The 227,389-nt window shown below is 51.6% G+C and overlaps 4 protein-coding genes and 1 pseudogene across 8 annotated transcripts; 2 read left to right on the top strand and 3 right to left on the bottom strand.

The window, feature by feature from the left end:
• Positions 1 to 5,009: 5,009 nt before the first annotated feature.
• LITAF (lipopolysaccharide induced TNF factor) lies at positions 5,010 to 33,742 on the bottom strand. Its single transcript, XM_039233603.1, has 4 exons — positions 33,672 to 33,742; positions 14,265 to 14,486; positions 11,455 to 11,611; positions 5,010 to 8,051 (listed from the first exon to the last, which is right to left on the bottom strand). The coding sequence occupies exons 2-4, from the start codon at positions 14,479 to 14,481 to the stop codon at positions 7,943 to 7,945; spliced, it is 483 nt and encodes a 160-aa protein (XP_039089534.1). The 5' UTR covers positions 14,482 to 14,486; positions 33,672 to 33,742; the 3' UTR covers positions 5,010 to 7,942.
• LOC120232708 lies at positions 33,311 to 51,411 on the top strand (annotated as a pseudogene).
• A 54,735-nt stretch (positions 51,412 to 106,146) lies between these two features.
• SNN (stannin) lies at positions 106,147 to 116,337 on the top strand. 2 transcript variants are annotated; one of them, XR_005528634.1, is made up of 3 exons: positions 106,147 to 106,229; positions 113,414 to 114,920; positions 116,088 to 116,337. XR_005528634.1 is itself a non-coding variant. In XM_039233630.1 (2 exons), the coding sequence occupies exon 2, from the start codon at positions 113,501 to 113,503 to the stop codon at positions 113,762 to 113,764; it is 264 nt and encodes an 87-aa protein (XP_039089561.1). In that variant the 5' UTR covers positions 106,147 to 106,229; positions 113,414 to 113,500; the 3' UTR covers positions 113,765 to 116,337. The 2 variants fall into 2 exon arrangements, 1 of the variants encoding a protein (XP_039089561.1); XM_039233630.1 differs by having other exon boundaries at positions 113,414 to 116,337.
• On the bottom strand, positions 116,335 to 177,338 carry TXNDC11 (thioredoxin domain containing 11). Of its 3 annotated transcripts, XM_039233627.1 has the most exons (12): positions 176,961 to 177,338; positions 170,028 to 170,244; positions 166,322 to 166,419; positions 162,633 to 162,762; positions 152,006 to 152,099; positions 136,371 to 136,483; positions 134,193 to 134,393; positions 127,614 to 128,376; positions 125,017 to 125,159; positions 124,596 to 124,705; positions 121,569 to 121,649; positions 116,335 to 117,095 (listed from the first exon to the last, which is right to left on the bottom strand). In XM_039233627.1, exons 1-12 carry the CDS (start codon positions 177,212 to 177,214, stop codon positions 116,450 to 116,452), a joined length of 2,850 nt encoding a protein of 949 aa, XP_039089558.1. In that variant the 5' UTR covers positions 177,215 to 177,338; the 3' UTR covers positions 116,335 to 116,449. The 3 variants fall into 3 exon arrangements, with proteins under 3 accessions (XP_039089558.1, XP_039089559.1, XP_039089560.1); XM_039233628.1 differs by lacking the exons at positions 162,633 to 162,762; positions 176,961 to 177,338 and having other exon boundaries at positions 170,028 to 170,115; XM_039233629.1 differs by lacking the exons at positions 136,371 to 136,483; positions 152,006 to 152,099; positions 162,633 to 162,762; ... (1 more) ...; positions 170,028 to 170,244; positions 176,961 to 177,338 and adding an exon at positions 133,712 to 133,805 and having other exon boundaries at positions 134,193 to 134,231.
• A 3,991-nt stretch (positions 177,339 to 181,329) lies between these two features.
• ZC3H7A (zinc finger CCCH-type containing 7A) lies at positions 181,330 to 219,837 on the bottom strand. Of its 2 annotated transcripts, none has more exons than XM_039233560.1 (23): positions 219,691 to 219,837; positions 208,894 to 208,995; positions 207,495 to 207,534; positions 202,014 to 202,211; positions 200,522 to 200,680; positions 200,245 to 200,325; positions 200,098 to 200,136; positions 199,409 to 199,442; positions 198,642 to 198,925; positions 196,954 to 197,158; positions 195,782 to 195,846; positions 195,069 to 195,255; positions 194,172 to 194,333; positions 192,897 to 193,093; positions 192,521 to 192,621; positions 191,896 to 192,077; positions 190,969 to 191,045; positions 190,219 to 190,352; positions 189,674 to 189,779; positions 187,034 to 187,142; positions 184,957 to 185,090; positions 183,022 to 183,185; positions 181,330 to 182,248 (listed from the first exon to the last, which is right to left on the bottom strand). In XM_039233560.1, exons 2-23 carry the CDS (start codon positions 208,959 to 208,961, stop codon positions 182,059 to 182,061), a joined length of 2,916 nt encoding a protein of 971 aa, XP_039089491.1. In that variant the 5' UTR covers positions 208,962 to 208,995; positions 219,691 to 219,837; the 3' UTR covers positions 181,330 to 182,058. The 2 variants fall into 2 exon arrangements, with proteins under 2 accessions (XP_039089491.1, XP_039089492.1); XM_039233561.1 differs by lacking the exon at positions 219,691 to 219,837 and adding an exon at positions 219,149 to 219,351.
• Between the last annotated feature and the right edge of the window lie 7,552 nt (positions 219,838 to 227,389).

Genomic DNA, 227,389 nt, shown 5'->3' with positions numbered 1-227,389 from the left:
CCCTCTCTCTGACCCTCCCCTGCTCACGCTGTCTCTCTCTCTCTCTCTCTCTCCTAGAAATAAATAAAACATTAAAAAAAAAAAAAAAAGAAACCTTTTGCTGTGCCAGCCTCAAGTTATCTGTCATCGGGCTGCGGGAATAAGGAAATTCAATGTTACCTGCCATTTCCTTCTGCCTTGGTTTCCCACATTGCCCCGGACTCCCCCACCAGCCTCATGAAAAGGATTTTTTTCTCTATCTCTTTAATTTCGTACTTCACCAAAGAAAATAAAAGCTGTAGTGTAGAGAGCTAGCCTAAAAAGCTGGTTTGCGTTGGGACCATGCACGCCTACCCCACTCTCTCAGCCTGGACCCCACTGGGAATTGTAAGTGGTCGCCAAATGTTTCCTGTAAGATGCTAACTGGGGATGGCAAAGTCTGCATGGTGACCCAGCTTCAAGGGGAGGGGGCACCCTCAGGGGCGCACGCCTGGGAGAACAGGGCAGCCCTGTGGGCAGGTGCCACGTTTCCCAGGGGCCACAGGCAGGTAGGCAGAGCCACCCCCCCACCCCCCAGCATCTATCCATTTACCGCAAGCAAGCCCCAGGCTTTGAGCTTATCGCGTATCGACAGGAAATCAGGAGACAAGAGCTAGGGGAAAGGATCGTGTTTCAAGGACTACCGCTCTTCCTCAGAAAATGGAAGGAATCCGGTGATTGCATCCAGGTAGGAAGAAACAGCAAAGTAAATCACTCGAAGGCAGAGAACACCCAACAAACCTGCAGACTGGAAGCCCAAAGGCTGTCCTCCAAGGCAGAAGGACTTGATCGCCTAGAGGGTGATGCCCCCCGGCAAGTGCCCTCACCGCCCTCACCACAGTCGGCCCTCACTGCCTCCTGGTGTGTAAGAGCGACGAGGGGCCGTAAGTGCCGCCGAGGGCACAGCACACGTGGGCTGTTTGTGGTGTTCCTCAGGCTCTCCTCGCTGCCCAAGAACAAAGGCAAGGAAACCAATGGTAATTGATAGCGATCAGTCTCCCACGGTTTACAAATGTCTTGGTAAATTACAAGAAAAAGGCAATCGTATCCACAGCCTCATCTCCAGAAATCTACAGACTCAGTTCCCTGGATACCACCCTCCCTTCCACAGTGATGTGGGAAACCAAGGCAGAAGGAAGGGCAGGTAACATTGAATTTCCTTATACCCCGCAGCCCGTGGACAGATGCTTGAGGCTGGCAGAGCAAAAGGCTTCTCAGGAGCTCCCTACCGTCTTCCTGTTAATGCTTTGCCAGAGAGCAAAGCTAGGATCCAGTCACCTGTGAGTCTTTACATACGAAAGTCTCCTTGGAGACTTCCTTTTGACTTTACCCCCCCCAAGTCCCCTCTCTATAACCAGTTACAGTCGCCCCCACAACCCCAGGGCAGCTCTTCCTGCCCACAGCTCCTGTCCCCCGGATTTTTTAAAAAATGTTTTTATTTATTTTTGAGAGAGAGAGAGAGAGAGAGACAGCATGAGCAGGGGAGGGTCAGAGAGAGAGGGAGACACAGAATCCGAACACAGGCTCCAGGCTCTGAGCTGGCAGTCAGCACAGAGCCCGACGTGGGGCTCTAACCCACGAACCGTGAGATCATGACCTGAGTTGAAGTCTGACGCTCAGCCGACTGAGCCACCCAGGCACCCCTCCCCTGGATTTAATAAAATCACCTCTTTGTACCAAAGACGTCTTCAAGAATTCTTTCTTGGACATCAGCTCCGAACCCCTCAAACCCCACCATCACCCCAAAACCTCATTGACTGTTTCGTAATATTAGGTTTTCCTTTATTTAAAAAAATTTGTTTAATGTTTATTTATTTTTGAGAGAGAGAGAGCTGGAGAGAGTGAGGGAAGTGCAGAGTGAGAGACACAGAATCCGAAGCAGGCTCCAGGCTCTGAGCTGTCAGCACAGAGCCCGATGCGGGGCTCGAACCACGGAGAGATAGTGACCTGATCCAAAGCCGGACGCTCAACCGACAGCCACCCAGGCACCCTGTAATGTTAGGTTTTCTTATCTGACATCTCTTCTTTTCTACCATCAATGCCACAAGGGAGGGGACAGCATACCCCTTCCCGGCTGGACCCCTAGCGGCGTGCACAGGTAAACATGGGACCGACCCTTAGCACCGGAGGACTCTATTTTGGAGTTCACAGCACCTTCTCCAAAGAGGGGCCACGCAGAGGGGCTGAATGGGGTCCAGATCAGCTGACGAGTCAGGGCCAATCTGTCTTCATGGCCACAGGGCTTCTCCAAAGGGCTCTTTGCTACAGAAGGTGACAGAGTTCTGTATGTTCGGGATGGGGAACCCTCGCTAGACACGGCTTCATAATAGGAAACATTTCTTTACGAAGCACCTAGGAGGTTCCTCAAAAAGTTAACAGAACTACTGTGTGACTCAGCAAATCCGCTGTGAGGTAAATACCCCGGAAAACCAGAAACAGACGTCCGCACACAAACCTGCACATGCAGGTCTGCAGCAGCGCTCGTTACTCGTAACGGCCAAAAGGCAGAAGCGACTCAAACGTCCACCCCCAGACCACGGGACAGATGAAAGGTGGAAGACAGCCACACCGTGGGACTTTCAGCCGCTAAAAAGGGATGACGCGTGGATTCACGCCACGGCACGGACGAACCTCAAAACCAGGACACTGAGCCCAAGAAGCCAGCCACGGAAGGCCACGGATCATGTAAGGGCATTTACGTGAAATATCCAACTCCGGAGAAACAGAAGGCAAACCGGAGGCTTCCAGGTAGCAGGAAGAGACAAAGGGTGTGGACTTCATGTTGGGCCGATGCAGACGTTTCAGAATTAGCTAGGGGCGACGGCTGTGCCTCACCGCGGATGTGCCACACGTCGCTGCATCAGACACCTTCACGGTCGATGAATTGTAGCTTAGAAAACAGAAGCCACCAAGAAATGTTGGCTTCCCAGGCTGGGCTGGGTTTGGTTCCCAAGCTGTCCAAGGCCCCAGATACAACAGGAGTCGATCGATGGTAAATAAGCAACACAGTCTCGGAAGGACAGCCGCGGCCGACCAGAGGCTCCCAGACGTCGCCCTTGCGCTCAGCGTGTACCGCGACCCCCCGCCCATGCGCACACGCACAACCAAACACACGTTTCGCAAACAATGCCGTGTCTGTGAGGACACCGTGGCACCGTACGTGCCCCTACGCCGATGCTGGTGGTCTGGGAAAGGGCACGAGGTCACTCGCCCCCCCCCCCCCGCCCGCACCACTGCACGGTACTTCTGCACAATGGAATACTATCCAGCACTCGGCACTCGAAGCCACTGAGCTCTCAAGCCATGGGGAGACGGGGGAGGGGGGAACCTTACATGCGTAATGCTAAGCGAAAGAGGCCAATGTGGAAAGGCTCCAGACCGGACAGCTCCCTCTCCCAGACATTCTGGAAAAGGCTGAACTATGGAGACGATAGATGGATTAGTGGCTGCCAGGGGTTAACGGGGAGGGAGGGATGAACAGACAGAACACAGGGGTTTTAGGGCAGCGCAGACCACTCAGTACGAGGCTCTGATGGTGGACACCCATCATCACACATTTGTCCAAACCCGTAAGTTCATCAGTGCTAACAAATGTGCCCCCTGCAGGGGGTGGGGGTGGGGGTAGGCTGTGCGTGTGTAAGGCCGGGGGGAGGGGGGCATATGAGAAACCTCTCTTTTCCGCTCACTTTTGCTGTGAACCTAAAACTGATCTCAAGTAGCTTATTTAAAAGGGAAACAAAGGGTGCCCGGGGGGCTCAGTCGGTTAAGCGTCTGACTTTGGCTCAGGTCGTGATCTCACGGTTCGTAGGTTTGAGCCCCGTGTCGGGCTCTATGCTGACAGCCAGCTCAGAGCCTGGACCCTGTTTCAGATTCTGTACCTCCCTCTCTCTCTCTGCCTCTCCCCTGCTTGCGCGTGAACTCTCTCTCTCAAAAATAAACATTACAAAAAAAGTTTCAGTTTTCCAGCATGAGGTGGGGATGAAGTATTCTGGTTGATATTCTAACTGGTGGAGATTTGAAATTATAAAGTATATGGACCATCAATTTTAACAAACCATACTGAAAATGATTAAAACGTTTTCAATATGCAGAAGACATTTCATTGGCATACATTCTTTAGGATCATCAAAATGTACATAAACCACAATACACTGAGACTTCTAAACCGAATAAGCAAGAATGTGGTCAGCCTCAACCTTCACATATAATAGACATATATCAGAAATATGTTCTTCTAGGGGTGCCTGGGTGGCTCAGTCGATTGAGCGTCTGACGTCGGCTCAGGTCATGATCTCACGGTTCATGGGTTCGAGCCCCGCATCGGGCTCTGTGCTGACAGCTCAGAGCCTGGAGCCTGTTTCAGATTCTGTACCTCCCTCTCTCTCTGACCCTCCCCTGCTCACGTTCTCTCTCTCTCTCAGAAATAAAAACATAGGGGCGCCTGGGTGGCTTAGTCGGTTAAGCGTCCGACTTTTGCTTAGGTCATGATCTCGCGGTTCGTGTGTTCGAGCCCCTCATCGGGCTCTGTGCTGACTGCCAGCTCTGAGCTTGGAGCCTGTTTCAGTCTGTGACTCCCTCTCACTCTGACCCTCCCCTGCTCACGCTGTCTCTCTCTCTCTCTCTCCTAGAAATAAATAAAACATTAAAAATTTTTAAAAAAAGAAAAACATAAAAAAATTTTTGAAAAAAAGGGAAGTAAAGGTACTTAAGCGCTTGAACATTTTCCTAACACTGAAGAGAATAGTCCCAAAAGTTAGTTAAATGCACTAGACGATTTACTTGGCTATGAGCTGGGGTTTTCTCTGTGTGTGTGTGTGTGTGTGTGTGTGTGTTTCAATCTGACCCTCGGAACCTTGTTTCTTTAAAATTCTTAGGCTGGAAACACACACACACACACACACACACAACAGGTCTCTCTTTCATCGCCTTGCTCGATCTTAAATTCTCTCACGCATCTATCAAAAACAGGCGACTCTTTATAAACAGTTGAATCATAAATGCAGGAGATAACTTTAATAGGATCCAAAATGCAAATTGGAATTTTTAAAGTAAAATTCCAACGTCTACATTGACTTCTAATAGAGAGAGATCTTTGAGCCCAGGAAGTCAGAGAAGGATTTTAACATCCTGAACACGGGAGAGGCTGCTGCCGGGGAGAAAATGGAAGCCAGACCGTGCGTGAGGGTACGAAGCCATGCTCGTGAATAGTTCAGTGCCCAAAAGAAGTGCTCTCAGTAGCAGTTGGGAAGCCAGTTACCCCGGAGAAAACATTTTCACGGGTAGCTCTGTGGTCAGCCAGGAACTGGTCACGTGGCTCCAGCTGGCTTAAATAGGTGCGGTCGCTGAATGCTTTTTTGTTAACAGGATGCCAACCAACACTGTACAAGCCACCTCTCTCTCCTGGATGGACTAACGGTATATGAGGCAGACGGCCATTCGGCGTTTGTTATTGGCAAAATTCTCGAGGTCCAAGCAGACATAAAGCTCTTTCACTCGGTGAATGTGATTCAGTGTTGGCGACACACTTGACGCCAACGTCCCCGACGAACACTGGTGACACAAAAGAGCCTTTCATTCTGTAAACATGTATGAGTGAGCCCGCACTCGGAGCAACACAAAGGAATGACCGATGAATGCGTCCCACTCCAAGCATCTGATGGCATTCTCAGTTCTGCAGAGGATATGTTTTATGGTCCTTGATACAGGGCTCTTGCTTTGTAGACCCTGCATATGTAATTAACAACAGCTTGAGACCAGTTACATGCTGCCATGGGATCTTAGGGCCAGTTATATACGACCATTGGAGCTTGGGGCCAGTTATATAAAACCACAGGATCTTGGGGCCAGTTATATACCGCCATCAGATTTGGAGACCAGTTATATACCGCCACAGGAGCTTGGGGCCAGTTATATACCACCATATGCACAGCCTCCATCTTGCCCAATGAGAACACGTGATCGAGATCGGGTGAGTGGCGATTTTTCAGGACTGTTTAAATGTAAGCCACACCAAGATGCCATTATCTTCCTGTGCCTTCGGAATTGAAGCTTCTTCACCAGGTAGGACAGGGTAGAGGACATTCATATTCCTGGCGAGTTACCATGCCCCACCCCCTCTTCCTAGCATCTCACAACCGCCCTGATCAATGAACAAAGCCTGCGTTGTTTGGAGAATGAATGAGGACAGCTTTCTTCTGTGCATTTCATTAAAACCTGAAAGCTACGGTTTGCTGCCAGGGAGGGTGCCCTAATGAGTTCCAACAGCCTGACATTCAAATCTGAGTCATCATCAACGCGCCCAGCTCCGCAGTGGTCGTCCTGACGTCCTGACGTCGAGGACCATTCAGCAAGCCTGACGTTTTTGTCGTGAAGGATTTTTCTACCGTTGGGGGCCAAATAAAGGTTCTTTGTAGCAATGGAAACACAACACAAGACCTTTCTTTACACTGCTAAGGATTGATAAATAGTTCACCGAGTGAACCAAAGACTTTTTATTTTGTAAAAGCAGATAACACCAAAGTACTATGTGGCATTCATAGTCATTGCAAAAATGAGGGCTTTCAAAACATCCAAGGCGTAAGCTTAATCAATGGTTACAACTAGGATTTTCAGCCAATATACAGATTTTTGTTCAAGGTCTAGGCTTGATCTCTACCTATTATTCACACGCATTCCCTTCGCCTATTTATTATCAAAATGGGGACTCCTGACAGCCGGGCCCGGCTTTATCTTGATTTTGCAGGTGACACAGCAGTGAACCCAGAACTCTGGCTTGCCAACGGAGTCCCAGAAATCAGGTCTTCTGATGCCCTGCAACAAGCTGCAGCTCTCAAACATAAAATCAGAATTCAGACCCCCTGTGACAGACAGTCAGGGCTCCACAGCTCTCCGCCACAAGGAAAGCTGGGTTCTAGCCCCACTTGGGTTCCCTCTTCAAGAGCTCCGCTGTAGAGCTTTTTAAGAACCACACTAAACCCAAGTGGAGGAAGTGGATAAAATTATCCACCACTTTTTCCATTAAGGACAAAAAAAAAAAAAAAAAGAAAGAGAGAAAGTGCACTGGCAAATGGGAACATGGTGACGGCCGTATGGTTATGAAAACTGGTTCTAGAAATCCCTCCTTTCAAAATTAGCTCCCAAGGTGGTCCCGAGACCAAATGGAGGTCCCAAAAGCGGTTAATACAAACAATTCTTCTACAAAAGCCCCTCATGGAATGTGGCTGAGGGAAAGCAGACTCCTGGGGAAGGGCCGGCCCTACATTTTTGGCACACGTTTCTGGCCTCACGGATATGTGTGTGGCTGGCAGGTGTGAGTACCTCCTCCTGGCACTTAAGGACGAATGAGCACATTAAAGTGAATTGGTGTGCTCATGAAAAGCCCGCAATTACAGACTCTGAGAGCCAAGCCCTTCAGTTTGTAAGGCAAGATTTTTTTTGTCGCCGGAAGTGGGGGACAGGTGAACCTGAAGGCAGGCACTATAAGGCTGAGTCAGCCGTACTCGGGCCAGACAGGGCTCAAAAATAAGGCAATGTGTGGCTTCTCAGTGGGAGACCGTCCCCCAGAAAGGCCCACGAGGCAAGAAAAGCAGCTGGCCAATGGCAAATCACCAGAAGATATTTGGACGGGGCCACGGTCACAGTTAGATGGGGTGACCTGGGGTCACGGAAGGCGGGAGACCCTTGGACCAGCACTCAAGGGGAATGTCTCTTGCGTGTCCTGCGCACAACTCCGAGCAGCAACCTCTGGGGTTCTGGAGGTGTGTGACATTTGCGAGACGTTTTCCCCCCAAAAGAAGACACGGAGGTGAAACCCCTGGAGGGAGGAGGCCCCTGGAGGTGGCACCCCCACCAGGGGCAGGACCGGGTCCGAGTCGGCGGAGAGCACTTCCTGCAGCGCGCGGCTCCCTCCGGGTCTGGCCGAGTCCTACAAGCGCTTGTAGGTGCCCAGGAGAGCTTTGCAGTTGGGGCAGTAGTGATCCACGTCCTGCAAGGCGTCCACGCAGAAGGGGATGAAGCAGCAGCCCGCTACGCACCTGGAGAACAGGAACGCGACATGTCACCCTCCGAAACTCTGGACGTGGTGGGGGCTTCGGATGTCCCCGCCCCCCAGAACCTACGGCTGTCGCCTTACTTGGAACAGGGCTCTCTGCAACTGTCATGAATAATCTCAAGATGGGAACACCCTGCATCAAACAGGCTCCCTGACCTCAATGACTCCTGTCCTTGCACGAGGAGAGAGAGAGACACAGAAGCACAGGGAGGGACAAAGACGCCTCTGGGCAGTCCTGGAGCGGAGGGCCACCTGGCAAGGCAGGACTGTGCCCTCCGGGCCTTTGGAGGGAGCCCCGACACTTGATTTTGAACCTCTGGTCTCCAAAATCGCTAGAGAATAAAATGTTTATGGTTTTAAGCCAATAGGTTTGTGGCTGTTTGGAACGGCGGCCCCGGGACGGTAACGTGCCAACCAAGGCCAAGGCCGCTCCCTCAGACGGACTGTCTGTCCTGGGTGTATCTTCCTGTCTTGGGTCATCGGGGCATCTTTCAAAGTCTGAGACCAGGGCTAGTGAACTTCTTTTGTAAAGGGCCAGACGGTACATATTTTAGGCTGTTCTGCCGTTGTGGCCTGAAAACAGCCACAGACAGATGATCTGGGAACAAACGGTGTGGTGGGCCCCACGAGGACTTAAAATGGGCTGGATTCGGCCCCAGGGCCGCCAACGTGCTGGTCTAGACGGATTACTCTTTCACCCGGAAAGGCTGCTTCTCTTTAGGACAACAACCGATCAGAATTCCCTCCAAGAACATCTCTTAACTACGTAATCCATTATCCTCCAGGCGGCCCGTGGTAGAATAAGAACTAGAGCAGTCTTTGTCCCCAGTTCCTGGCAAGTAGCTCCAAAACACTCGGAATTTCCGGAGTGGCAGGAGTGCCTTCTGTTATGCAAAACAGCCCCCTTTCAATCACACCTGTTTTATGCTAATAACGCCACCAGGGCAGGGTTCCAGCCTCAGGATAGGGCTGGCGGGGTTGCTAGGTTAGAACTCAGGAGGGAGACGGTCTGGCGCTGGCACTGTGGTTGGACACATCCATGTGCCAGGGGGGTGAGGCACCCCAAATGCACGGGGACAGTGGCTCCTGCACCGGGGACCTTCTGGACCTCGCTCTATGTACCTCTTCACGGGGCTGTAGCGCCTTCCTGAGTTCTGTGAGCCGTTCCAGCAAGTTATCAACTCTAAAGAAAGGAACCCCCCCCACCTTTATACCTGGCCTGGGTCAGAAGGATGGGTGGCCCGGGTCCTGAAGCTGTGGGGGTTGGGCTAACTCCAGGTAGTCCCAGAGCGGAACTGAGTCACAAGACACCCAGCTGGGGATGGAGAGGTGGCTGGTATCAGAAAACACCCCCATAGCCACTGTCTGCCCAAATGTGGTTAAAAACCAGAATTTCATAATGTATAGCACAGTAAGTATAACCAATAATATTGTAATCACTTCGTGTGGTGACAGATGGTAGGGAACTAGACCCACTGTGGGGATCATTTCATAACGTAGAAATCCAGCGAATCACTGTCTTCTATACTGAAACTGATCTAATGATGTCAATTACCATTCGATTAAAAAAACACAACAATTTACAGGAAGACACTGATTTACATAAAGCACAAACAGGATATCGCCTGGTGAGGAAATAATGTTTTGAAAAAAAATTCGTCCCATCGCCTAAGTTTACCCAAGTTCAAATAAGGTCAGCCAGTGCCTGCGAGCTAAGCCTCCCCTCGGTCATATGCGGTCATATGCTTACAAACAGCCCCAAGCTGCAGGACATACACAGTCACTTACTTTATCCTCAACAACCTCAGGGAAGGGGGATGGGCAGTGTCATTACCTCCAGTTTTCAGAGGGAAATGGAGCACCAGAAATGAAGTCCCTTGCGCATGGTCGCAGGGGACTTAGGTAGGACTTGACCCCACAACATACATTTAATCAGAATGCAGGAAGGGACCCAAAAGCTGCCTCAGCGTGAAAGGGAGATCAGCCGAGGCCGACACTCAACAGAAGTTCCCTTTCTGTCTTCCCTGATCTCCAGGATGAGATCTCATGGTTAAGCATCCGACTTTGGCTCAGGTCATGATCTCACGGGTTCGTGAGGTCGAGCCCCACGCCAGACTCCACACCCTCTCTCCGTCTCTTTCTGCTCCTCGCTCACTTGCGCTCTCTCGCAAAAACAAGAAATTTTTAAAAACTAAAAAAGATAAAGATGAGTTATAATACAAATGTCCAAGGCCAATGAACTTCTATTTGGCCTTTTCTGTCCAGAACTGAAGACGTCGGCCATCAGCGCAGTCTTGTAGGCAGGACGGGGAATCAGGTGCAGCAGGCTGGTTTGGTCGCCCGTCGACTGCTCTGCACATGTGTCCCCAGTGAAGCTAATTACGCCCTCTGGGGCGCTGAGCCTCTCTTCGAAATTAGGAAGAGAAGCATCCTTCCTCTTTGAGCTAAGCCACAATGAGAAACAAGGCAGTCGCGCGAGAGCCAGGGCTCCTGAGAAAGAAACGCACAAACATGTTTCCTTTGAGGCAGAAAACAGAGCCTCTGTGGTTGTCTGGGGGACACTCAGGCCAGGAGCACGGAGGTGGCCTTTAGCTCTTTGGGAAGAAGAAAAAAGCAACCACCACAAAACTGTGTTTCCTCAAATTTCTCCCCGAAGAAAAACCCTTTCAATACAATGCCTGGGTGCCACCTTCCCAGTGTAGCCAGTGGGGAGAAGACTTGGGGTCCTAAAAGGACAGGAAGTTCTGAGGAGACGACTATAAAAGTATTTTAACGTGCAGACTGTTTAAAGCTTCTCTTAGAGTCAGATAAACATGATTAATTTCGGTCATGAAACTCAAGAAGAAAATTCCTGGGGCGCCTGGGGGGCTCAGTTGGTTGAGCGTCCCGTGTTGGCTCAGGTCATGACCTCACGGTTCGTGGGTTCGAGCCCCCGCGTCAGGCTCTGCGCTGACAGCTCAGAGCCTGGAGCCTGCTTAGGATTCTCTGTCTCCCTCTCTGTCTGCCCCTCTCCCGACCCTTCATGCTCTCTCTCTCTCTCTCAAAATAAATAAATGTTAAAAAAAAAAAAGAAAAGGAAAGGAAAAGAAATTTCTAAGGGCATCTCCCAGCCCAGACGCAGGGAGCTGCTGTGTTTGCCCGGGAGGAGTGTGAGCAGGGGAGCAAGATGTGGCGGATGGGACAGCAGCTTACAGGTGTGATGTGCTGCCGAGCGGCAGTCCCCACTGGGGACGATTTCTTAGGGGGAGGGTGTGCGGAGGGCAGGGACGCCCAGGACTGGCCCCGGCCACAGACCAGCGTGCGTGCGGTTGAGAAATCCCGAGGGAGAGGTACAGCGGCGGAGGGGGTGGCGTGCAGAGCCTGGGGCCGGGTGGGCTCGGACTTACCCCAGCAGGCACAGGCTCCCGCACGAGAGCCAGGTGAGGGCACCAGCGTTATAGGACAGCTGAGTCACGATCATCTTGCTGCAGGAAGGACAGCACATCTGGACGGGACGGTCGAAAAAGGAGACTGGCTGCTGCACGTAGACGGTCTGCACAGCGACTGCGGAACAGGAGCAGGTGGCCGGTGAACGGGGGAGAGGCGGCCAGTGACGAGGGGGCGGCCAGGGAATGGGGGGAGCAGTCCTGAGGCAACCGGGAGGTGGGGTCAGGGGCTCGGAGGTCCATGTTCACAGCAGCACCACTCACGAGAGCCACCCACGTGTCCCCAGTGAGCAACCAGGAAGGGACCTGTCCCTATGTGTGGAGTCCCATTCAGCCTTAGGACATTCTGGGGCGCCTGGGGGGCTCAGGCGATTTAGCGTCCGGACTCTTGGTTTCGGTTCAGGTCACGATCTCACTGTTTTGTGAGTTTGAGCCTCACATCAGGCTCCATGGCTGAAAGTGCAGAGCCTGCGTGGGATTCTCTCTCTCTCTCTGCCTCTCTCTGCCTCACATTGTCTCTCTCTCAAAAATAAATAATTTTTTTTTTAAACTTAGGGGAAGAAAGGACATTCTGATTCACATTACAACATGGATGAACTTGTAAGGACCTTACGCGGAGTGAAATAAATCAGCCACAGGACAAATACTGCGTGATTTCTCTTAGATGACACACCTAGAATCCTCCCCGACACAGTGGGTGGCAGTGGGCACCGGGGGCTGGGGCGGGGATGGGGGGCGGGAACGAGGAGCTGCTGTTTAGCCAGTTTAGAGTTTGTTTTTTTAAGATTTCAAAGTTCTCGAAAGGTGGTGGGGACGCCGTGTGAGAAGGTGAACGTGCTTAACGCCACTCAAGTTTACGACGATAAAGGTTCCTGGCGTGTTTTACAACACGTGGCAGGCTTCCAGCATCATCATGTGAGGGGCTCTTGACCCCCTCCCCCGAGCCCCCCCATGGAGATGAGGAGAAATTCCTGCAGCGGGGGACGTGGCTCAGCCCCGACCAAGCTTTCAAACTCGGCTCCCCACGGAAATGGGGGAGGGGGTGCGAGCTTGCTGCCAATGCAGGTCCCCCCCACCCCCCTCCCAGACAGCCTGATTCAGCAAAACGGGGGCAGGGTCCCCACAAAGCTCTTTAAGCTCCCTAAGTAGTTCTGTGAAGGTGGTCTGCAGACGGTTAACTCCAGAAACAGTGACAGGATGGGGTTTAGCCTCAATTTTCCTCATCCACGGATCAGTGGCTGCCAGGGGCTGGGGGACCAGGAGGGACGGCTAATGGGTGTGGGGTTTCTTTCGGGGGTGACGGAAATGTTCTGGAATGAGTGCGGAGGGCGGCACGAGTCTGCGACTTTGCCGAAACCCCTGAGTTACCGACACTTTAAAAAGTGAGCTTCATGGTAGGAAACCGTATCTCAGGAACGCTTTTATTTTAAAGAATGGGAGTCAGAGTTGTCGCCAGGGTTACGGGAGATAAGGGGGGAACCTCGCACGGTGTTGTGGACACAGTGAACCCTCGATAAACACGGGGCTCCTGACGAAGTCCAAGGCCCAGCGATAAGGCTGGAGCTTATGGAGCCCGGGAAGGCCGGCCCAGGCTTAGCGACTGGCCTGGGGACTGGGGCGGACACGTGAAGCGAGTATGTAAGATCGTGCTAGAAAGGGAAAACATGTCCAGGCGCTCACGGTCGCCAGGGGCGAGCCTCGAGTGATGTAAACCGTGGGGTCCTGAGCACTCAAAATGCTTCTGGTTTTTGGCAAAGTCGTCGAAGCTTGTCAGAGCGACTTCCTTCTGTCTCCCCTGGGCCACCATTTCTGTGACCTACGCATGTGGGGAAATTAACTGTCGTCCAAGCTCACAGAACTTAATACTCCTAGAAAGTCCTAGGAAGACTCCCCTTCCAGAAAAGGAGTATTTGAGCATGTTAACGTTCACATGTAAATTGAATTAAAATCTTTTTTTTTTTAATTTGGTGCAAGAATAAATTATCGATCAGAGCATGATCTGAAATTACCTAACATCACCTGGTTCTCTTCCGGCTGGAGGGGTCAAAGTTGCTCGGGCACGTTGACACTAGCTCACCTTTATCAAACGATTACTCAGAGAATTGTATTTTATCTTAACAACCCGCTGATAAAGGCACTTGATGAGCCCCGTTTTACAGGTGGGGAAACTGAGGCCCGGGGCCATCAGGTGAAGCCAAGCCCTTTCTTTGAGCTGGCGGTCTCCTCCTGAGCAGCTTGTGATACTGAATGAGCAGGGCATCTGGACACCAGGAAGTCCCAGAGGGCAAGGCCATGAAGAAATTGCTGGAAGGCAGGGAAGCCAGGCGGGCAGGCGGGACAGAGTCAGTCCCTGGGTTCCTAACTCCTGGCTGTTTCTGCTCCCTCTCCTCCTGCAGCCCCGGCCTCGAGGCAGAGGTTTGAGCCTTAGCGGGAAGGGAGGGGGCCCTGGAAAGCAACCCCCCACATTTCCCGCTTTCCCTGAGGTGACTGGTGTACCTCTGTGGTCAGCGCCAAAGGTTCGGCTTGTGGCGGACGCGGGCAAGTTCATTAACTGTACTTTGTTAGGGGAAAGAGTGAGCCTTGCAGGGGTGGAACCCGGAAGACTGGCCGGAAAATTCCAGGACAGGGGGTAAAGGCGGACTGGCTGGCATTTCGTGAAGACTCTCAGGCAGAATCACTTTGGGGGCTTCCCCGGTCCCTGCAAAGCCCCCAAAGCCAGGCCGGAGGGCTGAGGGGAGGGGTGGGGACACGGGGGGGGGGGCAGCGCGTACTTGCGTTGGCGTTGGGGACGGGCCCAGGCTGGGTGTAGTACGCAGGGGGATTCATGCCCTTCCCGTCTAGGCCCGCCACCAGCCCTGTGGTCGGCCCTGGTGCGGGTGCAGGAGGCACGGGGAAGTAACTGTTGACCGCCACCGTCTCTTCATAGGATGGGGGTGCCGACGGCACCGAGGGCCCAGCGGCCTCCTGATAGGATCCGGGGACAGACATTTTACCTAAAGCAAAACAGAGGACACCGGATCAGAAATGTGAGCGACACCTCTTTCTCACTCCCTCTTTCTCCTCTTTCTTAAATGTTTTCTTTTTGAGAAAGGGAGAGACACAGAGCAGAGGAAGGGCAGAGAGAGAGGCAGACACAGTATCTGAAGCAGGCTACAGGCTCCGAGCTGTTAGCACGGAGCCCGACGTGGGGCTCGAACTCACAAACAGCAAGATCATGGCCTGAGCCACCCAGGTGCCCTGTTACAGTTTTTTAAAAGTAAACACACACACCCCAGCTCCCGTTTTGAGAAGGCGGTGATCAGAGCGGCCATGCACACAGTTCCTTTCGTGAGGGCAAAGAAACGGTGCGCCCCACCCCCCAGCAGAGCTGATGCCCGCCTAGAATGACGTGGCCTGTGCCCAGAGAGCATTCCTGTCTGAAGCCCGTGCTCAGCAGCCCCGGGGCAGCTGGAGAAGGACACAGTGCAGCCCTTTGTGTCGCTCTGTTTTTCTAAAGGGGCAGGGCTAAGGCAGCCTTAGAAGGTCCATTCAAACCTGGCTCAGGAGACCCAGGGAAAGGAGCCCTGGAAGGCGGGGCGCACCAAATCCTCCCCCGCCCCCCCCCCCCCAAGCTGCTTCGTCTTCTAGAACCCGTGGGAAGCGGAGACAGCAATGCACTCTGCTGCGGAGAGAAGGGGAGGCTCCTTTGAGGAAGCTCTCTCTGCCTTTGAGCTGAGACCAAAAGCCGAGATTTCTCTGGGAGGGGGAAGAGAGGGGAGGAGGTTCCAAACAAGAAAGAGAGGCAAGGGAAAGTGAGTCTGTGTAAAGCAAAGTCAGTGAATAAAGCTAGACAGGTTGGGGCCAGGTGGCTGAAAATGTGAAAGTCCCGTGGAGGGGTTGGGGCTTTATTGTGGATGTCTGCCCGATGGAACCTTCTGGAAGAATGGAAGTGTTCTCCATCTGGGTTGTCCAATATGGCTGTCCAGCCACCTGCCCCACACTCCCCCCCCCCAACACACACACAGTGGCTGGACCCTCGGAATGTGGCCGGTGTGACCCAGGAAGTGAAGTTTTACACTGTATTTCAAGGGTAACTGATTTAAATTTAAAATCTAATAGGCAGGGCGCCTGGGTGGCTCAGGCAGGCAGGCATCCAGTTCTGGATTTCAGCTCAGGTCACACCCTCACAGGTCATGGGTTCGAGCGTCTCAAAGTGACAGTGTAGAAAGTGCTTGGGGTTTTCTCTCTCTCTCTCTCTCTCTGCCCATCCCACGCATGCTCTCTCTCTCAAAATAAATAAAGAAACTTAAGAAAAAAAAATCTAATACACAATGCAATGATCGGAAAACTTATGGAAGCTTTCCCACCTTTCCAAAGGACACCTCGGCTATGTGAATCTGCTTTTCCTACAGCAAATTGAAGGAGCTCTGACTCTAGATCAAACGTTTCTGACAAAACATTAGCATCCAACTGAGGATATGTTGTCAACATAAAATACACCCTGGATTTCAAAAAGTTTTTAAATATTAACGTGAAAAATGTCATTCATAATTTTTTATATCGACTGTATGTTGAGATGACAGTTTCGGGCAGGTGGAGTTAGTGAAATGTGTTCCTGTGATCCATTCCACATGTGTGTCTGCACTTTTTAAAATGCAGCTACTCAGAACTGTTCAACTATCTACTCACTGTGGCTCACTGTCTGCTTCTCCAGACGCCAGTGCTATGGAACAGGGGAGCCATGGAAGGTTATAGAGAAGAGGAATGGTCCAACCCTAGAAAGTGCAGGTGAAGCCGGTCTGTAACAGACACTACAAGCAAACCGGGGGAGGCCCCTCCCATGGAGGCCCCTCCCGTGGAGGCCCCTACGGTGGAGGGGATGGCGGGTGGCAGTTACATTCAAGTCTGCGGGGGACAGCTAGCCTGGGCGTCTCTGAAAATGGGTCCAGGGTTTAAAACTGGGAACCTGGCGAAAAGCGGTCACGGCATGTTGTCCGTTGCCTCTGACACAGGGGAACAGAAAAGCAGAAGGAGGAAGAGACAGAGACCACAGACACCAGCCCCAGGACCGCCCAGCAGCTGCTCCGGGCCCGAGCACGGGCGCGTGGGGACTCGGGCTGGGGGCGCGCTCTGGAGGAATTCCCGACCTCGCCGAGCGTCAGGGACTCGCGGTCCCTTCCTGTCTCAGGAAAGGCAGACCCCGAGCTGCCTACACAACTTATTATAAAAACTGAGTCATAGAAGAAAACCACATGATCCGAAAACGCGGGGTGTGCAGAAAGCCTAAAATAGCACCGGGCGCTCCGGCTGCTGGGGGAGCTGCTCTGGGAGGGAAAAATACGGTCTCGGGGGGGCCCTGAACTGTGCAGAAAAGGTTTGGGTCAAACCGTCGGGAAACAATGACTCAACGCGGAAGCGCAAATTCCTCCACTTCAAAACCACTGCCCCTTCCTCCCAAAGTGACAAAAGGCAGCCAGAAACCTTGTGGTCAAGGGTGAGCGCGGAGGGGGTGGGGGTGGGGGGGCTTCTTTCGTCTAAAGTTAGGAAGGGCCTGCGCTTCTGGAAATCAAGGCCGGGCGGCTTAATTGTCCAGGCATCGAGGGTCTGGTGGCCACAGCCTAGTTTCTGAACTTCAGGACCACGCCTCTTGGGAACGCCGACTTGGTATCAAAAAGCCGCACAATAAACACTTACGATTCTGAACAGGAACAAAAGCAATAGGCTAGAATAGTAAAAAAACAAAAAACAAAAAACAAAACCCCATAACCAACCAGCTGGTTTGAAGGCTTTCTACATAAATTCCACAGCCTTGCTTCCCCAGGCCCCAGGCCAGGAAATGCCATTTCAGTTCCAGTTCTTTTTCTTCCCACATCCCCCCATTTCTTTTTAATTTGGTTCCCCCCCACCCTCGGGTGGGGGAGGGGGTGGGGGGCAGCAGGCTCACCTGGCGGCCCAACCAGCCACCCCTCCAGAAAGATCTGCTCAACCTGCCTCCTGGTCCCCACCCCACCCTCACCGGGCTCTCACTCCAACACACACGTGTACACACACACACACACACACACATACACACAGACCACACACAGAAAACGATGTACAGAGACACGCGCACATAGAGACAGATGGACTCCCATACACACAGACTCACACATACACGCTGCACTGTCGCCAGGGAACCCTTCGGCCCCCCAAAGGTACTAGCAGTGACATCTGTCCGGTGCTCCCTTCTCTGCCACCCACAGGAAGGCATCTGTGAGTTTCACAGAACAGCAAAGCCACAGTTCGGCCACATAAAAGCACAGCCTTGAGAACCCTTTGGCGACCCTGGGCGGCCAGGGAGGCCTCCGTGGATCCCGGGTTGCCATAGTTACAGGGAGCCGTGGGTGGGGGGTGGGGATAAAGGAGCAGACGAGGGGGTCTCCTTCCTCCCTCCCCACTTGTGTAACTTTGTTATTAGGCCCCTGAGAGTGGCTTTTCTCAGCTGCCCGTTGAAAAGAACATGCTGAAGGCGATTCTCCACCCACCTTCCATCACCTTCCACGCATCCTCACAGAGCTCCAGGAAATACTCAGGCCTGGGGAGCTCCGTTTTCCCATCTCAGATTGGCTCCGTTGTTAGCAACTTCTAAACCCACACAGGCATTCCAAGCCCAATGTCACCCCTGGGGACCCGCGCTCAGCCCACCGCTCTGCTGTCACCATCTAGAAATTCTGATGACTTTGGGAACAGGGGACCTCGTGTTTCCATACCGCACTGGGGCCCAGGGGCCCAGGGTCATGCGGCCCAGTGTGGCCACGGGTCACAGAAGAGGAAAAGGAGGCATGTCTGGTGCATGGAGATGCATTTCTAACACAAGAAGGCCTGGACCTGAACCTGGAAACTGACCCGTGACCGGCACCATCCCGGCCCCCGCTTTTTCACCTGCAAGTGTGCCACTTGGGATCTTGGGGTCCCTGGCTGAAAATCCCCCTTGTTCCGAGTCTCAACGGATTTCTTCAATGAGAGATTCTCTCTTAAAGGGGCCCGGAGGGGCATACGGATATTTATTCCTGGGCTTACAGAATGAGTCTGGGAGTAGCTATTTCACCGAACCCTGGTTTAGAACAAGATTTCTCAATCTTGTTTTCATTATAGCTGCCTCCCCCCACCCTTGCCCCCAAGGAGAAAAATTAAATTATATTAAATTTAATTAATGAATTTACATATAATTTAATTTCTACCTAACAAGAGAAATTAAATACTAAGAAATAAGATTTCGTTGGACAGGATTGAGTTGTGGAGGGCCACACGGCTCCGTATTATCTAAGACATTTCTGTTTAACCTCTCCCCCAATTTTCGCTCCCCTAAGTCCCCAGTGAGAATGGGGGAGAGAGGTGGGGAATGAGGCATTTGGGGCCCAATGCGTTTTTCCAAATTGCTGACATTTATTCATTCAGTGTCATGAACGCGTGAATTTTAACCCTGTACTGACTGAGTCCTGGGGCCCCTTACATCCATGTATTCGTTTCCAGGTACGTCCAGCCTCCCTTGGTTTAATCTACGAGTCACAACCAGGGGAGGTGGGTGGGGTGAGAGGGTGACCAGCCCAGGGAGCACACTCCCCTCTGCCTACGGGGCCAAGCAGGATTGGGCTGGTGTCCACTCCCTCCTGCACCAGAGTCTTGAACCTGCGGGACTCTCACCCAGCAAGGAAGTGAAGGGTGCTAAGGGCACCCGATATCCAGCCTGTTGAAACCTTCTTTGGGAATCTCTGAACCCAGAGGTCCTGGCCTGAGCAAAACCTGCCATCTGTCAACTACCCCCACCCTGACCGCAGAATCACATTAAGACGTGAATTCGCATTCACTCCAGAGCTGCATTAAGACGAACCATAACGGGGGGCGCCTGGGTGGCTCAGTCGGTTAAGCGTCCGACTTCAGCTCAGGTCATGATCTCACGGTTCGTGGGTTCGAGCCCTGCATCAGGCTCTGTGCGGCCAGCCAGCTCAGAGCCTGGAGCCTGCTTCAGATTCTGTATCTCCCTCTCTCTGACCCTCCCCTGCTCACACCCTCTCTCTCTCTCTCTCTCTCTCTCTTTCAGAAATAAATAAAAACATTAAAAAAAAAAAAAAAGACGAACCATAATGGGCTCTCCCCGGACTGCACCGGGCTCTGTGGTTCACACCCTTACAGGTCATCCCCTGTAATCCTCACGCCACCGAGGCGGGAATTCTTGTTATTATCATCCCAACTCACATGCCATATACACTGGGGCCCAAAGTCACACAGATGCAGTAAGTACCTGCACCCATCCGACTCCGGAGTGCTTCTTGTTTATTCTTATTATAATCTTTTTAATGTTTATTTTTGAGAGAGAGAGAGAGGGATTGATCGTGGGAGCGGGGCAGAGAGAGACACACACACACACAGAATCCAAAGCAGATCTCCAGGAAGCTCTTCCTTCTTCTGCTGCAGGACAGACAGACAGAAGGGGAAGACCTCAGAACCTCCCTGAGAGACAATGTTGGTCTGCAGCTGTCTATTTGGGGAACCTTGTGGTGCTGGGCCGTCTGGGCCACCTGCCCCCACACCTGCGGTGGGAAAGGCACAGGCCCTGCCCCGCAGACCCTCAGAGCAGCTCAGCCCAGCTTCCCCACGCTGCCCTGCTGAAAGAGAAGGAAAAGGCCTTCGGAATCCTGGAGAGAAGCCACACTGTCGAGCCCAGCGACCTTCACATCCTGAGCTGATAACGAACCGATCCTGCAGCCTCCGGACACGGGAACAAACCCAGAGGGGACTCGCTTTTTAGCAACAGTTCTGCTCCTAAAAAGTCCAGCTTGAACAGTCTCAGAACTCTCTGGAACATCCCAGTGGGAGCTACTGCGGGCGTTCAGGTCTTCTCGCTCTGTGCCCGCACAGCCGCGTGTTTAGTGCTGGCGGAGCTGAGCCCGGCAGCGGGTGGCCGGCCGGGCATCCTCCGTTCCAGGGGGCAAGTGTGACCTCTGGGAAGTGTGGACATGACCCGGGCCTTCCCACTGCAAAGTCGGCCCCAAGAGATCACCGGCTGAATCCCGAAAACGCGATGCCGAGGGAGAGGAGCCAGACGCTAAGACCGTGTAGGGTAGGCGTCCCTACATTCCATTTCATGCAATGCCCAGAACAGGTACCTCCGGGCCCAGAATGCCAGGGGCTGGGGGGAAGGTGCTGGGAGAAACGGGTGACTGTTAACGGGTACAGGTTAACCAGGGTGATGAAAATGTTCTGGAACTAGACAGAGGTGATGTTTGCACACCGGTGGGAATGTGCTACAGCCACGGAATGGTATACTTTATTGTTGCATTTTTTTAACATTTTATTTATTTTTGAAAGAGAGAGCACAAGCAGGGGAAGGGGGTGAGAGGGGTGGGAACAGAGGATCCCAGTGAGCACTGAGCCCGATTCGGGGCTCGAACTCACGAACTGCGAGATCATAACCCGAGCCGAAGTCGGACGCTCAGCCGACTGAGCCTCCCAGGCGCCCCTGCACATTTCTGATGAGTCTGCAGCCTCCCACGGATTCCCCAGACATGCCCCGGGCATGCGCTTTCCACTGCCCCTGGTTTCCTTCCTTCCCACTGGGCTGCAAATTCCTTTGCTGGGGAATCACCTCCCCCAGGAAGCAATCTCCGGCCTTCCCAGGGAGAACTCATCCCCTCTTGGACCTGTCTACACAGTACAGAAGTCAAGGGTGCAGGGTCTACAGCCGGACTGCCTCTGGCCAAATGGCATGCCTCACGGCATGACTTTGGAGCCTCAGTGATCCCATCCGTAAAAGGGGGACACTGGTACTTTCTTAAGGCTCTGGGGAGGAGTAAATGAATCCACTGTGAAAAGCACCCAGGCCAGTGGGGACACAGAAGCACGGAGGATGTGCTGGCTGTTCCTAACCCACGGGCCTCTGCTCTGCTTGTCACAGAGCGCTTTTCTTTGTCTTCCTGATCAGTCTGTGGGGCTCAGAAGGGCAAGGATTGAAATTTATTAAAACGTGCACCCCTAGCATCCGGCACTAGGCTCCGAACATCACGGGTGCTTGGCAGGGGGAGCCCCCAACCCAGTTTGGCTGCGATGGAGGAGGTTCCTCCGGATGGGGGATTCGGGTGCTCACACTGGGCAAGTCCCAGGCCTTCCAAACCAGGACAAGCTGGTCCCCCTGACACTTCAACAAACGTGGATAGAAAATAAGACCCCCCCGGATGGCGTCACTATCTGGAAGCAGGCACGGATGGGAGGCTCTCACCCGAACGCCTCGACTGAGAAGCTGAGGACGTTTCTGCAGGAAGATGTTCACATGAGGACAAGCCGCAAGGACAGATGGCGTCCGGGTTCAGCTCCCGGTAACGCGAGGACTGGGCCAAAGTGCCACCACACACGCTCCAGAATTGGAATCACTTAATTGGGTCTGAAATCCTTCGTCTCCTCTGGGATTCCTGAGGAGTGTGGTGTTTCTCAACAGGGCACCCCGGGAATGTCAAGGCAGGAGATTGAGTCAAGGTGTGGGCGGAAAAGGGAAGTGTGGAGGTGTGCAAACAGGAACAAAATAGAATCAGAAAGAAAAGAAGAAGCCACAATCTCTGAACCTCCAGCTGGCTCATTTCCACTCCCCGGTGCACGTTTCTGAGTCTGCTGAAGGCCGGGGCTGCAGGTCTGCTCTGCGGGAGGTGCCCCCGCGTGGGCCGCTCCTCGATCCGGCTGCGGTTCCGGAAGAGAGTGAGGGGCACGCCCCGTGACTGCGTCGTCGCCCACTGTCATCACCCCACCCTCAGAAACACCTGCCCCTCTGTGTTCACCGTGCGGTAAGTGGATGGGGAGTCATCACTCTCCGGAAATGGCCATCTGTCTTTCTGTCATGGTGTCAAGAAAATCCAGAGGCTCTGTCCTCTGCCCAAGGCGCCATACACGTCAGCAACTCCCGCTGACGCGTGGGGACAGGAGAGGCGAGAGCTCGCACCTCGGCTGGCGCCTCCGACCTCAGCGCTCGTTTCTCGCCAGCGAGGACCGAAGGGATGGACGCTTGGCAGTTGAGGGGCCCAAGGAGTCTCGGGTCATTTGTCCCCCCTCCCCCCATCTGCTGAGATGACCAACAGGCTGGCCCCAAAGCAGAGGAGGACAGAGAGATGACGCCCGATGCTCAGAGGTCTCCGTGGGCAACAGAACAGGACACAGTGGGCTTCACCGCAGAATCCAACCAGGACCTGACGTGTGGAGAGTCTGAGGCCATGGCCACCGAGCTCAGAGACGGTACGGTGGGCCTCGTGCCCAAGATATCGTCACCCGGGGCTTCCAGAAACACCTGCATGCACTCCCCAAGGCGTTCACAACAGTGGGCAGGCACCAGCCATCGCTCGGGGATCAGTAGGAACGGCATGGACTGTAGCCCAGGTTGCTGACACGGAATAATGTAAGCAGGTGTGGCGGGGGGAGGGGAACGTAAAAGCCCAGAAGATCAAGATGATGGAATTTTTTTTTTTTAATATTTTTTTATTTATTTCTAGGAGAGAGAGAGAGACAGCGTGAGCAGGGGAGGGTCAGAGAGAGAGGGAGATACAGACTCTGAAACAGGCTCCAGGCTCTGAGCTGGCAGTCAGCACAGAGCCCGACGCGGGGCTCGAACCCACGAACCGCGAGATCATGACCTAAGCGAAAGTCGGACGCTTAACCGACTAAGCCACCCAGGCGCCCCAAGATGATGGAATTTAAGGGCAATTTTAAGAGCAGAAACCCTGGAACTAAGCTCCCTTGGTTCAACCCCCCAGCCCTGCCACTTCTAGGCTTGGTGAACGTGGGTGAGTTGCTTCATCTCTCTGTGCCTCAGTTTCCTCATCTGGAAAATGGGCTAACAGTGCCCAGACCTCAGGGGGGGAGCTCAGAGCACCAGGCACGACAGTTACGATACAAGCGTTTGTTCTAGTGACAAGCATTCATTCTAGCGATGTACAGGGAAGCAGAGTCAGGACCAGGGAAGGATCACCTGCCCCCAGCGACACAGAGGTTTTGTTGCCAGAAGGCAGGAAGAGTCAAGCACAGGCCTTGGCCCACCTCAGGTTCCCGTTCCAGGGCCACTACCTCAGTGCCTTTACACGGCTGCCTAAATCCCCTCGCCAAAATACTGCTCCCTCAGGTCGTCCACACCCTGACCCCCAGATCCTCTCAATCCATGAACCTGGCGCTTTCAACGCCAGGAGGGACCCAGCAGCCACACTTCGGTTAAGGGCCCTGAGATGAGGAGGGTGTCCGGGGTACCCGGTGGGCCCACCCACACGGCTCCCCATATGAGGGAGGAGGGAGGGCCTGAGGACAGAGGGGCTGCCGCAAGGGGCCGCGAGCCAAGAAACGCAGGTGTCTCTAGAAGCCGGGGAAGGCAAGGCGATGGAGTGTCCCCTAGAGCCTCCAGAAGGAACGCTGCCCCTTGATTTTAACACAGGGACATCCAGTTTGGACTTCTGATCTCCAGAACTATGAGCGAACGGATGTGTGTTATCTCGGCCCCCCAGCTCGTGGTAATTTGCCACAGCGGCTATAGGAAAGGAGTATGCCCGCCTCACAGCTGGGCGGCCCACATTCCCCACCTGGGGTCTCTCGAGGGGGCGCCCCTCCTTCCCACAATGGGGGACCTCTGACCACCCCCCTAGCGGACCTGATTCCCGTGAACTCCCATCCGAACCCCCAGACACCTGTCCGCCTGCCCTCAGTTCAGAAGGAGCCCCTCTCTGGCTCAACTTCATTTAACCTGATACGAGTGTGGCCCCTGGCATCAGGCATGCGGCCCCCTCTCCCCATCTCCCCGGGGACTCTGCGCCAACAGCGTCCCCTCCGGCCACTCCTGCCGCTTGGCTGGCTCTTCCCCTAAGTGCTCTACGAAGGCTCAAATCTTCCCTCATCAACATGTAAAAATAAACACCCCTCTTCCCTTTGCCTGGGTGCTCAGACCCTCCGTGTCCCTGCTTCTCTTCCAAGCCCCCAGGTACACCCCCTCCCCCACACGGGCCCACTAAGCCCGCTTCCTATTTCCTGTTCTCCTCTTCCCAGGCTGGGGGGCCTTCCTCATTGGCCTGGACCTGCACCTCTGTCTCCATCACGGGCTGCTCTCCCCCCCCCCGGCCCTCCCCCAGAAGATCCCGAGGGACTCAGGGGTCTACACCCACTCCGTAACCCATACCCTTCAAGCTGATCCTGGCCCACCCTGGACAACTCCCCCGGGGTTGGCACACACGCAAAGATGCTCATCTCGCTCCAGGAGACGCAGTTAAAATGGGGCGGAGACAGACGGTCGAGCTTAGGATCGGTGAGAAGTCACGGGGACATCACGCACCCGCTGACAAGACAGGGGAACAAGTGCGCGTCAGCTCTGTGGTCTTCCTCCCCCAGACCCTGGACCCCAGGCTCGTCAGCAGAAAACATGAGACAAACCCAGACTTTCTACAGAGGGCCAGGCCAGGACTCCTCAAAAGTGCCTCAAGGTCACAGGAAACAAGGCAAGTCCGAGAAACCGTCACAGACCAGAGAACGAGACATAACAACTAAACACAATGCAGGATCCTGGACTGGATCCCGGGACAGAATCCAGTAGAACAAAGTTCTTCCTGGGAATTCAAACAGTCTGGAGTCGGCTAAGAGTAAGGCACACCAATGTCAGTTTCTTACCGTGACAAATACACCCTGATGATGCGTGATGTCTACAATGGGGGAAGAGGATCGGGGTATATGCTTCTGTACACGGTGCAACTTGCCTGTAAATCTGCAACGGAAGCACCTATCAAAACGGAACAGGCCCTTCGACCCAGCAGGTCCCGCTCAAGGCGTGCCGAGGGGCGATGTCCCACGCAGGGGTGAAGTGACACACGCAGGGGTATTCACTGCAATGTGGCTAGAAGCCACCCAACTACCCGTCAGCAGGAGACTGCGGAGATCGGGGATGGGCCAGCTGCACAGGAGGACAGTTCAGCAACCATGGAAACAGAACGAGCAAGAGTTTTATGTGTGGAAATGCATCTCTTAAATGGATCACTCTTTGGAAGAGAGCCCAGTGCTCACAGCAGGCCATCATTTGGGCGTAAGGAAGAAGGATACATGGACCCCCTTACAGAATGTGCATAAAATGTCTCTGAAAGGATACATAAGAAACTGATAGGGGCGCCTGGGTGGCTCAGTCGGTTAAGCGTCCGACTTTGGCTCAGATCATGATCTCACAGTTCGTGGGTTCGAGCCCCGCGTCGGGCTCTGTGCTGGCAGCTCAGAGCCTGGAGCCTGCTTCAGATTCTGTGTCTCCCTCTCTCTCTGCCCCTCCCCTGCTCATACTGTCTGTCTCTCCTTCAAAAATAAATAAGCAATAAAAAAATTGAAAGAAAGAAAGAAAGAAAGAAAAAAAAAGAAAGAAAGAAACTGCTAACAGTGGCCACTTAAGAGCAGGGGACAGAGGTGGACTGTGGGACGGATGTCCTTCACCCACACTTTTGCCGACCTTTTGTATACTGAGCCATAGCGATGTTACATGACCAAAAATCAAATCAAGAAAAAAAGTCAATACAAGTGATTAATTATAACTTACTGAACTGATATCATTTAATATGCTTATTAATTATAATATATGTATAATTAATTAAATAAGTTACTTTTTTTTTTTTTAGTGGGGAGAAAAAGAGCCTCCCCTGCAAGCCAGTATCTGTCCTCCCCGGGCCGCCTCCCGTGCCCTCCCACGTGGGGGCGAAATGCTGTCACCACAGCCCTTTGTCCCATGAACCGTCTCAGGTTGCTGCCCGGGCCCTGGCCCTTGGCCCCTCCCTGGGTGTTTGCAGGGTGAGTAAACCTTCTGATTTCTTCTATTTGGTGAGAAGATGTAGAAGCTGCTCTTCTCACTGTATCGTTCCCAAAGCACTTCCTAGTTGCCAAAACAGAGTTCTTCTCTTTGAATTTTGGGCTGGGCCCCATTTTTCACGCAGGGGGTTCGGAAGGCTGATGGTTTACATTAGACCAGGGAGAATGGACCCTCCCTCACCGGCCTCAAGGAATCCCTTCGAGGAGGCAAGGTTAACCAACACAGGGGTAGATACGGGAGCAGACCCAAAGGGGAAACTGAGTCCAGACTCTAAGGCAAGTGGCAGGTCTAGGAGACACAGGCCAGGGGGCGGGGAACAGCATGGCAGGGCACAGAAGGCACACACCCGGGTCCCGTGTGGAGGCCAGGAGCGTGGGGTCGGGTCGCGGGAGCCTTCCCGCCACCAAAGCCGGGCCCATGCGAGGTGGCTGCCAGGCTGGACCTTTCAGGGAGGGACCCTGCACATAAGGGTTCTGCTTCATTAACCAGCAGCCTGAGAGCATCTGGAAAACCCCCTAGAAGTATTCCACTCCTGCCAAGAAGGAGGGCTGGATTCTAAAAATAAGCCTCAACCCTTTAACCCCGAGGAGAAACCAGTCACAGCAGAGGCCACGCAGGCAGCCGCTCCCCATCAGTACAGCCACACGACAATGTCCCGACAGCCCACAGCCGGGAGGGTGGGGGGAACACCCCCCCGAAATCCTATCTGAACGCAACAAAACCTTCACCCTCCTAACTTGGGGTGCTGCCTCATTCTGACTGGTGCCTGCTTTCAGCATCCCTCCCCCCAAAAGTATCGGGACTCTTCCCTGATATCAATTCTGCCTTTCTCTCTGCTTCCTGAAAGTCTGCAGAAAGGAAGAACATGTGTGGGTCGGCATGTGGACGTCCTGCACTACCGCAGGAAGGTACCTCCCCCCACCCCCCGCTGTGCCAAAGCCGCGGAGCCTGGGAACTGGCACCCATGCCTAAGAACCCGGTGCTAAGGAAGAGTTACTAGTTTCCTTGGGTGCCTCCTATGAGCAAGGGAAACATGCCTGGGCATCTGTCTCGATGATAAATATCTGTGTTACTTGGGAGCCTCATATTTGCTGATTTCCTCTTGGCTATATTCCTGTTGACCGTGGGGATTGTAACTGTCACATCTTTGAAAACTGATGGAAACATCCGCCTTACCTTTAAGACTTCAGGTGAGAACAGGGGGGGAAATGTGACCACTGAGCTCTCCCTAAGTCCTCAAGCCCCCCCTTCCCCTGGCCTGTCCCACTCAGTCCGGCCCTCGGTGACATGTGCCTTCCTTGTACGTCCTGATCGCTTCCGGTCTGTAAGTCAGGCTGTGTCTCCTTAACTGGACCACGTTACACCCCTCCAGGGCGAGGGCTGTGTGCTACGTTTCTCCGGGGTCCCCACAGGGCTTTGGGGGAGCGATGGCCACGCAGCGTCCTTGTAGAAGGAAGATTTACATGCATACGACAGTACATATACTCCGCGTACAACCGCGAAGTCCACTATGCAAACTCTTTAGAAGCGTGCATTTTTTAAATACAGGAGAAAAGACAAGTGCTGCTTACAGAAGAATCCCAAATGGTGTGTGCAAATAGCCCTCCCTCCAGGGGGTGGAGCTTAGTCTCTCCCGCCCCCTCCGGGTGTGGGCTGGATTTATTATCTTGCTTTTAAGGGAGAGTCTACAAGACAAAGACAGGAATTTTGCAGTGGAAAAAGCTGGCAACCACCAGCTCAGTCAAGGGATGGAGGCTGAGTTATTAGGACCCCCTGAAGTCACGAGAAAGGCACTTCACATCCGGGCCAGTTCTTCCCCAAACCCCTACATAACCCCAGTGTGACCAGGAGGGAAACCCCAGACAAACACGATCTGAGAGAAACTCTACAAACTCTCTCACCGGTACGCCTCAAGCAGTCAGAGAAACAAGACCGAGGCGCGTGTGACCAGAGAATGGCAGGCCATAAATGGCATGTGGTGCCGGGGACGGGACCTTGGGACACAAACAGAATGTCAATGGGAAAAGCGGTGAAGCACCCATGTCAGCTCCTCGGTTTGGCAGACGTACCGCGGGAATGGCGCAGGACATCGTCAGCAATGGGGGAAACCGGGCGAGGGGTCCCCGGGGAGCCCCCGATGCAAACTGCATCTCTCCTGCAGGTGAACTGCGGCAGACAGGCCTCATCCAAAGGCAGTGAAGTTCAATTTTAAAAAACAAAGTTTTTTTAAAAAGGTTTTTTTTTCTTTAAAGAAAGTAATCTTTTAAAGTGTATTTTGGGGGCACCTGAGTGGCTCAGTCGGTTAAGCGTCCAGCTTAGGCTCGGGTCACGATCTCACGGTTCAGGGGTTCAAGCCCCGAGTCGGGCTCTGTGCTGACAGCTCAGAGCCTGGAGCCTGCTTCGGACTCTGTGTCTCCCTCTCTCTCTGACCCTCCCCTGTTCATGCTCCCTCTCTCTCTCTCTCTCTCTCTCAAATAAAGGGAGAGGAAGACAGAAAGGAAAGAAAGAAAAGAAAGAAAGAAAAAAAGAAAGAAAGAGAGAAAGAGAGAGAGAGGGAGGGAGGGAGGGAGGGCAGAAAGAAGAAAAGAAAGAGAAAAGAGGGAGGGAGGGAGGGAAAGACAGAGAGCGATGCCCGAATGTAAGCAAATGTACAGGCCCCGAGGTTTGAGGAATCTCCAAAACTCCTCCTCGCTGGTCGTACGAGGATGCCCGGCCACACATCTGTACCCCTCCCTTAAAACTCGGGATTTCCAAACTCTCACAAAGCGGTTTTAAACACATGTGGGTGATAAACTTCTAAAAATACATCAGATCGACACAGAAAAGGGCAAGGCCTTCAGGGAGAAGATAAAGCAGTTTTGTTTTGTTTTGTTTTTTTACCACCAATCTAATCCTCCCTCTAAAATCAGTTTTTTCAAGGAGAGAAACGGAAGATGATTCCGTTCTGCCCCTGTCCCCATCCTCCAGGCCCAGAAAAGGAACCCAGAGACCAGCTCCGATTGGAATATTCGCAATACTGAAACTATGGGGGGCGGGGGGATTCCTTAAACCAAAAAAAAAAAAAAAGAAAAAAGAAAAAGAAAAAAAGAAAAGAAAAGAAAAAAAGGCACTTGCGCAAAATGTCAGGACAGCTAAGACAACAGCCCCCGTTGCTACACAAGGTGAGGAACCAGGCAGCTGGCAAGGCCAAAAAGATCTGGCCTTTTGCAATCTCTGGAGAAAAATGTTCTCTACAAGATGTGAACATTAAGTGAAACCTGATTATAAAAGCTCTAAGGAACTACCTGACTTATCCATGTATTAAATTGAATTGTGTTCCCAATTCTCTTTTTAGGTTTATTTATTTTTGAGAGACAGAGACAGAGACAGAGAGAGGGAAGGAAACAGAGAGGGGAGGGGCAGAGAGAGGGAGACGCAGAGTCCGAAGCAGGCTCCAGGCTCCAAGCTGTCAGCACAGAACCCGATGTGGGGCTCGAACCCATGAACTATGAGATCATGACCTGAGCTGGACTCAGATACTTAACCGACTGTGCCACCCAGGCGCCCCTCCAAATTCTGAAACTGAGACTAGTTAGCAGTCTTGAAAATACAAAGGTGCCGCAAAAGGCCATTATGGTTAGAATGGAATTTAACCTGCCTCCGGTCCCGGAAAAGGTCCAAGGCGAATGGCACTTCCTAAACTCTAAGTGACTGTGGAGGAAGGATTTCAATTTCGACAGAAGGAGAAAATGGAACCTCCAGCGCTCTTTGGAAAAGGAAGTGAGAACACTGGTACTGCGTTCTTAGGCTATTTGACTTCAAGTGAATTCAAGCTCCTAGTAAAGATTTCAGAGAAATTGTTTCAATGCCATCTCCAGGGGCGCCTAAGTGGCTCAGTCGGTTAAGCGTCCGACTTCGGTTCAGGTCACGATCTCACGGTTTGTGGGTTCGAGCCCCACGTCAGGCTCTGTGCTGAATGCTCGCTCAGAGCCTGGAGCCTGTTTCGGATCCTGTGTCTCTCTCTCTGCCCCTCCCCTGCTCACGCTCTGTCTTACTCTGTCTCTGAAAAATAAATAATAAATGTAAAAAAAAAAAAAAAAGCCATCTCTGGATCCAGTCTGTTTCCACAGGGTGACATGTCCCACAAATCAAAGATAAAGTTACCACAATCTGAAAGCCAAGTTCAAATACGGCCTAAGTACAAATTACAGCGATTTGCGGGATGGAAAATCCTTCCACTGGGGAGGTGGGCTGCTCCCCTCCCACCTCTTGAATCAGGAGAAGGGAACTTCCCTCTGGATTCCTGGTGAAACCACATCCCCGAGTTTCCAGAGGAATGAGGAGTTTTGATGAAACGGCACAAGGAGAAGCGTGAACACGACTTCGTCAGGATACAAAATTGTAGGGTTCCCTGATTACAGCTTTAGAAAAAAAACCAGGCTTCAAGATAAAGGCCAAGCTGGGCAACAAAGAAAGTTACTTTTTATATAACTTTCAAAAGTATCAGTGCATCCTCTACAAAGAACCTCCCTGGACTCAAGGTTAAGGCAAAAGTCATTGCGAAGCTCTTACATTTACTCCAAGAACACCGGCCATTCTAAAGCTCACCAAGCTAAACAGCTGACATTCTCTGGTTGTTCTTTGGTTGAAAGCTAACATTTACAAGGAAGGAAGTGATAAAGGACAGAGCGCCTTGAGCCTTTAGGATCCTGGTGAATTCACTTCCCACCCACTACAGGCAGGCAGGGAGTCACCACGCAGATACTCCCCGTATTTCCTTTTTTCTTGTCTGTGTCTTTTAAAAAAGATTTTATTTTTAAAGAATCTCTACACCCAACGTAGGCCTTGAACTCACAACCCTGAGATCAAGAGTCGCATGCTCCACTGGGTGGGACAGCCAGGTGCCCCTCTGTCCCTGTCTTAAAGCCTGTGAAATCACACACAGCTCCTCTACGGAAATAACCTGCACCCAAGGGACAGCTATGTTAGCCAAGGGAGTGTTATCACGGTGCCCAGAATACCAACACAGGTTCAAACAATAAGAAGAAATTGTGTGGACCCGGGAAGGCACCACGTGGAGCTCAAGTAACAATTTTCAGGTTAGGCAAACATCCGTGGAGTCCAGAACAGTCCATGGCAGGCTGAATGGGCACCAACGACATCATAAACACATTATAAACACGGCTGTACTAGAGAAATGCAGAGTTAAGGAGGTCTTTTTGCCTGATGAGACTGACCACCTCACCCACCCACTGGTCTATTATCACTGCAACAAAAGCAAAAACAAATACAAGTTGCAGTGTCCACTCTTATAATCTCCTTTCTTCCACCATCACTGTAGCTCTGGGTTGATTCATCATTGGTGGGAGGATTTTCAGTCCCGGATGGGTACTGGCCCATTCTTATGGGGGCACTGTGGTTAATTAACAGCAATAGTATACACGCTGCTTAGGCCCTTGAAAATTCACTGAGGCTGGAAATGCCTTCTGGCTCCTTCCCTCCCAGGAGTTCCCCTTTCACGGTCCAACCCTCTTCTCTGTGCTTCCTCTGAAGCTTTGCTGAGACGCTTCTGCTCCTTAGGAATGCTGCTCACAATGTCCACATATCCCCCCACATGTCCACATATGCCCCGGCCTCGCCTCTGCAACTAAACCTGCGGTGGCTATCCTGGCCTCTAGCTCACACCTCCCTCCTTTCCACTCCCCTCAAACTCCTTCCAGGCATTAGAGAGCACTGACTTTTTCACCTGCATGTGTTTCCACTTTAAACACACAACGTAAATCCTTCAGGGCCAAGAGCCATTTCTTCTATGTCCTTTAAAGGGCAAGGATAGCACTTAGTTGTTTCCTCACAGCCAGCCCATAAAAGGGACGGAAGGAGCAAAGGAAGGTATACTCACCAAACTATCTAGTATTTTAGAGACCTAAGAAATTGATCTTGGTTCAGATCAATGACCCAGTCACTTAATCTGCAGAAACATTACAAGGATACTTTTTCAAATGTGAATAAAAGCATCTATTATTAATGCCTTAAAGTAACAGGAAAGAGAGGAGATGAGCCTCTCTCATTCATGTTTCTTAGAGTGTCTGGAGCACATTCAGATCCCAGACAAAGGCTGGCTTAGAGGTAGGCCAAGTGCAGCATGGGTGTCATTCCATGCCAGGCAGAACGAGTCATCTGCTCTCTGGATTCTGATCCAACTATGATAAAACCAAACGCGGTGGTGGAGTCCTAGATACCAGCTCCTGCCTCTCTTTTTACAGTGGAATCCAGGTTAGTCCTATTTTAAAAGAACCACCCTGAGAGGCCAGGGGTAGGGGCAGGAAGGCAAGCGAGGCATCCAAGCATCGGTGCAAACGTGCCCTGCCTTATAAAGGGCCCCGGGGAACCTGCAGGGCCAGCCTGAATTCCAGGCCACCCCTGGACCAGGACCAGGACCAGCCCCCAACTCCCGCCCCCCCCCCCCCAGGCCAAGGCCAGGGATTTGTACCCCGCCCCGGGAAGACTGGCGGGAAAGTCTATCCTGTTGGGTTAAGGAAAGGCCCGTGACTTCCAGAAACTGGATTTCCCAACCACCAGAACTCAGTCCAACAGGTAATGACATCAGCCCCGCGAATGGGAAGCACAAAACTGATCAGAAAACTAGTGAAGGTCCAACTGGCTTGGGCCCTGGAACGCACGGCCCTTCTAGAATGGGCTCATTTCTCCATCCCCTGACCTTGGCCAACACCAGCTCCACTGCCCAGATCCACAGTGACCCGGAAAGCCGAGGGGAGGAGACCACCCGCCTAGCTCGGCCACAGGCTCCCCAGCCGGTGCACCCGGCACGCGTCTGGCACCGTCAGTCGGTGGGTCTGCCTGGGCCCAGCCGTGCGCTCACCCGGTGCCCGCCTTAACCCGCGGGGAAGGGGTGTAGCCAGGGCCGGGCTCCCTTCGCGCTGGGTCTGGATTTTCGCCTCTCGGGGGCTCCCTCGGCCCCCAGGCGTCCCCAAAGGCACCCGCCGAGGGTGGCGGGGGCAAAGAGCGTCGATGCCGCGGCCCCTGGAAGCCGAATTTCTGGGACCGGCGTCCGGAAATGGCTTCGGACCACCGCCGCGCCGGCGATGGGCCCACTCGTCGGGGCAGGGACGGAACCCGGCCTGTCCCACGGCCGGGACGAGCGCCGGGAGGCTGGGAACCCGGCCCCGGGCGGGCCCCGCGCGGCGGATCGCGGCCGGTCCCCTGCGCCCTCCACCCCCGGGCCCCTCCGGGGTCCCCCCGCCGCGACCGGCGCGACGCCCCGGGTCTCCCGGCCTCCGCTGCTCCCGAGCCCGGGGCCAGGGCTCGCCCCACCGAGCCCCGCTCCCGCCCGGGCCGCCGCACCCCCCACCAGCGCCCGCGCCACACTCACCGCCGCCCGCGCAGCCAGACGAGCCGGGAGGTCTGAGCCAGGGGCGCAGGCAGGCGGCAAGGCCGGGCCGGGGGCGGGGCGCGGCCGGGATGGGGGCGGGGCGCGGCCGGGATGGGGGCGGGGCCGGGCCGGGGTGGCTCAGGCTTCCGGCTCCCCCTGCGGCCGGCGCGGGGACCCACCCTGGCCTGCACGTCCTGGGATGTGCCCGACGCCCTCCACCCTCCGGGTTCTGCCCTTGCGTCCCTCGGAACACCCCCAGAGTGCACCCCGACCCCGCTCCTCCCTGGACCCCCTGGTTTCAGCCCAGGCTCCTCGCACTGAGCTCGGATCCCCCCAGTGTCCCCGTCCTGCCCCCCTCCCCCCGCGGATTCTGCCCCTGCACGTCGATTCTCCTCCCCTCCTGATTTCCGCATCCTGCTCTCCCCACTCCCCTAGGTCCCCCAACTCTGGCATTCCTAACCCTCCCCCACCCGCAGAACGTGGACCACCAACTTCGGAGTCCCAGGTTCAGGGTTTTCTGCTCTCCCCATAACTGAGTCCTGTACATTCAGGCGCATCCAGAGAGCCCCAGATGCACGATGTGCCTTGGGACAAGTCATCCACTCTCTCTGGGCCTCAGTTTCCTGTCTGTAAAATGGGCATTAACAGCACCTGTCTCATAAATCTAAGAATGCACTGAGATCATGCAAGCAAAGGGTTTATACAGATGAAGTGTTAAATAGAACCGACAGCTGTCTTACTGCCTTCGAAGTCCCCAGGGAGGTCCATGGCCCCTAGGTACTTTCTCATTCCATTGCTAAAATCTTTTTTTTGTTGTTTTTTTCAATTTATTTTTGAGAGCGAGAAAGCATGTGTGTGAGCTGGAGAGGGGGAAAGAGGATCTGAAGTGGGCTCTGTGCTGATAGCTGTGCGGGGCTCAGACTCATGAGCCATGAGATCATGACCTGAGCCACCCAGGTGCCCCTGAAATCTCTGGAAATCTGTATCTCCTCTTTCAACATGCACTCAGTCCTCTGCCCCTAAATGGGTACTGCTTGTCTGTCTGCTAAGAGCCCCGTCTGCCTGCTATAGTAGTAGGCGCAGGGCAGGGTTCCTGGAGAAGTCGTGACAGCATTAAAGATCTTGCGTGGCTTTCAGAGTACAGGCTTGGAAATGGGAGGCACCCTAATGTGGCCATTTAGAGAAACGCCACTTGGGCAGAGAGCCTCTGAGTCCCTCCAGGGATTCATCGATCTGGCCCCTACTGGATCCCCAGACTCCTCTGGTGATGCAATCCTCCGCCCTTACAGGAAGATCCCAGAGACAACGAGACCCAGGCAGGGGGAGTGACTTGCCCAAAGTCCCAGAGCAAACTATTCTCTCCGCCCCTGTTGAAAGCTCTCACCACCTTTTGCCATGTGGACCCAGCCGCTATCCACCATGGAAGTATTACTCAGTTGGAGGAGGGGATTTCAAAGTCCTCCTAACAGTGAGGAATCGCCAGGGAAATGTGATTAGTGACATCGATCTTTTATTTTAAAACCATAGATGAAGCTGGATTATGCCCAGCCTCTGCCATTCTCCATTCTCAAGGTGGGGAGAGACCTGCTGTCCTGACATAAAACCAGAGTGTCACGGCTGTCACTAGCAAGACACAAGCCTTACGGAAACTCCATCAGAGCAAAATGCTCAAGAAACAGCCTATGTGAATAATTTTCTCCCACCTTCCTTTCCTTTCCTTTCCTTTTCCCTTCCCTTCCCTTCCCTTCCCTTCCCTTCCCTTCCCTTCCCCTTTCCCTTTCCCTTTCCCTTCCCTTCCCTTCCTTTCCTTTCCCTTTTCCTTTCCATTCTCTTTTCCTTTCTCTTTTTCTTTCTGTTCTCCTTTCCTTTCCTTTTTTCTTTCCTTTCCTTTCCCTTTTCCTTCCCTTCCCTTCCCTTTTCCTTCCCTTCCCTTCCCTTTCCTTCCTCTCTTCTTGCCTTTCTGCTATCCCCACCTTTTTCTTTCCTTCTTTCTTTCTGCAGAGGGAAAAGTAATAACACATCTGAATTCACTTCTGTCTTTTAGTGTTACCACATCTTCATTCCTTTTTCTCCCTGCAACAGCTGAGATTTACTGGGGCTGGCTTTGTTTTTTTGTTTTTGTTTTTGTTTTCAGACGTCCTAAACACTTAACTGCGCCTGCCAGCTTGCGATTAATTATGGGGAGAGCTGTAAAACTGTGACTCTTTTTTTTCAATCCCCAAGAAGCCAGAGAGATTGAATTTCTAACCCAACTCAACACTCTGAGAAGTGAAGGCCCACGATCATCTCAATAGATGCAGAAAAAGCATTTGACAAAATCCAGTGCCTTTTCAAGACAATGACACTCAACGCAGTAGGAATAGAAGGAAGCATTCCACAGCCTGAAAACGAGCACCGAGTGCGGCCATCATCCTCCATGGTGGAAGGCTGGACAGCTTCCCCCTCTCAGATCAGGAACAAGCAAGGGTGACTGCTTTTGCCGCGTCTACTCAACACGGTACCTGGTGCTAGCCAGGACAATTCCATGAGAAAAAGAAATAAAAAGCATCCAGACTGGAAAGGAAGAAGTAAAACGATCTTGTTCACAGACAACAGGATCTTAAGCAGAGAAAATCTTAAGGAATCCACAAAAAAACTATCAGTGCTAATAAACAACGTCAGCGAGGTGTTAGGATACTAGATCAACATACATAAATCAGTTGCATTTCTGTACACTACTAAGGAATGACACAAAAATGAAATTCAGAAAATAATTTAAAGAAGTTTGATGTGTACAGAGAAAACTACAAAACATTGCTGAAGAAATTGAAGACCTAAATGAAATGGAAAGATATTTGTGTAGTATATCAGTCAGAGTTCTATCAGAGAAACAGTACTGGAAGGAGATGATAGATAGATGGATGGATGGATGGATGGATGGATGGATGGATGGACAGATAGAGGGGATGGGAAGGAAGGAAGGAATAGATAGATAGATAGATAGATAGATCCATACATACATACATACATACATAGGATGGACGGATAGATGGGGTGGATAAGTAGTTAGGTAGGTAGGTAGGATGGGATGGATGGATGAATGGATGGATGGATAGGATGGATAGATAGACAGATAGAAAGGATGGGCAGGTGGATGGATGGATAGATAGATCAATAGACTGATCAATAGATGGGCAGATAGATAGGATGGGTAGGTAGGTAGATAGATGTTAGAAAGGATGGATAGATATGTAGGTAGGTAGATAGTATGGATAGATGGATGGATGGAAGACTGATAGGTAGGTAGGTAGGTAGGTAGATAGATAGATAGATATAGACAGACAGCAGACAGACAGACATGATGGGTGGGTAGGTGGATGGATGGATGGATAGATAGGCAGATAGATAGATAGGATGGATAGGTTGTAGGCCGGTAGATAGGATAGGATGGATGAATGGAGAGAGAGAGAGAGAGAGAGAGAGAGAGAGAGAGATGAAGTTCTCAGGTAGGAGTAGAAGCTCTGGTCCACAGGTGTAATTCTTTCTCTGGGAAACTTCAGTTTTGCTCTTAAGGCCTTTTAACTGATTGGATGAGGCCCAAATTACCAAAATACTCTCCTTTACTTAAAACTTGTTGTAGAAGTAGGGGGCGCCTGGGTGGCTCAGTCGGTTAAGCGTCCAGACTTCAGCTCAGGTCATGATCTCACAGTTCATGAGTTCGGGCCCCGTGTTGGGCTCTGTGCTGACAGCTCAGAGCCTAGAACCTGCTTTGGATTCTGTGTCTCCCTCTCTCTGCCCCTCCCCTGCTCACACTCTGTCTTTCTCTGTCTCTCAAAAATGAATAACTGTTAAAAAAAAAAAACTTGTCGTAGAAGTTAACCCCATCCAAAAGTACCTCAGAGCAGCGCCTAGATGAGTGTGTACTTGAATTACTGGCTATTATAGCCCAGACAAGTTCACATGGAGAGCTAACCACCACAGACGGCAAGACTTTCCAATGTGATATACAGATCTGTGTGATGTCTATCAAAATCTCAGCTGCCTTTTTGGCAGAAACTGACAAGCATATGTCCCACTCTGGTGCCAAATGTTGATAACGGGGGAGGGCTGTGCCTTCGGCGGGGGACTGGGGTGTATGGGGAGGGGGCAGAAATCATTGTGCCTTTTTAAAATAGTCTTTTTAAAAAAAAATGTTTTGGAGCTGGATGGTGGTCATAGTTGCACAACACCATAAATGCACCTCATGCCACTGAACTGTACACTGAGAAACAGTTAAAATGGCAAACTTTACTGTTACGTATATTTTCCCATGAAAAGTTAAGGTAAGTTAACTTAAAAGTAGGCAAAGGACTTGAGTAGAAGTTTCTGCAAAGAAGACACATGAGCGGCCAAGAATCAGATGAAAAAAAAAAATGCTCCACTTCATTAGTCATCGGGGAAATGCAAATCAAAACCGCAATGAGATACCGCTTCGTACCCACTGCGGGGGCCATAAAAGAAATTTTTTTTTTCAATGGAAAATAACAAGCGTTAGGAGGGGCGTAAAGAAATTGAAACTCTCACACGTTGCTGGGGGCCATGTAAAACAGTGCAGCTGCTGTGCCGGCCCTAAATATATACACAGAATGACTGAAAGCAGGCATTCAAACAAAAAGTTACAGAGGCAGGTTCATAGCAGTAGTACTCACACCGGTCAAAAGGTGGAAATGACCGAAGGTCCAACCGCGAAGTGGACAAACATTGCATCCCCATGATGGAACGCCGTCGGGGCACACGGCGGAAGGAAGCAAGAGTCCCCCGCTACCACATGGGTGACGCCTGGAAACATTATGCTCTTTGAAGGCAGACTGACACTAGATGTCCCACGTCGTAGGATTCCATTTGTAGGAAATTTCGAGAATAGGCAAAACTACAGAGACCGAAGGCTGATTCGTGGGGACCTAGGGCTGGGAAGAGTGGGGAGCGACTTCTAACGGGTATGGGGTTTGTCTGTGGGCATGCTACACATGTTCTGGAAGTTGGTCATTGTGAAGGTCACACAGTAGTTTGAATGTACTAAATGCCACGAAATTGTAGAGTTTAAAACAGCTGAAATGGGGGACGCCTGGGTGGCTCAGTCTGTTAAGCGTCCGACTTCAGCTCAGGTCATGATCTCATGGTTCGTGGGTTCGAGCCCCGTGTCAGGCTCTGCACTGACAGCCAGCCCAGAGCCTGGAGCCTGTTTCTGATTCTGTGTCTCCCTCTTTCTCTGACCTTCCCCTGCTCACGCTCTCTCTCTCTTTCTCAGGAATGAATAAAAAATTTTAAAAAATAAATAAAAAAATAGCTGAAATGTTAGGGCTCCTGGGTGGCTCAGTCGGTTGAACGCCCAACTTCAGCTCAGGTCATAACCTCACAGTTCATGGGCTCGAGCCCTGAGTCGGGCTCTGCGCTGACTTCAGATTCTGTGTCTCCCTCTCTCTCTCTGCCTCTCCCTCACTTGCGCTCTCTCTCCTTCTCTCTCAAAAATAAATATACGTTTCGTAAAACAAAAGAAAAAATGTTAAATAGATGAAATCTTAAGTTTTATATTTATGTGGATTTTACTTCAATTAAAAAGAAAAAGTAAAGCAGGCACTCACCTATGCCCTGTTAGGACACAGTAAGAGGGGGCCGCGTGGCTTTCCACGACATCTGTGACTCTTTCTGTTCCCAGTGAGACTTTGCTGTTGTGTTCTAACCCAGAAAGCCTGAGCACGAGATCTGGCAGTGAAGACACGCGCGCCGAACCCCCAAAATCACTAGGACAGGACAGAAAGGGAGAGGCGCCCTCGGGGTGCGCTCCAAAACATCAGAAATGACAGCAGCCAGGAGAGAAAAATGAGTTGCTTGGAGAATGCGGAGAATGATCCCATTTTGTTGTTGTTGTTGTTGAAGGGGAGGGGGAGACACACACACACACACACACACACACACACACACCCCAGGAAAATGCCTCCTCACTTTCTCAAGGATGAGGAACCCAGCAAACGGGAGTCTGTGAGGAATGAAGGTAGGGATTCTTCGTCTCCTTTGGCTCTTTGCCATTTTCTGAAATTTCACGACACATACGCGTTGCTTGTTTTAAAAAGCTGATCTTCAAACAAGGAACTCATTAGCCAGAAATAGCCTCCATGGACTGGTTTGTGCTATTCATAGCAACAAGTTCTGGTAACTGATGTTTCCATAACACCTTTTCCATTTCCAAAACATGGTCGCCGCACACATCACACGACTCACCCTTGAAGAGGCCCCGTGGAGTAGGGATTCTTACTGCTGAGATATGCAGCTGGGGAAACTGAGGCTGGGGGACCAGAGAGCTTACCCAGGGTGGTGGTGCTGACGGGAAACACCACGTGTACCACCGCGGGCTGCATGGCCCTGGACAAAGCGCTTTTACGTTCACGATCTCATTTTCTCCTTACAGAAACCCTCCTCTTCCAAGATGTGGAGACTGAGGCCCAGAGAGGTCCAAGTGGCACCAGCATCTGGGCCACCTGTGGAGACAGCGGTGTAAGAGGCAGAGGGCTTCCGCTGGCGCCCTTGGGTGGGGGGAGAAACGTGCACAGGGCCTCCAGCCGGGCAGGGCAGAGACTGGCTTCAGCTCACACGGAAATGCTTAGTTCTCTTTGTGGGTCAGGGCTCAGTAGGAAGCTGGACTGGAGGGAGAGGCTCTGAGGTTCTATAGCCTGAAAGGTGTCAGTGACCTGGAAGCTCTAAGCTCCGAGAAGCTCTCCACAGTATGGCGACTCGACACAGACGGGGGGCCAGGCAGCCTGGGTTCAGATGCCACTGCTACCGTTCCCAGCTGTGTGGCCTCTGGCACCTTGCTTAACCTCTCTGGGCCTCAGTGGCTACCTCTGCAAAGCAGAAACGATAACGCTTTCTCACAGAGTTGTTTCCCTTCCCCCTGAAGACTCTGCACTATGTGACTGTGTTAAATAAATGTGATTCTGGGACGTATCTCCCACCCACCCCGCCCCTCCAGTCCAGGGCGATGGAATGGATGTGTCTGTCCAGGGCTTCCCGTGTGGCTTTCCAAGGGACCTCCATGTCTGGGACTTTCACCATTGCCAGGCTCTTTCTGCATTTCCTGGAATTTGACCCTGAACACCGGTGTTTGGCCATCAGCTCTGGGGCGCCTGACATCAACTGCAGTCCTCGGTTCGAGGCTGGTTTCTCCTCCGGCCAGAAGGAGAAGTGCAGGCTGGGGGCTGGGCTCTTGCGTCCTGGGAAGGCTGGAAATGCCCCAGCTCCAGAGGGTCTGACCGGGGCTGGGGCAGGGGGAGGCGGGGAAGGGCCCTTCCGGTTCGAGGAAACGGTCGGAGCGGTGGTGATGACTTGGAGTCTGGCACGAAGACTGGGCCAAAGTTCCCTTGCTGGACACTTCCCAGCAGCAGACCTCAGCCGGCCCCTCCCTCCAGACTCCCCCGCCGTCTCCGCTGTCCTGTCCGGGCAGCTCCCAGAGTGGCCTTGACAGTGAGAAGAACTCACGAAGGGAAGCAGCTGGAAGCTCCCCTTCCAGCAAACATAAAAGCCCACAGGCCCTAGGAGAATGCTTCTCTTGGTTCTCGCATCAGTTTTGATGGGCTGGTGGCAGCCACAGCTCCGTGATAAGAGAGTGGTCCTGCTCCGGGCAAATGAACTCCGGGCACAAATCACCAACCACCCCCTACCTGAGCTCCAGACTCGGTTTCCCCACAATCCAGAGAGGTGTTAGGACCCATGATGCTGTATGATCTAAGCCCTGTTCTTCTCTGCCCTCAACCTCCAAACACCCTCGACCTCACTCTGCTCCAGCCAGATAGGCTTCCCTGCCCTTCTAGCACAGTCCTGCCTCAGGGCCTTTGCACTGGCTGCCCCCTCTCTAAAATGTTATAAATGAGGAAGCAATCAAGACCCAAGGGTTTTGCCACTGGTGTCAGAACTGGGATTTGAACCTAAGATAGGACTATGAATAAATTCTAATGCGACCTGCTCGAATTCTGATGCTAATTCACTGTAGCTCCCGCCCCCCCTCCCTTCCCAAATCATGTGCATGCGTGTACAGAGCCAGCTTTTCCCGGGGAACTGACAGGCCAAGTCAGCCCAGCACAAAAGCCCTCAGGCTCCCGGACAGAAATTCCCAGCAGCAGGGAACAGCTGTGGCATCAGGGCTGAGGAGGGTCCCCTCCTCCAAAGCCCTTCAGTGACTAAAGAGGAAGCGAAGGAACAGAAAGAAGAAGTGGACCGGAGCTCTGTCTCATTTCTCAGACCTGCAAAGGTAGTTCCCAGCATCGCGAGAACGAAAGAGAAGTGAAATCCTCTAAAGTCAGCGGACACAGGGCGCCGGGGGGGGGAGGGGGGGCAGGGGGGACAGCAAGCAATCCTGCCGCGCCCCGCTGCGCACACCTCCACGAACCCCTCTCCGGGCCATTCTCGGCTGCCATGGAGATGTTCGCGGGGTGCCGGCTTGTAACCTGGGGCGCCCCGCACGGAGGACACACTCATTCACTGCTGTTCTGGTGGCTGTGCGCCGCTGGGACACCCCACTGAGCCTCGCGGTGACAGCCCGGAGTGGACACGATGCAAATGGCTATTGAAAAGGCGCTGGACAAACCCCTGATGAGAAGTCACCGCAGAAGCTCCTCTGCCACCATCGAGGAGGACAGGCGGCCCCGGCCACGTCTGTCTCGTTACCGAGATGGAGCCGGGAAATCCTCAAGGGGGAAAGGCCAGCCCTAGAGCAGGGAGGGTCGGGGTGGGGGTGGACCACTGACCCTGAACGTGAACATTGTCCGGTGCCTGCTTCCCCAAGGGTCATGCCAGGCGGTGGGACCGGCCGTGTGTGACCGGCCACCCTGCCTTTTAAACAGAACAAGACGGGGTGAGATGAGACAGGGCAGGTTAAGATAGAAGAAACAACCCCAGATGGCATTTCTTTTTTTTTTTTTTTAATTTTTTTTATGTTTTTATTTATTTCTAGGAGAGAGAGAGAGAGAGACAGCGTGAGCAGGGGAGGGTCAGAGAGAGAGGGAGTCACAGACTGAAACAGGCTCCAGGCTCTGAGCTGGCAGTCAGCACAGAGCCCGTCGCGGGGCTCGAACCCACGAACCGCGAGATCATGACCTGAGCGAAAGTCGGACGCTTAGCCGACTAAGCCACCCAGGCGCCCCAGCATTTCTTATAATACATAGCATTGCATACATTTTCTGTTTAGTGAGATGCCAGCGTCCCCGTATGGGTTACAACGCAAAATCTATCTTTTCACTGTGGCTTGGAGCTAAAAAAAAAAAAAAAAAAAAAAGTTTGAAAACGCCGGATATGGAAAAAAGCGAAAAGAAAGAAAGGACTCAAGGTGGCCCCCTCAAAGAGAAGAGACGGCAGGCAGCAGCTTTATTTTATACAATTCTGTGCTTTTTCTTTTTCTTTTTAAACAATGAGCGTGTATTGCTTTTGCAATAAAATAAAGAACTTTTAAAACCTTTTAGAAAAAATAAACACGCCTGCCTCAGTCTCCAGGAAGCAGGCTGGGCCGTCTGAACTGTCAACGAGTTCTCGATGTGAAAAAGGCCAAACCCCCGTGGGGAGGGGCGCTCCCGCCCGGAGGGTTTCGAGGGCTCCCCAGGTTTTTTCCACTCGGCCTTCCCTCGGCCTCCAGAAAGCCGCAGGACCGTCCAGAAAGGAAACACGCCTTAAGAAGTCAGTCTTCGTTTCGGAAAACGGAACAGGCGCCCCTCACCCCACAACGGGCATCGTGTTTTCCGTGGAGCCTTACAGAGCCAGGATTTTTCAGGTCCATAAAGAGCCTTCCTGACTCCATCTGTGAAAGGCCTGCTTAGGAACCCGCCGAGGGTCACAGCAGACGGTGCGCACCCAACGACTTCCTATTATGCCAGGCGGTCCCCGGGGCAGACAGCACAGGGCGCGCGGGGCCTTCCTTTTCTCTTTTCCTTAGGATTAGTTCCCTCGGGCACATTCCCAGAAGCGTGATCGCTGGCGAGGGGAACGCAGGCCTTTCCAGGCCCTGAAACACGCCGCCAAGCTGCTTCTCCCAAAGAGCTGGGACTCACGCCCGTTCAAGGAACTGCCTGCCATGCGTGGGGTGCTTAGGTCACCGCCGCCTTTCTGTCTTCTGGTGGGAGACATCTGCCGCCCAGGTGCCTGGGTCAGGGGCCCGGAGAGAGGCAGCGAAGAGCCTTCTCCTCTCCGCCTCCAGGCCAGAGCCGGGGACAGGCGGGTCTCCTGGACTCCAGAGGCCGGGGAGGGCACCCCTTCCTTCTGGAAGCCCGGTGGCCAGGCGGGCACCCTCCAGGGCTGGGAAGATGGGCCGCGTTCTCTCCCTGGGCTGCCTCGTGCACCGTGGGTCCCATCAGGAGGTCGTGAGCATGAAGAATGTGGCCCGGAGCACGTCACGCTGGGTGTCTGGGCGGGTTGGGGCTCCGAGGACAGACTGCCACAGTCGGTCTGGCCTGGAGACAATGCGAGCGTCTTTCTCACGGCTCCGGAGGCCGGGAGGTCCCAGGTCAAGGGGCCAGCAGATTCAGTGGCTGATGAGACAGCCATCTTCTCTCTGTCCTCATGCGGTGGAAGCAGGCAGGGAGCTTCATGGGGTCGCTTTTATCAGGGCACTAATCCTATTCATAGGGGCTCCACCCTTATGGCCCCGTCTCCTCCTCAAAGCCCCAGCTCCTCACGCCATCCCGTTGGGGTCTAGGCCTCAACGTGTGAATTTGGTGGCGGGGGGTGGGGGTTGGGGACACACACATTCGGTCCACAGCACTGGGCGTACGCTGAGCGGACAGGACCAGGGCCATCTGTTGCCCAGACGGGGGTACAGCTCAGTGTCGGCTTTGCCTTCAGGGACCCCCACGGACCTCCACGCCCGGGGTTCCCGTAGCTGCAAAGATGAAAAGTTGCTGCTTCCTGCTTGTAGGCAAGGCCCTGTGCAAGACGGGCTGGCAGGAAGGAAAAGGGGTGGCAGGCACTTTCTCCGCGCCCCTCACCCCGGCCCTAATGTGTGCACCGTCACCCGGGGAGCTCCAAGACCAAACGACCACCACGACCTTTGACCCGGCCCCCCGCTTTGGGTCCCCACTTTCTCCTCAGGGCCTCGCTCACGCAGGGCGTTATCACCCACATAACCGAGGGGCTGCAGCTTCGCTGAACTCCCCCCATGCGGCGCCCAGTTACGCTTCTCGGAGCCCAGCCACGCCCCCACGCCCCCTCGGCCACGGGATGTTTTTTTGGCTTTTAATAGACTCGTTCTGGGGAATCATTTTCGGTTCACGGATTGCCGGGACTTTGAAGCAAATCCCCGATGTCGTTATCATTTCATCAACACATTGGCTTTGAGTGTCTCAAAAGATGAGGGCGCTTTTTAAAAATACAACCACAAAACTACAACGTGCTGGGAAAAGAAAAAAAAGAACGAAAGAAAAGAACACATTGCTGAATTCCATCCAATGTCATCCAGTCTGGGTTTACATTTCCCCAGCTGTCTCATAAACAGTGTTTTTTTCGAAAAAATCTGGCTTCTTTGAAACAGGACCCTGCTCGCTGTGTCTCCAGACCTGGCACTCGGCTTGTCTGGCGCACAGTAGGTGCTCCGTAAGCCCTTGCTGGGTTGAACAAATAAGGCCAAAGAATTTTCCAGAGGCGGCTCACATTTTCGGAGTGGTTCTCAAGCCGGGCAGAGCGGAGGTTTTCGTCAGATCCCGACGGCCGTGCTGAGAGGGGATGTCTTCTGTTGTCCCATTTTACAGAGGACACAGCTGAGGCACAGAGAGGTGAAATGACCTGCCCAAGGCTGCACAGCAAGGAGGTAATGCCTGAACGAGCAAGTAAAGAGGGCGCAGGAAACAAGCTCCCCGTGCAAGGTGCCCCACGTCACCTGACGACAGGTGTCCCGGCCGCACCCCAACAGCATGAAGACACACGGGCGTGGGGTGCAGCTCCCGGGGCCGGGACACCATCGCTCTCACAGACCGACAGCCACGTGGGCAGCCTGCAGAAGTACTCCTAACCTGCTTTGCCTCCTCTGGGAGGACCCTGGGGAATGTCCTCCTCTGGGCCCCGGAAGGAGGAGTGAAGACATCTGAGGCTGTCTTGTCTCCGTTTGGTCACTTAACAGATATTTATTGATCCTGATGAGGTGGGTGTCAGCCACTATGACAGGCCCTGGAGATCAAGTAGCGGCCAAGAGCAAGTGTGAGCCCAGTGGAGGACTTAACGAGACCACATGTATGTGTCATGGTCGATGGGAAAAGAGCACAAAGAAAGGAAGTAGAGGTTCTAGGTGCACGGGGCGGGGAGTGGTCAGTGAGGGCTTCCTGGAGGAGGTGAGGCCAAGAGTGATGAATGTAAACTCCTGAAGCTAGCGGCTGGGCCCTCTTATTATTTATTTATTTTATTTTATTTATTTATTTTTTTAATGTTTTATTTATTTCTAGGAGAGAGACAGCATGAGTAGGGGAGGGTCAGAGAGAGAGGGAGTCACAGAATCCGAAAACAGGCTCCAGGCTCTGAGCTGGCAGTCAGCACAGAGCCCGACGCGGGGCTCGAACCCACAAACCGTGAGATCATGACCTAAGCGAAAGTCGGACGCTCAACCGACTAAGCCACCCAGGCGCCCCTCTTATTATTTATTTTGAACAGTTCTGATGAACAAGGTACTACGAACAAGAATAATTATGACCAAGAAGCACGATGGGTAACAATGACCGGATTCCGTTGTTCTGTTTACATACGGCATCTCCTTGATCTTCATAATAACCTAACAGGTAGAGACCGTTGTAAAGCCCATTTTACAGAAGAGAAAACTGAGGCTCAGAACGGTGAAGTCATTTAGCCAAGCCAGAGAACTCAGCAGGTGGCATCTGAGGCCAGAGGAACGGCAAGCGCAGGAGGTGGGGGCCCGTGGGATTTCATTTGGGGGAATACACTGCCGTGTCCCTGGGACCCAGGCCACACGGCGGGGAGGCAGGGACAAAGCTGGAGATCCCTATGTTGGGGCAGGTGACTGAGCACTTACTGGGTACGAAGGCCGGAGACACGGAAGCCCCAGGGTAGGGATTTGGGGCTGTTTCCTCACTCACGGCCACCACCCCAGTGCCCAGAACATTGGCTGGCACGCGGTAGCTCCCAGTCGTTGATGGTGAGTGAATGACGGATTGGGTCAGTAAGTGAGTGAATGAATGAGTGAGCGAATGAATGAGTGAGTGAATATGCATTCTGACAAGAGACTTCGTGGAATAACGGCACAAGGAGGAAACCTCTGTTCCCAAGGGGGTAGGAAATTCAACCCTTTTTAAAGGGGCTGAGGGGCGGCCGGGTGGCTCAGTCGGTGAAGCGTCCGACTTCTGCTCAGGTCATGATCTCACAGCTTGTGGGTTCGAGTCCCGCGTCGGGCTCTCTTCTGTCAGCTCAGAGCCTGCTTCAGATCCTCTGTCCGCCTTTCTCTCTGCCCCTCCTCTACTCATTCTCTTTCTCTCTCTCTCTCAAAATAAGTAGATAAACTTAAAAAAATTTTTTAAACGGTAAAGGGGCCGTCTCACTATATGAGCGAGGCAGAGGCGGGAGGGTGTTCCAAGCCGAGGACACTGCCACGGACAAAGGCCGATGAGGTGACAATGGCCTGGGGTTCAGAATTACTAGGGCATAGGATGGAGGGGGGTGTAGGGCGGAGAGGTGGGTGGTGAGGCAGGGATGAGGCCCGGGGCCTGGGACAGAGCATCTGCAGGCTGCCCTCCTGCAATGAGGAGTCAGGGAAGGTTTTCAGCAGGAACACGGCGGGATCATAACCGACCGTGTCTGGCTGTGGGGTTTTCCCAGCCCCAAACCTCCCTTCCACCACTTTCCAGGGCAGGACTGGGTCCCAAATGCATCCGCCCCACCCCAAAGGCCCAACCTTTCATGACGTGTAACAAATGCAGGTGTTCCGAAAGTGTCTCCCAAGCGCCCTCCGTGAACAGAACATCACGGATATGCGTTAAGCATCTACTTTGCCCAGCGCTGGGCTCGGCCTTGGGTACCTATTATTTCATTTCATCCCGCCAACAGCCCTGTAAGGCAAGCCGTAGTTCTGCCCCATGTTACAGGTAAGGAAACTGAATTCAGGAAGGTTCAGTGAATGGCCCAGGGTCACACGGTTCCCTGGGGAGAAAATCCGGGTCCTGACCCCAGGCAGTCTGGACCCAGAGCCCCCTGTTCCCATCACTGTTCTGAACGGCTTAAAGTGCAGGTCTTGCTCTCTGATATCAGGTTGGGAAAGTAAACCACCCACTCAGGTTAGGGCCTTAGAAAAGGGCTGCCTTTGCAGAGCTGGCCTCGGCCTTAGGTCTGAGGCCTGCTTTGGAGAATGCGGCACTCATGACTGGGTAGGGCCGCTGTTGAGGGCAGTGCTGTCAGCTCGAGCACATTGCTGTGGCCCCTGTATAAAGGGCACATAAGAGAAAAGCCTGGAGTTCTTCAGACCCAGGAAAGCCAGACTTCCTGTGAACTCTTACTTTGTTTTCAACCTTGGAATGGTGAACAGCTTGACATTGATTATTTCCCTTTTTGCTTTGGCCACTGGGAAGCTCAGACCACATGTACATCCCACCTCTGTAAGCAGTAGTGTGCTTTAACATGGGTGTTGTTTTATTTTCCTTTCCTCCTATTTTTTTTAGGACGGTTTCCTCATTTAAAAAAAAATCCCATTGTTTTGTTACTATCTTTGTTAGCTACTTTTTTTTATTTATAATTTTTTGAGAAAGAGAGAGAGATCGAGGGAAGGGCAGGGGAGGGGGAGAGAGAGGAACTCAAGCAGGCTCCACAGCTGTCAGCACAGAGTCTGATGTGGGGTTCAAACTCACAAACCGTGAGCTGATGACCTGATCCGAAATCGAGAGTCTGAGGCTTAAATGAGTAAGCCACCCAGGCACCCCTAGTTATTTGTAACCCATTCTGGCAAAGGGCAAGTCTATAAATAAATATATATGGGGATTGATTCCAAGGATGCAGGGCCGATTCAACAACCACAAGTCAGTCAACACAATATTCCACGTTAACAAAAGGAGAGATAAAAATCATATATCATCTCAATAGACGCAGTAAAAGCATTTGACCAAACTCAGCATCCATTTATGAGTTTAAAAAACCCTCAACAAAATGGGTATGAACAGAACATACCACAATATAATAAAGGCACGTACAACAAGCCCACAGCTAACATCATACTCTGTGGTGAAAAGCCAAAAGCTTTTCCTTTAAGATCAGGAAAGAGACAAGGATGTCCACTCTCACAATGTGTATTCCACAGAGCCCTGGAAATGCTTGACACAGCGATTAGGCAAGTAAAAGAAAGGAAGGGCATTTAGCTGGCACTGTCGGAAGACAACGTGATTTTATACACAGATAAACCCCAAAAACCCCACCAAAAAATGATTAGAACTAATAAATTCAGGAAAGTTATAGGATACAAAGTCAATATGCAAAAACTGGCTGCATTTTTATTTACTTATTTATTTACGTACTTATTCATGTTTCTTTTTTTAAGAATAGTTTATTGTCAAGTTGGGTTCCATCTTGGCTGCATTTTTAGATAGCAATGACAACCTATCAGAAAGAGAAACTAAGAAAATAATGCCATGTAGAATTGCATCGAAAAGAATAACCTACCTATACATATAATCAAAGAGATGAACGACCTGTACACTGAACACTGGAAGATACTGATGAAAGGAATTGAAGAAAATACACATCAGCAGAAAGATAGTCCATGCTTACAGGTTGGAAGAATTAATTTTGTTAAAACGTCCGTCCATGCTGTCCAAAGCAATCTACACATTCGGTGCAATGCCTATCAAAATCCCAAGGGCATTTTTTTTTGCGGAAAGAGGACGAATAATCCTCATGAGGTTTGTATGGAACGATGAAAGATCACAGACAAGGCGATCTTGAGAAGATCAAGGCTGGGGGCGTCAAACCCCCCGATTTCAAACGATACTCCGAAGCTCCAGTGACTAGGAGTGTGCTCTTGGCATAAAGGCAGACAGAGGGGTGAGTGGGGCAGAGCGGGGAACCCAGAAACAAACCCGTGCGCACGGGGTCGGTTAATTTATGACAAAGGAGGCCAGAATTTACAGTGGGCAAAGGACAGTCTCTTCAATAAACGATGCTGGGGACACTGGACAGCCACGTGCACAAGAATGAACCTGGACCACTTTCTCACACGGTGCACAAAAATGAACTCGCAGAGTATTACTGAAGACTCGACTCAAATCCTGAAGCCATCAAACTCCCAGAAGAAAACAGGCGGGGAGCTCCCGGGCATGGCTCTGGGTGACAATTCTGTCTGGAGCCGACCCCAAAGGCAAGGTAAACAAAAGCAAAAATAAACAAGTGGGACCACATCGAACCAAAAGGCTTCTGCAAAGAAAAAAAATATATATATTTTTTTAAATATTTTTTATTTATTTCTAGGAGAGAGAGAGAGAGAGAGCGGAGGCTCTTCCGATCTGGGGAGGGTCAGAGAGAGAGGGGGAGTCACAGACTGAAACAGGCTCCAGGCTCTGAGCTGGCAGTCAGCACAGAGCCCGACGCGGGGCTCGAACCCACGAACCGCGAGATCATGACCCAAGCGAAAGTCGGACGCTTAACCGACTACGCCACCCAGGCGCCCCAGAAAAAATATATTTTAACAAAATGAAAAGGCAGCCTCCTGAATGGAAGAGGGTATTTGCAAACCATATGCCCAGTAAAGGGTTAATATGTAAAAGGAAAAAACAACCCGTACAACTCAGTATCAAAACAACAATTTTTAAAAGGGCAGAGGATCGGAACTTTTTTTTTTCTCCCAAAGGCCAACAGACCCATGAAAAGACACTCATCCTTTCCCGTCACGGGCTGCGTGGAGCGAGCTCGCGGGTCTGTGAGAACAGAAAATTGAGAGCTGCCTTGCACCCCAGCAGCTGCACCCGGCTGCTCTGTGGCCATCACCGTGGCACGAATCGAATATATTGAGTTACACCGGAAGCGCTACGGCTATCGTTTGGATTACCACGAGAAACAGAGAAAGAAGGAAGGTCGAGGGGCTCGTGATCGTTCAAAGGAAGCAAAAAGATGATTGGTCTGAAAGCTAAGCTCTGCCATAAACAGCACCATGCTGAGAAAATACAAATGAAGAAGACTATCAGGATGCATGAAAAGAGAAACACGAAGCAAAAGAATGATGAAAAGACTCCGCAAGGAGCATTACCTGCAAATTTCCTGGACAGGGAGGGACGGTCCTGAGCTAAAGTACTTTCCAATATGATTAAACAAAAACGAAAAGAGAAAGCAGGAAAATGGGAAGTCCCTTTGCCCGAAGTTCGTGCCCAGGGAGAAACAGAGGTATTAAAAGTTATTCCAACAGGAAAGAGAAAGAAGAGAGCATGGAAGAGAATGGTTACTAAAGTCCGCTTTGTTGGAGATGGCTTTACTCGAAAACCACCCAAATAGGAGAGATTCATTAGGCCAATGGGCTCACGGTTTCAAAAGGCCCACGTAACACATCCTGAATTGAAAGCCACCTTTTGCCTGCCAATATTTGGTATAAAAAAAGAATCCCTCGTCCCCACTATATACAGCTTTGGGTGTTATTACTAAAGGTATTGTCACTGAGGTGAACGTGAGTGCGCTGGGCCTTGTGACCCAAGGAGGCAAGATTATCTGGGGAAAATATACCCAGGTTACCAACCATCCTGAAAACGACAGGTGCATAAATGGGGACTTGCTGGTTTGAGAGCAGTTTCAGACAAGTAACTGCTTCCAATCACTGAGGACTACTCACCAGTCAGGAAGACACCATTACTCTGGTGGTTTCCGAATACCGCCAAACAGCCTTACACGTCTGCAGCCATCAAGCGAACGATTTCTTCTACTGTAGAAAACATTAAAAGAGACCAGGTTTGCAAAGAAACGAAAAGACGCTCGTCATCGCGCATCGTCAGGGAAACGCAAATCGACACTGCACGGAGACACCCCCTCGCACCTGTCAGAGTGGCCAGACTCGAAAGCGCAGGACGGAGCCGGTGTCGGCGAGGATGTGGAGACGGGGGACCCTCATGCACCGCTGGTGGGGATGCAGCCCCTGGGGGAAGCGGCGTGGACGTTCCTCAAACCGTGAAAACTAGAGCTACCACCTGATCCCGCAATTCCATTGCTGGGTATTTATCCAAAGAAAGCAAAACCGCTACTTTGGAAAGCTATCTGCGCCCTCGCGTTCACTGCAGCGCTATTCACAGCAGCCAAGCTACGGAAACAGCGTCCGCGTGTGTCAGCGGGTACGTGGGCAGGGGAGATGGAGCGCAGATACGCGGGGTGTATGGATACAGTGGAGTGAATGCTGCTCAGCCAACACGAGCAAGGACATTTACCATTTGCGACAGCACGATGGACCGAGAAGGCGTGATCCTACGCGACATAAGTCAGACAGAGAAAGGCAAACACTGTATGATTTCACGTATGCGTGTAATGAAGAAAACAGGACAAACAAATAAAACCAAACAAAACTCCAGATAACGGAGGGCAGCTTGGTGGCTGCTGGCCGGAGGTTGGGGAAGAAGACGAAGGACCCAGAGGTACAAACATCTAGGTATAAAATGAGTAAGCCATGAGAACGTAATGCACAGCGCGGTCAAGAGTAGCAGGGCGCGTATTTGAAAGCTTCTGAGTAGATGCGGAACATCCTCATCAAAAGGAAAAGGTTTTATAACCGTGTAGCCACGGTACTTAGACAGTAATTACTGCGGTGACCATTTCATAACACATACAAATACCGCATCGTTATAACCTGAAACGAATGTAACGTTATGTGTCAATTACTTCAGCAAAAAACATTTTAGGGGCGCCTGGGTGGCTCGGTCGGGTGAACGTCCGACTTTAGCTCAGGTCATGACCTCACGGTTCGTGGGTTCGAGCCCCGCGTCGGGCTCTGTGCTGACCAGCTCGGAGCCTGGAGCCTGCTTCGGATTCTGTGTCTCCCTCTCTCTCTCTGCCCCTCTCCTGCTCTCTCTGTGTCTCTGTCTTTCTCAAAAATAAATAAATAAACAAAAAAACCCATTTTAATCGAGAAATAAATACACACAGAAAAACTGAGTGACAATATGATCGTTAGATGGGGTGCCGTTGGATTTGGAGCTCGGTGGCTACTTCACTGTCGGGGGCCGTCCTGTGCCCTGCAGGAGGCTGGGTGGCAGCCTCGGTCTCCGTCCAACCGATGCCAGGAGCATCCCTCCCCTCACTGCGACAGCTGAAGAAGGTCAGGGCCAAACGCCTCTGGGCGGTCACCTGGCAGGTGGCGAAGAACCTGCACTGTGGCCCGACCCCGTCGAGGCAGGCCCGGGCGGGTTGGGACGGCAACCAGGGCCTTGCTGGGGGCTGGAACTTGGAGCCGGGTGAGAACCCCTGGCTGAGAGAGCAGGTCTTCGATGCTCCAGGCCCCCAGCACACGAGCTCTTACCGTCTCGTCCCTCACAGCAGCCCCATGCGGTCAGACTGAGGTCCTCATCTCACAGATAAAGGCACCGGGGGTCCAGAGAGGCTAAGCGAGTAGCCCGACATCACACAGCAAGGGGGTGACAGGGCAAAGGACCTGGGCAGAGCAACCCCCCCCCACTCTTGCGGAAGCCGAGAAGGGGGAGGGACCCCTGTGAGAAAGGGGGTGTGCGCTGGGATCCGAGGCGTAAGTCAGGCCTGACTGGGCAGGGGAAGCCCAGGGAGGGGAATCCCAGCCAGAGAGGGGCCAGGGGCAGGCATCAGAACGGCTTTCTTACGACAGGGGGCTCCCAAGAGAACTGGGGACCTGCCCAGAATGTTCAGAGCAGCACGACCCCTAACTGAAAGGTGGAAATGACTCGAATGTCCGTCAGTGGACAAACACAGGACTATGCAGTCCGCCCACATCATGGAATATTACTCAGCCGTAAAAGGAATAAAGTTTGATACGCGCCCTGTCGCAGATGGGCCAGCCGCACGACAGGCCACCTTTTGTGTGATTCCATTTACACGCAGTGTCCAGGAGGAGCAAATCCGCAGGGACAGAAGGCAGGTGAGTGGCCGCCAGGTGCTGGGGGAGGGGCAGGGAGAGAGCGAGACACAGAATCTGAAGCAGGCTCCAGGCTCTGTGCTGACAGCTCAGAGCCTGACATGGGGCTCGAACCCACGAACCATGAGATCATGACCTGAGCCAAAGTTGGACGCTTAACCGACCGAGCCACCCAGGTGCCTTGGGAATGGACGCTTTAAAGGGCGAATTGTACGGTACGTGAATGATACCTCAATAAAGCTGTTTTTTAAGTGAATGATCAAAGACTCGGGTGGGTGGGGTATCCTCACGGCTGAGGATTCAGGGTTCAGAGTTGGCTGAGCTGCTGTCTCACCACGTGACTGTGGGCATTTTACCTTCTGGAGCCTCAGCTTCCTTATCTGTAAAATGGGTACATCAGTGGTCACTCATCTGCTACGGTTGAAGGAACAAGACAAAGGAGAAGCTTGCAGCCAGAGCCCGACATACGAGTGTTCCAGAAACATCAGAAACTGGACATCAGCCTCTGGATGTGCCTCTTCCTACCTGCTGCCCCCTCGAACTCCAGAAGCCTGGAGAATGCCCGGTCCAGGAATGAGGCAATTCCTTGAAATCTGAAAGGACTGGAAAGGCATCCCTGGCTCGGGAAGGAAACAAAAGCCTTCACTGTTGTCCAGGCTCCAGATCCTAAAATCCTGCGTGGGCCCAGAGGCCCTCCTCCGTCATGGAGAGTTCCAAGATGCCGAATGACCTCAGCGATGTGCAAAGGGCTCCCCACAGCCATCGCCACTTGGGGCCCTGGAATCCATACGCCCTCCCCCGTCCCCACCGCTCCTGGTAGCTTTGGGGGCGGCAGGAAAGGCAAAGAGAAGCTGGCACTAACCCTGCAAAATAATCCAGCCCGGGTGGGACGGGGTGGTGGGGGACCCCACAAAGAAGCAAGTGTGTGATGAGCCCGTCCGTGTACAATGGCCCCTCAGAAACCTGTCCCCAGGGGAAACAGAGGATCTCTATCCACACGGCCGAAGAAAGAAATGTCTGTATTCTTTTAGGACCTGCCCCCGCAGGCTCCAGGCCAAGAATGTGCAGCACAGCATCTATTAAGTTTCTAAAATTATGCCTAGGTTGGGGGGTTGGCCAGGCCGAGAAGCGGGAAAGGATGTAGAGGGCGGGCAGGCGGGCAGGAAATCTTTAATCCTGCTCTTTGCACACTCCGGGCAGCGGGAAGGGAGTGCCCCTCCAGCAGATGTCAGGTCGTCCCTGAGAATCAAAAGCCCTTCTGTGCACAGCCTGGGCACTCAACTGTTCTTATACACTGCTCCAGAGCCTTCCCAGATTGCCTGAGTTCTCCTCGGATGGAGAGATTTAGGGGTAATGGGATGGTGTCCCTTGGGCAGCCTAGTTTGAGGAGTAAATGAGAGAAGGAAAGCTCCTGGTGGTCAAAATCTAGACGTGCAAATAGGGTTGCTACATGCAGTTGTGCAGGTTGCACACTGCACAAGTGCAGAGGGTTGTATTTCCAAATATGGCGTTGCACCGTGTGTGACCTGTACAACCATTTGAGGTGGCCCGTGATGTCCCAGAAGGAGGAGCAGCTGGCTCATGAGGTCAGGGTCTCGCTCTTGCGGGGAGCCGGGAGGATGTGAATTGGTGGTCAGTTTCTACGTCAGGGACAGAGCAAGGCATACGTCACACAAACGTCAATACGGACTGGAATACTTTGTGGGGGTCCCCCAACACACACGAATAACTAAATATAAGGCAGGGGGAAGAAAAAGCCAAGAGGGTAGGAGCCTCAAAATTTGTGAGTGATCCTACCTCCCAGATACAGTTACTAGAAAACAATAACAACAACAGAGGCTAGTCAGTTAAATTTGAACGCTGGGTCAACAGTGAATATTTTTTTTAGCATAAGTATGTCCCAAATATCTCATGGGCTATATTTACATTAAAAATTATCTGTTGTTTATCTGACATTCAAATTTAGCTGGACGGCCTCTGTTTTCATTTGCTCAGTCTAGCAACCCCACCTCCAGAGCACACGGCTGTAAAACCTCTCCCACCCACCACCGCCCGGATATAGCTATTAAGGCAGCCGCTAATTAGAGCATGTCCCCCCCAAGCCTTTCTGGCCGCTACTCTGTAGGCAGCACAGAGGAGTGCAGGCACCCCCGTCTCCCAAACACTTGAGTGTCAGCCGGGGGGCTCCCTGCTCCCCCAGGGGCTCGGACATGACCGCCTGGCCGCCCGGCCGGGCTAAGAGGCGTGCCCGCGTGTAGGTGCCCGGCTTGGCCCCGTGCCCCGCGGGGAGCCCTGCAAACACAGCCTCAGAGCCTGAGGACCTCGAGGCACCGCCCACGCCACCGAAACCGGAGGAGTGGATCTTGCACAAACAAGGCTGGCCGCCCCCTTTCCCATCGGGCCTCTCAGGTGGTTCCGCAGGGCGGTGACGCTGTGGCTTCTGCAGGTCGCGGCCGCCTTGGGCTCCAGGCTCTCTGGGTCGAGGGCAACGGGGCCACAGCGGGGCCGGCCTTGTGTGGGCGTTGGGGGGGAGGGGTGCGCTTGGAGCTCAGGTCCGAGCCAGGTCAGTGTTCTGGAAGGCAGGCAGAGAGCGAGGATGGAGAGGCCTTGTCACCTCTCGGCAGTTTCCCCGGGAACAGCCGGCCCACCTTGCGGGGCCACCTGCGGCCGGGGGGGCGGGGCCGGCCCAGCAGGCAGGACGCACCCAAAGATGTGCAAGGACCCAGCAGGAGGGCCGAAGGGCCCTGGGAGAGGGCAAGAGGGTGTCTCCAGTGCCCTGCCCCAGCTCACACCCGGGCCCCCCCTTCCTCACCCCTGTTGCCCACTTCTCCGTCTGTCTGAGTTCCTGGGAAGCGCAGGGAGGCCAGGAGGGGCTCAAGTGACACGTTAGGGGTGAGTCAGCCCTCTCCGGGAGTAATTCCACCTCGTTAGATCGGGGGCAACTGGGCCCCGTCGGAGCCTCCCTGAGACTCCTGGCGGCTGTGGGTCCCTTCCCCGTCACCCCAGGGTCCTGTTCCCTGGAGGGGACGACCCGGAGGCGGCCTCGTCCCAGGGGAGGGCCGGCCAGTTGGGCTCCTGACTCTGCTTTACGTTTCCACTTCCGACCCCTGCGGCGGGAGAGAAGGAAGGACGCTCGCCCGGGCAGAGCGGCCAGAGCGCCTGTACCACCTCGGTCCCTGGGGCTGCTCTCTCCTAATTATCTGGTAATTCCTTCACAACTGGGTTTGAGGTGTCAGACTCGCTGAGTTTAGACCTGCCTCACTGTGCAGCCATCAAGGAGGCCACACACTGCCAGCGCCCCGAGGGTAGGTCCCCTGGTGATTCAGACTGGGCCCTGGGAGAGCCTGCCCAGAGGGAGAGGGTCATCAGGGAAGGCTTCCAGGAGGAAGCAGCTCCAGGCGAAGCCAGGGTTTATTGGGAGAGGAGCAGGAAGGGCATCGCCACAGGCAGACAGCAAGAGCCAAGGTGTGGCCCACGTGAGGGCCCCTGGGCGGTTGGGGCTGGTGGACTTAGGAACACAGTGGTGGCCACACAAATGGCTGAACAGAAAGAACATTCTGGAAAACGCGATCGGGGACTCAGAGAGCCAGCCTCGCCCTGCCACAAGCCAGGTGTCTCTGGGCAAAGCCCCCTTCACTCACCGAAGCTTGGTTTCCTCGTCTCTAAGATGGTAACAGGGATGGAGAACACTGCTGCTCTGGGGGGGAGGGGGCCCTTGGCCCCCCCGCCAGGCCTTCACGCATGTCCCCGCTCACCTCATCCGTCCCCATGGGCACGCCACGTACCGACGAGGCGGCAGAGGCCCAGACGGGTTCAGAAGGCATCCCAGGGCGCCAGGTGACCAGCTCCGGTAAGGATTAGACATCTTTAAGCTGCAGGAGTTTGGGGACACAGCAGAGGCCGGAATGTCATCTTAAAACGTGTGTGTGCGGGGGTGGGGGGCTGGGTGGCTCAGTCGGTTGAGCGTCTGACTTCAGCTCAGGTCATCATTTCTCGGTTCGTGAGTTCCAGCCCCGGGTCGGGCTCTGTGCAGTCAGCACACGGCCCGCTTTCAATCTTCTGTCCCCCTCTCTCTGTCCCTCTGTCGCTCATGCACTTTCTCTCTCCCACAAATAAATAAACCATTAAAAAAAAAAGCATGTATTTGGTCATTTCCCTGGGTTCCTCCACAGAGCCCCTAAACCCTTGGGGTTTCCTGAGCGACAGAGGGTCTGCCGTGTGTTGATGAGATGATATTTCTCTTTCCCACTCTTTTTTTTTTTTTTTAATTTTTATTTATTTCTAGGAGAGACAGAGATAGACAGCGTGAACAGGGGAGGGTCAGAGAGAGAGGGAGACACAGACTCTGAAACAGGCTCCAGGCTCTGAGCGGGCAGTCAGCACAGAGCCCGACGCGGGGCTCGAACCCACGATCCGCAAGATCACGACCTAAGCGAAAGTCGGACGCTTAACCGACTAAGCCACCCAGGCGCCCCTCTTTCCCACTCTTGAAGGTGACGTGGAATGAGTCGGGGAAGGAATGCAGAGTCGCCTGCCGGGGAGACAGACACCACGGAGGGGTGGGGACTGTAGCAAAGGGCAGCACGAGGCCCGATGTGAAGGGTGTGGCGGGCGCTGGGGCTGACCGTCAGGCATGTCAACACTGTGTGTCCACGGTGACCTTCCTTCGGTGACTTTCTACCTGAGGCTCTTCTCTCGGCAAATACCCGGATACGGCTCCGCACCGACGACAGACGGGCTGGAGGGACAGAGCCCCAGGACCTGAGGCGAGCTCTATGCCGTCCCAGCGGTGCCCTGCGGGACCCCGCAGCGACCACCCGCTGACACCCGGTCTCCCCCACCCTCTCCTGGGATCCTCTCCCTAGTAAACCTGCACCCAGGCGGGGGGTCACCGAAACCCAGATAAGGGCCCAAACGCTGCACCCACGCCCTTCCGATTTGCTCAGCCCGCTCAAAGCAGCTGGTGGCGACCAGGGAGGGGTCCAGAAAGTTCTAAGCAGTGGGGGACTCGGTCGGCCGGAGGTGGGGGGAGTCGCTTAGGCAACGCACTCCCGCAGCCTGAGCAGGGAAGGCGGGCGAGGCCCCACGGCGACCAGACAGCGTGGCCGGTTCACGGGACTGGGCTGGAAGTGCCCGGCGCAGCCACCACGGCCGGCAGCAGACGCAGAGTAAACACCGCTGCGATGCCCGTCCAAACACGCAGACCCCCAGCCGCCTACGGCCTCCCCCTGGCTCGCTGGGGGGGGAGAAACCCCAGACCCCCTCCGTCCTGCCCCACATCCAAGCTCGGGCCCAGGATAAACAAACTCAGGGCAGCGGAGGAGGGACGCTTGCGAACGGCTGTCCACGCTGCCCCACGGCCCTCCTCTGCACAGCGAACATGACGGGCGTCTCCTGAGATCGCTTTGGTACCATTTCTCTTGGTTATTTCAAGGCACCACTTTTCGGCTGCGTCTGCAGAATTTAAATTAGGAATCCAGGCGTCGAGAGTCCCGGCGACAATGTCAAAGCTTGCTTTTCCGTGTTTTTTCTACTACGACCATCCAAACCCATCCAGGCCTGTTATGAACTGTGTAATACGTTCAACAGATTCACCGGAGGGGGTGAGGGGGAGGAGAGAAAGTCCTGACAGCTTACCTTTAACAGGTTCCCCATCAGCCATGGTGGCTCGTATATATCGTGAGCTCATTTAATCCGCATCGTGACCCAAAGAGCTGTATCGCATTGTATCATTAAGATGCCTTTTGGTTGCAAGGGATGGAAATTTACAGCAAAGGGAATTTATTGGCCTTCATAGGTGGGAAATCCACAGCAAGGGCTTCAGGCATGGTTGGATCCAGGAGTTCAAATGCTGTCATCAGGAATTTCTCTTTCCCTCTATCTTTTGGCTCTGCTCTCCCTCCGTGCCTGCTTCATTCTCGGGCAGTGTCTTCTCTTCTGACTGCAAAGATGGTCCCCAGCAGTTACAGGCTTTCTCATCAGCCAAGCAACCCAAAAGGGTGGAAAGAGAACACCTTCTTCCCAACAGTTTCAGCAAAAGCCCCGCGACCGAATCTCACTGGTCCAGCTTGGACCGTGTGCCCATATTCTGACCAATCCCTGTGGTTAGGGCGGTGGAATTCCTGATCGCATGCCCACACCTGGAGTCGGAGAGCGTCAGCCCCGCTAAACCATCCCCAAAAGGAATGCTGAGGACACTGGGCATTCAAAAATAACAGCTGCTAGGGGGCGCCTGGGTGGCTCAGTCGGTTGAGCGTCCGACTTTGGCTCAGGTCACGATCTCAGGGTTGGTGGGTTCGAGCCCCGCGTCGGGCCCTGTGCTGACAGCCGGCCTTGTGGCTGGCTCTGACCGACAGAACGCGGCAGAAGCGACCCTGCGAACTTTGAGGCTAGGCCTGGGGCGCTGGGTTTCCACTGTCACCCTCCTGGAGTCTGCCTGAAGCCAGCGCGTACGGCAGCCTCGGGGCGGAGGAGCGGCCCTGGGAGGGACAGCCGAGGCGTCCGGCCGCCCGGCTCTGGATGGGAAGTCGTGAGGACACATGACAAGGTGCTGCGTGCACTCATTTAAGCTGGAAACTCGGCTTCCCAGAACCTCTTTCTCCCTGATGCGATGATGCTGTGACCTGGGATGGCCTCCACCCAAATCCTGGTTTCTGGGGGAGCCTGAGCTCCCCTGTGTTCAGTCCTGAGGGAACCCAGCGACGGAGCTCAGAGCACAAAGGGGGAAACCTGGGGCGCCTGGGGGCTCAGTGGGTCGGGTGTTCAACTCTTGATTTCGGCTCAGGGGATGATCTCACGATTCCTGAGTTCGAGCCCTGCATCAGGCTCTGCACTGAGAGCAGGGAGCCTGCTTGGGATTCTCTCTCTCTCTCACCAAATAAAAAAAAATTTTTTTTAATTAAATAATAAAATAAATTTTAAAAAAGAGAGGGAAACCTTTCCTCCGTTCGTTTTCTCCATTCGTTCAATGGTCCACGCTCTCTTGCCGCACGTCAGGACGGAAAGAGCCAGAACAGGGATTAACCGAGTTGGTGCTGACCCTGGCCCCGAGATCTGGGCAAGCCCCCCAACCTCTCAGAGCTTCATTTAATCCTCACAAAGGTCCCATGAGACAGGAAACGTGGTGGCTCCAGTTTTCAGATGAGGAAACAGAGGCACAGAGAGATTGAGTGACCGCCCCAAGGTCACACAGTTAGTCAGTGGCAGAGCCAGGATTCCTACCTAGGGATCGACTCCAGATCTTATGTTCTCAGGCACTCCCGTGAACGTTCTAGAGACTGAGCTGACTGAGGAAAGCCCCAGAACTTAGGACTTGCTCGCCGTACATGGTATGAATTTACCCGTAATACTTGTGAGAAAGAGCTCATCACTTCACTCTTCTAAGTCTGATGAAATTGGGATCTGATCCTCCCTGCTGGTCTCCCCAGGGAGCCCCTTACAAGTCTCTTCCAAACACCAGTCTCCGCCCTCTAGGATTTTGGCTAAAGACAGCACCTCTTATCGTTGCTGCCCAAATTCCCCTTCTTCCTAGCCCCACCCCGGGCTCTTAGGGCTGACTTGTGCATGTGATCAAGGCTGGCCATCGTGATGGCTTCCATAACAGGCATGTGACCCAAGCCGTGCCAATGGGACTCAACCCCAGACTCTCATTAGAATTTTTGAAGAGGAAATCTCAACTCGCCAGTGAGATAAAAGCCTGGAGCTTTGAGGCACCATCTTCGCCAGCACGTTGGAGAAAGCCCACCTGAGAAGGAAGGAAAAGTGGGGCCACGGAATGGAGACAGATCCCTGACAACAGTGCCTGAGCCCCTGGATTCAGCCATGCCTGAAGCTGTTTCACTCCCAACTTGCCAGGGGCACAAAACCCAAGCTGACTTCAGTGCGATTCTATTAACTGCAGCTGGATGACCCCTGACTAAGGTACCAGGCCGTGTGGTGAGGGACCAAGGCCTGCTGAGTCTCCACCGGCCCAAGGCAAACAGCCCCGGGAACACAGAGGCACAGTTGTTCTCTGAGGGAGATGTGGAGGGAGGGGAAAATACCCCCCATTCTTCCGCGATGAATCAACAGCCGAAGAAGACCGAAGAAGACCGGGTCCATTTCTCAAGCAGGTTATTCTGCCTAACAACTCTTACTCACACCGGCCGCAGCCAGCCCTGGGGTGGGGGCGGCCCCGAGGCACTTGCTACACTCGGAGACGCCCCAGATGTTCCACGTTCGTGTGCAAAGAAATGTCCGTGCCCAGAGTGGTGGCTGTGCCCACAGCTCTGAGAGGGCCAGGCCTGGGGGTCTGCAGTGCACGTTCTGGAATCAGTTACTCTGTGTGTGTGTGTGTGTGTGTGTGTGTGTGTGTGTGTGTGACTGTGTGTGTCTGTGTAGCGTCTCGGCAGGCCCTTCCCAGCACCTGCAGATACTGACTGACCGTACGTGCCAGGTGTCACCTGCGCCCCAGCCTTTGGGGTGTCCAAACCTCTCCGTGTTGGGGACCCTGGAGCCTCACCCCCCCCCCCCCAACTGATGGTCCCGATGGATGGAAAAGCACTGGCACGAGAACCAGGTCTGGACCATAAAGCAGAGAGATACTATCAGAGGAGGAACTCAGGAAGAGACATAGAAGTCTGGCCTTGGCCTTGAACCAGAATCACTTCAATGATCCTTAAGGCCCCGATGACAAGCCCAGCCCCTCACGGGCCAGGCTCCCGGGGGAGACCTCTTGGGCCACACGGCTCACCATGACCCACTTCCTGAGCCCTGGCTGCTCAGAATACAGAAGAGTCCCTATGTTTCCACACGCTCCTGCCCCCGGGCCTTTGCACCTGCTGGTCTCGCTGCCCGGAATGCCTTCCCCTGCTTACTCCTGGCCTGTTTGTTCTCTGCTCTGGCCTCGGGCCTCCCGTGACCCCAGCCGTCCTTCCTGTCCCCCACCCCCCTCCCTATGTGTGCTGTTACTGTCCCGCCTCCCCAGCAGGGCTGTGCGCCCCTGAGGAGAGCCCTTGGGCTTCACCACCCTGGTGTCAGCAGTGCCAGACCCAGTGCAGATAGATGCGCAGGAAACAGGTGTGGCATGAATGAACGAAGCTGGTGAGCGGGGTGGGCGGCCTCTCTGCCAGCGGCTAATCAGACACCACCTCTAATTACCCGGGGATCATGTGGGTCACCACGCTGAGCCAGTGACACTCTCCTCCAAGCCGATGTCGGCCATGTTGTGACGGCCGACATTCTGCTGGCAGCAGAATGTGTTTTTTTTTTTTTTGCTCAATAAATACTTGTTGAGGGGACGTGTAAGAGGGGCCGGAGGAGAGGCATGCAGGCTGCCCGCTGTCCCCACAGCCCAGTCTCCTGGTCGGGCAGGGTCCGGCTCTGGTGGGCAGGGGGCAGAGTGAATGGGTGAGGGGCTGCCCCAAGGAAGGGTGGTCCAGGGGACGGGGTTAGGGGGTGCAGGGTCACATCCGTGGACAGATATGTTCCAAGATACGTGTATTTATAACATACACTCTCCCCGTCGAATTAAGAATTTCCCACGGCCTGTGATGCATGGGCGACAGGCGCCACCGTGAGCAGCTGTCCCCTGCAGTCACTGCTGCCCTTGACGGATGTGCCTCGGCTAGGCCGTGTCTCAGCACTTTTGTTATTACCATCCCTGGTTTACGTTCGTGGAAACTGAGGCTGGACGTGGTTACAGAGACGAGGGCCAGGGCTGCAGAAAAGAAATGGCCGGGCTGCAGTGGGCTAAGGGCACGGACGGGGAGGCGGCTGCGTGTGGCGGAGGGGGTCCCTGGGGCTGGAATTGGTTGCCACACGCTGGGGCCTCGAAGCGACGGCCATGTCCTCCTTCAGGGTCTGGAGGACAGAAGTTTGAAATCGAGCAGGGTCGTGGCCTTTCTGGGGGCCCTGGGGGTGACGCTGGCCTCTCCTGTCTCCAGGGGCTCGGTGGGGGGGGGGCGTTCTGCGGTTGCATCTGGTGTTCGTGGGCATCTCTGTTCCTCCTGCCGCTTGCGACACCTGTCACCGGGTTTAGGACTCACTCTACATCCGTGATGACCTCGTTCCGAGAGCCTCAACGACCTCTGCAGAGACCTTGTTCCCAGATCAGGTCACAGGGACAGGCCCCGGGGGTCATATCTATTTCTGTGGGGGGTGGGGGCCGCTATGAACCCACCACAGGTGCAGCAAGAAAGCAAGACGGGGTCATCAGGTGGCCCTGAGTCCGTGACCCGGACTCTTGTGACACCTCCGTCCTGGCTCCCTGGCCCGGCGCCGCGGCGCGTGGGGTCCCCTGGCCGGGCCCTCGTGCAGGAGGGCACAGCCAGCTGGGATCCAGGCCCCAGTGAGATGCCACCCGGACCCTGCTTTGGCTTCTGCGCTCTCGGAGGACAGAGTCCAGCCCCCACGAATGACCAGGCACCCCTCAGCCCTCAGCCACCCCCCGGGAGGCAGATGCCTAGAATTCCACACCATCCCACCAGCAGCAAGCCCAGGAGAGGAAACAAAGGCCGGCCCTGGGCCCGGGGGGTTGGGGGGGAAGGGCCTGGGGGTGTCCCAGGGCCGCCTTGCCAGGATTTGCTCTTAGAGAGAAAGGGCGGCCAATCCAGCACCCGCAGGCCCCTCCCGGAGCCCCCACTCAGGGCCCCGCACACGTGCACGCACGCCCGCCCCCCGTGTGTCCACCTCGCTGGGGTGGAGCACAGGGGGACACATCCCCAGAGGGGCGCCTGTCCGTGTGGACCCGGGCAGCCGGGGCGTGTGAGCCGCGCGGAGCCTGGGTTCCGATCTCACCCCTGGGACCATGGGAGAGTCGCTCGACCCCTCTGTGCCTTTGTCGTCTCATCTGAACTTCGGGATGACAGCACCGACCTCAAAGCTTTGTTGAGGGGGTTACGTGAGTTCGTACCCGGAAGCTCCCGGAAGCCAGGTACACGGGAAGTACCGTGTAAGCGCCCATCATCAGCACGAACAACAGTTGTGTGTGTATCAACACAGAGACGCGCCCAGGGCGCACACGCAACCGCAGATCAAAACTTCCGCGTGGACACACACAGACACACGCACGCACACAGGTGCGCTCAGAACACACGCACGGCCGCACAGGGGCCGCTCGCACACGTGTGCACACACGCGTTCACTGCGTTCCCACACGCGTGCACGCAGCCCCCCTGGCCCGCCCCAGATCTGGTTCGCCCCCTTTTCAGCACTTTCCCTGCCCCTCCCTCCGCCCGGCTGCCCAGGACACATCTGGGTGTGGCCACGGGGCCCGGGAGAGGCGCCTGTGTCATCTCCCAGGTTACAACAGCCTCCCACACACAGTGGTTTCCGCCTGTCTGACCACAGACACCCCACTGCCCCCGGCCCTGCCCTCCCCCCGGGGCTTAGCCTGGGCCCCTCCGGTCTGCTCGCTGCACACGGGGGCAAGAAGGACCCCGTGTGTGTGGGCAGGGGGCACTGCCTGGGGCTGCCCGGACTGTGCCCTTCCCGCACGGGGAGACAGGGCCACCCTCTGGGTCTCGGCGACAGGAAGCCGTGCTTCCCCGGGGAGGACGGGAGATGGCGGTCCTGCGTTTCACAGGCCTCCCGGCGGCTAGGACGCCAGCACGAGGCCCACGCCGGGGCCTCAGGTCCACGGGCACCAGCCACAGCAGCCACTAGAGCCACAGCGGAGCAGGGATGGGGGGCTCCGTTGCACATGGCAGGCACACCCACCTTCGGGGGCCAGGCCTGCAGCCCTGGGGACGGAAGGGAAGCCCTGAAACGTTCCCGCCAAAGATGCACCTTCTAGATTGTAATCGTAGCAAACACTTACGTGGTACCTCTTGCGGACAACCCTCCGAGGTGGGTACTACTACCTTGATTTTCAGGAGAGGAAACTAGGCACAGAGAGGTTGAGCGGCGCCCCGAGGCTGCAGAGGTGGGACCTGAACCCCAGCTGGCTTCCCTAAGTCGGTCTAGACCACTGTCTACAGAGCTCCTTGGAATTTCCTGGGTGGTGGGAATGTTTTTTGCTTCTAATGCGGTGACTCCTGGGTGCGGGCAGCTCTCCAGAAAGATCAAGCCGTGATTAGAAGCTTGGAATTTTCAGCCCCGCCTTCCATCCTCGGAGGGGCTGGAGACTGAGGTAATGACCCATCATGCCTATGTGATGAGGCTTCTGTAAAAATCCCTAAACTATAGGGGCGCCTGGGTGGCTCAGTGGATTAAGCATCCAACTTTGGCTCAGGTCTTGATCTCATGGTTTGTGGGTTCGAGCCCCATGTCAGGCTGTGTGCTGACAGCTCAGAGCCGGGAGCCTGTTTCAGATTCTGTGTCTCCCTCTCTCTCTCTGCCCTTCCACCGCTCATGCTCTGTCTCAAAAAAAAAAAAAAAAAAGTCCCTAAACTATAGTTTTCAGCCAGCTTCCAAGTTGAAAGCAGCTATGTGCCGGGAGGGTGGCACGCCCCGGCTCCAAGGAGACAGAGCCCCTGCACTCCGGACCCTCCCAGCCATCACCCTACGCATCTCCTCACCGGGCTTTACCTTTATTTCCTTTACCACATCCTTTATGACAAAACGGTACATCTCAGGGTCTCTGAGTGTTGTGAGCTGTGCCAGCAAATTATCAAACCGGGGTGGTGTGGGGAATGTCACCCAAGTCAGACAGAAGCGGGGACCCTCTGGGGACCGGGTACTGATGACCGATGTCTGAAGTGGGGTAGCCTTGTGGGACTGAGCCCTTAACCTGTGGGGGGTTAACTCCAGGTAGTTAGGGCCGGAATTGAACTGAACTCCAGGTTGGTGTGCGGAAAGTCTGAGAAACGGTTGGGGGATCCCCACGTATTTGATGTCAGAAGTGTTGTGAGTAGAGGATTAGTTTTTGTTTACCCTCATGGGAACATTGCAAGGATTACATAAGATAATGCACGTAACAACGGTCAGTATTTCTTCCTGGTTGCATTCACCTTAGCGTGGTAACAGCACACTTGGGCCTCATAATGTAAGAATGGAGTTGGGGTCCTCAAATTCAGAGGCTCTGTGGATTTGGATAGCAAAAAAAAAAAAAAATCTTCATTTCATTAGCCTACAACTAAAATTCATTTATTTATTATTTATTATTTAGTGTTTATTGATTCTTAAGAGAGAAAGAGAGAGAGAGAGAGAGAAAGAACAGGGGAGGGTCAGAAAGAGAGGGAGACACAGAATTGGAAGCAGGCTCCAGGCTCTGAGCTGTCAGCACAGAACCCGACGTGGGGCTCGAACACACAAACCAGGGGATCATGACCTTAGCCGAAGTCAGATGCTTACCTGACTGAGTCGCCCAAATGCCCCTACAACTGAAATTTGGTATGTAATTTCAATTCCTAAAATAGTAACACCCACAGACGTGTGACTGTCACCATCAGGAATCACAGGGACTTTTTTTTTTATCCCATGACTGTCACTGTAGATATACTTAGCTAGCTTCTTTTGTAAGCTGTGTATTTTGTAAGCTGTGTATTTTTCAATGCCCCATTGAGAAAGATCCTGACATTCAACACTAGTTATTGAAATACAGGCCAAAAACAAAAACAAAAAAGAACGTGTGCCAGTTGTTTAGGGAAAGGGTACTGATGTCGGGAACTTACTTTGAAATGCATCAAAAGGATAGATGGAGGGTGGATGATGGGTGGATGGGTGGGTGGACAGGTGGGTGGGTGGATGGATGGATGGATAGGTAAGTGATAAAACCAATATAATAAAATGTTATCTGGGTAATAGGTACATGGTTATTTGCTGGACAATTCCTTCAACTTTTCTATATGTTGGAACATTTTCACAATAAAATATTGGAGGAAAAGATTTTTTAAAGAGAGACAAGGATGAAAAGAACATTCGAAGCATGGGTAGAGAAAGAGGGTTCACCTTAATGATCAGCTTTATCAGGGCCTCATCAAAATCAGATCAGACAGAGAAGGAAAAGAACAAAAGGAGGGCAAGAACCAGACACATAACACGGGTCCTGAGTAACTGGAAAATCAAGGGAAAAACCCAAGATTCACTATAAAGAAATTTCAATGTCTAGAGCTATACTGGCAACGTGGGGGCATCTGGCCACGTGTGGCCACCAAGCACATGTGTGGCTGGTCAGAACTGAGATGTTCTGTAAAACACACACCACATTCTGAATACTTGGTACATTTTAAAACAGTGATTACGTATGTTAATATTTTGGGTATATTGGGCTAAATCAAACAGATTGTTAGAATTAATTTTCTCTGCTTCTTTTTTGCATTTTTAAACACAGGTACAAGAAAATTAAAATGGCACATGTGGCTTGTGTTAGTCGTGTTTCTACAGGGTGAGACTGATCTAAAGGAAGCGCCCACCGTGAAAATTCTGATACGTGCATTTCTTGTGGCGCGTAGATTTGGTCTTTCAAAGGCCAGTCAGATGTGGAGGTGCCGGAAAGGGCATATTCGCTGCCCGCTGATTACCTCCGGGTACGTGGCTTTTTTTTTTTTTTTTTTTTTTTCATTTTTCTCGTGGTCAGTATTCCTGGGAGACACTGCCAAAGTAGAGCCTAAGATATTTAGTAATGAAGTAAAATCTGGACATGCTAAATATATTTTAGAGGAAGTACCCAGCCATAAATCAACAGAAATAAAATCCAAGTACATCTTGAGACATGAAACAAGGGGCGCCTGGGTGGCTCAGTCGGTTAGGCGTCTGACTTCCGCTCAGGTCATGATCTCACGGTTCGTGGGTTCGAGCCCCGCGTCGGGCTCTGTGCTGACGGCTCGCAGCCTGGAGCCTGCTTCCGATTCCGTCTCCCTCTCTCTCTGCCCCTCCGCCACTCGCGCGATGTCTCTCTCTCTCCCTCTCTCAAAAATAAATACACATTAAAACCGAAACACGAAACAAACATAAATTTGGAAGGGGTCCATGGGCTTCTGCAGGCTGCCGGAGGGTTCCTGGGGGTCGGGGCCATCTCGCTCAGTTCCCTGCCCTCTGGCCCTTTGAGGGTCATGTGGTTCTTGACCGAGGTTTTGTATTTTCAGATGACTCTGCCACACGGAGATGGTCACCCTGTAAACATGGGGCACCATGTGACAGTCGCCTGACCCTGCCGCGTGGGCAGCGGCCGGAGCCCGACGGGCGGGCACGGGGATTCATCCTTCTGTTTCCTGCTTCTGACTCAGGAAGCCGTGGGAGGCGTCTGGCTCCTTCCCCCTGCTGGCGGGGAGCTCAGTCAGGCCCCTGCACCCCGATACCTACCCCGAAGGGAGCCTGGGCAGTGGGGATGCCTGAGCTGTGGGCCGTGGCTCGCTGTCGTCATCGACGGCATCTCAGTGGGAGCCGTGTCTGGGCATCACGCCCTTCTGCCGCCCACCCCTTCGTGCCTGAGCCTTTCGCTTCCCCATGAACGTACGCGGAGGCTGTTCCAGGCGCCGGCACCAGGCAGTCACTGTCTCATTTAATCCCACAGACCCTCGAGGGAGGAGCTCTCATCCCATTCCCTTTCTCACCGACAAGGAAATGGAAGCACAGAGAGGTTATGTGAATGGCCCCGAGTCACACAGCTCCAGGCCTTTTATTTATTTTTTTTAGATTTTATTTTTAAGTAATCTCTACACCCAACGTGGGGCTCGAATGCAGGACCCTGAGATCAAGAGTCGCACGCTCCACTGACTGAGCCAGCCGGGCACCTCCTGGCCTGCACACCTCACAACCACTCCATGCTGCCTCTTGGAGGAAGAGCCAGAAACCCAGGTGCAGCAAAGGGACCCATCCCCATGCGCCCCTCATCCTGCGGGGCTCGCTACCCACCAGTCACCCGGCCAAACACCCGGGAGTCGCTCCCAGCCACCCCCAATCCTGACAACACTCAGCCTCTTTCTCCAACCCCTCCCCCTACTACTGAGGGACCTGGGACAAGCCACTTGACTTCCCGGTGCCTCAGTTTTCTCACCTTTAGAATGGGGATAATGATAGGCCTGTCTCAGCGTCATCATGAGGTTGAAGTGGATTTTTTTTAAATTAAAATTCACATATATGGGGGGCGCCTGGGTGGCTCAGTCAGTTAAGCATCCGACTTCAGCTCAGGGCATGATCTTGTGGTTTGTGGGTTCAAGCCCTGTCTCGGGCTCTATGCTGACAGCTCAGAGCCTGGAACCTGCTTTAGATTCTGTGTCTCCCTCTCTCTCTGCCCCTCCCCTGCTCACTCTCAGTCTCTCTCTCAAAAATTAATTAACATTAAATTTTTTTTAAAAAAACATAAATAAAATACACACATACACATATGTATATGAATATCTATCAAGGCTTGTGTGGTTCCTGGTATGGAGTATGCGTTCGACACTATTTACCTCAGTTAGCATCTGAGTCCCCGAGCCCAGCGCAGTGACTGTGACACGGAGGCTCCACAGCAAATGTCAGAGAGGCCCAGTCCAGTCCCTCCTCAGCCAAAGGTCCTGCGATGGCTTCCTCAGGAGCCCGAGGATGAAGCATGGGCTCCATGGGCTGCCTTGTGTCTCCCCACTCCCTTCTCCTGTCCACGGAGCTCCACGACCCTCCAGTGAACCCTGACAACACAAACCCCACTGTGCCTCAGGGCCTTTGCACCTGCCGCTCCCCCACCCAAAATATTCTTCCTCCACCCTGCACGGCCCGCTCCTTCTCATGCTTCAGCCTTTGGCCCACCCCCACTCTGCATAGCTCCCAGCATGTGGCTCCCTGCCCAGCTGTCCACAGCTGGGTCTCCCCAGCTCAGCCGGGTGCCCGGCAGGTGCACCTAGTAGGTGCTCAGCAAACGCCGGTGGACCGACCGTGTGAATGCCTGAATCAGTGGATGAACCGCTGAGCCAGTGGGGTCTGGTCCCGGTGCTTGTTTTGCTGTCTGGGAAACCAAAGCTAGGATGAGGTGACTTCACAGGTCACACGCGCTGAGGGTGACAGAGCCAGCGTCACCTACATGACTGGGGTTATTATGATGCAATCTTTTGTAAGGACAAAGGACGCAGCTCGAGAAGGCTTCCTCTTTGATTCGCTTCCCAGCTCTGGGGGTGCAGCCGGACTCCCGCTTCGGAGCCACGGTCTCCTGTGTGCGTGTGGCCCCAAGAGACAGACCAGCTGCTGGGTCTCGTCGCCTGGTGCTGGGATGGGAGGTCGTGATGGCCCGTCACCGCACCCCCTCCCCCCCACCCCATGGCACAGGAAGTAGCAGCCTAACTGCTGAGTCACAGCCAGGGGGCAGAGTGCCTCATTCACAACCAGGACACCAGGACATGCATTCCAAGCCCAGCCCAGCCCAGCCCCCCTTCCACTGCCCCCTCCCTCGCCTCCCCCTCGCCCCCCCCCAAGCTCAGCTGTCTTCACTCTGCTCACTGGCAAAAGGCTGCTGTGGAGGAAGGAAGCAAGCAAGCTCGAGAGAGGAGGGGGCCGGTTTGCGGTGGGCGGCCTGGACAGATGTCCCGTTTGCGGAGGGGACAGAACAAAGCCACGACTCCAAGAACAGCTAAGGTGCACTAATGCACTAAGTGCCTCCACGGAGCTGGGTGGCTCCCCTGTGAAACAGGCAGAAGGGTGACTGCCATCTCACCGGTGTAGAAACAGGGCTCAGGGAGGTTGAGGGCCTTGCCCACGTCACACAGCTGGCCAGTTACTTCAGGGCTGCAACTCCAGAGCCTCACCCACAGTGTTCCGACTGAGCTCCACGTTCCAACTGCCCCCCCCAGCCCACCACATTGCCAAGTGCTTAGGACACGTCACAGTCTTTAATTTCTTTTTTTTAATGACAAATGTTGTTGGCTCCATTTTCCAGATGAGGAAACTGAGGCTTGGTAAGGGAGTCACTTGCCCAGAGTCTATAGCTGGGGGAGCTGGCTGAAGTAGGATTTGAGCCCAGTGCGTCTCCAGAGCCCACGACTTCCCCCTTTCCTCATCTCAGGGGTCATGAGACCCTTGGCTTCTGCATAGTTAGGTCGAGGCAGGAAGGTGACTCAAGCCATGACCAGTAAGCCACGGACATGGGGCCGTAGCCACCTCTGCCCGCCGCCCTCCTACACCTTCTAGCAGACAAGCCCTAACAGTGATCTGAGTCTGCGCCCAGTAGGGCAGGAACAGACTTGAACGATGTCGGTCAGTGATGCCCAAGGGGGAAGTCACAGCTAGGGAGGGGCTGAGGAGTTGGTGAGCTTCCCATTTAGGACATGGGACAGAGAAGTTGGTGATGGCCCCTCTCCCTGCCCGGTCACGTGCTGGTGCACCTCTCACCGTCCCCAGAGGTCATCTGGTCAAGCCAGGCTCTCAGGACGCTGCCCACTCTGCACTCCATCAACCCACTGAGCCCGCCTCCCTTCCCAGAAGCCAGGTGATTTTCCCACTCTCCGGGTCTCCTGTCTCTGAGGTCAGAACCCAGGCCTCAGGGCTTGGGTCACCACCCCACCTCCGCCTGTCCCTCCTGCCCCAGGCTGCCTTCCAGAGCTCTGGATACCTGGTCCCTCGATTCACGTGTACGGCCACTTGCTGTGACCCCCCCGGCTCTGCTGGCCCGGGAACCCCTTTTACAGAATGAAACAGCTGGGACACACGCTAAGGGATGGACAGAGGGACAGTCCTGGAGGCAGATGGGGACACAGCCAGGGGACCCAGTCCAGCGGGCCGAGCACCAGCGAGCAGGCAAGGCACAGATGGCGGATGAGAGGTGAGCCGGGCAGACGCAGAACAAAAATGCCCTGATTCTTCACCAGCTGAACGCCGCCCCTGGAGGCCAAGTGTGTGCCGTGCAAGGACACACCCGGGGGAAACTGGGCCGGGCTCAGCAGAGAGCCTTGAGGTCTTTCTCTTCTCTTCTCTTCTCTTCTCTTCTCTTCTCTTCTCTTCTCTTCTCTTCTCTTCTCTTCTCTTCTCTTCTCTTCTTTTCTTTAAACAGCTTTATCAGGGTGCAATTCATATACAATATAACTCACCCTTTTATTCATTTATTTATGTATTTTAATGTTTGTTTATTTTTGAGAGAGCACGAGGGGGGGAGGGGCAGAGAGAGGGAGACACAGAATCGGAAGCAGGCGTCAGGCTCTGAGCTGCCAGCACAGAGCCCGACGTCGGCGTGTAACTGGCTGAGCCCCCCAGGCGCCCCACAACACACCCTGTTAAATGTGCGTCGCAGTGGTTTTTCGTCTATTCACACAGTTGTGCGGCCATCACTGTGGTCAGTTTCACAGTACGTTCACCAGCCCCCTGAGCTGTCAGCCCCCGTCCCTGGGCCTCAGTAACCACTAACCTGGCCTTCCGTCTCTACGCATTTACCTATTCTGGACATTTCCTATAAACGGAGTCACGCAATTCGGGTGCTGGTCCCTGAGGGGCCGGGGGACCTGGGCGGGTCAAGCAGCAGAGCGCCCACCACAGGCCTTGCCTGCCCGCTCCGATGTCCTGGGCCGTAGGATTCTCCCCTTGAACCTCCACGCCGCCGTCCAGGCTTCCAGGGAAGGGTCTGCCTAGGCCGGGAGGGCAGAAGAGTCCAGAATTCCAGCCTGCCCCTCCAGCCTCTGCCCCACCGGGTTCTCATACAGCGGGGGCACTGGCCTGTGTGCTGAAGGCCACATGGGCACACAGGGCACGGGCTAAAAAGCCACCCAACTCGGGTAAGTGCTTGTGAGGAGCAGCTAAGCGAATACTTACGAAACGCTTAGCACAACGCACGGCCCTCATCGTCATGTCACTGCTAGTGTCACAGGAGCGGCCTGGGAGGCGGCCAGTACCCCCCCTCCTGCAGGGGAGCAAAGCGAGGGAGCGCTCTATGCGCCGGGAAGCAAAGAGCCATCAGACAGTAAGTTTCTGGAAAGTGCCGCTGGCGCCGAGAACAGCCCGGGCTGACGATCGGGTCACATCTGCTGCCGATCACGGGACGAGAGAGGCCCAGCGCCTGTGCCCGCTGCGCGGTGGTCTCAGGGCCGCCAAGGAAAACACGACCGAGTCCCGCGCTGGATGGAGCGCCGCCCCCTCCACGCACTCGGCCAAGGGACAGGGCGCCAGCTTGCAGAGCGGGCTTTGGTCCCCGACGGAGGGCCCGTGGGCTGCACACGCCCTGTGCCCAGAATGAAGGACCCTGTGCCCGCGTGAGGCGGTAAGCTGGCACAGGAAAAGCGGGCTCTGCGCGGCCAGGTGTGGAGGGGATCCAGGCCCCAGGGGGGAGGCTGAAGGCTGCCCTTCCCGGCACGAGGCCACGCAGATCCAACCCAAATACCTTCTAGAACCGAAGGGAAATTTAGAGGTGATCTCAGTCCGGGGTTTCCCAGCATCAGACATATTGACGTCTGGGGGTGGACCCTTCTTTGCTGTGGGGACTGTCCTGTGCACCGTGGGACTGTAAAACAGCGTCTCTGGTCCCTGACCCCTCGATGTCAGCAGCACCTCCCCCTTACCTCTCACGAGTGTGACCACCAAAAACGTCCCCTGCGGAGTAAAATCGGTTGAGACCCACCGATCTGGGTAAACCCCGTCAGCTTACAGACGGGGACGTTAAGGAGTCAGAAGTACGGCCACGGACAGGCTCCATCTCTGGTGCTGACATTACCCCAAAGGCCCTACGCACGACCACCCTAAACCCCGGCCACCGCCCTGGGAGGAAGCTATTACCGCCTCCCTTTCAGACTTGCAAAATCTGAAGCCCAGAGAGGTCAAGCGACTCACCCCAGGCCACACAGCAGCTCAGTGGACCTCAGAGCCAGGCATCCCCGACTGCAAGCCAAGCAGCACCCCCTCCACCCACTCCGTGAGCTGAAGGTGAACCTGACTGAGGGACTTTTGCCAAACAGGCCACACGTGCTGGCAAATTCTTCAGTCTCATCTGTTGACGCGTCTACTATCAACAGCAAACCGCGTTTCGGCGGCGACCCAGCTGGCTCCTCCCGTCTCCGCGGCCTGTCAGACAAGGGTGGGCTTCCAAGCTGGGCTGCCATGCGTCTCCGCTGACCGCGGGCCCCGGTGGGCAGGCAGCCCTGCTGAGTAGGCGACCATCTGTGGTCATAAAATAAGCCGGCAGAGGTGGAGGCACGCGCAGCGTGTACCAGAGTTCTCCAAGGGGGAAACCGAGGCCCAGAGGGGGACTTGCGTGCCTGCTCTGTTTGCTATTCTTTAATCGTTTTATTGGTATGTAATTCACATACCACACCAGCCACCCATTCACAGTGTGCAACCCACTGGCTCCGTAGTCTCTTCACAGAGCTGCCTATCCATCACCACAATCCAGTGTAGACCAATTTCCTTACCCTTCCCCCAACTCCATGCCCATTAGCAGTTGCCCCAACTCCGGTTTTTCCCGAATTCCCCCTCTCCCCCGGCAACCACTGGTTAATTTCCGTCTTCACGGACTCTCCTGTTCCGAATGTTTCGAATACACGCAATCGCACAGCACGCGATCTTCCGAGATCTTTCGCTTAGCACGGCGACCACGAGACTGACCGGTGTTGGGGTCGGGCCGAACCCGTCCTCCCCGTGTAAGGCTAATATTCCCCCGTCTGGATAGACCACACTGCACGCATCCACGCGTCTGCCTGCGATCGTTCCCGTCGTTGCCCTGACGACGCGCGCTTCCTCGCTAACGCCTGTGGACTGACAACTTCCTACGGGTCAGCATGGCCGCCCGCTGTGAGGATCACACAGCCCTGGAGGAGGCAGAGCTGTGCCCGTGTCACAGTCAGGGAAACTGAGGCTCAGAAGAATCCAAGTCAGAACTGCCCCCAGAGGACTCCAACTGGCAGCCGGGGGGGCGAGTGCGGAATGAGCTGTCTGGTTTGGCCTGACAAGTAGCTCACAGTTGTTTGATGAGCTGCCCACGTTGGAGACTTGGAAGTTGTAGTGTTTTTAAAAAGACTTACTAGCGTCTTTTGAAACAAAAAGTAGAAATCACAAGATCTGGCCACACAGACCTGCCTTTCCCCTTCTAGGAGGTTGGGGACAGCTGCCGAAGGCCGATGCCACTCGCTTAGGACAAGCCTGTGCTCCCTCCTACCCCCCCCCCCCACCAGCTCACATCCTTGGTTGGCATGACTACCCAACCCGGCTTGCCCAAGGCCATCCCAGTTTTTTTAATTTTTATTTTATTCTTTTAGCACTGTCTCCGTTTTTTGTTTTTTTTTTTTAAGTTTATTTATTTTGAGAGAGAAAGAGAGCACGAGAGCAGATGTGAGTGTGCATGAGCAGGGGAGGGCAGAGAGAGGGAGAGAGGGGATCCCAAGTAGGCTCTGCGCTGTCCGTGCAAAGCCCGACATGGGGCTCAATCTCGCAACTGTGAGATCATGACCTGAGCTGGAATCAGGAGTCAGACACTTACCCGGCTGGGCCACCCCGGTGCCCCAACTCTGTCCCAGTTTTCAACGGAAGGTCCAGTGCTCGGGAAAGCCCCCCAGTCCCGGCAGACCAGGACAGGTGGCCACACTGCTGGGCCTGGAGACTCACCGCCCGCTGTCCCTGGCACCCGTCCCTGCTCCCCTAGCACCCCGCACTACAGGACCCCACCCCTGCTTCTGTCGGGTGGCTGCCCTTCTCGGCCACGGTCTGTCACCACTGCTCGTTCCGCCCACACCCTTCCCACGGGGCCCTGCCAAGACGAGAAAAATGAAGGGTCTGAGCCCTTCGCCAACCTGGACTCACTCCCCATCCACTCGTGTCCTTTCTTCGGAGGCCAGGACACTGCCTGCTGCCCCCAACATCCTTCCTTTTCCGAAACAGCGTGAGGGCGGGTAAGGGCTTGGTGAGATTCACTGAAGATAAAAAGTTAGCAGTCTCGCGGCTACCTCCAAGAATTTTCTTTTTAAAAAATTTTTTTGTTGGGGCACCTGGGTGGCTCAGTCGATTAGGCGTCCGACTTGGGCTCAGGTCATGATCTCACGGTTCGTGGGTTTGAGCCCCACGTCGGGCTCTGTGCTGACAGCTCAGAGCCTGGAGCCTGCTTCCGATTCTGTGTCTCCCTCTCTCTCTGACCCTCCCCTGCTCACGAAGTCTCTCTCTCTCAAAACTAAATTTTTTTTTAATGTTTTATTTATTTCTAGGAGAGAGAGAGAGACAGCGTGAGCAGGGGAGGGTCAGAGAGAGAGGGAGTCACAGATTGAAACAGGCTCCAGGCTCTGAGCCGGCAGTCAGCACTGAGCCCGACGCGGGGCTCGAACCCACGAACCGCGAGATCATGGCCTAAGCCAAAGTCGGACGCTTAACCGACTAAGCCACCCAGGCGCCCCTCAAAAATAAATTTTTAAAAAATTTAAATTTTTTTTAAGTTTATGTATTTACCTGGAGGGAGACAGAGACAGTGTGAGTGGGGGAGGAGTAGAGAGAGGGGGAGCAGACAGAGAATCCCAAGCAGGCTCTGCACCATCAGCACAGAGCCCAAGGCGGGGCTCAACCTCATGAAACCACGAGATCGTGACCTGAGCTGAAACCAAGAGTCGGATGCTTAACCCACTGAGCTACCCAGGTGCCCGTAAAATTTTTTCTAAATGACCTTTATAATTTAATAGACTCTTAGACTCGGAGACTATGAAGGTGGTTCAGAACGTTTCAGGGAGTCACATGCACTTCCTGTACCATTAACGCCTTCCGTGGGGCACTGGCCACAGATCATGGACAAACGCAAATGCATTCTTACGAACTATGCTCTGTGCTCTGCTCGGGTCTCCCTGGTTTCTCCTGACGTCCTTTCTCTCTTCCGGGATCCCAGCCAGGACACCACATTACATGCAGTTATCACGGGTCCTCAGGCTCCTCTGGGCGGGAGGGTTCCTCAGCCTTTCCCTGCTTGGAGCCCCTGGCAGTTTTGAGAAGTATTTGTCCCGTATTTTGTAGAACGTCCGCCCATCGGGATTTGTCTGATGGTCTCCTCGTGATCAGAACGGGGTTGTGCGTTTGGGGAGGAAGACCACAGCAGAGACGGGCCATTTTGTCACAGTCGTGTCAAGGGGGTACGCCTTCAAGATGGCCTATCACTGCTGGTGTTGACCTTCTCACCAGGCTGATGGAGGAGAATTATTTGGAATTCTGCACGGGAGACTTCTCTCTCTCCCAGGTTAAAAAAGAAAATAGTTATCGGCGAAGCCCAAAATTCTTGGCTCTCACCGCTGCAGACTCCGGCCAGCTAAAGGGGGTCTGCCAGAGGGGAGAGGGCCCTGTGTGTGCGCCAGGCCCGTGGGAGGCACTTTCATTTCCCACAAGGGGCTGCCTGCCGGCAAAATGGGGCTCAGCCTCAACTTACCAGAGGAGGCTCAGAGAGGAGCCCCGGGTCACACGGTGTGCGGGGGCAGCTGGTGGGTTTGAACCCACCAGCTGCCCACCTGTCTCTTTCCAAGCTGTGCTTGCTAATGCTAACTGGGGGCCAGCAGGAAGAAACCCAGGCCACGGAAGGGGGGCCATCACACCTGCCTGGGTCCTCTGCCCTCTGTCCATGGGCGCCCACGGGGCACCCACGGGTGTGCAGCTTCAGAAGTCTCCCCCTGCTGCTCTGGAAGGTCCAGTTAGGAAATTAAGAAGGTCAAGAGATGAGCTGCAGGACACCTCGCCTGGAGGGCGCCACCTGGCGTCGCCCCTCCTCCTCCCCTTTATACTGGCATGCTGGGTGCCCACCCACAGGGCAAAGCCTGGGCGGTTCTTTCTGGGAGGCTTGGCTCCCTTCCTAATCACGCCCTGAGGCTCATCTCCATCATCCCTCTGCCCTCTCGAAGAGCAGGGCTGAGCATCAGCCAAACCAGAAAGCCCTACTCCTCAGGGGAGATCTGGGGGTCCCGAACCCCACTCTTGATCTCTAAGTGCTCCTCCGAGCCCTCAGACCTGAGAAATGAAGCTCAGGCTCCTCTGATTCTAATTTACCCCTCGAGGGTCCTTCTTTGTACAATGGGGTAAGAGCTGGCTGCCTGAGGACTGCCCAGTCCTGCCTTCCCCTCCCCCACCTCCGGGGCCCAGTGGGCCCAGTCACCCTGCCCCCGCGCCCGCCTCCCGTGACAGCAGCGCCCCCTTCTGGCCGGGTGCCTCTTGGCCCCCGTGGCGCATGCCTTGCTCTCTGCTTCCCCCTGCAGGTCATTCGGGGAAGGGCAGCTCAGTTGAAAATCCCCAAGCGGGATCCCGGGGTCAGATCTGCATTCTTCTACCTACTAATGGAACCTTAAGTGTGCCCCTGTCCCCATCAACACTTAACCCAGTGCTTTGTCACGTGTAAAATGCATGTAACATTTTTTTTATATCTTTATTTTGGGTTGAGATATAAAACCCTTACAGAAAATATAAAGACATATCTTAAGTCACGGCTCAACGAACCCTCATAAAGAAAACACACTCGGGGGGGGGGGTGCCTGGGTGGCTCGACTGGTTAAGCGTCCAACTCTTGATTTCGGTTAGGATCCAGCAATTCCACTACTGGGTGTTTTTACAAAGAAATGAAATCACTACCTCGGAAACACACCTGCACCCCCAGGTTCCTGGCAGCATTATTCCAGTAGCCAAGACACGGAAACGGCCTAAGTGTCCATCAGTAGATGACTGGGTAAAGACAATGTGGTGTATACATATGTATATCCAAATGTCAAAAAAAACAACAACAACAAAAAAAAACGCCCTACCATTTGTGACTACATGAGGGCATTACGCTCAGTGACATAAGTCAGATAGAGAAAGACAAACATTGTATGATCTCACTTATGCGTGGAATCTAAAAAAGCTGACCTCGTAGATGCAGAGAACAGGTTGGTGGCTTCCAGAAAACTGGGAAGAGGGTGGGGGGAGGGCTGGGGAGCAAAATGGGTGAAGGTGGTCTACAGGGTCAAACTTCTAGTTACAAGATAAGTCAGGCCCAGGAATGTCATGTACGCCATGATGACTACAGTTAATGATACTGTTTCCTATATTTGAAAGTTGCAAAGAGAGTAGATCTTAAAGGTTCTCATGACAAGAAAAATAAATTGTAACTACGTGTGGTGGCGGATGTTAACTAGACTTATTGTGGAGATCATTTTACCATGAATACCTATACTGGGGCGCCTGGGTGGCTCAGTTGCTTAAGCACTTGACTTCAGCTCAGGTCACGATCTCACAGTTTGTGAGTTCGAGCCCCACACTGGGCTCACTGCTGTCAGCTTGGAGCCTGGAGCCTGCTTCAGATTCTGTGTCTCCCTCTCTCTCTGCCCCTCCCCTGCTTGCACTCTGTCTCCCTCTGTCTCTCAAAAATGAAGAAACACTTAAAATTTTTTCAAAAAATATATATATACCTATAGGAAATCATTATGTTGGACAACTAAAACTAATATGATGTTATGTCCATTATATCTCAGTAAAACTGGAGGGAGAAATCTTTTAGCCCCGGGCCCAGTCTAAGTCAATCATTTTCCATTTCCTTTTCCATCCTGGCTTCCTGCATGCTAAATTCGCTCTGTACCCCTTTACTCTGTGTGATTCCTGTATTTGGGCCTTTGCACATGCTGTTGCTGCTGCCCGGAAGCCCTCACCTTTACCTCTGTCCACTACTCGTCTCCCAGGATGCAGCTGAAAAGACCTCTCCTCCCCACACCCTGCGCTGCCCAGAGAAGAGTGGGTCCCTCCTTCAACTTGTCATTCAAGTCTTTGCCTAGTTTCCACCTCCTCCAGGAAGCCATTCCTGACTACCCCCACACCCCCAGAGTCCCTTCCCTTAGCCTCGGCACCAGTGCATGCTGGGTTGGGATATACTGGTTTACTTTTGGTCTCTCTGCCCTTGGGGACTGTGAGCTCTGTGAGGTCAGAGGCTGTGTCTGAGTACATGTGTCCTGTACCTAGCCAGGGCCTGGCATAGAGGACAAAAATCAGTTGGGGTCTGGTAGATGGACAAATGAATGAACCAATGGCCAGAATGAATCTGGATACACGAGCCAGGGCTGATGTGCACAAGGATTGCTGAGCCCCCACGGGGACGAGCCTCTTGGCTTCGTGGGATGCAGAAAGGGCATGGCTCCTTTCGCCCGATTCAAGCCTCAGCTTCTCCACACGCAAACGTGGGAACAGTAATGCCTTTCCCAGGTGGCTGTGACCACTGAATGGCGTCTCATTATTGCTGGTTCTCGCTGCCACGCCCTCACAGCCTGGTCCCCGAGTGCCTTCATGGTGGGATGTGAGGAGAGTGTCTAGGACACACTGTGTCCAAGGTCACCCAGCTGAGGGGCCTGTGCTCTCCGTCTTGAATCCTCCAAGCCCCTTACCTAACACGGACACCAGGCCAATCATCTAGCTCAGCACCCGGGTTTTTCCTGGACCTGGCTGGAGCTCTCCTCCATGCCCCGACTTTCCAGGGCTGGCTGTGTCCCCCCTGCATCCTGTGCCATCCATCAGTGTCACAGCCATCTGGCCCCACACCTGCCACACAGCACCCCCCCTCCCCAGGGGCTGGGGTTGCTGGCAGCCTCTCCACTTAATCCCAGCTCTGAACCTGACCCCTCCTGAGAACAGCTGGGTGGGGGCAGGTCCACGGAGCCAAGGAGACCCCCCCACACCCTGCTGTTAGTAGGCAACCCCTCCCCCACAGCTATGCTGACGGAGCCCTTTCGCAGGCAATGTCTTCAAGGGTCCTCACAGCCACCCAGGAAATGGGGACTCTGAGCCTATTTTCATAGAAGCCGTGAAAGTGACATCTACTGAGCATTTACTGTGTGTCTGACCCTCTGCCAAGAGCACGCCCTCCTCTGCTAATTTAATCTTAACAAAACAAAACATGAGGTAGGTCTATTCTCCCACTTTCTAGGTGGGGAAGACTGAGACTCAGGGAGATGTTCTGACTTGCGCACAGTCTCCCGCGGGAAAGTGGCAGAGCTGGGATTCCAACCCAGACTGAAAGACTCTCACCCGGGGCCCCTGGTGGAGGCACATGGAAGGTGGAGGGAAACAAGGACCGAGGCCCAGAGGGATTCCAGATCAGAGAGGCGGTCACGGTCACGGGGAGGCTGAGAGACGCGCAAGGTGATGTCAGTGGGCAGAGAAGCCCAAGGGAGCACTCTCAGCAGGGGAGGCGGCCGAGTAAAGGCATGGACGTGGGAGTCTCAGTCAATGTCAATGTCACTCTCCGAGAGGGAGAGCGTCTGAGAGGCTGAGAGACACCAGATACCTGTGCCCGTGCCCGCACAGTGTGACTGGGGGAGACATCTATGTGATCTGGGCTCTCGTTAGCACGACTGTGTGTGCAGCTACACATATGTGCGTATGTACATGTGTCAGCGTGTGCATACTGTAAGGAGAGAGGAAACATTCTGAAACGGGCAAAACAGACGACCAGCTGCCTTCTCGCGCCTTTTGGGGTTGTCCTGGCCTCTCGCATCTTTGAGGCATCTGACAACTCTTAAGGTGTAGCAAGCTGATGGTAACGCAAATCGTGTCCGCACAGATGCACTTGCGTATTGCCCTGTGGATGTGGACCAGCTCTGCACCTGCTTGTACATTCACGTCGGCGTTCCTGAATGCCCCCATGTGGGTGTGCTTTTTAATTCTCCTTTAGTGTTTGTTTGTTTTTCTGAGAGAGAGAGAGAGACAGAGACAGAGAGACAGAGACAGAGACAGCGTGAGCAGGGGAGCGTCAGAGAGAGATGGAGACACAGAATCTGAAGCAGGCTCCAGGCGCTGAGCTGTCAGCACAGAGCCTGACGTGGGGCTCGAACCCACTGACCATGAGATCATGACCTGAGCCAAAGTCGGACGCCCAACTGACTGAGCCACCCAGGCGCCCCAAATTCTCCTTTAAATTGGCCATTACGTCTTATTAGTTCCCTCATGAATTGAGGTGTTAAAATCGTTGACACACGTTCAAGGATTTTATGTTTGCACAGGAGTGGTGCGTTTACCCTTTCCACGTGCCCAGCTCTGGACTGAGCCCTTTAACTGTCTGAGCTTGTGTCATCCCACGCTTCTGTGGGGCAAGCAGTTTCGTTACCCTCACCTGACAGATGGGGAAACTGAGGCTCAGAGGGGGTGAGAAAGCTAGAGAGGAAGTGGTGAGGCCAGGCTTTGCAGCTCAGCTGCCTGACTGCTGTGCATGCAGTTTCCTCCACTGTCTACAAGTATGTGGGTTTGTGGGAACCTCCTCCCCCCCCCAGGCCTGGTACAGACAGAAATAAGTCCGGTCGTGAAGGATCCTGTTTGCACAGAGTGATTCGCCCGTCAACATGCGGGAACCGGGCCCCTGGGATCATCCTGGGCACTGTGGTGCCGCCGTGTGGCCGCCTCCTCTCCAGCCAGGCTTCCTCTCAGACTCGATCCCAGAGCAGGGGCCAGCGCATCCTACCTGCTCCGGCTCAGAGAGGGTGGGAGTCAGGGCTCCCACGAGCTGCGCCTCAGCACTGGCCCGGGGCAGCTGGGGGAGGCCGTTCCCCTGCAGCTCTGTGGGGACACGGCCACTCCCTGACCGCGACCACATGCCGGGCTCACCCAGGCACTTTACACGCCACTCCCAGTGTCCTCGCCACAGCGAGGCGGGTCCTGCCTCATCGCCACTGGACAGAGGAGAGGACTGAGGCTCAGAGAGGTTAAACACCTTCCTGAAGGTCACACAGGGCAGAGCTGGAATCAGAACTGAGCGGACTGTGTCTCCTGGTCCTGGGACAGAGTCGGGCTGCCTTCCCCCGGCTTGCGGGGGTGGGGGTCGTTCCTGTCCCAGCCAGAGCCCGGGGGGACGGCAAGCAGTCAGTAAGGGGGGACACTGGCCCCCTGCCCCCACCCGCTGCCTGCCTGGGGTATGGGCAGTGCTTTCGCGGGGAGCTGGAGGTGGGAGGGGGGTGCCAGGCCCAGCCCTGCCCCCTTCTCCAAGGCCAGTCTGGGGGCACTGGGACCTCCCCATCAGCTGTGACTGCAGCACTGCTGCTGTGGGCAGGCTCCTCCACACCTCAGCCTCCGCTCCCCCAACACCGCGACCCGTTGTCTCCGCCGTGCACAAAGCTAGCTCACGTGTTGCACTATGTGGTACGAGGTTTGAAGGAGCCGCCCCGTGCTTCCTGTCTCAGCACTGGCGCCTCCACCCACACATGTGCACAAGCCAGAGAGCGAGGAAGCCTCCTTACCTCCTCCCTCGGCTCCCCTCCCCCACCACACCCAGACCCTCACAGTGGCCGAGGCGGCCGGCTGTGCCCCGGCCTCCGCCCTCCCTTCTTCCCTAGGGATCGAACCGCTAACGCGGAGCGGGCTGTGGCCACTCAGAATGAAACTGCATTTCCCAGCCTCCCTGTAGCTGGGTGTCCTCCAGCGATTAAATTCTGGCAAACGGGATGTGAGCAAAAGTGATGCGAGCGACCCTCTGGGAGGTCCTTCCCCTTCCCTGCCATCCCTACCCCTTCCCTTCCCACTGGTCTGAGAGTAGGACATGGTGTGAGGTCTCTGAATCATAACGTATTTGAACCATAAGAACGAAGGCAAGAGCATCAGATGGCAGCACAGTAAGGCAGAGAGAGCCCGGGCCCTTAATGCCTTGGGGCCGCCAAACCAGAACGGGAGCACTCACACCAGCACTGGATGTAAGAGGGAAAATAGAGTTCTTTCTTGTTGAAAATAGGTGTCTCAAGTGGCAGCTGAAGCTATGTCCCAACTAAGAGAATTACCATCTCCTGTGCATTTTATCTTCTAATTACCAACCATGTTCATCGACTTCTTTCAGATCTCTACCGACTCCATTCCAGACAGACCCATGGCCCCCGCCACTCCCCTCACTTTCTGAGCTCCAGCCTTGTGGGCTGTCTGTCCATTACTCGAAGATATCATTCTCGCTTCTGCCACAGGACCTTAACACACGCTGCTGCCTGAAACACTTTTTCCTCCTCTCATCATTGAACCACTTCCCACTCTTCCTTCAGACCTCAGCATGAACTCTACTTCTTCCAGGAAGTCCTCAGTGACTGCCTGACTTGGCCAGAGCCCATGTTACGTACCCCCATAGCAGCGTGAATTCCTATGTAACACGTGCCACAGTTATAGTTAAAAATCCCATGATGCCCTCTCAACTTTGCCAGGAATCTAAAACTGCCCTAAAAAAAGTCTTAAGAAAGTTAACAACAACAAAAATTCCATGAGAGCATCTAGAAATCTATCTTCAAAATGCGCTGACCAAAATATGAAATTATGCATGCACAAGGTTTGTGTTGCTGCACTACTGGTAACGGCAGAAACCTGGAAACAACCCACACGTCCCTCAAGAGGGAACTGGTTGGATAAACCGCGGACTGCAGCAAGGGAGAGCACCACGCAGCTGTGAGAAGGAACAGGGAAGTTCCTTGATACCGTACTGGACTGATCGTCAGGATGTGTGATTCACGTGAAAAAATAAAAAACAAAATCCACGGAGCAGAAGTGTGTCTGCAGCATTTGCTGTCTTCTGAATATGCGTGTGGGGTATACACAGACTTGCTTCTTTTTTCAAAAATAAACAATGGAAGAATAAAGCATAAACGAAGAAAAACGGTGACCTACGGAGGAGGGAGGCGATGAGTACAGGGAAGAGGCGTGGAAGTTAGTCCTCCCCGAGCTTATCTTGTTTTAGAGTTCTTATTTTACACATGACAGCAGTTTACAACAGTGTAAAGCAAAGACAAAAAAGAGTAATCCCTTAAAATAAAAAATAAAATTAAAAAAAACAAGTAAACCTGGCTGAACGTCAACTTGGCATCCTAAAAAGGATGATGGGAAGTGACTTTAAAACAGCACGTTGGGGCGCCTGAGTGGCTCAGTCGGTTGGGTGCCCGACTTCGGCTCAGGTCATGATCTCTTGGCCCGTGGGTTCGAGCCCTGCATCAGGCTCTGTGCTGACAGCTCGGAGCCTGGAGCCTGTTTCAGATTCTGTGTCTCCCTCTCTCTCTGCCCCTCCCCAACTCGTGCTCTGTCTCTGTCTCAAAAATAAATAAACTATAAAATTTGTTTTTATAATACAGGCTAAAGAAAAAAAAGAGATACAAAAACAGAATCGGAGGAGGTAAATGAAAGCCCTCTCATCTTAAATGTGAATGAGCTCCCACTGGCTCTAGTTTGCAGCCTAGACTCCATGAAAAGCCAGTGGCAGCGAGCACTCCCAACGTCCAGACTATGGTCCCTAATTCCCACTGATCACCCAAAGGAACAGGACTCCCATGAGAAACAGCTGATTCCAGGTAGAAAGTGTGTAAGACGATCCTGGCACGTGTCACACAGAAATCAAACAATGCATGGAAGCCTACTGAGATCAGAGCCACAGGACGCGGGACACAGGGGAAAGGAGTTCCCGTTTCGTTGTGCTGGGCATGGCTCTGAGCATGTGTTTGCAAGTATTACAAGTACGAGCTCGCTCTTAGGAAAATTACCGAACCTCATTTACTCCTCACAACCAGTCTTATAGGAGGGCTGTATGTTATGTTCATTTTACAGATAAGGAAACTGAGTGCCGGGGAGATTCAGTGAGCTGCCCGAGGTCATGCAGTGGGTGGGTGGCCGTATGAGAATGTGAACTGCAGTCCAAGCCCTTAGCCATCTTCTCAGGTCCCTTTTCATTAATGTTGGATGTTCAGCATTAAAGTAAAAAAGACAATAGGCCCAAGCTAAGCAGAGGCCAGTCGGGGGGCGGGGGGGGGGGGGGGGGGGGGGGGGGGGGGGGGGGGGGGGGGGCGGGAGGGGTGTTCAGGACCACGGACAGCGGCCCAATCACCTCCCAGCTCATGGGTTCAGCTTTGCCTATAACCAGGGTGCTCGGGCTTGGATCAGGGAGCAGGTGGGAGGTGCAGACCAAGGCTCCATTATGCCAGCCCCTCACATCCTCCTGACACGTCTGGGGCCAACGAGGCTCGCTCCAAGATCTTAAGAGCAGGGGTCACCACGGGATTCCTCCCGATGCTCAGCCAAAGTGCATTCTCACTGCCCAGATAGGGAAACTGAGGCCCAGAGAGGCACTGCGCCGACTGAGGTCAGGCCGCGGGGAAGCAGCTGATTCCGATCGTTGGTGGCCCATGCTGAGGAGTGAGTCACCCTCATGGTGTGTATGTGTGCCATCTCCCCAGCTGCAGCCATGAGCGGGGGAGAGGAGTCTGGGCACATGAGCTCCGGGCAAGAAGGCCGCTTTTCCCAGCAAGAAAGGAGCAAGCCCTGGATACTCCCGCCCTCCTCACCCACACAGCGCCCGACCAAGTCCACCTCCCGAGTACGCAGGGCACTGTTCCCTCTTCACCAAAGCCACCACCCTGACCCAGGCCACCGCCAGCTCTCTCTGAGAAGCCCACAGATTCCAGATATGCTCTGAAGGTGGGACTGACAGCATTTTCAGGAGACGCACAAAGGAATATATTTAGGTGCTGCCAACGTCAGTGTGCCTCCGGTTTTCCACCCAGACCTAGTTTTCTTTCTCCTCAGCCAACCAGTAAGGTGGAAAGCTCCGGCTCTCCCTCTCCGTAAGACCTGAAGGCTGGGCCACCCCCGGGAAACACCCCCCTACCTCCCATCCCCCACCCTCCCACTTCTGCCGGAGGCCGTTAAAGAGGCAGCAGATCAATGATCCTAAGCAAGGGCTCCACGCTGTCCGCAACGATCAAAACGCAAGAAAATAAAGAGCAGAGAATCATCACAGCTTAAAAGGGATTGAGGAGAGCTACCAGCCAAATGCAGTGCAGGGGTTCGTCTCCCAGTGTGATCCAACCACCCACAAAAATACACTCAGGGAACAATGGCACAAAGGTGGGATTTTCGAGGCTATTACAGGACCAGGAAGCCAGGGTGGGTGTGAGAAGGGTAATTAAAAGGACATGTGGTTATTTAAGGGAGGGTCCTTCTCACTTAGAGGTATGTTCTGAAGGATTTGCGGGTGACGTGACCTAATGATATGATTTGCAACAGGAAAAGCCAGCAGCGGTGGGGAGGCCCCCTTCCCCCTGCAGGCTCTGCACTTAAAAAGGAAAAAGAAAGAAAAGAAACATACAGGAAGTTGTTATCTTTCCCAAAAGACACACTTCACATGACTGCAGTCAACGCACTGGGTGAGGAACGGGGCCAGCCTGCGGTACCGATGCTGCGGAGAACATGGCGGGCCTGCCCATCGGCCCACTGTGCATGATGCCTGTTGATTTGTACACTAAAATCTTTACTTTTGTGAGTGTGGGGGGGAGACAATGAGGGTTTGGATCACACTGTGTGGTTCAAACCTTGCCTCTGACACCTCTGTGACCTTGGCGAGTCACCGCACCACTGTGTGCCTCAGTTTCCCCATCTGCAAGCAGGGGACGATAATGTCAGCCGGATGGGGTTGTTGTGAGCCACAGGGGGTAACACCGAGAACAGAGCCCAGCATGTCACCAGTAAAAAAGAAAGGTTAGCTCCGATTCCTGCGATTAGTTCGTATGCAAGTGTTTACAGGGCATTTTTTACTTTTCTTTTGTCTGAGCAGATCTGGACCCCACCTCTGTGGAGGAGGACACAGAACACCCTGAGGGCTTTTCTTTAAAATATATTTTTTAATGTTTATTTTTATTTTTGAGAAAGAGACCATCAGCAGGGAAGAGACGGCGGGGGGCGGGGGGGACAGAGGATCCGAAGGAGGCTGTGCTCTGACAGCACAGAGCCCGACACGGGACTCGAACTTACGAACCATGAGATCATGACCTGAGCTGGAGGTCGGACGCTTACTCGCTGAGTCACCCAGGTGCCCCCAGCCGGAGGGTGTTTTAAACAGATTGAGATGTAATTCACATGTCGTGCAACTCGCTCATTTAAAGCATACAGTTCCGCGGACGTTGGCGTATTCACGGAGTTCTGTATCCAGCACCACAGCCCACTTGAGAATGTTACCCCAAATCAGGGCGCTGCTCCGGGGAAGGCAGGGTAGGGACTCTGAGCCCTCTTCTGACCTCTCTCACGGCACAAGGGGCGGGCTGTGAGGACCATGACTTCCAGGAGCTTCTGGGGGACGTGCCAGCGGACAGGTCCTGTGGTGTTCTTTAGGGACCCCAGGGAACTGTCTGCTGGCCTGGCTTGTAGACACACTGCATCTACGGCAATCACGTGAGGTGTATCTTTCGAGAAAGGTGCCCGCAGACCTCAGTGCGGCTTTCTCTAGATCGATGATAACCTGCCACAATTCTCAAGAGGGAGGGAGAGAGAAACACTACCCATGGAGGGGGTGTTACAGCTTCCATGAGGCCCACTGAGGGGCATTTAATGACCGGCCGCTGGAGGAAGGGGCAGTGAAGGAGGGGTCGCATGGCTCTGGGGTGTCTGGTTCAGCCACTGGGGAGCTGGTAGCGACATTTAGCACCACGGGAAGCAGGACAGTGAGGGGAGGTGGAGGGGGAGGAAAGGGGCAGAAGAATCTGTAACTCCTACCCACACAAAACTGTCCTGAGGGGCACCTGGGTGGCTCGGTGGGTTAGGCACGGGACTCTTGATTTCCACTCAGGTCATGATTTCATGGTTTGTGGGTTCGAGCCCCGAGTTGGGCTCCATGCGTGGGATTCTCTCTCTCTCTGCCCATCCCTGTTCACAAGCGCACTCTCTCTTTCTCAAAATAAATAAATAGGCATTAAAACAAAACAAAAACAAAACAAAACAAAACAAAACACAAAAAAGCTGTCCTGAGGCTCTAACAGGATTTGACAAACCTTTGGGATGAGACTGAGCTGAGTTCAAATCCCGACTCCTGCCTTCTGAGCCGTGGGGCCTGGGGCAAGCCTCAGTGGTCTCCTGATCTGTAAACTGCATCGCTGTGAGGGTCTGGGGGGCTCAGGCCTGGCAGGCGGTAGGAGACCCATGCGTGTGGCCTTCACAGAGAGCATCAGTTCCCCTCTCTGGCTCAGGTCCCGGGGAGTCCCATTCGAGGGAGCACCTGTAATGGGGGAGAGGGGCTGATGCTGGAAAGACCCTGGGAAAGGACTGAAACAGGGCGCTGTGGGGGAGGGGCTTTCCACGCTGAAGGGCAAGGGAGATTCTGGTGGCAGAGAGGAGAGAAACTGCCACACCTCTGGGGTGACGGTCATGATAGTCCCGACCCTCTCAGCCCAGAAGGCAGGCAGAGGTCCCTGCCCAGCGAGCGTGCAGCGAGCGTCCCCAGGAGCTCCCGGGGCGAGCAGGGCAGGGCTCAAAGGTCTCCTCCCCAGGGCACCAATTTCTGGGATTCTGGCGGGGAGAAGGGTGTGGGCTCCTGGAATGTTTTCCATGGGGACAGGGCCAGCATCCCTCGTGTCCTTAGGCCCGTGGCTCTGGCTAGGGGACTCCTGTCTGTTTGGTGACTGGTGGGGGACCAGGGGCGCTGGGCTTATGGGACCTTGTTCCTGACAAGGGGCTGCTCAGACAGGATCAGACCCCACCTTGGGTCCCTCCGCTCCTCTCTCCGCAGAGCCAGGCCCCACCTGGCCTGGGGTGGGGGGCGGGGTAGCCCTGTGCTAACAATCCTCCGAACTCCTCATTCTTCCATCCCTGCCTCAGTCCCAGTGACTCAGGGGCTGTGGGAGCCTCCCCCCGCCCCCTGCTCCCCCGGCCCCTTTGATCTGTTTTCCATGAGGCAGACCCACATGGCCAGCCTCTAAAATTTGACTGGAGTCCCATCTTCCCAGGGATGCCAAATCCTTGAATGTCCTAGCGTTTCTCTGAGGGTAGAAGTTCAGCCACCCTCCCCTCAGCTCTGACCCCCCCACACCCTGGTCTCGGTGCCTGTGGCGTCTCTCACATGCTCTCCTCTGTGTTTTCCTTGACCACTGGGCCTTTGCATATGCAGTTCCCTCTCCCTGGTTAGTTGTTCATTCTCAGCTTTCAGATTAGGCCTCAAATGTCACTTCTTCTTCTTCTTCTTCTTTTTATGTTTTACTTATTTTTGAGAGAGAGAGAGACAGAGAGAGAGAGAGAGAGGGCGGGGGAGGGGCAGAGAGAGAGGGAGACACAGCTTTCAGCACAGAGCCTGACACAGGGCTTGAACTCATAAACCACGAGATCGTGACCTGAGCCGAAGAGGGATGCTTAACTGCCTAAGTCCCCCAGGGGCCCCTCAAACATCACTTCTTCCAGGAGACCTTCTCAGACCCCCCGGCCAGGTCACATCCCCCTGCTACACTCTCTTGAGTCACCGTATTTGCCTTCAGGGACTGTGCGGGGTGATTATATAACTATCTGTTTGACATCTGCCTCCCCTCAGACCTCGAGCGCCCCGGGGGTGGGGGCCCCCCCGCCCTGCCTCTCCCAGGTCGCACCTGCTCTCTCAGTCTGGGGGCGGGGGAGTCATGTTCACGCCTTCACACATTCCTGGACCTGCTCTCAGCGAGCGCTTACTGAGAAGCCACCGTCTTCGCCGGGCTACAAAGTTGGCAGAGGCCTGATGCCAGCCCTGTGGGGCCCACAGCGCAGAGCGCAGGCAGGGCTTCCTCATCAGAGTCTTAGTGGGTAGTGGGTTTGGAGGGCAGGGAGGGGGCCACCAGGCTTGGGGACAGCCCATGCAAAGATCAGGAGAGCGGGGAAGGCACGCACGGCTGTCCGTGGAAGGGGGCAGAGGAAACAAGGACAGACGGACGGAAAGGCTGAGGCCCCAGGAGGCAGGGCAGAAACTCAGGGCCTAGAGCCGCCTTCCTGCCTCGGGCGCTCACTTCCCTCTGGCTTCCGCCCGGCAGCTCCTGCAGGAGACGGGCTCACGGCTCCCACCCCTTCCCTTGGGGGGGCCGAGCAGCAAGGACAGGGCCTGGCGGGGGGGCACAGGGCTGCATGGGGGGGTTCTCAGCGAGTCAGCAATCAGGGTGCCTTGAGGGGCACCAGCTCTGCTCAGGAGCGACCCTCCTGTCCGGGCACACCCCCGTCGGCCGGAGCTCTCAGCAAGCGCTCGGGCTGCCCGTGGACCAAGCCCAAGCCGCAGATGGAGAAACCGGGGGTCTCGGAGCAGGGATGAGGCAGAGTCAGGCCCGAACCCACAGCCTGCATGGCTCAGAGCCCAGAGCAGTGTTCTCTAAGGAGCCCGTGCCACGGGGGGCAGTCGCTTCCAGGCAGAGCCCCTCCCCTGAGTCCCACGGAGCCTGCAGGGGCTCAAGACGGTGGCAACACATTCAGCTACCTCTCTAGGTGCTTCTAGGTCCCGCTCTGAGCATTCTGGGCGTACAAAGGCTCCACCTCACCACACCTCAGAGGCGGGCACTACGGTCGTCCCCTCGGCCCGTTCCAGAATTACAGGGATTCCCTGACCGGGCAGGCACACTGCCTGGACCCCCACCATTTGCAGAGACCCCGAGGACGTCCTGACAGACCCTGCCGGCTCAGGATCGCCCGGAACAGGAAGGAGCAGCTAGTGGGCCGGGCACAGAAGGTTCTGGGGCTTGGAAGGTGGGCTGTGGCATAGGAATGTGCCCTCTGCCCATCTCTCATCTCACACGTGGAGGCCAGGAGGCCAGTTCCATCGTGATTCCTGGCACTACTTTCCCTTCTGGAAGGGACTGAGATCCATGGGGGCAGAGTCCCATCTGGACCCTTGTGCTACAGCTTTATCCCCAAGTACAGGGTCTCAGACCCTGCAGGGAAACTCCTCAGCTCCCCCTGAGTATACTAGATTCTTGTTACTATACTGCTTCTTATAATAACTCCGTATTAACGAAATATGATAACACCATCCATTAGTATTTTATTATCCTGGGAACCTGGACAGGGAGGTCTCTTGGACCCCACCATTCGGTAGTATTGCAGTCCAAGACTTGACATCTCCCTGAAGTTAGTAGTTCTTATTTTTCACCTGTTTACAAAAGCTGGTCATGAGCTTGAATTGTGTTTTGGGGACAGCACCCAGCTTGCGGGGTTGTGGGGACGATCGGATGAGGTGACCGGCGCTCAGGGCAGTCGGTGCTCGACAGCTGCCAGGTTCTGTTACTCTAGCTCGGCACCACCATGCTTTTATGTGTTTCAAATTATTTAAAATCAAGCAATCAAATTGGGGCACCTGGGGGGCTCAGTTGGTTAAGTGTCTGACTTCGGCTCAGGTCATGATCTCATGGTTTGTGGGTTCGAGCCCCATGTCAGGCTCTGTGCTGACAACCGGCTCAGAGCCTGGAGCCTGTTTCAGATTCTGTGTCTCCCTCTCTCTCTGGCCCTCCCCTGCTCACGCTGTCTCTCTCTTTCTCTCTCTCTCTCAGAAATAAATAAAACATTTAAAAAATAAATAAATAAAATCAAGCAATCAAAGAGAATAAGGCATATCCATGTGTGATGATGGGAAGTGAGCTTTGAGATGTTTTTTCAAGTAAGAAGAGCAAAGAACAGCATGTATGAAAGATTACCATCTGTACTTTTAAAAATGGGGAGAGCTCATTCATGCAACTCAATAGCATAACACAAAAATCTCATTTACAAGTGGGCAGAGGATCTGAATAGACATTTTCTTCAAAGGAGACGTACAGATGGCCAAGCACGTGAAAGTACTTGCCAAGTATGTGTACAAGGTGCGCGAGAGGGTGCTCAGTGTCACGAACCACCAGGGAAATGCAAGTCAAAACCAAGATAAGGTGTCACCTCACACCTGGACATGGGCTCTCTAAAAAATCCAAAGTAAAACAAAACCAAAAAAACCAGGAAACCGGTGTTGGCAAAGATGTGGAGAAAAGGGAAGCCGTGCACACTGCTGGTGGGAATGTAAATGGGTGCCGCCGCTGCTGGACAACAGTACGGAGGTTAACCAAAAATATCAATAACAACAGGACTACCATATGATCCAGTAATTCCACTTCTATATATAGATCCAAAGGAAATGAAATCACTGTCTCAAAAGGAGGGAATTACTGCAGCATTATTTCCCACAGCCAAGACTGGAAACGACCTATGCGTGCACTGATGGATGAATGGATAAATAAAATGTGGTGTATGTGTGTACAGTGGCATCTGATTTGGCCACCAAAAAAAAAAAGAAGAAGAAGAAGAAGGAGATGCTGCCGTTTTCCACAATGTGGATGGAACTTTGAGGGCTTCATGCTAAGTGAGGTCAGTCAGCAAAAAGCTACATTTTGTACGATCTCATTTACATATGGAATCTAAAAAAGCCGAATCATGGAAACAGAATAGACTGGTGGTGCTCAGAAGCCTAGGGGAAGGGGTGGGGCCGGTGGTGGAAAGGGGTGAGGGTGGTCAACAGGTTCAAATTCCCAGGTATAAGGTAAGTCCTGGGGATGTGCGTATACAACATGGCGACCCAGTTAATGCTACTGCATCATATACTTGAAAGCTGCTAAGAGAGTAGGTCTTAAACGTCCTCATCACAGGAAAAGCAAAGCTGTAACTCTGTGACCGATGTCGAGGACCCTTCCTGTGGCGATATTTTTGCAATATATGCAAATATCAAATTATTATGTTAAATGCCTGAAATTAATATATTATGTCTCAAAAAAAAAAAAAAAAACAACCAAAAACCAGGGGAGCCTGGGTGGCTCAGTCAATCAAGGATCTGACTCTTGGTTTTGGCTAAGGTCATGATCTCACGGTTTATGAGTTCGAGCCCCGTGTAGGGCTCTGTGCTGACAGCGTAGAGCCTGCTTGGGAGTCTCTCTCTCTCTTTAGCTGCCCCTCCCCCACTTGTGCTCTCTCTCAGTCTCTCTCAAAATAAATAAACAAACTTTAAAAATATATACCAAAAAAATGGGGACATATCTAATCTGTCCATCCACCCATCCATCCGTCTCTTGTGTTCACACAGGCTATCTCTGGAAGGAGGCGCAGGGGACATATAATGCAGCCCTGGACCCCCACCCCTCACACTGTCCTCTCTCTTGTCCGTCTCCCCAGAGCACACACGGCATACTATACATTTTCCCTTTTTATCTGTGGTCTGTCTCTTCCAATAGAATGGAAGCCCCATGAAGGCAGGGGTGTTTGTCTGCTGTTTTCACTGCTGTGACCCCCAAGCCAGAACGGCGCTGTCCCAGGGGGTCACCAGCAGGCACATGTGATGACTGGGCACGTGCAATAGGGCAGGTCGGGATGGAGATGTGGCGTGTCAAATACACACTGGGATTTGAAGCCTTACTATGTGTTATGACTCAGTTGTGCCTCCCTCCAAAACTCATAGGCTGAAGCCCTAACGCTCAGTTCCTCAGAATGTGGCTGTGTTTGAATTATTTTAATGTTTATTTCTGAGAGAGAGAGAGAGAGAGAGAGAGAGAGAGAGAAGCAGAGCGTGAGCGAGGGAAGGGCAGAGAGAGAGGGAGACACAGAATCAGAAGCAGGCTCCAGGCTCTGAGCTGTCAGCACAGAGGCCGACGCAGGGGATCGAACTCACAAACGGGGAAATTGTGACCTCAGCCGAAGTCAGACGCTTAGCTGACTGAGCCACCCGGGCGCTCCTGAATGTGATTATATTGGAGAAAGGGCCTTTAAAGAGGTGATTAAGGTAAAATGAGGCAGTCAGGAGGGGCCCTAACATGATGTGAGTGGCATCCTTATAAGAGGAGATTAGAAAACGGGACTCACACACAGAGAGGACTCAGCCACAAGGAGACCATCTACAGGCCAAGGAGAGAGGCCTCAGGAGAAGCCAGTTCTTCTGGCACTTCGGTCTTGGACTTCCTGTCTCCAGAGCGGTGAGCAAATGCATTTCAGTTGTGTAAGCCGCCCCGCCCCTGGGATTTTGTTACAGCCCCAGCACCGAGCACAGTATGGAAAAACAAAGGACGCTATCTCGTTAATCTTATATTGGTTCTACATCCTGGGTTTGGAGATATTAGCCTAAAGAAAACATTATAAAAACGAATTTCACCGGTTTCTTTCTGCTTTTTTTCCCCCCTAATGCGGCTCCTTGAAAAGTTAAAATCGCATGCGCGGCTCTCATTTGAGGCTCGTATCATAGTCCTATCGGACATCACGGTCTAGCGTGGTGTCTGGCACATAGTAGGTGCTCAACATCTGGTGGATGAATGAATGAGATAGTTGTGTTTGGGAAAGGACTGGGGGACAGAAGGGAGGGAGCCTGGCTTGTTCCTTTGGTTTTAACACAAGCAAGTATCTGGTTAAAAAATAAAAAGAAGATCTAAATTAAAATGTAATGAAATATACCCCTTGTGATAACTTGATATATTACAACCTAAGTGACATTAACACTCATACACTTAAAAGATGCCTCTCATGGGTATAGACATCAGAGTCTGCCAGCAGGTGCTCTCTGATGGATTGCCGGAAAGTTCTGATTCAGAGAGCAGGGGAAATCCCTCTGCACACAGAGGCTCAGGCAGGGAAGCAGACCCTGAATCCATGCACAAACCCATTTCCCAGGATGAACAAAACACAGGTGGGGCCTGGGTAGAGCCCTCAGTGTCAACGACCTAAGTACTGCCTCCACCCCAAACTCCCTCCAGTCCTCCTGCCTGCTGCTGGGGTTTGCTCCGTCCATCTGTAAAATGGGCACATTAGGCTCACACCATTAAAAAAAAAAACCCTCTTACAGAGACTTGCAAACATTGACAAAGGCACAGAATATTAAAGGGGGCCTCCGAACCCTCAACAACCATCAACTCATGGCCAATCCTTTTGTTTGACATCTACTCCCTCTCCACCTGAGTATTTTTTTTTTAAGTTTTTTATTTATTTAAGTAATCTCTACACCCCAGGTGGGGCTCAAACTCAGAACCCCGGGATCTGGCATTGTATGCTCTTCCGACTGAGCCAACCAGGCATCCCTCCACCAGCTATTTAGTTATTTTAAGTTTATTTATTTATTTTGAGAGAGTGAGAGCAGGTCAGGGGCACAGAGAGAGAGAGAGAGAGAGACAGAGAGAGAATCCCAAGCAGGCTCCACACTATCAGCTCAGAGCCCAGTATGGGACTTGAACCCATGACCCATAAGACCATGACCTGCGCTGAAACCAAGAGTTGAGCGCTTAACCCACTGAGCCATCCAGGCGCCCCTCTGCCTGATTATTTTAAAGCTTATCTCCAATGGCATATTCCCACAACTGTCAATAGTTCAGTATATTTCCCTAAGAGATATGGCCTCTTTCTCAAAATAGAACCACAATGCCATCATGGTATTATTATACCAACTAAAAGTGAACAAAAATACCCCACTATCCTCCAGGATCCCTACAGTATTCACACTTCCCCAATTATCAATGAAAAGAACCACAATATGTTGTTCCAATCAGTACGTTCAAATCAGGATCCAAAAAGGTGTACACACTGAACTTTTCTCAAATCTCCTCTAACACCGATTCTAGATTACTCCAGCACTTCCTTCCATTCTGCCAACATCCACCCTATTAGTTACCTATCTGCTGCACGACAAATGACCACGTAACTTAGCGGGTTGAAACGGCAAATATTATCTCACCATTGCTGTGGGGCAGGAATGTGGGCGTGGCTCCCTCCAGCTCAGGGTCTCTCACAGGCTGTTGGCCTGGGCTGTGGTCTCATTCGCAGGCTTGGCTGGGGAGGGATCTGTGTCTGAGTAGATGTTGGCAACAGTCAGTTCCTTGCCGGGTGGTCTTCTCCAACATGGCAACTTGTTTCATCAAAGGGAGCAAAGGGGAGAGACAGGGAGGGAGGGAGGGGGTGAGAGAGAGAGAGAGAGAGAGAGAGAGAGAGCCCACCAGTGAGCCATGGGTCTCAGGTGTGTGAGCACCAGACTCACCTGGAGAAGCTGCTGAAACAGCTTGATGGCTTCCACCCCTGAGGCTCCTGACTCAGTAGGCTTGGGTGGGGCCCAAGAATGTGCATTTCTTTCTTTTTTTTTTTTTTTTTTTTTGGTGTGAGAGAGAGAGAGAGAAAGAGAGAGAATCTCAAGCAGGCTCTGTGCTGTCAGCACACATGAACCATGAGCTCACGACCTGAGCTAAAATCAAGAGTCAGGCGCTTAACCAACTGAATCACGCAGGCGCCCCAAGCATGTGCATTTCTAACAGGTTCTCAGGTGATGCTGAGGACCACGTTTGAGAAGTACTGAATGACAGGGCCCTCCCTTCCTTCATTTTTAATTTCCTTACATTTTATCTGTTGGTGGGTCACTTAAGAATTCCCAGGTGAGGCCACTGAGATCAGCCCTGGTGGCAAATGAGAACTACTTGGCACAGGGACTTAGAGGCCCCATTCAAGACCTACTGAATCAGAAAACGGGGAGGGGGTTTCAGGGATGGGTTTCTATTTTTAAAGCTCTGCGGGTGACCCTCCTGTGCAGCCAGGGTTGAGCCCCACTGGGCGAAGAGAACAGGGACTGACCCTGGATAAATCCCTTCGAACACCCACGGTGATATCGACGACCGGGGTTTGTTGCGGGGTGTCGCTCACGCGACAAGCTCTGCACTTGTATCTTCCTGTCTCATTGTCTCCATGGCAATTGCAAGGCAGGTGCTATGACTCATCACCCTCATCTCACAGAGGAGAAGGAGGAGGCTCGCACAGGAGGGACTTGCCCAAGGTCACCTAGTATGGGGACTTTCAAACCTCTCCATAAATTCCTGATGCCCCTCCCCTCAAAAACTGGAGCTGCTCCTTGAGCATGAGCTGGACTTAGTGACCGCTTCTCGTGAAGAGAACAGTGGCAGTGATGGAGAGTGCCTTCGGTGACGAGCATTCCTCTTGCTATGTGGAATCACGCAGGCTGGGGAGGCCGGCCGCCATGTGGCAAGGGCACTCAGGGAGCCCTGGGGAGAGGCCCTCGCCGTGAAGAACGGAGGCCTCCTGCCTACAGCCACGTGAGTGAGCCACGTGGAAGCGGGTCCTCTGGCCGGTCAAGCCTTCATGTGACTCCAGCTCTGGCCGCCATCTTGTCTGTAACCTCATGAGAGACTCTGAGCCAGAGTCGAGCCACTCCGGAATCCGTGACCCATGGGACCTATAGGGGAACATTATCTGCTAGGGGTTGGGGAGTCTGTTATGCAGCGACAAACTCCTAAGACAATGTCGAGTCTGAGTGGTTCAAGGGGATCCATTCTTTCCCCGGCCTCTTAGACAGAGCCTTCCAACAGGCAGGTGTGGGGGGCTTGAGCTTTGTAGTTTCAGGGATGGGTGTTCCTGAGCCCCCACCCCACCCATGGGCAGACCTGGGAGCCCTGTGCCCCCAGCCTGTGCCTGCAGACTGACCCCGGGGGGTCTCCCCCTAGCAGGGCCCCATGTTTCCTGGGGCCTGGGACTGTAAGTGCCATGGAGGCAGGAACACGACCGGTGGTCATGACAGAAGCTTGTGGGGCACATAGTAAGTGCTCAACGAACAGCCGTTTCATGAATCATCACCTTGAACCAGCTTCTATGGGGGGACGTGTTGGTCAGTTATAAGCACACCAGGGGTCTGTGCCCTGCAGGTGGGTGCGACTTCCTGAGGCGTCCCTCCATCGTTACACCCTTAGCGGGGCTGGGGGACCAGCCCCGAAGGAGCAAATGTAATAGCAGCACCTCCTGTGATCAATAACTGGGAAGCAACAAAGCTGGGCTCAAATGCAGCTCCAAGCCCTTCGTCTACTGGCGGGCCTACAGCACGTGCTGGGTCTCCATCTTCTCTCAGCGAGAAGCCCCCCCCAGCCCTCAGATGTAGGCAAGGGGGCTGTGTGCTCAGGCTCAGCTGTGGATAAAAGCCTCTGAGAGCCGAGCCTTGGGAGTAATTCCTGCCTGACCCCAAAGCCACCCGAGGCCCAGGGTGGCGGCTGTGAATAATGGATGACACTGCGGAACATTAGGGCCCGTGATGCATCTCATCCATGGCCTGGGGAGGGAGAGGATGGATGGACTTCCCCAGCCGCCTCTCATGAGCTTCAGAGTCAAAGCTCCTCAGGGGGCCCAGGAGAATTGGGGGGGGTCAACCTCACTGGCTACCACTCCTCCATCTCAACCTTCAGATACTTCCTCCTAGAAGGAGAGACAGCCATTCCGCTCCCCAGACCCAGGGGAGGAAGGGATAGGAAGTGGCTGTGATGGGTGGTGGTGACGGATGAGGGTTCTGAGGCCAGACTGCCAGGGTTCAAGTCCTCTGCTGCAGGCTAGCTGTGTGCCCTCAGGGGATTCACTCACCCCTGCTGAGACTCAGTTTCCTCATCTGTAAAGGGTGGGGGAAAAAACGCATCTATTTCATGGCGTTGCCAAGGGCTCAGTGAGTTAATGGCACATACAGGTGCTCACAACTCAACTAGCTCACAGTAAGTGCTCAGGAAATGCTAGTCCGTGTTCTCATGCTGTGTACCAGGCAATGTGGGGAGCATTCTGTGTACTTTTAACTCATGTCATCTCCACACCAACCAAGGGAAGTATTCATTGTAGCACAGATGAGGGAACTGAGGCTCACAGACAGGAAGCATAAGACCTCACAGGTGACAGGTCAGAGGAGACGCAGAATTTGGAAAAAGGAGAATCTGAGAAAATTTACCGAGCACTTTCTAGCACACTTAGGGGGTGCAGTCGAATGTCGGGTCCCGCTGTTCCCCCAATACACCTGCTACCTACAAAAGCCCCTCAGATTCGACCAATCCCTACCTCGCACCATAGAGACAAAGCTCAACTCTAGATTAAAGACTTAAATGCCACAATAAACAAAAACCACCTAAAAATCTTTCATAGAAATTACAGGTGAGTCTCCTTTAGAACTCACTGTTGGGAAAGATGATAGATTATAAGCTCGAATGTCTAAAAGAAAACTTCGGAACCTCAGCAGAAAGTATATGTGAAGGTATTTTAGTCCTTCAGGTTGAGAAGGATGGTCAGCATCGTTACAGATCGAGGAAGCACAGACTGAGACCTCAACCAGAAACAGGTTTATACTCAATCGGCAAACATTTTCAAATCTAATAACACCAAGTGCAGAGAGAACATGGAAGATACGTGTTGATGGAGGGAATGTGAGTACAACCACTTTAGGGGTACCTGGGCGGCTCAGTTAGTTAAGTGTCCGACTTCGGTTCAGGTCATGATCTCACGGGTGCCAGGTTCCGGCCCCCGTCAGGCTCTGTGCTGTCAGCGCGGAGCCCGCTTCAGGCCCTCCCCCACCAGCCCTCTCTTTCTCTCTCAAATAAATAAACATTTAAGGGGTGCCTGAGCAGCTTGTTTTATCACACTTGGCTTCACTGTGCATCGCGGACACACCGGAAGTTTGTGGCAATCCCGTGTCGAGCAAGTCTATGGTGCCTTTTTTCCAACAGCACTTGCTCATCCTGTGTCTTCATGTCACATTCTGCTCATGCTGGCAATGTTTCAAACTTTTTCATTATTATTATATTTGAATTGCTGCCATCTCATGATAAAACTTTAACGGATGAGGAGTTCCTTCCTGTGGACGAGCAAAGTAGCTTGCTGAGACGGGTCTACTCCTGGTAATGATGCCATGCAGAGGGTTGACATGATAATGAAGGAGCAAGAATATTCCATACACCTAGTGCATAAAGCGGCGGCGGGGTTTGGAGGATGGACTCCAGTTTGGAAAGGAGTTCTACTATGGGGGACATGCTAGCAAGGAGCACCATGTGCTACAGAGAAATTGTCCTTGAAAGGAACAATCCATTGATGCGACAAACTTCATTGTTGTCTTAAGAAATGACCAGAACCACCCCCACCTTCAGTAGCCATCAGCCATCAACGATGAGGCAAGACCCCTTGCCAGCAAAAAGGTTATGAGTCACTGAAAGCTTAGAAGATAGCTAGTGTTTTTTAGCAATACAGTATGTTTTAAATTAAGGCATGTGCATTGGTTTTTGCACATAATATCGCACATTTAATGGGCTACAGTACAGTGTAGACCTGACTGTTAAATGCACTGGGAAACCAAAAAATTCATCTGACTTGCTTTATTGCCGTATTTGCTTTACTATGTTTGTCTGGAAGAAAACCGACAATATCTCCAACGTGTGCCTGTCGACTTTTTAGGATGTAGGTATGATAAAACTGTACAAAAGGAAAGCAGGCAGCAATGCAGACAGGATTCAAGGTGGGGGTGGGGGGGCGCCTCAGGATTAGATGTTGGCCACGTTAGGGTCCTAGCTTTTGATGGATGGGCTCCTGGGTGGGGGGTATATGATTAAAATAATTATGAAAATTTTTAGGGGCGCCTGGGGTAGCTCAGTCAATTAAGCATCCGACTTTGGCTCAGGTCGTGATCTCGTGGTTTGTGGGTTCAGACCACACGGGGCGCTGTGCTGACAGCTGGGAGCCTGGAGCCTGCCTCAGATTCTGTGTCTCCCTCTCTCCCTGCCCCTCCCTGCTCATGCACTCTCTTTCCCTCTCTCAAAAGTAAATAAATGCTCAAAAATATTTAAAAAAATAAAATAAAAGCAGGTCACGCAAGGACCAGAGAGAATACACCATGATCTGCATTACGATGGGCCCATCATTCTGTGGACCTGAAGCTCCTAACCTGAGTTCCAGCTGGCTGCCTCACGGCTATTTCAGGGCTTGGCACACAGCAGGTGCCCGGTAAAGACCGGGCAGATGAATGAGTTAGTGAATGGGTGATTAACGGGCGCCAGTGGGTACGTGTGTGTGAGTCCCTCGATGGAGAGCAGGGCAGCCCAGGGTGGAGAGCATCTCAGGTGAGGCGTGTGGTTCCTCCTCCTTCGGTCTCCTCATCACATCGACACCACAGACCCCAGGAACGAAGACCAGAGTTGACCCGGGCCTTATGCAAACCCTGAGCACCCAGACAGAGTGTTCTGGGGCACACAGGACCCCAGGGGGTGACCCTGGCTCCAGTCCGGGGCTACGCAGGGCCCTGCACTCAGAGGACTGTGGGTGCCTAAGCTGTGAGTGTTCAGCTGACAGGTGACCCACCTCATCCAACCATCTGCCACCGTCCCCACTGCCTCCCCGTTCCCATACACTTACTTCCATCACATTCTGCTTTAAGGTGACTCACCCCCCCAACCCCACTAAAGAGAGTGATGTGAAAAGCAATGGGTATGTCAGTGCCATCAATGGAAAAGCAAATACCTATGCCACAAATAGAAGGTAACTGCAAACCTAACGAGGCAGAGAACAACACGCTACTAAGTTCTAGGTCAAGGGTGAGATGGAGCAAGATTCTGAGCCCAGGGTCTGCTGTCTCCTGGATATAAGGGGCGGAGCTGGCCTCCAAGGGATGTGCTAGTTGCCCAACAGTAGGTGATGCTTCTTTCCCTTGACCCAGAGAACTGCTGTGTGATTCAGAGCTGGGCAATGCCTCCTCTGTGCCCCACCTAACCCCACCCTGCAGGACTCACTCCTTGGGAAGCCTCCCTGAGGCCAAGCAGTTTCCAGTTGCATTTAGGCCTGGAACCTTCTGGGGGGAGGCTTCAGGAGCAGACGGCTGCCCGGCCTGATGGCTGTGGCTAAGCAGGGAGGCCCAGCTGGAGGCTCGGGAAGCTGGCTGCAAGCTCTCTGCACCCCAGCAAGCCCCTCCCCGGTTTCGGCCCCTCCTCCGGCCCCCCAGGGAAGCAGGCACAGGGCCAGGCTGGCACAGGGCAGGCCCAGCTGGGTCCTGGCAAGCCACAGGGAGCCAGGGTGAACTCATCCCTTGCCCTTAATCATCTTCCCGGCTAATGAGCATCTGCGAGGCTCCACGCCATCAACAGAGAGGACCCTGGGGAGATGCTGGGGGCTGGGAGGTTCTAAGGGCCAGATGTCACCACGGAGGGAGGTGGTAGGGGCCCTGACAGAGGAAATGGCCTTGGGGAGCGGACCTATGCTTCCTGCTTCTTTTCTGTAGGGGAGAAGGCTGGGGCCAGGCAGGCAGTTACAGCCAAGGTTAAGGGCGCTCTGTGGCCTACCATGTGAGAACCAAACCAGGCTCGGGGGCCCCACTCGTGTGACTTCTGGCCAAGTGCTTCATCCCCTCGTCCCTCCAAGCACAGTTCACAAACCACCAGTACCCCTGGGAGCTTGTGAGAAAAGCAGAACCGTACGCCCAGACTTACTGAGTCAGAATATGTATTTTAATACAACCTACAGGTGATTTCTGTGCCTCAGTTTCCCCATCTGTAGAATGGGGTTAAAATGTGCTTATGCATATGCGGTCCTTGCCATTTGCTGCTACTGTTACTGGTGGCGTTATTAGTGAAACAACTCACGCTGGGCAAGGGGAAGCCTGGCCCCAGGTCGCCCACTACCAGCCCTACACCTCTGAGCACTCCATGGGTTTCAGGGGTCCGCCTGCAACGAAGAGGAGCCTGAGGCTCAGGGAGGTGCAGTGACTTGCCCAAATTCCACACGGGGAAGGCCAAGTTCACCCCACACCTGTCTGACCCTGTTCCTAATGTTAAGACTGGGAACGCCCATGGGGTCCCCGGGTAGCTCAGTCGGTTAAGTGTCTGACTTCAGCTTGGGTCATGATCTCGCAGTTTGTGGATTTAAGCCTCGCATCAGGCTCTCTTCTCTCAGCACAGAGCCTGCCTCAGATCCTCTGTCCCCTGCTCTCTCTGCCCCCTCCCCCCCTCGCACACACTCTCCCTTTCTCAAACATAAATAAAGGTTAAAAAACACTGATGTTAAGAGTGAACGGGTAAGACTGCTTCCGCTGCACCAAGCACTTGATGAGCTCACCATCACCTTGTGAGCTTACTCCCACCCCCATTTTCACATCAAGGACAGAGAGGGTAGGCTGCTCTTCCAAAGCTACCCAGCAGGAAAGGCTGGATTTGAACCAGCGGTCTCTCAACTTTTAAGTCATGTGGCGTTTTCCCCAGAATCCTTCCCCGCAAAGGGTTCCTGCGTCTCCAGTCATCTGCGAGCCCAGGCCTCCCATGTCCTCACCACTAATTAGGCCTCTGCCAACTTAAGGCTGGGACAGTACAGACCCTCTAGAACTGGCTCCTGGGGAAAAGCCTGTTTCCTCCTGCTCTGGGCTCCCTGGTGTGGCTCCCCTGAGCAGGGCCCAGGAGCTGATGCTCGGAGCTGCTCGAGCTGGCCTCAAGGGTAGCTGGGCTTCCCTTTGCCTCTCTGGCCCCTATTCCTGCTTAACGCCCCCCTCCCCACCCCCACCCAGTTCACTATCTGGACCTGACCCTCTTGGCCAGCGTGTCCTGGGGCCAGGCCTGGAGTTCTGCAGTGTGATCATTCATTCATTCACACTCATCAGTCCCATGTTCCGCACCTACCGTGTGCTAGGTGCGACTCGGCGGAATCGGCAACGAACGGGACAGACCCAGCCCTGGGTGGGGGAGAGACAGACCACAAGTTAATCACATGCCCTCAAAAATGTACCATTAAAAAAAAAAAAAAGTACCATTTTATAATGCGTGGGAGGGAGAGTAATGAAGGGGACTGCTCTCGGGTGGAGATCTGAAGGTGAAGGACAAGAATGCCAGAGCACGGCAAAGGCGGGGGCAGGGGGGGGGAGGGGGGCGGGCAGCTGGGTGCATGCGAATGCGGAAAGAGACCAGCCATGCTGGAGTGGGGGGAGTAAGGAGGGCCTGGCCACCAGGCCTTGTGAGCTGGGTCCTCCCGTCTTCTCCCAGGGGCTCTGCTTGAGGCTGGGGAACACTGTTACAGCGGACAAACCTCCCAGCTCCCAGGATGAGGGGCTCCACCTGTCCCCCTTCCGGCCTTCCAAGCCGTGGGAGCCCTGGAGGGTAGGGACCCAAAGGCCGTGGAGGACCCACTCTCACCCTCCTGGAGGCCCCAGCTGGCCGCAAAGGGAGTGTCATCTCGCTGGGCTGCCTTTTTGGGGGTAGGGGGGCAAATGGAGATTACTAACTGGCACCTTGCTGTTTATAGGCAGACAAGGCCTCGAATCTCGCCTCTGTCACCAGGGGGCTGAGAGTACTTCAGCACTTTGGGGCCTCGGGCTCCTCATCTGTAAAATGGGTTTGTTCTTCCTTCCCAGTTCGGGTCGAAAAAGTGTGTTGACCGCTTAGTACAGGGCGCGGCACGTGGCGGGGGCTAACCACAGGCGTAGTACGTTACATTCCTTGACTGCAAGCGGCCCAGGGGTTGCAAATTCCCCGCAGCCTCAGCCCGCAGCTGAACAAGAGCTCCGTGCGGGCAGGGCCGTCGTTTGTCTTGTTCGTGTCTGTTCGCGCGGCCACCGGCGAGCCCGGCACCCGGTGGGGGCTCCGTAGCGTGGGGCGAACGCGTGCATGAACGCTGAACGAATGAGTGATGAACGAACGAGTGAATGACCTGCTCCTTTCCCAAACTAGGAGGTTCAGTTCCAAGGTCCCACCTGTCTCCTGCCCCGGCCCAGGCTACACTCCTACCTGCGGCGCGCCTCAGTTTCCCCCTCCGTGAGTGGGCGGGAACAGGGGCAGCCTCGCGGCGCCGGAGGGACAGCGGCCGCAGGCGTCGCGCACAACCCCAGGCGCCCAACCCGCGCGCGCCGAGGCCGAGCCCGCCCCCTGCCCCCGCGCCCTCCCCCAGCCCCCAGCCCCCAGCCCCCAGCCCCCAGCCTCCAGCCCCCAGGACCGCCAGCGGCGCGCAGCCCCCGCCCCGCCGGGGCCGCCCCGCCCCCGGCCCCGCGCGCACGTGACCCCGTCCCGCCCCGCCCCGCCGTCCCAGCGCCGGCTTCCATTGGCGGCTCCAAGCGGGCCACGCCCCCTGCCGGGGCGGAGCCGGAGATGCCCCGCCCGCCGCAGAGCGGGGCTCCTGCGTCCCGACGGTGCGCGGCGGCCGGACCGGGCTGGCTGGCGGGCGGAGCCGGGCCCGCGGGGCTGCTGCCGGGGCGATCGGGCCGGGCTGCGGGCGGCGCCATGGTGAGTGGAGCCGCGCGGCTGGGGCGTTCGGGCCCGGGGGTGGGGGAGGCTTGCGGGAGGGGAAGGGGTGGCCCCGGATGGGCGGGGGGCTCGCGCGGGGCGGCTCGGCCGCAGGCCGGGGTGGGGGTTGGGGGGGGTCTCCGCGGCGGGGGAGGGGCTGCTCGGGCGGGGGCGCGGCTTCGGGGGGAGGGTCTGTTCCCGGGGCCCGCGCCCGCGGGCTGGGGTTCTTTGTCCGCTACGCTGCGGCGAGATCGGGACAAAGGAGGCGGCTGGGGGCGGCGGCCGCTTTGCCGGGAGCCGGTGTTTCCCCCACCCCCATTGCATGCCCGCCACCGCGGCCCGCAGTTCCGCGCCCCAGGCTGGCCTCTGGATTCCTCGGGACGCCTCGGGATATTTAAAATTAACGGAGGAGGAGGGCGTCTTGGCATCCCCCAGGGTGGTCTGGAGGACTCCGGGGGGGTTAAGGGGCGGAGTGCGGCTCCTGGCGACGTCTGGCGCCCATTTCGCAGGTGGGGAAACTGAGGACGGTCCGTAGCGTTTGATGTCAGGTTCCGTCGGCAGTGACTGCGCGGCGTGGGCATGACTATCGTGGTGCCCCCCCTTTCCCCCCCCCCGCCTCAGGCGGGCCGACTGGAGTTGCTTCTCTAGCTATCACTCCCCCTCCAGCTGTCGCCCAGTGGGCTGAGCCCCTTCGTCCCTCTAGCCTCGCCCAGCTCCTTGGCGGAGGGGGGAAGACGGCGTCGCCTGGCAGGGTTAAATGACAGGGTGCGTGGAGCTCGCCTGGCACCGCGCCTGCACGTCGCCCGCGCTAGGCACGCGGTAGCTGCCGGGTGCCTGTCATCCCTGTGTCCCCAGCATCGAGCTCTCGCCACTCAGCCTGCCCCGGTGGGAGAAGGGTTCACCTGGTCCAGAGGCAGGGGAGTGGGGAGTTGCTGGGGGGGCGGGGGGTCAGGAATAATATTTTCCTGTTAGGGTTGAAACCTGGGATTCCAGATGCAGGCTGCCTGGGTTTGAATCCCTGTGCAGCTACTTTTGAGCTGTGTGACCTTGGGCAATTGACTGTACTTCTCTGCGCCACAGATTATCTGCCAAGTGAGCATGGTGATAACACCAGAGTTGTTCTGAGCCCGAAAGGAGAGAGGATCTGCGTGAAGTGTTCAGCTTCTCGGGGGTCTAGCAAAAAGTAATCGTCGCCGGTCTAGCAAAAAGTAATCGTCGCCGACTTTTATTCAGCGCCTGCTGTTATTGCCAGAGTTGTTTTGCCGAGTGGCGGACCCTGGGAGAATGACCAGTGGCTGATTCACAGCGTGGGAGCAGGAGCCTCAGGCCTGGGCCACACGCGACCAGGACTGACCTTGGGGCAGTCCCTCTGCTCAGTCTGTACCAGCTTCCTCTTCTGCCCGCGGGGAACCTAGGGGGTTCTGGTGCGAGCTTCCTCTTCGGGAGGATGGGTGGGTGACAGAGGCTCAGGTGACGCTGGCTGCATGGCTGGGCCCCGGGATGGTTAGGTTCCCGTCGGCATCGCTGCTGCTCTCGGTCCTGGGTTTTGGAGTACAGGGGTCCCCTGGGATGCATCCTTGGGTCCAGGCGTCAGCTTGGGCCTGGCTCCGAGTTGATGTTCCACCCGCGTCCTGACGGTGCCCAGCAGTGCCCTGTCCTTCCTACCGTCCTGCGTTCCTGATCAGAAATAACCAGACAGGAAACGTTTTTGGTTTGTGAACTGGGGTCCCCTGAAGGGGCCGAGTCTGGTTTGTTGGCCTGCCTGGCACATAGACGGCTTTGTTGCCACGGGGCGTGAGTGAACCCCCCCTGGGGCAGTGCTGTGAGCCCCTGGGAGTGGGGAGGGGGTGACCCCACGTAAGCACGGTAGTCCCAGAGGGGTAGGCTGCAGGGTTGGGGTGGTGAGTTGGTGTCCTGCTGGGCGTGGTGACACTTGTGATACGCCCAGCTAAGCGAGAAGGCGGCAAGTGTCCTTGCGGAAGAGGCTAGGGGCGCCTGGGTGGCTCAGTCGGTTAAGCGTCCGACTTCGGCTCAGGTCGTGATCTCACGGATAGTGGGCTTGAGCCCCGCGTCGGGCTCTGTGCTGACAGCACGGAGCTTGGAGCCTGCTTCTGTGTCTCCCTCTCTCTCTGACCCTCCCCTGCTCACGCTCTCTCTCTCTCAGAAATAAATTTTAAAAAATTAAAATTAAAAAAATTTAAAAAAACACTTGGGGAAGAGGCTGTTTGTGGTTATAGGCCCGGACCAGGCCCCGTGCCCTCCTGGGAGGCAGGTCCTTGGGCTCACCGTCCTCCGTGGCACCAGGAAGGCGTCGTGCCTGGTGACATGCAACCCCGGTGGCCCCAGGGCCCTTCCGTGTTCCCAGTTCTTGCCACGGCGCACCCCCCACAGCCTGGCTGCTGAGGTCAGGGCCTCGTGTCCATTTTGCACGCTGAGAGCCTGAGGCCATCAGGAGCACGAGGTCAGAGCAGCTCACAGCTCAGGGCAGAGGGGGAAGGCAGCGGGGGGGGGGATCCCCTCTGCTGGTAGCTGTGGCCCCCCCGGGCCTGAGTGTAAGGCCACCCGTGGACCGGAGTTAAGGCCACGTTTTGCGGTCCCATGAAGAGGCAGTGCCACACTGGGGAAGACCTAAGCCTTGGGCCTCTGAGGGACAGCAGGACAGTGGAAGACACCTGCCCTCAGCTTGCTGGTGGCCGAGGTGGGGACGGTCCTTTTCAACCTGCTCTTGGGCAGAGGGGGCAGGGAGTGGGGAGCCCGGGTGGGGGGGCGGCCTCAGTAGACTGGCGAGCAGGGCTTTAGAGCCTGTTTTTGCCGGAGCTGCGGCTGACATCCGAGGGTCAGGCCACCCGGGCCGAAGGAGGGCTGGGGGTCCGCAGTGGGAGGCTGGAGGATTGGTCCCGTGTGTTTTCAGGGGATCCAGATGGCCTCGGGTTTCCTTTGTCCTGACCGAGGGAGCTGGTGAGGACACGCTGCTAAGGTTGGGGACAAGGGAGTAGGTTCTGTTGCCCGCCCCTCCTGCTCCCCCACGCCGTCTGCGTTTGGAAGACCCCTTCCTTTGATCTCCTGGGCTTCCACTTCTGGGGTCACATCCTACTTTCTGGCTCTTCACTCTTGGGTGATCCTTTCCAATTCTGTGCCTCAGTTTCCTTATCTGTAAAGGGGGATTGGGACTGGCGTGCAGCAGGCTTGTTAAAGGGATTAAATGTATGGAATGCATGCTAGCTCCTTGATAATTGTTCTAGGGGGTCCAGGTCTCCCACACGCCGGCCCGGGCATCGACGCGGCCCAAGCTATGGCCCCCCTCTCTCACCCCTTGGGCTTTCCTGGATCAGGGCCAGGCGTTTCCTGATCGAAGAGGCTACCTTGGCCCAGAAGGGCATGAGGGAAGTCCAGGAGAGGTGGGGTCCAGCTCGGACCAAGGGGAGTTCCGGGGAAACCAGCTAGTTTCCTCCGGGCTCTGATTCCCAGCGGCCCTCTCCTCTCCCTGCCCCCCAGCACGTGGAGACAGCTGCCCCTTCGTGGGCTCCGGCCTGCTGGGGATCCACCTGCACACAGCGCCCCTGCCCTTGCACTCAGGCTGCCAGCTTCCTGGAGTCTGGGGACAGGTGTGGGGACCCACGTGTAGGGTCCCGGTAGTGCCTTTGGGTTGGAGAGCTGGCTTTGGGGGTTGGGGGCTGCTGACCATGATCCCCACGAGAGCAGGCGCCCCTCTAACTCATCACTGTGTCCCCGGGCTTGGGACGCTCAGCAGACATGTACTGAGCACCTGCCACGTGCCGTTAATCGGGCCGGGGACCAGCCGTGGGCAAGATGGACAGTGCTCTCCGCTTACGGACTCAGGCTGCCAAGGCGGCACGTTCTCCGACCCGAGAGAACTTCAGGCAGCAGAGAGCCCTCAGGAATAACACCGAGCTGTGCAAGGCGATGGCAGGTGTGGGGCGGTGGGGCGTCTGGAGCCAGGGGGGAAGGGGTCTTCCAGAGGCACCTGCAGAGAAAGTCCCGCACAATAGCAAGGGGCAATCCAGGAAGGACATTCCAGGCAGAAGGAACAGAGAGTTCAGAGACCTTGAGGTGGGAAGGCGGGGAAGGGCAGGGGCTTTTGATTCTCTGCTGATGCCAGGGACGGTTCTGAGCAGCAGATGACGCGAGGAGATTTCTTAAAAACGCCGTTCTCAGGATAAACTTGCTGAGCCCGTGAAGAAATAAACAAACGCATTTGGGGGTGCCAGGGAGCACGGGGCAGGCATGCCCGTGGCCTGGTCACCCGGCTCTGTGCTCATGGGGGTGAGAGCCCCATACCTCGTTCCAGTCCTCCTGGCCTGGGGCAGGGACAGCAGACAGGGTTTTGAGGTCACCACTCCTCCCCAGGGGTCCCTCTGAACTGGGGCTGCCGCTGCCTCAGTTTCCTCATCAGTCCAGGGACCGCTTGGCTTCCCCCTGGACTTGTAGGTGCCTTCTAGGCTCCCAGCAGGTTCGGCCCCGGGGGTCCCCACCCCCTCACCGCCCAAGGTCTTGCTGCCATTGTTTGATTTCCCACTTCCTGCCCCCAAACCACCCCCACTCCCCAAACACACACACACTTCCCCTTCTGATACCGCGTTTTCTTCCGTTTTCTTCCTGCCCGGGTGGGAGGGCAGGCACCCTAGCAGTCGGGCCCTGGACACAAGGGGTCCAGGGGGAGGGACGAGACAGGTGGGGGTTGTCCCCGGCGGGAGGAGAGCATGGGGGTTGGGACGGGTCCCCCCCATCCAGCTGGCAGGCTGTCTAGGGGGGAGGTGGGGGCACCTGTCCTGTCTGGAGGCCTGTGGGGACAGGCTGAGAGCGGCTGTGGCGTTTGACGGCAGCCCCGGCAGGGACGGGGAACAGGCCAGGACAGGCGGTGCCCTTGGCAGCACAGACGTGAGCGGGCCCCTCCTAGAGCACACAGCCCGCGGGGGAGGCAGGCGCTGACCACGTGGTCGTGCTGTGGGAGCCAGGGTTGCCCCCCTAAGCGAGCGCCCTGGAGCGAGGGAGGAGCAGGTGCGGTGGCCGGACAGGGGGACCCTCCTGGACCCCCCCACCCCCGCCCCCGGCCTGGCCTGCGGAGCCTGGAAGGCGGCGCTCCCTGAGCTGGAGTTCACATCAGGGTTTCTCGCCCTCCACGCTGCTGACGTTGGGGGCGCGATCTCCGGTATTGGGGCACTGTGGGATGTTTAGCACATCCTTGGCCTCTGTCCACGCCATAGCATGCCAGTTGTGACAGCAAAAATGTCTCCAGACGTTGCCAGATGTCCCTTGGGAGGCACAGTCGCCCCGGCTGAGAGCCGTGGAACAAGGGTGAGGGGAGCAGAGGACCTGCCTAGCTCAAGGCCTGGAGGTCGAGGTGGCGGGGTCTCTGTGGCTGGGGAGAAGCAGCGGGTGGGGACGTGTCCCGTCGGCCCTGTAGGTCACCGTAAGGACTTCGGGCTTTTCCTCTGGGCGACAGGGCATTGGCTACAGTGGACCCGCACAGGTGGGCCAGGGAGCCTGTTGACAGTGACCGCAGCAGCCTGACCCTGCAGGAGGGAAGATGGGGGCAGGCTCCAGGGATGACACCCTCCCCCCCCCACCCAGGACGCCTCCGCAGACGTGGGCACAGTGGCAGGGCCGTCCGCCGAGGGCCTGGTCCCAGGACAGACTCCAGGGATGTGGACTTAGCTGCCTTTGACCTTCAGGCAAGCCTGGCCTTGGGGGGGCGGGGAGTCTCCCTGGCGTGGTTAAGAACCATTTCTAATTAAGGCTGTGATTGCTCAAGGACAGCAGGTTCCATCCTGTCTGGAGGGAGAACCTCCCCTTCCAGTGCTGCCCCCTCGCGTCGATGTCCATCTTTCCAGAGAAAGCCAGCAGCCGGCCCGTACTTCGTGCCGAAGGTGGCGCGGGTTTGCCCCATCCTCACACCGGTCGGGTGCTAGTCACGGTTATGTGCTTCGCCTACGGTGAGGAGGACATTAGAAAGTGCAGGGTCTGGGGACCCAGGAGAGCCCGCTAGCTTCAGCCGCTCCAGCTTCAGCCTCTCACAGCATCATGGGCTCCATCACTGGCACCGGGAGAGTCTGGGTTTTCCTGTCTGCTGTGCTTCCCGTTGCTGGCCGCCCGTGCCAGGCACCAGCCCCCTGAACAGAGGGCGAACCTGCGGCTCAGCGAGGTGGAGGGGCTTGCCTGAGGCTGCAGCGGCCGGAAGGTGGTGGTCCCGCCGCCCTCGGCTCCTGCCCTGGCCAGGGGGTCCGCTCCTGCTTCCGAGCCTTCCAAGACGCCGTTCCCCTGCCAGGAACGCTCCTCCCCAAGGGCCAAGCCCCCTTCCCAGCTCAGCTTCCACCTCGCCTCCCTGGCTATCGCCCACCCCGTCCGCTGTAGCATCCTGGCACCCGGTCCGCTGGGTCCCCGGCGTGGCTCTCACGCATTGGCAGTGACCGGCACTGGTGTACTGAGCCACTTGCAGCCTGGGTCCCGCACCTGCCGCTGAGCTTGGAGCAGGCAGAGTCCGGGCTGTCCCTCCCTGCCCCCCCCCCAGGGCTGCCTGAGTGCCTCCACGGTCCAGGACCCGGCTGCTTAGGGCTCTTCCCGGGCCAGCTGCAGCTCCCTGCGGGGCACAGGCTACCCTCTGCTGCACCCTGTCCCCAGTGTTCCGGAAGACTCGGGGGACTCACACATGCCACCTGTTTGAGAGAGGGACTGATGTCACTTCCCTGCTGTCGGTTCCCTCACGTCTGGCCATCACGAAATACTGGCTCTTCTCCGTCCCTGAGTGGTTACTGAACACTTAGTGGTACTGGGCTTCCAGAAACACTTAGTGGTACTGGGCTTCCAGAACATTCACCTGAAACAGACCCTCGTTTCCACGGCAGTGGGGTTGCAGGTCGGGGGTCCCCTTCCTTGCCCCTCCAGCTCCTTGGCTGGGCGAGGGGACGCCCGTCTGGTAGCGGAAGCACCGACGGTGTGGAGGGTGGGAGATGGGCGCAGGCTGTCGTCGGCGGGGAGGACGCCGGTAGGTGACGTCAGGAGCAAAGAAACAGAGAACGCCAGCTGGCGAGTTTCTCACTTGGATGAGGCAGGATGGCAGGCCTGAGACCTGACTAAAGATCCGCCCCATGGGAGGGCCCCCAGCCCCCGCCCCGAGCCTGGGAGCTATCGGGGTCCCAGTGGAGTCACCTTGCTTTGTCTTCCAGGGCTCTGGTGTCCAGCCTGAGTTCCAGCCTCGCTGAGCCGACCGCCCTACGAGCTTCCTCCTGCGGGAGTCTCCCCCGGCACCGACCATGTCTATTATGGACCACAGCCCCACCACGGGCGTGGTCACGGTCATTGTCATCCTCATTGCCATCGCGGCCCTGGGGGCCCTGATCCTGGGCTGCTGGTGCTACTTGCGGCTGCAGCGCATCAGCCAGTCGGAAGACGAGGAGAGCATCGTGGGGGATGGCGAGACCAAGGAGCCCTTCCTGCTGGTGCAGTACTCGGCCAAGGGACCGTGCGTGGAGAGGAAGGCCAAGCTGACCCCCAACGGCCCGGAAGTCCACGGCTGAGCAGGGATGCAGAGGCCCCCAGGCCTGGGTGCAGCCAGTGGAGAGGCGGGGGTGGGGTGAAGCCTCGGCCACGGCCGCTGAGAGGAAGGGCTGACGCTTACTGGCATGGCCTCGCCGGGCCCCGTCACCGCATGCACGGCCTCCCGGGTCCTGGCCGTCCTGAGCCAGGACTCGGCGGCCCTGGGCACCCCCTCAGCCTCCTGGTGGGACTGCCCATTGCAGGCAGTGGGCAGGCCTGACCTCGCCGGGGCTCACGACCCTATAGCGCTTTTGTTACTTGAATGTTTAGCTGAGCCTGTTTTTGACGGAGCTACTACTGTAACGCGTGAACTCACCAACCTGTGAACTGTAAATAGGCCCTGGAAGCATGTGCTTAAAGCCTTTTTTGCTGAGTTTTAAAAATACCACGTAGAGCACATGGGACTGACCGTGCGACTGTTATCGCACAACGATAAGCTGACTCAAGGCTCTGGGGGGTGGGGGTGGGGGTGGGGGTCTGGGACATGGAAGGGCCCACAGTGCACTGGGCGGGGGTCTCTAATCCACGGGCACCTGCAGGCTGAGGACAAGCGTCCTGGCTCAGCAGCGGGTGCTGTGGGGATTTCTGCTTGGCTAGCAATGGGTGGAGGAACCACACCCCCCTGCTTCGGTCGCTAAATACCAGTTCCCGTTGAGAGTGGAGTTACTGCAAGGAAGCCACTGCCGCCGCCTGCGAGCCGGTGAAGGACAAGTCAGGGCACCCGTCCGGAGGGCTGCCGGGCGGCTTAGGCGGAGCAGTTAACACCCCTCCCCCCCCCAGCCTGTGCTGTCCCCACCCACCATCACTTAGCACAGGCTTCGCTGAGAACACCAGAGCCTGTGGCCTCGACCTTTATCGCAAACCCAGCCAGCCCAGGAAAAAGGAAATCGTGTTTTCTTGTTTGTTGCCGTATTTAATATTTTCTGCACTGGAGGGTGGGGGGAGGGGACTTTGAGGGGTTTTTTTTTCTTCCCCTTTCACATGTTCGTTTGTTTCCTTTCTTCTCGGAGTACCAGCCACCTGCTGGGTCCCGGACTTCTTTCCCCAGTGGGCCACCTAGGAGAGTTCCCCCAACCCTGTTCGGAGAGCCCTGAGTGCAGCCAAGGGTCACCTGCCTGACAGCCAGCTGTCAGCGAGGTGGGCGCCTTGGGGAGGGCGCGGGGCGGGGAGAGGGAGCGTCAGGTCCATGACTGGGTTTCTGTGAAGAGGAGGCGCCGTGGCTCTCTGGTAGGGCCGGCACCCCCACAGCCTGCATCCCGAAGGCGTCCCACTTCGGTGAACTTGCTAATTGTTCATCCCACCGCCTGGAGCGCACCCTCAGCTATCACGATTAAAACGAAGCTTGTGTCGGCATCCTTCGTAATAAACTGGGGGCCAGCCCGGGCTTCGCCAGCCTCCCCCCACCCGTACCCCCTCACAGCTCTGACCTGCTCAGGCTGGCTGAGGCTTCTCTGGCCTCACCAAGTCTCCTCTGCAAAGAATGCTGAACTAATCTACTTTCTAGAACCCCAAGGAAGCAGCTTAGGGAACACTTCATCTTAGCAGCACTTAACCTGGGGATCAGACTTGGTGTATCAGCTTGGGGGTAGGGAGAAGGGTAGCTCTCTAGCAATGTGAGCTGAAGGTGGGCTTATGATGCCCCGGGGGGGCTACTGAGGAGCCCCTGCCAGGCAGCTGGGCTTTACGTAGCCCAGGAGAAGCCCAGGAGAAAAGTCAGCCCCTAAGTGGGGACGGCCAAGCCTGAGAAGTCAGGCAGGAGACCCTCGGAGCCCCCGTGGGCCGGAGGCGGCCAGCAGGTTCTACGATGCCCCATGGAAGATCGGGGACGGCTGGCTTCCTGCTGAAGGGCCCTCCCAACAAACGCAGAAGGTGTAGGGGTGTTTGAAACGTTCCCCTGGCATTTCGGAACTTACAGGCCTTCTACCTTGCCTGCCCGCAGCACACATCCAGGCTGTCTCCGTGGGGAGCTGAGGACCCCCTGGGGCTGACCCTGACCCTGGTCTTCCCCGTGAGGTTTTGGTTCTGAAACTTCCCCTTCCCCCTGGGTTTCCTGGTGGTTGCTGGATCCCACCACGCCCGGCTGCCAGGGACAGTGCCCTGCAGGGGGCGGTGGGTGCTGGGTCAGGGTCACGGGCACAGCAGGGCACCAGCGGGGCAGGGCTCTGCGGGGCCAGTGGGAGTGCCTGGAGAGGCTGACAACCACCACACTTCCTATCAAGAGCTATTTTTTTTTTAAGGGTAGACGCCAGAACCACACGCTCACGCGGCTTAGTTATGACCTCTGATTGCATTCTTTCTGAATAGCACGACTGCGGTGTTCAGTTCTTCCGGCCGGCCAGGCAACCAGCCTCTCATCCCGCACGTCCTCACCGAAGCAGCAATAGGGGACGGGGAGGGAACTCGGGACACTGAGCCACTGAAGTGCGGACCAGCTTTTCAGACCAGCCTTCAGATGGACTGTGCTACTGTTTCCGTCTCAAAGCTACCAAGTCTGTGCAATAAGTGGAAGGGATGTCATCCCTGTTCAATAAACGCTGAATGACATTCAACGTGATTTTCTAGACCACTGAGAAAATCTTTATTTACAATAAATTTCAATAAAATTTGCATAAATATATTCCCAATGTACAGTTTTCTCCTCTGATTTCTTCATGTCATTTTAAAAGTCAGCCTGTCCTGTTCTCATCGCTCCTCTCGGACGCCAGCGCGGAGCTGACGTTGGAAGGCGGAGGGGGGCCGCCCGGGAGCCGCGGGTGCCCCGAAGAAGGCTCGGGGTGGCCGGGGCGGGCCTCTCGCGGGGGAGCGGGCGGCTCGGCTCCGTCCCCGCCCTCCAGCCGCCGCTCCAGGGTGGCCACCAGGATCTTGAGCCACGCGTTCTCGGCAAGCAGGCCCTCCGAGGCGTCGGCCAGCTCCCGCAGCTTCCGGGCCAGCTCCTCGAGCTCGCGGCTCTTGCGCTCGTACAGCGCCCGCAGCTGCTCGCTGTGCAGCCGCAGGAGGCCGTGCTGCTCCTCCAGGGCCCGCTTCTGCCGCAGCAGGCGGTGCTCGTCCCTGCGCGCGCTCGACAGCCGGGCCTCCACCTGCGCCTGCGCGCGCTGCAGGGCGCTGATCTCGGCACGCAGTTTGCCGATCTCTCTCTCCAGGTGCGACACGTGCCCCTGCTGGAAGGCGGCCTCGCTCCGCAGGCACTCTGGGGTGGGGGGCCGAGCCGGGCCCCGGGGCGCAGGAGCCGGGTCTGAGTGGTGCAGGACGAACCTCAGCAGGTTGGGGAGGGTGACGGGGAGGTCTTCGGGGTACTTGACGCTGCGGTCCTTTCTGGAGAGAGAGGAGGGGGGGTCGGGTGAGCGCGCCGCTACCGAGGCTGGTTACTTCCCAGCAGCAAGGCAAGCCAGCGAGCAAGGGGTTACTAGGCAAGGCTTCTCCTACAGGGCGGAGGCTGTCCCGTGTGCATGTTCTGTAGGTAAGTTGGCTTCTCTCAAATGTGTGTCTGTGTGTCTGTTCCCGAGGACAGAGAGCTCGGTTGCTGTTACCGACCTTCTAAGAAAGACAAGAAGCTCCCAGGCCCGAGCCTCCAGCCAGGGACAGAGGGTGCTGGCAGCGTGTGGGCAGAGGGGCCCTTCGAGCTCTGAGAGGCCCAGAGGCGGGTAAGGAAGGGCATCCCCAGCAGGACGTCGCCTGTGTCACTCTGCAGCCATCAACAGTGCTTGGTGAAACAGGAAAGTCTGAAGACACAGCCAGCAGTGAGGACGTATTATTCAGAGCAGGAGTGACTCTTAGTCACTCTTAGTGACTCGCTGCACTAAGTCAGTCACTGGGGGTGACTATAACCCCCCCCCCCACAGGGGCATCTGGCAACATCTGGAGACAGTTTTACTACCATGATCGGGGAGGTGTCACTCAGGCCCCGACTCGGGACAAAGAGACCCACCAAGGGACTCGGAGAAACGAAGGCTGCCCCGCCCTGGGAGCACAGAAAAGGGAAGGAAAGTGACATATGGTGGGGTTGCCCCCAAATCTCTGTTGCAAGCCCTGATGCAGAAAACTCGGTTTGAGAAGCTGTCCTTTAACTGTCTGGTGACCAGGATCCCTAGCACGTGCGCGGTGACCTGTGTAAACACAAACTGCTGCACTGGGTCAAAGCCACCAGCTGGTTCCGGGGGGGGGGGGGCTGTCAGACAGCAGCTATGGTGTACTAAGGCAATGGGAGTGACGAGCAGGGACCTCGGGGCCGCCTGCCAGGCAGACCACAAGGCTGCCGCTCCCCGTCATGAAAGCCCAGCCCTGCGGCCTCCCTGCGCCGCTGCACGGCCTCCCCCGTGGAAGGGGTAAGGAGAGTGGTGCTGCCCCCACGGGACTGCCGGAAGGGGGGCAGAGTTACCTGAACGCTGAGCACTACCCTAAAAACAATCAAACTGTTCTTTAAAAACCCAACCGGAAATGCCTCATTAATAGCTTGCACACCCTCTCCACATACAAAGCCAGGGGCCAAATACCTAAGACGAAAGGTGTTCTGCGGATGGGTAGCTCTTTCCCAATGAAATAAATATCACAGGGAAACTAGAATCACATATGCCTCATTTTATACACGACTCAGGGAGACTTTCAGGGAAATGGACAAGTCAAATATTTGGAGTAACATATAACCACACCTCCTGTAAAGCATGGTTTTCTTAACCTCCAGAAGCTTTGTCTGGGCAGAGCCTCCCAGCCATTCAACGGGGCCCACCACCACCTGGCGCCTGCGAGGTGCAGGGCGGGAAGGAGGGCCGAGGCCGGATGCGCCCCTGGCTGCGCGCAGGCCCGGCGCTGTGGGGCAGAGCAGCTGGAGGGGCCCCGGGCGGGCTGCCGAGGGACCCCGGTGTGTGCTGGAGACCCTCACGGGAGCGAGAACGACATCGTCAGCACGCTCTTTCAGAGCCGGGCTCCTGGCGCCATCCCCGGGGACCTACCTAACACGTGGGCCGAACCGCTTTCCGACGTCCCACAAGCAGCAGGACGCAGGAGTGAACCAAGTCCCCAGAAGGGAATCCTCTCGGAAGCGCGGCGGTGAAAGGCCCCACGGTGTGACTCCCCTCCGAATTCACCAGGAGGGTGTTCACGCACCTCGGACGCCCCAACGGCCAAGCGCGCAGCTGGCACACAGGGCATGCATGAGGGAACTCGTGCACAGACGGGCCCGCCACGCCGAGGCCGGGCGGCTGCTCCTCTGCAGAGCCCAGCTCCTTCCCCGGGCAGGCCTGCGCACCAGCCGCCCCGCCCTGGGAGGCCTTCACCCAGGCCCGCGCCGCGGCACCTCAGGTCTGCGATGTCACCCGCACTGGTGGCAGGGAAAGCGGCTCTCAGACGCCCCACACAGGAAAAGCCGGCCCGCCAGGCGCAGGAGGCAGCCCAGGGCGCGCCCTGTGGCAGAGGACAAGCTCTTTCGGCCGGTTTCTCCTCCAGGAAAATGAAGTACGTGCTCGCTGCAGACAACTTGCAAAGCAAACGAGGCACCCCTCCCATCACCTGTCATCTTCCTCCAAAACGACTGCCAACGTCGTGACATGTCCCTACTTACTGCACACGTAACCTAGACGGGTGCAGACTTCTGTCAAGATGCATATACGCTTCCACATTCTCTTCACTGAAGAGAACATAAGCACAGTCACCGCAAAAAAGGTATTTTTCATTTCCTCTCTGGCGAGCGCTCAGCTCATACCCTTTGCTTGCCTGTTCACACTTTGAGTGAACCGAGCATTCATTCAATTTGCAGCAGCTGATGAGGAGCTCACTTGTCTTCCGACTACTCTGTACTTGTAGGAAATAAGACACATTCCATTCCCAAGCAGTAAGAAGGCTCTGGTTTAACAAACCTTTGGCATCAACAAAGAGCTGGACATGCCTCTCGTGTTCAGCATTTATGTTCTTGACCTTTCAATACTAAGGGGCTGTAGGGGCACCTGGGTGGCTCAGTTGGTTAAGCGTCTGACCTCAGCTCAGGTCATGATCTCACGGTTCGTGAGTTTGAGCCCCGCGTCGGGCTCTGTGCTGACAGCTCAGAACCCAGAGCCTGCTTCAGATTCTGTGTCTCCCTGTCTCTCTGCTCCTCCCCTGCTCATGCTCTGTCTCTCAAAAATAAACATTAGAAAATTTTTTAAAAAAAGGGGGGGGAGGCAGCAGGGACCACCAATGTGCGTCCCCACGTGGAGGACACCTGGCAACCTTCTCCTGAAAGGCACCCCAGCCTGACGCAGTCCCCCGAACACATACCCCCCGCCACCAACTCTCTGTGTCTCTCTCTCTGTGTCGCTCAAGACAAACTCCATACATTCTGGCTGCTGGCACCTGCTGCGTGTTCTGACTTTAATACTTTTCCAAACTGTCTGAAACGTGAAAACCGTGCTTCATTAAACCTCACGCCCGACCTCCATCCCACACAGACGAGACTGCTCTAGGGTCCGTGAGTCCCTGGCTGTGCGGCACTTTATTTCTTAGAAGGAAAAAAGCTCATCACAACAATCAGCACAACAGGATGAGTCATGCTCTGTTTTTAGTGCACGATGTGAAGGGACCCTACTACCCCAGGAAGCGTTCCAGCAAAAGTGCCTTGAGATAAAAAGGACAAAACAAGGAAATGATTCCGTAGCTCTGAAGGAAGCACTGTCCCAGAGAAACAAAGAGTACGACAGCTGCTGCCGTGCACAGTACAAGTGAGCACAGGAAATTAAAACAGGAGACATCACCTATGTGAATTAGGAACCTCACTAAAATCATCTGCAAATGCTTTTCCCTATAAAGATACCATTAGAGTTGTGTGACTAGGCCCCTGAGGACCCTTTTGAAAATAAAAGAGAATCGTTTTTTTTTTTTATGTCTTTGTTTTATTTTGAGAGACAGAGACAGACAGCAAGCACGGAGGGGCAGAGAGAGAGAGACACAGAATCTGAAGCAGGCTCCAGGCTCTGAGCTGTCAGCACAGAGCCCGATGTGGGGCTTGAACTCAAGGACCGTGAAATCATGACCTGAGCCGAAGTCAGACGCTTAACTGACTGAGCCACCGAGGTGCCCTGAAAATCTTTTTTTTAAAAAAAGGTAAAGAACATCTCGTTTATCAGGCTTTTAAAGGCCAGGAGTTAATTTCCCTTTTAGCAAAACATCCGCAGCCAGTGTTTACTAACTGCCAAGTTAGGCCAGCCGTCCCCTGTGCTTACGTCCCATCCCTGTCTTTCAGGGCAGCTGCGTAATCACTGAACCCGGGACTCTGCGTACATGGTGTGAGGCACCACGGGGACAGCCCGGTGGCAGAGGGTCACGGCAGTCTGCACACGTGGGGAGAAGGCTCCCTGAATCCCTGGAACAGGGTATGGTGAGGAGAGCCTCCATTTCCAACTTGCACAAGAGACACAAGCCGGTCCTCAGCAGGACTCGGTGGAAACCGACGCGCGTGAAAGCCTGGGGCTCCAGGCTGTCTACCTCCGCATCCACTGCAGGCCCACGGGACCGAGAGGTAAAGGCGCTCTCATGGCCACATTCACACTCGTGAAAACACACTGCAGGAGGGGCGACGTTCTTACCCAAAACCACATCCAACCTGGCGACGCCAAAGCCCTTTTCCCCCTGGCCCCTAATGGCACATTTTTTCCCTTAATGGCACTTTTTTTTAACAACACATTTTATTCAAAATAGTTTAGTAATAGCTAACGATTTGCATTTCACTTCTTTGAAGTCCTTAAACCCCTTTTGCTTTCAGCAAAAGAACCCCATCTGCCCAAATATTGAAAAAAGATTGAAAATACTGAAAAACCTTACCTGTTGCAGGGGAAAAATAAGATGGTCGGGAGACGGTCAACCATAAATTCCCAAGGAAGGTCATTCTGAGATACGTCAATCCTGACCGAAGCAAAGGGAAAGATGAGGACGGGTAAAAAAGATCAGCCCAAGACACTCCAACCTGAAAAACTTTCTCCAGTAACTGAAGATCCTGAAGCATTTTCTGCGGCCATATCGACCATCCCCTCTTAGTGAACGTACTACTAACTCAAGTGGGGTGCAACTCAGGCGAGAAGAACCGATGCTTCCAGAACACGCAACTTTCCACTTAACTTGTGGTGTAGAAGTAACGTGGGACTAAAAATGACCTTTCAAAAAAAAAAGAAAAGAAACCTGACCCGTCAGGAGCGGCCCACCCCGTCACAGGGTAGGGGAAGACAGTTTAATCCCTGAACTAGCTCTGGAAAAAGGAAATCATTGCGCAAAATACATCAAGCCTCTGAAGATGTAAGAAAACTGGAGAATAAAGATCACACTCTATTTTATATTTATATTCTGCACATCTGGAAGGAGGCCACAAAACGTGATTTTCTTAGCAGATTTTAGATTAATTTTCTAATACAGAAAATGACCCACCCTGTGGCTTCTTACTGTTGAAGTAGGTAGTGGTCCCCTGCAGCCGGCACTCAGCCTTCGCCCCCACCCCCAGCCGGCAGGAACTGCTCAGAAGTGGGGGGAAGTAGCCCTCGAAAGAGAGAGCAGAGTGTCGCAGGCCACCATGGCCAGGCGGCTCGGACATCAGTCATCACAAATAACGCATACAAACATGGGGATTTTCTGACTCATTAACTTGATGGAAGTTTTCAGAGAATCACGGGGGCTGCGCGTAAATCAGTGCCACGCGTTTGTCTAAAAGGGTGACCACATCCGAGTGGCTGTGAACGATGCCTGGGAGAGCCTGCCTCGAACGCCAGCGGTCCGGTTTTTAAAAAGCGGTACAGCACACTTTAGTCTATCATCAAATACTTTTCTTCCTCCCAGTCTTTACTCCAAAAACAAGTAAAATCGAAAGGAAAACATTACTGTCAAGCATCACTCCTTTCCGGGAGTCTCACTCAGGCCGGTGTACGCACCCACATGCAGAACTCCTCCATTTCACGCGCTATTCTTGTCAGTTAATTCTATGAAAAGCTACTTCACTAATAAATGAGTGAAAATCCCATCAAACACCCAACGATAACTCACTCAGCTGTGCCTCTACTGTTGGATACAAATAACACTACGGTGAGGGACTAGTTCAGGCTTCTCTGCGAGTCCTAGTTCTTTAATTCCCCGAAGTGAAATTAACAGGGTCAAAAATGTTTGACTCTTTTTGCGATTTCTTACAAATGTTGCTAAAATGCTTTCCAAAAAGGTGATGCCAAGTCACTTATTCTATTAGCTACATCTCACTGTGCCAATTTCACTGCACTTTATCAACACAAGATTCTGTCACTTAAAAGCATCTGTTAATAAGTGTAAACGATACCTCGTTTCTGTTTTAATTTACATTTATTAGGCTATAATTTCCACACGTTTATTTATACTCTCCTCGTCCACGAAAAAACCTATTCAGGCCTTCTCCTCACACAGCAGTCCCTCAGAGCGGTTTCTCCCCCAAACCCCAACTGATCTGTCACGTGGCAAAACCCACAGACAACCGGCCACCCTCACCGTGTCACAGCGCACAGCCCGGCCGCGCCGAGTGCGCACATGAGTCCGGGAGGCCGTCCCCACCACCTGACTCCAGACTGCCCTCTGCGAGTGACACTACCCTGGGTGCCCTGCCTGCATGCGGCCACACAGTACGTGCCCCATCCTCGCTCCGCACCTCACTTCGCACTGGCGGCCTCAGGGCTCATCCACCTTGCAGCAGGTATCAGAGCGTCCTTCCTTCTTCAGGCTGAGAACACTCACTGTGGACAGACCGCATTTTCCTCCCGGCCGCTCCTTAAACCTTTGTCATTTCTTAGGGTCGGGAGTGTGAGCCTCTGATTCTGAATCCTGGGCCCTCACTCACAGGCTGTGTGACTCTGGGGAAGTCACCTAACCTCTCTGTGCCTCAGCCTCCTCCTCAGTCAAGGGAGTGACAACCACGCCTATGTCACGGAGTGCTGGACAAGGAGGCCAGCAGACAGGTACACAGAAACCCTCACGGCGCTGGAAATCAGCTCTCAGAGCAGGCCCAGTGGGGGAGGTAGAGATGCTGTCAAACAGAGCTACTGTCCTTTTGTGAGCCCATTTTCCTTATTTCTTTCGTTGCACGCTTTTCTAGTGCATTCTGTTTATCTGTAATTATTTTTTTTAACAGCTTCACTAAGGAAAGTTTCCATCTCTCAAACTAACAAACACAATAATCTATGTTCTGCTTTTTTCCCTATGATTTAATCTTTGTATTGAATTCTAATCCGTCTGGAGGGCTGAAATCTAAACACCACCTCCTCCCTCGTCCCCCAAACAGCTTAGTACTTATCCAAAAACTCTCATTTGGGGCTTGTTACTACAAAACAATGATTTAAAAACTGTTTTGATTACTACAGAGCCCACACTGGGTACCCACGGAATCAGAAAACCAGAACATGTAGGTATCAACCAGTCGTTCTGCCTAATTTTAGGAGGGAGGAGAGAAGCCAGACCTGGTGGAGGGAGGAGCTTCATGTCCCAGGGCTACTGGCAGCACATCAGGGCCGAGGCCACAGTGCCACAGAACCCCGTGGACACCCTTCCCACGGATTCTGGGGAGTGGGCCGCTGGGGGATGGGCAGGGTTACACTAGCAACCAGGTCAGCACGCCCCACACTCACCCTCCTGTGAATTCATTCCACTGGGACTAAACACACTTGATGCTGCGGAAGGAACACTGAGAACTCACCAGGGAAACGGGTTTCGATGGGGTTTTGCTCATGGCTTTAAGCTGACAACGGACTCACACCCAGTCCTACCCCAGGTTTATGGCAGCGGGCAGACCCTGACAAACCTCACGGCTACAGGGCGAGGAGGGAGGACGGGCGGAACAGGCTTCCTCACCTGGCCACGGTGAGCGCGTCCGTCGGCAGGAGACGAGCCAGCTGGATAAAGACATGATTGAGGGAGGGACAGAAGCCGCACCACTGTGCATAGTAAAGCAGCAACACGTCCTGGGGGAGGGGAGACGGTGGTTACCGGGGCCAGGAAAAGGGCCCCTGCCCTGGTCGTGCTCGGGACCCAGCACGCGGTCAAGACCTGCTGCTCACTGCACCGGTGGGGCTCAACGGGCGCATTTTCAGATGTCCCCGATGCTGTGCCTACCCAAGGACTTCCCGCGGTGAGAGAAGCGCCGTGTCGTGCAGGGAGACCTCCCGAGGACTGACCTGGGCATCACAGCCCCGCATCCGCCCCAGCACCCACAGCTTCGGAAGCTGCCTCGCGAGGGGAGGGCCGGCCTGGGCTTGGCCCCGCCGCTCCGTACCTGTCTTTGAAGGACCACTTCCCAAAAGGTATCCGTTGTCACTTCAGTGATTAAATGCTGAGAAGGGAACTGGGCAGAATCACTTCCAATAAGGTGCCTTTTCAAGGGACTGTAGAGAACGCTGAAGTTTTGAATAAAAGACTCTAAAGAGAAAGAGAACAGGAGATCAGCTCTTGGCGAAGCACAGGGAGAGTAGCTGACCTACTTTACACGCTGCGTTTAGAAACCGGGAGGCCTTCATGGGCTCGCACTCCGAGCGCCTCTCTGACAGGGAAAACCCTGCACGAAGCCGCCTGGGGGCGCCCCAGGTAACTCGGCAGCCAGTGACTGAGGTAAGAAAACACCGTGTGGAGTCAGGTGCGCTAGTATTTACAGACCAGGAATTCTCTTCTTGTCTCACAGGCTGGTCCACAAATAGACACCCGATCAACACGCCACAATCTTGAAGAGATTTCAACCTATGACACTCAGACCTTCAAACAGCCCTGCAAATGCGGCCAACAACACAAGCTACCGGAAGGTGACAGGTGGCGAATGCTTAAGATGGGGAGCTATGGGTTTTGTTTCCTTCAAGTTTCTTTCTTGAAAGTTTAGGAAAAATAAATTCGATTATCTTCAGTGGAAAAACCCATAAAGCTCACCAATAATCCAAAAACCTAACTTGAACCAACAGCTTTCCCCTCCTAACTCCACTGTCTTCACACTACTCGGTGTCCATCTGGCATAGCACCCATCTGCCTGTCCCTTCTCTTTCTTCTCTCTCCATTTCGAGGCCCTAACCAACAGTGGGTGCGCTTTCTGCAGAGGGAGGAGGACGGGAAGAATGTCATGTGCATACTAAAGAGAATTCATCATCTGCATCTGAATAACTTACTTGGCTATATTTCTGAAACAGAAAACCAAAAATTATCTCCTAACCAGAACGAAGCCTAAATTCCAAAACTGCCCGGAAACAGCCGACTTAACAGGCAAGTTTCCAAACCAGAGAGATACAGGTTATTTTTTCACAGGGACCCTGACAAATTTTGTCACCAACTCCAGGGCAAAGAGCTGGGCTGGATGGACATTTCAGAGTAGATGCAGAAGAGGAAAAGAAATCATGGGACGCCTGGGTGGCTCAGTCAGTTAAGTGTCTGCCTTCGGCTCAGGTCATGATCTCACGGTTCATGGGTTCAAGCCCCACACTGGGCTCTGTGCTGTGTATGCAGAGCCTGCTTCAGATCCTCAGTCCCCCTTTCTCCCTGCCCCTCCCCTGCTTGTGCACTCTCTCTCTCTCTCAAGAAAGAAAGAAAGGAAAGAAGGGTGGGAGGAAGGAAGAGGAAGGAAGGAAGGAGGGAAGGAAGGAAGGAAGGAAGGAAAGAAGAGAAAAATGTATCTGAAGAAGCCTTCTTTCAGATTATCCTTAAATTCAAATTGAACACATTTATGAGCTCTTTGAATGCTTATGTATTACCAAGCAGAATTACTTTAAAAAGTGTTAAACAGGCTTGTTTCACTTTAGGAAAACTCAGTACACCAAAACATAACTTCAGAAAACACAAGTCAGGAGTAATTTACAGTATCGACAGAGAATGCAATTCATAGAGCAATAGGTCACAGGTTCCTTTAAACACTCAGGAGCTTCACGTTTATAATAGAGAACTTGGCACAGGAAAAGCATCAGCAGTGACATATGCCTTTCCAAAGGTGTCCCATACAAGAAATGAGTTTCACCAGGGCTTAAAAGAAGACCGATAGAAGGACTAGTATTTAGGGGGCTTTGCGTTTACTCTTGCTTTCATACCCTCTAAAACTTGGAAATGAAAGGTTTCCCTCTCTAACAATTGTTCCTGTCTCATCCAGCCAGCACTGGCTTCCCCGGCGTTGGCAATGAGGCTGAAGCAACACGACTTTTGAGTCCTCACTTCCTCATGTGGACAGCAGGGGAGTCCGTGAAGTCCCGGCAACAGGGCAGCTGGTGTTATTTCCCGCTGCTGACGAGCCCCAAGCTCCCAGATGCTTTCCCAGAATTGGCCCTACCCTCCCCACCCCCAAAAGTGGTTTCTGCTGCTCTGCAACGTGATATTTGTCTGTGACAGCCTAGCACCTAAGGTCATAGCAGCATCTCTCAAGAAGGGACAAACAGCAGCACAACAAATTAGGTCTGGCGGCCTTGACACCTCTACATCCAATCCTGTGAGCCAAAAAGGAGGACGGGCCGTTGTGCGGGTTCAGCGCCTCCTGTGTCAGCCCCCCTAGAAGGGACCCTGCTGTCGGGGCTTATGCTCCTTGGCCCCCGGGACACTCCCACCCATGCGGCTGACTCCATCTCCAAACAGCACAGGCACCGCCAATCTAGAACGCTCAACTCCTACCCTCCCACCCCCAAGGGGGCATGACAAACTTAGCCAAAATTTGGCATCAGGAAGTTTCTGGTCCATTTAACAGAGAAAATGAGCTTCTCTTAAAATTATGACCAGCTGCAGTCAAAAGGATTCAAATGAGCTAAGGGGCTGACATCACCCCACGACCAGGGGTCTGGAGATCCCCGGAGAAAAGTGACCAGTATTAGGTTAAGGGATACGTTTATGCCTGGAGAGGTCAGGTGCCCGCAGTACCTAGGGTGAACTTCATAAGAGCTTGTTTCGGATCCAAGATATAGTGAGACTCTTCCTTCACGTCAACGATCGCGGCAAATTCCTTGACGCGGGCGGCGCTCGGAGCCCCCAGCCTCTCTGCGTACAACCAGAACAAGTTTGAATCCAGAAGGTAGATGTTCAGGGTCTTGTTGGTCCTGCAGCTGAGGCCTGTGAAGCGCGTGCTGCTCGCGCCCACTTCGGGGAAGAGACAGCTGTTCTCCTCAATGTGAGGAACCGAGCCTGGGCCATGGGCCTCGCATTTCTTCTCGAGGGGAGAAAACGCAACGGCCGGGGTCTCAGAGGCAGCCCGGCCAGAAGCAAGGCAGCCCGTCACGGCCCTGCCCACAGCCCTGCAGCACGCGCTGTAGTAGCTGAAAGGGCTGTAGGAGCTCAGGAAGTTGCTGCACGCGAAGCCATGCGGCGCCCCGTGGGAAAAGGTCTGCTCCTTGAGGTAGAAAGAGTCCAGAGCCGCCGCCACCTGGGAAGAGCTGCAGCGGGGCGCGCCGGCAGGCGGGGGCCGGCCGCCGCCCGCGGTGTGGCTGACGCACAGCTCGCAGACGCTGTGGGTGCCGGGGGCGGCGCGTCCCGGGGGCAGCAGCACGCTGTTGCAGCAGAGCCGGGCGGGGGGCTCGGGGGCCAGAGACGTGAACGGCGGGGTGTCCACTCGCCGCAGGTGCTGAAGGAGCCGCTCCACCACCTGGTCCGCGTGACAGTTGCGGTACTCCAAGGCCACTTGGGTGATCTGAAACACAGGGCGGAGCTCATGAGAGGCGAGGCAGGCGAGGGCCGGGCTGCAGGCCCGCACAGCATCCTAGCGGGGCTCCCGAGGAGGAGCCTGGCCGAAGCACCGCGTCCAACAGGAAGCTGTCCTGCCAAAAGCTACGAGTAAAGACGCCTGGGTTACCTTCCCGAACACGTGACTAGTAACAGTGAACCAACCGTGCAGACAAGGGGCCGGAGAGGCAGACGTCTCCGGCTCCATCTGCCACGCTACACGTGTCCGGGCCGTCGAGGTACCAGCAAGGCGTGTTCAATGTCAATCCCAGGCGAGCGCCCCTCCCAGTGCGTCTCTGCCCCTCCGCCCCGCACACACTAGCAGCCTCAGCACTTGCCCAGCACCCAAGCGGGCCACGGTGTTTCATGGCATCCGTGTCTCCAGATAAACTCACACCTCACTGGGGGCTCCGAACATAGCCTGCTCCAAGCCACACTCATCAGTCATGCCTTCCCACAGCCTCCTCCTCCCCGGGGCCGCCCAGTCTGGGCAAACAGCACCATCGGGGGTGGGGGTGGGGGGTGTGTGGGGGAGATGATCATGGAGTTCCAGCCCCAGCCTCCGGCGCAGCCACCCGCGGGTGGCTTCGAAGCGGCCAACACGAAGCGGGCCCCTTCCTTTGCGTCCCCAGGGCCACTGCCTCAACTCGGGCCCTCAGTCCTCACAGACCCCCAGCACTTGCTCTCCCCTGCCTGACTCAGCCTCCACACCACTACCATTCATTTGAAAACTACAACCCCAAGTACGTCACTCTTCTGCCAAATGACATTCGATGGCTCCCTACTACCCAGGGACTAAAACCTACCACAGCCTGGCCTGAGTCTGCCTCTCCAGTGTCGCCCCACCCTCCCCTGAGTCCGGGCCAGGCCAGGACCTCCTTCATGTGACAAACCTCAATACTGTCCCCAAGACCCAGCGTCAAGGCAGCTGCTTCAGTAAAGTTACCACCACCGTAAAGAGGTAGGTTCCTCATCTTCAGGGTCCCAAAGCCCTTCCCACGGTCCCCCAAGTGTCTGCCAAGACCCCCTCTTCCTCACAAGCTCACGGGCCCTCACAGGACCCTCCTGATTACCCTGTTCTCCCCAGGACCCAGCACAGAGCCAGGCACATAACAAATACCCAAGAAACATCTGGCATCTCGGGGCGACATACACATTCCTGCTTCCTGGGGAGATTAATCCCTTTACCCTCACATCAGTATCAGCCTGATCAGATTCACATTTCGGGGCACCTGGGTGGTTTGGTCGGTTAAGTGTCTGACTTCGGCTCAGGTCATGATCTCACAGCCCTGAGTGCAGCTCTGTGCTGACAGCTCAGAGCCTGGAGCCTGCTTCAGATTCTGTGTTGCCCTCTCTCTTGCTACCCCTCCCCGACTCAAGCTATCTCTGTGTCTCTCAAAAATAAACATAAAAAATATTTTTTCTTAAGATTTACATTTCATTCTAAGACTCTATTTTCATATTAAATACCTTTCACTTACCCACCCGAGTTTCACAAGAAAAGCAAGTCATAATCCAAAGGCATTTACTCCATTTACTCTCTAAATGAGACGTGTGCGCTAACTTGGAGCAAATGTGCCAGCTCATTAAAAGGTGTTAAGTCACTCAGGACTTTGTTTCATTAAAGTCTGTGTGTGTGTGCGTGCGCGCGCGTGCACACATGGGCGCACACACACGCACATGTGTACAAGTACTTAACAAGTACTTTTCCAATTTCAAAAAACCTCCAAATTTTTATACGGTATTTATATAGACAGTGTTAATTCAAGACATATGTATTCGTACAGAAAAAGCCTTGAATAATTCTTGGGCATAAAAAAAAAAAGATCCTTTTAGATGATACACCAGTGTTTTACTTACTTCCACACACAAAAACCTCTCAACCCTTTCTGGATACGGCTCTGAGAGCACATTACACTAACGAGGTCAAGTCTACAGGACCCCTGAGGAGCCCAGCTAGCCCCCAGCCCCACCTCAGTACTGGTTTACACTCAAAGACACACCAGATCACTACTCCCACCCCTACCCCCCAACCCCCAGAAAACCCCACAAAAATTGAAGTATTTTCAAAGTCCAAGCAGGAGCATACTAAGGACAAAATTCCTGAAAATGTCTTTTTCCTCATCTCTTTTTCACAACATTGCTCATAAGCAGAGCAGTCACGTAAAGGATACTTTTCTTTATATATTTTTTATTAAAACAATTTTTTTAATGTTTATTTTTGAGAGAGAGAAAGGGACAGCGTGCAAAGAGGGGAGGGGCAGAGAAAGAGACACAGAATCTGAAGCAGGCACCAGGCTGTGAGCTGTCAGCCTGACGCGGGGGGTCAGCCTGACGCGGGGCTCAAACCCACAGATCATGAGATCATGACCTGAGCCAAAGTCGGGAGCGCTCAACTGACTCAGCCACTAGATGCCCCAAGGATATTCAATATTTAATTGAAGAAAATAATTTGGAGGCACCTGGGTGGCTCAAAAGGTTGAGTATCTGACTTCGGCTCAGGTCATGATCTCACAGTTTCTGAGTTCGAGCCCCGTGTCATGCTCACTACTGTCAGCTCAGAGCCTGCTTTGGATCCTCTGTCTCCGCACGCCCCCCCCCAACCCCTCCCCTGCTCGCTCTGTCTCTATCAAAAAAAAATAATCATTGAAAAAAAAGAAAGGAAACTATCATGTATAGAGTAATGCTCTTAAAAAGTGAGGAATTCTCAGGGCACCTGAGGGACTTAGTTAAGTGTCCAACTTTGGTTCAGGTCATGATCTCACAGTTTGTGGGTTCAAGCCCTGCACAGGGGTCTGTGCTGACAGCCCAGAACCTGGAGCCTGTTTGGGATCTGGTGCCTCCTCCTCTCTCCCTGCCCCTCCCCTGCTCACGATACTCTTTCTCTGTCTCAAAAATAAATAAACCATAAAAAAAGTAATAATAAAAAATAACAAGTGAGGAATTCTTAGTTTTTCTTCTGTAAACTGAACTGGTTTATACTTTTATATTCTTTTCACACAATGGGTGGCTTTGAAAATCCAAGTCCAGTTCCATCTTGCATGTGGATTGCTTCATGTTATATTTAATTTCACATGAACAAGGAAAATGTGGCAATAACTTTAAATGTGTGTGCTGTAAATACTTTCTTCCATTTTCTTGAATCAGACAAATGTTTAAGTCCCAATAAGATAGCCATGACTTTGCTCATCCGACTCCCACGCTGGGAATGCCTCAAAGCAGTGCTGCTCGAGCTAAAAACAAATCACTGGGTCATGTGATAATAAGCACAGTGAGAGGTCTCACGAGCCCTCCAGGACTCACTCCAGGGATGCAAGGGGGTCAGTGGCCCGACACCGTGTGCGGTGCAGGCCGTGTTCTCCGGCCTGGGGAGTGTGTGTGTGTGTCAGCAGCTGCCGGTCCTGGCCCGCAGCTCACAGGGGAACGGCCACACGGCCATGGGCTTGTGTGCCCCCCAGCATGGTCCCCGCCATGTGGGGAGAACCCCGACTCTACCACCCTCGCTGTCCGCCACTTCTCTCTGCTCAACAGCCAGTGAGCTTCCCGCCTGCCACTTCCCATCCCCACCACCATCCAAGTTCAGCATTTCACATCTTCCTGCTTTCCTGGAACACGACTGCCTGGATGAGGTGAGTAACAGTAGCACACAGGGGCGCCTGGGGGGCTCAGTCGGTTAGGCGGCCGACTTCACCTCAGGTCATGATCACACGGCTCATGGGTTTGAGCCCCATATCGGGCTCTGGGCTGACAGCCAGCTCATAGCCCAAAGCCTCCTTCCAATTCTGTGTCTCCCTCTCTCTGACCCTCCCCCTCTCATGCTGTCTCTCTCTCCCTCTCTCCCAGAAATAAATAAAAACATTTTTAAAAAATTTAAAAAACAAAACAAAAACAGTAACACACAGCTCTGCTGACATCTCTCCGTGGTCAGCAAGGCTCTGACGGCCACGATTAATCCTGATGTCCTCAAAGCAGCACCCAAGGGCTTCTCCTCTTCAGGCTTTCTATCTGTGGCTTCTCCAACCAGCCCTTTATGGGGCCCACACAACCTGCACTACATCTTAGCACTAACCCGCAGCAACCTCCCTTCCTCTGTGCCTCTGTTCAGGCTTCTCCTTCCCTTGAGTTTGCCTCAACATCTCATCAACATCCTGGCCACCCAGAAAGTCTGTCCCAAGTACCTGCCCTGCCCACAGCCTCTCCCAACCTCAGCCCTGCCCAGCTGCCAGGTTCCTGGGACACAGCTCTCTCTCCTCCAATTCCTCCCGATCCGAGCCTGGGGCTGAGCTTCCCGGGCCTTGATTTGGAAGCAAGCTCTACTTCACAAGCCCCTGGGGACAGGAGAGCAAGGCGGTGTCTTCTCCAGCCTTGTCCCCCATGACTCACTGACCTAAAACAAAGAAGGAAATGTACCGCACACAGCACTTTGCTTGCCTAAGGAGTTCATAATACTGGTAAGCCGCCCGCCATCTGGTTCTCGCCAAGCCCAGCCATACGCTGAGGCTAGGGGGTCCATTCACCTTGCAGGGACACCCTGAGCCTTGAGGAAAGGAGCCACAGGCAAACTCTGACACTACAAGAAGGCCTGGCCATCGACGGGGGAACGGGGGGGGGGGGTGGGGGGGGGAAGGCAGAAAAGCAAGGGCCTTCCTAAGGCCCTAAATCCCACCACAACCCCCTGAACAGAGGAATGGAGCTCCAGTCCCAAAACATCACCCCAGCCAGGACCCTGACCAGCCCAAACCAGACCAGACAGAATTCTCCAGAAAGAAATTTTAAAAGTTAAAGATCCAAAACCAGAGCTAACATGTTGGTTGCACATCCCACCTTTTCTGCAAACAGCCTAAGGCTCTTACTGTTCGAGGCAGTGAAAGCCAAGTAGTTCTGGAGAGTGTCTCAGTCCATAAAATACCTGAGCATGAGAAGGTTTTGTTACATCGGGCCCCCCAAATCAGATGAGGGGAAACATGGCTGTCTAGCTTCTGTGCTCCCTTCCTCTGATCCAGTGCAGCCGCAGGGCTCATCATGTCCACAGACAGGCTCCAGAGGAGCAAGGTCAGGGATCTGGCTGGGCAAGAGTCCCGTCTCCCTGCTGCTTCCGGGCAGACCATCAGGCTCACCGGAGGGGCTCGGGTGTCACACCGGCTGTCTGAAATCGGTTCTGGCCAATTAAGGGATCCTTGAGGGAAGGAAAATATAACACCCCCCTCCCCCCCGGTAAATCCAATTTAGCAATCCCAGGCGCTCCCTGGTAACTGTCACTGCTCTAAGTGCCTCCAAATGATCCACGTAGAAAAGAAACTCACACCCAGAGAGTGAGTGCAGCAGCTGAAACCGGAAAAGCGGGCGGAGGGGCAGAGACTCCCAACAGCGGTGCTCTTTGAAACCCGCTCTGGCTGCCTGCGCGACAGGAAAGGAAAGGCTCCGAGCAACGAGGGAGCCCAGGGTCCCCACCGGCGCTCCTGGCTGCCGGCTGAGGACAGTCAGGGCCCGCGGGCAGGCGTCCCAGAGGCCACAGCCGCCCACGCCACCGGCCGGCCCCTCTCTTCCCCTCCCGAACCGGTCATCACAGCGAGAGGGACATCAGGCCCTCCCTGGGGAGGCGTGGTTTGGGATGGCCGTCCCCACCGACTCCCCCCCCCCCCCGCCCGAGCGGCCGTGGCCAGAGGCCGCGGCGGACCCTGTCCGGGCACGGGGAGGGAGTGTGGCCGGGCGGCAAGCCCTCGGGGTGTGGGGCGGGCGGTCCCCTGCGCACGCGGTTCTGCTGCTCCTCACGGGGCCTCTTACCTCATCCACTAACGGGTGGCTGTCGGCTAGGGGATCGAAAGGCAGGAACACGAGCAGCGCCGGCCCTTTCTTCAGCTCGTTGTTGAGCAGGAGGCTCTTGCCGCCGTGTGGCCGCAGCCAGCGCAGCAGCGCCTCGCGGTTCTCCAAGGCCCACTTGTGGATGCTCTCGGCCGTGTAGTTGGCGGCCTCCCCGGGAAAGACCTGCGGAGGATGACACGGGGCGGGTGGAGGCAGGGCGGCTCAGGCCCCACCCGCCCCGTCCCCCCATGCCCGCGTACAGCAGGGAGACCCGGGCTGCCCCCCCCACACACACACAGCAGCCCTGCACAAGCGCTTGCGAAGGCAGGAGTGGCCTCGAGAAGTGACCGTCACATCCCAGAGCCCTCTGGCTCCCCTTAGACGGACCCACCCCCCAGCGGAGCGCTGTCCCTATCTTCCGCCCTGGCCAAGGGGACCTATTTCATCTTACTGGGTTCTCAGAGAAGCAGCAGTGAATGCCCAAGGGAAGAGAAAATACCAAGTCAAGGATCCCTTGGACTTTTACACTGCTTCCTCAAAGATCGGCTCATACGGGCAGGAGCCATGCCCCGCCAGGCCAGGGGATTGTATCTGCTTTGGTCACCTGGAGCCCCAGGGACTAGAAGAACAAATATTTGAACGAATCCACGAATGACCTAGAACTTATATCAGGACACAGATCACGCTCACATGTACGGAATGAAGGCAAGAGACACTAAGATTTTTTGTGCTTTTTTTCTGTAACAACCAAAGTATGTCAACATAAAATTATTACTGAAATTCCAACAATACGAATCACTGGGTTTTAAACAAACCTCCCAAATTTTTTTGCAGTGCTTTGGAGGGTTCCACAAAGTGAGATATTTTATAATCTCCAAAGCAGAGACTTAAATTGCCTCGTGACAAAGACCTCCCCGGCCTGTTTAAAATACCGGTGTCCCAGTGATACTGCATTTGATAAAAGGAATTCTGCTGTTCCACCAACCAACCAACCAACCTTAGAAACTACACACCCGATGCAGTAAAACCCAATGTATCTGTGAGCGCCATTCTCAGCACCCTGCTTTCTCTTCTCTACTGTAAGCTCCTTGCTCCGTGCCCTCCCCTGTAAATGCACCCGCCGCGCGCTGGCGGTAAGAGGCGATGGAGGAGAAGGGCACGCGGGGAGAGCAGCGGAAGTCAGAAGCTCAGACGGAGGCACGAGAAGAGCGGGAGAGAAACCACCACCGCAGGGTCCTCCATGTGGGCCGGCGGGAGTTTGAAAAACATACCCAAACCCAGTATGTGCATTTCTATTTGGAAAGCACAAAAATCCATTTGACTTTCAGAATACGAACTACAAGAAATAAAGCAGAGCATCTGGCCTATGAGGGACCTGCGGAAGCCAGGGGGACTGGCCCCCAAGGGGGCCCCCCGGGCGTGAGACTCGCGCACTGGGCCGAGGGGAGCACGGGTTGAACAGGCCGCGGACAGGGGCTGCAGGGACATGGGCCTCCGCTCACACGGTCAGTGAAGTCAGACAGAAAACAGGTAAGAACAATAAACTCTCAGTGCTGGCACTGAGGAAGCAACGATAAAAGAAGAGGCACAGGATTAAGCGGGACGCAGGCCAAAAGCTTAGAAACAGCGGAGGGGGGCTGGCCCACCAAGAGGCAAGGAAATCAGGGAACAAAGACGACCAGAGAAAACAGAGGCTCTGTCGCCTCGGTTAACTTAACAAGAACTTCAAAATCCGTTTCCTCAGCTACGGAGAAAAGCATGTCACATCAGTACTCCTGACGAGCGGCACAAATGAACAAGCGATGTCCTCGCCTGATGGAAGCTTAACCTCCAAGGACATGGGCCCAGAGCACCAATTCTCCAACAGAATAATCCTGCCGTTGCACCCAAGGAGGAAAACTAATGAGGCCGTGCCAAAATCGAAGAACATAAACAAAGAATTTCTAGATGTTACATTCCAGAGCCCTCTAACGCCTGGGTTCCTAACTGGGGACCAGGGCTCGAGAGCGGGGTTGTCGAAACTCTAAGTTTCCACATAAAATCATGTACACTTTCCTAGGGTGAGTGCCCACAGATTTTATCTAATTCTCAAAGAAGTCCATGACCTAGACAAGGTTAAGAACCACTGCGCTAATATAAATGTGATTTCAAAATACTTACAAGTGATGTGTTGAAATGTCTATGTAAATACACACTTCCAGAGTGTACTAAGGATACCAGTTTCGCAAGATGTTTATTTGTGATAACCCCAAATCGTACTGTTCCTAGGTAATCTGAAACAGAAAATGTTCCTTTATTAAAGAAAAAGCCTATGCCTTAAAACAACCACAAAACCCAATAATCAAGTCCTGCTGCACAAATTCCCCAGAGCGAAGCTCTTTCTGGCCACGTGCCTAAACAGAGTGGGAGCATGAGCTGGAGGAACCTCCCCCTCAACCCACCTCGCGGGTCCCCCGGAGTTACGTCCCTGACAATCACCCGCACTCTGTCTCCCTGCGATGGTCTCACCTGCTACCCGGTTCCCCTCGCTGGGTCCCGCCAGAGGGCCCAGACGCTGCTGTGTGTGGACACTTCCATGGCTGGCCTCTCATCGTTCAGATGTCAACTCCAGCCCCACCTCCTCCTAGAAGCCTTCCCCGACCACCCCGCCTCAATGCAAACACTTAGAGGGTGAAGTCTGTAATGAGAACCGGGGGCTTCCTCCCCACTCAGGTAGTCTCTCTACCACGACTCTATTTTTTTATAGCACTTACTAACATCTACATAATCTGCTTGACTTGTTTTTATTTTCTTCAGTCCTGCTTCCTCTGAACTTCTGTGAAATTAGGAAACTGGTTTACTGCTATTACCCCAGCACGTGTAGCAGGGCCTGGGCATATTAAGAGCTCAATAAATACTGGCTACACGAATGAATGTAGCACGAACAAGGAACTCATACAAGTTAATACGAAAAAGAAAGCAATTCAAAATGGGCAAGCCAAAGGAAAAAAAGTAAAAGGCTTAGAAGTACATGAAAATACACTCAACTTCCCTCTTTCAGAGGAAAGCAAATTAAAACAGGACACCCCTTCCTACCCTCCAACTGTCCCAAACTTGAGACACGGGAGGTACCAAGCATGGTGAGCGGTGGAGAGCTGCTACCCAGCCACGGCGCTGGTGGGAGGCGGGAAGCGGCCTCCACCTGCGACCGCAGGGAGACGTGGACACAGGCTGCGGCCCGCTGCTTCTCCACACACGTGCACCCACAGTCACGCGGAAGGACAGTCACCAAGAAATACTCTGCAGATGTTAAAAACATGGGGCAGGGCTATCTACACAGTAGGAACATCTTCTAGAGACATATGCGAGTGAAAAAGCAAGCTACAAGATAAAGTACACCTATTTATTTAAAAGGGTGGCTCAATCGGTTAAGGGTCCGACTCTTGGTTTGGCTCAGGTCATGAGCTCATGGATCCGTGAGATCGAGCCCCGTGATGGGCTTGGCGCTGCCAGCAGGGAGCCTGCTGGGCGTTCTCTCTCTCCTTCTCTCTCTGCGGCCCCCGCCCCCCACTTGTGCTGTCTCTCAGAATAAAAAAAATAACTCACACCTTATAAAACAACATATATTTTTTTCCTATGGGCTCCTATGTTTAGAAAAGTATAAAGACTCCAAAAAGATAAGAAAAATAGTTGGGGAGGGGGGCTCAGGGGAAGAGAGAAAAGAAAGAGTAAGCTTTCTTTCCTTTTCCCCAAGGAGAACACATAGTATTTGTATGCCTAAAAATGAACTAAAATATCTAGTAATAGTGGAGAGCTAGTGGATAAGATGATGTAGGAAAAGGTACATTCTTTCCTACCTCCTTCCTGCTTTATTAGCTGTTAAATAAGACACGTTTAACTTTAAACGTTACCGAGTTATATCCACGCAGTCAAAATGTAACAACGCTAAGGCTCTAACACAGGAGCTTCTAGCTGCAGCCCCCTCTCTGGCAGTGGTGCCGTCTTCCTCTCAGACAAGGCTCCTCTCAGACAAGGCAGGAGCGGCAGGGAGGAAGCGGGGACGGCAATCCCCGACGCCACATTGTGGACAATCTTTCCCGCAAGTCTGAGGAGTTTAAAACAGCACAAAACCAGGGCACCTGGGTGGCTTATGCAATTAAGCATCCGACTTTGGCACAGGTCATGATCTCACAGTTCGTGAGTTCGAGCCCCGCACCGGGCTGTCTGCTGTCAGTGCAGAGCCTGCTTCGGATCCTCTGACCCCTCTCTCTGCCCCTCCCCCACTTGTGCATGTTCTAAGAAATAAACAAACGTTAAAAATAATAATAAAAAAATAAAATGACACGAAACCAAAGAAACACTGGAAGAATAAGTCAGAAACAACGGAGATTGGTTACATATGGAAGGAAGGGGGGCCGGGGCAGGAAAGGAGAGGAAACGGGGTTCCGGAGAACAGGGGTGAGGCAGCCTGGCCCTCTCCTCACCCCTGTGTGTGTCAGCCCCTCAGAACCAAAGCATGGTTCACGCCCTTCACATACTCAGGAGCTAAAATCATGAAACCAACCACAGCGTGGGGGAGCCGACATGGAACACAAGCCCTAACAGACAAGCCCGTCGCTCCACAGGAGGGTAGTTAAGAACGGAGTCACAGCACAGTATCGGACTAAGCTCTATGAATCTAAAGACGAGCTAGGATTCCCAGGGTGGGCGGGCCAAGTTCTGCAGTAATGGAGAGCTATACTCCGGGGAGGGGCTGGCGTCAGAAGGAAGCAGTACAAACCTACAGCTTTTCTCACACGCGCACACACGCACGTAACAGAGGCAGAGCTACAGATGTCCACACACTTGTGGGTATAAACACATACATGTCGTAGCTTTCCCTGCTGAAAAGGCCTCCAAGCTATGACACCTCATACCACAGAGCACACCCAGCACCCAGATCTTGGTTTCTGAAGGCCCATTCTTCAGTAAGAGAAACCAGGGCTCCCTGGACAAGAAGCTAATTCCGGAGCTGAGGCAAGGCAAGTACAAAAGGAGATGGAAACGTTTTGTGCCACAATGAAGGCGTGCTCGTAAAAGGATGAAACTTGTTCAAAGGACATAGGAGCCAACCCGAGATGCTCCTAATGGTGAAGGCTGGAACTATCTGAGCAACAAAATAAATAATGAGCGCTACTCCTGAAAAGTGTCAAGGTCGAACAAGACAAGGGAAGACTACAGAGTTCTCACAGGTTGGAGGAGACGAAGGAGAAAAAAGAATTTTATGTGATGTGGGATCCCAGATTGGATACTCGGACAGAAAAGAAACAGTGAAAACACAGGAAAAATGCAAATGAGGTCTGTGGCTCAGTTGCTAATACTGTACCAGGTCACCTGGGGGACTCACTTGGTTAAGCATCTGACTTCGGCTCAGGTCAAGATCTCAGGGTTTGTGGGTTCAAGCCCTGTATCGGGCTCTGTGCTGACAGCTCAGAGCCTTGAGCCTGCTTCAGATTCACTGCCTCCCGCCCTCCCTCTCTCTCTCTCAAAAATAAACACAAGTTAAAAATTTTTTTAAGAAAAAAAATAAAATCATAATACCACACCGATGTTTCTTTCTTAGTTTTGGCCCAAGCACCTGTATAACAAATGGCTATATAATATGTAAACACTGGGGGAAGCGAGGTGAAGGTAGAAAATTGAGGAACTCCCTGTTCTATTTCTGCAACTTTTCTACAAGTATAAAATTAGCTCAAAATTTGAATTTTAACGAATGGCATAACATGTAAGTTCAGACCCCAAAGCTGTCAGAAGAGAAAGCGGGACGTTAAGAGAGGGTGTGGACCGGTAGAAGATACCAGGATCCAAGAGAAGGCTAACTCCTGGTGGACGGCCACAGCTAAGGAGAGAAGGAAGGAAGGAAAGAGGAGGCAGCCAGTGAGGAAATGGATCTGAAAGCCCGCCAACACCAGCAACATGGTTTCCTGGAGCAGAGGAATAAAAAGCGACAGCCGCCCCCAAAGCTGAAAAGGCCCATTCAGAGCCCTGTTTCACAGCACTAAAAGGACTGGACAGGCTGCCCGCACACAGCACAATCTCACAGGCCCGGACAGATCACAATTTCAGAACTTTATTTTTCACACATACAGAGATCTACAAAAATCACACATCTACGTTCAGTACCTGTGTATAGCAGAAATCTTGCCAGAAGCAGCAGCTTAAATGTGCACTCTCCTGTGTACAAAGAGTGCCTGAATTAGCAGAGAAGTTTAGAGTGTTAAGAAAGACACACAAAAAACCACTCCTCGTCTCCACATGCAGAACATTTTCTGTGAAGTAGGACTCCAAGGCTTTCCACAGTAGGAGTCTCTGTCATTTATAAAATTAGAGTAGTTTCGGGGGCGCCGGGGGGGCTCAGTCAGTTAAGTGACTTCAGTGCAGGTCATGATCTCATGGCTCATGGGATCCGGCCCTAAGTTGGGCTCTGTGCTGGCAGCGTGGAGACTGCTTGGGATTCTCTCTCCCTGCCTCCCTGCCTCTCCCCAGCTTGTTTGCATGCACTCTCTCTCTCAAAATAAATAAACTTAAACAAATTTAATTAAATAAACAAATTCGGAATAATGCTCTCCCCTCCTCTACCAGAAGGTCAAACAATGACATACATGATCATATTCAATTAATTTTTAAAAAGTTTGAAGTCTGCAGTTCCCACAGCTGGTCATACAGGCAACTACGTAGGCCAAGGTGGCCACAGCGCAAAGACTGGCCCATTCGCCGCTTGCTGCAAAAGGTGCTGAGCCCCCGGCGTCAGGTGGCTCGGCTGCGAGGCAGCCCACGGCACACACAGCCACCATGTGGGTCCCTGCACCACATCGCGGTTTGCGTGCTCTCAGTGATCAATACTCTTACGCGGATTCGTTAGTCGTACCTACTACCTTCAGCACCTAGCAATCTGCCCACGCTATCTTTTGAGGCTGGGATTCTCTGCTGCTGATGGGAAGCTCCACCCCTGCATCCCGCACTACTCCCCCCTAGCATGGCTTCTGCTGACCTTCCTGTGCCTTCCATCTTCCACTGTCATCCTTTACCTCTTGGCAACCACCAAGGCCGCACTGAGGATGGAAGAACCTGAAATTCCATCTGGTTTCTGCTCAGATCCATCTGGCTCACTTGTGATCTCTGGTTTACATCAAGGTTTTTGTTTTGGGGCTTTTGCATAATGTTTTAATATCAGAGTACTTTATTTTGCTTAAAACCATGTGCCCTAAGTTCCATTTTTAATATTAAAACTTCAGTTTAGTATCATGGTAAAGCACACACACACACGGAGGGAAGAACTACCTCAGGGAGGCAAAAATGTTAAAATTCTCAAACATTCTAGAAGGAGTAACAACAGCTTCTTTTGTTAGGAAAGAGGATAGATTTTTAATGGTTTTGAAATCAATAAGGCATCTGCCCCCAGTACAGTTTGACAACTCACACCCCCTAATAACAGGTCGTCAGGAGCACAAATCTGAAACACCTAACCCAGGGGTGTGCTTGCCGGGTGCTCAGCAGCCCCAGAAAAACTCGCGTCGCCCTGGGACACCTGGATAAGAGGTGTGTACAGAGCGGCAGAGTCCCACGGGGCAGCCACACACTACTGTGACTAACAAGCACTTGAACTATGAGCAAGTAAGCGACTAGTTTTCTCTTTGATATTAATTTTAATGCAATACTCAACTCAGTCACTGGACAACTATTACAATATATAAAACAACGTGGGATATAAATCTTTTCCACTGTAACTTTCATGTAATCTAAGCACAGATTAAGTATTTCCAATGAAAATCCAGCAGCTGAATTGAGATATGCTTTTAAGTGCAAAAGCGTAAAGGACTTGGTTCAAAAACTATATATAAAATATCTCAATAGTTTTTATATTGACTGCCTGTTGAAATGGCAATAATTTGGATACACTGGGTTAAATTAAATGTATTATTTTATATACATAAGTTATTTTTATCAGTTTCTTCTTAACTTAAAAATACTTTTTTTAAAATGTTTTTATTCATTTTTTTGAAAGACAAAAAGAAACAGAGCATGAGCAGGGGAGGGGCAGAGAGAGAGGGAGATAGAGTCCAAAGCAGGCTCCAGGCTCCAAGTTGTCTGCACAGAGCCTGTCACGGGGCTTGAGCCTGTGAACCGTGAGACCATGACCTAAGCCGAAGTCAGGCGCTTAACAGACTGAGCCACCCAGGCGCCCTTAACCAATGAGTCTTAAAAATGGTCAATGATCTGGGAAGGAGACCTAAGAGAATTTCTCACATTTTTTCCCCCACAAAAATGCCTTCAACAGTAGAGGACAATTATTTTTAAACACTTTAAGTTTATTTATTTACTTTTGAGTAAGTGAGAGAGAGACAGAGGCAGAAAGAGAATCCCAAGCAGGCTCCACACTGTCAGTGCAGAGCCCGATGTGGGGCTCGAACCCATGAACTGCAATCAAGAGTCAGACACGTAACCGACTCAGTCACCCAGGTGCCCCAATTACTTTTATTTTAAAATATTTTTATTTTATTTTTAAAAGTGTGTCCGTATCTCTCCTTCAGGAAGGAAAAGGTGGGTCTCCAGATCTCGTGACTCTAGGTATAAACTGCTGAGCTCCTGAAATGAATTCTCCCTCAGCAGCCTGGAGCTAACCGCCCCCACGCGCTGCACAGGAAGGTGCCCAAGGATACCCTGAAAGAACGCACAGAAGCACAGGCGCTGAGCAGTGCGGACACTATTCTGCCAGGCCCGGCCACGTGCTGACCAGGGGACATCTGTGTGAGCTCACCTGCCAGGGCTCATGGAGCAAAGTCGAGTATCAGGTCAAGAACAAGACCCATAAAGAGAACTGATGACAAATACAGCATGCTACCTCAAAACTAACAGCACTGGATTAAGTCATGTGGCTTAACCAGCATGGCTAGGAGGTCACGGAGTCCCTGGGAAACCTCTCTGGAGTCTGCGTTCTGGAAAGCAGGGACATTCCAAAAGGCAAACCTGCATCATAGTACCTTCCACCCTGGAAACGACCCTCGTTTTACTCTGCACTCTGTCATATTTTTTAACTTCTGCTCTCCCAGTCTTCTTTCCAAGGTTTTAGACGAGGCAGAAAAAAAGGGAAACAGTAAGACTATGTAAAAAGGAATAACCACCCCCTCCCGTTATTCATCATTTACAGAGTGATTCATAATTATTCAAGGGATGACTTCCCACATTTCCAATAAAACATTCACCCAAATGAAAAAACCTTCAAAGAAATGTAACAGATCACAGAAATGTTTGTTTTCAACATATGAACTATAGCTATTATTTGCATTTTGTCCCTAGAAACGTCACCTTGAGATATTTCAAAAGTCAATATAAGGCACGAAGCAATTATCTAGAGATTAATCTGGTGCTGAGCGCCCCAGATCACAGCACGCACACTCCAGTGCCTGCCACGATGCTGCTAAATGCTTCGCCGTGACTTCTAATTTCTCGTGAATTAGGGAGGAGAGCTAGATACACACATCAAGAGCACTAACACCTGCACCCCTCCGTCCTCTCTTTTAACCAAAGCACAATATGACATGATCAATTCCAATACTTTGCTTGTGTGTACTTCAATTAAACTCCTTTCTGTTCTGACACGTTCAGGGAAGGAATGACTTCACAGAAGAAACGCACCGGCTTACAAATCCCTCCGCCATCCCCGTGTAGGCTGCCCTTTGGTCTAGCACAGGGGCCATTCAACAACCTTCCCCACATATAAAAACAATTCTTAGCTCCCAGGCCCACAAAAACAGGCCAAGGTGCATTTTCAAGCTCAAATGTCTCTTAGGGGCAGCCAGCGCAAAGCTCCCCCATCTTATAGACGGGGACCCTGAAGACCAGTCGGAAGCAAGGACTGGGCAGGCCCGGGTCGCACAGGGCACCTGCCACTAAAATGACTCATTAGGAGACTCGGTCCAGACCCATGGGAACTTCGTGCTGGGAAGACACTAATAAAGCTCAAGGGAAAATCAGAAAACAATGCTGGTTGCCGAGTGGGAACACAGCCAAATAGTGCAGCAGGAGCTCCAGGAAGGGAGCTGGTGGGATGGAAAGCTCCACTTCACGTCCCTCACGTGCCACACGCAACATTTCCACGTAGGCCTGGAAAACCTAGAAAGGCGGGTAGTAACTAGGGAAAGGGATTACGGTACAGCAGTATCAAGGGCGAAGGCCGGGAGGCAGGAGAGACCATACGTGCCACGTGCCTCACTCCCGGGGAGCAGGAGCATAGGGGAGAAACGGGACCCTGGCTTCCTCTCTCGGCTCCCCTTCTACCGTTTTGTGACGGCCTGAGTTTGCTCTTGCCGCTGTAACAAAGTACCACAAATTCAGTAGATTAAAATGACATAAATTAATCTCACGGTTCTGGAGGACAGAGGCCCAAAATGGGCCTCACTGGGCTAACATCAGGGGGTCAGCAGGGCAGGCCCCTTCTGGAGGCTCCGGGGGAGAAGAATGCACGTCCCGGCCCCCTCCCGCCCCCACCCGTGCTCCTTGGCTCACGGCGCCACCCACCTTCAAAGGCAGGGATGGCGGGACAAGTCCTTCTCAAACCCTCACTTTGATACCATCCTTTGCCTCTCAATTCCAACTTTTTTTAACGTTCACTTATTTATTTTGAGAAAGAGACAGAAAGAGCAAGCGGTTTAGGGCAGATAGAGAGTGAGAGCAAGAGCAAGAGAGAGAGAGAATCCCAAGAAGGCTCTGCACTGTCAGCACAGAGCCCGACGTGGGGCTCAAACTCACAAACTCCAAGTTCACAACCTGACCAGAAACTAAGAGTCAGACACTTCACTGTCTGAGCCACCCAAGTACCCCTGCCTCCCAATTCCAATTCAAGGCTCCTCCTGATTACACTGGGCCACTCGGATATAACCCAGGATCATCCCCCCTTCTCAAGGGCAGCTGATGAGCAGCTTGCGTTCCCTCGTGCCTCGTAAGGGACACACTCCCGGGCATCTTTGGGGAGCCGTTACTCTGCCCACCACAATGGCCTCGCGTCCGTAACAACCTCCTCAGAGCCTGGTCCTCGCCCGAGACCGTCACGGCTCCTACCTGAGGGAGTGGCAGTGAGGGCGGCGTCACCCGGAGAAAGGGCTGGACTCACGCAAGGGCTCGGCCCTGCATCAGCTCACCGACTCAACTTTACATAAAAAGTGGTCAAGGAGAGACTGGAACTTGGTTTGTCTACACTGAGTTATTTCACTATAAGCTTGTAACTTTATTGTAAATGGTCCCTGAAAGTTTTTCAAGATTTTAATGTTTTTAGTTCTTTGGAGTCTTATCCCAGCTTCAAAAACAAAAAACATCAAACAAGCAAACAAAACCCTTAAAGAAGTAGTATTAACACACACACACACACACACACACACACACACACACACACACACACATTCTAAACAGGACAACCTTCAAATGGTAGAAAACATCCTAAAACAAGTAGAAAATGAAGATGATGCTATTTTTTAAATACAAGGAATTAAAAAAGTCAAAATATCTACATTCCTATATGGGTTCAAGGAATCAAAATATCTATAAATGATGTTTTGCTTCTGAGCTCCCACACACCTTTGGCTCTCCCCAACCCGTCTGTCTTCTCTCTAGCTTCCTACGCTCACCTGAAGGCCGACACCTCATCCTCTGGGAAACCCTGGCCACTCCAGCACCATCTCCCCTGAGCAGTTTCCCATGATCTGATGTGGATGGCCGCCTGCACGCCTCAGCGACCTGTCACAGACTCATCCCCGGACTGTCCACCACACCACCCGGTGGCACTAAACGGTACTAGATTCATCTCTGCACTTGGAGCACAGGAGATCTCAAATGTCTGTTGAATTAGTAAGTCATGCTCCTGAATCTTTGAGTGCGGAGAGGTCTGCTTTGGGCCTTATTTCTTACCTAACAGCATCTACAAGGCTTGAGAGAGAAATCACAATGGGAATAAAAGCATCTCCTGTGGAATATAATGATATCCTTGCTAAAATAACAGCACATAACAAAAAGTCAGTTTTAAGTACAGGAACAAAAAGTATGGAGTGTCTAACATGCTTATTCTAATGTGCATTAATCACCCAGAGGGCCTCAGGACACAGGGAGACTCTTAGGAAAAGACTTCCCTCTATGAGAGAGTATGGCGACAATGAATGAGATTATCCAAGAAAACCAACTGACCCTAGAACCTGTTTCATTCACGAGAATTGTTAAACCCAATGCCTGATCCAAACTCCTAAGAGTCAGACCCAGGAACCCAAGAAAAAAAGCAATCGCAGAGTTAACGCTGGCTAAGAAATCAGTCCCTTGTTTTTTCAATACCTTAGAGAATGTCACTTACAGAATAAGAAAACCCTACCCTTAAGACTTCGTGATGCCATATAAAATTTCACAATCTAACAGGAAAGTGCTCCAAAAAAAAATTAGCTTTATTCATCAATAAGGATATGGAGGAGAGCACTTCTGTGTCCTGACTCAATTCTACCAGCAAATCACAGCCCAATCTGACGCCACCTGGTGGAGTAGAGGGACCCTACATTGGGATAAGAAGTCCTTACCCTATATGGAGCATGGGTGGAGGCGGGGGTGTGTTCAGTGGGTTAAGTGTCCGACTTCAGCTCAGGTCATGATCTCAGAGTTTGCGGGTCTGAACCCTGCTTCGGACTCTATGCTGACAGCCTGGAGCCTGCTTCAAATCCTGTGTCTCCCCCTCTCTCTGCCCCTCCCCTGCTTGGGCTTGCTTACTCTCTCTCACGCGCTCTTTCTCTCAAAAATAAACAAAAATAGAAGCCTTTCCTTCAACAAATTCCTCTTTAAAAAATTCATTACAACAGTTATCCACCAAAGGCTGTTCCTTAGAAAATGAATGCCGAAAGGTTCCCTAGTCAACTACATTTAGGAATTCCTGAGAGGCAGAAGAAAATAGAAAGGACAACCTGAATTCCTGATTTATTGTATTCTCAAGGTGGCATTTAAGTACCATGGGAATTCCGGTTCAATTCACATGTCAGGGGCAGTGAAAAGTCAGGGGAAAGAAGGTGTAAGAAGAACACGCCAGGCAGGGGTCTACTGGCTCCTGCTGTGAGTGCTGCCTACACACGGGGCTCAGGGATCCGACAGGCCAGGCGTGAGGGGAAGGGGCCCCAGGGGACTTAACAACCCAATGTTCAAATCAGTCACTTGAGCGATTTCGAGGTACATTGCCCGTTATTAGAGCCATTCATTTAACCCTTCCCGGACAGCACGGGTCAAGCAGGGCACTGGAGCGGCAGGGCAAAACCGCGGCCACCAGGCCTTCGATCAAAATACCATCTGAACAAAGCGGCTCGGCCCGGCGGGGGAGGGCCGCAGTCGCTCCCACCGTGAGAAGGGCAGGCCGCTCCGGCAGAAGCGACGAGCCCCAGAAGGCCTGTGTGCATTGGTCAGTCCGGAGACACAGGACCTGCTGTAGGCATCTGTTAGGTACAACACCTCCTTGAAGTGCTGTCGGCCAGGTGGCTTCCTCATGAAGCCCTACGGACGGCAGGCCTAGGAGTTCACTCACAGAGCACCGCACGCACGCCGGGGCCTTCTACAACACGCTCTGCTCTTCTCCGCACCCTTTCCAATGTCTGGCACGCAAACTCCAACAAAGAAAAGTTCAACATTTTGTTCAAGTCTGCAGAGCCCGTCCGCGGCGGGCAGAGGGTAAGGACCAGGCAGTGCCGGCGCCCAGGTCACTACTTCCCCCCCATCGCCGACACTGCGTCCCTGCTGTCGGCCAATGAAAAACACGATCGGAATTGGATGCCGATTCTCTCTTTGCAAAAAGTCACTGCATCATGGCACACTCTAACAACACTGTATCAGAACACGGCCTTAGAGCAAATAGTGAAACAATCGTAAGCGGGGGGGATCAAATAAGCAACTTAAAAACAATGACCTCTCTACCAAATTTTCTTTAGGCAAAAGAAGAAGGCCTGCCTGCCAAGATCAGATGTGAAAAGGTTCGAAGAGGCTCTGCAGCCTGGAACGAGTGGAGAACTGGTCAGAGACTAGTTTCCCTCCAAATCCTGAAATATACACAAACTGCTGGTCCACAATTAATCCATTACTCAGCACTCAGAAATGATTAAACATTAATGAGGAATGTGTAAGGCCTATTACAAAAAATAAAAAGGTTTCGGTAACTGAATAATCACGCCGTGATCCTAGGAAGGCAAGCTAAATATTATGAACTTGTCCATCACCTCTAAGTCAATTTATGCCTTTAATACAATTACAACCAAAATCCAGCCAGATGCATGGATGGATTTAAAAGGAGATTCTAGGGGCGCCTGCTTGGCCCAGTCGGTTAAGTGTCCAAATCTTGGTTTTGGCTCAGGTCGTGATCTCACAGTTTTGTGAGTTCGAGCCGGGCATTGAGCTCTGCGCCGGCAGCACGGAGCCTGCTTGGCACCCTCCCTCTCTGCCCATCCCCCACTTGCGTGGTCTCTCTCTCAAAATAAATTAAAAAAAAGAAGAAGAAGAAGATGACTCCATAGGATACAAGAACCAGAGGAAATGAAGTCCAGACTTCACCAGGTAACAACTTACAAGGCAAGAGACAGAATTATATTTATTCATATAAAAAGAGGTATCCAAACCAAGAGGAAACACAGAAATAGACCCGCTTACATGGAAGAAAATATTTTGGATAAAGCCAGGCATGGTCAGGATGAGGGAAAATGGAAGCATTATTTTGTAACTGGTGCCGATTGGCCAGTAAGAAGAGGAGAAAAAAACTATTGTGCCCTGCACGTTAAGCCAAAAGAAATCCATGAAGAGCTAAACAAATTTTAAATTTAAAAGGAAAATAAACTAATTACTGGTCAGATTTTTAGGGGGAAAAAAAATCAAAGAAAGCAAGAAAAAGGAACCACAGGTGTAACTACACGAACATACAGAACTGCTACATGAAAAACTTTATAAAAGTAAAATGGCGAGGGAGAAGACGGCACACGTGTAACAAAGGGGCCCAGGCCTCCCAGCAGGCGGGCCTGCAGAGACGGACAGGTCAGCAGCAAGGTGGCCATCAGCAGGTGGAGGGCCTGGGTGACGGAGGTGATAGGCAGCCGCTAGGAGGACGACGAGAGAGCACAGTCACGAAGTACCCGGTGGAGAGTGTCCTCTCCTTTCCCTCATGACGACGAGTGGAGCGACCCGGCGCGGGACGAAGAGCTGTAAGAGAACGGCCAAGCGCCGCAGACCCCACTCCGCCAGCTGGACGCCTGCGGCCACGGGACACATACATGCTCTCGGCACCGTCCCCGCTCCAAGGCGTGAGCTCACGCACGGCGTACTGACGGCCGCCGAGCTTCGAGACGAGCGTCAGTGTCCTGGCTGTTTCTGAGATAAGCACAGAAAGACAAAGGCGATGGAAAGACGCATGCGTTTCGTGACACTCGGGATGCGTCGCACCGAGACAGTGGCCTCCCACCACCAAGGGCCAAATGCTTCTTTGGTTAAGCTCTCTAGTCCAGCGCTAAGGATGGCAGATGAGTCATGGGCCTCAATTTGTGCACACAATCTAAACACAGCCCTGAATTAAAATTTACACTCCAAACTATAAGAATAAAAAAAAAGGGGGCACCCATGTTTCTCTTACTGAACATCTACAGTTAAAAATAAGTAAAATACCATCTGACTTCTGGATATGAGAAAGAAAAGCAGAAAGCAAACCAGACTCTCAAGGCAAGATTTATTTTAGTGGACATATCATGGAAAGTTATCATTCCAAATTTGTCTTTTTCTTCTAAAAATGGTCCGTTAACCTTATGTGAGAGGTGAAAAATGATGAATTAGGATGAACCTCCGCTCTCGAAAAGTTCACATGCAAGAGGATTTTACCAGACCCAAGTAGAGTCACAAGTAAAGGTAATCTGACTGGATTTACTCTGAGAAGAAATTACATGTAATCCTGTCAATATTAGTGATTTGACCAAAGAGGTTCATTTTGTTCCTTCAAGTAGTTTTTTACCCATTTATCACCTTCCTTTGCTTAGAAAATGAAAAAACAAAACAAAACAAAACAAAACAAAACAAAACAGGAAAAGCTTACAAGATCTTTACTTGGAAAGGGTTCTTCTACAAATAGTATTTTGGAAGCCTCTGAATGAGAAAAGTAATTTAAGGCAAATCATTAGCACATAACAGAAGCTAACTGTATAATAAAACATTCTTCCATGATCTTGGAATGTCCTCTTCTACTCAAGAACTTGAACGCTACCATCACCTCAGTGAATGGCTGCAGATAAGCCTCACAGGTACAATTTTCAGTTGAGATCTCTGAAGGGCTTTAATTTTCTAAGAACGTTTTTGAGTGTCTGCTTCTCAAGCTTTTTTTTTTTTATTTTGGCAGTATGTTGCTTTCAAGACTCAAACTTTTTCACTAAGTCTTCTCAGTCACCTGAAACAGTGCATCTGTGCAGCTCGGAGGCTTTTGAGTGGACACATACTTATGTGACAGCTCAACTTTCTCTTGTAATGTCACCCCAGATGAAAAACATGAATACAGTAGACTCTCTGCATGAAACCTTAAGACAGTGTATATCTTAACATGGCCAGTCGTATGATTGTTCAAAGTATTAATACTATACTACTCTATACTATTCTAATCCCACCCCCCCCCACCCCCCGGCCTCAAAATGTTGAGGCAATCTAATACCCCGGTAGTAGAGGGACAGTTACGTATTTTTGCTTGATTTACTGGGGGAAAGATGACACAGCCATTAGTCTGGTCACTTACTTGGCAAAAACCAAGTGAACCCCTGCTATGTGCCAGATGCTGGAGAAAGACACAGGCCCTACCCTCAGAAGTCTCACAGTCTGGAGAGGAAGACCGACATCAAACAAATCTCTTACCTTCCTATGTCAACACAAACCACGTTAAGCACTATGAAAGAAACCTAGCGGGTACCCAGCTGGGATGGGGGAAAGTGCGAGAGAGCTATCTGGGCTGGACCCCGAAGGGTGAACAGGGGTCACACACGTGGGGAGCTGGGCCCGAGAGGCCGAGGGGAAAGACTCCATGTGAGGAAGAAGGAGCAAGAGTGGAGAGCAGTTAAGGGCCCACTGTTCTAGTCCAGGGGCCGGGGGAAGGGAAGGGGCCTGGGCCAGAATGGTAGCAAAGGAGACAGACAAGTGAGCAGATTATTTGACAGAGAACTGACGGGAGGGTACGGCTATAACAGAGGAAGAACGTGGGGCAACATGAAAAGATGGGCAGGACACAATGTTTAAAGGTAGGGACCTCAAAGAATACAGGATTCAGTCAAGCAAAAAAAAAAAAAAAAAAAATAGATGGACGGATAGATTTGAGAATAGTGAAACTATCAGTAGAATTAGGCTGTAACGTTGTTACGACTTTTATACTTGTAAAAACACTTCCTGAAGGAAACGAATTGCTAAACTATAGTACATCCACCTAGCAATCTAACCACTAAAAACTCTGACCAAAACTAGTACCTTCACACTCAACAAAAATATTATGATATAAATTCCAAAGTACAAAATATGTACTTGCAGACACAGTACGATCAAGCCACATTTTGAAAAAGCTAACCGTCTAGGAGACTATATTTGAAACAGCAGAGTATTTCGTTTGCCAGTAAAACACAAAATAGTGTAATTATTTAATAAAAGCACAGAGAAAAGGAATCAGAAAAACTAAAATATATAACCATACAGACAACATACACAAAAGAAAGTATCAGTATACATGCATTTGCTAAAAGTACTAACATCTAGATACAAATCATGTTTACCTTTCTTTAATGAAAGTAACGCCGAAGTGAAGAACGTCAAGTAACCAGGAGGCTGCGGTGAGCCGCTGAACTCAAAGTACCCGAGGACTCCAGGCTGCAGAACAAGAGCAGAATTGGGTGCTGAGGTACCTTCGGCCACAGCATGACGGGAATACTTTAGAACAAGACACGGCATTGTTATTTGGCAATTGCGATGTGTTGCGTTTCATTTTAAAAAGTTCGGTTTAAAAACCGCGTGAAAAGTTGCGGGAGAGGCCAGGGCTCTCCCTCCAGGTAGGCAGCAAGCAGGGCAAGGACAGAGGCGCAGTGGTGCCTACAGGGGCTGTCAGAGCTGAAACCGCCTTCCCTCTCCCCAAGGTCTCTCTGCGGACAGCTCTCCTAGGTCCCTGGCTAGAAACCTCACCATCAAGGTCAAGCACTCGGGCCTTTTGTTTAGCATCCCCAGGCACGCTGTGTCAGTGATTTCTTTGTAACCTTTCTCGGATTTCTTCCTCAACCACTTCCTCTCATTCGCTCCAAACATGCCTTCACACTTACTGGAACTAGGTTAAACGTGACCACTTGTGTTCAAGGTCTTCCTTCCGGGGGCTCCTTCCCGAACCCCCTCCCCGAAGCCTGCCGCCCCACACAATGGCAGTCCTCCTCGCTCACCGGGTCTGTCTGCAGAGGGCTCATCTCTTTCTCTCCTGCTCCCCCACCCCTGCAAACTCATTTCCTCTGCTCATTCCATGTCTCTTAAGCTTTAGCACAGAAACCAAGCCAATTAATTGTCCCGACACACTCTGCCTTTCAGGTCAGAATCATTTCTTCCTTTTCCAAAGGCTCTAAGGCACAAACCCTATCTGGCGTTGTTCTGTGAGACTAGTATCTGTCTTAAGGGCCAAGCTGGGAAAGAGTGCAAGGCCTGAAGCCCCAGGATGACAGCGAACGGCCTTGAGGGGACCCTTCAGCGGCAAGCCTCAGCTTCCTTCTCTGGCAACAGGGACAACGCATCACAGGGTTAGTGAGAAGAATGAGCTCGAAAAAGGACTAGGCAAATGTAAAAACTCTTTTCTAGCCCGAAAGAATGTTCTTTAATTAACTGGAGCTGATCTGATCACTGAGACAAAATCGGATCCCAAAGCTCAAGTAGAAATTTAATCTGCTGGTAAAATTTTCTATCAGTACACTGTATAAAAGAGGAAATTTCTGATCTGTAGTAGAACTTTTGCTCTTTCAAATCTAAGTCACTTGCTTAACCTCGTAACAGATCAACTGGTTTTTAAAAGCCGCGATGGTCAGAGTGTTTAATTCTAACACCTAAAAAAAATCATAAAAATAATTTATTTTCAAACAACTGAAGAAATCAAAAAGCAAAACTGAAGACAGAGTTTTCTTTTGCTTATCTCCTTCAAAATGTGTTTAACAAGCCAACCCAGAAACAGCTTAAAGGAGAATTATAGTGTTTGCATTCCTAAGGTTTCAGACAAGGCTCTGATGGTAACAAGCCTTTCTACCGTACACAAAGAAAGACAAAATCTTTACAATTTCTAGCCACTGAGTTAAAACTGGGCACCAAAAAATAATAAAAATGGAAACTGATGGAAAACAGACTCATTTAAGTTTCTTTCAATTCTGACCAATCTTCCAAACCAAAATCAAATGGAATAAATTCATTCTACATATTAATAAAACTTTCGTGGCTAAAAATTAAATAAGCTGAATTTCAGCCCTCTTCTCGTGTGAGCAGAAGTGGACATATTACCTGTGAGCACACATGTATCTATGTCCATGACACAAGCACATGCGTGTTTACACCCACATGTGCACACAGCAATAAGTAAGAAAAATCTGAATTGAGTCTTCGAGGAAAACCCAGATTAAACCTTTAAAAACGAGTAATGGCTGAACCCTCTGCAGGGGTCCTGTGTAGACACCGCTACGGTGTAAAATAAAGGTTTATTCTTGTTGCCTGCGTCACTGCCATTTTCCGAGGAGCCATGAAGATTGGATGAAGGAGACGAGACTCGCTTCGGAAGAGCTGGTATTGAAATGTTCATGCAGTTTGACCACAGAAATTCCATGAACAATACAAAGCAAACAACCTCATGAGAAAAATTACTTTCACTTTTCATTGCCAAAGGAATGAAAAGCCTGAGATTCAACCCCTACAGGAGATAATAAAAGCCTACAGGAATTGTCAAACAAGAGCCACTCTGAACACAGGAAATGGGCAAAGTGGATTTCAAGTATTATTTTTCAAATATTGACAGGACCATTCACGGTCTGCATTAAATTTGGAAAGTTGGCATGTTTGAGAATGTAACTGGAAATATTTCAAAATAAAAAAAATAATAAAGTGAGGTGATAATTATCTGTTTATTTCTACTACAAATTACCACTGAAGCGGTACTAACTTGGCTCTGGTCGTGCTGTAAATAAAACAAATACCCCGACCACGTCCCTAGAGTTTCGCTGTCTCGGAGCCATGCTTGGCCTCCATGGTTCTGTGTAAATCTGGAAGGGGGGGGTTGGGGAACACAACACAGAGTCGCACACGAGGACCTTGCTGGATCTGGGCCCCTCGTCTGCTCAGCCGCAAACACACCCGGGGCCGCCACAGGGCAGACGACGCTATCCCGCCCTCGCACACCTGCAAGACCCTGGGACCAGCTGGCGGACACGGGAGCCAGGCGCGGGCACACAGGCCGTCCCTTCTCACCGGAGGCTGACCCACGTGGGAGGTCCCCATCCCCACGTTCCAGCCCCAGAGTCCCTGTGAGCCCCCCGCTCCCGGGGTGCTTACCCAGCCACCTCGAGATCAGTCAGAGGAACTCAAATGCCAGGGTTCCTCTTCCACGTGTGCCACTAATCACAGGTGTAAGCAGGACACACGGCAGCAGCAGGAGGCCTCCGGGACCTGTCTCCTGCCAGCCTCCCCTCTGCTCAGGCTCCACAGTCCCATTCCCGCCTCAGGACCTCCGACCGACTGGCTGCTCCCACCCCCTGGAGCGCCTTCGCCAAGTTTCCTCAGGGCCGGGCCACACATAGGCTGCACTGTGAGTTTCTGCTCAAACCTCATTCCCTGCGAGAGGCCTTCTCTGCCTTCCCCAACACTTCCGCCCTACCTCCCCCCTCCCGCCTCTCCTCCCTCTCCTCTGTATCTGTCTTTGGGGCCCTCATCTGAAACGACCAGTGTGTCGGTTTCCTAGAGCTGCCGTGTAACAAATTACCACCCAGGTGGTGGCTTCAAACAACAGAGATTCATTCTCAAGTTCTCAAGGCCCGGAGTCCAAAATCAAGGGGGTATTGGGACCAGCCCACCTGGAGGCTCTGAGGAAGATCCTTCCCTGTCTCCCTCCTGGCTTCCGGTGGCTCCCGAGGGACCTCGGCTGCACCCCTCCCATGTCTGCCTTTGTCTTCACACCGCCTTCCTGCCTGTGTCTCAGCGTCCCAGTGGGGTTAGGATCCGCCATAAGTCCAAGATGATTTCACCTTATGATCCTTAACGAATGACACCTGTCAAGTCCCTCTTTCCAAATAATGCCTCATTCTGACTTTGCGGGGAGGAAATGAGGAGTTTGGGGAGGATGCTACTCAACTCCCTGCACCTGTCTGTGTCCCTGTTCATTGTTTATCTCCGTGTTCACCCCACGAAACAGAGGGTCTCTCTCGTTCATCACTACATACCTCGCTCAGACAGCACCTGGCACGGAACAGGTACGAAGTAAACACCCATGAACGAGCGAAAGAATGGAGATAAAAGGATAAAGGAGACAAAGCCCCTCCATTAAGCTGACAATTTAGCAAAGAATAAAACCTGAGGAGGACGAGATTATAACTTGACCCAGCTTGCGGGTTTTTAATTCCATTCCATGGGGTGCAGTATATTCAGCACCTGCTATAATGAGGTTGGAAACAGGCTATTTAGAGGAGGCCAGCAAATCCTCATCAGCTTAAGAGTTCTCCGCTAAGTAAACACCACTTGCAGTGTGGTACAAACGTCACAGATGGTGAACACGCCCTCTAGTGGCCGTGAGGATAGTTACCTCGGTGTGTTTCTACTCCGTGGCAATTGAACTCTTTCTATACTAATGTTAACTCACACCTAGAAAATTTAAAACCGTTTCACTCACAGTGCTATCAAACTACGAATTGGCAGGGGTAGTATCTATTAATGTGCTCAACATTCAGAGTTGGCTCTTACTAACGAACGACAGGACAACAGCAGGTGCCAGGCATTCTACTACGGTGTCCTCCAAAGTGCCCGGTTTTCTCTCTCACCTGGCAGTTTCCCTAACACCTGCTTCCCCTACCAAAAGATTCCTAGGATTCTCCCCATCCCACTTAAACTTAAAACAATGGTGGAGGGGCACCTGGGTGGCTCAGTCGGTCAGATCTCACGGTTCATGGGTTCGAGCCCCGCGTCGGGCTCTGTGCTGACAGCTCAGAGCCTGGAGCCTGTTTCAGATTGTGTTTCCCTCTCTCTCTGACCCTCCCCTGATCATGCTCGCTCTCTCTCTCTCTCTCTCTCAGAAATAAAACATTTAAAAAATTTTAAAACAATGGTGGAGCCCAAAACTGCTAACAATAAATGAAAGGATGCATGCTGAATCAGTGATGTTAAATGGACAAATTACAGGCATTCATAAAAAATCAGAAACTATTCTGGCTGCAAATACAAGAAAGAGTTCTAAATAATACTGCTGGCATGTGGTGAGTGGGCTGTAAGGCACAAATCAGAGGAATCTGTCAAAGAAAGCATTACTGATGTAGAAGCTAGTGATCCCAAAATCAAATGATGCCTAAAAAACTATTAAAATTAGAACAGCCCTAGATCTAGTCACCTTGCAAGTGACATCACCATTATTGAAGCCTATTCCCTATCCACTCAACAGCCACCAAAATGACCGTGTCATGTTGGTCCATGTTGTCCACAAGTAATAAACCAGACGTTCCTGTCTGTATCTCAAATAGGCAGGAAGAACCCTCCAGGAAGAGGGATTCTACAGTTAGCTGGAGTGACTGCAGAAAGCAGAATTTCTTAACATGGTTTGCCAGCGAGAGGATTTCCACTCTTCTCCCCGTCTGGCAAGTTTACTTCAATTTTTAGCTACATTCATTATGTACGAAGCAGGGATGATTTCTTTTATCTCACTTTATTTTTTTAAGTAATCTCTATACTGGACACAGGGCTCAAACTCATGATCCTGAGACCAAGAGTTGCACACTCCAACTGAGCCAATAGGCGCCCCAAGGTAGGTACAATTTTAGTGTGTATCTGGGAAGGAAATTCTACACCCTACCCTGCCTCGATACTGTGGTTATCATAGAACACTCCCAATTCTACAGAAGAAATGCAATGACCCAATTAAAAACAGGAAATGGTAAAACTCTGCTGCTTTGCCCAGAGCTCAAATAGCCATGGCTCCATCCTTAATCAGCATTCTTTAAAAAAAAAAATTCCTAAAAATGAAGGTAAGAAAGCTGCAGTCAAATGAAGAGGCCAACACCTTCAATTTTTTTTATCTTACAAGGGAAAGGCTCAAAAATGACATAAAATAGTTAAATATCCAAAGTTTTAACCTCTACATGCATAGTGAAGTTTCAACTCCGAGGCCTTAAACATTTCTTTGTATACAAGGGAGAACTTGGGAAGCAAGAAGCTCTCAGGCACAGTCCAGTCTCCACTGAGGGTTAAATTATACCCTCTCTGTACCCCATCTTCTGAATCTGTTCAGAAGGATCTCGTCATTTCTATCTCCCATGGCTTTTAGGAGGATCAGAAGTAAAAGCATGTGAACACTGGAGGGCACTTACCAGTGCTAATTTACACACTCTTGTTTGCTAATAATCAGCTAAGTATTTTGGGATTTACAGAATACTTATAATATTCACCCTTTAATGTCTTTCTGTGATGTTCAGTAAAGTCAAAGGCAAAATTATTTTCCTAAACATTGCAACTGGGCTCAGAGTCACACTCTACCAACAGAAAACTAGGCTTATGACAAACAAACGGATTTGGACAGGTTTGAGGTATCAGAGCAACACAAGCATATACACATATGGTCAGGATACAGACAATATAATAGAAGTTTACAATCAAAGTTGTTAATTTCAGAATACCATCACTTCCCAAGTACTAAATACTAATGGCACAATTTTCTAACGGCCCATACTCACAAATATCTGGATTAAAGACAAACTTATAGGAGCACCTGGGTGGCTCAGGTGGTTAAGTGTCTGACTTCAGCTTAGGTCATGATCTCACAGTTTGTGAGTTCAAGCCCCATGTCTGGCTCTGTGCTGACAGCTCAGAGCCTGGAGCGTGCTTCAGATTCTGTGTCTCCCTCTCTCTCTGTTCCTCCCCTGCTCGCCCTCTGTCTCTCTCTCAAAAATAAAATAAAGAATTCAAAAAATTTTTTTAAAAAGAGACAAACATAATTAATCAATACGGTTTTTCTAGGGGTGCCTGGGTGGCTCAGTCGGTTAAGCATCCGACTTTGGCTCAGGTCATGATCTCATGTGAGTTCAAGCCCCGCGTGGGCTCTATGCTGACAGCTCAGAGCCTGGAGCCTGCTTTCGGATTCTGTGTCTCCCTCTCTCTCTGACCCTCTCCTGTTCTCACTCTCTCTCTCTCTCTCTCTCTCAAAAATAAATAGACATTAAAAAAAATTTTTTTTTAAAATGGTTTTTGTAATGAGGGGAAATTACCAAATGCATTCCTACAAGATGTCACAAACACAGCTAGAGACAGAAGCAAAAGGCAAGAACATTCTAACAAATCTCAGATGCGTCACAGAAAGATTAAGTAATGACTTAGCCTAATTCTGGTATACTCAAATTTAAACATGCTAGATACTGAAATCCCTACTTATAAAAAACATAAATAAGGAGATAAGGATCTTGATGGAAATAAGTATCTTCCATAGTAAGATATCTGTAAATTAGCAGGATCCTTAACATACTTAGGAAGCATGCTTTTGGGGGAGGGGCAGTAACAATTTGACTGAAAGGTCAAGTATCAGAGACAGCTCTCCTGATGACCATACAAGTCATTCCCGGGATACCTGGGTGGCTCAGTTGGTTGGGCGTCTGACTCTTGATTTCGGGTCAAATCATGATCCCAGGGTCATGACAGTGAGCCCTGGATCAGGCTCTGCACTGAGCCTCGAGCCTGCTCGAAGATCCTCCCACCACCCCGGCCCATTTCCCCTGCTTGTATGCTCTCCAAAATTCACAAAAACCAAAAAACCCCCATACATATATGAAATATACATATATATATATATATATATATACATATCCATATCTCACTCCTGTCTCTAATCCTCCACAGAGAGCACTCCAAAACTTTCTAGTCAAGCACTGCTTTATTTTCATATTCTCTCTGCCCTGTTACAGGCAGATAAGCTTGCAACAATCAGATGGTGGCACTCTTTGTGCTGCATGAAAAAAGATGTGTTTTTACTAATACTTGCTAGACATCTAAGGTCTTATTTGGGAAAACAGTAACTTAGAACAGAGGTTCTCAACTGCAGTGATTTGCTCCTCCCCACCACCCCACAAGGGACATATGACGATACCTGGCTATTTTTGGTTGTCACAGCTAAGCGGGGAAAGGGAGTGCTACTGGTATCCAGTAGGTGGAGGCCAAGAAAGCTGCTAAACATTCTGGAAATCATGGGACAGCCCCAGCCCCAAACATACCATCATCTGACTCCGAGGGCCAACCATGCTGAGGTTGAGAAACCTGAACTAAGAGGAACACCCACAAGTGTACGGGGGCCTCCAAAAATCCCTTCACCCTTCCTCTCTCTCCTCAAGTCTCAAAGCCCTGACAGTGGCTTCATTTCTGGAGCTAGAATTCTGCCACTGCGCCATCTCATAAAGAGTGTGTATGAGGGGCGCCCAGGTGGCTCAGTCGGTTAAACATCTGACTTCAGCTCAGGTCATGATCTCATGGTTCGTGGGTTCGAGCCCCACATGGGCTCAGAGCCTGTAGCCTGTTTCAGATTCTGTGTCTCCCTCTCTCTCTAACCCTCCCCTGCTCACGCGGTCTATCAGAAATAAGTAAAACAATAAAAAAAAAAGAGTGTGTATGAAGCCGAGACCTCACCTATGCACCGTTGGAATGGTTCACAGATGAGCGGTTTCACACGCCCCATGATGGGCCTGACTCCCCATTTCTTCCACCATTAATCAAATACTGTCACTTGCCAACCACACAATTTCATCTCCGTTGAGAAGCGGCCCAGTGAAAGATAATACTGACATGATAAAAGCCATCCACCACTTCGGGAGGAAGCGCTTTAGAGGCCGACAGAAACTGCCGAGGGCCCCACACTCCTGTCTCCAAGGCAGTCTCGTCACCGCTGCACATCACTCTGACCGAGTGGGCTGCGAAACAGCCTCGAGCAACACACGTCCCTGCATCTGATGTGGACTTGGTGCCAAGCTCGGAGCACCGTCTCCGGGAGCACTGCTGAAGAGCAGAGAACGCAGAGGCTAAAGGGAAGGCCTCAGCCTTGCGGCTCAGTCCTTAAGGGGGGCCTGTCCCTGTCCTGTAGATCCAACCACAGAGGCACTACGGACATAATGAATAAAAAGGACTTCCCCAACCGACAACCGATGAACCTGCTTCTGCCTGCCTCTTTCCAGCCTCTAAACCTCCCCCATCCAGACAGGAGGGATTATCTGATCCAATTGCTTAATCAGATGAGAAATCTGAATAGATGAAAAATCTGTGTAGAACTCAGAAATCAGAGACTTGCAAATGTCAGGCATGAAATGCAGGCCTCTCAAATTCTAGCGAGTCCTCCTGATCACGCGATCCCTGCTGCGTGCTGGCTTAGAACTCTCTGGATACCAATCTCCAACAGGGCATTTGAAAATAGTAACAGAGTCACCTCTTGGTGCTCTTATTACAAGGCTAAATGATCTCAACTTTCTCCATATTTGTGTGTGTGTGTGTCTGTGTGTGTGTGTGTGTACGTACACATGCCATCGCTCTGCTGCCATCTCGCTTTACTTTTTAAGAGAGACTGAGGGAAAATGTCAAGAAAAACAACCGAAGGTTTCAAGCAAAACTAGGCAGAGTGTTCTCTAAAAGTCCCTACAGAGCTGACCTGAAGGAAAACCTCACTGCCCCTGCAAACAAAAGATTTCTTAGATAAGCAGGGAGTTCCAGGAAGTACTATGCGCTTGAGGGGTTCTCTCAACAGTGCTGAGTATCCAGGATTTTTCCACGATGTCATTTCTACTGATAAGTTATCATTTATCGGGACTACATCCCATTAGGCATTTTCACGTCTTACGTTTACAGATGAGCCACGGAGGCTTAAAGAAATTATGTAGCCCACAGGCCACAGAGCCAACGAGCGATGGAGCTCGGCGTCTAAGTCCTAATTCGTCACCATCTTGCTGTCCTGCCTCCGTGCCTCTGCCACCTACTGCAAACCTATGTGAAAACCCACTTACCACACAATTACTGCACCTACGGATGAAATACCCTGCTCCAGGCCCCCAATGCCTGCACGTGAGTCACAGATCCAGTTAGTGCTGCCAAAGGACGAGGCCCAGGTGCCCTGCCTCCCAGTGCAGCTCCCGCCCACCAGTGTGCCCGGGCAGAACGAGACGAGCCCGTGAAGGCACAGCAACCTGTCCGGTATCCACATGAGACCAAGGACACTAATTGACATCTGAGAACTTACAAGTCGAATAACTAGATATTAACACTGCTGCCCAGGGAATCTACCCACAGTTAACATGTTAAGAGTGTTGCTAACTTGACTGAAAAAGCTGTAAATAATGTCCCAGTGAAAGAAATTCATGTCCAGTGTACAGAAAACCTCCCTAATGCAAAAGGTAAAATCCAACCCAGTCACAATGACTAAATCCCTCAGTGAGGTCTGGATTCATAGGGTTTATCTCTCAGATACTTAGGGTACTGACTTTGTTCTACCTAAGTACCATTTTTACTTGCTGCACCCAAACGTGATTTACACTTGCTCCGGTGAATTTTGTTGGTGAACTATTCTTATAATCTGCTGAGGTTATTTTGAGCTGGGTACTGGCCTCTCAAGTAATAAGCTGTCCTGAATACACACTGATGATCCCACAAAAATAACTGATCAGGGGATGAAGTTGCCAATGGGAAAGTAGCAGAAAAGCCACGTTAGGAAGCTTTCTGTTAACGAGGACTTGAAATAGTTATGCACTTTACTAAACAGAAAGGCACATTTTCCTAGTTTTCTTAAAGGTAAACTACAACTGACACGGGAAACTGAGGAGCTCACAGGAATACACACGAAGCGTCAAACACAATGCTCACACACATGCAGGTGCAGGTAACTTCTACGGCAATTCTTACATGCTCTAAGTTCATCATAAGACAAACAGAAACTCTGCTGGAAATTCCCAAGTGAAAAATTCACAAGGCTTTACAAGTGTTCTTTTCTCTTAAAACTCACTGGGCCAAACCGTCCCTACAATCAAGTACCTCAAAAAGCATTTGATTGGAACTTATCTATAATGCGGTCTTTTCGTTGCTGCAAATCAGGAGGTATAAAAAAACCCTTCCAATAAACACAATCCAACACCACCCGGTGGAGCCTCGGGGACGGGAGGAGATATGAAAGACAAGTACCTCGTAGTTTGAGAGAAAATCTAGTAATTCTGATTGAGATGGGATGTAGACAAGTGGTTTCATCACCCGGCGGACAAACTTCTCAATGTAAACAGCACTCATGGGGCCTTTGTATTCGATTGGTCCAAAACTAGTACCAAAAAAAATAAAAAATAAATAAAAAACAAATAAAAATAATACACCATGCATTAAACCTGTTACGTAGAGCTGAAATCATCAACACCACAAAACGCAAACGTCTCGCTTGAGGATCCTGACTGCCTCACAGGTAAAGAGCCTTCTGTGTCCCGGCAGGTGAATAGAGACCCAACTAAGCGCTTAACGTGGGGGGAGGTACACACAGCCACTACTGTCCTATGAGCTTAGCTCAACTGCAACGGAATTTCAAAACAAAAAACATTCATCCTGGCTTCTGAAGAAAAACAATTCCCAACACAGTAGTTCTTTAAAAAACAAAACCAAACAGAAAGGCAATCCTGGAAACTGACCAAAACTGCTAAAGGATTCCAGGATCTTAACTACATAATTCAGCAAGCAGAACTTACTTTTACACATCATGCTTCTATTTTTTTTTATTGTTTATTTATTTTTGAGAGAGAGAGACAGAGCATAAGTGGGGGAGAGGCAGAGAGAGAGAGGGAGACACAGAATTGGAAGCAGGCTCCAGGCTCTGAGCTGTCAGCGCAGAGCCCAAGTCAGGGCTTGAACCCATGAGCCAAAGTTGGAGGCTTAACCGACTGAACCACCCAGGCGCCCCATACAACCACTCTTAAGTAAAAAAGAAGCTACGCAGTTGGCCCTTGACCTACTAAAATGTACTTATTAAATATTCCCACAGGCACTTACATAAGGGATCACTAAATAACCTTAAACCTATTAAAGCTTTATTGCAACAAAAAAAGATTACGTAAAGGGACAAAGTCAGGGACCTGCAAAAATGATCTTCTTTTCCTTTCCAGCTTAGGGACACATAGGAATTTGATTTAGCATTGCTAAACAATAATACCAACATTCACTTATCCTTCTAAGCGAATCAGAATCCTCACATGGCTTTCTTCGATCTTACACAAAACAGACATTGCTCAAATGTAACTGAAGGGCATGAGGTGCGGCAATGGAGTGAGGTGAAATTCAGTGACTGCATAACCTTCTTCTGACTCAATAGAAACGGACATTGTGCTGGCTGCTTAATGCAACACTAAACAGAGTGAAGAATTACATAAATGCTGAGAGCTCCCAATAGTAAATGGTTACATAAACAAACACACACATATAATGTGATGCAATGAACACAATTCTTCAGTGTGTACTGCAAAATATGATGCCAAACAGAAGAATATTAGCATGAGAAAAGTAACAACGGCACGCTATGTGCACACCTGGGAGACGGAGTTAACGGTTCTATCAATTCAAGACTCGTCACTAACAAGTTCAAACACTACCACCAGCACAACCCCATCAGCTACCAACAATTTTTCATTTAAAGGAAGAAATTGAAAAATCATCTGATAATGTGTTTTCTTCAGCAAAAAGGAGCCAAAAGTCTGGAAACCTCATCTCCTCAGGCAAACAGGCTCCCGCAGGGGTGCTCTCAGGACCCCGGCGACTGTGAAAGCGGAGAATACCTCAGAAGGCAGGATGCAGAGCGCACGCAACCACGGGACAGGCTGGTCCAGGGCTGCGGAGCCTCGTGCAGAGTGTTTAAGAAACCACTCCCTGCTTCGGACCCTGTAATAAACTTTCTTAGTGACTGGCATCGACACACGCCAAAAAATGGAATCTACTTAAGCAAAACAGAAAGTCTATTAATTTCTTCAAGCAGCTACTACTACATTAGTTTAGCCATTACAAAACCACCATCAACAAGAAAAATACAAGCTGCAATGGTCTGCCCAGTGAGGAGGCCCAAGGGCCACATCTGCAAGCGCTATTACCCAAAACAACCTCAAGACTACTGACTGGTCACAGGAGAGCCTGGTTGAAGAAACACATCCATTCGTAAGCGTTACATACAAAACAGGACTGGAAGGTTCTTATACAGAAGATGAAAAGGTCACTTTTTAGGTATTTCTGTGCCTTAGCACTTCCTTCTGTTTTGGGTACACTGGGAATAGTGGATACTGAAAGGATTATTAATAGGTCCGAACTAATTTAAACAAGTAAAACTGAACAGGCAAAGATGAGGAGCAAGCACTTCAAGGGGAGTACCCAACCTCAAACCCCGCATCAGGAAAATGACAAAGTGGGACTAGACGTTTCTGAAGTTCCTTGTATGTCCTTGCAATCTTTCTATAAACCTAAGAGCACAGTCTGAGACAATACACTACAGAGCCGTATAACCCCAAATGCTGTTCTGTACTCAGTTCAAGGGACCCATCCTGACTGTACTGTCACATCGAGCTGAGCCCACCTCTGGGCAGCTGGCTTGGTTACCTCGGCTCGCAAGGCCTATCCTCCTGGCTAGGCACCTCTGCCCTACTTCCTAGCCCTTCCACCCCACCCCACCCCCAGAAAAGAAATGCAGGGGCCTTCGCAGGGCAAGCCTATTTATCCCATTACAGGGCACAGAGCTTTTACGTCTTCAAATATAACACGTCACCTTGTGAGGATTCTTATATCTAGAAGAAACTTTGAAGATGGAGATGGGGTAAAAAAGTCCATTTTTGCTTAAAATATTATTTAACAGCTCCTAAGAAACAACACTATGTGCCACACAACATTTTTATACGGGAAACATGAAGTGTGATGGACCATGACAGATAGTCCACAAATGATAGCTTGACGCCTGTTATAAATCACCCTTGATGAAAGCCCAGGAAGTGCCGACAGAGGGAGCGAAAAAAATAAGGCATAAAAAGTAAAGCTCCTCCTAATGAAATCTTCATTACCCATTTCACCTTCATTAACAAACTTCAAGCCAATCACCCTGAAGCTATCTCCTATCTTCAAAATTCTTCACGTCAGATTTTAGGCATTATTTAACACACACAGCAAGGTCTGGGCAGGACTTCAAACTCAAACATCAAGATTTGTGCAGAATAAACTGACTCCCTGAGCGGGATAAAGACTAAAGGCAGCCCCTGGTCACTTCGGGCTAGATGAATGCATTGGGGGACAAAATTCATGCAAACCTTTTAAGTTTTCAGAGCTCTCTAGATTTCAGTATTATGGGCACCAGACTGCGGACTCATCATAATTTTCTTCCCAGTTGAAAGGGTGCTAAGACTTCCTCCCGACTATGCTATGTTGTCAGGTAACAGGATAAGGACTTCTGTGTGTTTTCATACAATAAAATACTCGTAGAGTATCCGAAATGTACAGCCACACAATGGGGTAGCCAGAAACAATGCTGCAGACTATGTAACAGCATGAGAAGATTTTCACAAAAACAAGAAAAAGCAGTTTAGAAAACACTGTTGCTACACGATCCTTTTTTTCATTAAAAAAAAAAAAAGAGGTTGGGTGTGTATAGTCACAGGAGGGTATCAACGAAAACACGCAGCAATTATGTAGGGCTGATGAAACACCCAGATCCTTTTATTCGTTTTTTTTTTTTTTTTTTTTACTTCTCTGCATTTCCTCAGTTTCCTACAGGGAATATCTAATACTTTGAAACAGACAAAAGAATTTACTTTGGAACTCAACTGGAATGAGAAATCACAACCACAAAACTGGTCAGCAGTTCTTACCTTCGATGGTACAGGTATATTACGGGGAAATAGAAGAAGTGCTTCTGTTTTCTGCATTTCCCCTGGTTCCACCAACAGTTAATCGCCACAAACAACACCTGCAAAGCCAACAAAAGGTTTCCAGTGACTATAAATAACAGCCGAAAAATTACCAAAATTTGAAAGATAAAATTATAGAAATGCAACCATTCCTCTCTGAAACAGAAAGTGTGAAAAAAACGATTTCGAGTATTCAAAGATCATCATTTACGACTGCAATTAAAATGAAAGACTCATCTATAGTGTCTAGCTGGGAAACTAGCATTTTAGTAGCATTTTATAGTTTAGTAGCCCAAGAGAGAAACAATTTGCTTTGAATCCTAAAAAAAAAAAAAAATGTGTTAATGTTTATTTATTACTGAGAGAGAGAGAGAGCAAGGGAGGAGCAGAGAGGAGACCAGAATCCAAAGCAAGATCCAGGCTCCGAGCTGTCAGCACAGAGCCCGATGCTGGGCTTGAACTCACAAACCGTGAGATCATGACCTGAGCCGAAGTCGGACGCTTAACCGACAGAGTCACCAGGTGCCCAGATTTGCTTTGAATTCTAAAGTCAATGAGCAAACAGGCTGAGTCTTTTGATAGTCAGACTCAGCCTGTGAGAAGGAAAAAAAGAGTTCCCTGCCAATGAAACATCACAAATGCCAAAGGACCACTCTTAATAACTACATTAAAAATGATTAAGGATAAGAGATAATTAAAGCATGCTCTAAAATGTAATATTAAACAGCAAAAATATGAATTAAATGCATATTTACAGGTAGACGCAGAAGTATTTAAATCTGCAATCTACTGTGAAATGTCCCAAAACCAAGATGAGTTAATAGATTAGAGCAGTTTCTCGACATTGGCACGACGGACACTTTGGCCTTCCGTCGTCAGGAGGGCCTGGGCTACGTGCGTTTCTGCTGTGAGGGCCCATCCTCCACCCTGGACGTGCAGTGTCCACCAGCAGCCTGGCCTCTACCCACTACACGCCAGCGGCCTGGCCTCTCAAGCAGCGATAACCAAAAACGGCCCCAAACACTGCCCTGGGCTCTCTGGGGAGACAACTTCCTCTCGGTGGGAACCACTGACTAGAGGAACAGTGAGATGAACAAGTACACGCTAAAACAAGCAAAATAAAACGTTAACAGCACAATTTACGTGGCAGGTATATATAAAACTCTTCCGTGTTTGCTGTGTGAAGGAATTTTCCTAAGAATATTGGAAAAAATATGAAAACTACAAGTAGAAAACCACTTTCAAATGCCTTCCTTACACTTACCGGATAGCAGTGTTGCTCTGACCCCTGGGGAAGCTCTATGAAACTCCTTCTAGAGTCCATTTATGAAAACAGAAAAGCCACCGTTTCTTTACTTCAGGAGACATCTCATTGTTTTATTCAAAAATAGGGCACACTCTACCACGTCTGCAAATTTTACTAAGCGGTGCAGCTCAAAAGATTTTTGCCTGTTTCCAAGAATAAACCCCCTCCTTCTCCCTGGTGAGAACACAGAATAATCTAAGCTCTCAATCTGGAAGGAGCTGGGAGAAAAATGTGAAAAAGCAGTGCCCGTCAGCGGTGGACAGCACCGTCACCCCACCACGTGTCAGGGGCTCTGCAGCCACAGCTGGTCCGCCATGGAGGTGGCTCCCAACAGCACGGACGCCCGCACCAGCCCGCAGAGCGGCCGGGAGACGCAGCTCGGCGCCCGGCACACCAGCACGCCCTTCCCACACTCACTCGGAAGGACACACTGCTTCAGCTGACAGGTAGACAGCCAATGACCAACACCCTAGAACACAGCAGATTCTCCCCGTGTCCCCCACATGTTCTCTAATTTCAGCAAACAGGGGGAAGGCCTGGGAAAGGGAGTGGTGATTTTTTTTAGGCTAACATATCGCCTGCCTCCCCGTGCTCCATCAGAGTTCCTGTTTCCTCCCTCGAACTGTCTACCCAGTTCGATTATTAGCATTTTTTTAAAGTAAGCTCTACTGCCCCAACTTGAACTCATGACCCTGAGATCAAGAGTCACATGCTTTGCCAACTGAGCCAGCCAGGAGCAGCTCTTAACAGCCATTTTTAAAACAGGTGGGGTGTAAAGGGAGCAGAGGAATTGATCAATCCCCTGCGTCCCAAGTCAGAACACAGAATCACACCCTCTCAGAGTCCATGTCATAGGAAATAAAGTTACAAGAGGCTAGATTTATTTATTTTTATTCTTTTAAATGATTTATTTATTTCTGAGAAAGAGAGAGAGGCAGCATGAGCAGAGGAGGGTCAGAGAGAGAGGGAAGCAAAGAATCCGAAACAGGCTCCAGGCTCCAAGCTGTCAGCACAGAGCCCGACATGAAGCTTGAATCCACCAACCATGAGATCATGACCTGAGCTGAAGTCAGACACTTAATTAAGCCACCCAGGCGCCCCTATAAGGAGCCAGATTTGCAAACAGAGCTTTGCACCACAAGCAGGGATACATATAATGGTTCAAAAGCCTTTGCCAGGCTGGGCAGAAAGCCTCCCCAGCATTTATAACATCGTTTCTAAGAAGAACCAACCCACGGTTCCAAAGACTTGGGGCCCCAGCTCCCCCCGACGGGTGCTCTCATGCTTGTGGCAATGACCCGGAAGTTGCAGGGCACGTGGTGGGCCGGGGCCATGGTAGGCATGGGTCTGGGGCTCTGTGGCATCATCCCAGAGCAGCTTTAAAGGTCCTGACAGCAATGGTGTGGGGGAAACCTGTTTGTTACTATTCAAGCCTGGGCCCCAACTGCATTTTCTATGTGAATCCAAAGCACGGCTTTCGTATTCACCGAATTTCTCTGGAAGGCAGCTCCTATATACATAGAGGGCAGAGAAGACTCTGGCTCCAGCCTTTACCAAGAGCCGTTCACCATTCAGGAAACTGACATCCCTGAGAGCAGAGCCACTAAGGTAACTGGTCTCCAACACAGCACACTTTTATGAAACTGCATTTCACACTGCCCACCCTGGTAGTTCCATATAAAGGGACCAGAAACTACTTTGCCCGGGCATTTACATACTGAAACACACATCATCTAATTATACATTCCTTTGGTTTCCCTCACCTTTATGCAATAGTCAGTGTGTTGGATTGAGTATCTTGAAATTCTACGTGTAGGGAAATTTTATCATCTATGAATTCCTTTTCAGGACATAAAATGGCACATCATAAAATACTTGTTTTATAAGTGGCAGCTGGGATCCACTGAGTTGAAAACCGCTGCCATAGGGAGTACTCGTCTGCCCATATATCCCTCTGTCTGGCACACAGGTGACCTTCATGAACTGCCTGTTACATACAGCTCTGGTCCAAGCATTTTTACATACTGTTACGCTGTAGTCACGACACGTGAATTTGCCTTATGGTAAGGAAGTCATCAACAAATATCAAAAGGATAGTCAGCTAGGCTTTCCAGCACTGAAACCAAACAGCATGGGCCCCTGAGGGGAGCACTGAGCTGCCTCAATCCGCTCCCTCTCCTGCCTCTAACCAACTACGACCCTCACAATCAGAAATCCTTTTTCTTTACAAAGGTCCTCCCATCAATCAAGTCCGGCTCCTGGCCCTCAGCCTGCCTACATCTGCCAGCTGGGTAAGGCGTGCTCCGGGAACAACCCGCCCCCACACAGTCATGCAATGCTTAGACCCCACGTCAGCATTACCTGGTCTGAAAGCTGACTCGCTGCCCGCTCAATCTCGGACCTGGCCGCGATGGACTGGCCACACCATGGCGCGTAGAAGAACAGCAGCACCACCTCGGAATCCCGGCGGACGTGCTCTGCGTAGTCCAGCTGCCCCTGGAAGAGGTCAAGAACCGGAGACCTCGAAGAGAAAAAGCTGACAGGTGGCTTTGCTGGTACTATCACATCTTTTGCTCGACTAAAAAAGAGCAAACACAAACAAGATTGCTAAGTTCACCTTCTAATAACAGCTTTGTGTGGACGGAGAACAGAGCGTAAGAGACAAATCTCTTGAATAAGAAAATGGAGTTCCCAAAACATTGCCCAGGAGTAAGAAATATTCTGTGCCAAGGCAATATGTGGCTGAGAGAACGCAAGGCATAAAAAACGTGCCGAAAGCGACTTTCTAATACTGTCTCCCCAGGTGTGGGATGGAAAGGCAGCAGAGGAGGAGTCTTGGAATAACGTATATTCTTTCCTTCCACACCCAAAACACCCCATCCTCAGCTCTCTGCAGCAGGAGGAGCCACTGAACAACTTCAGAACGACCAGGGAGGTTGCTCAGAACTAGGGGAGGGAGCACAGGCAGGCACCACTAGTAAGATTTTTATGGCAAATTCTTACAATCGACTCAACTGCCAGAAAACATTATTAGTTGGAGTTGGCCTGTACTTACTTACCCAGGGCATTCTGGGAGAACTAATATATATCGGGAAGCATCACTATAATGGAGGTGGGAGGCCAGAGGGGGAGCCAATGCCTCTCCAGGTTAATTACAGGGAAAATGATCAATTACAGACTCCAACAGAAGAATCCTCAACAGGAAAAGAATTATGGGCACCAACAGGAAAAGATGTTAAAATCTCCTACCAAAAACGGACTACTACAGCAATGAGCCAATGAAAAACTGTCATCCCCCTGAACTCTTGCTTCCCTCCCATTTACTTTCATTCACAACAACACCTCCCAACTTCATCCCCCTCCATAAAATAATGTCCCTCTCCTTTGTCTGTGGGACTTGCTTATGGCTTGGCATAGCTTGCATGTCGCAGACAGCAATTCTCAGCTATTCCTGAATAAGCTCACTTTTCTGGTAAAGTAACTTTTCTAAAAAAAAAATTTTTAATGGTTATTTATTCTTGAGAGAGAGGGCGAATGGGAGAGGGGCAGCGATAGAGGGAGACAGATTCTGAAGCAGGCTCCAGCGTCTGAACTGCCAGCACAGAGCCCAGTGCGGGGCTTGAACTCACGAACCACGATTATCATGACCTGAGCCAACGTCAAACACTTAACTGACTGAGCCACCATAATATTATTATCCAAAGGTTAATAAAGATGAACAACAAAGTAACAGCCTGTTTTAACTGGAAAACAGGCTTCCTGAGTACCTGAAGTTCCCAAAAGGGAGAGATCAAGAGGAGACAGGACAAACTGAATGAGTGGTCTGAAGTCACAGAACTGCCACTACTTTTCCAATCAAGACAAAAAGGTCTTGGCTGAGGTCTCCAAGGAACCTAATGAACATCTTGCGAAAGGAACCTAATGACCATCTTGAGCTGTTCACACATCTGCACTAACATGCATAAAACCATAACGGTGGTGTAGCCAAGAAACCAACAGAATAAAAATGGGACCCTAGAAAATATGCAATTAACCCAAAAGGCAAAAAGACCAAGAAAGGAACAAAAATGGAAAACAAATAGCCAGAAAGTTAGAAAAAATATCAATCATTACATTAAACATAAAAGGACTAAACCACCCAATTAAGAAGAAGAGAATGCCAGGCTGGATAGTGAAGCAAGACCTACCATATGTTACCTAAAAAAGACACATTTTAAACATAAATATATAGGATGAAAGCATAAGGGTAGGAAAAGAAATTAAACAGTATGCATAAGGAAACTGGAGCAACTCATTAGGTAAAAAAATAAAATTAGATATATTCTTATAATTAAATGTTACTCAACAAAAGAACTGAAACAGGGGCGCCTGGGTGGCTCTTTTGGTTAAGTGTCCAACTTTGGCTCAGGTCATGATCTCACAATTCGTGGATTCGAGCCCCATGTGTCAGGCTTTCCACCGAGAGTGCAGAGTCCGCTTGGGATTCCCTCTCTCACACACCCGTGTGCACATTTCTCTCTCTCTCTCTCAAAAATAAATAAATAAAGCTTAAAAAAAAAGAACTGAAACATACTATAATTGGATCAGTCTCCAAAGAATTACACCAAATGAAAGAAGCCAGACACTAAAGAATGCATATAACATGAATGCACTCATGCGTTTCCAGAAAGGAAACTTTCTGGGGAAAAGGAAACATTCTCCATCTCGAGTGAAAGCATGGAGGTGGTTAAATTTATCAAGTCATCAACCTGTACATGTAAAACGTGTAATTTTACTGGATGTAAAATCTACCATGATGAAGCTGATGAGGAAAAAAGCATGGCCGGTCTGCTGCCTCCTCAGTGAAGCTTGCTCTGACAGCTCTACCCGAGGTAGGAGCCCTAATTTTTTCTCTCAGCTCCCTATTCCTAGTCTTTATACTGCTCACCACGATCAGTAACTTATTTCTTCTACTGATGATTTATCTACTCAACCACGTCAGTAACTCCATGAGGGCAAGAACCCTAACTTTTCCACCATCACCCTCACTATTCATGGTTCCTGGTCCTCTGAAGTTCAATCATTTGTGAAATGAACAAACCTACCCTACTCACCTCACCTGAACACATACAAAAGCAAGTTAAATACAAACCCATACAGATATACATGATTAGGAACACTCAGAATCCAAGTACCAGAGGCCCAGGTGTTTTACTGGGGATGATCCTAAGGGCCACATCATTATGTTCTAACTTTACAGATGTGCTCAAAAGAACTTGGTAATCTGGTTTCTCAGAACACAGCAAAGGAGCAGGAAGAAAGAACGAGAAGGAAAGTTCTGAACCACACGGCAGACAGACAGACGGGTGTTTAGATCCAAACAAAAGAACGTAAACACCCAAGGCCCAAACTCCTCTAAGAGTCTTGGGTTCTTTAGCACCAGGGAAGGAATCCCACACCGTCCTCTACATCGAGAAGGTGTTAGCTTCCTGAATTAAGAAGACAGATGTAAAATTACTACTTCCCTAATTTAACCCGAAACTATTAATATCATAAAGAAGCAGTACCAGAAGAGCAAATCTATGTATTCACTCACGCTAACATCTCAACCCAGCAATCGGGGTGCTCTGTCTATGTAAAATGTCTTCTTAATCTGAAAATCCGGGTCACTTACACAGTAATTAAAGAAATGTTCATCGAGCACATGTTACTGTGCTTCAGAAAGTGCACCACAGGTACGCAGGCGTGAGAACGTTCCAGGGGGCTTCCTTCTCGAGGAAAGAGGCCATGTAAACACACAAAAGTATGACCACCGTGTGGAAAACTGAGCAGGGAGATTTGGCAGAGGACAGGGTATCTTTGAAGCTGAGACCCAAATGACAGGCAGCCACGCGAAGAGGTGAGGGAGGCCCTGTGTGTGACACATTATCAAAAGCTCCAAAGTTCCCCTCCTTGAAGTTACTTTTCTACTATTCCAATTGCATGCGGGGTGTTTAATAACGCAAACCAAAGGAAAATGCAGGTCTGTGACAGCCATACAAAAGCTACTGATCAACTCAGTATTACTGCCCCACATGGTCGGAGCAGGTCCCAGGCTCAATCAGCCAGGCACAATACGGCCCATCAAAAGGGAAACATTAACCAGGGAAGAGAAACATCTGCCTCTGCTCCACCAGAAACAGTCACAAGTTTCCCTTTAACCCTTAAATTTGCTACACGTTTTTGAGAAACTGTATCTAGATCAAAGATTTCCTGTAGCTTTGAAGGCTAAGTCTCAGGTACAAAAGACTTAAGGGCTGGTTGCAAACAAAACAGGCTATCGCAGCTCCCAAATTTTATATGAAACACACACCCCTACACCTCCTTCCAAAGAGGGTCGGAAGCAGCTTTGAAATTACAAAAAGCAATAAAACAAAATGAATATATGCACACGTACATATATAGATACAGACACACGGCTTTTTTCCCCTCCAAAATCAGGGTGAAAGGAAAGCTGAGCAGGATGAAGTTATGGAGATCCACTACAGAGAAAGGCAGGTAAGATAAAGACTAAAGGGTCATTCTTGGTTTCGGCTCAGGTCATGATACCAGGGTCATGGGATGGACCCCCGCCCGCATTAGGCTCTGAGCAGAGCATGGAGCCTGCTTAAGATATTCTCTCTCTCTCTCTCTCTCTCTCTCTCTCTCTCTCGCTCTCACTCTGCTCCTCTCCCCTGCTCGAGCGTGCTCTCTCTCTTCCTCTATGGGAAGGGAAAAAAAAAAGTTAAAGGCCCCAAAATGCACAATTACTGTTTCAACCCCCAATCAACCTTTTTTTTTTTTTTTTTTTCGAGAAAAAGAGAGCAAGCAAAGGAGGGACAGAGGAAGAGGGGTACAGAGGATCTGAAGCAGGCTCCACGCTGACAGTGGCAAGCCAGATGTGAGGCTTGAACTCTCAAACTGCTGAGATCATGACCTGAGCCAAAGCCAGACGCTCAACCACTGAGCCAGCCAGCATCCCTAAATCAACCTTCTTTATGTTACCTGGTTTGAACCCAGCTAAGCCACAAACACTAAGAGGGCGGTCACTGATTTTAAGCCTGGAGCTGTTAATAAAAATAAAATTTTTTAAAGCCCTGCTCTCCTGGAAGCCTCTGTCTTCATTAATGCAAAAATCTTAAAAGTCAAATGGAAAAAGGGGGCCAGAAATGTTCGAGTATATAACAGTATCATGACATGCTTCAATCAAACGAGACTCTACAGAATCAATCCGTCTACTGAACGGCAGACTGTCCAGATTGGCCAGCGGCACACACAGTAGCCGGACAGACAAGCAGCCATTCCTAGCCTGACTTCTTAGACTCACTCTTAGCCTAGAGCAGGAAGGGACCTTGCTCTGCCGGCTCCGGTAACTAGATTTACACAATTCCTTCTTCCCCAAATCTGAAAGGGCTTCCTTAACCATTTAAAGTCATGTTCTTTCAGAACAAACAAAGTTATTTCTACACATGAACAGCGGATGTCAGTAAGCTTCCTACCCCTGGACGGGGGTGGGGGTCCGCTCTTTCTAATTTGAACCCAAGTGACACTTTGTAATATCATGTTGTAAGATACCGGACACATTTTCCTTTGGGCAGCACGTGATAAAGCGCAAGGTTAAGAGCCCAGTACCCGATAACGAAGGACTCAAATTCCAGGCCAGCCACTTAATAGGTGGGTATGATTTGTGGTGAGTTTTGTAACACGACCAAAGCTCAATTTCTTCATCGATCAACTGAAAGGCTAAGAATGTATCCGGGCTTTATTGGGTATTGAGATTTAAACAGTCTATACCAGGCTCTCGGATTATGGGTTGAATGAGTAAATGTGTTCATGTAAGCTACAGTTCCCAAGGAGGCAATTTTGTTCCCCAGGGGACACTTGGCGATGTCTGGAGACAGTGCTGGTTGTCGTACCTAGGGCTGTGTGCACCTGGGATTTAGGAGGTACAAGCCAGGGGTACCACTGAGCCCTCCCGTGGACAGACACCCCTTTCGCCCAGCTGACAGCACAGCACCCGGCACTAGGCAAATCCTCAATGATGCTTATAACCCGTTCTCTTTCCACTAAAATGTCCAAACCTCTGACACCTCTGTGACAGCGCGGGGGTGGGGGGGGCGGGCGCGGGGTGCGGAGGGGGAAGCCACCTACTATGCAGAATATACTCAGTACAAACGTTCAAGTGCAAATCTTCCTCTTAGCCAATACTCCAGGTTGCAACTGAGACTTCTACATTGCAAGTCCCAGGAGATATTAAATAGTGAAGACCTGGAAGATCAAAAGAACTCCCGAAGTTTTTTTAAGTTTATTTTTTTGAGAGAGAGACGGAGCCCAAGCCGGGTAGGGCTGAGAGGGGTAGAGAGAATCCCATGTAGGCCCTGCGCTGTCAGCACCGATGTGGGTCTCAAACTCAGGGAACCCTGACATCATGACCTGAGCCGAAAGCAGATGCCTGACTGATCGCACCCCCCCAGGCCCCCCAGTACTCCTGAAGTTTACATCTAACTTTGCACCTGTGTACCTTCCCCAAAAAAGGCAAATAAAGTTTAATTTTTCCTGTTCACTGTGCTCCAGCTTACTCGCATTTTCCTTCCAGATGGAGGAAAACACAAGCCTCTTCCAGCCTTTGCACGTGCGCTCCCTGGGACACTCTTCCCTCAACTCTTCCCAACGCTGGCCCGTCCGTGTGAGCTTCCTGGTCGCTGGTCGGGAAGGCCTCTCCGCCCCAGCCTCATTCCTTCTATCATTCCCTGCCCAGCACTTCAGAAGTCCTTTAAAATCGTATGATATTGTTTCCTGCCCGTCCCACCCACTGGAAAGGAGACAGGGATTTTTATTTTCAACGCTCACCCGGAGGAGCGCCCCCACATAGCACGTGTGGATGAAGCATCGTGAGATCCACGGGAGCCCAAATTCTCGAAGGGCTCTGGGACTCCAACAGCTGTGAACCATTACCCTCGAGGCAGAAGGGGAACAAAATGGGTGTTACACGAGGGTCCTACAGCCCGGGCAGAAGTGACAGGCGCAGCCCCACGGAACCCCAACAGGTGATAAGCAGCTCGGGACCTGGCGCCCTTCCCTCGCTGCGAACATGGGAGGAAGGCGCCCCGGGCAGAGCCCCAAAACCTCTCGGGGTGGCCGTGCGGCCGGCCGGCGGGGGAAGTGGCGGGAAGTGCCGCAGGCCGCGGAGGGGCGAGCCCGGCGCCGCACACGAAGGCCGCAACGACCCCCGACCCTGCGGGCCCGGAGCCCGTCCTGCGCTGCCGGCCGGGGCTCCGGGGATGCGGGCCGCCTCACCTGCAGGTGAACTTGAGGGCGACGAGCAGCGCGCAGCCGAGCGCCACGGCCCCGCAGAGCAGCTCGGGCCGCCGGCGCGCCATGAGGGAGGCGCCGCGCAGCCCGCGGCGGAGCCGGCCCGCCGGGGACGCTCCGGCCGGGGCCGGGCTGAAGGAGCCGGAGCCCGCGGGGCCGCCGCCGCCGCCACCCTCGTCCTCGGCGTCGTCGCTGCTGCTGCTGCCGTTGCCGCCGCCGCGGCCTCCGCATTCCGACATTACATGCTCCCTGTCGCCGGCTTTATACCGCCGCCGCCGCTTCGGGCCCCAGGGCCCGGCCCGGCCCGTCGCTCCCCAATCCCGCAGCTCGCAGCGCCCGCTAACCCGGACCCTCCACGTCAGCCCCACCGCCGTCGCGGCGCCCGCCCCCGCGCAGGCGGCCCCGCCCCCGCCCGCGGAGCCTGCGCGGACGCCGCCACCTCCCGGAGGGCCGGCCCCCCCGGCGGACCCCGTCCCGGCTCACGGAGTCTGCGCGCACGCCGACACCGCCTGACGGCCCCGCCCCTGAGCGGGCCACGCCCCTCGCCCACGGAGCCTGCGCGGGCAGCCGCCGCGCAAGCGCCACTTGCGGCCCCGTGGTCTTCCCACAGGCTCCGCCCATCGCTCGCGGAGTCGACGCAAGCGCGGGTCGAGCTCCTCGCAAGTGCTCGCAGGGATCCCCCAGCGCGTGTGCAGGTAGCACCTCTGACCCTCGGGGGGTTCCCCGCTTGGCCTGCTGCACTTTAGGTGCCGTAATGACGACGGCATTCGTGCCCGGGGGACATAGGTGCCGTTAATTATGTCCTCTTTCTGGAAGGAAAATATGGGCAGAGAGGCGAAGTGTCCAAGGACCCAGGAGTGAGGCGGGCAGCGGTGGTCCCTCGGCCTCGGTTTGCACGTCTGTAAAATGGAGGTAATATCAGTACCTCTCACAGGGTTGTTTTGAGGATAAATGAGGGAATGTATGGAAAGCGGACGGCCTGTAGTGAGGTCTTGATCTTGGTTACTGTGTAGTCTCCCAGCGTCCACGACCTGCGTCGTGACGCCTAGCATCATCCCCCTCCGGCACGCCCTTGGGGGAGCGTGTGTGCCCCTGCACTCACTTCACAGATGGGAAGAAAACCCGAGGCTTGGAAGAGTCACTTGCCTGAGCCCACAAAACCAGTAGGTGAGAAATTCAGACTCAAAGACAGGCGCCCCACCCCACAAGCGGCTCCACCCACCCGCCGCTGACTCTCGACACTTCTCCGACTCTGACTACGTTTTGTGATTATCAAGGACAAGTCAGGGATGAAATGCGATTGGAGAGCGACAGGAGTCTTTTCCATGAGAGAGCGGGACAAGTGAGCCTGGGGCTAATAATCAAACAGCTCTGGGGGCCGCAGATCTCTGTAAATGACTATAAACTAGACAAATAAAACTCAGAGGGAAGAAGGCAGTATGAATGCAGGCAAAAAAAAAAAAAAAAGCATGGCTCCCTGGGAACCCAAAGTTAAGGGGAGACCTCCCCTCCGCCACAGGGCAGCTGTGTGAGCCTGGTGCCTGGTTTCCAGGGATGTAAAATGTGGCCCCCAATGGCTACCTTGCCAGGGGGGCCAGGACATTAGTGTGTCCACCACTGATGCCCAACACGCTGGTAACTTATTACACCTATTGGAAGACAGGGGTCTGCTGGGCCGTGATATGACCAGCCTGTTTGGTCACAAAAAAGACACCTGTTTGTCTTTTTTCTCTAATGTCTTTTGGTTCCCTCTTCCTTCTTTTGTATTAAGTGGATATTTACTAGTATATGAATTCCTTTAATGATTTTTTTTAATGTGTATTTATTTTGAGAGGGGCAGAGAGAGAGGAGACCAAGACTTTGGTCTCCATCCCTCGTGCACTATGAGATTGTGACCTGAGCCGAAATCAAGAGTCAGATGCCACCCAAGGTCCCTCCCACCCTCCCCGCCCCCGCTCAATGATCTTAAACCTTTTTATTGTTGTTTTATCCTTAGCAGTTGCTCTGGGGATCACTGAATACTTTTTTTTTTTTTTTTCAGCATTTCTACTTCAGATTTATACTATCTTAAGTCCAGTAAGATCTGGAAACTTCTCCCATATAGCTCTTTCCTCTTCCTGTTCTTGTGCTATTATTTACTTTTCCACCTATCATATTACAAACCCGGTAATACAGTGTTCTATTACTGTCGTATATGAATTTGTTTTTATAGACAGCAGAGAAAAAATGTATTTCTAGGCTCTTTGATATTAACCTTATTTACCATTTCTAGTCCTCGACGTGTCCATGTAGGTTTGAGTTCAATGGTGTATGACTAAAATGGTCTAAAGCTACCCAGTCCCAATTCCCTGTAGGTTGCTAGGACAGAATCTCCCCTACCCTTCTATAAGACACCCATCATGTGGACAGGACTTTGTAAGGTTCAGAGAACTTTTGCTGCCTGTGTGTCCTCTCTTAAGACCCACAATACCTTGTGGCAAATGCAAGGTGAGGTCTTACAGGCCAGGAAACCACCCTGGATTTAAAAAGGCGGTTGATTTCTTCTTCTCTGTCTAGACATCTGGCTGCCATTCTGACACCAGAATGTACGTCTGAAACTGATACATTCTTTTCTGAAGGTCCCAGGCAGTCAGGGTCAGGCTGCACTGCTCTTCAGGGCTATGTCAGCCCTTAACTTGTCCACATCAACCTGCATGTGAGCTTTCAGGGCCACTTTTTATACCAGGATCAAGTTGGTGGAGTTGGACAAGGGGGCAGGGAGATTATATATCATATATATAAACCCTTTCTTAGAACCAGAGAGAAATAGGCTCATTAACTTTTAAAGCTTCTGAGCATCTACCTAGTAAACAGGATGTGCCTTACAGGGTGCAGGTTGGCAGGCACTGTGGGAGGGAAGCCGACGCCCTGAACCTGGGTAGTGCGGACAGGGGTGGCTGTGCTTCCTGAAGACTTTGTGTCAAGACCCCAGACTGGCTTTCCAGAAATTAGCATTCTTTCCTGGCAACAAACACCCACAAGAAGCCTATATTCTAACCTCTCCAGGCCCACTGAAGAGTCTTGGCCACTCATAGGATCTCAAACTTGAAGCTTCTAGCCTAGATTCTGAACATTAAGACAACCAACTTTTTATTTTTTTAAGAGAGAGAGGGAGAGCCCATGTGTACGCAACTGGGAGGGGGGTAGAGGGAGAGGATCTTAAGCAGGCTCCACGCCCAGCGCAGAGCCGACTCAGGGCTCGACCTCACCAGCGCAAGATCACAACCTGAGTGGAAGTCAGGAGTTGGATGCTTAACCCACTGAGCCCCCAAGGCACCCCGAGACAACAAACTTTTTAATCTGTAAACTGAAACAGAGCACCAGAGACAGCTTTTTAACGTCTGCTATTCTCCATGGAAAAAGGAGTTTGGAACAAAGTACAAAGAAGAAAAAAGGTAGTGAAGGCCTTCAGCCTCAAGAGACCTCGTAGAAAAATAACACTACTAGTCTCTTCTATAGAAAACGTCACTCGTAACAGTATCTGGCAAATAAGAGGCACTCCTAACACATCCACCGAGTACAACTGGTCCCAACTACCCTCCCACATGTAGAGAGAAACCAGTCTGTCCTTCAAGGAGTCACGGGGCCTCGCTCGTCCATCTGCAGCCTCTGGTCCTTCTAAATGCTCTGTGTGTCTCATCTTCCACCAGCAACTGTGCCCTCCTCTCCACCCTGGTTGGACTCACAGGCAGAACAAACACCCTTTCTGTTACCCCCGGAACCTGCTCATTCAAGGTTGTCGCGAGGAAGTGGCTTTGCCTGATGGCTGGGAGGCTGGTCACATCACGGCCCAGCAGACCCCTGTCTTCCAAGTCGATCCGCCGCTCACCCTGACCCCCGTCCCCAAGAAGGACTCGGCACTGTTAAGTCCTCAGGACGTAGCAGCCCCCCCTTCCCCCCCACCGAGCCCTGCCGACAGCCCTTCTCCCCCAGCTCGCTGGGTCCCAGCCTCTGAAGCAGGTCAGGGCCCCACCGGACAGCTTAGCTCTGCGTTCGTCTCTGCCGGCCGTCCTGACCATGGCTTCGGTGCTCTCCCAGCACCCAACAAGGGCGGTCGTCTGTGGAAGCCCACAGCCCACCCCTGAATGAAACATTGAGGAGCCCCACGAGAGTTCACATGACACTGAATGAGACAAACTGCTTATCACCCCAAATCTGGGGGAGAGCTGACAGCTTGAAAAGTCGCGTTCATGTCTAATTTGCACACCGCCACTAACTGCTTAAATAAAAGTGTTGAGAAAAATCAAACCTTGTGATTCTAGGACCCAGGTTTAATAATTCTTTGTGGGCAAAGGACGACATGAAAACATGAAAGGCCTTTATATATAAAATGTTTATTACAGGCAATATTGGTCCATACACTACACGATACCAACAGTACAAGTGTAATCTTTCAAAATCATCATTTAAACAGCAAAAGACCAAGAAATAAAATTTGAGTCGACTGATTATTTTTCAAAATATTCTCAATGCACATTATCCTTAGTTCCCTTATTATAGTGAAACATACAAATACAGAAAAATACCCCATTTAACATGTACTAGTGTTAAATGGTTATTTGGCTTAAAATCTGAGTTAAGAAAATCCTTTTTAGCAACCTACGTACAGATAAGTAGCAAACTTTATTATATGAAACAAAGTCGTTTCATTTAAAACCTGTGAAGAGTCCCATCCATCATGTGCTCTGACCCCAGGACACGTGTCTACTCTCTCACCACCGCGGCTCGGGTCTGAAGGACCGACTTAAGGAGTCGCCTCAGACACAACCTCACCCTCTTCCCCAACGCGCTTCGTCCAAAAGTCTGTTCAACAGGTGGCTGTGGGGGAGTGGTCACTCCGCCGCGTGCTGCCGGCGGTGCCACGACAGCGTGGCCGGACCTGTCAAACAGCCCGTTTTCCTACCTACTGTGGGTTGCTGCTCCAGAGGGACCATAGACGCCAATACAAGCAGAAAGTCTGCGGCTTCTCTGCCACGTGCCTGAGAACACTTGCCATTTTTCTGGTCAATGCTCTGATTAGGTGACATACATAAAAGCCAGCATATTAGTTTAAATCTTTAAACAAAAAACTATATTTTCCAAAGTCATTATCGTTTGGGGCGATTAAGTGATCTTTTCTGGCTTTGCTGAGCTTCATCTTTAGGGCGTCCCTCCGTTCTTCCCATTCGCGGAGCTCGGCGGTGCCGTGGGCAAACTTGCAGCCGCTGCCTTCCGTGCAGGTGCCGCTCACGTACCTGCGGGGCGAGTCCGTGCCGTCAGTGCCCACGAGGGGCGGAGCACGCGCCTCACGAGCTTTATGACAGGGCAGAAAACTCTTGGTTCAAGACCGTAAGCCTACAAAAGTGAGTCTGACCCACCTCGACGTCCACAATGGGAAAACTAGTACTTCTAAATGCATTTAATGCGAGATACTGACTCATGGGGTGGAAAAGGCTACAGTCCTTCCTGATGCACTGGAAGGGAATGAGAGGTGGTACAGACGGAAAGACACCTTCAGGGGTTCGGGGAATCACGTGGATCTAAATGGGGAAACTAAATATAAAGTGATGTAACAAGATGAGGAGCAATTCAAAATCATCTGCTTTTTCGCTAAAAACTGTTCTAGGTCCATTTAAACAAAGGAGCGATAGCAGCGTTTCCCTCCGACCCGAGGATGCTCCACGTGTGCACTTGAACGGTCGCTCAAAGGCACTTTCAGCGCTGACGCACGCCAGCCACGGGGCAGGCTGCGGTTAGCCCCCCGCCTGTGACACCCCGAAGGCAGTCGGGCACCCGTGAGCAAAGTACGTCTCTCTCCGGGTGTCTTACGACATATCAAACCCGGATCGGCAGACGAGGGAATCCCGCGTAACCACTGAAGAGCAAAGAAGGGTTCAAGGAGCAACTACCACTTTGAGCCCCAGCCCGAGCCCCCAGTGCCAGGAGACTCCGTCCCCCAGACGATCCCTGCGCGCTCACCTCGCCGCCAGAAGGGTGGCATGAGAGCCGCCGTCCCACGGGGACCTACCTATCACAGACACTAAAGCAGCCCGTGGGGAAGCGGTGCTGCCAGCAGTACTGGTCGTCCTCGGTGTGGAACACCTTCTCCTTGTGCTTCTCCGAGGAGATGTGGCCCTGCCACTGCTTCTCGCTGTTGCAGTTCTTCCCACACATCCAGCAGTGGAAGTCCGCCTAGAGCGCGCGGGAGACGCGTCCGTCAGGGGGTGCTGCCCGTGCCCCCCGGCAGGCCGAACGCTGTTCAGGGAGGGCACCAGCACCAGACACCGCCTGACCTACGACCCACACTCTGTTCTCGGGGAGCCTGTCTGGCGGGGCGGGAGAGGGGGGGAAGTCAGGCGGGAAAATAACGCTCCAGATCAGAAATAGGACCAAGGTAAGGCTCCCGACACTGGGAGGCGGGCTGGGACACGGGCAGCGGAGAGCGGGGCTGATGGATGTGGCCAGGTTCCGCGAGGTCTCTGGCGGCGGGGGGTGGGGGTGGGGGCCTGGTGTGCAAACAAGGATGTCTCTGGGGAGGATGAACACTGTGAGGAAGAGGAGGGCGGAGGTGAAAGCCGGGGCTCTGCAACTGCTCAGGGACCAGCAGCTGCTCCATCCAAGGCACGTGAAGTGAGCCTCCTACCACGGGCCAGACTCATGCCAGGGACCAGGCATGTCCAGGCGCCGAGAAGACACTGCCCCTGGGGCACCGACCCGCGCAGAAGGACCTGTGCTCTGGTCACTGTAGGTGTGACCCAGATGCAAGCTGCAGGTCTGAGCGGCGGTTCCCAACCGCCCTGGCTAGTACCATCTGCAGCTGGGCGTGGAGAGATTCCTGGACACGTCCCACAAGAGTGTGACTCACTAACTATGTCTGGGGGACAGAGGAGGAGCCACCTGATTGAACAGCCCAGGTAAATCTCACGACCCAGGAAGTCCGGGTGACCCTGCTTTGGGAACACAAGAGCAAGGTGGCAGGGAGTCAGCGCTGCGCCCGGGCACAGGACGTAGAGTTCACAGGGCACATCCCCAGGCACACATGTGATTCCAGCAGAATCAGTTACTGGGAGGGGCCAAAGTAGAAAACCAGAACTAGGAAATGGGATCCTGCACCGGCCTGTGTCATCATTAAAAAAGCAAGCCAGCAGGGGGCACCTGGGCAGCTCAATTAAGCGTCTGACTTCGGCTCAGATCTCACGGTTCGTGGGTTCGAGCCCCGTGTCAGGCTCTGTGCTGACAGCTCAGAGTCTGGAGCCTGCTTCAGATTCTGTCTCCCTCTCTCTGCCCCTCCCCCTCTTGCACTCTCTCCCTCAAAAATAACCATTTTTTTAAAAAGCCAGACAGAACTATAGATTATGAATAAATATGTCAAAGAAACGTAAACATAGCCTGGCAAATACACACTGGGTCTGGTCCCTCTGGGAATGGGGACAAACGGTTCCAACTCTGTAATATTTAACTTACTTCACAGAAGCAAATACAACAAACTGCTAACGTGGTAGCTTCAAAGTATTCATTATATTATCCTTGACTCTTATAAAAAATTGTAAAAGAAAACCAAAACACTACAAAGCCACTTAATGTCTGCTTTGAACCCTGGAGCCAGAGGCCAGATGCCACTGGGGAAGGCAGGAATGGGGGCGTAGCACCCGCGTTTCCCGACCACCTCCTGGGGCCCAGCGCCGGGGTGAGCGCTCCACGGCCCATCCTGCTCCGCTGATCCGTCACAGCCCCACGCCAAGGGCTCAAGAACCCGCCCAGGGCCACACGCTACTAAGGGGGTGCCCCAGCACTTAGGCTTAAAATTCTCTGGCTCCAAAGTCAGGAAAAGCCTTTTCGAGACTCAGGACACATAAGCTAGAGGCTCAAGGCCACCAGAGGGAGGAGCGTGGGTGGCAGGGAGCCAGGCTGCAGGAAAGGGGACAGAAAGGACGGGGAGGTGGAACGACCACCGGGGACTCACGGTAACTTCAGCGTAATCTGTCGGCATGTGGATTTGTTTTCCGTTTTCCTTGTTTGATTGACTGGCTACGTCATCACTTTTTTCATTTTTTTGACTCTTTAGCCAGAGCTCATAAAACTGCTCCATATCTTGTACTAAAAAAAAAATGAATCATTTTCAGCAGCAGGTTTGAAGACGCCATTGAAATACACACAAGAGCACGCACACCTCTTGTATCAGGTGGCGAACGTTTTCAAGAGGAGAGCGAGAAGGTGGAACGGAGACAGATTATAGTAGGCGCTGAGAGGGGCCACGTCCACGCAGCAGGTAGACTCTGGTGGGTGTGAACCAAATTCTGGACTGGTAGACGGCAAACGCTAGTTTCAAGATGAATTATCTCCTCCCTATGTTTGCAAGACACCTTGGGGGTGTTGAAAAATCAGTAACTATTAGAAGGATATTGCTTAAAAAAAAAAAAAAAAAGCCTCACATTGTTCAAGCTGCCCCCAAATACTCACACTCGCTGCCATAACCACACAGCTACTTAACATGGCCCAGAGCCCGGAGCACATATGCTCCACACGGTCTACTGAGCAAGACAGGAAACTCCCTATCACTGGGACCGTGATTCTGACCCTGACAGGAGCCCATCAAGTCAAGCCACCGTCCCCGAGGACTCACACGCTGGGGTGCAATTTACAACAGCACAGCTGTGACCAGGTCCCGGGCAGCGGCTCCCAGCCGCTTCCTGCAGTAAGAGCCAGCGCACCCGGCAGCACTGCCGAGGGCCAACACCGGGTTTCTCAACCCCAGCGCTGCTGACATTCTGGGCCCGACAATCCTTTGCTGCGGGGGGCTGTCCCAGGCCCTGTGGGACGGTCACCGGCGTTCCTGGAGTCTACCCACCGGATGCCGGTAGGACATCCCACCCAGCTCACAACAATGAAAACATCTCCAGACACTGCTGAACGTCCCCAGAGGACAGGAGAGGTATGGCCACATTCATCCCCGGCTGGGAACCACTGTGCTAAAAGTCTGGGAATGAGGTTATGGTCAAAAATCACCTTTGAGGGGGCGTCTGAGTCTGACTTTGGCTCAGGTCATGATCTCACTGCTCGGGAGTTCGAGCCCCACATCGGACTCTATGCCGACAGCTCAAAGCCTGGAGCCAGCTTCGTATTCTGTCTCCAACTCTCTGCCCCTCCCTCACTTGCTCGCACATTCTCTCCCCCCCTCCCCTTCTCTCTCTGTCTCCCTCTCAAATATAAAATAAAACATTAAAAACAAAACATCAGTTTTGTTGCCTGCCCAAATGTTTCTCACAATATGGCATTAGACTAAGAGGAGAGAGAACTAGAAACTCTCAGCAGCAGGAATCCCTGCCCGAGCGCTGGTGCGCGAGAAAACCTTCAGTAAGGCCCGACCCCGCGTACCTCCTCCAAATGATAGCGGGAAGGAGTCCCACACACACGTCCCCAAATGTGAACACAGGTTAAACACGGCAGGTGACCTGCTTAAAACCGATCAGGTCACGTGATTCTGAGATGGCAGACCTTCAGCCGTTGGCAAATTTCCACCAGTTTCCTAGGGACTAAGCGACACGGGTTCCTGTCCTTGCAGTAAAACTTCCCTGATCAAAAGTGAAAGGCTGTCTGGGGGTCCTCTCAAAGACTCCCACAATGAACTTGCAGTTGGACCAAGACAGACATTCTCTCCTCGGGCCTCTGAATCTGAGCCTGTTCTCCGGGTGAGGCCTCCCTGAAGAAACCTTTCATCTAGCCTGATTGGGGGAGAGGGGGGTTACTATTCACAGCAGGAGCAGACAGTCTGACGCAGCACTCAGAAAGGCCTGACCTTCCCAGAGCACCTCCCAGGAGCACGTCTGTGTCACAGGCAGCCCTGTGTATTCGTATCCAGCTCTGCCCTAGGCACGCAGACTGGATGCCAGGCTCTGCTCCCCTGACGAAACGGCAAGATCGTTTAGGACATGAGTCGCTTTGTGTGTTTGCTGTGAGCTGGGGTGCTTCCAGGGAGAAAGGAGCCTTCCCAGAAAGCTAGGCTTCGCGGACGACAGGCCACGGTCAAGACAACCACTTACTGCCATTCTCCTTCATGTACGTCCACACTTCCCGCTCCTCAGGGCTATGAGCAAAGGAGCAGTTCCCAACATACTGACATTTCTTCCCGGAAGCAATATGATTGCACAGCTGTATCAAAAAAAAAAAAAAAAAAAAATATGCTTTAAGACCAGGGTACATTCAGTAAAACTGCCTAATTTTTACAGTGAGGCCAAATCAGCATTATTTTCTGTGCTAGGGCTCGGTACCGTAATTATTAAATCAGATTACTTTGATTGTATCCAAGCGGACTCTATGTTCAACATCCAGGAGATGATATTAAGCATTCTATCTCAAGATTTTTCAAAAGAAAATCTCCAACAGAAAAGAAGTATGGCAATGGGAGATGGAGCATTTTCTTACAAGAAAATGTCGACAATCTCCCTCATTCAGAGTATCCGCTTTTAACACAGCAGAGCATTCGATCTCCACAGAGCAAAGCTGTGGCCCCCTCAGTCTGATGGCCCCGATGCTCTCCCTGCCTAACGCCCAGCAAGCCTCCTCGTCAGCTCCTGGGAGGTGGTAAAGAGACCGCAGGTACTAAACAGCGTCAGGAAAAACTCTCAGACATTCGGCTTGCCTATAACCAGTACCGGCCACTAACCTCAGCCGCCATGCATTCAGCCGGCACTGTGTGCACACAATGACAACACTAGGCACGCCAGCCAGCCACATGGCATTCAAAGAATACCTCTTCTGGTTATTTGCATTGTGTTTTTACAGAGTAAATGCAGGGAAATTGGTAGGAAAATGAAGTGATAGCGATCAGCAGGACACCCACGTCTCTAAGAACCATAACTATCAAGAAAACCTCCATCACCAAGACAGCTCATTCTTCACCAACTGAGCCACCCAGGCGCTCCCAAGACAGCTCATTCTTAAATAGCATCAACATACTTGTCTTTACACAGCACACATTCTAGTACAACGAACTCGTTAGCTCGGTGGCTGCTTCCACAGAAGCTGGCCCTATGTGCTAGTTTACCCAATACCAGAGGCTCAGCGTCAGGGTTTCCTAACAATCTGAAAGCAGTGAGCCCTTAACACCGCAGGTTTCCTCCCTCGGATCAGTGCCAAGGGCCCCACCCTTCCAATCTTCCGCATAAAGTGAAACTCTAGTAGTACGTAGTCGGGTATTACTAGGGAGACATTTACCATAGTCCTTCAAAGTTCAAGGATAAGGAGCAAGGAGAAGAGAAGATAAGGGAGAAGAGGCTGGCCACTGTGCTGGGTTTTCACACAACACCATCTGTAATCTTTCCTATGATCTAAATATTACCCATTTACAGATGAGCCAACTGAGGCTGAGTAACTTGCCCGGGGCCCTTGGGCCAGACTCTGAACCCCATTCTCTTTCCACCTCACCATACTGTCTACACACAAACACACACAGACTATTATTTCTTCTTTTACAAAAAGGACCCCTTAGCAATAAAAAGAGAAAAAAAAAAAAAAAGAGGCAATGAGCTCCTGTAACACTGCGTGGCAGTGCAGCACGTTCTAGCTTAATAACAAACAATCACAAGTCCTGGCAGCTGCCTGAAAACCGTTCTCAGCCACCTTCCTATTAACAAAGAACGAGGGGTACACCTGTTACCTCCTCTTTTAAAGCATAAGCGACCAGTGGTTCCAATCAACCTTCTTCCCCTCCCCCGAGGCCCACCGATTCCATCACTCAGATGGAGGAGTGGAAAAGCCCTGAGGATGACACACAAACGGCCCACCTCCCTCAGAGCCTGACCCGGTAACCTGCGTAAGCTCACACAACGCAAGGACTCTGGGCGATGGGAAATCAACCTGCCTCTTCCTTTACTCTGCTGGGCAATTTGGGGGGCGGGGGGCCCTTGTGCACGAGGGGGGTCTGTGATCCATCTCACCACTTCTCTGGGCAAATCTCTCCTCTTGTCTGCCATCGGGGCACCAAGGTTGCTACCTGTCAACGCTCTGAGTGTCCCCGTGCACTCACACAGTGAGACACTCCACTGTGTCACAAAGAGCAGAGTCCAGAGCCAGCCCGAGGGGTGTGCTCTGACAGTCATCTTCAGAAACTCAGAAGGCACCAGAGGTACCGAGATGAGCCATGCCACCTCATGAATGAAATGCTGCCCTGACTTTAAGTTGGTCTGGTATTTTCATTCCATGGATTTCTGAAGAACGTATGTCTCTAACACTGCACATTTTTCCTGGGGGTTACTTTTAGAAGATCCTATAAAGTGGGGTGTCTTTTCGTTAGTATCCATGACTTGAGTCAAAGAAACTTATCAACAGTATTCATAGTAACGGAAGGCCTGGAGTTTGACATCAAAGGCAAGGAATAAGATTTAAATGAAATTCTCTCCCACTCACTCCCAAAGTAATTCCTCTGAAACGTAAGTCATGCCCATAATTATTTCCCAAGTCCACTGCCTACTTTCTTCTTCCAAGTAACTCCTCCAATCCCTGCCAGTCCGAAACTGTCACCGAACCACACACGTGAGAAGGGATGGAAAACAGGACCGTTTAAAAACTGCGTTATTACAATCAGCATTGAAAAGTCTCCAGGTTTCATTTTGAATCACTACTACTTTCTAATGATTTGAAATGCCTAATTTAAAAAAGTGGCTTAAAAATTACGTATGTACATCAAACTGTAAAGGCATTTGTTTCTTTGTGGGGAGAGGACGGATGTTCATCCACTTCTTACGTTCGATGGACATCACTCTCATCGCGCGCCGCTCTCTGGTCCACCTAAGAAACATGGAGTTCAGAAAACACAAAGACACACGGGCACAAGGCAGAATATAAGGAATATCAAGGAACAGGTACAACGGTCGTACCTGAAGGACCAGAGATTTTTCTCAACCCTTCTAAAAGAAATGCCTTAGGACTCTGTCATTTCATTTCCTGTTGATAGTTGGTAACAAACATTCTCTGTGAGCCCTGACCCGACAGGGAGAGATCGAGAAAGACTCTACTGAACCTTGCTGAATTCTCATCCATGAAATTGTAAAAAACTCTTCCTTTTTGCTTTGCAATCACTCCTACGTGATCTACTTTGCTCTGCTCTCTTCAAAGTCAATCTCTTTTTCTTACGTGATTTTATACCCAAGTAACAGAGAATTATGAAATAGGCATTGTTTACACACACGCACGCACATGCGCACGCACACACACACACACTACTTACGAGTGCCTTGCTTTTGCACTACAATATTTTCTGTTCTTGTCCGGTTCGATGACTTGACCATTTCTCAGACACTGAGCACACACAAATTTTATCTTCATATTAAGAGACCCGGGCATTAGTTGATTGCCTAGTATCTTAAACAAAACAGAAGTTTCACTTTAAACAGAATACTAGTTTTCTTAGAACAAAATATTTAATTGCCACGTATTTCTTTTTTCATAATAGCAAACAATTTCTGGTATTGTCTGGTTTGATGGGTTGACCATTATGTACACGATCTGGTAATGAAATCTTAGTTCCCCACCTAAACACAAGAGAATATGATAGAAGCAGATTATAGATGCCACGCCTCAATTTGTCAAAGCCAGCTCTGAAGGGTGACAACTAGAATTCTGGGGGGTGGGGGTGGGGAGGGAGCAGAGAAAGGACCTCTGCCAGCTGGGAAGCGGAACCACAGACTACCTCCCTTACTCCCGGGGTCCCCACGGTCCAAGAACCCAACTGTTTTGCCAGGTCAACTGCGTAAGGAAATTGTATCCTGTAGTCTTGGCAAGTATTATGGGATGCCTGATTTTATTTATTTTTGATGATGATCAACTAAAATTTGGAACCTTTTTCACATTAACAATAACTCAAGTCAATGAACAGTAAGAAAGGAAGCAGACTGTAAGTGGAAACTACATCGGCCAAATGACCTTCGTTAGGCCGCTCCAGAAAGGATACCGAACGCAGAAAAGTATGATACAATACCTGAGCTCCAGGTGCGTTGGCTTCCAGATTTTGCCAATATCGTTTAGATTCTTGAGCGATGGCATCGTGTGAGATACCTGGGAAATGTACAAGCCTTCCTTTAGGCTCGCCCTCTACGTACCAACGTTCCACCCAACTGACCACAGCCTCAACTCCCCCGTCATCTCCCACGTAGCATAATCCGCACGTCACGTCCCTCTTTTTTGCAAGGGAATGTTCACAAATACAGCTTCTGGTACCTTCTAGGGAATCTCTCATCCTCCCAAAAGAATACTATGTGCATGAACTGGTACCAGCAATGAATTCCACGAGGCTATACTGAAAACAAGCCACTGTAAAAATAACAGTTTATAGCTAAGGATAAAAGGAACAGTGCTGTCATATCGCAATGATGGAGAAACATCTCTGACGCTGTTTTGTCAAACCCTGACTGCTCCTGAGGAAACAGGTTTTTTTTTAAATTCAGTTCTTAATCTTAATCCAGTACAGGTAACATATGGTGTCATAGTTTCAGGTGTACAACAGCTGATTCAGCATTTCCATACGTCACCCTGCGCGCTCACCACGTGTGTACTTCTTAATCCCCCTCCCCTGTCTTCCCCGCCCCCTTCACCCCCTCCCCTCCGGTAACTATGTATGTTCTAGAGGGTTAAGAGCTTGGCTTGAGGAGGTTTTTTTTTTTTTTTTTTTAATGTTTAGTTATCTTTGAGAGAGAGAGACAGAGTGTGAGCAGGGGAGGGGCAGAGAGACAGGGCGACCCAGAATCCGAAGCAGGCTCCAGGCTCTGAGCTGTCAGCACAGAGCCCTATGCAGGACTCGGACTCCGGAACCATGAGATCATGACCTGAGGCAATGTTGGACGCTTAACCAACTGAGCCCCCTAGGCGCCCCCATGGGGAGCCATTTCCTAATCATCCACACACCTACCTGTTTCATTTTGCAATATCCAGACTTTCAGTTCTACAAGACTATGCGCATAAAAGCACTCATCTTCCCTTAAACAGCCATATCGAACCTCATGGCGACATAAATCAAGCTGACACTGACCATGAAAAGAACGTATTTTGGAGTATTTTACTGTTGTCTCTCGCAAAATGTGGACAAGGCACCTAAGATAAAAATGGAGTGACACGTTATCATTCTGCCCTGGCTTTTTCAAAGGAAAATAAATAAATATATATAACATCAAGTTCTAGGCTAAAAATATATGTTAAATCTTTACCAGAAAAACTAATCACTTTACATAAATATTGGATTAATGGGGGAGGGTGAATAATTTACACCATAAATTAAGCCATAAAATACTGAAATCCATTTCATGAGAAACTACAAATCAATAATGCCTTTTTGTATTAAACGCAAATTTCATAAACCACTTAAAAATTCCCAGCAAAATATACTAACAGACATTTTTCAATAGTCCTCATCTTTCAAAACAGCAACAGTGAAAGCACAGGGGTAAACGGGCCTGGGCAGATACTACTATGCTTTTATTTGGATCTAAAGACAGAATCTATTGCGTCACTAGAAAAATGAGAAACTGCCAACATACTTATTGTCTTCAAACTCATGCTTTGTAACCGGGTGAGAACAAGAAGTAGAATTATCTTTATTTCTTTTACTTATCATTCTAGGCTTATGATCAAAACATTTCTGGAACAGACAGAGAAGAAGAATTACCACAACAACGTAATATGAAATCGAACTTTTGTGCCACACTTGTGCACATACTTATACGTTACACACCGAAACCAGTTAACACTTCATGCCAAGTGTTTGCATTTTTTGGACACTGGGAGTAGCGACTGCTGACCGCGTGAACGTGCACCCCACGGCACGGCGTGGGCTCTGGTATTTTATATTTCTGGGCTTGCAAGTCAGAAACTCTCACCAGTGGTGTAGCAGGAAATAAGGTTCGGAGATAGTACCTCACAAAGGAATATAAACTCTCCAAGATGCTCTTGGAGAAGTTTGAATACAGTGAGGTGGATCTTTCCATTCCCACCAAAGAATGCCTCTCTGCTGAACGCTCCTTTCCGCTCCAGCGTCCAGATATCTATCTCTTCTTGGCAATACGCAAATGTGCAGTGGCCTGAGTATCTACATTCCTCCTCAGCAGCAACATCTAAAGAGACCAACGGTGGAAAGACGTTTAAAACATGGCCATTTTTTTTTTTTTAACATTTTACTTATTTTTGAGAGACAGAGAGCATGCAAGCCAGGGAGGGGCAGAGAAATAGTAGGAGACTGTTAGGAAACAGTAGGGTCTGTCAGCACAGAGCCTGACACGGGGCTCGAACTCATGAGCTGTGAGATCACGACCTGACCCAAGTCGGATGCTTAACTGACTGAGCCACCCAGGGGCCCCGGCCATTGCTTTATCAAAGCCAGTGATTGTGACACATGTTCAGGGCACCATCTGAATCTCTCTACTTCACAGAGAGCTTCACGCAGTGATGCACATTTTACTGTGCAGGGGCAGTACTAACTTTAAAACCACAGCACCGTGGGTCTGAACTATTTTTATTTCTGACAGGGAAAAGGCTCTCACGTACTCCACCTAAGTTTAAAAACTCACTTAGGGATGTTCAAAGCACGTTCGGATGAAGCAATCTGACAAAAATTGAATAACAAAGTTCTCTCAAAAGCAACCTAAAAGAACATTTTCAAAGCCTCGGTTTAGTGCTGTGATTTTGTTTAGACTCAGCCAGGGAACCTACAGAGTGACACGGTTTTCTGTTTAAAACCTGGCCAAAGCCCAGGTTCCATACACACCTATGATATACAGGCGCTGTAAGAAGTTAAAAACAAAGGTACAAATCATGTAAAAAGTACAAATGTCTCAATCCAAGAACTTTTAATTCTACCTAGACGTTTTTAGGGGCACCTGGGTGGCTCAGTCGGTTAAGTGTCTGACTTCGGTTCATGTCGTGATCTCACAGTTTGAGGGTCCGAGCCCCACGTCACGACATGGGGCTGTGCTGACAGCTCAGAGCCTGGAGCCTCTTTCGGATTCTGTGTCCCCCTCTCTTTCCACCCCTTCCCAATAGCTCTCTGTCTCTCTCTCTCAAAAATAAACATTAAAAAAAATTAACTCTACCTATACACTTTTAAGAACAATAATAGTGGAACCATTATTATAAATATAGCAAATCGTTTGCCACTTATGTAATGCACACCCACAGAGTCATTATAGTACATACCTTTACATATATAATAAGGTCCTTCATAATTTGTTTTTGTTGGTCTAGGGCGTATTTTTTTCCATGATTTATCTTCAACATTCTTTATTCTACCAATTAAAATATCTTTCTTACATTTATGATCTAAATTAGCATGGTAAGTGAAATCCATTAACTTAGGGCCTGAAAAAGACATAAAAAAGGATTGCTCGTTGGCACAAAAAGCAACGTTTCATTTTACGGGCACATTTACAAGCAGATGTGAGCAGATGGATATTGATTATTAAATTCCCACAAGAATCCTATTTTTATAACCCCCAAATGTAAATAAGCTACTGAAGAACTTGTGCCTTTCATAGTCTATGTATCAGAGAACACAAAGTTTTACTCAACACCAGCGCCCTCGAAACATACTCTTATTTAACTATGAGGGCAGGAATTGTGATGGCTTCTAACGGGAAAAATCACCACGAAATATACACAACTAAGAAAGAAAATGAATTTAGGCTCCGGTTTCAGATAAGTTGTGTTGATCTCACCTGACTTAGGGGCAAAAGTACGAAACAAACCAACAGAAAAGACTTTAACTTTATAAGCGCTCTATCAAATACTAGTCTTACAATGCTTTTTTCCTAGTTCTTGCTTTATTTGAAAATGACCATATTCTCAAACATATATGGAGAATGCAAAGAATTTCAAAAAATGTGAGTAAGATTTCAACACCAGGTAGGTATTCTATTCCACGTAATTATATTAATGAAACCAAATCCAATACAAGCAGGCTATCCTATCCAGAACTTGAACAGGGACTGGAAACCACAGCAGCTGCTGTTTTCCATGAAGAGTAACAGATCTCGAACTCTCCGACTAGACTATCGACTAGCTTAATACCATCAGCCCCTTTAGTCTGGTCCTGACCTGATTTTACAAAACACATCTGACAAGCTTGTCTCAGCTCATGGGTTCCTTCAAGGGGGTGTCTTGGGGTCACTGATGAGGGTGGTTTAGTAACTGCGCCTCCGAAGAAGTTTCCAAAGTCATTCCTAGGGTGGCTTGAAATTCCCAGGAAACTCTCAGAAGCAAACAAGTTGCCTGGTCCGTTCATCTGCAAGAAGAATAAGAAAAAAAAAAAAACAGGAAAAAAAAACAGCCAACAAATATTGCACTCTCACCAAAGAAGGGAACAAATTTGTGAAAAACAAGACATTCTTCACAAACTGAAATCAGTACTAATCTGCCGCTGCCGCGCTTCTATCAAAAATCTGAATCTTTCTAGGTTGTCCGCTCTTTGGGTCTCTAGGCCCCTCCCCCACCTTCCTGGCTCCTCCCTGAGTTGTCCTGAGTAACGTCTCATCCTGCTGGGACAGCACACCGGGGCCCTGATCTCATCTGCCCTGCTGGGTTCTGTGCTGCTGGAGCCTCTCGCCCGCCCGCGGGCCCAAGAGAGGAACCTGCCGGAGCACACGGCACGCATGGCTGGCGGCTCCGCGAGGGTCTTACGTCACCCCCTTCTCCCCCGCAAGTGAGATGTAGGGAGACCATCACGTCTGTTCAGATAACTCCGTTACTTAAGTAAAAAGACCTGCGTTCAATGTAAGCGACGTATTTACAAAAGAGGAAGTGGCACTTACAAGTAAAAGGGAGGAATTACTGCCGCTAAGCGCTGTTCCCTCTCTAGAAGTTGAGGTGGACAGATCTAAAATAATAAAAACACTTCAACAGACCTCATTCTGATCATGTCACAAGAACATCAGGGCTCAGTGGCTGCCTACGCTTCCCCCGCGTTACCTTCCCTCCCCCTTCCAAGGAGCTTTCTTGCTCGTGAGGGACCCTCACAGAGGGCAGGGGATGGTCTCTTTCCCTCTGGAAACTTCCAAGGGCCATTCACAACCTTCAGGCAAACTTAAATAAAAAGCTGTTTTCGGAGACATTAGCTAAAGCAGGGCCTACGGAGGGGGGGGCCGTTAAAAAGACTAAGACAAGAACTCATATCCAAAATGGGAAAAGAGCCTCTTCAACTACGGAGCAGGAATTCATCACAACATTAAGAAAATCAGTGAGGTGCGATGACTCTTTTCCTCAGGCCGCCCCTCGATTTTCTTCTCTCTGCTCTCTGCTTCCCACAGACTTTAGTTTTTTCAGGTGTCAATCTTTAAACTGATCGTTTTGATTTTTCTCCCTTTCACCACGTAACAATGCCTTAGAAAAATAGGAAGCTTTTGATCAGTACTGTTTAAACCATTAAAGTAAATAGGAGAGAATGACAGAGGCAGGAGCCAGACCAAAAACTCAACAATCTCTTGCAAAAAAACTAAGGCGCCACGCACAGTTTGGGGACCTCTGGGGATGAAGCCTAAAGCAGACAGATCTAATTCTATAGGTCAGATTCTGAATAATTCTGCCTTACGTTAGTCTAAACTATTTGCCTCACTTGGAATTTACAAGGAGAGCCTGCCTTTAAGACTCTTGACGATGGGGTATGCCTTCCCTGGAGAAAACATTAAAAGCCATTTTGCCCCCCAAAACAACAGACACCCACCTTAACAAGCTATCTAGTTTAAAAACACAAAACACAAAAATAAGTGCCACATATATTCCTAAGTATTCCCATGATCCTCAACCTCCAGAATGGTACGTTGACGCCCAGGCAAATTAAAACGGAAGACTTAGTTTTTATATTTTCAGCTACAATGAAAATAATTCAAGTACTAACTTCCTAAAGTTAGTTACATAACTGCCAAACACAGACTGCCTTCTTTAGAACACAAACTGCGGTTATTTACACAAATGGCTCGAGTCTTACCTCGCTTGGAATCACTCATTGAAAATGAATTTAAAGAAGAGCAGAAGTCTTCCAAGGATGAGGTCAAAGGCGGATACAGTTCGGAGAAGGAGGGTGGAGGAGCATACCGCGCACCAATGGGCAGGGTGCCCAACAGAGATGCCGAGAAAGGTATGCTGGGGGTGGTGCTGGCTGCCGGCAGGGCTCCGCGGACTAAAGCTGATGGCTAGAAAAGAAAAAAGATTTTACTAAAATCCAGGAAACTTAGTTACAAGTAGCCCATGCTGCTCTGAACATCAGCGTACAGAAACAAATTATTGCACTGGGCAGTTATGTAACAAAGCTGAAATCACTACTGAAACTCAACAGAAGAATCTAGGCTCCTGGCTCAGTCAGTTAAGCCTCCGACTTCAGCTCAGGTCATGATCTCGAGGTTCATGAGTTGGAGCCCCATGTGAGCCATGTGAGGCTTGTACTGACAGCTCAGAGTGTGGAGCCTGCTTTGGATTCTGCGTCTTCCTCTCTCTCTCTGCCTCTCCCTTCCTCATGCTGTCTTGCTCTCTCAAATATAAACAAATGTTTAAAAAAAAATTAAGAAAAGAAGAATCTAGGCTACAGAGCTTCTTTCTTTCCAAGCCCACATTCAAAAAAGGATCAAGGTGTCAGGACACAACAGATGTTGGCGAGTATGTGGAGAAAGGGGAACCTCTTGCACTGGTGGGAATGCAAACTGGTGTGGCCGCTCTGGTAAACAGTGAGGAGGTTCCTCAAAGAATTAAAAATGGAACTACCCTATGACCCAGCAATCACACGACTAGAAATTTACCCAAAGGCTACAAAAATGCTGATTCGAAGGGGCACGTGTGCCACAATGTTTATAGCAGCGGGATCCACAACAGCCAAGAGCCCAAGTGTCCATCAACTGATGAAGGGATGGGATGAAGATGGGATTTATATACACAATGGAACAGTGCTTGGTGATGAAAAAGAATGAAACCCTGCCATTTGTAACAACGTGGATGGAACTGAAGGGTGTTATGCTGAGTGAAATAAGTCAGAGAGAAACAGATATCATGCTTTCATTCATATGTGGAATTTGAGAAACTCAACAGATGAACATAAGGGAAGTGAAGAGAAAATAAGGTAAAAACAGAGAGGGAGGCAACCATGAGACTCTCAAATACAAAGAACAAACTGAAAGTTGATGGGGGGGGTTAAATGGTGATGGGCACTGAGGAGGGTACTTATTGGGATGAGCACTGGGTGTTGTATGTAGGAGATGAATCACTGGGTTCTACTCCTGAAGCCACGACTTCACTGTGTATTAACTTGAGAATAAAAAAGTAAATCAGGGAGCCTGGGGGGCTCAGTCGGTTAAGCGTCTGACTTCGGCTCAGGTCATGATCTCATGGTTCGTGGGTTTCAAGCCCCACGTCAGACTCTGTGCTGACAGCTCAGAGCCTGGAGCCTGCTTCAGATTCTGTGTCTCCCCCTCTCTCTGCCCCTCCTCCACTCATGCTGTGTTTCTCTGTGTCAATAACAAATAAACATAAAAAACATTTCTTTAAGAAAAAGGAAAAAGTACCTTTTAAGGCGAGAGACCCTACGTATAACCTACAGGTAATGCTGAAAATACCGAGTGGGTCATACGACAATATTTAAAAAAATGAAGCCCGGCTTCAGAAGGGAGGAGTCACGCTGAAATTTACCATAACAGTTTCGTTGGCCTCAGGTGCGGAATCCAGAAGGTCGTCTATTTCATCTCCGAGGACCATATCTCCGTCGTCCAAAAAGGGTTCCGGCATAGCGAAGGGGGTCTTTCCTCCGTTGGCCAACACCGTCGAGGGCAGGGGGCTCTCGTCCACTCGCAGTGGCAACATAGAGGGTAAGGGCATGATGGGAACTGAGGCCAGCTCACTTCCCACTTGGTGGGAGAAACTGGATGCAGGCACAGTGATGACAGACGCCGCTTCCTGCCTCGGAGGTAACAAATCTGAAACACGGATTGAAACATACGCACTCGTCTTTAGTGCCCTTACTCACCTGAGACGAGTGTCAAGAGCCAATAAGGGCGAAAACGAGGAGCAGGGTGAGAACACGAAAGTAATTGTAAAAACAGAGAGAGTCAAGAGTGGAAGCAGTTCAAATAAAAGTGTCAACATAATTCTCAACGTCATGTGTTTGACCCAGGAACAGACATATTCACTCGTGAAAACTTATCCTTCTTCCTCACAATGCCCGGCCGCCTTCCGGGCAGAGCTACGAGGCGCTGGTAAAGCCACACGGGATGCTCACTGACCGCTTACTGACATCCAGGGTCACCAATCCCCTGCTGGCACATCTGGACACACTAAGGTAGTTTTCGAAATTACTCTTGCTTGAACACTAACGGCCGTAATCTTATCTGACAACGCTATCCCACCTACGGAGTCTAGGGCCGCCACTTTCTAGAACAAGATGACACGGGAAAACGTACCTGGCTCGATATCTTCCACGGAACAGTTCAAAGCCTGGAAATTAAACCAAATAATGGATCATCGTCTGGTCAGCACTCGGGACTACAAGCAGACAGTCTGTCAGTCTCACTCCGAGGCAGCAATGCAAGTTCTCACAGAACGTTTACGTCCTTCCATTTGAGATCCAAGAAAGAAACAGAACGCGCAAACCTCCGCGGCGCGTGGGTAAGCAGGTGGCCTTGCGGCACCGCCCTGGGCTCTCCAGGCCCGTCCTTCCCAAGGGCCCTTCGGGAACACGGCTTCCAGAAGGCCTAGTCTAGCCTCTGCTCGCTCCCCAACTCACACAGGCACCCTAACAGCTCCGGGAAGTCTCACCGTTTAAAAACCAACAGCTTGTTAACTGTGTCTAGCCCGATGGCTGCCGAAATTCCTACCTGGCCCCGAGGCCACTTTTTCTAATAAAACCTAACATCTGTGAACATCCTGTGAAATCCTCCATCGGACTCAGGAAATGCTGGCTGCAAGATATGCCTAGAGCTGTTTGTTTCCTTTTACAGAACAGGAAGCTGTGGCCAATTACGTGTCTGAGAAACAAAAAGCTCTCAAAAATAGACACAAACCAAAAATATTAAAAGCAGGGCAGCTAACACTGCCATGTGCTCTTCTTTGCACTCAGAGGGACGAGTCCTCACGGAAGTAATAACTTTACCTTGGAAGCCCCGTCCCCAGGAGCGGATTTTAACGAGAGCTGAAAGAAAACAAAGGTGCGGATTTTAAAAAACTAAGTTAATATCAGAAGTGATTCCAAGTCCCAACCACACGGAATGAAAACACCCGGTGGAGAGCACCAGCTTACCTCTGCCCTAACGTACGCTTTTCTTATCTTAAATCCCAATTTCTGAGCTAGTTCTTGAGTTAGTTTGATCACGTGTTCATCCTGGAAAAATACAACAGGATTAACGGAGGGTTATGTTTACTAACTGGGAAGACAAACAAAACAGCCAGAACTCATATTCTGTGGGGGCACCTGCTTTACGGGCACTTAACCCTTAATAAAGCGGTGGACAGGTGGCTGGAAAACGGAACTCTGTGGCTACGACGTAAACCAATGAACTCAAATAGAAATTCCATACCTGAGGCACTGCCAAGGAGCACTTTGCTACAGAGTCGTAAGCTTCTCTGTATCTTCCTAAATCACTGAGAGCCTTAGATTTCCGATACAGCGCTTTGCAGTTACTGGAGTTTAAACTGAGGACTGTATCGCAGTCTTCTAAAACTTTATCGTGGAAACCCTAGGGTGTGAGACCACACAACGTTAGCAACAATTCATTCCCGCACTAATGTCTTCCTGCAAACGCAAGCAAATTAAGACCCCGGACTACTGCCCTTCCTTCAGACTCAAAGTTAGCGGTATTATTTCTCTTTTCCAAAGTATTTTCACTGTGAAATTCCCAATAGGCAAAAGTACAGAATATACAATGAACTCCATTGGAACCATCATCCAGACCAGACAAATGTTGACCTCTGGCCAGAAAGGCCCCAGATCTTCAAGAAAGAAAACTGTCCGGACCTGGCGGGTGGCCCGGGCGCCACTCTCCCTTCCTTTAATGGAGTTCATTAAAATGTCAACTGGAAACGTGACTCCCACACAGCCAGCTAGCCCCAGAAGGATCCATTAGAAAAAAACAAAACAAGCCATCAGTGAATCTTCAATAAGAACCGGGTGACAACAAGGTCCATGGTGAACATTTGAAGCAGATCAAAATATTGCTTTTCAGCTCAGACCTGTGTTAAATCTTCTGAAGGTGAGACACTGTGCGGCGCTAACGGGGCTCCGGACAGGACTAGCGGACTCTCGACCGAGCAACTGTGTCCGTACAGACGCCTGACTGACGCACGGATCCGTACTTGCATCCTCCTGGGCGGATTTTGTTATAAGCAGACGCGGCCCAGAACCCAGACTCACGGGGCAGCTCCAAGGACCGGTCATCAAGAGACAGATTTGATTTTTAAAATTCCTGAACACGTATCCAAAGCTGGCTTTTCAAAGCTTCAGCCCACTCTAAGAGCAGTCAGTAAAAGGGGTGCCTGGGTGGCTCAGACAGTCAAATGTCTGACTTCGGCTCAGGTCATGAACTCACGGTTTGTGAGTTCAAGCCCCGCGTCGGGCTCTGCGCTGACAGCTCGGAGCCTGGAGCCTGTTTCGGATTCTGTGTCTCCCTCTCTGCCCCTCCTCTGCTCATGCTGTCTGTGTGTGTGTGTGTGTGTGTGTTAAAATAATAAATACAAAATTTAAACAAAATTTTTTAAATAATATGTCTCTCTTAAAAATTGAAATTAGAGGGGCATCTGGGGTACTCAGTCAGTTAAGTGTCCAACTCTTGATTTCGGCTCAGGTCATGATCTCATGGTTCTTGAATTTGAGCCAAGTCAGCACTGACAGTGCAGACCCTGCTTGGGATTCTCTCTCTCCCTCTCTCTCTCTCTCTGTCCCTCCCCGCCTCACAAAATAAATTTTTTAAAAAACTGAAATTAGAAAACTGACTTACAATGTATTTTGTTAGTGAAAATGCTTTTTCCCTCTAGAAACACTGTTCTGCTCTAAAAAAACAAATCACCACTCACCATATTAGAATAGCAAGCAATACGATTTATATGCAGTTTTTCGATTATTTCTTTAGGGATGACAATTTCCTCCGACTTGGCATAAGCAGCTATGTTCAGAGCTTCTGTGTACTGGCTTATCGAGCTGCTCCAATCACGTTCCCGATAAATGTCATTTCCTTCGTTAAAAAGATTTCTCACAAGAGCACGTAAATATACCTTAAAAAAAGAGAGAGGAAAAAAAAAGAGAGTTACCACTCGAAGCCCTTTATGGAACAGGAGAAAGTATAGGGGAATTTTAATTTTTGTGCTGAAAACTTCCGAGCCTTAGATGTGACAGCCCCAGCCGCCTCACGACCATCTCAGCGAGGGCTTCCTCTGGCTTGCTTGCTCAAGGGCAAGGACAATTTCTCATCATGAGGAAAAAGGCAGCAAAAGCACCTTGTGAGAATCTGCTCGCATCCCTAACTCGGTGCCCACATTAAACTCTGCAAGTGGAAACTCAAGGTTTGAAGGAATGAGCATCCTGGGCCTTGGACTGGTATTTCCAGACTGCCCGCCAGAGCGGCAAGAACAGCAAGGATGTAAACCTCTAGTAATTTCTAGGTGGAAAACGGTATCTTTTTTTTACTCCTGTGCCTGATTACCAAGGGTCTCCCACATTTGTACGGACCATCGTGTCTCCCCTGCGGTAAACGTTTGCTCAGGTCAGTTACTGGTTTGGGAGAGGGGATGTTAGATCTTTTTCTCACGGAGGAAGTATAGTATACAGGTTCTTGTGCTACGTATAGAAGTTCTGGAGTTTCCTTCCTGATTTCCATCATTGTTCTAATACTTTAAAAGTCAGGATTAGATAAATATTCGAGTCCCCAGTCTCATGTTTTGCAATTCATGTCTAAGCTGACAGAATTAGTAAAGAAAACTGGACAGATCAACCTTTAACAAGGGCGGGGACTTTTGACATGCCACTTAACCTCACGGGACCCCAGGTCCAGTTATAGATGTCAGGGCTGTAAAACTGACTGTACAATGAACGGACTGTTCCCAGTGCTTTCTAGCCATAATACTCTACGATTCTACATCTGTTTGGTGGGGGGGGGGGGGGGGGGTGGGACAAGGAAAAAAACCGAGAAGGAGACCAAGAAGACAGAGGGAGAGAGGCAGAGAGAAAGAAGTCACATTTAGAAGCATCAAAACCCACAGCCTGCACAGGTGAGGGCCTTGAGTCCAGGGCCAGGTGAAGTGGGCTTTCCCTGCGCCTCTAACTAGTTTCACGTCTAGTTGCTGCCTCCCAGGGTCCAGACACCCTCTACTGCTTTTAGAACCTCCTTTTCCTAAATAAAAATAGAAGATACTGTGCCCTCTCCTTCACAACATATTCCATCCAAGTTGTCTTCAGTGAAATGAGAGGTAGGCTAAAAGTAATTTTCAAAGGAGGCGCCTGGGTGGTTCAGTCAGCTAAGGGTCTGACTCCTGATTTGGGCTCAGGTCATGACCTCGCAGTTGGTGAGGTCGAGCCCCTAAATGGGGTCTGCGCTGAGAATGTAGAGGCTGCTCAGGATTCACTCTCTCCTCTCTGACCCTCCCTCATTCACGCTTGCTCGCTTTCTCTGTCTAAATAACGAAATGAACTTAAAAAAAAAAACTCTATTAAAAAAAAGTAATTTCCCAGGAGCTCAGAAGAAAACTTAGTGCAAACTACACTCATGGAGGAAAGAAAATATACAACTGTCCACATATACCAAAGCCATGATGTCCTATATATATATGTATATATATACACACACATATACACACACATACACATATATACACACATATATATATGCATACACACACACATACACCCATATATGTATATATGCATACGCACACACATACACATATATACACACATATATATATGCATACACACACACATACACCCATATATGTATATATGCATACGCACACACATACACATATATACACACATATATATATGCATACACACACACATACACCCATATATGTATATATGCATACGCACACACATACACATATATACACACATATATATATGCATACACACACACATACACCCATATATGTATATATGCATACGCACACACATACACATATATACACACATATATATATGCATACACACACACATACACCCATATATGTATATATGCATACGCACACACATACACATATATACACACATATATATATGCATACACACACACATACACCCATATATGTATATATGCATACGCACACACATACACATATATACACACATATATATATGCATACACACACACATACACCCATATATGTATATATGCATACGCACACACATACACATATATACACACATATATATATGCATACACACACACATACACCCATATATGTATATATGCATACGCACACACATACACATATATACACACATATATATATGCATACACACACACATACACCCATATATGTATATATGCATACGCACACACATACACATATATACACACATATATATATGCATACACACACACATACACCCATATATGTATATATGCATACGCACACACATACACATATATACACACATATATATATGCATACACACACACATACACCCATATATGTATATATGCATACGCACACACATACACATATATACACACATATATATATGCATACACACACACATACACCCATATATGTATATATGCATACGCACACACATACACATATATACACACATATATATATGCATACACACACACATACACCCATATATGTATATATGCATACGCACACACATACACATATATACACACATATATATATGCATACACACACACATACACCCATATATGTATATATGCATACGCACACACATACACATATATACACACATATATATATGCATACACACACACATACACCCATATATGTATATATGCATACGCACACACATACACATATATACACACATATATATATGCATACACACACACATACACCCATATATGTATATATGCATACGCACACACATACACATATATACACACATATATATATGCATACACACACACATACACCCATATATGTATATATGCATACGCACACACATACACATATATACACACATATATATATGCATACACACACACATACACCCATATATGTATATATGCATACGCACACACATACACATATATACACACATATATATATGCATACACACACACATACACCCATATATGTATATATGCATACGCACACACATACACATATATACACACATATATATATGCATACACACACACATACACCCATATATGTATATATGCATACGCACACACATACACATATATACACACATATATATATGCATACACACACACATACACCCATATATGTATATATGCATACGCACACACATACACATATATACACACATATATATATGCATACACACACACATACACCCATATATGTATATATGCATACGCACACACATACACATATATACACACATATATATATGCATACACACACACATACACCCATATATGTATATATGCATACGCACACACATACACATATATACACACATATATATATGCATACACACACACATACACCCATATATGTATATATGCATACGCACACACATACACATATATACACACATATATATATGCATACACACACACATACACCCATATATGTATATATGCATACGCACACACATACACATATATACACACATATATATATGCATACACACACACATACACCCATATATGTATATATGCATACGCACACACATACACATATATACACACATATATATATGCATACACACACACATACACCCATATATGTATATATGCATACGCACACACATACACATATATACACACATATATATATGCATACACACACACATACACCCATATATGTATATATGCATACGCACACACATACACATATATACACACATATATATATGCATACACACACACATACACCCATATATGTATATATGCATACGCACACACATACACATATATACACACATATATATATGCATACACACACACATACACCCATATATGTATATATGCATACGCACACACATACACATATATACACACATATATATATGCATACACACACACATACACCCATATATGTATATATGCATACGCACACACATACACATATATACACACATATATATATGCATACACACACACATACACCCATATATGTATATATGCATACGCACACACATACACATATATACACACATATATATATGCATACACACACACATACACCCATATATGTATATATGCATACGCACACACATACACATATATACACACATATATATATGCATACACACACACATACACCCATATATGTATATATGCATACGCACACACATACACATATATACACACATATATATATGCATACACACACACATACACCCATATATGTATATATGCATACGCACACACATACACATATATACACACATATATATATGCATACACACACACATACACCCATATATGTATATATGCATACGCACACACATACACATATATACACACATATATATATGCATACACACACACATACACCCATATATGTATATATGCATACGCACACACATACACATATATACACACATATATATATGCATACACACACACATACACCCATATATGTATATATGCATACGCACACACATACACATATATACACACATATATATATGCATACACACACACATACACCCATATATGTATATATGCATACGCACACACATACACATATATACACACATATATATATGCATACACACACACATACACCCATATATGTATATATGCATACGCACACACATACACATATATACACACATATATATATGCATACACACACACATACACCCATATATGTATATATGCATACGCACACACATACACATATATACACACATATATATATGCATACACACACACATACACCCATATATGTATATATGCATACGCACACACATACACATATATACACACATATATATATGCATACACACACACATACACCCATATATGTATATACGCATACGCGCGCACACACACACATATATACACCCATATATATATACCCACACACACACACGCATATATATATATACATCTGTGTACAAGACTGACAAACTCTTTCTATAGGGGCCCAGAGAGTAAATACTTCAGGCTCTGTGGGCCATATGGTCTCTGTCTCAACTACCATATGTCGTGAAAACAGCCACAGATAATAAACATATCAACAAATAGGTGCCGCTGTGTTCCAATAAAACTTTATTTACAGAAACAGACAACGGACCCCATCTGGCCCGCCAAGCCCGAGTCTGCCAACCCCCAGCACCCATTACTGTTCACAAGTTACTTGCAGAGCTTTTAAGTAGATGTGCCCAGTCATTACCGCATATTGTTCCTGTGTCCCTGGATACGACAGCGGTGACCTAAGAGGAAGAAACCAGTGAATTTTAATTATCGGACTTCTCAGGACTTGTTCATCCTGATGCCATCACAAAGCTAAGGTTCTATCAGCTCGCTACGGGTTCAATGAGCATTTTAAAGACCTACCTTCCTTTACTACCATTATTCACATAGGCCATTATTCACATGAAACATGGGGGGTGGGGGGAAATGTGCAACTATTCCCTTATGTTTTCTCAAGTATAACACTTTTGTTTTTCTAAACCTACTTCTACCCAGAGGTGGCCTAATTCTTCAAACACTAAACAAAAAGTTTTCAAATAGCATACAGCCACTAATACTTTTTGACTCGATTTGCTGTAATACAGAGAAGGTCTCCTCTCCTGAAGAACAGAGCGGGCCTTCTGCCTGGACGTGTCCACCCAAGCCCCGGGCGGCCTTGGCACTGGCCTGCTCCATGAAGGCTGGTTAGAGATCAAGCTTATTAACAGAACTGATTACAAAAGCCCTATGTGCACGTGCGTGTTTGATCTCATCCCTTTTCAGTCGTCAGAAGTATTCTGATCAGATTAGGTTCTGACCCCTCTGGGTCTAACATTTTCAGAGAAGTTACAGGATTTTAGCTCTAAAAACCAGACAGGAAGGTAGACTTCAGAACACACAGGAAGTCAACTGTTCACGAGCAAAAAATATTGCTGGACACAAATATCTAATTTCTAACCCGAATTAAGAGGATTTATAAACGGGACTAGAGATTTCTTAACCTAATCTAAAAAAGTACAGGGGCGCCTGGGTGGCTTGGTCGGTCAAGCGTCCGACTTTCGCTTAGGTCATGATCTCGCGGTTCGTGGGTTCGAGCCCCGCGTCGGGCTCTGTGCTGACTGCCAGCTCAGAGCCTGGAGCCTGTTTCAGTCTGTGACTCCCTCTCTCTCCCTGACCCTCCCCTGCTCACGCTGTCTCTCTCTCTCCTAGAAATAAATAAAAACATTAAAAAAAATAAAAATAAAAAATAAAAAAGTACAGTCGGCTCTTGAACAACATGGGTTTGAACAGTGGGGGCCCACGGACAACATTATCTTTCTCGATGAACGTTATATGGGTGCTGTGAACGTATTTCCTCTTCCTGATGAACTTCCTAACGTTTTCTTTTGTCCAGCTTACTTTATTTTAATTCAGTAAATAATACGTGCAACATACAAAACATGTTCATCGACTGCTTATGCTCTGGTAAGGCTTGCAAAGGTCAACTGTAGCAGGCTGCTAACCAATCAGAAGTTACACATGGATCTGCAACCGAGCCAGTGGTCCACGCCCCTCACCCCGCGCTGCACAAGGGCCTGCTGTATACGTGACGTGGACACGCCCACGAGTCGGGCCCTTACTGGATAAACTGCAGTCCTTCCTTAATGTTCTGCTGCCTCTTTCTTCTCTCCTCGGACACACTGGACATGTTATCCCCCACATCCACTTTCTAAACGATCGATCTGGAAAGAAATGAGACACAAAGTTATACACAGCGCAGAGCTCCTGGACCCCAAGTAAAACACCCACCATCTGCGGTCCGGCCACACTGCTGCTTGCGGACACGCCCCTCTCTGTGGCCTGGACTCTGGGCTGCGGGACCCCGGGAGCCCTCACCCCCGCACGGTCCCTGCTGCCCCGCACACGAAGCGGCCGGTTTTCATGCCAACTTTGTCTGTTCCTCCAAGTCATCTCCCCACAGCCCCTTGGCTACAGGTTTCGTTTCTTCCCTGTCTACATGCACGCACACATGCACGCACACGTGAGCTGCTGGAGAGTCCTGGCCTTGTTTTGCTTCTGGAAGTTCTCCAGAAGTGAAAAGGTCTCACACCCGCTTGCCTCCAAGGGAGTCTGGCTTCCAGTGTGCAGCGTAGAAAACTTACACGCGTTTTATTGCACAAACTTTTGAAATAATCCTTGCTCATTCAACTGATAGAATGAAAAATCTACATGAAGTCATGCCACTGGAATTCTCTAGAAGGTAAGGGTTCACCTTCCACATAACCCCAGCAGATGTCAACACAAATCAGGGCCATGGGGATCTGCCCCCCACCTGATCAATGTGCGTTAAGCAATTCCCAGCAAGTTAAAGGACAACCACAGGGAAGAGATCCAGGGTAAAACACTGTCCCCCAATGTCCTGGATGAGGGTCTGTCAACCTTAGCACTTTGGGGCAAGCAGACCTGGGCTCGGGGGGCTGAACCGTGCACTGCAGGATGTTAGCGGCAGCACCCCCCCCCACCTCCACCCATGAGATGCCAGTAACGCCCCTCCCCCCCGTTATAACAACCAAAAATTCCTCCAGGTTTTGTTCTATGTCCCTGGTGGGGGGGGGGGGGGGGGGGGGCACATTATCCCTCAGAGATGAGGACTGGGATCTAAACCCCGGAGGACATCTTACCACACAACCGTGTATTTGAACCCGCATGACGTGTGGGGAACTTGCACTCAGGTTTCAAGCTGAAATGTTTAGTTTCATTATTGCTTGACATTCATAGTTTTATTATTGAGTCTGCCTTTTTCAAAGTGTAAGAGGTGGGGACCAGGGTTGGGTGGCCCCAAAGTCTGGTAACTGGTGATCATTTTTTTCCATTCTTTAAAAACTGTCAGTTCTACATATTTTGATCTTTTATCGCAAAGTTGTTAACTTTACCGGGGCACCTGGGTGACTCTGTCGGTTGAACGTCCAACTCCTGATTTCAGCTCAGGTCCTGATCTCTCAGTTCGTGAGTTCGAGCCCCGCATCAGGCTCTGTGCTGACAGTGCAGAGCCTGCTTTGGACTCTCTCTCTCTGCTACTCTCCTGCTTACACTCATGCTCAATCACTCTGCTCTCTCTCAAAAATAAAAAAATAAAATATACTTTGTTAAGAATAAAAGTTGTTACGTCACTGAAGTGTTTACATGTGAAATGATCTATCCAAGATTTGCTACAAAATATTCCAGCAAACAAAACAAAAGGGGGTGGGGGGGAGGGGATGAAACAGCTGAATGTTCCCAACCAGGGACAAATACTGGGAATCTCTCTACTTTGCCAATGTCTGAAATGTTTCAAAATAAAAAGTTTACAACGCCCATGAAGTAAAATGGCATTATTTCTGGAATTTGCTTTTCACATAGTCTCGCTTAGAGAGGAATGAATGGGTGGAAATGAAACAAGACTGCCAAAAATATGGACCGTTGCCCTAACCTGTGATGGGGGGGGGGGTGTCATTTTGCTCCTCCACTTGAACTTGTCTGACCATTTCCTTAACAAAAAAAATTTTTTTTCAATTCATACTTGAATGTACAAAGTTATTTAAGGAGGTGCTATTTGTAAGAGAAAAAGATCAAAAATTGACTCCATGTCTATCAAGAAGGATGTGGACCATGCTGGAAAAAAAGGCCAAGTAAGGTGTGAGTGTCCACAACAGGACCCCGCTCTGTTCGGGAAAAGGGTGGGGGAGGCTGCGTATTCCTATCTCCCTGTACACCCTGGAAACAGCTCCGGACGGCATCCCAGAGTGCCCCAGCCGTGGGAGAAGCCTGGGACTCGGAGAGCGGTAGGAAGGGCCTTTTCGCTGCATACCTTTAAGACTTTGTTCCTGAACCTTGTACGTGAAGTACCGAGGAGAAAAAATTTTCAAGTCTTTTATACAAGTCAACGTAGCCTCTGACCCCTTCCTTGGAAAGATGACTTAAGGGACCACCAAGCCTTTTTTCTATTTTATTTAAGGCGGGGCCAATTTAGAGCCAGAAGTGACCGCTCAGAGGCACCCAGAAGAGCACTGGGGGGGGGGGGGGGGGGGCAGTGAGGCCTGAGAGACGGAGACAAGGGAAAGGTGACCCCGAGCAAGCAGTCTTCACCGTCTCCGGTGACCAGTACCCTTCCTCCCAAGCTCTGCGCAGGCAAGCCGACCAATGAGTTTGAGGTTCACTCAGAAGGCAAATCTGCTGGCCGAGAAGGGACTCCTGGGTAACGATAATCCACTAAGTTAATAGCCTTAGAGCCATTTCCCCAGAAAGTGCCAGAAAACCTTGAACCTCAACCTCTTCAGGACAAAAGGGCATGTGGCCAAGAGCTGACAACCCAAGCAGGTGATTAAGAAGAAATAAGATGCAGGCTCTTTTAATAGCATGAATCACGTGTCTCCTTTCCATGTTTAAAGATTTGGGGCGGGGCGCCTGGGGGGCTCAGTGGGTTAAGCATCTGACTTGGCCTCAGGTCATGATCCCACGGGGTTCGTGAGTTCGAGCCCCGCATCAGGCTCTGTGCTGACAGCTTGGAGCCTGGAGTCTGCTTCGGATTCTGTGTCTCCCTCTCTCCTGTCCTCCCCTGCTCGTGCTCTGTCTCTCTCCCAAGAAATAAACATTCAAAAAAAATTAAAAAGAAAAAAGATTTGGGAACATATGATCAGGTGATAGTCAAATTCAATATGATAGAGAATTTCATATTCTTGTAGCATTTCCCCAAGTTAAAAATCTTTCTCAATGAACACTATACACCCACCTATGGTCTACAATTAATATTTTGCTGTTCATCACATCTGCCCATCTTTTTTTTTAATTTGAAAATATTTATTTATGGGTTTTATTTAGTTTTTAATCTACATCCAAGTTAGTTAGCATAGAGTGCAACAATGATTTCAGGAGCAGATTCCTTAATGCCCCTCACCCATTTAGCCCACTGCCCCCCACAACCCCTCCAGCAACCCTCTGTTGAATCTTTTATGTTTTGTCCCCCTCTATGTTTTTATATTACTTTTGCTTCCCTTCCCTTATGTTCATCTATATTGTATCTTAAACTCCTCATATGAGTAAAGTCACATGATATTTGTCCTTCTCTGACTAATTTTGCTTAGCATGATACCCTCTACTTCCATCCATGTAGTTGCGAACGGCAAGATTTCGCTCTTTTTGATTGCCAAGTAATACTCCAGTGTAGATTTCTATATACCACATCTTTTTTACCTATTCGTCAGTCAACGGACATTTGGGCTTTTCCGTAATTCAGCGATTGGGGAGCGTGTGCCCCTTCGAATCAGCACTCCTGCATCCCTTGGATAAACACCTGGTACACCTGCCAACTTGATCCATTTACCCATCCCTCTGTCCATCCATCAACCCACCTTTTTTATTCTGGCAAAGCAGCAGACATCAATTATAATTCATCAATAAACACTTCAGAATACGCATTATCACTTAGCTTTCAAGACTGGCTTAGGGGTTGTTTTAAGGCCATATGCAGAAACTTTCTTCCCTGTAAAATGCACAAATTGTAGGGCAGGTTCTGACAAACGTTACCCTCCTGTAACCCAGACCACAGTCCTGATGCACACGTTACTGACTTACTGACGGTCCAGAGAGTTCCGGCAGGCCCCACCCTGCCCCACCCTTACCCCTGGCAATCACTGTTCTGACTTTCTTCCACCACAGATTAGTTTCACCCTCCCACTTCCCACTTTGAAAGAAAGACAAATGTTTTGTACGCAATCTTATTTGGGGATCCATTTAAAATCTGGCATCAATTTTAAAGTGAGAAAATTTGATAACGTTCACCCAACAGCCACCTATCTTTTTTTTTTTTTTTAATATTTTATTTATTTCTAGGAGAGAGAGAGAGACAGCATGAGCAGGGGAGGGTCAGAGAGAGAGGGAGTCACAGACTCTGAAACATGCTCCAGGCTCTGAGCTGGCAGTCAGCACAGAGCCCGACGCTGGGCTCGAACCCACGAACCGCGAGATCATGACCTGGGCGAAAGTCGGACGCCCAACAGCCACCTATCTTATTCAAACTCAGCAGGTGCACGCTCCCTCGAGCCCAGGGCTCTTCCAGCTGGTCTCTAAATGTGGGAGCCCTGGGGCTTCACTGGGACCCCTTCCCTCCCCCAGCCACACGCCTGCCCCCGCACCCCCCGGGACGTCCCACGTGGCCCAGTGACGGGAGGCCGCCTGCCCTTCTGGTGCTTCTACTAGATATCTCACAGACATCACAAACTGTTTATTTTTAATAGTTTCTAATGTTTATTTTGAGAGAGAGAGAGACAGGGCAGGGGAGGGGCAGAGAGAGAGAGGGAGACAGAATCTGAAGCAGGCTCCGTACCATCAGGCAAAGCCAGATGCAGGGCTCAAACCCACAAACCACGAGATCATGACCTGAGCTGAAACCAAGAGCTGTGTGCTTAGCCGACTGAGCCGCCCAGGGGCCCCTACATCACAAACGCTTTAAAAAGTAAGATTTTAATAGGAGGACAGTGAAGAGGATGGTCTCCTCTCCTGTCACGCAGCACCCACCCCACCGTCCTAAGGGCAGTCACCCACTGTCACTGATCTGTGTCCTGACACAGAAACTCTGTGGCACAACAGTGGATCTCGACCGCGGTGGTGATTATGTGAATCTACACCTGGGATAACACTGCACGCGCGTGCACGCACACACGCACACACGCACGCACGCACACACGGGTGCATATAAAGCCCACAGGAGTTGGAGCCCGCAGTCTGGCTCACGGTTCCCTGGCTCTGCCGCCACACGGCACTCACACAAGATGGCACCCCCGGGGCAGGTGGATGAAGGAAGGCTTCGTGGGCCTCTACTTACCACGTGGGCAATTTCCTGTGAGTTTTTTTTTTTTAATTTTTTAATGTTTTATTTGAGAGAGAGAGAGAGACCGCCTGAGCAGGGGAGGGGCAGAGAGAGAGGGAGACACAGAATCCGAAGCAGGCTCCAGGCTCTGAGCTGTCAGCACAGAGCCCGACGCGGGGCTCGAACCCACGAACCGTGAGATCTGACCTGAGCTGAAGTTGGATGCTTAACCCACTGAGCCACCCAGGCACCCCTCCTGTGAGTTTATAATCATTTCAGAATAAAAAGTTAAAATATCCTATGCCTATGTTATTTTTGATACAAATTGAGGCTCCTAACGCGTGTGCACCTTGCTTGCTTTCTCCCAGTACCGAACCTCAAAGGCCCAGCCAGGGCCACGAAGCTGCTTTACCGGCCGCGGTCCGTGATCCGGCTGCACCGTAACCTCACTAGGCCACCAGAGACACGTGTTCCGGCTGTTTCCAGTGTCTCAAGGTCACCAGGTATGCAGGACATTTCACAGAAGTCCACCTTCAGAGAAGTCCCATAGGCTAAAGGGAGCACGTGTTTGTTTACCCACCCGGCTCCTGCCTGGGTCCGCCTGCCGCCAACAAGGCCCGAGGCCCCATGCCATCAAATGTTCCCTCATGCCGACCACGGAAGTGACCAACGTGTGCCAACGGTGAGCAACGCGACGAGGCTCTGCCTGGGCGCTTCCGCCACCCGTGAGGCCGCACAGCTCTTCCGACCTCAGAGTCCCTGGTTCTTCCTTCTCCATAAATTGTCTGTCTGTGCCTTTTGCCCATTTTCCTTCCAGGCTGACCTTTTCTCGTTCTGGAAATCACTTATATGCAGAGGAAAGTAGTCTTTTGTGATACTGGTACTAGTTTTCCCAACTTGGGATCAATCCTTTGACTTCAGACATGGCGCTTTTTGACAGCAGAAGTTTCTATTTCTAAGTATCTGAATTTACCAATATTTTTTTAGTGGTGCCTGCATTTTGACATACTCGTATATACCCCTACCACTTTGGAATTATAATTCTCTGGGCTTTCTCCAAATGCTCTGTTTTGTTTTGTTTTGTTAAATTTGCGGGGGTGGGGTGGGGTGGGGGTGGGTAGCACCAGGGTGGCTTCAACTCAGGTCATGATCTGTCAGTTCGTGAGTTCAGGCCACTTTGGGGTCTGTGCCGACAGCTCAGAGCCGGGAGCCTGCTTCAGATTCTGTGTCTCCCTCTCTCTCTGCCCCTCCCCGGCTCATGTTCTCTCAAAAATATACAAACATTTTTTTAAAATGTTTTAATTTTTCTTTTAATTAAAAACTTAAGCACACAATGTAATGGGATCTCTCAGCCGGCTGTAAGGACTGATGTAGGGATGCATGTTTCCCTTCGCCATTTACAAAAAGGCCATCTAGTCTACAGTGATACGCATACACAGTTCTGGGCTGCCAGTGACTTTCATTCAGCATTTCTGTCTTGAAGGGTCCTGACCCCAGGCTCTCCTGCCAATCCCTGCCCTCGGCCCCCTCGGCCCGTCAGTCCTGAAACCACCTTCCAGCCACCTGCTCAAACCAGAACCGGAAACCTGGCATCACCCTCTTCTTTCCCGCCCACTCCATGTCCGTCACCCCACTGATGAAGCCACGAGCGACAGTGCAGAGTATGTGCAGGGGACCCCGACTCTGACCACTTCTCACGACCGCCCGGCCCGGTCACACCGCCTCAAGTGATGCGATGCGGCACAGCCTCCTCTCCCCGCCTCGGCTCTAAGCCCCCGGCCGCTCCCTGACCCTCCCCCACCCACTTCCCACACTAAACTGAAAACACCAATCAGCTATTACAGCCGCGCTCTAAATCCGAGCTGCTAGAATGAACCCCAGAGCCCTCACCAGGACCTCTCAGCCCCAGGAGGACACGCCCACCCTCACGCAGGCGCAGCGGGCTGGGGCGGCTGGGGCTCGCTGTGCTCCCAGAGCACCGACCTGCTGCGGGCGTGGGGTGTCCAGGGCGGGGGCCCCGGGACGCTGTGTGCTAGCTCCTCCCTCCGCCCACTGCACTCTTCCCAGAGTGACACAGAGCTGACTCCTTTTCGTCCTGGCATCTTGGTTTAAATACCACCTTTCGAGGCCTTCCCTTGTGCCCTAAGCTGCTGCCTGCCCCTCCCCCCCCCCCCCCGCCGCCTTGCACTGTTCACTGCCAGAGCCACCCTGTCCCTCTTAGTCCTGACCAGATCCCAACGTCTGGGGCCAGGTCCACACATATTTGAATGTAAGGACGAATGAAGTGGCCAAGCGTGGAGACAATGCTTCACAGAAAGTCCAGAGGCCTGACACAACTGTCCACGAGAGGGCAAGCACGGCAGAGGAGGGCCCCAGGGAGGAAATGACCAAGCGGGCTGAGCTGGCTCTGGTGGGCCCGTCGGGGACAAGGTGGGGAGAAAGTCAACACAGCGGGGACTGACCTGAGACAGCCACAGAGAAAGACCCTAAGCGACCCAGGAAGTAGCACAGAGATGGGTTTCCTTCATCACCAACGGGCGGGGGGGGGGGGGGGGGGGGGGAGGAGCAAGTCAGACGTGCTGTCTTCTCAGCACTACATGAAAGGGAAATGGAGTGGGAGAGCTTGAACAGTACGTAGCAAAGCAAAAAGCCCAATTAAATATAAATTTCATTAAAGCACCTACAATTTTGCAAGCTGGAATGCTGTCTTTTGCTTATCAGCTGATTGTAAATGTTACTCATTCTGACATTTTATGTAAGGAGGAAAGGTGCCCTTGATCTTCATTATAATTCTCTAAGTACATACTCAGTGCCTGCTTTAGGTGAAACTGACTGTACTTACAATGTGCAATGCTAGTAGCCGGGCCGTGTATTCTGATCCATGACACTTCAGCCTCACAAGATAGAACTTTAGAAACTAGCTCCCATTAACAGAAGACACGGAAGCAAGTGAAATGTGATTGCAACATGCTCTACCGGCAGAAACAATAGCTAACGCTGGGTGCTCTTACTGGATGCAGAGCACTGTCCCAAGTGCTTTGCATACGTTAAATCATGTAATCCCCGTAATAGTCTTAAAGCAAAGATCCTAGGAGGAAATGAAGCACAGAGAAATGACGTGCAAGCAGTCCAGGCTCACAGCTAGGAAGTGGCGGAGCTAGATTTCAGGGCCAGACAGTCTGGCTCCAAGCCCGAATTCTTACCCACCGCATTATTCTGCACTGTAAGTGCCAAGGATGCCAGGAGGGCGAGTGGTCTAAGTGAGCCCTGGGCTGGGCTCCCAAAAACCAACCTGACAGACGTGGGCATTTTAAAGCCACTCAAGGGAACCGAATAAACACACCCCTGTACACGCACACACCCCAACATGCTCAAGGAACGTGATCTGAAGAAACTTAGACAAAGCACTGGGTTTCCCAGGGGAATGCGATGGACACAGGGCGTTAAAATACCAGTCCAGGGGAAATTTTCATATGGAAACATGCTCCACCCATACCATAATATCTTTAGACAGGAGGACTGAATATTCAACACTCTTACAAGACACACACAGGAAGAGAAAGGGGTCCAATGGCATATGGCACAGTGCTCGTATTTTCGCCTAAAAGGGTATTCCTAAACTTCAAGTGAAAAATTATAATCACCAGTCGCGATTTAATTCTACTCTCAGACTCATGCCTGTCTGTGTAAGGCCATAAACAGACAGACCAGCAAGAAGTAGCTGAAAAGTAACATTACTGTCAAACCTGCCTTGCAACAGTTACTTTGCTCTGGTAACACTTATAAAAGGGGCTACAATGTAACCTTCGGACAGATGTTCTACCACCTTCTTGAAACAGTGACTATTCTATTGGATACTTGAGGAGACCTGATGAGCAGCACCCAAGCAAACGTCACAATTAACTAGGAGGAAGGCATGGGCTTTCCGCTTCGGGCTTTTTTCCATGCTCTCTACGATACGCACATAAATGCTGGTAATACTGAACCTCGGTAACTCAACTCACCATCTAATTCTGATTTGAACCTAACACAACCATTTCCAGACTCTAAGGGACAGCAGAGACAGAACATTTTCAACAAAGAAAATTCTAATAACTTGAATTATTCTGCAAAGTAGGACAAGATCCTCATTTGCAATCAGCTCCACGGTTCAGTTCAGTCGAGGGTGAGAAGGAAGAGGCAGGGCCTCCTTGAGAGCCTAGGGGACAGGAGGCCACATGCCATCGGAGAAGCAGGGAAAGATAAGCAGATGGCACAGGCTCCGGGCCACCCTGCCCCCACTCAGACGCTCTGTTAGAGCGCTGGCCAATAGAAATATAATGCGAGCCACCTATGTCATTTCAAATTCCCAAGTTGCCACGTTAAACAAAAGTAAAAAGATATCGGCGGAAACCATTTGAACGCTTTTGGTTAACCCAGTTGTGTTCAAAACACCATCCTAATATATTCGGATTAACCTTTACAAAAAAATTAAAGGTCACAATTAACCTTTATTTTTTTCCCCACACCAAGTGTTTAAAATCAGATACTGTCTTTTTCACCTTGAGCTCATCCCAACTGGGTCTAGCCACACACCAGGTGCTCCACAGTCCCGGGTGGCCAGCGGCCACCTTCCAGAGCAGTGCAGGTCTAATGGGAAGCCGACCCCCACTCTTCCCGATCCCTAAGCACGGGTACCCTCTCTGATCTCTAAACACGGGGGGACGGGGCGGGGTGGGGGGGGGGATGCCCAAACACTTGACAAATTCCCCAAACCGGGCGCAGGCGCAAACTCTCGGGCCCAGCCAGCGTTTCCCGACTTGACCACACCCCTGCTATGACCGTCCCCGACCGTGAATTCGCGCTAATGAGAACTGACAGGTCTCTTCCATTCCTTAAGGGGGGGGGGGGGGGAAGAACCCTAAACCCAGGCAATGTCCTCATCCCCGGGAAAGCCAGGAAACCATTCGCCGCGGGTCCCAGATGTGCGCCGCACGCAAAAGAAAAGAGGGACGACCGAGGGGGGGGGGTAGCTGGGGGGGGTATTAACCCGAAATAAACGAGCCACGTACTCTGCGCGCATCCTTCCGGCCCCCAAACCCCAGATCCTCAATTAGGGGGCCCGCGGTGAGCAGACACACACAGACGGTGGCGATACGCCGGCGGTGGGGGAGGGAGGGCGGTAAACAAGCCGAGAGGGGGTGCGGAGCCAGCGGAAACGCGTGCAGGCGCCGAGGGCGGCGAGCCGCGGCCCTCCGCGCCCCCTTCCCGCAGGTGCGCCCCGGGGTGCCCGCAGCCCCGAGGGCAAAGGGAGGGGAGGGGGGAGGAGGGGGCCCCGGGACCCCGCCCGCCCGCGTCTGCCAGGAGCAGCCGGGCCCGGTAGGCGGCGCGCGCTCCGCCCTTCCCACCCCGGGGGGCCGCGATCTCCGCCCGCCCCCCCACACACACACACCCGCCGCCGCCGGGGCCCCTCCGCGCCGCCGCCCCTCCCCCGCCGGCGTCCGTTAACGGCCGCGCGCGAGCACGAGGCGGCGGCGGGCGCGCGCCGAGCGGGGGACGGGCGGCGGCGCGGGCCGGGCCGGGGGCGCGCGAGGGCCCGGGGGCGCCCACCTACCTGCGGGGACGGCCGCGCCGGCCGGCAGGCGGACAGCGGCGCGCAGAGGAGCGGGCGGCGGCGGCGACGGCGACGGCGACGACGGAGGCCTGGGCGCGCGCTCGCTCGCAGCTTCCCTCCGCGACCGGCGGCGGCGGCGGCGGTGGCAGCTGCGCGGCGCCCTCTGGCGGCGGGAGGCCGCGCGCGGCTCCCGAGCCAAGCCGCCATTGGCTGCGCCCGCGAGCGTCGTTGCCGGGGGCGGCGGCGCCACGTCGGGCCGGGCGGCGGCGGCGGCGGCGGCGGCGGCGGGAGCGGACGCGCGGGGCACCGCGGGCTGCGGCCGCGGCCTAAGCCGGCGGAGGGCTCGCTGGGCCCGAGAGGCGCCCGCTGGGGGACGCACGGTTCCCATTTCCGGGCGCCGCGTGCGCGGACGAGCAGGGACCTAGCGCGGCGTGCGACGGGGAGCTGACCCACTTTCGGGGATCCGGAAGCGTGCCCGACACCGTTTGCTTGGCAAGCCCGCGCCCGGCGCTTCCTTCTCTGCGCATGGAAACTGGGGAGCCGCGGAGCCACCATGTTGTCCCCCCCGCCCCCCTCCCGTCTTCCAGATGAGAAAGAGGCAGAGCGCTAGGGGGCAGCTCCGGGTGCGAGGGTTCCGTGTGCTGGCTCTGCGAGGGCCTGGCTCCCCGTCCCGCAGGTGCCGGACAAATGCCACGTCACCCACCCAGGTGCCCTTGTGGGCCAGGCCCTGCCCTGTCCTCTGGGGCTGGACCGTTGGCGAGGCAGCGTCGCCGCCCAGGGAATGGGATGGGGAGCGGGGTGTAGGCCAACAGGGACACAGACCATCCAGACCAGGGAAAATCAAAGACACTGAGGCCAGGCGACGTGACCGTGATGGAGGGCCACACTGAAGGTGGGGGCGGAGTCCGGAAAGGCCTCAGAAGGTGACAGCTGTGCGGAAATGGGGAGCGTGCCCGGGGCAGAGGGAAGAGCAAGTGCAAAGGCCCTGAGGCTGCAGCTTGGTGTGTGGGGAGCAGGACAGGCGAATCCGGTTGGTGTGTGTAAGGGGAGGAAGGTCGAGAGGAAGAGGGGCCACAGCTGGGAATCTGGAGTTCTGTGCGGTGTGGGAGGCCCTGGACAAATCTGAATCAGGAGTGCCTCATCTCGGTTTACATTCTAGAAAGTCCTCTTGGGCTACTGTGCAGAGACTAGGCCACGGGGGGGGAGGTGGGGAAGGGGGGACTAGACAGCAGAGGGACTAGCTCGGTGGCTCTCACAGTCGCCAAGGGGACAAAGACTTACACCAGGCGCGGGTGTATCAGTCTGCAGCTGTCGTAACAAAATGCCTGGAGGCTTAAAACAAGACTTACTTTTCTCAGAGTTGTGGAGGCTGGAAGGCCCAGAGGAAGATGATGGTATGGCGGAGGTGGGGGACCTGGGTGGCTCAGCCCCTTAAACGTCCAACTTTGGCTCAGGTCACGATCTCAGCGTTAGTGAGTTCAACCCCACATCGGGCTCTCTGCGGTCAGCATGGAGCCTCCTTTGGGTCCTCTGTCTCCCTCGCTCTGTTCCTCCACCATTCGCGCGCGCTCTCTCTCTCTCTCTCTCTCTCTTAAAAATAAGTATTTTAAGTCGGAAGATCCTGAAATCCCAAGGTGGCCAAACCACAGTGAGCTGGGCGGGGTACCCGGGAGGTGACACGAACAAGGGCCGGGCCCCGAGTGGCACCGTAAAGCCACAGGCAGTGGCCCGCCATCGTTTCAGTGCAATGACGGGCTCGTATCAGTTCCGTGTCGCTGCTGCAACAAATCATCACAACCTCCACGGCTCAAAACAACACACTAATAATCTGCCTGTGTGAAATGGGCTTCCCCGGGCTCAAGTGATCCGGAAGAGGCTGCAGGGGAGAAGCTCTTCTCTGCGCACACACAACCCCCCCCCCCCCCCCCCCNCCCCCCCCCCCCCCCCCCCCCCCCCGCCCCAGTGCCTTGGCTCCCAGCGCCTCCCCGCAACTGCATGTGTGGCTCGGACTCTGCCGGCATCACTGCGTCTTCGGCTCTTCCTCCTCTCGGAAGTGCCCTCAAATGACGCGGAGCCCAACCAGGTAATCCAAAATGACCTCCCCGACAGACGTCATCCTGTGACCCCACGATTCGGATTCTCAAGAGAAACCATCCTTTTTATATAGGTGTGTGTCTCCTAAGGTGTGTTCTATCGGCTTGTGGTGTCTTCGTACTTGCCTTGGATGTGACGGGGGTCAGCCTCTTGTTACTTTGGCTGTATTAGGGGTCAGTCTGTGGGACTATTTCTGGGCACCTTCGTTTTCTCTTCAGCTGGGCACTAAGTCAGACGCCCCAGCCAAGGGAGCGCATCTCTGGTGCTCACCTGGCCGTGGGGTCTCTGGACAGCAGCTCCCACCCCTCGACAGGGATGGTGCTGTTCTGTTTTGCGCGTAAAGTTCTCCAGGGTTCAGGGCACCTGTGTGGCTCAGTCGGTTAAGTGTCCGGCTGTGGTTCAGGGCACGATCTCACAGTTCATGAGTTCGAACCCTGAGTCAGGCTCTGTGCTGACGGCTTGGAGCCTGGAGCCTGCTTCGGATTCTGCGTCTCCCTCTCTCTCTCTGCTTGCGCTCTGTCCCTCCCCTGCCTGCACTCTTGCTTTCTCTCTGTCTCTCCTCTAACTCAAAAATGTTTTTTAAAATTTTAATAAAAAATAAAGTTCTCCAAGATTCTCAACTGAAGCCGACCCACACACATGATGAGAATAGTTTTTGTTTTACGTATTTACATCCTAAGCTCCCTCAATGGAAAAAAAAAAATGTTCTGTGTTGTGATAAATACCACACCCTCTCATGCACGCAAGCTCCTCCCAGTAAATCCCAGGTGAGTGTTATGGAAGGAACTGGTGTGCCCCCTGAATGCCTCATCCCCAGGGTGATGGTTAGGAGGTGGGGCCTTTGGGAGGTGATGAGGTGGCAAGAGCAGCATCCTTCTGAATGGGGACAGCTGCCCTCCTAAAAGAGATGATGTCTGTCTCCACCAGGGGAAGGTGGCCGTCTGTGAGCCGGAAGGGGGGTCTCAGCAGACACTGGCCCGGCCGGCACCTTGTTCTTGGGCTTCCCAGCCTCCAGAGCCATGAGAAACGTGTATTCTTTTTAAATTTTTCTACTGTTTGTTTATTCTTGAGAGAGAGAGAGAGAGAGAGAGAGAGGACAAGCAGGGGAGGAGGAGAGAGAGGGAGACACAGAATCTGAAGCAGGCTCCAGGCTCTGAGCTGTCAGCACAGAGCCCGACGCAGGGCTTGAACCCACAAACTGTGAGATCAGGACCCGAGCCGAAGCCAGATGCTTACTGACTGAGCCCACCAGGCACCCCTGAGAAATCAGTGTTTAAGCCCCTCACTCTATGACACACTCCTAGAGCACCCAAAGGAACGAAGACGATGAACATCTGAGACCTAAGTAGCTGTTAGGAGGGAGCTTAGTGGTGAAAGGCGGGAGCTCTGGGGTCTGGGAAAGACGGGCTAATTCTGGGCGGGCCCCAGGCCAGCATCTCACAGCCCAGACGCTTGCCTCGATCACCTGTAAGTGTGGACAGTGCCCCTCTGGCCTGGTGAGGACGGAATAATGTGTTTGTAGGCCGGGGCACGGAGAGGGTGTTCCGCAGCTAGCCATTACCTTTCCCCAGAGGAGCTAATGAACAGAGCAAGCACAGCCTGGGGGGTGTGGCAGGGCCCTTGCATGCTACACCCCCCCCCTGCAGACATTGGGAAGCAAGTTCCCTGCCCCCCCCCCAGGAGAGGCGTGATGGAGAGGTGACCGACCTCTCTGGAGCACTGAGGCAGAAAAATGTTTGAGACTCAGGGCCTTAAAAATAGAGCCTCAATCTTGGGACTGTTATCACTATATACAAAAATGGACTGACCGGATGGACACCATCAAATAGGAAACAAGAATGGGGGCGCCTGTGTGGCTCAGTTAAGTGTCTGACTCTTGATCTCAGCTCAGGTCATGATCTCACGGTTTGTGGGTTTGAGCCCTGTGTCTGGCTCTGCGAGCACAGAGTGCAGAGCCTGCTCAGGATTCTCTCTCTCTCTCTGCCCATCTCCCCCATAAGTAAACGTATAAAAAACAATAATGAAAATGATCTGGGGCGCCTGGGTGGCTCAGTAAGTTGCGTCCAACTTTGGCTCAGGTCATGATCTCCCAATCTGTGGGTTCGAGTCCCACATCGGGCTCTGTGCTGACAGCTCAGAGCCTGGAGCCGGCTTTGGATTCTGTGTCTCCCTCTCTCTGCCCCTCCCCCGCTCATGCTCTGTCTCTCTCTCTCAAAATGACATTAAAAAAAAAAAAAAAGAAAATGCTTGCTAACATTACATACCTGTACTAGAAAAGGAAATGTGATAGCACTCAGAATGTGGAAAAACATTTGCTAAGTGTTTGCCAAGCGACCGCATGACCAGTGTACAAGTCACACGCAGTGACATTTGTCAATTAATCACATGGAGCTCTGTGCTGGAACCATGATGTGCAGCATAGAACAGTTTAATATTATTCTATTCCTTCTTGAATAATCAAGTGAAGTGAACCATCTCTGTGAATCGCCTGGGCTATACTTCTTGCAAATTAAGCTTTGGCAAAATGCTGAAGTATAAGACACCTACCAAAACATTGTCTGGATTCCTTTATTTCCCTTGGTCTGGTTGCCTGGACATCTAGTTGAAGACGTAACTGACTGCAAGCTGGCTACTAAACATCAGAGCAGGAGAGCCCGAATTATTATTCAAAGGGAATAAAGAGCAGCTACGTAAGTGAGTTAGGGGATAATCAGACAGACTTTGTATTTTACTTGTCAGCATTTTTTCCCAGTAATTTTTGAGGAGCTTCCTGAGCGATCCTCTGAACACTGATCAGGAAGCAGATCTTCGGGGCGCCTGGGGGGCTCAGTCGGCTGGGCCTCTGACTTCGGTTCAGGTCATGATGTCGCGGTCACGAGCTTGCGGTTCTTCAGTTCAAGCCCCACATCGGGCTCTGCACGCGCAGGGCCGAACCTGCTTGGGATTTGCTCTCTCTCCCTCTCTCTCTGCCCCTCCTCCACTCACACTCTCTCCCTCAAAACAAATAAACTTAAGAAAAAAAAAAAAAAAGGAAAGCAGATCTTTGCTTCTGAAGGACATTTTTTTTTCTGGGTTTGATACTAAGTTGAACGTCAGGGTGCATCGCAGCTCCCTGCTTGTCTTTGGGGAGACAACGCATTTACCAGAAAGAAGAACCCAGTTAGGTCCCAGTGGCTTCCAGGAACAGAGGAGCAGGTGAAATCAGGGGCGCTCCCTCCCGCATCCCCCGCCCATTGTAGTCCCTACTTTTTTTTTTTGCCCCCGTGTTGGGCATAGGGGGCCCCTTTTCCGTGCGTTCTGTGTCACCTCAATACCTGTTCCCAGTGGATCCCTCCCCCCCATTAAGGAGTTCATCTTGCCAGTACTTTCTACTGCCTCCGGGCTCTGGAGCTCAGGCTGCCGGGAGCATGGACGGAATCCGGAGAGCTCTGTTCACCTTCCCAACAAACACAAGCGCCAACTGCATACAGAGCGTTCTGCCCGACTGCCAAGTCCACCAGCCACGGTTCTACACTCACGATACTTAGGACGAAACACACAACCCGAAGGGCCTCCGGGAATTGGGTTTGGAAAACCCACTGTGCAACCAGCGGGGACCCCGGGACCCCCGTGAAGAAGCAAACGCACGTCCGGGGAACCGGGTGCGCTGGAGTGCAGAGGCCGGGGCCTTGGTGTTTTATGCTGTGAAGTTGCGGGCGCCCTAGTGGCTCAGTCGCTTAAGAGTCTGACGTCGGCTCAGGTCACGATCTCAGTGGTTGTGAGTTCGAGCCCCGTGTCGGGCTCTGTGCTGACAGGTGGGAGCCTGCTTCGGACTCTGTCTCTCTCTCTCTGTCCTGCCCCGCTCACGCTCTGTCTTTCTCTGTCTCTCCAAAATAAAAAAAAAAAAATTTAATTTTTTTAAAAGATATGAGGTTGTTGGGATGTGTATAAATGAGGAAAATTAATGTGACATCAGAAGGTGACTCACCACCAACGCTGCAGTTGAAAAGATACTTCCTGCCTCAATGAAAGAAACGGCTGTCAGGTCCCATTAATCCATCAGATCTACAGTCGAGGGCTGAGTTGTTTTTTTTCCTAGCATACTCAAGGATCATAAATTTTATTCAGTCATTTTTATCCCTTCGGCAGGGTGCCAAGGCTTATTAGGAGATTCACAGAAACCATAAATATATATGTAAAGAGGGCATGCCTTCCCCCTTGAGGAAACACACGAATGTGTCCAAAAATATGTCCAAAGCCATCTTTCCCTTCTGCGAAGTTGTTATAAAACACGCGGAGCACAGACTTACATCTGCTGCTCTAGACTGATTTACAGCAAAATTTAAATCAACATTTAAAAGACATTTGCCAAAAGGAATACACGTGAATGCATTCTAAATAGAAACTGTGGTAGGGGTGCCTGCGCGGCTCAGTCGATTAAACATCTGGCTTCGGCTCAGGTCATGATCTTGTGGTTTACGAGTTTGAGCCCCACATCGGGCTCTGTGCTGACAGCTCATAGCCTGGAGCCTACTTTCAATTCTTCATCTCCCCCCCTCTCTCTCTGTCCCTCCCCTGTGCGTGCTCTGTCTCCCTCTTTCTCAAAAATAAACATTTGGAACTATTTTTTAAAGCTCTTTTACTTCACGGCCTTTTCCAGAGTTTGGAGTTAATTGCCCTCATAAGGCAAATAATTGCCAGAGCTGAATTTTTTCGTGGTCAAAACCACATAGTTCAAAACCACCAGCTCTGCTGTTGCTGTTTGTAAACACACTGAACTTGCTTCAGCTTTGGCTTTCTTGAAGGACAGTTGGCTCCCTGGCTCATCACGTCTCATGGTTGACTTTTCCTCCCTTGTTTGTGCATTTTGTTCCGGGGCCTTTGCGGATCTTATCAGGCTGTGCTTTATTTCCTCCCAGGGAACATTGCCTGTCTCACTCTGACACGGCCATCAGGTCGGGTGTACTGTGATCCCTGGCTTGCTGGATTTTCCCCCTACTAAATTTGAAATGCTACACGCCTTCTTTTTGAAACATTTTTTAAATGTTTTATTGATTTTTGAGATAGAGAATCAGTGGGGGAGGGGCAGAGAGAGAGAGGAAGACACAGAATCTGAAGCAGGCTCCAGGCTCTGAGCTGTCAGCACAGAGCCCGACGCAGGGCTCGAACTCACAGACCGTGAGCCAAAGTCAGACAGACGCTTAACCAGCTGAGCCACCCAGGTGCCCCGTAAAATAGCTTTAATACAGTGAAGAAACGTTAATATTACAAAAGCCATTCATATGAAGAATCCGTTTTGGAAGGCAAAAACCCCATAGGAGCACCAGAATGTTCTAGAGCAAATACAGAAGTTAAGAGGAAGGATATGGAAAAGTGAACTGCACTCATCAATGCTAGAAGACAATGTAGCAAGTCTAGAAAATGTCCATATCAGAAGATTAAAATGTGAAAGTACTATTGGGGAAAAGTGAAATGTTTTCCCATGAAACTCTGAAGGTTTTATTGCAGAACATTCTGAGAGAATCCTGGTAGTATTTATACTTCCCTGACGACCCCAGTCTGAAGAAAGGAGGGACTATCTGACACACTCTTGGAATTCAGGAATTATTAAGTGACAATAGAATAT

The sequence above is a fragment of the Hyaena hyaena genome, unplaced genomic scaffold (genome assembly GCF_003009895.1).
Source record: "Hyaena hyaena isolate Hyena2069 unplaced genomic scaffold, ASM300989v1 scaffold_76, whole genome shotgun sequence".
NCBI lineage: Eukaryota > Metazoa > Chordata > Mammalia > Carnivora > Hyaenidae > Hyaena > Hyaena hyaena.
The sequence above is the reverse complement of the archived record's forward strand: the minus strand, read 5'-3'. Positions and strand labels throughout refer to the sequence as shown.

Excerpts from the sequence above, each read along its gene's own strand:
- TXNDC11 (XM_039233627.1), bottom strand. The coding sequence starts at position 177,214 with ATGTCGGAATGCGGAGGCCGCGGCGGCGGCAACGGCAGCAGCAGCAGC. Across the intron at positions 124,706-125,016 it reads AAGTGGTCCTTCAAAGACAG|GACGTGTTGCTGCTTTACTA; the intron begins GTACGGAGCGGC and ends CCCCTCCCCCAG. Across the intron at positions 117,096-121,568 it reads TTATTTTTCCCCTGCAACAG|AAAGGACCGCAGCGTCAAGT; the intron begins GTAAGGTTTTTC and ends CTCTCTCTCCAG.
- LITAF (XM_039233603.1), bottom strand. The coding sequence starts at position 14,481 with ATGTCTGTCCCCGGATCCTATCAGGAGGCCGCTGGGCCCTCGGTGCCG. Across the intron at positions 11,612-14,264 it reads CGTCCCCAACGCCAACGCAA|TCGCTGTGCAGACCGTCTAC; the intron begins GTACGCGCTGCC and ends CCTGTTCCGCAG. Across the intron at positions 8,052-11,454 it reads GGGAGCCTGTGCCTGCTGGG|GTGCGTAGCGGGCTGCTGCT; the intron begins GTAAGTCCGAGC and ends CCTGTTCTCCAG.
- ZC3H7A (XM_039233560.1), bottom strand. The coding sequence starts at position 208,961 with ATGTCCAGTGTGTCCGAGGAGAGAAGAAAGAGGCAGCAGAACATTAAG. Across the intron at positions 194,334-195,068 it reads GATGTGTTTTGTAAAATCAG|GCCCTAAGTTAATGGATTTC; the intron begins GTCAGGACCAGA and ends TGTCTTTTTCAG. Across the intron at positions 185,091-187,033 it reads GTACATGAAGGAGAATGGCA|TACAAGATATGGAGCAGTTT; the intron begins GTAAGTGGTTGT and ends TTTTTTTTTTAG.
- SNN (XM_039233630.1), top strand. The coding sequence starts at position 113,501 with ATGTCTATTATGGACCACAGCCCCACCACGGGCGTGGTCACGGTCATT.